Here is a 288,358-nt window from a genome sequence, read left to right as displayed (position 1 = left end):
CTTTTAAGCTTTGCAGCCGGTTCCTGTTACACAGCAACAAACATATTTCTGTCCTTATTAATTCCCTGCCTGCAGACCCCACCACATTATTCCATCAGCGATTCCAAGGAAAGGAATGGAATAAATAGCCCATTGAAGACGTTAGAGCATATCTAGTGCCTTAAACACGTGCGTGCTGCCAGCTTTTTAATTTTTAATTTAAGTAAGCACGACGATGTCTCACCAACAGTATATAGACAGTGGTATATTCATACATGGGGATCTCTTCAGCCAATTGTATATGTAAACATGTTTTGACAAATAGCAGAAAACAACTAGCCTATAATAAACTAGGAAACAGAGGTGCAGTAGAAATGAGAACAAGCATTTGCAATGCAATAGGTCTCGCATTACTGAAAGTTTGAGCTATTGCTGTTGCAAACAATAATGCAACGTCAATAGCTCAGACGTTCAGTAATGTGAGACCTATTGCATTGCAAATGCTTATTTGCAATGTGGGTAGCTGTGCATTTTGGACTGGCATCTAGGTAAAACTAGCAAACCTGCACATTTTTTAAAACTATACAACCAGGAGAGTTTAGGGGGGATTGATTTGTGTGGTCCTTACCAGGTAATTTTACCCAGAAGCCTTTGTAAATATAAAACTTTGATAAGAGACACACATTTTCCTCACATTTCTGTGAGGAAAAGTTCTGGAATCTGCTGAGAGTCACACAGTTTCTACCTCCTTGAGTTCTCACATCTCCCAATAAGAACAGTAGCCCACTTGTGTGGGAGAGCCATGTGACGATGACACTAAAGTCTCTACGGCGCTACATTGAGAGATAAGCAATAAGAGTAGGTGCTGTAGTTGCGGCATGCTGTGGCGTGACCCGTGCACACCTACAAACCACATACATTGTTGAAAACTATACACCCAGTCCAGGGTGGTGTGCCTTTTATAGGCCCCATGAGGTTTTGTTATCTACAACATCAAATTTTGCCTGAGCCAATCCATTGTCCTTACATTTCTGTGATGAAAACCTCTGGAATCTGCAGGAATATACAAAATTCCTACCAACCAGCATTACCCCAACTATGCTGATAACAACGCTGCCCCCACTTGTGTGGCTGAACATAGTGCCCATGACAGAAACAGGTCAAGCCAAGGTCAATAAAAATCTCCGGGTGAGGACTACAATTGACCTTGATTTGATCTGGTCCCGTAGAGGTAAATAGATTATTCAGGAAAAGCACAACCATGGGTTGTGTCATACTGCCACCGGAGAGTTTGACACAATGCAAAGGTGTGCATTTCCCAAGTAATCCACTTATCTCAACGGAACCATCTAAGAAACTGGCCAGTCCAGTTTTCATTGTTGGCTATGTCCAGAAGTATTCTTGTATGTGTAGGTGTGGCTACTTTCTCCATACAATACAAAGATGTGCTTCTCCTGAATATTTTGTTTACACCACCATTATTGTCAGAATACCCAGAGGCATGATGTGCATTGTAGATTCTGTCCTGAAGTATTCTTGTACCTATTCCTTACAGGATGCCTTCTTGAAGTCCCAAGGTTCCACGTTTTCTATGAAACTTTATTCAGACGACTTTTGTCCTTATGAGCCCTGAAGACTAACTACATGTTGAAAAGATGACATACAATCTCTAAGTTGCTTTCAAACATGTTATGGTTCACCAGGAGATGCCATATGTGAACAGACAAGATCTCTACTTATGTTGTTTGATATCAAATCATATACAACCCTGGAAACAGTTCTCTGACTTGTTCTATGTTGTTGTACACATATTATTTCACCTTCTAAGCACTGCGTTGTCTGCACTAATTTTGGTACAAACTGAAATTTCTATTGTCCTAATACAAAAAAAATTGAAAATCATCCACATGCACGATATTATATCCTGTCAGTTAGTTAGTTATTTGCATTTATAAATTCCAAACAAATCACGCCTAGTGGGTCTTTCGTGCTGATGGACTCCTAAACAGGACAACAATACCAAAAGAAATTAGAAGAGCGAAGGTTTAAGGATTTTTGGGAAAGAAGCAAAGTTCAGGCAGGCGTGTATGTACGAAAGTAGCTTGTTCCAGTGATGGAGGGCAAAACTGAAAGTGATCTGCCCCATATCTAACAGTGTAGATATGGCAGGGGTGAAGTAAGAGTTGCCCACTGAATATGAGGTTGCGCGTGGGTATATAAAACTGTAGCTTCTTCCGTACATGGACTGGACCATTTTCAAAGAGGAAGTTTAAAAAGGGAGCACTTTTTTTATCAAGAGCTAATGCAAACATTTTAGTGAAGGCTCCGATGTGGAGTGGGATGGCAAATTGCAGATCAGGCAGGCAGCTGTGTTTGTACAACCTGAAGTTTGGCTAGGAGAGCTTAATTTGCTGAAACAATGAGGGCCTTTCCATAGACTAGACAACTTACAATATATTCCTGGGTGATGGATTTCCAAGACTGAAGAGGTAGCCATTGAAAAGCTCGCCTGAGCAGGTGCATCATTCTAAAACAGGACAAAAGGTAGAATTTACTTGCTCTTTTGTAGAAAGGGCATCATCAGTCAGTATTCCCAGATTTCTAACTTCCTTTTTGGGGGTAGAGACTGGCCCCAATTCCAGTGGACACCAGTTATCAGACCAAAAGGAGGGAGCTTTACCAAAGAGCAGTATTTCAGTATTTCCCCTGTGTTTAGTTGAAGGCAATCGGGCGACATCCAGAAGGCTATTTTCTTTATTCCCAGAAACTGATCTTAGTAGATTCACAATTTTTCCCCAAGGTTATTTTAAGTTGTGTGTCGTCCTCATATGAAATGGTTCAAACCTGCAAGACCTCATCACTCGAGCCAGGGGCCCTCATAGATATTGAAAACGTTGGGGCTCAAAGATGAGTCCTGAGGTACCTTCCTGTCCATGGCTACAGTTTGAGATATGAAAAGGTGAAGCTACACCAAACAGGTCCACCAACACCAATCTCAACCAACCTTTGGACAAGAATAGAATGTGAGATGGTTTCAAATGCTGCTGACAGATCTAATTCTACCAGCATGGCTGGGTGATCTTCATCCATGGAGAGTGTAAGGGTGTCCAGAGCATCCACCAATGCAGATTCTGTACTATGGGATGCCTGAAAACCAGATTGGGAGGGGTCTAGCAGAGAGTATGTTTCCAATAAGGACATCAGCTGTGTGTTAACAACAGTCTCAATAATTTCTCTGAGAAAGGAATAATTGATATTGGTCTGCAATTTCCAAGGTGTGAAGGATCTGCCATGGGTTTCCTTAGAATAGGTCTCACCAGCACTGCTTTCCATTTTGTGGGAATGGTTTCTGTATTCAGGGGGTCATTAAACAGATCAGTAATCGTAGGTAGGAATGCTGGGGCCAAGGTCGCCATTATGTTACATGGAGCAGAATCCTCTGGTGAGCCGATTTTATATTATTAATTAGTACCAAGATTTGTTCAGGGTAGACTACATCAGAAGATTCCAGAAGAGTGGTATGATTAGACTATGAAGAGGCTGTATGAGGTCATTTAACAGAGTGTCATACATTTCAATACAAATGCCTTCAAAACTATTGGCAAGGTCATCACAAAGAAACTGAGATGGTGGGACAGATGAGGCACATGCCAAAGGATTTCCAAATTCATTTAAAATCTTATATAATTCCTTTGTCGTGTCTCCGGCGTGTCTCCGGCGTTGTTGATTCTATCCACTATATTGGACTTCCAAGTTATTTTGATGTTTCTATAGTAAATTTCTCAGGCTGCTTTATAAGTGAGTTTGTCTAGTGGTTCTCCACTTGCGTTCCAACTTTCTTCAGGCTGCTTTCTTCTGTCTTTTGGCAAACATCACACCTACCATGTTCTGATGGTAGATAAAGGTGTCATGTGTGCCATAAGCAAATCTATGATTTCATTAAGTAGAGAAACAAAAATTCCACATCTGCTTTCCAAATGAAGTAGTGGCCCATGGAAGGGTAGGTATCCATGCACACCCATTGAAAGGTTTACCTTATGGCAGCTCCACCTCAGTCAATTTCCCAATAATTCACATTTGTATGGTACAACATAAAGCTAGTAGTAGGAAGAACACAGGGCTGGCTGAGATGGACACTGGGGACAGTAAACACAACTCTCCTGCCTCTCTCCTTGCTTAGAGCAGGTTCTACAATGACGTCAAGGTTGAGTCTTTTTAGCTGTTCAAGGAATGCAAGTGGCAATGTGTTGATCCTGTGGCCTTGCCATGTCCAGCAGAGCATATGAAGTCGAGACTGCTGCTCCTGTAGCAATATAACCTTCAATGACCGTCAACTGAAAGGCAAGGAAAGACATGAGTATGTTGCCATCTGGATTAGGTGGGTAAACAGCTTCTTATACAAAGTTCCAGTTTTACGACCCGCATTGTTCGCTGAAGAACGTGGTCATTCTTATCCACTCCACCAGTGTACTTGCAGTAATCAAATATACAGGTGGGCTTGCGAACTTCAGCCATCTGACCCCAAACCATGACAGGGTAAGTGGTCTCATCATGAATTGTTGTGAGCACATACACATCGCACATATCAGAAAACTTGGCTGCTAGCTTCTTACAAACATGCTCTTGCGGGAACCCTTTGCAGTGAAAATTTACTGAATCGCATGTCACAATGCCAGGTTTGTACAGCTTACTGATCAGCTCTACTCATGTGTAGAAATTGTCCATAAAAATGTTATAACATTTTGAAAGAGTGGCCGTACAAGCTTCCATACCATGTTTCCTGTGACTACGAGCATTAGAGGGCAACCTAGAGAATTTAGAGTGAAGTCCTTCTCTGCCTACACTCTCAAGATTTACTCATAGCCAGTAAAGCTCTCACACACCATTTACAACTTGATGCCATGGCAAGCTCTTTTGCTTACAATGGTCTACCTGGACAGCAGCTTCCCTGTTCCAGGATCAAAGACTCATCAAGAGCTATATTCTTTCCAGGACTATGAATCTCTGGAAATCTGGCAGATACATTTTCCACAACAGTCACATTTTGAACAACTTGTCATGGCCTGGGGCAATGCAGCAGAATTGTCATTGAAATGCAGCATACGCTACAATAGCTGCTCTCTTACAGTGCAAAGATGAGGATTACCCAAACCATGTGAGTAGAACAGTAAACTGCAAGCACTAACCCCATTTTCAGTGTAAGCACAAAAATATCTTCACTCAAGTTATGTGGGAGTCCACTGTGTGCCCTAGAATGAGGCCCTCCAGTGCCTCGATGCTCCCTCAGAAATTGTTCCCATGCAGATTTGTTTGTTGCACAATTTGCTCAAGGAAGTCAAAAATAAGAAAGAGACAGACTTAGACAATTGCCGAAAAATTGGCCTTATTGACTGAACTAAATCAGGGGCCTGGAGCAATCCATATGTGCTTTTGCCATGTGTACCTGCTCTCTGCGCTGGGCTAACCTGCTACAGTTGATCCGCTGCACAGACTGTGCTTGCTGTGGAATAGCATGAGGGCCATCATCATGTCATTCAGAATAAATGGAAAATGAGTCATCAGAAGATACTCCGGCAACTTTCAGGTTCTGCTCCATTTTTGTCTCCCTCGGATGCAGTCTCTGTATCTGCTATCTCCTTCTCTTATCCTGCCTCAGCACTGTCCTCCATAACCCGAGCTAGGGCCTGGTCTGCAGTCACCCACCGAGACATGACTTCTGCTGACTGGATATAAAACCTTCCTTCTAAAACGCTATCCTACCTAGAAGGCAGAAGTATTGCTCTGAATCAGTTTGTGGATGTGTGCGTCTGTGAGATGTCTGCAATAGTAAATAAAGAAAAAAATACCTATCTTTTTTGGTGAGTCTGCAAGCTCTCCAAAGCACAAAAAAGACACAGTACTGTTTCACCTTGCCACATACCCAAAACACAGCATACCTTGCCATGGTATTTGGAAACATTTTCGGTTGGGGTAATATGCTGGGCGATTGCAAGTATAAAAGTCATTTTCCAAAGTTACAAATCTACCTTTGATCTCAAGAAGCACACATTGACACATTGGTCCCTGCAACTTTCTGTGCAGATGTATAGCTTGTGAAATATCACATTGCTATCACCAGGTTGTGAGAAATTGAGTTATTGGTTGACTGAGGTGTGAGCCCTGGTTAAGCAATGCCACAATCCCTTGCAGGGTGAACCAAAAACAGTAACTTAATTAACCAATTCTTAACCCTGGGTAGCTTGGCACAAAAAGCAGTCAGGCTTAACTTAGAGGCAATGTGTTAAGAATGTATGTAGCACAAATTGTGCCTGTGTACTTACTGCAATGCTCACTCTGCTATTTGCTTGTTTGTTATGGTTCATTGATATTGACATTTCCATCAAGCACATTAGATGGCCAAGTTAGGCAATGTAAATGGCTCAGCTGGTTTGTTATTGCTCTCCTGGAACATTAGGGGTCTCAATAACATCCGTTAACGTAAGCATGTAGTGCATTATCTCCAACCTCACAATGTTGGCATCACCTTTTTATAGGAGACTCATCTCCCCAAGTCAGATTCCACTCAGTTTGCTTGGGGGGGACATAGATACTTCTCCAATTTTAGCAACTATGCCAGGGGTGTTAAAACCTAGACTACAGTGTCAACATTATCGGCGCCATCTTGTCCCCCTTTTGAGTCCATTCATGTGCGTAAGCGGCAGCCATTTTAAAATACCATGGCCTCTCTGCCCATCGCCCACAGCCAGCGCGTCTCTCTCTCTCTCTCTCTCTCGACCTCGCAGGTATCCCTCACGCGCTGACAGCCCCCGCTCTCACATGCCTTGGGCCATAAACCCCTCTTCAGCGCAACTCTGCCTCGGAACCCCATCCTGTTCCCAGCTCAACACCTCCCTCCATTCCTTTCATGATCCCGGGTCCTTTGATAAAACCCCCTTTCCTCTGTGCCCGATTGTCTTACTCGTTCCCAGGCCGCCACCTGGCCCTGCGGATGCTGTTTATTGCCCCCCCATACAGTAGGAAGCTTCTCCCATCAAAGGATCCACGAGTTGATCAAAGCCCCCACCCCATGAGATCCGATCAACCACATGCATTCCGTGAATCGACGGAATGTCCAGCTGCGCAACAATCGTCACCTGTTGTGACCGGGGTGGGGACTTCAACTGTAAATGTGTGTGGGAACGGGCCTGAAGTGGGGATTCCGAGGATGTCCTTTCATACTTCAAAGCATTTGCAAGAATGTACCACATGCAATAAACTGTAATAAAGATCATAAACCTGTGTATAAGAGGCCAGGCCTGAGAGATGCGGTGAGAGCACCTCGAGAAGATACCCTGTTGTCTGATTTGATGTGTTCTGCTCCGTCGGAATAAAACTTCTGTTTCCTGCCTTCCAGTCTCCAGCGCCTGCCTCTTTGTTTGGTAACTTGAGTGGTAATAGAGGCGGTTAGCGCCGGGCAACTTTGAAAAAGGTCGTCGCCCCTACCTTTTTCCACAATTGGCGTCCCAAACGTGGGGCCCATCAGTGACTCGTGGATCCAGTGGGAGAGATCCTGACAACAGAGTGAACGACTGCAACGATCGGGAGTGCACCTGCCCGATAGACCCTCGTCTGGCAGCCGATCATCCGAACTTCACTGGTTCCGAACAGACCTCTCTCGAGTGATCTACGGTCCTGACTGGGAACCATCAGGAGTGCCGCGAAGATCATGAAGAATAGAGGACGATCGGGCGCTGGATTCGGAAGACAAGAAACTGTCCATGCGGTCCGGGTAAGGTCGTGTAACGCGACAAATTGCGAAATGATTGTTTGATTTGGATAATACTAGTATTACTCTTTGAATTGTTGGTTCTTTTGGAGATTCACTGTCTGCAAACGGAGAAACAACAGGCTCTCTCTTTGCAAGCAGTGAAGGATAGGTAACGCAGACTTTTGTCCCCGTTGTAATCCGTCGTGCCTATCTTCCTCCCCCACTGATTGATTGTTTGGCCCGAACTGTTGTTCGTGGATTGTTTTCTGGAGATTCTCTGTCTGCAAACAGGGAAGAACAGGTTCTCTCTTTGCAGGTAGTGAAAGGGCAGGTAACGCAGACTTTGTCCCCGTTGTAACCCGTCGTGCCTACTTATTCTCCCCATTGATTGTTTGTTTGACCGAACATTGACTGTTCGATATTGGTTCTTTTGAGGTATTCACCGCCTGCAAACAACGAAGAATAGAAATATTCTGTCTAGTCTTTTGCACGCAGTGATAAGATAGGTAGTGCAGACTTTTGTCCCCGTTGTAATCCGTCATGCCTATCTTCTCCCCACTGATTGGTAGCCTGTTTAGCCCGGGCCGCTTATTAGAGATGAACCATCCAGCTCCACTGGAGGGCACCCCTAATAAGGACATGTTCATGAAGCATGGATTGATCGCTATAGCTTATAGCAAGCTGTGGCATAAATATACGAAGAAGGATCAGAAAAGTCAGTGGCCACTGATAGGATCCTTCGACGAGGATAAAATAAGCGCGCTAGAAACAGCCCTTGGGAAACACAAGACAACACCCACTATGCTCGATAGTCTCGGCATGTGGCGCAAAGAAATCGAACAGCGTAGAAAGAGAAATGAAAGTAGGTTGGGAAAAGAGCTGCGAAAGGCAGCCCACCTAGCTGCTAAGAAATTAGAAGAAGAGATTAAGGAGAGAGAAGAAGCCAAACAGAAACAAGAGTTAGCGACATCAAGCCAGTGTCTGGTTAGAACGCCCTCTACGCTCTACCCTGAATTACCCTCAAACAGCGAGCCAACGATGATCTCTTGTTAGGTCCTCCGATCATCTACATGCCACTCCATATGCCCCTTCCCAACCCTTAGCGCAACACCCACTACCCTCAAGCACAGACGAGAATAGTACCCCTTGTACTAGATACAGCACAAGCGACAGTGTTAGATGACCCAGAGGCCCGAAAGACAGATTCCACAAGAACGAACAGGTTAAGCAAAGATGAGCGAGCAGGGATCGACAAGATAGTGAGGACACTGGTAGAAAGAAAGGAGAGCGAGGAGCACATCACGGATATGTTCAACTCATATGCAGGGAGCCACAGACGGCACTTTGCCGTACGATTGTGTTATCATGCCCTGAATGCGTATGAGGACCGATATCGAGGCAAAGGTCCCGAGAGCCTAACGACTCTGTATAGAAAGGTCGATATTGGGGATGAGGGCAAGTGTGACGTGATGGACCTCCTTATGGGTCCGCTTGAGGTTTTCTGCCACCTCACTGAACAGGAATCGGAAGCTAAACCTACGACACCTGTAGCAACCGAACCACGAACTGAGCGAGCTAGCACCATGATGCCTATAAGAGAGGCTGCCCCCTACTGGGTTCCCCCACGAGGTCTAGGAACACACAATGACGTCAACCACCAAGATGCAAGAGGGAGGGTAGTGTACAACTGGGTCTACCAACCATGGGATCGGCAAGATATTCTGACGTTCCGGAAATCTCTGCCCGATTTACGTAAAAACCCCACTGCCTTCTACACTGAATTAGGTACAGCCCTAGGTTCAACGATTATGACCCTGGCTGACATCGACTTGTTTTTCGGGTTATGTCTGCCAGCTGATGTGTGGAAGCAAATCCGGAAAGTCGACCACCTTGAGCTGTTCGGACATACCTGGTCACAACTCGATGGCATAGATAGGCAACGAGAACCTGGACAGAAGCCTTTGAAATCCATTTTAGACCTCCCAGACAAAATTGTACAGAAATTGAAAACCCTGATCCCAGAAAAGAAAGTGGACTGGTCGATAGTAACGGCTTGTCGTCAGAAACCCCAGGAAGACGTATCGGAATACTTTTCCCGGTTTGAAACAGTGTTCTCCGATTACAGCGGCCAGGACATGACCACTGCAACCGGACACCATCTGTTTGTCCAGAATTATGTCAAAGGTCTGTCGCCGGAAGTCTCTCAGAAACTACAGGCCAGTGAGAGTAGTTGGGCGGCCTCCAAATCTGCGGCTATCCTTCAGATGGCCCAATATTACGAGCACCAGAAAAATGAAAACGATAGAGCAACAGAGAAAAAGAAGAAAGACTTAAAAGAGAGAGTAATGATTGCACAGTTGCAAGGGGTGACTATAGGACGAGAGCAATACAAAGGGAACTACCAGACAAATGTCCCTAGGAACGCACCTCCTAAAGACCGCACCCCAACACCCCACATTGGACGTAGAGACATTAGCGAGGACCAGTGTGCCTTCTGCAAAGGATTCGGCCATTGGAAATCCCAGTGTCCGGTTCTGTTGGAGATGAACAGAAATAGGGACCCCAAGGACGTAGCGGGTGGACCGAGAAATAGAGGACAGCAATGGGGGTCCGCAAATGACACGAATAACGATAGATCAAACAGACCAAACACATTTGACCGACCCCGACAGAACCAGTACCAGCAGTCTGACTGCGACGATGCCCACGACTTCGCATAGGACTGCCAAGGGCAAGGGAGGGATCCAGTCGAGCTCTATGTTGACCAGCAAGGTCCTTATGTCACCGCTAAGGTCCTGGGTACAAAGTCTCCATTTCTGGTAGACACTGGCGCGACACGTAGTGCGTTATCTAAACGACTGATTCCAAGGGCACCCTTGTCTGGCTCGCTTGTAACATCGATAGGTTTCGATGGAACGCCCTCCACTAACCCTTTGTCCACACCGATCTCCTTTGACTTAGAGAACAACACAACTGACACAACGTTTTTGCTTTCCGCCAATACTCCTGACGCCATTATGGGACTTGACTTGCTGAAGCATTTCCGAGCGACTATTAGATGTTCACAAGACGGAGTTCGAGTTTTCCTGTACGACAACCCCATTCTGCTCAGACATTGCCCTTCCCGACGCATGTTTTCTATCATTGACACTGACTCGTCCCTACTTGACACTCTGCCTCCGTATCTGTGGGCCAAGACAGATTCGGACGTAGGATGCATGATGATTGACCCAGTGCACATCACTGTTCGACCGGACGCAATACTCCCAAAACTCCCACAATATCGGATATCGCCCGAGGGCGAGAAGGCATTGGTAAAGATTATTCAGTCACTGATAGACGCAGGAGTGGTAGAGGAAGTGGTTAGCAATGTTTGCAACAGCCCTATCTTGCCCATCATCAAGAAACAAGGAGAGGGAGATGAGAAAGCATACCGCTTCATCATCGACCTTCGAGAGATCAACAAAGTAGTTGTACCCCAGTACCCCGTGGTCTCAGACATCACCACTATCCTGACTTTGATTCCTTCTACTGCCACCACCTTCACTGTCATTGACCTCAAAAACGCATTTTTCTCTATCCCCATCCACCCAGACAGCCGATATCTCTTTGGCTTCACCCTAAAAGCCCGCTCATATAGATTCTGTCGAGCACCCCAAGGCTACACAGAAAGCCCCAGCATCTACAGTCAGGCCCTCAAGAGACAACTGGATGAGGTCCAGTTACCCGATGGAGTGGTGTTGATACAATACGTCGATGACATCCTTTTGGCGGCCGATACCACTCCACTAGCAGTCACAGCCACCATTCAACTCCTGCACTTCCTTGCTGAAAATGGCCACAAGGTCTCCAAGAAGAAGTTGCAATTCTGCCAACCCCAGGTCACTTACTTAGGCCACCTTTTGTCCAAAGACGGAAGGAAACTTACTCCCGATCGGATCCAAACCATTCTTGAAACCTCTGTCCCTAAGACTCAGAAACAAGTCAGCTCCCTACTAGGCCTCACCTCCTTCTGTCGGCAGTGGTTGCCAAACTTCAGCCTCATTGTGAAACCGCTGCTTTCTCTGCTAGCTAAAGATGTCCCCTTCCCCCTCCCTTGGACCCCTGAATGCCAATCCTCCTTCATAGAGCTACGAGATGCCCTTTGTTCAGCCCCTGTCCTAGGAACCCCCGACTACACGAAGCCCTTCTCCCTCTATACTCAAGAAAGGGAGGGGTGTGCTTTATCTGTCTTGACCCAGTCCATCGGCCCAAAGCAACGACCATGCGCTTACTTCTCTGCCACTCTTGACCCCGTAGCCAGAGCCTTGCCTGCCTGCCTTCGAGCTGTAGCTGCCGCTGCTATCTCTATCCAACAAAGTGAGGGGATCGTGCTCTCGAATTCCCTCACGGTATTAGTACCCCATGCAGTTGACACCCTCCTGAACCAAACTAAGATGCAACACCTGACGAGTGCACGACTGACTGGATACGAACTGACTCTGTTTGCACCCCACATCACCCTGAAAAGATGCACCACACTGAACCAGGCAACTTTGTTGCCCCTACCGGAGAACGATCCAAATGTGTCCCCTGTACATGACTGTGTGACCCTCACAGACGAACAGACTAGAAGTAGGGTTGACCTCAGAGACACGGCTTTTCCTGACCCTGACGGAGAGCTGTGGGTGAACGGCTCTTGCATCAAACTCCCCGATGGCACCACTTCAGCTGCCTATGCAGTCACCACGGCCCGAACTGTAGTAGAGACAGCCCGCATCACACAACGATCTGCACAGGCAGCAGAACTGATTGCCCTGACACGAGCATGCATCCTAGCAGCAGGAACCACTGCGAACATTTACACCGACAACCAGTATGCCTTCGGGGTGGTTCACCATTTTGGGCTCCTTTGGAAGGAAAGGGGATTCATGACCTCACACGGCACCCCCATCTTACATGGAGATCTAGTCTCCGCCCTGATCGAAGCCGTCCTTCTCCCCAAAAGACTTGCGGTCATCAAATGCCAGGCACACAAGAAAGTGACAGACATTATTGGACAGGGAAATGCACTAGCCGACACCACCGCTCGTACCACAGCTGAGAATAGGACGACGACACGCATGTACGTGACCAGGTCACAAGCAGAGAAATGGACAGACGCTAGGGACACTATTAGGGACATTCAAATGGCTAGCTCACAACACAAATTGACTGAATGGGCACGGGTGGGACTGAAAGACGATGAAGGCTGCTGGCGGACAAAAGACACGAACAAATGGTTGCTACCTGACTCATACCTGATTCCCATGTTGACTAAGGCACACTCCCCTGCACACATAGGATCAGCCCCCATGATTGAACTTGTCTCCAGAGTTTGGCACAACGACAAAATCACAGACTCCGCCAAACGTCTGGTCAAACAATGCTTGATATGCTTGCAACATAACCCTGGGAAAGGAACTGTGGTACCCCGGGGAGGGTTTGGGGTTCCCAATCACCCATTTGAAGTCCTACAGATGGACTACATCCAACTAGACAGACGCCGAGGCCTGAAATACGTACTTGTTGTGGTGTGTGCATTCAGCAAATGGGTGGAAGCATACCCAACCCGTGACAACACTGCTATGGCCACTGCAAAAGTACTATTAAAATAATTTTTACCTCGCTACGGCCTTTGTCGAATTTTATGGAGCGACAATGGCCCCCACTTCGTAGCCGAAGTTATCCAGCTCATCTTGAAAGGGCTGGGTGTAAAACAGAAGTTCCACGCAGTCTTCCACCCCCAGTCTGCTGGACTTGTTGAGCGACACAATGCCACACTAAAACTAAAACTAGCCAAGATAGTGGCTACCACAGGACTGAAATGGCCAGACGCTCTCCCACTGGCATTGCTATCGATGCGTTCCACCCCCACCAAACACCACTTGACACCTTACGAGGTCGTTTTCGGCCGACCCATGGGCGTCTGTTCTGCACCAAAACCGACTTCCATTCATGACGTCCCGGACGTCCTAATGTCTGATTACTTGTATAAATTGACTGAAACTCTGTCTGTCATTCACCAACAGGTGCTGCATGCCATCCCAGATGCTTCCAGGGGTCCCGGACACGACCTGCAACCCGGGGATTTCGTGTTAATAAAGAACTTCCAGCGCACCAAGAGTCTGGAACCCCGGTGGACGGGCCCCTGGCAAGTCCTCCTCACCACCCGAACAGCTCTTCGAGTGGAAGGAAAGCGGACCTGGGTGCATGCGCACCACTGCAAACGGATCCCCCCGACTCTGACGACGACCGAAGACGTGACCGTCCAGGAAGAGCTCCTGAACAAAGACCGACCATCACTGAACTGCTATCCAGACACAGAGACACTTGAACTTGCAAAGATTCCTGACCCCACCGTGCCATCCAAAGAAGGGTATAACCTGCGACGAAAGGAGGGAGTTTCGGCTAAGCAGAACATTGACTAAGTCATAATTCTCAGATCGGTGGCCTAACACTACAAAGGCTGTCAGGAGAGAAAGCCAGACGAGGTTTTTGGTTCTGCCCGCTACCGAGCTCCCTTGAAGATGATGGAAGCGCCCGATAAGAAGATGATGGAAGCGCCCGATAAGAAGATGATGGAAGCGCCCGATAAGAAGATGATGGAAGCAACCGGACATCCGAAAATTCGCTACAGAAACCCAAAGACAGACAAAATCCACAGTTCAAAGACAATTGCACTTTTTATCACGATCCTCTTCTGCCTTCTCCTCATGACCACACTCTGGATTGTGGAAGAAAACGCACCCGCTCATGAGACATTCCTGACCACTGCACAGCCTACCACCATGAAGGAACATTATTTGATTTCTCTCTCACCCCAACTCAGAGAAAGGCGAAAGGAGTTTTCGAACAACTCCTTCGTGCAGCTGCTGCACCAGCACAATCTTGCCACCAATGCCACCAACTGCTGGATCTGTGGGTTGCTACCCCACGCCACTGGACATTCGATACCCTTCATCCCTTCACCCTTCTCAATTCACGGCTCCTGCCTTGCTTGGCTGATCCTTTTGCAAGAGAGCTATAGGGACAATGCCACCTCCAGCAAAACGATGACACATTTCTTTCATGAGGTCTGGCGAAACAAAAAGAAGACACATTTCTGCCCGCAGACCTCCAACGACTCTATCCACATGGACATCCCTGCCAAAGAACGAATTGAAATGCAGGTGTTCAACAATCCGACCAGACCCACCTTCTCCTACCTTCGGAAGCGAACAGCCGCCACCCTGACTGTGGCCCTATCTGTCATCAACGTCACAGGCCTTATGTGGCTCTGGATCACCCTTGCCTCCTGTCTGGCGACTTGGAGGAGGACCTGGAGTCTCTGCAAGTATGGCTGTTAGATAGGCTGAACGATCTTGCCCCAGTGTTGGCCCCTCGCTTAACATCTAAACGGGTTTCGGCTCCCTGGTTCACTGCGACATTGTCGGCCGCGCGGCAGCAGTGTAAGGCAGCCGAAAGAGCCTGGCGATCACAATATGACTCTGTGGCAAGGCTGACCTACAAGACAGCGATCAAGGCCTATCACCGGGACATTCGCCTAGGAAAAAAAGCCTATCTTGCGGGGAGGATAGAAGCCGCCTCTAACTCCTGTAAGGAGATTTTCACCATAGTGAGAGAATTTATGGCCCCTCGTTCCAATACATCCCAAGGTATGCCCTCCAAATCCTGGGCTTCTGATCTTGCAATTTTTTTCACCAGCAAGATTAAACTCATCCAGGACTCTTTCCCACTGGCGGCTCCCATGGGGCTGGTTTACCCTGAGGACGACCCGTGCCTTTCGGCCCCGCTAGGTCCGGTGTTGGCCGCTTTTCCATCTATTTCAGCCCCTGCTTCCTTAGCGCTGATGTGCAATCTTAAATCTGGGTCGCCTTTGGACCCCTGCCCTGCCAATTTCTTGGCAAAAATGGCGGAAGTGATAAATCCGCTGGCGAATCCACTCCTGAATCTCTCGCTGAGCCAGGGAGTGGTTCCGCAGGCCTGGAAGCAGGCAATGGTCATTCCTTTGCTGAAGAAGCCTGGCCTCGATCCTAAGGCTCTGGTTAATTACAGGCCTATCTCCCTGTTGCCTGCTCTCACGAAAATCTTGGGGAAGCATGTACATATGGTGCTTTCCAATTTTCTGGAAGCACGTAAGATTCTGCACGCCACTCAATCCGGCTTCCGCCCAAATCTCAGTACAGAGACCGCGCTCCTAGAAGTCTCAGAAACCATTAAAGGGGTTCTGGACGCTGGTGGCAAAGCCATGCTGGTTATGTTGGACTTGTCGGCGGCCTTTGACACCGTCCCCCATGATGGCCTTCTCGCAAGACTCTATGAGATTGGCCTACGGGGGACGGTGCACAGCTGGTTTTCATCTTTCTTAGCTGGCCGCCGGCAAACGGTCTGGGCCCCCCCAGACTCCGCCGTGATGCCGCCACTGGGAGTCGGGGTCCCGCAGGGCTCTATATTGAGCCAGACCCTTTTTAACATCTTTATGACCCCTTTGGCGGCGCTGGCGGAGTCGTTCGGGGCCCAGATCGTATCCTACGCTGACGACACCCAGCTACTCTTTTCTTGTAAGAAGGGAGGAGTTTTCGATGGAGAGAGTATCCGGGATTGCCTTGAGGCTGTTATTAAATGGTTCCAGCTGAACAGCCTCAAGTGCAATTCTGATAAGTCCGAGGTACTCTTCTTCGGGTGCGCTGCGGAGCCAGACTGGCATGCTTGGTGGCCCATTAACATGTTTCCTCCGTCTTGTTCATCCCAAGTAGCTAAGAACTTGGGGGTCAAGATGGACAAGGGTCTGACGTTGAGATCCCAGATCCTTGGTGTGACGGGCACATGTTTTGGCCTCCTCAAGATGCTGCGGAGGTTTCTGCCGCTTCTGTCTGAGGAACATAGGAAGCTGACTGTGCAGGCTCTGATAGGCTCTAGATTGGACTACTCCAACGTCCTCTATCTGGGCCTGCCAGAGTTTCTGCTGCAGCGGCTCCAAGTTGTGCAGAATGCGGCCGCGAGGGCCATTTATGGCCTAAACAGGCGAGCCAGTGCTGGTGGCCTTTTGCAGACCTTACATTGGCTGCCTATCCGTAAACGGATTGCTTTCAAGGCATTAACTTTGGCCTACAAAGCTCTTCATGCGGTGGGAGCTCAATATCTCCAAAGGAGACTCGCCTTCTACCAACCGGCTCGCTCCCTCAGATCAGAATCTCTGTTTCTGGCGGTTGTGCCGCGTGTTAAGAGAGCTCGCATTGGAGGCCGTTCCTTTGGACTGCTGGCGCCACAGCTGTGGAAGACCTTGCCGTTGGCACTCCGGGGAGCGACTAGTCTACTCGCATTTAGGAAAGGCCTAAAAACTTGGCTGTTTGCCCTTTAGGTTTTTTTTCTGTCTTCTTCTGTTTTCTGCTTTCTATTTTGTTTCTATTACTGTGTTGTGTTATCCTGCTGTAGGTCTCATCTTTAAAAGCGCCGGGACACTCTTTTTGAGTAGCCGTGCGCTATATAAAAATAAATATAACATAACATAACATACCATATGTGCATAGAAGGGCTTGGGACACAGCTGGTGGGCCGCAGTGCTTGCTGCTTCACCAGAACTTTGGACTCCACCGATCCACCTTCCTTTGTATCCTCTCCAAACATGTACTTTGTTTGCGGCACAAAAGCCTACACCTGGCTCCTCAAAGGCTGGGGGGGCACCTGTTTTATCGCCTTCATCCTTCCTCCGACCTATGTGGCTCCGGCGAATCACCATTGAAAAAAACGAGCCAAGGACATTGAACAAGCCGACTCTACAGGAGCACAGTTCCTCGACGCAATGAAGGGACATGTTCCACTCTGGGGCCCGATGGCAAACAGCAGTGCCATCCGACATTTGACTCAGGTAGTCGAGACAACAATGAACATCACAGCTGGTATCCTTGCAAACAACACAGCCCAGCTCCAAGCGGTCCGCCTGGTGGCTCTCCAGAACCGCCTTGTTCTAGATGTGGTTCTAGCGGATCGTGGTGGAGCATGCCGTATTATTGGGTCCAGCTGCTGTACATATATACCGGACAATTCACCCTCAGTATACAAAGCCATCGAACATCTCCACAGACTCTCCTCAGAAGTTCACCAGGAGCAGGAAGAATGGTCGCTTGGTGGATGGTTTTGGAGTACTGTTAAGAACTGGGGCTGGAGACTGTTTACCATTATCCTGATTCCTGTGCTTGTAATATGTGGGTTCTGCTTAGGGATTCAATGCCTGCCGCCTCTGTGTTCATTATGTGCGAATTGTATCTGCCCTAAGACTGTGGACTTTGGAAAGGAACGCATGAGAGCACTGTATGATGTCGAGGTTAGGAATCTAATGCAGATAGACATTGATTAGACAAGCTGGCTAGATATGTTGAAAAGGGAGGACTGTTAAAACCTAGACTGCAGTGTCAACATTATCGGCGCCATCTTGTCCCCCTTTTGAGTCCATTCATGTGCGTAAGCGGCAGCCATTTTAAAATACCATGGCCTCTCTGCCCATCACCCACAGCCAGCGCGTCTCTCTCTCTCTCTCTCGACCTCGCAGGTATCCCCCGTGCGCTGACAGCCCCCGCTCTCACATGCCTTGGGCCATAAACCCCTCTTCAGCGCAACTCTGCCTTGGAACCCCATCCTGTTCCCAGCTCAACACCTCCCTCCATTCCTTTCATGATCCCGGGTCCTTTGATAAAACCCCCTTTCCTCTGTGCCCGATTGTCTTACTCGTTCCTAGGCCGCCACCTGGCCCTGCAGATGCTGTTTATTGCCCCCCATACAGTAGGAAGCTTCTCCCATCAAAGGATCCACGAGTTGATCAAAGCCCCCACCCCATGAGATCCGATCAACCACATACATTCCGTGAATCAGCGGAATGTCCAGCTGCGCAACAATCGTCACCTGTTGTGACCGGGGTGGGGACTTCAACTGTAAATGTGTGTGGGAACGGGCCTGAAGCGGGGATTCCGAGGATGTCCTTTCATACTTCAAAGCATTTGCAAGAATGTACCACATGCAATAAACTGTAATAAAGATCATAAACCTGTGTATAAGAGGCCAGGCCTGAGAGATGCGGTGAGAGCACCTCGAGAAGATACCCTGTTGTCTGATTTGATGTGTTCTGCTCCGTCGGAATACAACTTCTGTTTCCTGCCTTCCAGTCTCCAGCGCCTGCCTCTTTGTTTGGTAACTTGAGTGGTAATAGAGGCGGTTAGCGCCGGGCAACTTTGAAAAAGGTTGTCGCCCCTACCTTTTTCCACAGGAGCAAATCCATAAGTGGGTGCCCTTTCACTTACACACGTTCCTTGGTGACAGCGAAAGCCGAAACACGATAGTAGCTGGAAAACGTAAGCGCCACACCATTACATTAGTATGTGTCTATGCCCCAAATGTTGACTGTCCCAACTTTTTTCATTCATTGTACTCCCAGCTTTCCAAGCTGGCACTGGCATTCTGGTAGTTGGTGGGTACTTTGATCTACCCCTCAATCCTGCTCTGAACAGCACCTCCACTTCCCCAGATACTAAATGGCGAGCACTTCGCACCCTATTGGATCTTTGTGACACTTTTTCCCTAATTGACATATGGTGCCAGTGCATCCCCTTAACGACTATCTACGCGCAGTCCTCGGGTCAATACAGTACATGGACACAGATTGATTATTGGCTCCTATCCCTGGGCTCTTGCTCCTGGTATCACTCCATAACTACCCTCCCCAGAACACATTCTGACCATCCCCCCTTGCTCCTTCATCTTAAGAGCCCCAGACCAGAGGGCTATGAACGACAGCGGCATTTCCCGTGCCAAGCACTTAAAAATGATTTATTTTAAACTGAAGTTTGGGAGGCCATTATAGACTATTTTGACATAAACACGGGCTTGGTGAACACTTGGGCAGTACAGCTTTTAAAGCCTACATCAGGGAAGTCTGCATTTCCAAACACGCCGGCGTGCTAAAAATTCCTGCGGAAAACTCTCACTCGCTTAGAGCAGGAACTTACCGCATTAGACAGGGATGCCTTCACCTGCTCAGGCCCAGACACAACAGAGCATCGGCTTGCTCTCCTTGCAGAATATAGAGTCACAGTTGACAGCAAGCTACTCATTCTTGACAAATATCAAACAGCCTGCGATAAGGAGAGGGCGAAAGGCCCGGTCGCACACTTGCGCAGATGCTTTGGCCCCCATACAGCAAAGCGTACATCACGAACCTGCATTCTCCCGACGGAAAAATGCTCACAGAGTCTATTGAGATCTGTGATGTATAGACTTTTATACCACGCTGTACACTTCCAGGGCGGCAAAAGATTCTAAAGTTCAGGAAGATTATTTTTCTGAGATCGCATTGCTATATTTAGAAAAACATATGCAGGATTTTCTATCCGAGCCCTTCTCAGTAGAGGAGATTACTACCGCCATTGAGGCCCTTAAGGGCTCTATGGCACCGGGCCTTGACGGCTTCACCGCGGAGTTTTATAAATACTACAAGGATCTGTTGGCGCCTCGACTGTTCGAGGTTTATGCAGAGGCCCTTGAGAAGGGGATACTTCCTCCCACACTTCGGGAGTTGGTCATCGTATTGTTGCCTAAACCAGGCAAAGATCCCACACTGTGCGGCTCATATCGGCCGTTATCTTAACTCAATATGGATTATAAGATATTGGCCAAAATGCTTGCCCTGCATCTGTTGCAATTAATGGAATTTATATTATCTCCTGCTCAGTCTGGATTTGTCCCTCATATATCTACTTCCCAAAATCTCAGGACTTTGTTTGCTATCCTACATAGAATCAACCCTGAGACCCCATCTTCAGTGATACTGTTGGACGAATAGAAGGCATTTGACTCTCTGGAGTGGCCCTTTTTTGTATCCATCATGAGGCAGATGGGAATGCCAGGGGATTTGTGGCAACCAGGGAACGGCTCTACAGCAGCCCTACTGCTAGAATATGCTTAAATGGTTTGTTGTCTCGCTCTATTTCCTTGTCCCGGGGCACCAGGCAAGACTGTCCCTTATCGCCCCTATTGTTCATCCTGGCCGTGAACCCCTTGGTCTGGCACTTTCAAGAAAAGCACTAGCACGGGGCTCTACAATTCAACATGGGCCCCCTGCTAATGTCTCTGTATGCGGACGATGTTATCCTCTATGTGAGGGAACTCCAGATTAATCTTGAACCCTTTCACAGAGGCAATTAGATTTGGTTTATACTCTGGCCTCAATATCAATTGGAACAAATCAGTTGTATTCCCCCTAACCTCTAGTACAGTTCGATAGGACTGTGACTTCCAACTTGAATGGTACTCTGATTCTACCAGGTACTTGGCCATACACATTCATTCAGATTCCGCTCAGATTATACGTCTTAACTATGGCCAAGCTGTAGTTTCCCTCGAAACACAAGTTGAGAAAGGGCTGCGACTCCCATTATCTATTGAAGGTCAGGTTGCTTTGATTAAAATGATAGAATTACCCACATTTTTATATCTCTTCCATAATATCCTCATCCCCCTACCAAACTTTTTTATTTATGCTGCGCACAATACTCACCCGAATGACTTGGGGGGCAAACAGCCTCGGGTACGGTGGCAGGTGATAACCCTACCTTATGACAGGGGGTGGTTTGGTGTTCCTGACCTTAAACTTTACTATCTGGTGGCCCAATGCAGTTACACTTATGCTTGGTTTCATCCTGATGCCAGAACACCATATCTTTGCCCGCAGGCGAGTTTGCTTTTACCAGGCGCCTTGTCAACCGTGCTTCCCAAGGGTAAACCCAGAGATCCACTCGACATTCAGACTGTCTCCACCACCTGCTGGGCTTGGGACAAATTATGACGAGCCATGGGGGTTCCAAGGTTCCAATAATATACTCTCCTTCCCTTCTGATTCCCAATTCCCATTGGCTGCCACTCATGAATGAAAGACTTTTGCAATGGACTCTCACCTCGTTCGTTGTCCTTAAATTTGGTGGCCTGTTCCCAGACGGACATGCCTTTTCTATGACGGAAGAGGACCGATTCCGAGATGCTACCTTTATAGACCATTTTATTATGGGCTGTGTACGTTCCGCTCTCCATGCCTCATTTCCCAGCTTTCCCATTGAACCCGACTCATTTGTCCCTCTTTCTACAATTATAGAGAGCCCGGGGGGGAGAACACCTTATCTCCAGACTGTATAAAGCTTGCTCAGCAGTATTCCCAATCAATATTCTCTCAATTTTTTTTCCTCTATGCGCAGTAGTGTAAGGTCTTTGTGCGCTCAACCAAGGCTATGTGCCCCAGTAAACAGACTGCGCATGTGCATGCAGCGCCAATTATCACTCCACACTTTTGCCCACGTGAACGGTGTAAAGGCCTGTGTGAAACTGTCCCACATAGCAATTTAAAACCCTGGCAGCTATGTTGCTACATTTCTTTTCTTGATAGAGGTGGGGTGTGGGGTGATTGTGTGCATTTGTTCAAGTTTTCATGTTAATTTCAGCTCATAGTGGGTGCTGCGATTAACATGAAAACTTTTTCAAATGCAGGAAAAATACAATTATAATAAAGTTGTTTTTATAATTTTACTTTTCACAGTTTCAGGGCTGGGTTAATATAGGGCTGCATTAAGCTTTCGATGAACGCATTTTAATGCTAGTGTCCGCATCACCATATTAAAATGCATTAGTCACGTATTCTAGCGACCCTCTGACAATACTGCAATTGCACACACTTCTAATGAGGCAGCACCAGCATGCTAAAATTGTCTAATATATGAGCATGCAACTACGCCTTCAAATTTGAAATGCTATGTGTCAGAGATAGAATATACATGAACAGCGCTGAGCAGGCAGGCCAGAATTCAATTAGCCTTGCCCCAATCAGCATCCCTGTGAGTCTATTCTGGGGGTACCAGCCATCACGCGGGTGATCCATGAGGCGGGTCTTGCCTACTACTTTCCCAAAATCACACCACCCTTTTGGTGACCAGAAGCACACACATGCTTCGAAGATTGGACACACCGGCAGGTGGTAGCATGGTTTTTCCTTCCCGCACTCTCCATCGGAGAAGTCACATTACCTGAGCTTCTTGAGCAGGATGTTATAGTTTACAGCCAGCTAGGCCCATTCCCTCCTAAGCCCCCACATCAGTCTGGACAGAGATTTGTGAAAAAACATTCAACTTCTCAGCCCCTTAGGATTCCAGGGAAAGGGAATGGGATTGGTAATTCCATGTGTACGTGATACAGGACCCCAAGAGTAAAAAGTAGAGCTTTCATTAAAATACTCTGCATGCTGTACAGAGAAGGGAATTAAACATCCTTCAGCAATAGAATGAAAATGCAGCTCTGCCGGGGGTTTCTCCCCTCACTGCCAAATAAACTATGTCCATCCTATTCCCTTTCATGTTTGTAGTGACTCTGTCCATTCATGTTGATTCCCCTAATGCACTCTAGCTCGGCCATTCTGGTAGCAAGACAATCATTAACCCTTGAAATAGTCTGCTTGCTTCCTAAAAGCACCACACATGCAGTGGTCGAAGTGGGCGGGATATGCAGGGCACGGTTGCCCCTACTTCTTTAATTTGATCGATTCCGTTCCCCTGTTTTTTTATTTTAAACATGCGTCGCAGGATGGCAGAAATAGCCAAGGCCCACAGATCCGGCTCGGCGTTCATGGCAGTTCGGGGCGGGGTGAGTAGAGGAGGAAAAGGACTCTGTCTCTTCCTTCTTGCCCAGAGAAGACAAGGACAGTGTCCACTTCTGCTGTGCAACTGGGAAAAGCACTCACTGATTTCTGAATAATTAATGTAACAGCGTTAAGGTAACCATGTTATTCCTACTTGCATTTCACATGCTTTACTTAAACTTAAATTACCTATGAGTCTTTGCTTTGTCCATGATTTTGTTACTTCTTTCATAGTCAGTGTATTACTCTTGTCTAATACATAATTGAATTGTGTCACATCCAGGAGTTTATAGCGGGGCACAACTGGGTTGTGGCTGAAGGCAGCATACATTTTTCTGGATGCGGCATTATAGTGTTCAGTGCAGGGGATGATGAGGCACTATGGTCACAGCTGCCGAATTTGGAACTGGGGAACCAGGTTCAGCCTTCATGACCAGTCCACTAGACCACTCTCCTGAGGGAGCACATTCCCTTGCTAAAACTTAGAAGCCCTGGTGTCTTAGCACCAGCATGTGGACCCTAACGGTGGCAAATGTGGGTTAACCTTAAAGGCCTGTCAACCACAATCCATACTGAAGTTCACCACCCAGTCTTGCAGGAAGGCCTATAAAGCAGCACACCCTAGCACGACAGTCACCGAGGTCACAGGACCCTTGAGCAAGGTGGCTCTAGGGTGGTGTGATCGCACCGGGCGCTGACTTCGGGTGGGGTGACATACTTGCCAGTATATTATTTTTCTAAAAGCACTTGCAGCCTCCTTCCTGGCCTCCAGCAATTTTAGGCAATAATAAAAAATGTCATGATAACTCTGGTGATTAATGTCTTAGATAGAGATAGAGTTTTGTCAAGTGGAAGTTTTGATTCATGGAAAGGTAGCGCAGAGGGCTAATGTGCCTGCTGCAAAGAATATGTACCGTCCAGATCACAAAGTGCACATAATGTAAATTAAAAAAACCCAAGCAGTTTTAGCTGAAGCAGTGCATTTCCGGCCTGCAGTAAGAGAAACTCAATTAAGTATATAGTGCTTACAGACTAAATAACAGGTTCCATGTAACAACCAAAGTAAAGGGGCCAGTATCCATGGGAGGTTACAAATGAAGACAAGGCTGTACTAAGGAGGGACTAACTTGCCTATTAATGAATCTGAAGGCAGCATTTCGGAAAGACAATGAGACAAGCCAAGGAAAAATATGGGCAGAGAGTGGGCGCTGATTATCTGCCATACTCTACTACAGCGGCCTTGCAGAGCGAGCAGAGCATGTGCGCTGCCACTAGGTTCAACTTAAAAAGGTATAATAGAGATTAAAGTGCGCTTTAAGGGCTAAGTCTATGGTTGCATGGTCATATAATCAGAATGTAATGCCCTCTATGGGTTGTTTTTATGATTGCACTTGACTGGTTTAAAAGTCTATAACAAGCATTGCACATGCAAACAGTCTCGCAATTGGCTGAGCTAAAGCTATTGGCGATTTAAATGACAATGTGTTTTACTCATGTGTTATGGGGTGTATGTAGGTATGTAGTGTGTGGTAGGGTTATGTGGGTTGGATTGGAATTGATAGTTGTGGACTTGTGTGGCGTGCAATATTGGGGTGTAGAGTGTGCTTGTGTAGCGGAATTATGTGGCTAATAATTATGTGGTATTAAGTGTACTGAAATTATGCGGAATGGGATTGTGTGTTACGGAGTGTATATATATATTTATATATATATATATATTTTTTTTTTTGGGTGTTGTGAAACAGCATGTAGTGGAGTTTAATTATGTGGTGTGCTGCAGAATTTTGTGGCATGATGTGGTATTTTGTGGTGGGGATTTGATGTATGTGCTGTGTAATTGTGTTGTTGAGTGGAGTAAATGTATTGGTTTGCCAGTGATTAATACTTTTTTTAGGTTGTAAATGTTAGTTTGGTGAGCAGTTGTTCCATATAAGTTACTGACACTTTTTGTGCCAATTACCAAAGTAAATGAACATAAAATGCAGGATAGAATTGGCGCTGTGAGATACATAGTTTTGTCTTCAATCAATCAAATGCTCCCTACCTCTAAGTATGTTGCCCACACAGGAGGCAATCAGAATGCGTCCATCAGTCATTTCATTCCTATAGCTCATTTGCTGTGTCACCGGATGCCAACAGCATGGCTATTGTTATTGCCAATGCCTTCCCACATACTAGTAGTAAACAAATAAATAGCTTTAGGTACTAAGTCCCGCAAATACAAAGGCATGTAGATTTTAATGCCATAAGCATTAATATCTCAAGTTTATCTCTACTACAGAAGAAAAAAAAAATAATTAGCGCTTTCCCAGGGTATCATTTTTAATCACTTGAAATAACCAGAGCACCAGTACTGAGACACGTGAAATTGAGGCCTCGGTGGCTGCTGGAGTTCACTTTAAAATTTCTGCAAATACTTCTTGAGGAAAATGTGTTGCCAGATAAAAATTGTTCATGTTAGAGTTACAGTACAGATGCATAACAGCTGCTTGAAGATGCTGACTGTGCTAATTTGGCAGCATTTTTTATTTTTTGAGAAATTAAATTACTTCATTGTAGTAGACGTCTATCCTGATTATGCCTCAGGATATGGCAAATGTCTTGGGGAATGCATTTGCAGCTTAGGTTTTCAAGCTGTTAAACTATGCATTTTCATTTTTAATCTGAAAGGGACGATGAGCGCAGTTAAATCGTGTAAAGCTGACTAATGGATTGAGTATGGGACATCATTTGGAATATATGTCTTCTACAAAGCTGTATTTCAGTTTGACATCACCCCTGATGAACCCATCCCTTTTAAACATGATTAGACAGCTCGAGGGTGAGCGGCTGCGTTAGACCTGATTAATAGTTGCCGGCCCCAGTCCAACTTTTATAAATGTTTAATCTGAGACACACAGAATAAGCGAATATTTTAAAGCAAAGGCATCTTTCGATTTGTGGTCTGTGCAACAAACGCCAAGTCGAAGGCTTAGTGGGTTGAGCACCCACTGGCCAAATGGGTGTAGAACCTGAGGCTAAAAGGTTCAACCCCAAGCAGTGCCTGCTCAGCTTTCATCATTGTGAGGTATGAAAAAATCACGAATGTCATCCTTAATTGCGTAAGAACCCTAATTATACTAGGAGCAGTAGACAATTTAGTTTGTGGTGTGTAATTTATAAACAGTTAATTAGAACTATCTCTATTAATTTTGAAAATTCTACACTCCCCACCCCCCACCTCCTACCCCAGATGGGCAGCTTGATTTTTAGGGTGATATTCGGTGCATGCTTTTTCCTGTTGCTCTTTCAAGATATATGTAGGAGAAAGAGAAAAGCGGTAGAAGAAAAGTGCAGCGTAGTGAGGGCTTTGTCTGCGCCTGTGTGACAAGATGCAACTTAGCCCTCAGAGTGGGGTCTTACTTGCATCATTTTCTGCTCTTCTACGTCATTTGAAATGTTCTCTGCAAGTCTGGAAATCTGCCAAAATGTGAAATCGCTTGAGACTTAATGTCGTCCCAAAACACACACAGACATGCCTGGAAAAGATAAGGAAGAACCGGAGGGAACATGTCACAGGTAGGGTGACCAACTGGCATAGGTGCAAATTCAGGACAGTGAGTGTAAAAATTCAGGACAAAGTGACAAAATTCAGGACAAAAATTCAGGACAAAAGGTCAAAATTCAGGACAAAACTTCGGGACAAAAGGTAAGTTTTACAGACACGTCAGAGGTCCTAGTGCAATAGCATATAAGTAAGTAAATAGACAACCATCTAAGTACAAACTTTGCAGTGCCAGCCCCCAGTAAGAAAACCGCTCTCCCCCCCTTTCCAGCCTCGCAGGAAAACACCTGATGCCCGGTCCGGCCAGTCCTGCCTTGCTACCACCCTTCAATGGTGCCCCTCATCTTCACTTAGACCGTCTCTCATGTGTATTTAATTTCTCTTATAGTGTTACTCATTCCAATTATGTAAGGCAGGGTGTCCGAGTGCGTTACATCACACACATTATATATAGACAATGACTTATATTAATGTGAAAGTCAAGGTATAGGAAATGTTACTTAAGATAATGGGTGCCACAAGGTGTAATCATTCTTTTATCTATCATTCAGTCTTTCACCATTCATTCTGTCCTTCCATTTATGTGTCCATTTATATCCACACATATTCAACCATTTGCAAACGTATCCACCATATATCCTTCCATCCTTCATTTCACTCATCCATCCCTCATCCACCCTTTCACTCATCCATCCATTATTAATCCTCCCACCCTTTCACCCCATCCATCCGTACAGTCATCCATCCACTCTTTCACCCATCCATCTTAACCACTCATCCATCCAGCCATTTACCCTTTCACCCATCCAGCCATCTATTCACTTACTCATCTATCCACCCAGTCACATATCCGTCCATCCACCCATCCATCCACCTACTCATCCATTCATTAATTCCATCCATTGATCCTATTACTCATCCATCCTTTGACTCATTCATCCATCCGTTCTGTCATCTATCCACCCTTTCACTTCTTCACTCATCTATCCATTCTTTTGTCCATCTACCCCCTTTCACTCATCCATCCATCCATTCACCCTTTCACTTATCAATTCAATCCATCCATCCTTTCACTCATGTATCCACCCATTCACTTGCCCATCATCTAAGCTTTCACTCATCCATCCATCCTTTCACACACCCATCCACCCTTTTACCCATCCGTCAACCCTTCCACCCATACATCCATCTATTTACCTTTTCTCTCATCCATACTTCCACTCATTCACTCATCCATCCATCCTTTCATTTTTTATCTATCCATTCACCCTCTCATTCATCCATTTATCCTTTCAGTAATCCATCCAGCCATTCACACATTCCATCACTTATTTACTCACCCACCTTTTCACATTATGAGCTGAGCCTTTGTCTGCAGAGTTGCAGACAGAAGAGGCCCATCAAAAACCTCACCTCGCTGTAGTTCCTAAAACAAGGGGTGTTGTGGAGCAGGGTTCACTATGCCCCTGCACATAGGCAGTCTGAAAACGTAGAAGTCATGAGTCATGCATGATGCACAGTGCCAGGATGTAAGGTGACTGTGACATGGTGTTGTTACCAGGGCTTCAAGTGGCATAAAAAAACGGGGGGGTCTCTTCAAAGTGGGTGTTCGATGTAATTAAGGACGTGGTTTAAAATACCTAGGCTAAAAATCGGCGCGAGCGTAGTTTTCCGCCCGACTGGTATTATGTTGTTTATGTCATTGTATCCAGATATATAATACAGCCAGTATCATTACACCAACAACAAGCCAGGACTATTGGCTTTGTCAATGGTTGTTAGTTGCTTAAAATAAAAAAGCAGCAACCATGGCTTTGTTGATTATAATATTGAAAATACTTCAGTTTCAAAAATGATGAGGCAGTGCAAGAACAATAACCCGTTCTTATTAACTTATTTTACAGTCTTCTTTGTATGAAATGTTTTCCAACGTTGCTAAAGTTGCAGCATTAGCGTTTTACATTTTATCTGTCAGATTGCCCTGCTGTACCCTGAGGCAGGAGGAGGCCGCCACATGCTCTCACACCCCAGACTGCCCCATTGACATTCTGTATGTGGCAATTAGCCGGCATACAGAATGACAATGGGCAGGTGGGGCTGCGCTTGTGCTCCAGGAGGAGTGTGAGGTGCCAGCATCAAGGGTCTGAGGCCTCTCACAGGGGAACAGTGCTGCTCCCTGTGATGGCCAAAATTACGGACAAAAGGCGTCCGTAAAAGGGATCCTCACAGACAACGGACGTGAGGTCCAAATTACGGACTGTCCGTGAAATTTACGGACGGTTGGTCACCCTAGAGGTGTGGGGGCATACAGCCTATGTGTGCTGAGACAGTGGCGGATGACATCAGAGGCTCCAAAAGGAAACAAGGATGGATTATCGATACCCCAAGTCTGCTCTGTTTCCCTCTTGATTGCTGGCGGTATTGGTGGTGGTATCGCGGATGTGCAGGAAGTCCCTTGCTTACGTTGACTCTCATGGAGTGACATCAGGCTGGCAGCTCAGTATCTCATTGCTCCAGACTCACTGCCCTATGCCCTCCTTGAAAAGAAGCCAATACTCCTTCAGAAACAAAGGCTGTCATAGCTCCTAGAAACAGGACCTGCTGCAGAATCCACGCTTGAATCTCTCCGAGGCTGGCCTGCAGGGAGAGGCAGCGGGGCACAGGAGGAGGCATTCTTAAACGTAGGAACTGCTCCCGGGCTGCTAAATATATACCACTTTGCACTGACAGAGCTAACTCTGTCTGAACAGGACAACACATTACACAGGAATGAATCTGTGCAAGCAGCTGAGGCTGCAATAACAGCTTACAAAACAAGATAAATGCACACCCTAAAGGCACCTACAAATGCCGCATTTGTAGGCTTGCTGCATTTCTTCTCTTAATAGAGCGCAGCTGCAGGGTGAATGTGCCCCTTAGAAAGTTTTCAGGTTAATGGAAGCACCCTTCATGAGCTGCAGTTAACATGAACACTTTAAAAAGGCACACAATCACCCGGCAACTCAGCTCTATTAAGAGAAGAAATGCAGCAAGTATAGAAACACAGCGTGTGCTTTTAGGTGATTCCAAAGGCACGCTCTGTTTGGTGCTGCATGTCTTTTGCTTTCTATAGTGTTTTGCTTCGGGCAGATTGTATGCTTTTGTTTAAAGCATTCATGTTAATCGCAGCTCCTGACCGGCTCTGTAATTTACATGAATACTTAAACAAAAGCAAGCAATGAGCCCCACAGTCGCACTCTAGAATAAACAAAATAAATTTAGCAAGTTCTCCCTCCTTGGGAGGATGCATTTGCTAAATTCCTCTTCCTCTGCCAGCTTCAAATGCCTGTTTTTTATGCTGCAGTGGCGGCGCCAAGGCTCTTGGGGATGTGTGTGGGTGCAACACATACAGCACTGCGCGCTTGGGCGCACTGATGTGCGCCCACGCTCAGGCTCGCACTTTCAAGGGAACACTGATCCCAATCAATGATGACAAAATCCGTAAGGATTGGGAGGAGGATCTGGGTCACCCCGTTTTGGATGAACAGTGGGACAAATGCTGCATAGTGACAAAGGATATATCTTTAAACATCCGTCACAAATTACTGCATTTTAAATTTGTGCTCAGAATGTATATCACACCTGAGAAAATGCACCAAATTGACCCATCCAGACTGCATAACTGTTTGAAATGTGGGACCCCACAACTTCACCCACCTCTCCTGGACATGCATTAAATACAGTCTTATTGGGTGGCAGTCCATGAGACCTTGGGCAAGATGCTTGACTTGACTCTGACTCCCATTCCAGTTTAACGTTAGCCAAAAGAGGAATTGCCAAAAAATGGGGTAGTAAAAGGGCCCCCACTGTTTAAGGCTGGTTGAACAGTTCAACATTTTGTGACACTAACAGTGAAGTATATGCCACCATGTTGCCCCGATCCTCTCGTCCGAAAGACATCTGGGGTCCGCTCAGGAGCTACTCGACTGCTGCACACCTGGCAGCAGGGTTACAGCTGGAACAATGTAGAGACCCTCTGGGGTGGGGTAGTTTTTTTCTGGGCGACACATGGTTGTTGATGGCGTTAATACCCTTTACGCTAAGGTGCGGCTTGTATTAGATGTTTCCTAATTTGTGGCTGTTTATATACAAGGTGAGGGTGATGGATTCCTGAATTGTGATCCTCCGATATGGGGAATGGACGAACCATTGGAATGGCAGTAACACTGTACAGTAGTTTGTATCTCTATTGGCTTGGATGTTTAGCTTGCATTTAATAATTGTATTATACGAAACGGTATTAACAGTGAGCAATATTGTTGATCTTGATGTAGTGTTGCAAAAGGTAAATAAAGTTTATAAAAAATATGTATTTAGCACACAAACAGTAATAAATTGAAAACACAGCCAACAAGAAAATAAAAATCCCAAACCAATTTAATAAACAGAGTACATTTTAATAAATTGACACCCAAGTGACAAAAATACAATCCAGTAGAACCGGATTTATGAATTTTTAAAGTTTTAAGTGAAATCTAGTGCATAAAAGATCAAAACGCTAACCCCGGACATCTAGTCATCAGAGTTCAAGTCAAAGTCGAACGTTAAGGCAGACCTGATACAAGAACTGGATTGGGCCCAGTCAGCTCTTGTTGCAGGGATTCTGCACATACACAGAACTATGCGCAGGAAACCAGGACCTCGGTGTGTAGTGGTAAACCAGGAAAACCCAGCTCAGTACCCAGAACCCCAATCCGATTAGCTATAGTGTCTCATTCATTCTACGTACAACAGCGCAGCTACCAACGATTAGACATCCTAGAACATGTCACTCCGTCCCTCTCAGGAATCGTGGGAAGAAGGACAATCTTTCATTTATACACTCATACTCGTCAACAATGTGAGTAAACAGAGACACGATATAGGTCAAAGTGTTTATTTTAAGTAACGTGCTCTACAATGCAGTATACTAGCCAACACAGGCAGCAAAATGCATAAGAACAATATAATTAGCATGGTTATAATTCCATAAAGCACAAAAGGGGAAATCATATTGTAATGACAGTGGAAACAGGACTACTGTGCCTTACCAACCTCCCTGTGCTATAAGCTGGTTTATTATAAGTATAGAAGACCTCTAGGCTTTGTCAGGGGGACCACATACCTCCAAGTTTAGATGCAAGGAATCACATCTCAGGACAAGCACAGCTCTTCTTTGTTGGAATGAATCTCTCCAAGTGCCTTTTCATGCACGCAATGCCATATTAAAAGCACTCAACTTTCAGTAGTGCAGCTGTGGTCGATGTTATGTCTATGGGCGAAATTATTAGCTTGGTCTATCGCCCTTAAATGGGAAGCAGTCTCAAATTGGGACAGCTTCCATATTTCATTGTATGTTGCTTAAATAAATCGCTTTGATCTAGCACCCGTAGGCCCCTTTATAAAATCTGTTAAATCAATGTCACCCGATAATAACGACAAGTGTTGTTTTACTGACAACTGTGTTGAGTGTTTTAACCACTTTTGACATAATTTTCCAAGAGAGTAAGTGGTAACCGAATGGGAGTTAGAAGAACGTGGATCTGGCCTATCCTGTATATAGCCAGGAGCCGTGTCCTGGAAACAGAGTTGGCAAGCATCAAAACTAGTCTGCCACACCAACCAACCCTGAGAAATATTAAGAGTTACATTTTGAATTAGGGATTGTAAGTCATCAATGGAATAATCAGTATGATTGGTTCAGTTTAGATATTCAGCCAGAATAGTACTGGCAGGGACATTCATTTGTTTCGATGTAGCCAATCCAAAACACGTATGCTGATAGACAGAATCATTTAAAAATAAAATTTGAGTCGGGATGAGGCACGCGCGATGTAATGCTTCAGTGCCCTGCACCTGCCAGGATCTAGAACCCCAAACAGATTTAAGATATACTGTGACCTTCCACAGATCATAGCCACCCACTGACAATTCATTAATAAAGGATTGGGAATACACTAATTTGGGTGGGTGAGCAACACTTTAAGATTGGACAAAATATTTAGTTTAAAATAAAATGATTCCGGTTTAGATATATCAAAATCTGTAAAATTAGTACATTTTTTCAGGAGGGTTTTCAAGCTACCTTCCAATGGAGCCGGGCAATGTTCCCACTGTGTGTAAAAAAAACATTTCTAAATGTATTAGCTTTATGCAGGTAATGATGGCCATAATGATGATAGCACAACAAATCAGCATCATTTGCAGTATTCAAGTACAAATCTTCAGCATCAAATGCAGCATAATACATAAAATCTGAAAACAAAGACTATATGACTTGTACATTCCAATCAGCAGACCCTATATTGTGTTTAACTACAGCACCTATGGAAACACCAAGTACATTTAGTATGTTAATTATCTCTGTAGGGCCATGGATTTGAAACTCAACTGCATCCCAAACTATGCCATCCGCAACTGGCCAGGCGGAAAGGTTGACAAAAGTCATGTCCCTTTTCATGGTGTGTGGAGACAAATGTTGGGCCAAAGTTCCATTAACCAGTTTCACAGCAGAGCATTCAGGTATGTAGTGACCATTTACGGGAAGGAAAAAGAATGTCACAAATCCAATGGACATAAAAAGAGAAATAGAAAAAAGGACATCCAAACGTATGTCCAAGGTGGAATCAAATAAGTTTGTTTAAACCAGGCCATCAAAATAGAGAATTTGGTAGGGGTTAATGATAATGTAGAGTTCGAGTCAAAAGAGAAACGTGACTGGTGATGGGTATCCAGTTACAATCCAGGGAACGACTCGGTTGCAGGACAAGTATACTCAGTTTCTTCATATAGACTGGAAGTTGTGAGGTTTAGGAAAGGGTTATTGACCCTTGGTTATTGTTATTGGTTATTGAGTCCATCTCTATGGCAGTATCAGGCTACACGGTGTCAAAAGCCCCCAACACTGGATTCCTGGAAATTGCTGTACATGAAGATGCTGGTGTTATACTATTCAGGATTGGCCAGATGTTGTAACTTGACATTGTCCACAGAGACGTTTCTGTTGTCTTTGCGACCAGGAAGTGGTGGCAAAATGACTGTACGAGTTCCCTTCACGTCAAGCACTGGGACAGGTGCACAATAAGAGGGGCCAAACTCTTTTTTGTTCTCCACCTTCTCTCGGACCAGGTCTCTGACTTTGGGTAGCCAGCCAACTACCAGAATCTGCAGTGCTGCATCTGTGGCAAAGGGTAAATGTTCCCTTGCAAGACTGTCCCAGGTCTCTTGTAGCTTCTGTAATACAGCAGAATGATTATCTATGTCAAAGGAGGCAGCAGTTGCCGCCATGTCTAGACCATCAAGGTCTAGCACAAACATTTTCTTGCCAAAGAGCATTTTGTATGGGGTCCCCCCACCCAGGGATCTTCTAGGGAGATTATTTAGTGCACGTTGTCGCTATACAAATGATCAAACCAGTTCCTGCCAGTACCTAGGACCGTAGCTGTCAAAGATTGCTTTAAGTCACAGTTCATTCGCTCCACAACTGAATTACCCTCAGGTCTGTATGGAGACGAAAATTTGACCTGCAATCCCAAAGACCCCATGACCTCATGACCTCCTTGTACGCCTTAGAGTCAAACTCAGGACCCTGGTTTGAATGGAAAGTGCCACATGCAAAAATTCCCACAAAGACACGCAAATCCCTGATGACAGTTCGAGCGTCAGCACTTCGTTGAGGCCACACCCAAAGAAAACGTTGCACAAATCAACTGCAACTAAGATGAATTTATAGGCAGTATCTGAAGAAATCGGACCGCAGTGATCTAAATAAACACATCCAAAAGGTCTATTAAAAATACACAGCAGTGTTTTTAGTGGACGTGCTAGCGTAGACGGCTTAATCTGTTGGCAAATGTCACATTTAAGCACATCATTATGAGTTTGTTTATACAACCCACGCCACCAGTAACGCTGCTGTAAGATTGAAACAGTTGCAGACACTCCAGCATGGGCCGAAGGTAAACCTTCATGTGCGGCTGTTATCAGTTATAGTCTGCAGTCCGTGTTGGGAATTAACCTGTCACCAATGTCATTAATCCTCACATAAGGGACTTTATCTGGACTTAAGTGATAAGAGTATCTGGAAGGGAAACCCTGCAGGTAACTGCCACCCTTCTCTGTAGCAGCAATAGCTGCCAAGATGTCATTATCAAACTTATTCATGGATCTAGTAACCGCTGCAACTGAAAACGTGGCTACTGCTGATTTAGCTGCTTCATCAGCTAAACTATTGCCAACCACGTGCACTCCTACTCGCTGGTGGCCAAGTGTATGAATTACATGTGTGTGAGGCAAACGTTGTCTAAGATCTGCGACTCGAACCCAAAGCATTTTATGCTTGATTGCGCTGCCTTTAGAATCACGACAGTCATTTTGAGACCAAAAGTGTAAGTTGTCATTGAAAGACTGAACACAGTAGTAAGAATTACTCACAATGAGAGTAGTCTCATTAGGAACTGCAAACTCAAGGCTAAGCACCAGCTCAGCTAATTGGGCGGTACAGTCTCCTAGTGCCTGAGTGTGTACAACACTTGACTTGAACTCTCCGTTCACTATTTCATCTGCCACAATTGTGCATGCTGCCGAATAAGAATGCTTTGACCCCGTCGCCGATTGCGCCGAACGATCAGTGTAAAGGATACAATAGTACTCCTCCAAAGGATGCATAGACATAGGAGAAGGATGAACAAATTCATACTGTAAAAATTCCTGAGTTTGCAGGGAGGAGTCGAAGATGAAGGTGGCATCCGAAGATGTCAATGAAGTCTCCCATCATATCCAAAGTGGATACAAAGCTTTTGAATGTGGTACACTTGCCTTTGTCACTGCTTCCAGAGCAGGATATGGTGGGACAACCAAAATGCGTTGCCTTTTGCCAGGGCGCATTCCTTTAGGATCACCATTTGGACAGATGTCAAGATTTTTTTAACAGTGGAAAATCGCAGTTCAGCCAAAGTGTACAAATGTGATTTTAAAGCAATAGGCATTGTATCTCCCTCATTAAAAGTCAAGTATGTGAAACCCACCACGCCTGGCAAGATACCTATCACAAGGTTAGTGGGGTTATCACGTGTCAACAAGTATTTAGATTCAAGAAAATCAGACTGCAAACATTGCAAAATAGATTATTGTTCCGGAAGCCATCAAGCCCTTGAAAAAGTAGGTTGTATCAAAGCATACAATGGTTTGATACGCTGGGCATACTCAGGAATATAGGTTTGACTAAAGTTTAAAAATCCCAGCAAAAGACTGTAGATTTTTCAGGGTTGTAGGAGACTGCAAACATGCTCATTTATCCAGGAAGTGAGGCGCCAAGCCTCTATCTTCATTTTTGAGCTCGTAGCCCAAGAACAACACTGTATACTCTGCAATGTGTGATTCTGCAAAGTTAAACTTACAGCCGTAGTCCGCAAACAAAAGTATGATGTGGTCCACTCAACAAAGATGCAGCCATAATTCTTTGTCCGTGAGAAAAATATCATCAACGTACGAATACGCACCAGGGTCTATGCTGTCCAAGAAAGAGATGACACAGGTGGCGAAAACACCTGGGCTGTTTTTGTAGCCCATAGCCAAAGGCCAAAGTTGTTTTTGTTTTCCGCCGGCGGTAAAGGCGGCCCACTGACTGCTTTCAGGTGCTAGGTTGTGACAGAAAAAGCAGTTGGAAATATCAAGGGTAGTTTTTATATTTTTTACTAACTATACTGTCCACTAAAGCAGAACTATGGGTATTCTGAACTGCACAGGTGCGACAATGAGAATTTTAATGCTGATAATCCAAAACTAGACGGTACAACCCATTGGGTTTAGTTACGGTAAACAAAGGGTTAATCATCGGTGACACACGCCTCAATTACTCCTTGATATTCAAATTGAGCCAGGATTTCAGAAACGGGAGCTTTTGCCTCCAGACGGATGGGATACTGAGGTTGTGGCTGTGGCATGGACTGTAATGGTATCTCATGCGGGGGAGAATCTTTATCCCAGCCCACCTGAGTACGGTACAGTGCTGGTGCAAGCACCAAAGCCCACTCTTCTGCAAAAGCCTTCGCATGCTGCTTGGACTCATTACGTGAAAAACTCTGGAGTATTACTTCCTTCCCTCTCGGAGCTGCAAGAACAAAAGGTGGGGCCAATCTGTCTCTGCCAACATAGGGGCCGATTATGATTGCGGATAATCCGCATCCTCCGGCCGGCGGAAGCCACCGCTGGCCCGGAGGATGCGAATTATCCGCTGCAGACTGGAAAAAGACCCCCGCCAGATTAGGATGGCTGGGGGATCTATTTTCCGTCTGCCGCTTTTCTGCCGCAGTCGCCTTCTGACCGCTGATGAAAAGCTCTAACATGGCTGGCGGTGTCTATCAGACACTGCCAGCCATAATAGGATAGCTGCGGTCATATGCCTTTCCACTGCGGCATTTCTGCCGTGGAAAGGCATACAGTGTTGTCTTCAGGGGCCCGTTGCGTGCCACCAGGGGTGAAAGGGGGGTGCACATGGGGGGTACCTATGGTACCCCACTGCCTTTGCGTGCACGAAGCGGCAGGCACCACGGGTTTACAACACTTACAACGAATCTTTTACCACGCACTACCATCACAACTCAGTCATTACAACGCAAACCATTACAACGCATTGCGCTGGGGGGCGCTCTAGGATAGGGAATAAGTTTAATTTGCTATCCAACACCTTCCCTAGTGTCCACAGGGACTGGAGTTGGAATAGTAAATTAAACTATTCACTATCCAGCACCCCAAAGCGCTATGCGTTGTAATGGTATGCGTTGTAAAAACCGCGTTGTAATGGTATGCGTGGTAAAAGTATGCGTTGTAACGACATACATCCGCACCACGCAGTGCCTGCCGCTTCGTGCATGCAAAGGTAAACATGCATTTTTTTAACATTGCGACGTGTGCTGCTTCAAGCAGCACCCGCCGCAATGTTAAAAATACAGGATGTGACCGCTAGGGTGGCGGTCACATCCTAATTAGCACGGAGGGACCACCGCTGCCCCTGCGGACGGTCCCTCCTCCTCTGGGGTGGCGGACGGACGCAGGTCCGTCCGCCATCCTTATAGGCCCCAAAATGTCATATGAAGAAGTCAGATTTTCCGAAAAGATCCCTTTAATTACACGTTGTATGTCACCTTCAATCATAAGGAACATGTCATATAATCTGTCAGGGAGAGCCACTCGGGTATCAGCAGTTTCAACTATGATGAATGTTTCAGTTGCTGTCGCATCCAGAAATGGACGCAGTGCTTTCCGCACTATGGTAACCTCCGCTGCGCAGTCTAGCAGCGTTACTGCCCATGTTGGGTTCTGGAGCTGTGTCCTCACTGTCTATGGCATATCTTGCTGTTAAAGCAGCAACTTTCTTTTTCTGAAACAGTGGGCGCTGATGATGAAAATCCTCCTGTTTGCCTTTTCCGTCAGTCTGACGAGGCTGCTCATGTCCTTGAGGGGCGCCTCAACCTCTTCTGTGCTCCTGGCATTCTCTGCCACCAGCCTGTGAGCCTGATGTGTCCAGTGAAGAACAAGGAGAACGCTGATCAGGAACCGGAAATCTGTCAGGAGACCTAATTCTCATGCGGTTGCGCAAATCATAAGTGCGCTCAGAAGACTCGGGTGCAGGTGACGTGGCACGCAACCCTTGTTTCTGCTATTGCTTTCCCTGTTTTTTATTTTTCAGATTTTTCTTTGGAAATGTTGGACGGTTGTCTTTTACAGACTGTGATGTCTGTGTTTGCTGTTGTGCTAGTATTTTAGCAAAAGATTTAACACCCAAACTATTGCGGCTAATTGTCTTATAGGCATTTGCAATGATTTTTGGTAATTCGCTGGGTTTCTCATCTTCCGGGACAAGGCGTAAGGCATTAGACACTTGAAAGTTGACTGCATCTCCCTTGAAATTGGCAAGGATTAGGTTAGCAACTACGTCGAACACTCATCCCTAATTCCATAGCCGCCTTCGGTCCGTGCTCATCCTGACCACGCTTATTCACGGAAGGGGGGCACTGTCATAGAAGGTATCCAAAACATTTTGCTAACACTGCCGCAAACACTTTACCCCAATTTTCACAATCGGTTACCTTGGGTATTAAATCTTTCTGCAAACTAATAGTTAAAATCCTGTGTTTTTCCACAGAAGTGGTATTCAGAAATGCCGCTTCCAGCTGATCAAATTTCTCTGCAAGCCAGTAAGGTAAATCAACCTTATTCTGTGGATGCTTGCCCATAACCAAATTAACCATGACAGGACTAATAGACATTCCACCAGGTCCAGCTGGTTGTGCAGCAACCCCAGGTGCTCCCTCCTGGAGATTGTGTAAGAAGTATTGCACAAGTGCTCAGTGACCTCAATTAAGAAGCTGTGCAATACACAAAGTTCTACAACTCTGACTATCAAATAACGTGGATGTGGTGTGAACCGGCCAAAACTGGCCAAGTGGCCCTGGGAATTGATAAAGGGTCTAAACGGACCGGAGTTACTGTGTGAGGGAGAGCGCCAATACAACAAATATGGTGTTGCCATGCCGAAATCCGAACTTCAAGAGTTCTATAAGGCCGATATACATTAAGTGTTGCAGTGGGACTGTATGCATGGAACAAGTTATCACCTCCATTCACTGCCGGGAAAGTCACCCAAGAATAAAACACCTCAAAGTGGTAAGCCAGATCAGCTCCAACTACAAAAATAAACCCAAGTCACAGGTGCATGCTTCCGTGTGGTTGGGCTGCTTCGGCGCGTTTTTCCATTTCTGCCCGACAACCACAGGAAAACGCTTGTTCAGACTTTAATAATAAGTAGGATGGACTACTGTAATGGCCTATACATCTCTGCCAATGAGGAACAACTGGAAAAACTACAAGTGGTCCAAAACACTGCAGCGAGGCTAGTTCTCAATGCCCCCCCCAGAACTCCCTCTCGTCCCCTTCTTCACCAACTCCACTGGTTACCGGTAAAGCAGCGTGTTAAATTTAAGATATGTTGTACCACACATAAATGCCTATTTGGTACTGGACCCAAATACCTGAAGGAAAAATGTGTTCCATACACCCCTGGACGTACTTTACGTTCCAGTAGCCACCAATTGCTTCAGGTTCCAAGGTTTAGAAGAGTCAGACAGGGAGGTCGGGCCCTTTCTTATACAGGCCCTGTCCTTTGGAACTCCCTACCCCCCATGCTGAAACCAATTACCAGCCTTGAATCCTTCAGGAAAAACCTAAAAACCTATCTTTTTACCCTGCCTTAGGTAAAACTTTTCTGATAAAACAGCATAAAACTCTGATCGAGACTAACCAGTAGAAGCACAAGCGCAGAGATATCCCTTCGGGAATTGAATCAGGCGCTATATAAGGAAATAAATAAATAAATAAATAAATGCAGTATACTAGCCAACACAAACAGCAAAATGCATAAGAACAATATAATTAGCATGGTTACAATTCCATAAAGCACAACATGGGAAATCATATTGTAATGACAGTGGAATCTCTCCAAGTGCCTTTTCATGCGAGCAATGCCATATTAAAAGCACTCGACTTTCAGTAGTGAAGCTGTGTTCAATGTTATGTCTATGGGTGTGGGACTGATCAAAGTGAATCAACAGGGTACATTGATTTTAGACCTTGAACACGTTGTGCAGACAAGGAGCACAGTGTACAGCTAAATGTGTGAAAAGCAGACAGTTTTCATATGCGAATACACCAGCAGCCTGTCCACGAGAATAAAGCCATGTAGTAACCTTCACAAAAGCGGCAAGATGGCTGCCAAGCATATGCTAACTTAGCAATGTCTACAGGTAATTCTATGACCTCACTACACTCTTACCTTCAGACTTGGAAAAATTATTTCAGAAAAATGTCTGCAAAGGTAAAGTTTAGTGAGGCGAAGATGCAGGATGTGCCCAAGAAGGGACCTTTGTTGTCGGATGGCCTGGGGTTGGAGCTGCAGTGAGGATTTCTAAGCTCTGACTTAGTCACCGAAATGGAAGTTAAAAATTTACAGCGGGATGAGGCAGAGGGCTGTAGCCAAAGATAGTTCCACGAAATCGGATACTCCTTTGGAGAAGGATCACTGAAATGGATTTGCTACTACGTAAAAGAATGTAGCGGGAGAAGCACTAAATCAATCTAACCGGCAATGGACCTCGGGCTGATAGGCGAACAGATTGGTCCCAGTTTCCTCCTGGTTCTCAGAGCATTTTGTGGGTCAAATATTGTCTAAGTCCTCAGTTTTTTAATTTGGCCAATTGGGCACCTTTAATACGACAAACAAGAGTCCATGACTGGTGGACACCTACTGGGGGTTCTTGACTCACTCAGGCTGGATCCAGATGTGCGTTCAAGATGGTGGAATCTTTTTATGTCCCTGTGGCTCTGAAGGAGGCCAGTAAACCAGCCTTTGGAGTGTAATCCTGAGTTCAGGGGACGTTGGAGGGCTTAACATTATGGCTGGCCTCTGAATGTTTAAGGCAGGCTGCAAGCAGTCCTTCCAGGTACAGCAGCAGGCCAGCAGAGTACACAGCAGCTCACAGCAGCAAAAAAGTCATTATGGAGGTCTAGTAGTGAACTGAATAGTGGATCTGAAGATCCTATTTTTATACCTAGATGGGAGAAGGTTCTGGCAATGTTTTTTAAATTGCATGGAATTTCCTGACTCACCTGCCCTGGCTCCAAGCTGGCTGCAGGGACAATTCAGGGTAATTAGCTCTTTTATGTGAAGGCAGAGCACAGACTAGTCAGGTGTAAGTGGGGCTGTGCTAAGCTCTGCTTCCCTATCCAGTCAGCAGATGACCCATTGAGGCACACCTTACCCCTTTATTGTGTGACTGTCTAGGAGGAATTCACAAAGTCTAACTGTCAGCTGCACCCAATCATGTGACCCAAGATAGGCTGCAAGTACAAAGGGGCTAGGGGCTGAAAAATGGCAATGTGGTAAAGGTGGCATTTTCAAAATTGTCATGAAAAATCTGACTTTATCATTATAGAGGTTTATCATTACAATTTCATATGTACCAAACATGATATATCTACCTTCTCCCACTTAGGGATTACAGATTATTACTTGTAATAAAGAATCCACATTCATATCCTATGGAAGGGGTAGGCCTCACAGTAGTCAAAAAACAATTTAGAAGTTTTTCACTACCAGGAAATGTAAAACTTAAAAGTACATGTGCAACCTTTTAATTAAACAACAACAGCCTGAACTATGGGCTCCCTAGGTCCTACCTTAGGGGTGACTTATATATAATAAAGGGGAAGTTTAAGGCTTGGCAAGTTTAAATGCAAAGTCGACATAGCAGTGAAACACTGCATTCAGGCTGTAATGGCAGGCCTGAGACATGTTTTGGAGAGTTACTTAAGTGTGTGGCACAGTAAGCGTTGTAGGCCCACCGATAGCATTTAATTCTCAGTCCCGGGGCATATTGCATACTAACCTACAAGGGATTTATGCATAAATTAAATATGCCAATTAGGTCTATGCCATTCAAACCATGTTTAGAGGATTGATCACAAACACGTTAACACTAGTTATCAGTGCAGTGGTAAAGTACACAGAATCCTAAGACCAACAAAATGAAATCCAGAAACAATTGGAGGTAAGTAGGCAAAAGGTTTTGGGGAAGACAACCCTGAGGCTGACTGGTTTAACACAGGGTCACTGGAATTGTGATTATGAGACAGGGTTGACTAAATTATTTGGCATGATACAGCATATTTTTTCATATTATATATTAAACACAGTGATACTGTCATCCTCAGGCCCACTCCCTGCATGCAGCCAACCCCACGCTATGGATATGTGAGTCGGTGAGTGAGTGGCTGTATGGATGTGACTGGGTGTGTGTGGTTGTGTGGGTATGTAAGTGGGTTGTGAGTGTATAAGTGGGTGTGTGAGTGCATGTGTAAGTGGCTTTGTGGCTTTGTGAGTAGGTAGGTAAGTGGCTTTGTGGGTCTGTTAGTGGGTGTGTGAGTTGCTGAATGGGTGTGTAAGTGGGTGTGTGAGTGACTGTGTGGTTTATGAGTGGGTGTGTGAGTGGTTTTGTGGGTCTATAAGTGGGCATGTGAGTGGTTGTATGGGTGTGTGAGTGGCAGTATGAGTGGCTGTGTGGGTCTGTGAGTGGGTGTGTGAGTGGTTTTGTTAATCTGTGAGTGGGTGTGTACGTTTTTTTCTGGGTCTCCGAGTTGGTGTGTGAGTGGCGGTATAGGTTTGTAAGCGGTGTCCTAGGTCTCTGAGTGTGTATGTGAGCGTCTGTATGGATGCTTGAGTGAGTGTGTAAGTGGTAAATGGGTGTGTGAGACACTGTGAGAATGAGTCTGTGAGTGGATGTGTTTTTTAAATTTGTTTCTGTATCTGTGGATCCGCCATGGACTCATATGGGGTGCTATTCGGAGCATCGCAGAGGATCTTTGGATCCTCACAATAAAGAATTCAGCAATTTCTTGCCCATTAACAGTCCCCCACAGACCCCTCCAACAGTCACATGAAGCAGGGTATAACTACCCTGAACCCATCTATCAGTTTTACATTCTATTCCCCTCACCGGGGACCGAGTGCCAAAACACAAAATAGCAGCCGCAAATTTTGTATATGGTTTCGGCAAGTCAATCAGGAGTTTGCTGTTGGCGCATGGATAAATGCCTCTAGATTTACAAAAACAATTTTTCTTTAATAACTCCAAAAGTACTGAACAGATGTACACCACAAGGGATCTTTCTTTATCAAGTTCTAGCTTTCTGCCAAATTTGGCATGATACTATTCTGTTGTTCGGACTGCAGCCATGTCTAAATTCCCCTTGGGAAATTGCATGCAGAAAATGCATTTTGGGATCCCCCCTTCCGACTTTTACTCAGCCTAAACAATCACTCTGAAACGTTCCAGACAGCAAGTAGTAAACTGACCTGTGTGTAGATCTCCCATCAGACAAGATGAGAGAGTGACGATTTCAATCCATAGGTTGAGGGGTGTTTTTTAGTAAGTGAATAGTACTATTGTTGCACTACTGTATGTACTGCAAAATAAAGTTTGTGAATCGGCCCACTATGATTAATTGTAAAAAACTGCCTCTGCCTTTGTCCCCATCGAATTTTATGCCTCTCTTCCTGTTTCTCTTCATCCACCCCCCCTATGTGTTTTTTTTTTCTCTGTACTCACTTGTAGCTCCATCCTTCTCTAAATGCTCTCCCCTTCCTAGAAGCTTCTGAAGCTATTTGTCATACTTAACTTTCCATTTGACAGGACCTGTTTGTGCCGCACTTTTTTTTCTTTTAGTGCATATCTCGCTAATCAGTTTAAAAGCAGTGCAACTTGAACCACCAGAAGCGCTGATGGTTTTGAGAGTTAGCCCTGCCTTACAGATCAAAAAACCCTTATTAGTACCAAAAGTAGAAGGTCCTTTTTAAAGCACAAGATGCTAAACCAGAGCATAAGACAGAGGAAATCCATATGGCAGGTGATAATTGTGCGTTTTCCAGCATTTGTTTCCAAATATGTTAGCATTTTTGGCCCATAGCAGCAAGGTGTACAGAGCAAGCTGGTTGAATTGCAGCACTATGAGACCATGCTAACGAAAGTCTGTCCACCATACAAATGCCTCTAATGATGACGCTGTTTATCTGACATTCAATGATTTGTACAAAAGAAAATACAAACTCTGGCTAACGTGGAAATTTTAGGCCTCAAACACAATCTTGTTGTGACATTTCATTACAACACATGGATAAACTAGTTTTTTTAGGTCTCGGTAGAATCAAGTTGAGAGTGTCTTATGGGCATGGAAATCGATCTTCACACACCGGTCTGAATAACTTTTGCAATGATTAAATATTGCAACTAGATGTCTTGGCAGAATCGCAAACAATGTACAATTTGTTCCAGCACAGGTGGTGTCTGCGAGAAGCTTTCTGTTGTAGAATTCTGAGATCTTTTCAAAATGTGTTCCTCTGCAACTGCTTCTTTCCACTTAGTAAGGATTGGTTTAAACCATAAGAACCATGTACACCTCTGAAAAGTGTGTAAAATCCTAGTTACAGAACCCCATACCAGTATGCTCTTTTTAGAAGTGTGCAGAGCACCCCCCCCTCTATTCTGACCCTGACTAATCCATGACGAATTGTTGTCCCATTTTATACTCTGCATTTTGCCAACCTGAACTTCACTGAGTTGTTTCATTGTTTTTTGTACCTTAACTGAGCTTTGCACTCTGGAGTATTGACTAATTAATATTTGCGTCAAACCGATTTCCAAATTAGTACATTTTGAAAAAAATCTTTACGGTTTAAGACTTCCCGGTCCATCATTTTGGAGGACCAAATCCTTCCTGCTGAATAGAAATTGCCATTTAGAATCCTTTAACTGAGAATCGTTCAGAGGGGAGCACTCAATTTCTATATAGTGATTACATCGCTTCCCGTCCATCAGTCGCACAAAGTGTAAGAACTGCAGCACAACATCACCAACATAACACATCATGTATGTGCTAATCAGGAAAATTGTGCATTCGTTACAGACAACCAGTGCAGTGAGAATTCCTTGGAGAACTAACCATTGTCAAGCAATATTTTCTTCATTGTAATTCAGGAAGAAATCACAAAAAAACATGAGCCTAGGTGCTTGTTCTTAACAAAGTGGCTTCAGGTTGGGAGGATTTAAAGTAGTTAGGGTCCCATTTTTCATTAAACCATGATGTGTATGGCATAGCACAGCTTGACAGCAGTTTATAGCCACAAACTAATGTCTCCCTCTCACAATATCAAAGGACAGCATTAAACGCAGAAATGGATTTGTTTTAATCAGAGTTTCCATGCATGAGATTGGAGTCACATTTTGTTAAAAGGTTTTAAGATGACTTAGCATCAAACATTAGCAGTGTTTAATATATTGAAAAAACTGCAGTGGCCCACGGTTTTTCCTAGGAAACCGTCAGTGGAGCTGCTGAAGTTACCTAATACCAAGCGTGCCACATCTTGCTTCCACTTCATACAGCCTTCTTCCACCACCCTAAACCCCTGGTCCCATTGCCTCATACTTGCAGGTTCCTTTGCATCCTTGCTTTCACCCGTTGGCACTTTTTTACTATTGTTCTCTTCCAGCTTTAGTCTCACTTTTCTACCTTGGTCTCTCTCATTCTGGTTTAAATTCTGAGGATAGAAAATATGCTTCGCCCACCAAAATGAATTCCAGTTCTGTCCACTAACATAAATTCGGGGCTGGCTATCCGCAGGTGTCTAAAATATTTTTCGTTTCAAAAATGCATTTTCCGAGACACAAGCAATGAAATCATGTTAGTTGGCTAGCTAGCAATTCTTACTAACAAGTTACATCAAATGAAGCGTCAGGAAAGGCATGGTGTGCGGTATAAAACAGATCATACCCAGGCTCAGAGTCACAGTCAGACCAAAGGTAGTAGTAAACCAGCGAGGTTATTACTTTTGGGCATTTACTCTTAGCTTCCCCTGGGTTGGCATATAACTCACTATACATTAATACTCAGTCTAGTCTGGACGTATTGGTGAGGGACAGTTGTGGAAGCTACAATTTCAGATTAAAGAAGGGAGGAAGTCTTAGAAGCAATTGGCTCACTACTAAGGAGGTTGTGGGCTTTGTGGGCTTTATCTGTGAGCAGCCTGTCTGTAGACCCTTGTGTATCTCCTTCCTACTATTCGCCTGGGCAGCTGATAGACTCAACATGTAAGACTGTGACTTTCGCTGGTGAACTAGACTTGCCAGAGAAGTGCTGCAGAAAGCAGACCATGCTCTGGGATTATGGAACTGTCAGCACCAGGTCCCAGGGGCGAGTCACACTGTCACAAGCATGTTTTATTGCCAATTTGTTAGGAGATAGCAGGTGGTAATGCTTGCTGCAACAATCTAGCTGAGAGGTTACAACATTAGCTGTAGCACCACCATTCTGAATTGTGCAACACACTGTTGAGGTACTAGGGGGATCCAACAGAAACTGATGATGCTCAAGAGTGGTGCACTTGTGCATCATTTTTATTTATTTTTTAGTTCAAAATGGTTTATTGAATTTTTTGTTTAAAGACAAATAATAAAGACAATACAGAAAATATTATTGCTCGACAAATAATACCAGGAATTAAATGCATAATTTTACAGCATGCATCCAAAAAAAATAACACTGGGTATTACAACAAGCTTAATCAAAAGAAACATAGGATGCAAGGGGAAGGCGAGGAAAGGGGGAACAAATAGCAAGTTTATAATAAAATATATTTAAACGGAGCTACAATAATATATTTCAAAATAGTCTAAATATGGTAAATTGAAAATCAAGGTATAATTATAATATTAAGAGGCTAAATACACATCAGTAGGAATCCAAAAAGAATGATAAGCATAGGAATGATGGTTAATCCCATTCATAGACTATTGTGCACATCTTCTAGTGAAAATAACCCAAGACCACCATGCATGAACAGATAACATAGAAACATCTTTCCAACAGTAAGTCATAGATTTTAGTGCTGCTGAGATTAGAAAATTGAAAATCACACAAATTTGATGTTAAAAGCGCAGATTTACATATTATTAATTGATAAGAAATATCTGAATGAATGATAAAAATCTTTTTTATAATTGCCCATAGTTCAATCCAACATTTATAGATTAAGGGATAATCAAAAAGCATATGTTGTAATGTACCTGGATGAGAGTTGCAATGCCAACAAGCAGCAGTTGGAAGAAGTTTAGCTTTATACAAACGTAATGGAGTCCATAGACGATTATATAAGATATAAGAATTGGTTTGATAAATTGAAACAGGAAACAGCCAGATATACTGCTAAGCCAAATATCTTTCCACGAGTCCAAGGATAAAGAAAGCGAAAGCTCAGTATTCCAAAAAGTTGAAATCATTTCTAAATTATTTCCTAAAGTGTCTGACAGCTTTTTATAAAGAATGGAAACCCCATGGGATGCAGTAGAGACTGTTTGAATATAAATTGACTAATCAGCAGTAACATTAGAACGGATAGTATTTGGAAAAGAATCTAAAACAGAATTACATAAATATTGATATTTAATAGATTCGGAATAGTGTAAACCAAATTTAGCTTGGAGTTGATCAAAAGGAATAAATGCATTAGTAGAGTATACATCTTTGAGGTAAAAAGCACCTGCTTTAATCCATGCAGACCAGAAATTGATATTTATGTTTAATTTAATAACACTACTGTACCATAGTGATAAATCCTCAGTATTATTAATGGGACGTAGAAAAATTTGATCATGATCATGAAATAACATTTTAGAAGATTTAAGAATAACTGAATTTTAAAAAAATGCAGTAGAATTACGCATAGTCAACAAAGTAGGTAACGGAAATGGAGTAACTAATGATTTCTCAATACAGAACCATGCAGGTGGATTATGAAGAAATAATTTGTTAAACCATAAGGAACTTTGTTGTAAAATAAAAGCTTTATGATAAGGAAAAAAGTCAGGAATACCAAAACCAGCATTACGTTTAGGTACTTTCAACTTTTTACAACTAATACGAGAGGACTTGTTGTTCCACAAAAATGTTGCCAAAAGTTTATCAATATCTCTATAAAATGTTAGTGGAAATGGTGTAGGTAACATGAAAAATTTGGGTGCAATATTCATTTTATTAGTGTCCATTCTGCCCCACCAAGAAAGATGTAATGAAGCCCATTTAGCCGTTTTAGTTTTAATATAGTTGAGAACAAAATCACAATTTAAATTGATTGTAGATTTTATGTATCAGAAAATAAAATTCCAACATATTTTAATTTATTTCTTTGCCAGATAATTTCCCGTATAGAGAGCATATCAGGAGTGCAATAAATGTTTAAGGGGAAGAATTCTGTTTTATTGGTATTTAAAGTATATCCAGAAATTTTAGAATATTTGGCAATAATATCCAAAAGAGAAAAAAAAAAGAGGCTAAAGGGTCACTAACAAATAAGAGTACATCATCAGCATAGGCAAGGGTTTAACATTAATATCCTTAATATCGATTCCTTTAAAATTCTCACATTTTCTGATAGAAGCCAGAAAAGGTTCAATGCCAATTAAAAATAAAAGAGGAGAAAGGGAGCAGCCTTGTCTTGTACCTCTAAAAAGCGAGAATTGATGAGATATTTGGCCATTTATAAATAAACGTGCTGTAGGGGCATAATATAAAGCTGAAATCATGCGTGTAAATATCTCCAAAATTAAATGATGATAAAGTATGAAATAAAAATTGCCAATGAATTGTATCAAATGCCTTCTCAGCATCCAAGGCTAAAATTCCAGAAGGTAAAGTTAAAGAATGGCTTTGTTCAATATTGTGAAGCAAAGTTTTTGTATAATTAGTGGAATATCTGTTTTGGATAAAACCAGATTGGTCAGGATGTATAATAGAATCTAATATGGGTCCTAACCTAGTCACAAGGATTTTAGCATACAACTTACAATCTTGATTAATAAGGGAAATGGGGCGATAGTTAGAAACTAGGTTGTGATCTTTATCTGGTTTTGGAAGTACTATAATTAAAGCTTCAGTAAAAGAGCCAGATGTAGTTCCAGTAGAGCCAAAAAACGTAAAAAAATGGTGTAAAACAGGTAATAATTGTGATTGAAATCCAGCAGGGATCCCATCTGGGCCTGGAGATTTATTCTTCTTAAGAGATTTTATAGCTGATAAAATCTCATTGGTAGTAATAGGTGCTTAGTCTGATTGTGAAATCACAGGTAACTCACAGGAATTTAAAAAGGAATCTATCAGGGCCACATCTAGAAAATCAGGTTTATTATAGAGTGTGGAATAGAAATGTAAACATTCATCAACAATATCATTGTGAGAAATAGCAATTTTACCCTGGGAACCATGAATCGAATTAATTTGAGATTTATCTTTTTTAATTCGAAGATAATTAGCCGAAAGTTTTCCAGATCTATTGGCATTAAAACTAAATCTAGCTTTAGCATTAGAAAGTTGTACACCCGCTCTCTTACTAAGAAGCAAGTTAAATTCATAACGCAATTTTTGTAATTTAAATTTACATTGTGGATCGTTTGATGTGATAAAAAGACGTTCACATTTCGCAATCTGGTTTTGAAGGTTTTTAGCATTTGCATGAAAGGTTTTATTTTCATGAGCCATAATAGAAATGGAAACACTTCTAATATAAGCCTTGAAAGTATCCCATCTAGTAGTCATAGAAGTAGAACCTTCAGGATTATATAGAAATAATTCTTAAATGGCAGTTAAAAGTTTATGCTTGTTATACTCATTTAAAATTATCCCAGTATTCATTCGCCATCTAGATTTTTGAGCAAAAGCTGTTTCTAAATTAAAAACTACCGAAATCATAGCATGATCTGAAATGTCAATGGTACCAATCGTAGGAGTGGATATGGAACTAATTAAATGTCTAGACACCAGTAAACAATCAATTCTAGAAAGAGAAATTATGAGAATTAGAAAAGAAAGTGAAACATTTATCTGTAGGGAAAATGTAATCGGGTAATCAGTTGGGGTGGGGAGTAAGAGATAGGATCCTTTCAAACTCCTATTAAATTGCTTTTTATCAATGGGGAAAGGATCACTTGTCCTGCGAAAAACTTAGGTCTGCAGGTTGGTAACTGGGTGTCTCCCAATAAAATGACCCTCATACACGTGTGTTTTTAGATCGTTTGCGGTAGCGGTATATGAGGTGTCCCCGCTTATATCACACGTGCGTGCGTAATCATGGGGTCAGTTCATTCGTGTGCACCCTCCACCAGGATTTTTTACCTTAGTTTTAAGGCAGTAGTGATCGTGGAAATGGGGTGATCAGGGTGGTGATAAGTGATTGTAAAAAAGGCTGGACTCTCAGAACAAGGAATTTATTAAGTCTGGATTCCAGCTTTAGTTAAAAGAAAAATCGTGCTGCTACTGAATTTGTTTATGGATTCAAGCGCACTCAATGGTCATTTAAAATGGTCGACATGTTTCCGGGTGGACGGAGGCAGAGACAGCACATGCTGCGAGCGAGGACGCGACTGCCCAAGCGCTACCGTCCTGTTCACAACCTCCACCTCCTGATGAAGCTAATAGCTTAAAACGAAGAGGTACAATGAGACCTCTCTTCACCTCAAGGATCAGGTTATAATTTACCTATTCTAACACTTAATTCACAATTCTCACCCCCTGGTCCTGAAGAAAGCTATTTGACCAATAAGTCGATCACAGCTGAAACATGTCGACCATTTTAAATGACCATTGAGTGCGCTTGAATCCATAAACAAATTCAGTAGCAGCACGATTTTTCTTTTAACTAAAGCTGGAATCCAGACTTAATAAATTCCTTGTTCTGAGAGTCCAGCCTTTTTTACAATCACTTATCACCACCCTGATCACCCCATTTCCACGATCACTACTGCCTTAAAACTAAGGTAAAACCTCCTGGTGGAGGGTGCACACGAATGAACTGACCCCATGATTACGCACGCACGTGTGATATAAGCGGGGACACCTCATATACCGCTACCGCAAACGATCTAAAAACACACATGTATGAGGGTCATTTTATTGGGAGACACCCAGTTACCAACCTGCAGACCTAAGTTTTTCGCAGGACAAGTGATCCTTTCCCCATTGATAAAAAGGGAAAATGTAATCTCCATACATCTGCCAATTAAGTGACTTGAAGAAATGATTTTAACGCAAAATGAGTTTCAGAAGGACGAAACCTAGTAAGAGAACTTCTATCAAGTAATGGGTCAGAAATAACATTAAAATCACCTCCTACAATAAGAGGAACATTACCAATCTTAAGAACCTCCGTTGTGAGATTAGACCAGAACACTGGATCATCCACTGTAGGACATTAAATATTCAATAAAAATAAAATTGAGTCATGAAGTTTAATCTTAACAAGTATAAATCTACCATCTTTCTCAGACGTTTGACTCAAAATTTGGCAACAAAGTTTCTTTGCAAATAAGATATTCACACCGTTTTTCCTACCAGAAGCCGGTGATGAAACAACAACATCAACCCATTTTTTTTCATATAATCTAAAACTTTATCATCTATGTGAGTTTCTTGCATAAAACAAACATCTGCTTTGTAACATTTAAAATAATCTAGTATTTTTGTACGCTTAACTGGATGACTCAAACTTTTAACATTTAGTGAAACAGCATTAATATGCTGAGTGTTAGCCATAATAGAAGAATTGAGAAGAAAAATAGAGACGAGGAGGAAAAAAGAAAATCAAGAGAATGAGAAAAAAGTAGCTCCAGATAAAGAGGAAGGAAAAGGAAAAAAACATAAACAACAGACAAGAGACATAGATGTGAAGTGTGAAACGCACACACGCTCAACAAGCATGACCATAACTGCTGGAGCCCATGGATAAAAGAATTTCAGAATTGAGTCATAAAATACATATCAGATGAAAGTCAAGTATTAGAGTCATTTGTATCCATAGAGAGCTTTGACTGATGGTCCAAAAATGTTTTCAAATCCTCAGGATGCTGAAAAGTTCTGGAAAAATTGTCCTTCTAAATGCGCATCGTCACTGGATCAAAGAGACCATATTTGTAACCTAGACTTCGCAGTTGAGGACGAAGAGAAGTAAACTCTTTCCTAATGGAGACAGTTTCCCTGGCAAAGTCTTGATGGATAAATATTTTATTTCCATTTACCATCAGTGAAGGTATTTCCCTAGCTGCTTTCCGGATTAATACCAAATAGTGATGACGTAGGACTTTAAAAATCATTTGTCGTGGTTTTGTATGTAGAGGGTTCCTGTGGGAGGGAATCCTATGAGCCTTATCAATTTCAAACCTTTCTGGAAATGTAAGTTGTAAAAGGCTAGGCAATAGACCCTCTAAAAATACTCTACAATTATTTCCTTCAATATCTTCAGGTAAATTAAAGATGCGTAAATTATACTGTCTATTACGATTTTCCAAGTCCAATAATGCTGTACAGACAGGTGAAATTTTACCCACAAGTGGAGTCAAAGCATCAAGTTTAGCTTTATTATCCTGTATTTTGATGGAATTGTCGGATACTTTTATCGATAAACAGGCCATTTCTTTGCGTACATTTTTAATTTCAGAAGCAATAGTTTCTGTATTAATACAAAGTGCTTATATTTCCTCCAATATTAAAGATAGTGAGGGTTTAGAAGACTCCACCACTTTAGATTTTACAGGAGGTGGAGAGATTTGCTGCCTTCTTTTATTTTTGACTGGATTTTTATTTTCCATTTTGAAAGAAAATAACGCAGAATAATAATGTAGAAAAGTCAAGTATAAAATGTGAAGCAAAAGCAGTGAAAACAAGCAAGAAATGGCTAGTGTAGCAGATAAATCAGTCTGGGGGAGTGGCTAGGCCCAAGCCAGGCCCTTTCCTAAAGGTTACTTCGCCCCCCTGACTAAACACTCCAGGCTGTATCTTGAGGCAGAGGTGGGAGCTGGAACCAGGGGGAGAGGAACACCACTTGTAGCGCAGAAAAACTCCTCAAAAACGACCACCAGACAGGTAACCGTGTCCCCCAGATAGCGACCTCTGTTTACAGCGAAAATTGGCCCAAAATCGTCGTTTATATGCCAAAATGGACGCAAAAGCGTTGGAGCTCGTTATGCGGCGGCCATTTTGTTGGGTGCGCTGGCGCATCAGTGCATAAATTAAATGCACAAACTCCACATTGCTGCGCTGTGGCAGGCAGGAGTGGCCACTCTGGTGGTGATGAGAACAGTCTGCAGAGGCAGAGTCACGCAGGGACATGCTGTTAAGGACCCTTGCCTGAACACTCAGCCTTTGCCTCTCTCCTTTGTCAGCTTATTTCTTCTCAAAGGGGGCTACTCTTCACCAAAGTTCTTGTCTGACTTCATGTGCATAATATCATGGCATGGCAGCGAGCACAGCAAGTGTACCCAATTATTTCCAGGGTATTTGGGAGCCACCTACAAGCACTGGTAGCTGGTGATCTTTCAAAATGTTGGGTGATAAATATTGGCCTTGAATTGGACATAGAGAGATGTCTAACTTTCTCTGTCTCTCAATTGTTCTTTTTGCATTTGTCACCCCAAGTGAGACGGGTATGCCCAGATGTGGGTCCTGGGCTCTCCATGCCACTGGAATCAAACTTCCTGGCTGATGAGGAGTGAAACCCCGAAAACCGTCCTAGGATGCTTGTTTCCAGTCCAGGGAGGACCTGGTCTGGCAGTTCGGGCTGGACTGTTCCTATTGGGCGCAGGGTCAAGACTAATTTGCATATGTCATGGGGAGCAAATAAAGGATGGATTTAGGCCCAGATCTCTGTACTGGAGTGAATGTATGGAATTGTTCTGCATTCTGTCCATCAATTGTGTTTTTTTAACTTCCTCTAGAGGGCATGATAATGTTTTTCCTGCAAGAACGTTTTAACAATCCTAGGCCCAACAGGCTGTTTGCAACACTAATCGTGCACGAATTTCCGAAAACATTACAGGTTCTGAGGGTGGACTCCTGAAATATTCCTGCACTTTCACAGTGTGAAAAGAAAAAGAGGCATACCCAGTATTAGGGTTCACCAGTCAGAAAACGTTTTGAGGAAATGGTGTCAAATTCAGTATTTTTTTCCAGCACAGGTTCTATAAGAATGTCGAAAATATATATAAAAGGCAGTTCAGGACGTGTTTACTTCCTAAAACTTTGCATGCAGCCACTTCTTAGTTGATTCTTGGTAACAAGTTATGACTAAAAATCTCCCTTGAAGGTATGTGGGGGGTAAAAACATCACGGGCAAAGCCAACGGGATCTATTGACATTATCACTGGTAATTCATAATGCTGTACAGCTGCATTGATGCTGTGCAGTATGGCAAAAAAAGGAAAAACAAAAAGTCACTGCAGTCACATCAATATGTAGCTGAGCACATGAGCCTACCTACAAAATGACACAATCACCTATTTTTCTTATTCACTGATCTGAGATGAATCAGTAAATAAAAAATTAGCAATAACACGTTTAAAAAATAAACTTAACAGTGGACAAGAGGAAAAAGCAACAAGGGGGAATGGTGGGCAACCTGACAAAGCAACATAGCAGGAGAGCAGGCGAGCGGGTAAAGAAACATTAAATAAAGTAATATAAATGGCTGGTGGGGAAGCTACAAAATGAGCAAGAGGAAGCAACACACAAGGCAGGAGGAAGAGAAACCAACGTGGAACAACAGAAATGTGGAGCCCGATTTAGGGAGAGAAGAACAAGGGTGAGAGAGGAATTCAGGCGTCAGTGATCCTCTGGTGATTGGGTTGTCTTTGTTTAATAGTTAGCTCAAAAAAAGTTCCGATGCAGTTCATAATTTGGGTTTGTACAATTTAGATTTGTGTCGTGGTGTTGATGTGACAGCTGAATGGTAATGCACCTGAGGCTCGATTGCAGACCTGTTAGATAAGAGCCTAGTTCATTTAGGTTAGTCCAGAAAACGTTACATGTGCATCGTAATAAATGATCTATCTTTGGGGTTCCTGTAATTCCCTCAGGGGTGTGCTCTCCAATCTCCATTTACGCAATTTTTAGTGAGTCACCAGAAGGTGGGCCCTGTTGTGGTATCTTTTCACAGTAAAAACTAAACTTAAATGAGTGTTTTTGGTGATCAGGTGAAATATTCTATGTTATGACCTAACTGGGTGCTTGGTTGTTAGACTTGGCTTTTTCAGTGGGTTTACCCCCAGACCTTTTGCTTTTTGGCCTCTGGGCCTGCAGCATTGGTTGTGCCACCCACACAGGCAGCTATTCAAAGGTTGCTCAGACCTGCCACTGCAGTGTCGGCGCGCAGTTGGTAACTGCCATGTCGACCTGGTAGGTGCACCCACTTGCCAGGCCCATATCTTCCCTTTTCTTACATATGCCACCCCTAAGGTAAACCCAAGGTACCCCTGTGTATGTTAAAGGTAGGATAGGCACTGGTGTGTGTCACAAGTCCTGGTAGTGAATTACAGTATATTTAGTTTTTCACTATGGAAAGTCGATCCATCCCATTGGATAGAATGGAAGTTTACTTATAACATTTTATAAGCATAACTTCCCATTGGAACAAGATAAAGAAATGGAGTTTAGTATGCCTAGGCTTAGAATGTAAAAATGCATCTTTTAATACACGTGATTTATATGTTATGTGTTTGGAAAAAACACTTTTAACCATCCTGTGTGTCTCTGCTGGTTTGTGAATTAACTGGCTTTGAAGTGACAGGGCCTGGTGATGTGCATTCACTGTAGACTGGGCTGAATAGACCTGGTCTGCTTTGGACAATGCTGTCTCCACATCCTGCCATGAAGCTGGGCTACAGAGGACAGAACTGGTTTGGACTGAGCATAGAGCATATGTGTCACAAGAGAAGAGAGAGAAATTGAATATAAATACTGGCGCCTAGACCCCAAGGCTTTAGATTACTTCTGGACTCAAGAGAAACCTCTGCCAAGGAGAAGAGTTGGAGAAGCTGTAAGGAGGAATAGTGCCCCATTGCTGTGTGGATGCTTTGCTGGGTTGGCCTGCAGTTGTTGCTTCTGCCAAGAAGAAGGAAAAGACTGAACTGGTCTATGTATCCTGCTTGAACAAGATCTCTATTTCTTGGTGTAGCGTTTGCTTCCTGTTCTGAAGTCCCAGGGACACAAAGACATATGTCCTCCTGCACCTTGAACTGTGGTTCCAGCTGCCACAGACAGAAATTGCAACGCTGACGCCGGCGAGCATCACTGTGAACTGCAATGAAGCTGTGGGCCCCACTCGTGAAGTACACAACGCACCACCCTGACTTGCACCGCATTGCTGATGCCAGACAACACCACACCGTACTGACTCTGACGCCACCACTGAGGCTGCTGCCTGCACAGGAGGCGAGGGCACTGCTCATGATTCTCACACCGCACTGCCCCGCACCGCAACCCTGACCTCACCGATGCTGGTGCCTCATCACGGAGGAGCCGATACCTGACGTGGGTGACATTCCGAATCCATCGACCCCACATCGTCGTAAGGCCTTGATGCCACAGCGACGTCACCTTTGGTTTTTTTTTATCTGTCACAACGTCGTAATGGCCCCAGGTGAAGCTATTTGTTGCAACAAGCCTTATTTTTGTGAATAATCTATTTTTTGGCATATCTTGACATACGTATGGCAGATTTTTGCCATTTGATCTTGTTTTTGTTTAGATAAAGATTTCCAATTTTTCTAAACTAGTGTGGTGTCTATTTGTTGTGTTTCTACTGAGTTACTGTTTGTGTGCGCAAATGCTTCACACATTGCCTCTGAGATAAGCGTGTCTGCTAGTGCCTAGCTACCAATCATGGGTTGTCTAAAAGCGTAACTCCCTTACCCTGACTAGAAGCAAGGGTCCTTACTTGGACAAAGGTTCAAACCATTGACAACTAGAGTCCCCCAGTTCTAACAATAGCTCGCCATAAACTCCACCAATAATTTCCCATAAACTCTACACATTTTGTATTTGTAATTCCCCGCTGTCCAAACACTCCCCCTTAACCCACTCACATTTACCATTACATTCTGTACCACCGTAAAGGCGGAGATCTCTCGTAGAAGTTTGTAGATTACATTTTGGAGTATGTAAAGTAGCAGTACTTTTCATACTCCATAATGGCTTTTTTTAATGTGGCCCTTTATTTGTGAAACAATTCCAAAGCATTATTGCAACCTTATTAGATGCAGAGTGGGTTATCTACCAGAGAAGCTGAGAAAAAATAACAAGTTTGCAAGATCGCTGTCTAGCATCCAATGTGTTTGACTATGACTTTCTTCCATTAAGTATTAGTCAGCAACCTGGGACAGGAACTGCCTTTTTCTATAGTGTTCGTTGTGCCTCTATTCATCAGCCCTATGTAGGTCATTCTGCTAGAGAACAAGTTGTAAGCTGGCATCCCTAAAGTAAAATTTCACCCAGTCATGCTGAACCTATTTTATTTTATTTTCCACGTTTTTGGTACATCAGACACACCCACATATACAGAGAGCTTTATTTTAGACCAATTTTGAAAGTGTTCCTTCTCAATACTGGAAAGTGATTTACTCCAGGTGAAAACCTTTGGCCATTTCGTGAGTTGGAAGAACTTTGAAAGGAGTTTGCAAGTACCTACAACTCTTTTAGTTTGTAGGTGGCCACACCACCCAGGGCATTCATTACCTCGAACTTCAATTCTTCATTCAAGGGAGTAGATTTCTAACACAATAAGTTCAATGGTCTTAAAATCAATTAAACATGCCAAACTAGCATTCCTGAATAGAAAAACCAGCTGAGCTCTCGTAAATTAGGCTGCTTGTGGATGTAAATGTTACTTGCTTGCACAATGCTAAATGTTATACTTTTCCTTTGGCAAATATCTGGGAACTGAACCACATGCATGTTTTCACTCTCCACTACAAAATGTGCTTTGGTTAATTGTTAAAACCGTGTTGAAAGGGTACAGAGGAAAAAGAAGCTCATTGACAGATTTTCAGTTGCTTTCTCTGCTCCTTTCTTGAAACAAGCCCAAAATGTTCCAGCCTATCTGAATCTATATGCCACATACTCAATTTCAGCACCATCCTTGTGTGATGGAATACGTGAGTCCATACATGACACATGAAACAATTATCATTCCAACATTTATTACTAATGAAGTTTCCGTAAGTATTATTGTACGAACATCTACCATAATAGGACGTCATTGTCAGTGACATAGTAATAATTGGAAATATAAGATATTGTGGAACATAACAGATCTAGAACTTTTCTCCTGGCAGTGGAAATCTCAGGGTGAAACTTCAGAGATAAATGAGGGAGTGCCAGGGCAACTGGATAGGTAATCTAGAATCAACAACTGTGAACCAGGTATTACATTTTTACTATACAACTTTTTTTAATCAAATGTCTGTATGTGGGTACACTATTTGCAGCTTTGTAAACAACAGCCACGTTTTTGACCCCCTAAGACCTTGTGGCTAAAGTTTAGGCACACATCCAATTCACTATCCCGACACCAGGAAATCTGTTAGACTGTAATCCACGAACCACTTGCGCATTTCACGAGGATGGTATGTTCTTGACAACAATGAGTCCTGTGGGATTTACGGGATTATTTCTTTATTAGTCAGCTCCAAAACACCTTCTACCATCGATGTGCTCATATAAGAATCCACACGATTTATTTTAATAGCCTAATCTAGTGCAGATAATATGTATACATGTAACTGTAAAAACAAATATAATTGTGAGGATGAAAACAATTAATAAGCAAAACATTAAGAAGAATTTCCACCTTGTGATTGTGTTTCAGTAATTCACTGCTCTGAATGATAAAATCAGTCTTTGTTAGCCGATCCCCCCTTTTACCCTTTAGCTAAAATACCATAGCACCAAATGTGCCTGTCTGAATTTCTGGAGGTGGGCTTTAGCCTGCAAACATTAGCTGTTTACTATGCCTGTTATTCTGTTCTTCAAGCAGGTTGCTCTTTGTCTTAGATTTGGTGTTTCCCAAGCCAATAAAGGCAAGCTGGCTCGGAAGAGCTGATGGCCTTTGCTTGGGAGGTTTGCAGCTCAGCTTCCACAAACTTACAGTCTCCCAGGAACCTGAAACGTCTTCTCTGCCTAATGCATGTCTATACCTGCCATAAATGCACTTTTATAATTATTTTGAGAAGGGCAGGCTTTGTAATAAATAATGTAACATGCAAAATAAGCATATTAATTAATTTGCCCATTCTCCACATTCTATCACACATTATAAAACATGTTGATACATATATGAACAAATCATGCACTATGAAATTGTGTTAAGGCAAATGTTGTAATACTTTATTCGATAGATATTTATCATAAAAGTACAAACATACAAAATACATAAAAACAATCTACACATAGTACTACATTTCCATCAGAATAGCACAGACAATTTAAAAAGGTAGAGGAAAAACAATACAATCGTCCCAAATAAACCATTATACATTGCCCAGTAACCTAGAACTAATTATCCAGGCACCCACCAGGTATTTTGCAACCCCACAGACGATGTACATAGAGGCAGTGTTGGTTAACATAATACGCAGGGCTGATCTATGATCCTTCACACCCAGAACCCTGCACACTAGTTTCAACCATTTATTCCTAACATGCTTATAGGCTGTGCATGCGAATAAGAAGTGCCCCAGGGTTTCCTCCGGGCAGCTGCAGCCTGGGCAATTTAAGTCATGCCCCTCCTTGCTTACCCACCCTTCCATGAATTTCTTGAGGGGCAGAGTACCATATCTCAACTTCAAAAACAAAGTCCTATCTCTGGGTAGCTGTATAAAGTCCAGAAAGGGTTCCAACTTACAAGATGGTTTATGGTCAAGGAATTTGATCGGCAGGGATCCCAATTTGGGGTTGACATGAACCTTGGCCTCAACCCAATCCCAATATAACTTTTTGACAATTCGTTTAGCAGGTGGACATAGCGAGGCCCAAGACTCTTCCAAACCTATAGATGTTACCAGCAACTTAAGGTTGTTAAGCCACTTTATCTTGTTGTTGACATTAAGGGAGATTAGTTCGTCCAGCACTCGAGCATATTCTGTTAATTCTTGAGTCCTTCTAAGGCGCACCCAAAATAACAGAGGCCTAAGATGGACTTTATCAGAAATTGATTTTTTGCCCATGTCAAAAAATAATGGTATCAAAGGGGTTGACACTGGGAGTGATATCAAATCTCTAATGAACTTGTTCTCTGCAGATGCCAGGGCCTTGATGTTTTCGGTACCCCATAGTTCCAAACCGTAAACTGCCGAGGCTACAGCCTTCCCCTCATAGACTGCCAGGGCTGGAGCAACCGGTCTGCTAATGGAGAGGCGCTGGTTCTTTAGTATCGCTCCAGAAACCCTATTGAGATTAAGTACCATTTTGGATATATGAGAGCCCCAGATTAAGTACCATTTTGGATATATGAGAGCCCCAGGTTAAGGCAAATGTTATATGTTGTAAATATGCAATCAGTACTAAAGGCAGAACTACTTAATGAATAAAAAATGTGAACTCAAATACACAAATATATCAAATGGAATACATTAACAGAAAACGCAAAGACCATAGCAATATATTAGATTTATTAGTCAAATCAGGATAAGATTTGTAGTTGGTAAAATCATACTCAGCCATCTAATTATAACAAGGTGTTTTATTAATTTTGTTTGCAAGTTTATATATTTTCATTAATATCCCAGATACATTTTATTGGCAGATCTTTCATCTTTTCCTGAAATATTTTGTCAAATCTTTCGCTTTGTGCCACAGTCAGTAAATTTTTCCAGTCTCCAATGGTGCCTGTGAGACAGAGACAATGTGCAGAATTAGTGAAATATTCAGAACTTGCAAGAAATGGAAAGAAATAATAAACATACTGCAGGCTGCCACAATATCTTGTAAGCAGCTATACTAGATTGGCTTTTTGCTCTGTGAAAAAATATCTTACAAAAAACTAAGGGGCATATTACCAAGGGGGGCGATAGGCAACTATCGCCGATTTAGCGGCCGTTTTCGGCCACTAAGCAGCGATAATTCTATCGCCCTATTAGAAAGCTGTCACTAACTGATGTTAGCGACAGCTTTTAGGCGATAGCGAGCGGTTTAGGGCCCACTTTGCATGTCAGCGATGTTATCGCTAATGACATGCAAAGTGGTCATACCCAACCAGTTAGCGACTGAAATCAGTCGCTAACGTCGCTATCGCCTATTAGGAAGGCAGGCGTAGCGTCAGAAATATTCACGCTAAGCATGAATATCTCCAAATACTAACACCTGCCCAGACCAGTTCTTAGCCATGGTATCCAAATGGGAGGTGGATAACATGGCTAAGAGCATTTCGTTGCTAAGGCGTGAATATCGCTGCATTCTCAGCGATATTCACGCATTTCGCCGCTATCGATGGATATTTCAGCACAATGGAGAAAAACGTTGCTAATAGCATGTTTTCTCCACTAATATATCCAGCGATAGGCAGCGATAAAAAATTCGTCCCGAAGCCTATTTAGCGATAAATATCGCTACTTGTTTGTAAAATGCCCCTAAAATTCCCACTGACGAATGATAAAGTCTCATTCAGGTTATAATTGATCCCATTAAAAGTGCAACGTTCTAGAGAGAAGAGTGCTTTAGACACTTTCGAAAATCAAATAAATTGAAAAACATCTTCTTACTAGCTCAGTGATTTCCAACTTATTTACAAGTGATAATTTTCCATTGTCACAATTTCTGTACATGAGAAATATAATAAATGAAACTTCATATAACGAAAATGCTTTAGGTAGACAACTAACTGTAATTGCATAATTTCACTGTGTTATATGTTGAATGCAAAATGCAGGAAACACTTGGTATTTTTACACTGCATACAAGAATCCCAATATTGACAAGGGACCTAAACAATAGATTATTTCCAAATGCAACTCAATGAAAATTATTTTATCTATTTCAACAGAATAAAAGGCTTGGTCCACACTCTTGGAATTCAAACCCATTGCCTAATCAGACAGAACGATGGTGGAAAATCACAGAAAAGGAGCGTTGGGCCAACAACAAAGAATGAGAAGGAATGTGAAACAAGAGTGGATACATATCTAAGGAGGAAGCTCCGTAAAGATGATCACTCTAAACCAAGATAGGCTTCGTGTGCCAGAGGGATTTGAATCTAAATTGGCTAGGGATAACCAACCAGTGGAGACTCCAATGGGTTGGCGAGAACATGCCATGCCAAATTTCCTAAAGTTGAACACCAGCCATACTGTCATTCTCAGAATCTTTTGCAGTCCATGGATAGATGATGCCGGCACACCCAGATAACATGCATTATCACAGTAGAGTCTGAAATTTATCAAGGCATTCATCATACATGTTTTAAGGTGGGCAAGGATAAATGGCAGGTTTTTCTTAAAATTCTATTCTGAGAGTAATAAGTAGAAACTACTGAATTGACCTTAGTAGTTAGACTGAGACATTATCTATCCAAATGGAAAACTTTTTGGGGTTTATTTAAGTCAACATATCTTGCATTCAAGATATATTTTTACTCTAGTTGACCTGTTCCGGTTTGTTAAAATATTATATTTATAGTGTGAGTTTTAATACATTAGACTCTAATGAGAGAACCCGTTTTCATCATATAAGATTGAAGTATCTTTTTTAGCTCTATTAATAGCCCTGTCCGACGTAACCTATGTGTCAAGAGAAGCACTTTAAAAAGCCTATTCTGGTTCTAAGGTGTCGTGTGATCAAGGCTGTGGCAACACAGCCAAAACGCATAATGCTGAGATGACTGAAATAGCAATAAAGCACTTTACTTGAATTTGCACATTGGTGGTACGTACAGGTGTTTGTGTTACCGGACATAGAGGTAATCCAGGATTAGATAGGTGGTTGAAGGTGCAGTACAAATGTGTATTTTGAAAGATGTTCATATAAGGTGTAGTTTATTAGGAATCATTTTTTCCTCTCTCTACAAAGGTATAGTTTAATGATACTGAATAGTTATAGATACTTTGGTAAAGATGTGGCATAACTGTGGTGTTTGAAATATGATCATATAAGGTGTTATTAATTAGGTTTCTGCTATTAGTTTGTACAGAAGGAAGTTAAATTATGGCATATAATTAAAGAGAGAATGGTGAAATAAGATGGTGTTAATTCATTTTTTTAGTAGTTTAAGCAAAGGTATAGTTGAATGATGCCCCATAATTTTAGAAACAAAGCTGAAGATATATGTGGTTTTGAAAATGATCATTAAATGTGTTGTTAATTGTGCTTCTTTCTTAAGTCTGTTCTGAAGTATAGCTTAATGTTGTCGCATATTTGTAGGTTGAATGGTCAAGATGTAATTGAAATATAAACCACCATCTATTACACTTTGTGGCATGTTGGGCTTATCTACTTAACTAGATAGTATGTAATGAGTTATCTAAGTCTTCAGATATTATTTATACAGTTGCATGTATGCTTAGTGTACTCATGGAGTGACCCAGGCACTAACTCATGCACTTCTACAATCTTTTGAGTGCTACCTATACAGTTTAAAACCTCCCTGTACCTATGCACCCCTCCTACTACCCAGCAAGTCCCATGTCCTTATGCAATCACTCTAGCAAAACCCAAGCACCTATAAATTCACCATGCACTCTCTGTGCAGCACTCTAAGTATCCAGTCACTATCCATGTACTTGTACAATGACTCAGGCATTAACACATGCAGTGGTACAATCAAATGTGCACTAGCCATGCAGTCCTCTAACCACCTCCACACTACTGATTCACTCCTCCAATTACCCAGGTAGTACCCATGCAGTTCAGGAATCACACTGTCACACTCCGTGCACTCCTCCAATCATCCAGCCAGTACCATGCCCTTATCTAATCACTGCGCCAAAACACAAGCACCTACAAATTTACCATGCTGTCAACTTGTAGCACTCTAAGTATCCAGTCACTATCCATGAACTTGTACAAGGATTCAGGCATTACCACATGCAGTGCTACAATCAAATGTTGTAGAAGAGTAGGATCTGCTCTTATGATTACCCCCACTTGTTGCTGATGTTTCACTGTTTTCACTGTTTTTCGACTTTCGTCTGGCTGGGGCCTTGCTATCCAGGACCCCAGCCTAGCTGCTTCATCTCTAAATTGATTCCCTGTACATTATGTACACTCCAGTTGGGTTACTGGGGTACATGTATGAGTCCCTAGTATATGGTACCTTAGGTACGAAGGGCATAGATAACCCAGAGGCCTTCTAGGGGCTGCAGCATGTATTATGCCACTCCTGGGAAGCCATCCAAAATGACGACACAGGACTGCTACTGCAGCCTGAGTAAGGTGGTGAATGCACCCCTTACTTAGATATAGGTTCCCTATATCTACCTTAAATCACTACACATATAAACCCATCAGTCACCCCTATGGCAGGCTTTATCAATCCTGAAGGCAGGGTGCTCGGTTTTGTGTGAGAGGGTGCCCATGCATGAGCAGGACCCCTCTGCAGCCTTCAGAACCTATTCTCTGTGGCTGTTATGTGATGCAGCAAGACCATATACTCCTAAGTGCATTATAACCTTGCGATAAATGCTACCTTTGGAATGGCTGCATGGAAACGTGTTTGGTGTCAAACACTTTGGAATCCTACCCCCATCCCCAATCCTGGCGGCGGGGGTAGAATTCCACCCTTCTGGAGGGAGAGACATGTACACACCGATATACCCCGTACCAAGTTTAAAGAGCCCTGGCATCACAAAATGGATGCTGCAGCCACAGACACAAGTCTGGCCTCCTGCTGCTGGACGAAACTCCGGCAGGGGAGGCCTGGACAATAGGTTTCCTGTCACAGGGAGGTGTGACCACCTCCCAGGCAGGCCTTACGGGATTGGGGCTGTGAGAGTGATTCGAAGTCTGCACTGGGGGCACATTTAGTGTCCCTGTGCATAGCCCAGTTCAAACCGGTTGCAGGGGCTACTAGCCCCTGTTCTGGCTCAACACTGGACAAAGGAAATGGGTGTAACCACCCCTCTTTCCAAACCCTCCCATAGGTGGGTCCCCAGAGTTAGTCCAACCCCTTCCTTGGGCATACGAAAAGAACCCCAGACTACAGGACTTTAGATTACACCTGGACTAAACTCTGCCACAGATATCCTGGAACTTTGACAATCTACATGGCTAGATTACAGAAGAATCTCCCTTGGAGTAAAGGAGTTACTCCCCTGCTTGGCAGGCAACAACGAAGCATTTGCCAGTCTGTATCTGCAAAGCTCCAGCCGGACTCCGTAGTATTTGCAGCCCAGGAGGTGGATTTCCAGACTTCGGAGAGGCCGACCCTGGTTCCCAGCAAAGCTGTGACCCACAGCCCTCGTGAGTGACGTGGAACCAGAACTCCTGGACACCGTGCACATTTGCAAGTGCATCAGCTTCTCAATGTTCTTTGAGGCTGTGCTTTGGGTTACTTGTAGCCCAAGCACTGAGCACCTTTTGCACCAAACATTGCTGGCCTACACTCCACAAGTGTTCCGTCAGCCAGTTCTGTGTGTTTCCGCTCAAGGCCCCTTCACAACCCCTGGTCCGTCAACTGGTGTGTCCCTGTGAAGGCAACTCTGATTTTACTTGGTCTACCCTGGTTGCTCCAGACGTGCCATGTCTCTCCACCGCGTGGTGAGTCCCATAGACCTTGCTGGTCCACACCAAAGCATTTCTTCTCTTTCTACGTGGGTTGCTGATGCCAAGGATTGTTGAGTCCAATTTGGTTACCGACACTGCAGCACTCGACATCCTTTGTGGAACAGCTCAAATCGAGCTCCTGGTTGTCGTCAATGCCTCCTAGTCCTCAAGGCTGCAGAGTCAAGCTTCACCTCTTCAACCTGAAATCACCCGACATCGGTGGGCATTTGACTATCGTGCCCCTGTTCACTGGCAAGAGACCCAGACTCTGTCCCCTCTGCTTTCAGGTTCTTCCGATCTTCGATCCAGGCTTGGATCACATTGGACACTTCCCTCTTCGACGGCAGCAGCACTTTGCATCAGATCGTCATTGCAATCAACGATGATTCCTAACACCAAAAGACACCTATGCACCTGGCTTCCCTGGGTGAGGTAACTTGAGTAATCCGGTGCTCCCGTGGGTGTTGGCCCAAGAACACCTTAAGTCTAAAGGGGTTTGCTCAAAGTCCTCTCCTAAGTGTCCTTAATCTTTAAATTTCCAAACGCGACTTTCCCCATAGAAGCTAACAGCGTCTTGCGGCTGTTTTCTCACACTGCACGAGTTCCCCGTAGGTCCCCTGTGTCACTTCCTTGCGTGGTTCTTTGTGGGCCAAGCAATTCTACAGGCTCTAGGCCTTGTGTCTAGTCAAGTTGTGGTTCTTATACCACTTTCTCAATATTTGGTTTGGTACGCCCCTAGGGCGCAATGTATATTGTGCTACTTTACTGTGTGATATTAAGTGTAACATATGTGCTTTTAATTCTAGCCTCACAAAGAGACTAGTAGGGTGTGTTTAGAATAAATACATATTATTTTATATATATACCTGGTGTGGTTCTCCTTTCATTTGGTCACGCACAAGATTATAGGCTGGTAAAACAAGCTGCTTTACATTCCTTCAAGACTTAGCCTGAAGTCTGCTCACCATAGCTACCACTAGGATAGCTTTCAATAAAGGTTGGGGCATATTTAAAAGCCCCCTGCACCTCTTTTATGCCGCTGTTGCATCACTTTTGTGACGCAGCGGCGGCGCAAAAGATGCGCCATGGTGCGGGGTATTTACAACGTGACGCATCTCCCAGATGCGTCACGTTGTAAAGCCCTGCGCCAGAAGAAGGCGTTCCATCGCAGGGGGGGGCGATCCGGCGCAGGAACGCCTCCCAAAAGTGGCTGAGTGAAATCTACAAGATTTCACTCAGTCACTTTTGGGCCCATGCTGCGTCATATCCCTGCGCCTGCTTGAAGCAGGCGTAAGGATTGACACAGCTATGTGGAGATAGGGCCCCCCAGAGCATTGCTGGAGCTGCGTCGCGCTTGCGATGCAACTCCGGCAATGAGCTGCTTTTACGGCTCAGATGCTTGACACATCTGTGCCATTTTTGCCCCATGGTGCGCCGCATTGTAAATGCGGTGCATCCAGGGTGGCGGAGCTGCGGCGCACAATAACTGGCGCATCCCTGCTGATATGCAGGGATGCGCCAGTTATTGTAAATCTGCCCCATTGTCTTTAACCTATCACCTCTAAGGGGTTGTTTGGACTGGTGCAAGGAGCCCACTATAACTAGTGGACAGAATATGCCATGCCAACTTCTCACATTGGTGTGCAGCGGTTGGGATTCAAGCTTGCCTTTGTTCTACCAGATAATCCCAAGTGATTGACTAACTGAAAACCACTATAGGTACCTGAGGCACATATAATACAAGCTTAAAAACTACAGTAAGTTCTACTGAACTTAGAGTTGTGTGTCAAGAGCTTAGCACACCCTTTCTACAACTCAAGAGAGTTTAGTAGGCCACACTAGAGTAGGTAGGTGCATACACCACACCTCACTAGTGATGTCTTCAAGGCAGGAACCAGTGGGTCCCTGCCAGATGTCATTACTGTACTGGCATCCAAGTATGACACATTCACAATCTTGGAATTGAGAGCTTTCTGTACTACTAGAAGACTGAAGACAAGCAAAAGTGCCAACACCCAACGCCTCAAGGAGGTACTACTGTTGGTTGATCTCAGGAAGGCCTCAGTGCCTGGAGGGTAGACAGTCTGGGTGGATCAGCAGAAGAGGAAGGGCCCAGGATGGGAAAATGACCAGGACCAGACCTCTGATGCTGACTAGGAAGGTGACAATGACCTTGACCTGGAGAATGCAGCTCCTCCTGGAAATGAGGAAGAAGGCCATGAAGGCCTTCTCTTTGTTCCACCAGGGAGAGTTGGAGGTGTGCCTATAAGGCCAAGGTCTCCTTCACAGGAGTCTGGCCATTCTGACATATCTGTAGGGACCTCTGTTTCTTCTCACAGGAGGGAAACCTCCCAGGAGAAGAGAGAAACGCAGCTGAAGTATGAGGAAGCTCAGGTTAGAATCAGTAGACAGCAAGTACCCTTAGAAGGGGAGGCCCTAGAACTCCAAAGAGTTAGACAAAAGATGGGACTAGAGTCCCATGGTGACAGCTTTACTCCTAGTGGTAGAGAGAGGTCTCATGACCATAGGAACCTAAATAAGGTTGTCCCTCCCTACCAGATTGGGGATGACATCCACAAATGGATTACTGCACTGAAGAGGGCCTATAAAGTTCAGAGCGTCCCCCAGGAGCAGTGGGCAGCAATCCTGTGGCTCTCCTTTGCAGACAAAGGTAGAGATAAGCTCCTCACTGTTAGAGAAGAGGATGCTGATAATTATACAGTCCTGAAGAGTGCTCTGATTGAGGGGTTTGACCTAACCACTGAACAATACAGGATAAAGTTCAGATATACCCAAAAGGCTCAGACTCAGGACCGGGTTGGCTTTGTTGATTGTGCTACTAAGGCTCTGGAGGGCTGGTTACTTGGCAGTAGGGTGTGTGATTTCACAGTATTGTATAACCAAATTATGAGGGAGCAGATCCTTAATTATTGTCAAAGTCAGTTGTTGCATCACAAGACCTTGTGGCTCCTGAGCAGATCAAACTTGGTGAAATGTACCAAGTGACCAATGCTAGCAATGTCAGGACTGACCATGCCCTGGCAGTTGTTAATTTCTTCTCGGGAGGGGTAACTGACCTCAAGAAGGTTATGGTTAGTGCAGACCTCCCTGCTTGGGCTGAAGTGGAGCTCAGGACCCTTGCAGAAATTTTATGAATCCCCGCACAAAGGATTGCTGTGACTAGGTCACAGCCCAAAATGTCAAAAGCTGAACAGGCCCTGGATTCTGGAAGAATGGACCAGGTGCTTTGCAAGAAGAGGAACAGTAGGATTAAGGCAATGCCTTCTCCCCTGACTCAGAATACAGATCAGTCTCTTGAGGGAGATGATTGTAGTCCTGAAGAAGGGACTGTCCCAGAGGAGGTTGAGCCTGATCAGGTTGAGTTCTTGGGTAAAGGGGGCCGTTCCAGGGTAGATCTGAGCTAGGAGCAGCTGAACTGCCCTTCACTTGAACCCCTCAGACAGCAAGCTGCTGCTGAGGCTGCTGGAAATGCTAGTGGAACCCATAAGATATATTGGGATGATGGACTTCTGTATTCAGAAAGTAAAGACCCCAAGCCTGGTGCAGCCAGAAGGTTGGGTATACCTCTGAAATTCAGGGGCTTCCTATTAACACTAGCCCATGATATTCCCTTAACAGTTCTGTGTGTTTCCGCTTGAGGACCCTTCGCGATCCCTGGTCCGTCAACTGGTGGGTCCCTGTGAAGGCAACTCTGATTTTCCTTGGGCTTCCCTGGTTGCTCCAGACGTGCACTGACTCTCCACCACGTGGTGAGACCCTCGGACCTTGTTGTCCACACCAAAGCATTTCTTCACTTTCTGTGTGGGTTGCTTTTGCCAATGCTTGTTGGATCCAATCCAGTCACCGATGCAGCAGTACTCGACATCCTACACGGGACAGCTCAAATCCAGCTCCTGGTCATCGTCGACCCCTCCTGGATCTCGTGGCTGCAGAGTCAAGCATCACTTTTTCAACCTGAAATCACCCGACATTGGTTGCATACGATATCCTGCCCCTGGTCACTGGCAGGTGACCCAGACTCTGTCCCTTCTGCTTTTAGGTTCTCCTTATCTTCGATCTAGGCTTGGATCACACGGACACTTTCCTCTTAGATGGCAGCAGCACTTTGCAGAAGATCACCAATGAAATCAACGACGATTCCCGACATCAAAAAACACCTAAGTCTAAAGGGGTTTGCTCAAAGTAGTCTCCTACGTGTCCTTAATCTTTAAATTTCCAACCACGACTTTCCCCATAGAAGCTAACGGCATCTCGCTGCTGTGTTCTCACACTGCACGCATCCCCCATGGGTCCCCTGTGTCACTACCTAGGGTGGTTCCTTGTGGGCAAAGCCATTCTACAGGCTCTATGCCTTGTGTCTAGTCAATTCGTGGTTCTTATACCACTTTCTTAATATATGGTTTGGTACGCCCCTAGGGCTCAACGTAGATTGTTCTAATTTACTGTGTGATATTGAGTGTAACATATGTGCTTTTACCTCTAGCCTCATAAGGAGACTAGTAGGGTGTGTTTAGAATAAATACACATATTTTATATATATACCTGGTGTGGTTCTCCTTTCATTTGGTCACTCAAGAGATTATAGACTGATAAAACAAGCTGCTTTACATTCCTTCAAGACTTAGCCTGAAATCTGCTCTCCATAGCTACCACTAGTATATCTTTCAATAAAGGTTGTCTTTAACCTATCACCTCTAAGGGGTTGTTTGGACTGGTGCAAGGTGCCCACTATAACTAGCTGTCAGAATATGCCTGCCTAACTTTTCAGAAATGTGCACTATCCATGCAGTCCTCTAACCACCTCCACACTCCGTGCACTCCTCCATTCATCCAGCCAGTAAAATGTCTTTATCTAATCACTGCGCCAAACCCAAGCACTTATAAATTCACCATGCTGTCAACTTGCAGCCCTTTAAGTATCCAGTCACTATCCATGTACTTGTACAATGACTTAGGCATTAACACATGCAGTGCTACAATCAAATGTGCACTATCCATACAGTCGTCTAACCACCTCCACACTACTGATTCACTCCTCCAATTATGTAAGTAGTACCCATGCAGTCCATCAATCACACTGTCACTGCCCGTGCACTCCTCCAATCATCCAGGCAGTATCATGTACTTATCTAATCACTGCACCAAAACCCAAGCACTTATAAATTCACCATGCTGTCAACTTGCAGCACTCTAAGTATTCAGTCACTATCCATGTACTTGTACAATGACTCAGACATTAACACATGCAGTGCTACAATCAAATGTTCACTATTCATGCAGTCCTCTAACCACCTCCACACTACTGATTCACTCCTCCAATTACCCAGGTAGTACCCATGCAGTCCAGCAATCACACTGTCACTCTCCTTGCACCTGTCCAATCATCCAGCCAGTCCCATGACCTTATCTAATCACTGTGCCAAAACCCAAGCACTTTTAAATTCACCATGCTGTCAACTTGCAGCACTCTAAGTATCCAGTCACTATCCATGTACTTGAACAATAACTCATGCATTGACACATGCAGTGCTTCAATCAAATGTGCACTAACCATGCAGTCATCTAACTACCTCCTCACTACTGATTCACTCCTTCAAAAAACCATGTAGTACCCATGCAGTCCAGCAATAACACTGTCACTCTGCATGCACTCCTCCAATCATCCGGCCAGTACCATATCCGAGTAGCATGGTGGCAGCAACTTCCCTAGTGGTAGAGAAAGATCTCATGACCATAGGAATTTAAACAAGATTGTCCTTCCCTACCAGAGTGGGGATTACATCCACAAATGGATAACTGCACTGGAAAGGGCCTGCAAAGTTCTGGAGGTCCCCCAGGTGCAGTGCACAGCTATCTTGTGGCCCTCCTTTGCAGAGAAGGGTAGACACAAGCTCCTCACTGTAAGAGAAGCGGATGCTGATGATTATACAGTCCTGAAGAGTGCTCTGATTGAAGGATTTGGCCTAACCACTGAACAATACAGGATAAAGTTCAGAGATACCCAAAATGCTCAGACTCAGGCCTAGGTTGACTTTGTTGATTGTGTTACTAAGGCACTGGAGGGCTGGTTACTTGGCAGTAAGGTGTTTGATTATATAGGATTGTGCGGGCACATCCTAATGCATACATCAACACTCCCGCCCTTAAGGTGGGCGGTCCCTTTTACCGATGGGATGGCGGGCGGACAAAGTCCGGCCGCCATCCTAATGGGGGCCTATGTATCCAGTCTCTATCCATGAACTTGTACAATGACTCAGGCATTAACACATCCAGCGCTACAATCAAATGTGCCTATCCATGCTGTCCTGTAACCACCTCCACACTACTGATTCACTCCCCCAATTACCCAAGTAGTACCCATGCAGTCCAGCAATCACACTCACTCTCCGTGCTTTCCTCCAATCATCCAGCCAGTACCATGTCCTTATCTAATCACTGCGCCAAAACCCAAGCACTTATAAATTCACCATCCTCTTTCCTAGCAGTTCTCTAATCATCCAGTCACTACCCATGTAGTCATGCAATGACCCAGGTACTAATACATGCACTATTACAATCCTCTATCCACTGCCGTTGCAGTCCTCTAAACACGTAAACACTACTCATGCACTCCTACAATTATCCAGTTAGTACCTGTGTACTGCAGTAAATGCATTGTGATTTCAAAACAAAGCGTTTAAATGGTTTTTATGTAGAACGTGTTTGTTTAGTAATAGAATAGTATATTTTATAGATTTATTTTAATAATATTTTTTTTTCTTACAGATATTCCTCATCATCATTCAAACAAACTTACCATGACTAAAAAAACAGAAAAGTTTAAACAACAAAATAAGGACTATTATTTGAAGAAAAGACAACAGCAAGAATTAGATGAACTACAACATGTGGGAAAAAAGAAAAAGTCTTGTGGTAAGAGAACAAAATTATTTATTAAAAGACTTTAAAAGATTAGAATCAGTTTGCACAATGAAGAAAGTAGAAAGAATACCTCAACAAAAAAGAATAATGAGAAGAAAAAAGGAGAAATTAATGGGAAATCACGTTTTCAAAAAACAATGTATGGTAAAAGGAGAAAGAATCAATTTGATAAAATAAGGAAAAGAATGTTTCACAATAGAGTTGTGTTTAATTTGTTAAAAGATGTGAAGAAATATAAAAAAGATCAGCATTTTATAAAAAGAAGAAACGGATTGAAACTATTGTTGAGAAGGCTTTTGAATTAAAAAGGAAATTATTCTTTTTAGTTTTAAACAGAATTCGATCATTAGATAAGCCAGTATATTTTATGAAGGACAAAAGTAAAAAGAAGAGAATAATTAACAGAACTAGCTTTTGTGATATATTTTTGGGTGAATGGAAGCACAGTTCATGTTCAGAGCCTTTTTTAATGAAGAGAGTTATTTTCAAGCCAATACAATATTGAATGCAGTTGATATCAGTGGACGTGCTTATCAAGTAAAAAACGGTTGTCCAATTGAAAAAGAAAAGATGGTTCCTAGAAATGAAGATAGCTGATGAAGTTCTAGGGAGATGTACTAAAGCCCCAGTGTATACTTGGGATTGCAGTAGTATTTGTAGTATACGATAGGACTCTATTGATATTTTACAACATTTCTTATGAGCGTATAGTAAAAAAAGTGTTAAACAAAAGATTAAGATGCTGCAAGGACTAGATCCTTGCAAAGTGAGAAAAAAATACTGGTTTGCAAGGTCATTCTCTGGCTTGTCTTTCTAGAAAAGTGTGTCAAAGGTTTTTAATCATTTCTGAATGTTAGCAGTACATCACTCTCAAACGCGAAAGTTAGTCAGAAGATTTTATTACGCAAAAAATCCAGCAAAAATTTTAAGTGCTTTAAACAGTGCTCTTTTGCATGGGTCAGTATCAGATGTAAAAACAGTTTGTGATGGAATAGAGTTTCGTTACTTTGGTCCTGAACAAGGGTGTAGTCAAAGTGAGACATTGATGGAAGTAAGTGTTGAAAAAGACATGCAACATAGTAGTACTGATAAGTTTGAAGAAGAAATTACGAATTTTAAGGTGATTTAATGTGAAAGACCAAATTATATTTGTATTTGTTGTCGACAAACTCACTATAAAAATCAGACTGTGAATGTTGATTTGTATTTAAAAAGTGAAAAAGAAAACAATAATATATGGAAGGAATTTGCAATCTTATTTGTTAGTAGAAGATTGCTTTGATTTGGGTAGTGATCAACGTATTTGTAAATATTGTTATAACAAATTAGAGGACAACAAAATGCCAGCTAGAGCCGTACATAATTACCTAGAGTAGGTAGCTATTCCTCCAAAACTGGTAGATATACACACTTATGAGTCTATTCTGATTCAATCAGTGCACCCGTTTCAGGGGTAACTAGACAAAATATTGAGAAAAAGATATAAAATGGACAGAATATTGAAGTCAAATTAAAGACTGAACATAATATAGTGGTTAAAAATATCGAAATGCAGGTAAGTAATATCGACTGTCAAAATACCAAGGTACATAATATAGGCATTAAAATGTATTGAATTTTTAATAATATAGATCTTTTTAAGTGTTTTGTATGTTAGTATATGTGTTAAAAGTGTATATTATTTTTGTAATGTATGTTTAATTTTTTTAAAGTAAAGGATTTTATGTTTAATTTTTGCGTAATTTAATTCCGTAGCAGGTCGTGGGTTTATATGGGAATAGGGTGGGAAGTAATTTAATTATAGTAAATTAAATATACATTTTTAGGAATTATTAATTATTTTTAATCTAATTTTGTGTTTTAGTTTTGTAGCGGGTTGTGGGTTTATAGGGGAATAGCGCAGGAACTCATTTAATTGCATTTAAGTAAATATTTATTTTAATTTATTTGTATTGATAATTAGTGTATAGTTAATTAATTATTATTGGTAATTACATGTTATTTATTGTTAATGAATGTTTATTAATTGAATAATAAATAATTATGTTAATTGTATTAATTTATGATTCGGAGCGAGTTTTGGGTTTATAGGGGAATAGGGTGGGAAGTAATTTATTGTAATTAAGTAAATACTGAAATTATTTTTGCGTATTGACAATGAATTTATTGTTAATTATGTATTAATTGGCAATTTTTTTATTACTTGTTACATTTTTGGAATCGAAAATTAATTGGTTGTTAATTATTATTAGGTAATTATTTTTTATTAAATCATATTTATTGGTATTTACATTTAATTAATACATATTTTGTAATTGGTAATTCATTTTAATAACTTTTCTATTGGTATTGATAATTAATTCCTTTTTATTTCAATATTAAATCATTACTTTCCCTAGTGTTGCACTCACTGGAGTGGGAATAGGATGTTTTACCCCTACGCTATCCAATGCTTTCCCTACTGTTGCACTTAATGGAGTCGGAATAGTAATTTTTACCCCTACGCTATCCAATGCTTTTCCTACTGTTGCACTCTCTGGAGTGGGAATAGAAAATATTTACCCTCCCGCTATCCAAGCTTTCCCTACTGTTGCACTCTCTGGAGTGGGAATAGTAATTTTCACCCCTATGCTATCCAACGCTTTCCCTACTCTTGCACTCTCTGGAGTGGGAATGGTAATTTTTACCTCTACGCTATCCAATGCTTTTCCTACTGTTGCACTCTCTGGAATGGGAATAGTAATTTGTATCCCTACGCTATCCAATGCTTTCCCTACTGTTGCACACACTGGAGTTGGAATAGTAATTTTTACCCCTACGCTATCCAACGCTTTCCCTACTGTTGGAATCTCTGGAGTGGGAATAGTAAATGTTTACCCTCCCGCTATCCAACACTTTCCCTACTGTTGCACTCTCTGGAGTGGGGTTAGTAATTTTTACCCCTACGCTATCCAACGCTTTCCCTACTGTTGCATTCTCTGGAGTAAAAATAGTAATTTTTACCCCTACGCTGTCCAATGCTTTCCCTACTGTTGCACTCACTGGTGTGGGAATAGTAATTTTTATCCTCCCGCTTTCCAACGCTTTCCCTACTGTTGCACTCTCTGGAGTGGGAAAAGTAATTTTTACCCCTATGGTATCCAACACTTTCTCCACTATTGCACTCACTAGGAGTGGGAATAGTAATTTTTACCCCTATGCTATCCAAGGCCTTCCTTACTGTTGCACTCTCTGGAGTGGGAATTGTAATTTTTACCCCTACGCTATCCAACGCTTTGCCTACTGTTGCACTCACTGGAGTGGAAATAATAATTTTTACCCCTACGCTATCCAATGCTTTTTCTACTGTCGCACTCTCTGGAATGGGAATAGTAAATATTTACCCTCCCGCTATTCAAGCTTTCCCTACTGTTGCACGCTCTGGAGTGGGAATAGTAATTTTCATCCCTACGCTATCCAATGCTTTCCCTACTGTTGCACACACTGGAGTTGGAATAGTAATTTTTACCCCTACGCTATCCAACGCTTTCCCTACTGTTGCACTCTCTGGAGTGGGAATAGTAAATGTTTACCCTCCCGGTATCCAACGCTTTCCCTACTGTTGCACTCTCTGGAGTGGGAATAGTAATTTTTACCCCTATGCTATCCAACGCTTTCCCTACTCTTGCACTCTCTGGAGTGGTAATAGTACTTTTTACCCCTACGCTATCGAATGCTTTCCCTACCGTTGCACTCACTGGAGTGGGAATAGTAATTTTTACCCCTATGCTATCCAAGGCCTTCCTTACTGCTGCACTCTCTGAAGTGGGAATTGTAATTTTTACCCCTACGCTATCCAACGCTTTCCCTACTGTTGCACTCACTGGAGTGGGAATAGTAATTTTTATCCTCCCGCTATCCAACACTTTCCCTACTGTTGCACTCACTGGAGTAGGAATAGTAATTTTTACCCTCCTGCTATCAAACGTTTTCCCTACTGTTGCACTCTCTGGAGTGGAATAGTAATTTTTACCCCTACGCTATCCAACGCTTTCCCTATTATTGCACTCACTGGAGTGGGAATAGTACATTTTACCCTCCCGCTATCCTACGCTCAGAATATTGAATATTTTGTATTAATATTAAGTTAATATATATGCATTTAAAAATAAAAATGTATGTTTTTTATAACTTACATTAATTATTTATTAATTTTAAGGTTATTTAGGTATTTTAAGTATGTTTTATTTAGTTATATTTATTATTTCATTAATTGTACGTTACTTTTAAGACATTTAAAAAATTTGATATTTTAACAAACTATATTATTTACTATGGTATTTTGGATTCGATATTTTTGTTCTTACCTGTTTGTAGATAGGAATTCGATATTTTGGCATTCTATATTTTGGCCACGATATTTTGGCAGGTCGATATTTTGGCATTCTATATTCTGTCAGTGATCCGTTTAAGGCTATTGTTTGTATGGAGCCTAAAACAGGTAAGTTGCCTCCCACAGATTTACAGAGTGGTTTAAAAAGAAGAGTTGTATATTTACCTTTAGTTTTAAAGAAAAATATTGAAACTATTGGTGTAGAGAAAGAGGAAACTGAACCTGTAGTTATTCTAGTTAATGGTGTTCCTACGAAGAGTCGGAAAATAGGGCAAGAATTAGTAGATGTCAGCAAGTGCAAAAGGCAACGTTATATCTCCTAGAAAACAGTGATTACTACAAAAATGTGTATGTGGAAGAAGAAGAAATAGTTTTTGGAGATGATAGTGAAATGTCAAGTGGCCAAATTGAAAAAGTGGACATGTCCGAAAGTGAAGAAATTTATGAACATTATAGCGTACATCCTTTACATTCCAAATAAGTGATGGGAAATACTATTGAATTATTCCAAATGAAGAAAGCAAAGGGGAATCCCATGAGTGTTTGGGAAAAAAGTTTGGAAGCTCGTTGTTTTTCACAGCTCTTCCCCACTGGAAAAGGTGGATGATATGATGAATGAACAGTACAGATTCCTGCATCAGAATATCGGACAACTAGATTGTACTTCAAAAATCCAGGATTTCGACAATGTATCCCATATATATTTCATCTTTTGTTTGAAAGTGACTTGTCTGGACTTTCATATGCAGTCAACAATTTTAAAACAGGAGTTCATCTTCAAAATAATTCTACAGAGGAACTTATGGACAAAGTACATGGGCGACATGATCATTTAGAATTTCAATTGATTAATTGATGGCGTGTCAGCGTGGTACTAATGAGTATCTGTATCGCCGTCATGGAGAACTCAAATGCATATTAAGGAACTTAGGAACTCCTACGTGGTTTGTTTCGCTAAGCTGTGCTGAATATGCATGGGACGATTTAATTGAATTTCTTCGAGAACCAAATTCAAATATTAAAAACATTGCATTCAAGACACCTTGAGAACTGTGTTCCTTGGATCCTATAAATGTGTGCAGATATTTTATTCATAGGTTTCAAGCTATGATGTCTTTCATCTGCAATAAAAACAATCCTCCTCTTGGAGAAGGTATTAATTTCTTTTGGAGAAAGGAGTATCAAGCTAAGGGATCAAGGATGCATCCAAATTTGGAACTGATTCGGAAGAAACTGTTTTATCTTTTATTGAAGACCATGTTACATGTGCTTTACCAAAAACAAGAGAAGAAAACACCTTAATGGAACAAGTGTTATGGTTTCAAACTCATCGATGTGGCAAATACTGTCGACAGAAATACAAGTCGAAGGAAAAGTTTTGTACTAAATGTCATTTTGGTTTTTCACGTAAAGTAATATCCAAAGGAAGAGTAAACAGTTTCATGTCAGCAGTGAGACATACCATCACTAGAAAATCTCCCCAAAATACTAATAATTTAAAAAGACGTGAACAATCAAAGTATAATAATGATTATAATCCAGTTATTTTGTCGATGTGGAATGCTAATATGGATAGCCAGTATTTTGCGGAAAATTCCATTGATGTTGCTCAGTATGTAACGTCATACGTAACAAAATCAGAAAAGACGGAGTTGAAAGAATTGTGGGAAGAAATTTCCACAAGAAAAGTCTTAGTAAGTAATTGTACAGCTTTAGTTTGAAGATGCTGTCCGAACGAGAGATTGGATCCTACGAATGCTTAGATTGGTTGTCCTCTGCAAGTTTACATTCAAAGTCAAGAGGAATAATTTGGGTTAGTCTAGGTCTTGCTGCAACACGAAATCAAGTACCTAAATCTATACAAGAAATTGAATATTCAGCATTAAATGAACCGGAAAGCACAGATATTGTTAAAACAAAAATGTTGGATATGTACTATCTAAATAGAATGTCTCATCTTGAAAACATATGTCTGTATGAAGTGCTGCAATATTACAGTTTTCAGGGAAATAGTACAGAGAACATAAATGAAGAAAAATATGCAGTGATTGGTTCAGAAGGACCTTTGGTGAAACATAGTAAAGGAAATCCGATTACTCATTGGAAACTGAGTTGTGATACTCCTGATGAAATGAAATGAAATATCAGTATTTGTAAAGCGCACAGCTACCTCCAAAGTGGTGTCCCGGCGCTGGGGGCCCTCGGGAAGATTAAGCAAGCTATTGCCCAGAGTCACATGGTGCTGGGCTAACCTGCCACCGGCACCGGGGAACGAACTGTGAACCCGGTAGCCCGGAGTCAGGCACCCTGGCCATTGCGCCACATCTAAAAGAGAATTTTACTATCTAGCACTTCTGCAACTCTTCAAGCCTTGGCGTACGGAACTGGAATTACCTGGAGATTTTCAGTGCTATGAATATCCGTTTAATGCATGTAAAGATAGCATTGAATGCACAGTTTTTCTAAATTATCTCAAAATGTTGAATGAAGAAATTGATAAAGAAGCTACTATTGCAGCTGAGATTGCTAGAGACAGTTCTCAAGACAGGCAAAGTTCTGCTCCACCGAGTCAAGAACCACTAGGACAACCAATTCTTGAAAATGAAGCAGCAATCGCCATGAGTGAAGTGGAAACAGTAATGCCTGAAGCTCAACATGATATTATGAACTTGGAAGAACAACTAAATATTGAACAGAAAGAAATATATCAGCAAGTGAGACAAAAGATCGACCATGGTTTTCTTCATGAAAGAAAAGAATGCACATGCACATCATTTCAACCTATCCAAATGTATGTCAGAGGTCAAGCAGGTACAGGAAAATTTTTTTAAATGAAAGTTTTAACCAGTTATCTACAGAAAACCACTGAATCACATGTACCTTGTGTTGTAACCGCTCCAACTTGGTTAGCAGCAAACAACAATAAAAAAATTACTTTAAATCGCTTACAAATGCTACCTGTAGAACATGAAAACAAATTGGAATATCACAAGATTTCTGGAGAAGCTTGTTACGAAGTTTCAAGAGTGCTAAAGAAAATGAAACTTCTGATTATTGATAAGGTGAGCATGTCTACTTAATGCTTGCCTTTGTGCATTCAAAAATGAAGCAAATTTTAAAAACAGAATATGATGTCTTATTTGGAGGAAAACGTGACAGTTTTTGGCGATCTACTGCAACTTACTCCTGTAAAAGGGCAACCAGGGTTTAAAACACTTGTGCATGAAGACACCAGAAAGTGTTTGGGAAGTATTGGAAACGGGAACATTTGGTCATAATTTGAATACAAAGAACTTATTAAAAATATGCAACAGGCAAGTGATGAAGACTATGGAAGTATTCCTCAAGATATAAGAATTGGTGTATTGACAGAACATGGTAAAGAAGTTTTGCAAAGTCGACTACTTACAAACTTGTTTTCAAATGAAAATGTTGCCCTGGAAATATTATACAAAAGAACTTTTAAAGCTGGAAAAACAGCAAATAGTAAAAATGAAAGCCATTGATAAATTAGAACACAAAGGTATTACTATTATTTTCTCTAACAACAAATGGGGACTCAAGGGAGTGATAATGGGGTCCAGCATACGTACACTATCAATGCTCAACAAGAGAGGTATGCTGTTCCCCTAGTCGGACAACAAGATAAAGGGATATCCCCTTATCTCATTGTCCGACTGGGGGAACAGCATACCTCTCTTGTTGAGCATTACTATTATTTTACCAGAAAAATGTAAAACAAAATTGTATTCATTGGAAAAATCTATATCTAAGACTGCTAGTTTAGAAAAGAATGTATATGTATGTGAGAAATGTCGGGAAGTTATCAACATTATTTATAGAAAGATTTATGCATTTTATAATTTTAATGATACAATGTTGTAGAGCAGATGGAAGAAAATTGGAAACTTTATTTAAAAATGTTGTAGCAAGTCAACTATCAATACCAGGAAGAACTTTCATAGCAGTAGCAATTATTTTCCTCGATGGACCTTCTACGACATGTGGACACTACACTGTCCATTTAAAGTGCAGTAAATGATGGACATATTGTAATGATGCCCATTTGGTTTTCAAATATCGGTTGCCTAAGGAATTACCAAATTCGTATCTAATATTCTTAATGACATAGTTCTGAGAACATAATTCGGCCAACTGGGAATATGTCAATATGAATGAATGTATTTATTTTAGATAATTTCAATATAAAGGATTTCAGGAATATCATTCGGCCTAGTGGGAAGATATTGATATGAATTAAAAAGTGTATTTTGGATATTCTCACTGCAAATGTTTTAAAGAACATCATTTAGACTATAGGGAAGTTATGAAGAATTGATGATTTAATTATCTTTTCTATTCTTTGATATTGCAATTAGAAAATTCTCTTAGAAAGAAGCATTTTATTTATTTGATATCTGTATTATATGCAATGTTATTGAGGATGTTTATTTTGGGAAATGTGAACAGATAGTTGATTTTGTTGTAAATATTTTGGACACAGATTATGATTTTTTTTTCAATCTTATTGATTGTATTTTTTTGTCGGCTGTTATGTGATGAGCAACATTGAAATCACTGTCTATGGTGAAATTCAATAGATTCTGAGAACGGCAAAAAAGGCAAACGGAATATGTTATATAATGGTAAAATTATGTTGTGTTCTTAAAATTATAATTTTATATGATATAACTGTATTTTTTCTTCTCTTTTACGGACTCTAATTCTAAAGTTTGGAAGTTTTTAAATTTAAATTATAAAAAACAACTGCAAAAATTATTTCAAATACTTTCGATATTTACTATTGTAAAGGTAAAATTAAGTAATCCAAACACTATCCATGCACTACTACATTCACCTCTACACTATCCATACAGTCCTCTAACCATCTAGACACTGCTCATTACCATCTTAAATTCCCCAGTTACTACCCATGCAGTCCAGCAATCACCCTCTCACTCCCAATGCACTCCTCGAGTCGCCCAGCAAGTACCATGTACTAATCCAATCCCTCTGCAAATACCCAGGCACTTATAAATTCACTCAGGCGCTCTACTTGCAGTACTCTAATCTTCCTCTCAGTGCCCATTTACTCATGCAATGACCCAGTCACAAACGCATGCACTGCTGTAATCCTTTGAGAGCTACCTATATAGTAATCTCCCTGTTACTACGTATGCACTCCTCCAATCAACCATCCAGTCCCATGTCCTTATCAAATCACTCTGCTAAAACCCAAGCACTTATGAATTCACCATGCACTCTCCTTGTAACACTCTAAGTATCCAGTCACTATCCATATACTCATGCAATGATCCAGGCACTAACACATGTAGTGCTACAATCAGATGTGCACTATCAATGCAGTCCTCTAACCACCTCCACAGTACTGATTCACTCCTCCAATCACCCAGGTAGTACCCATGCAGTCCAGCAATCACACTGTCACTTTCTGTGCACTCCTCCAATCATCCAGCCAGTATCATGTCCTTATCTAATCAAGGCGCCAATACCCAAGCACGTATAAATTCACCATGCAATCACATTTCAGTATGCTAAACGTCCAGTCTGTCCCCATGTACTCATGCAATTACACAAGCACTTATTCATGCACTTGTACATTCATTTGACTACTACCTATATAGTTTACTAATGTCCCTGTTACTACCTATGCACACCTGCAATTACCCAGCCAGTCCCATGTCCTTTGCCGAGCACTCTGCCAAAACCCAGGCACTTACAAATTCATTATGCACTCTCTTTGAAGCACTCTAAATATCCAGTCACTATCCATATACTCATGCAATGACCCAGGCACTAAGACATGCAGTGCTACAATCACATGTGCTCTATCCAAGCAGTTCTCTAACCGTCTCAACACTACTGATTAACTCCTCCAATTACCCAGGTAGTACCCATGCAGTCCAGTAATCACACTGTGACTCCAGGTGCACTCCTCCAATCACCCAGCCAGTACCATGTACTAATCCAATTGCCAAAACCTAAGCACTTAAAAATGTACCATGCTGTCAACTTGCAGCACTCTAAGTATCCAGTCACTATCCATGTACTTGTACAATGACCCAGGCAGTAACACATGCAGTGCTACAATCAGATGTGCACTATCTATGCAGTCTTCCAACCACCTCCACACTACTGATTCACTCCTCCAATGACCCAGGTAGTACCCATGCAGTCCAGCAATCACACTGCCACTCTCCGTGCACTCCTCCAATCATCCCGTCAGTACCATGTCCTTATCTAATCATTGCGCCAAAACTGAATCACTTATAAATTCACCATGCTGTCAACTTGCAGCACTCTAAATATCCAGTCACTATCCATGTACTTATTCAATGACCCAGGCACTAACTCATGCAGTGCTACAATCAGATGTGCACTATCCATGCAGTCCTCTAACCACCTCCACACTAGTGATTCACTCCTCCAATTACCCAGGTAGTACCCATCCACTCCAGCAATCACACTGTCACTCTCCATGCACTCCTCCAACCATCGAGCCAGTACCATGTCCTTACCTAATCACTGCACCAAAACCCAAACACTTATAAATTTACCATGCTGTCAATTTGCAGCACTCTAAGTATCCAGTTACTATCCATGTACTCATGCAATGACCCAGGCATTAACACATGCAGTGCTAAAATCACATGTGCACTATCTATGCAGTGCTCTAACCTCCTACACCCTACTGATTCACTCCTCCAATTAACCAGGTAGAACCCATGCAGTCCAGCAATCACTCTGTGTGTCCCTGTGCACTCTTGCAATAACCCAGCTAGTACCATGTACTAATCTAATCACTTCGCCAACACCCAAGCATTTATAAATTCACCATGCATTCTGCTTGCAGTACTGTAATCATCCAGTCAGTACTCATGTACTCATGTAATTACTCAGACACTAACTCATGCACTTCTACAATCCTTTGACTGCTACCAATACAGTTTAGTAATCTCCCTGTCACTACCTATGCACTACTCCAATTCATCAGCTAGTGCCATGTCCTTATCCAGTCACTCTGCCCAAACCCAAGCACATAAAAATTCACCATGCACTGTCCTTGCACCACTCTAAGTATCCAGTCACTATCCATGTATACTCATTCAATGACCCAGTCACAAACATATGCACTGCTGCATTCCTCTATTCACTACTCATGCAGTCCTCTAACCACTTAACACTTCTCATTTGCCCCTTCAATTCTCCTAGTAGTTCCCATACAGTGCAGAATTCACCCTCTCACTTCCCATGCACTCCTCCAGTCACCCAGCCACTACCATGTACTAATCCAAACACTCCGCCAATACCCAAAGACTTATAAATTCACCACACAGTTTCCTTGCAGTACTCTAATCAACTACTCAGTACCGATGTACTCATGTAAAGACCCAGTCACAAACTCATGCACTGCTGCAATCCTCTATGCACTACTAATTCACTCCTCTAACCACTTATACACTTCTTATTTGCTCCTAAACCTCTACACATATACGCATTCAGTCACCCATTTATTAGCATGGAGTTATTTCTCTTTTTTTAAACCAGGTAAGGTAGTTCTGAAAAGAACTCTTTTTTTTCTTTTATAACTTTTTTGTATTTTTTAAACCATTTTGTATATTATTGGGTGTTTTTAAAAAAAATGGAAAAAACAACAGAACTAAGTTTAAACTATTGCCATTAAACAGTCATTGCAACCATAAAAAATAATTAACAGCGGTGATTTCTTGCTACAGAAAGCACTGCATCTAAGATTGCTCCCCACAACAAACCACAGCCTTGCATTTGATGCAGTGTTGCTGTAGAGTAGCAAGTTCAGGACGAATGTCCAGACCTCAAGTTGAGGAGCTTGAGGCTCCAGAAGTGCTTGGACCAGCTCCCAGGTCATTCTCCTGCATCTCTTCTTGGCACTTTGCAGTTGTACACGTGCCAGAGGTCAAGGGTGAATTGTGTGAAGATGCTTGATGTTCTGCATAAGTACTTTATGTCACTTTCCCTCAACAGTACTTTTGGACAAAGACTGCAGCTAACCTTGTGGGCATTTACTTTTTTTCACCAACTGGAATAGTAAAACATTTCCACACAATGGATTCCTTTTTCTTTTTAAAAGGTGGGTCGAACTCCTCTTCTTCAGATGATATATCCACAATAGGATTTGAAGAAGCCATTTCTTCCCAAGAAGAAAAACACCCAAAAAATATACAAAGCAGCTGAAAAAATAGAGCAGGTGTGTCTCCTGGGATGGTGTAGCAAGAATGAGAAAAATGGGTGGGTTCCTTCAACTTCTAGAATGGAAAACCTTGTAAACCAATGAAAAGCTTTCTTTCAAAGTCGCATAGGAGTCGCGCACCCGTCGTGCACCTGGCGCACACCTGACGCGACTTCGCGAAAGTATCTTTAACAGTAATATAACTTTATTGTAATTAGAAATATATGATTTTTATCATTAGTTTACATAATCTCTTGGTCTAATATACATAGTATACTACTATACATATAGTTTTCAAACATATTTTTTTTTTACGGGAGTCGCCGACAAATCCCGACCCCACACGCACATAACGTTACGCGGCGCGTGGCAACGCGCACCTGACACATACCAAACTCGTACAGGACGCGATCTCATATGTATAGATGTTAGGCACGGCCAAGTACTGCGCACATGTCGCAAATCAAATTTCCACACAACGCGATCCTATACGTATATGACGCTTCGCAGCGCCTGGCACCCCGCACCCATCGCTAATCCATCGCGCATAGTTCACGACTTTGGCTTGACTCCATGCACCCACCGGGATAGGTACACTATGTGTGTGCGACTTCAATATTTTCTAAAAAAATATATATATTTAAGAAAACACAAGACATACATAATTTTAATAACAAATAAAAAAAAGTATTTTTAGGATATTAAACTTACACAATATCACAAAAAAATCTTTGAAAATAACTGGAAGAACAATAGGATTAATGAACATTATAGTTAAAAATTAGCATGTAAAAAACCATTGAAATTCACTGAAAAAAACCAAAGGTTACAGGGACGTTATAGTTAGAAATTAACATTTAAAAAAACTTTAAAATTCACTGAAAAAAACCATAGGTTTCAGGCACTGTTTAGTTAGAATTTAGCAACCTTAGCAAATTCACTGAAGTTTTAGTTAGTTGGACATTTCACCCGTACAAAACCAGCAGAAATTCCCCCGTTATTGCTAGTTCAGCTAACTATAACTTGCGCCCCCGTAATGCACTGCTGATGACGTCACATATTACATCATTCATGACATGGTCAGTGACATTACTGATTACATCACTGATGACATATCAAATGACATCACTGATGATATCATCCATGTGAAAATCTGATCCACCACCTCACACTCTAATATAACCTTTGATACACCCATTGTAAAATACAGGACTACCATTTTCGAAACCATGACACACCAATACCAATTACTACATACACACTCACTGATTCCTAGGTCAACACACAAATCTACCCATTCACCTATACAATCACTCATACATGCAGTCATTCATCAGTACAACACTGTCATAGGCACTCTTACACCTATACAGGCACTCACACACCACCACTCATCCAGAGTTACTCACACACCTAGTCAGTCATGCAAATAATCAATCACACTTCCATTTACTGACCTATACAGTTATACACACACCACATCACTTATTCATAGAAATACTAACACATACTTACTCTCTTATACAATCACTGATACAAGTACACACTGATCCATACAGCCACTCTCACAACCACTGTCACGTATAGTCATTTCTACACTTCAACTCTCACATACACTGCCTTTTGCATATGTAGTTCAATCAATCAATCAATCAAAAGCTTTATTCGGTATATAAAAAATATAACATAAAAGCATTCTACATGATTCATACAATATTCATGACACATATTTAAAAATAAAAGTGGTAATTGTACTGTCAGAAAACTCCTAATAAACAATGGCAATAAAAGATGACACATGGTTTTCACAAAGTACGGCTAGGAGGATTCATGGGATGCAATATTTAAATATGCATATTCTCCCAAATTAAAATGTTTAAAAAGAGATATAACAACGACCATTTAAAAGTATGATACAACAATAATAATAACTTGATATCTCGTTTTCGTCAAGGCGATATGTGTGCATCCAATAAATTTACAAGCTATGTGGTTTCATAATTTAATGCTTCTAAAAATGAAAGTACTTTTCTGCATTTATTTGCCATATAAATAAAAGAAATAACCGCATTGCAAGTTGATGCATTCTCTACTTGGCAAGTTTCATAAAAGGCAGTTTTCTAAAAATACAATTTATTTGAGATAAATATAGGTCGCAAAGCTAATTTTCTAATGTCCCTATAAAAATTACAAAAAAGTAAAAAATGAAGTGTGGTCTGAGGGGATTTACCATCACACAGGCACTTAGGTAATTTAGGGCTCCACTTGCCCATCCTGGGGAATGCAATCTGAAAATGACGAGTATTCAATCTTAATCTGGTTAAATGAAATCTATGCTGTAGGTTTCAAATAAAAATAAGGTATGGCTGAATGCCTGTTAAAAGTGGACCATCACAATAATATCTAACCCATGGTTTTTCATTCACAACAACAGCTCTGGCGAGTTCCCTAGATTTAAGCAGCCTCCTTTTTAACTCTAGTTTGCTAAACGACTGGATACTTACCAAGTCTTTAAGATTTGTTACCACATTGCACTCCATTACAAGGTTATGGATGTAATGTAGCCAAGGTATTTTCATGCCCTGATCCAGTGTGAGGAAATCCTGAATTATATCTTTTGTGAAGCGCGTCTCTACTCTGGACCAAATTCGATGCCATAGTGTGAGTGCTGCCACGCTAATCAGGTCATTAAAGTAGGGTACAGAGGTTTCTGTATGAATTATATGTATAGCAGCTGAGCTGGGGACAGATAGAACCCGTTGCAAAAATTTATTTTCGAGGGTTTGCAGTGACGAAACATCGCCCTACCCCATACGGCTGCACCGTAACAAACCCCAGTAATACATTTGCTCCCGTACAGTTTTAAAATTTCGCGAACAGATTTATTGCTGATTTTATTTGAAAATCTGAAAATAGCATCACTAGATCTCAGGAACTTCAATTTGCATGTGTTAACATGTAAAGTTTAAGATCCCCAGCTGGTATAAAGTAACCCCAAATATGTGAATGATGTTGTCCTTTCAATTAGCACTTCACCAATGTGGTGAGTTCTAGACTTGCTTTTGCTACTGCAAGACATGACCACGGTTTGAACCATGTTTATTTTTAAATCTTTTCCGGTCATAAAGTTGGTAAAGCTGTCTATCAATAATTGTAGACCATTTGCAGTTCTAGAGATTAGAACTACATTGTCTGCGTAGGGTAGGACCGCGGTTTTACGTTCCCCGACCATGGGGGGATTGTATGGTAAACTCTGTAAAAAGGAATCTATGCCATTGATGTACAAATAAAATAAAAGTGACGCGAGGACACATCCTTGTCTTATCCCTCATGCAACTTTAAAAAGCAAAGTGCATTCCCCATGTTGACCATAACGTATCTTTGAGGATAAGTGGGCATAAATCTGAGATAAAAAACCAAGAATATCTTGCGGCGTTCCCTTTTCTTCTAGTGTTTGCCATAATTTAGTGTGGTTTACTAGGTTGAACGCACTAGAGATGTCTACAAAACGCACTGCTCAACATTCCAATACCACTTCTGAAACCATACTGGGCATCGGACAGAACATTGTTTCCCTCAACCCAGTGTTCCAGTCTAGCTAACAGAATTCTGCCCATGATTTTAGATGTGCTATCAAGAAGGGATATTGGACGGTAACATTTTGCGCTCCCTCGGTCTCCTTTTTTCAAAAAAAGGGACAATTGTGCTTTTCGCCCAAGTGCCAGGTAACACTCCTTCAATTGTTGCGTTTAAAAATGTAAATAAAATAGGGGACCACAAATCTATATTATACTTAAAAACGTCAATAGGGACCCCATCCAACCCTGCAGCCTTACCACACCTGCTGTTTTTAAGGGCTATGTTTATCTCTTCAGTAGTAATTGATTCTATATTGAAATTATTCAATAAAATAATTTTACCTAGATCATCCATTGAAAGGGGTACTTTTGATGGGTGGAAAATATTTTCAAAATGAGTCAGCCATTCCTCAGGTGTCATGAAAGTGTCAATCTTAACAGATGTATTATCTTTAAATAATGGTTGATCTATAGTTTTCCGGAATAGAGTACTCTTCTTAGTCTCAGCAGCCTGAATTAGACTATCCCAGGCTGCTTCCCTAATTTCTATCTTCCTTAACTTTGATGCTTGTAAAAAAAGTTTTCGTAGGGTACAAATGCCTTCCCTGTTCCTGGGCTCTGCCTTTAATGCAGCTTTTAGTTCTCTGTTTAATTTAGAGCACTGCTGGTTAAACCATCTCGGGCAGTGGTCTCTGTGTATTTTATTTCTGTGTTTTAGATATTTAGAGATTCCAGTAGAAATATTTTAAAAAGCAATTACAGCATCCAAGTTACTAGATGATTCATTCAAACAGGTTTTAATATCATAGTTATTCTTATGGGTTATATTTTCCATAAACACGGCCGGATTGACTCTGGACCACTTAATGGATATTCCGTTTTCACCTTTGGTTTTAATATCTCCTTCATGGACACATGCCTTATCTTTTTGATATAATCTGTAATGTCATTTGTGATGTCATCAGTGATGTCACTGACCATGTCATGAATGATGTAATATGTGACATCATCAGCAGTGGATTGCGGGTGCGCGAGTTATAGTGAGTCCAACTAACTATAAAGTGGGAATTTCAATGGTTTTGTTTGAGTAAAATGTTCAGCTAACTATAACTGGCGTGAAACCTATGGTTTTTTCAGTGAATTTCAAAGGTTTTTTAAATGCTAATTCCTAACTATAAAAAATGTGAAACCTATGGTTTTTTCAGTGAATTTCAAAGGTTTTTTAAATGCTAATTCTTAACTATAACGATTGTGAAACCTATAATTTTTTCAGTGAATTTCAAAGGCTTTTTTAAAGCTGATTCCTTTGTATGTCGAGTTTGTAGCCTTATATTTTTAAATTGATTTTTTTTTATAAGCTGTTTTTTTAACTATTAATTATTATTATTTTTTACTCAAAATGTTTTTTTCCAATGTATTTTTCATGTAGGTTTTTTTTATCATTTTGTCTTGGAGCGCTCAGGGTGTGCGCACCGGTAAGCTCCCCGAGAGCGCAGCAAGAGCGCTATTTCCGCGACCTTGATTTACCAAATGTGGACATTGTGTGGATTGGACAAAGAGGATTGAGAAGTCACTAATTGATACCATTGGTAAAATCCTTTATGCATCTACCACACCCTGACCTCATAATTGTGCCCTGTGGTGGCAATGACCTGGGCACTTTGACTGGGGTAGGTCTGGAAATGCTTTTAAAGGACATCTTTGGACAATTGATGTCACTTTTTCCAAAAACTGCCTTGGTATTTTCTAATATATGCCAAAGGCAAAAATTTAACTGGTCCAACCAGTTTTGTCCACAGATTGAGAAAGCAAGGAAACATGTGAATAAATCTGTTTCTGTTTTCCTCAGAGACTATGGTATGGGTTCCATATACCACAACAACTTGCGTTACAACATGCAAGGCATCTATAGGAGAGATGGTGTACATTTCACAGATGAAGGGAATAGTCTTCCTCTTGAATTTGAGACTCTGCATTGGTACCTACTTGTAGGTAGAAAAAACACCCACATAACACAACAGCTCTTTTCAGAGCTAACTTACCTCTAAGCACTCTAAATTATTATTTTCCACTGTTTTTCCCTGTGGTGCGCTTAGGGTGCGCGTACCCAAGAGCGCACCTGAGAACGCACCCAGCGCTTACCCCGCGAAAATTTCAAAAAAAAATAATAGTTTTTTTGCCCTTCAGGGTCCTTCTAGGCCCCCCTCAGAAAACCTAGGGGGTCAGGGGGTGTCTACCATGCCCCCTTTCAATCATTTACCCCTTTTTATTTTCACCTCAGGTGTCTCGATTTTACCGAGACACAAGATGGCGGACTCTCCGGACTGTTTAGAATGTTGACAGACATCCGACAGCCAATCACCTTTCCGCTCGCTTACTCCCGTAGCGCGCCGGGTGCACTCCCCGGTACGCGTACCGGTGAGCGCTCGGAGCGCGCCTATAGATATATATATGTTTTTTTTAAGGTAATTTTCGTACAAACCACTGGAGCAATTTTAAACAAATATGGAAAAGACCCTACTACGTGCCAGTCCCTACCATTTTGACAAGTTTGATGTAATTCCATTCAGCAGTACGGGCTGTAGCTGTGTCTAAATGTCCTATGGAAAACTGCATGGGGAAAACACATTTGAAACTATTGAAAATTAGAACCAATCAAAATGTTACTTACGTTTTGAATTTGTATGTGATGAAGTATGATTGGTTATGTATATATCTTAAATGAGAGGAAAACACGGACATTTTGTGATACTCCTGTCTGAGGTACTTTTGAGAAGAATTTTGGGTGCTCAATTTCTGGACCTGGAATTACACAGTTTTAACTCTTCTCTTACTTACAAAAAGGTGAGTTGTTAATTTGTTAGAGGAACTATGTTGTACACTTTAAGATAATTTGGAAAAGGTTTTCTATTAGCTATTTACAGTCATTCTGTTATAATTAAGGATTAAGAAAGACTTAATCACATGCAGTGCTTTATATTTCTAGTTCCTGCTTCATACTGTACACTACCAATTAATTTTAAAGAACTAAATACTTGATTAAGCTACTTTTATATTATGTATTTATAAAAACGATAAATGAAAGTGATTACTTTTTTCTGCAATTTACAGCAAGAAATTTGAAATTAAAATGGAGGAGAGCAAGGAAAATTCTTTTGAAATTACAACAACATATCTTGAAAATGAAAATGTCATGGATATTGAAAGCACCATTTTATCACAAAGGAGGAGATGACTTAAAAGATTTTTTAGATCAATCTCTAGACCAGCGGTCTTCAAACTTTTTGATGTCGAGATCCACTTGTTAAACTTTTTTAGGCATAAGGACCCCCTTCGGACAAAAATGTGTACTCTTCATTATTGACAACTATCAACAACTGTTTATTCGCTATTTTGTCACAGCGATGCAACAATTTTCATAATTAAGGCCCTCTTTACGTTTTTGAGGTATTTTACCATTAGGTATCGACATAAAAATAGAGTAGTAAATGGAAAATAAATAAAAAAGTTGTTACTCAGTGGGAAACGCACTGCAGTACATTATGAAACCTCTATTAGTTAAAGCACTGCAGAGGTCTGCATGTAACCAGAGAGCCACAGAATTACATATTGGTTGGTTCAGTGGAGACTAGTGATGTGCATTATTAGTGCTACAAGGCCACAGCCTGTGACAGAAAGCACTGCGAATATGTAAGTCATTATTTCATACTTATATTACACAGTGTGAGATAGAATGCTGTAAAAGGTGGAAATGGTTTTACGATAAAATGGTGCCTTCAAAGCGTAGACTTTAATAATGCCAAAGTTTGTAATGCAATTTTTTTCCATAGCTGTCCCTTCAACACCTCTTCAGGGGTACTAAGGGCTGTCTAAATGCAGTTAAAATTAAAGCAAGCACTTCTCAGGCCCAGTTGGTAACGCTTTGCACTTCCACTCACAAAAACCAAATCTTTGTTATCACAAAGCTTGGAGTGATTTGATTAATTAAAGCCAGATCTTACTGAATGAATTCTTGTGGCAGTCCCTACCATCTAGTGTGGCTCGCCGTCTGTCCTTATGCCTAATTGCCAGGAAGGCTTCCTCTTTTAGCCCAGGGCTTATAAATGAAAATAGATTTAAATGAAGTAACAAATTAACAACAAGAGAAATAAGCCAGAACTACTCCCAAGTATCGTTTACACTTTTACATTTTCATTTCATTCAGAGAGCAGCTGATAACGATCTAAATCACCGTCCCGGGAGGGCTTTCTTTTTTCTAAAGGAAAGCGCACGTTTTGAATTGCAGAGACAAGTGAAGCTGGGGAATGCGCGACCCCCTTGCCAGGACTCCAGGGCCCCCCTGGGGGTCACGCCCCACAGTTTGAAGACCTCTGCTCTAGACGAAGAATTAATTGAATGTTTGGATAAAATAGAATTTCAACAAACATCAATGAACACTTTTCATGAGGACATTAATTATATGATTGTAGATGAAATTCCAGATGAGGACATGCTACAAGTTCTATTAAATTCTGAAAAATCTGAACAATAAATTATTAATTACAAATTAAAAATTAGTTGACATATTATTCATTTTTATTTCTAATTTATGAGGTAAAAGCGAAGTGATTGTAGTATAATGTAATACTTATAGTATAGAGTGCAACATTTTTATGTTACATATTAGGTTTACTCATATTTACTTTCCTTCTCCCACTGTATTTTTACCAATGTATATTTGACATCTCTTCTTCATCTCCTGTCTCCTTTCTCTCACTGTCTGTCTCTGATGCACCCTATCGCCACCATTTTGTGTAGTTTCAAAAGAGAGTGAAATGTAATACTTCAAAACTTAAAAAGGGAGCAGGGTAGAGTGCCCCTCAGCCCCTAGACCTTCTCAGGAGGTCCCAAAAGGATCTGTTTCTGCTTTCCTGAGAGACTATGGTATGAGTTCAATATACCACAATAACTTGCATTACAACATGCAAGATATCTACAGAGGAGACGATGTACATTTCTCAGATGAGGAGAACAGAGTTTTTCTCTTGAATTTTATACTCTGCATCGGTACCTACTTGTAGTAACTTAAATCACCCACATAACACAACAGCTCTTTCTCGAGCTACCCTACCTCTAAGCAATCCAAATTCTTATTTAAAACTATTTTCTTTCACTGTTTTACCCTGTGGTGCGCTCAGGGTGCACGTACCGGAGAGCGTACATGGGAACGCACCCAGCACTTACCCCGCAAAAATTGCAACAAAAAAAAGTTTTTTTGCCCTTCAGGGTCCTTCTAGGCCAACCTCAAAAAACCTAGGGGGTCGGGGGGTGTGTACCATGCCCCCTTTTACACATTTCCCCCTTTTTATTTTCACCTCTTGTGTCTCGATTCTACCGAGACACAAGATGGCGGACTCTCCGGACTGTTTAGAATGTTGACAGACATCCGACAGCCAGTCACCTTTCCCCTTGCGCACTCCCGTAGCGGGCCGGCTGCGCTCCCTGGTACGCGTACCAGTGAGTGCTCGGCGCGCGCCTATAGATATATATATGTGCTTTTGAAGTTAATTTTCATAAAAACCACTGGAGCAATTTTAAACAAATATGGAAAAGGCCCTACTACGTACCAGTCCCTACCATTTTGCCTAGTTTGGTGTAATTCCATTCAGCAGTACGGGCTGTAGCCGTGTCTAAATGTCCTATGGAAAACTGCATGGGGAAAACACATATGAAACTATTGAAAATTAGAACCAATCAAAACGTTACTTACGTTTTGAATTTGTATGTGATAAAGTATGATTTGTTATGTATATATCTTAAATGAGAGGAAAACACGGCCATTTTGTGATACTCCTGTCTGAGGTACTTTTGAGAATAATTTTGGGTGCTCAAATTCTGGACTTTGAATTACACAGTTTTAACTCTTCTCCTACTTACAAAAAGGTGAGTTGTTAATTTGTAAGAAGAACTATGTTGTACACTTTAAGATAATTTGGAAAAGGTTTTCTATTAGCTATTTACAGTCATTCTGTTATAATTATGGATTAAGAAAGACTTAATCACATGCAGTGCTTTATATTTCTAGTTCCTGCCTTATACTATACACTACCAAATAATTTTAAAGAACTAAATACTTGATTAAGCTACTTTTATATTATGTATTTATAAAAACGGTAAATGAAAGTGATTACTTTTTTCTGCAATTTACAGCAAGAAATTTGAAATTAAAATAGAGGAGAGCAAGGAAATTTCTTTTGAAATTACAACAACATATCTTGAAAATGAAAATGTCATGGATATTTAAAGCACCATTTTATCAGAAGGAGGAGATGACTTAAAAGATTTTTTGGATCAATCTCTAGATGAAGAATTAATTGAATGTTTGGACTTTATCCATAAAGTCCCTTGCCGAGATATTTCGCAGTTGTAAACCACTTTTCAGGATGTGGTTCACTGCATAAGACAATCCAGAGAGATCACTTTCAAACAGTAGATGAAATAAATAGGGAATGCATTGACGAAACCTAGGATCTTCTCCATACAATCGTAAAGTCCGGTATTCTGAAACAGGTCGCTCTTCATATCGTCCTCCTCGACCTGTGGGAAATAACTGTGGGAAACATTGAGCTTCCAAACTTTCCTCCCAAACACTAATGGGACTTCCTTTGGCTTGTTTCATTTGAAACAACTCAAAAGCATTCCCCACGACTTCCTTGGAATGCAAAGGATGAACACTATAATGTTCATATATTTCTTCCTTTTTAGAGGCTTCTACTGTCTCAATTTGTCCAGGACACAAATCGCTGTCCTCTTCTTCACTTACTTCCTCTTCTGCAACACATACATTCTTGTAGTACTCATTATTTTTTATCAAATACAATGTTGCCTCTTTGACTTTCCTAACATCCACTAAATCTTGCCAGATTTTCTTACTCTTTGTCGGAACACCATTAACTATGATAACCAGAGGTTCCTCTTCCACTTTCTCTACTCCAATTGCATCAATGTTTTTCTTCAAATCCAAAGGCAAATAAACAACCCTTCCCTTTAATCTTCTCTGTAAATCTGATGGAGGCAACTTCCCTGTCTTTGGCTCCATTCGTACAATAGCCTGAAAGGGATGGACACTTTGAATCAAAATAGATTCATAAGTATTTAAATCCTTCAATTCAGAAGGAATGTCAACTAATTCCAGATTATTATAAACCGCTCTAGCAGGCATCTGGTTTTGGTTTAATTTGTTATAGCAATAAGTACACATACGTTGGTCCGCTCCCAAATCAAAACAATTTTCTACCATCAAGTATGTGACAAAATCCTTCCATTCACTATTGTTTTCCATATCACTTTTTGCATATAAATCCACTAACTTAGTCTGATTCTTATAATAAGTCCGTCGACAACACACACAAGTAAAATTAGGCCTCTCACATGTTTTCACCATAAACGTGGAAATTTTCTTGTGAAACTTATGTGTACTGAAAATCTGTACACTGTCTTCCACATTACCTTCTTCTAGTGGTTCAATATCAACATTGTTCTCTTTACCAGCAAAGTAACAGAACTCAATTTCTTGACAAATATTCTTCACATCTACTTCAGAACCATGCAAAAGAGCTCTGCTTAATTTTTTAAGCATAATTGCTGGACTCTTAGCATAATACAACATTCTAACTAATTTCCTCACTTTATTATGATGCACTGCTAGCATCCTGAAATGTTGAAAAACACTCTGGCATACTCTCCTAGAAAGACAAGCCAGTGAATGACCATGCAAACCTGTCACTTCTCTCACTCTGCAAGGATCTAATTCTTGCAACAACTTTATTTTTTGTTTTAAACTTTTCTTATTAAATGTCCGTATAAAATCACAAAGCAAATTGATGGAATCCTGTCGCACACTGCAAATAGAACTACACTTCCAGGTGTACACTGGTCCCTTAGGACGTCTCCCTAAAACCTCATCACTTAACACCTCTTCTGCATCTGCAGACACAAGTATTTCTTTTTCAACAGGAAGACCATCTTTTACCTCATATGCTCGACCACTGCTGTCAACTGCATGCACCAAATCATTGTCCTGAAAATAACTCTCCTCATTAAAAAATGCCTCACTATTTGAACTATGCATCCATTCTCCTAAGAAAACTTCACAAAAATTATTTCGATTAACTTCTCTCTTCCATCTACTATTTGATTTGAAAACATAGATTACCTTGTTTAGTTTCCTAATTCTATTAATTACCAAAATAAATAACTTTCGCTTAATTTCGAAAGCCTGATCAATAATTTTCTCTACATTTTTCTTTTTCTTATAAAATGCCACTTTCTGTTGACCTTTCTTAAATTGTTTTAGCAAATTGACAATTACCCTGTTGCGGAACATTCGCCTACGAATGTCCCTGAATGTATTTTCCCTTGTACTGCCATGCACAGAGTTATCTCCTGCTCTAGCAGAAACTTTTTTGACGGGCCTTTCCTTTCCATTTAAATTGGCTCTCTTTTTCTGGAATAAAACTTGTTCTGTAGTTATACTTTTGTTTCTACAAATGTTTCTAAGGAATGATTTCGTTCTCTTACCCGGAGCTTTCTTCATGCGTTGAGGTGATTTTAATGTAGAGGACTGCTGCAAGCATTTAGTAATCTGCTGTCTTTTACGTTTCGTAGCCTTTCGGATTCTATCCTTAGACGGCATTGTCTAATTTCTAAATAATCTGCAGTTGAATCTGTGGTAAAATATAATACAAAATGTTATTAACCACTATTACCAAACAGTAAATCAATAACAGAAAGAATTTGATTCAGCAATGCTATAAAGATGATTCAGTGAAATGTTTTTAATTTTACTGTGATAGTGATAGTATTACAGGGCTTTCATGCAAATGACTGCCCACCCTGCAACAAAAAAGCCCACATGAAACTTTACGCACATTAAATTGTGTACTTACCTGCAATAATCCATATGCCAGTGTTTAGGTCCCTCCACCCTGCCCCTCCCCCTCCCCGCCTGCCTGCCCCACCGTAACTCCCTCCACGACCCGCGGCTGCTATCTTGCAACATGGTGCATCTTGTAAATCTCTCCTGCATTATAAAAGTGACGCAACAGCAGCACAAAAGAGGCGCACAACTATCATAAATCTGCCCCTAAGACTTTAAGGGCCAGATGTAGGTCGGTCGGTAACAGCCGAAAAACTGTATTTTCGGCCGTTACCGACCGGTTTACAAAATTTGGCATGTAGGGGGCAATATTTTACCGAATCAGTAAAATTACCGAATCGTTAATTTTACCGATTCGGTAAAATAAAACATCGGTAAATATACCGATTTGAAGCCACCCATATGTAGGTGGGACTCTTCAGAGTCCCTGGAGTCTTAACGAATCGGTATTCTACCATCAAATCCAATTTGATGGTAAAATACCGATTCTGGTGTGCATGCAATTGATTTCAAAAAACGTTTTTAAACCTTTTATGTAAAACAATTATATACCTACATTCATGGGGAACTGACTTAAAATGCCCTAATAAACATGAAAACGTTTTTTTAAGGTACTTGCACCTTTTTTTCAATACCTTTTAACATGGCTATGTAACTCAAACAATCAAAATCAAAATTTTTCAAGCACACATGGGGGCGTATTTACAAGGGCCTTACACCACGGGGAAAGTGACTACAAATGACCAGACACACATGGGGACGTATTTACAAGGCCCTTGAACCAGGGGGAAGTGACTTGAAATGGCTAAGCACACATAGGAGAGTATTTACAATGCCCGTGCAACACTTATGCATCATTTTTTACATGTACACTGTAGATCAGCATGGGGCAATAACAACACAGATGCATCATGCATCTGTTCCGCAAAAGCGACGCATTGCAGGAGTCACATCACAAGTAAATAAATTCTCATAATTTTTTAAAGCATGCATTTTCCTTAAAAACGATTTTCTGATCATAATTTGAAAACACAGCACAGCTCCTATGTACAACCACACCTTGTCAGTACTAATACTTTACATTATCTGCAATTACAATTGGTAAAAGAATGCAAAATCGTCTTTGAAAGCATAATGCAAACACTTGATGCAAAACATCATTTTAAATACACAGCTGGCTTTCTTATTTACGCAAAAAAGCATACTAGTCTTTATCTAAAATATAGAAACGATAACTCACCTTTACAAATTCTTTTTAAATTTCAAAACAGTCTCAGAAACACACCAATTTTTCTTTAGCAGAATTAAAGGTATGCACTCCAGAGGCTGGAACCAACAAAGGCACTGAAACGCTGATATTCATCACACATATCTCTCATGTCAGCCAATCAAAACTCTTCCCTCACTATTTTCAAATCAACACCCTTCCCCCCTCTGCCCTTTCTGCCCTTTTTCCATAGCAACTACCTCCTGCCAGACCTCTCATGTTTACAAGTTCACACAACAATGTTTCAAATGAACTCTGAACTCTCAGTACACCTGCTAATCCACTGCAATGTTTCATAACAACATTTTTAAATAACCATTCAAATTACATCTTTCGAAGAACACATCCATGCACCCTAACTTTCTGTTTTCAGCAATGGAAATACACCAATCACTACTAATGAATCATTTGCACTCAAACTCCAGAGTTTTTTTTCATTACAAACTTCACTATTTCAACTGCCATTTCATTCCCACACTTCATCTGACTGCAGCAAAAACTCCTCTAGCCATGTTTTCAGTCTGGATTCTTGGACATAGCTACATCCACTGGGCTCACAGGTATGCTGATAACAGAAATTTACACAACCTCAATTTACAAAATGTGGAAATCAAATGGATTGGCCGAAGAGGATTGAAATGTCACCAATTGATACCATTGGTGAAAACCTTTTTACATTTGCCAAACCCTGACCTCATAATAGTGCACTGTGGAGGAAATGATTTTGGCACTTTGACTGGGGTAGGTCTGGAAATGCTCCTAAAAGACACCTTTGAGCAATTGATGACACTTTTTCCTCAAACTGCCTTGGTATATTCCAATATATGCCAAAGACAAAAATGGAGGTGGTCCAATCAATTTTGTCCACAAATTGAGAAATCGAGGAAGCATGTAAATAAGTCTGTTTCAGCTTACATGAGAGACCATGGAATGGGTGCTATCTACAACAATAACTTGCGTTACTACATGCAAGATATCTACAGAGGAGATGGCGTGCATTTCTCAGATGAGGGGAACAGAGTTTTCATACTAAATTTAAGAATGTGTATTGGTTCCTACTTATAAGTACCTAGAACTTACACAGAACCCAAAAGCTCTTTTCAGAGCTACCTTAACTTTATTTACTCTTTTGAAATTTCGAATGTACCTTTTTTCACGAATTTTCACTTATGTTCGCTTCCCGGTTCGCTACCCAGTTCGCGTACCGGCAGCTCACCGCGCGAAAAATTCTATTTTTTCTCTCGACATATATGAGCCTCCTCAGCCACCCTCAGAAAACCTAGGGGGTCAGGATACGTCTAAAGTACCCCCTTCTACCCATTCTGAACATTATTTACCCTCCATCTTGTATCTCAATTCTACCGAAACACAAAATGGAGGACTCCCGTAACGCTGCAGGTTCGCGTACCGGGACACGCACTGACAAGCACTCGCTCAAAAAATTTCGTTGGAATTCCATTTAGCCATTTAGCATGTAGAACTCTCTAAAATCCCTGAGGTAAATTAGTTCACAAAACATATCGAAAGTGTTGGAATTGACAACCAATTAAAATATTACTTTCAATTTCTACTATTATATCATGACATTTGATTGGTTATGTACCTGAATATATATAAAGAAAGAGAGAGAAACACTGCCATTTTGACTACTACTTCTTGAAGTGCATATCCACTACATTTCAACTGATAACTTCAAGTTGTATTTAAAAGGTAAGATATTACTTAAAAACTGAAGTATGTTCTGTACTGTAAGCTAATTAGGAAAACATTTTCTGATAGTTATATTCTATCCCTCTGTAATACTTATAGAATAAAATAGACTTCTCTGCTTTAGTTATGTATGGAGTTAGACTTGTCTTGTATAATTCAGAATTGACTAAGAGTTTATTTGATAATTTTTTTCATATTTCTACTTCCAGTTTGATACAATACACTGCCCAACGAAAAAATCACTGTTTAAAAAACCAAACTACCTGTCTGTACTTAAACCCAACAGTGCCCTATCTATACTAATATATTTTAAAAAAATTAATTTTTCAGCATACAAAATGGAAGGACAACAGAAAAATAACTTGGAAATTGAAGCAGGAACAAAAAAAGAGTCAGAAATTGACCATGAATTCAATGATGATTCACGGAACAATGAACTTCTGCAATGTGTGGAAGCAGTAGATTTCCTATTGGAAAATGAAAAAAAAAATGATAATGAATTTTTAGAATTTCTTTTAAATTTTGAAAAAGAATCAGAATAATAAATTTTTATTTCATAATTCAAAAATTGTTTGACACATTATTCATTTTTATATGTATATTGTAAACTAGTAGCAAATTGATTATAATGTGAAGTCAGACTTTAAATATAAGGTGCAACTTTTTTGTGTTACATACTAAGTTTGCTCATAGTTACTTCCTTTCTTCCACTATATTATCTCCATATATAAATCCAATGTGTATTTAACATCTCTTTATCATCTCCTACCTCCATATTGTTTCAGCTTTCCAGACAGACTATGGTATGAATTCCATATACCACAAAAACTTCAGAAACAACTTGCAAGATATCTACAAAGGAGACGGCGTTTATTGATTTTTAGACTCTGCATTGGTACCTACATGTTGCTACGTAAATAAAAATAAACAAAAAAAAACAACAAAACGAACAATCAATAAACATACAATAAGTTAAAAGTCAATCATTCTTGTTTCCTTATAGTACGCTCCTCGGACCGCTTTCCGGTGCGCGCTATGCCCCTTTATGGTCATTTGCCCCTTCGTTTTGGCCTCCTCTTGTCTCTCGATCCTACCGAGAGACAAGATGGCGGCTGCTCCGGACTGTTTAGAATGTTGACAGACACCGGAGAGCCAATCAGCTTCGCTTCGCAAAGCTCCGTTACGCGAAAAGTACGCGAACCGGTGCGCTATCCGGGACGCTGTCACAGATATATCTGTTTTTTAAAACGTTAATTTCTCAAAATCCACTGGAGCACATATATTGAGACCCAGCAAAGGCACATCGGGCTAACAGTCCCTACAATTTTGCCAAGTTTCGTGCAAATCCATTCAGCCGTTCGAGCTAAAAGTGAGGCCAAACGCCCTATGGAAAACTCAATGTTAAAAATGCGTTTTGGAACCCCCCTTTTTTCTCGGCCCCCCCTTGACGAAACCCCCCCAAATTTTCAGGGGCTGCTCAGAAACGAAATGTGCCATTCTCCTGATAATTTCAGCCAATTCCGTCCACAAACGCCAAAGTTATTAGACATAGAATTTTCAAAAGTTACATAGAGAAAAAATCCTAACTATATATACCTACTGGCGACCGCCAGTAGGTAATATATCACTCCTTGTTCTCCCCCAGTTTGGAGAGTAAATGAGCCGCACTCGCTACACAGTTGCTTCCAGCAATTTATTACGGGCAGTGTAAGACACCTGACTCGTTTCGCTTTTTCTTCCAAAAACTTTTTCAAAGGTCTGCCCCGGTGAGTGAGAGTTCCGAGTGGATCACAATGAATGTCTTTATGCAGTGCCAGCCCTCTAGTGGACACCAACGATATGGTGATTGCTCAGCATGCTGGTCTTTGTAGTGCCACATTTGTTGTTCATTAAGAAACCCTCCATGAGGCGATGTTCCGTTTCTTGCTGCTTCGCAGGAACAATTAAGTTTCCCATTGTGTAGCCCCTGGTTGCTGTCCTTTATTTTTAATGGGCTGCAGAGGGACCATTCCAAACTCCAGTGTTTGGTGGCGGCCTGTTTCTCCCAAGTTCATTTTACTGCATATTCTGTTTTGGTCCGGGACGAGGAAACATCGCGCTCTACCAGGCGGTGGGTGAACTCTGTGACAGGACCCAGTCGCTATGTATCACTACTCGTTCTCCCCCAGTTTGGAGAGTAAATGAGCCTCACTCGCGTCACAGTTGCTTCCAGCAATTTATTACGGGCAGTGTAAGACACCTGACGCGTTTGTTTTTCTCCCAAAAACTTTTTTAAAGGTCTGCCCCTGTGAGGGAGAGTTCCGAGTGGATCACAAAGACTTTCATTATGCAGTGACAGCCCTCTAGTGGACACCAACGATATGGTGATTGCTCAGCATGCTGGTCTTTGTAGTGCCACATTTGTTGTTCATTAAGAAACCCTCCATGAGGCGATGTTCCGTTTCTTGCTGCCTCGCAGGAACAATTAAGTTTCCCATTGTGTAGCCCCTGGTTGCTGTCCTTTATTTTTGGTGGGCTGAAGAAGGACCATTCCAAACGCCAGTGTTTGGTGGCAGCCTGTTTCTCCCAAGTTCGTTTTACCGCATATTCTGTTTTGGTCCGGGTCGGGGAAACATGGTGCACTAGCTGGCGGTGCGTGAACTCTGCGACAGGACCAAGTCGCTATGTATCACTCCTCGTTCTCCCCCAGTTTGGAGAGTAAATGAGAGGCACTCGCTACACAGTTGCTTCCAGCAATGTATCATGGGCAGTGTAAGACACCTGACACGTTTCGTATTTCTCTTAAAAACTTTTTCAAAGGTCTGCCCCGGTGAGTGAGAGTTCCGAGTGGATCACAAAGACTTTTGTTATGCAGTGCCAGCCCTCTAGTGGACACCAACGATATGGTGATTGCTCAGCATGCTGGTCTTTGTAGTGCCACATTTGTTGTTCATTAAGAAACCCTCCATAAGGCGATGTTCCATTTCTTGCTGCCTCGCAGGAACGATTAAGTTTCCCATTGCGTAGCCCCTGGTTGTTGTCCTTTATTTTTGGTGAGCTGCAGAGGGACCATTCCAAACTCCAGTGTTTGGTGGCAGCCTGTTTCTCCCAAGTTCGTTTTACCGCATATTCTGTTTTGATCCGGGTCGGGGAAACATGGCGATTTAGTTGCCGGTGCATGAACTCTGCAACAGGACCAAGTCTCTATGTATCACTCCTCGTTCTCCCCCAGTTTGGAGAGTAAATGAGCCGCACTCGCTACACAGTTGCTTCCAGCAATTTATTACGGGCAGTGTAAGACACCTGACGCGTTTGTTTTTCTCCCAAAAACTTTTTCAAAGGTCTGCCCCTGTGAGGGAGAGTTCCGAGTGGATCACAAAGACTTTCATTATGCAGTGCCAGCCCTCTAGTGGACACCAACGATATGGTGATTGCTCAGCATGCTGGTCTTTGTAGTGCCACATTTGTTGTTCATTAAGAAACCCTCCATGAGGCGATGTTCCGTTTCTTGCTGCCTCGCAGGAACAATTAAGTTTCCCATTGTGTAGCCCCTGGTTGCTGTCCTTTATTTTTGGTGGGCTGAAGAAGGACCATTCCAAACGCCAGTGTTTGGTGGCAGCCTGTTTCTCCCAAGTTCGTTTTACCGCATATTCTGTTTTGGTCCGGGTCGGGGAAACATGGTGCACTAGCTGGCGGTGCGTGAACTCTGCGACAGGACCAAGTCGCTATGTATCACTACTCGTTCTCCCCCAGTTTGGAGAGTAAATGAGCCTCACTCGCGTCACAGTTGCTTCCAGCAATTTATTACGGGCAGTGTAAGACACCTGACGCGTTTGTTTTTCTCCCAAAAAGTTTTTCAAAGGTCTGCCCCTGTGAGGGAGAGTTCCGAGTGGATCACAAAGACTTTCATTATGCAGTGCCAGCCCTCTAGTGGACACCAACGATATGGTGATTGCTCAGCATGCTGGTCTTTGTAGTGCCACATTTGTTGTTCATTAAGAAACCCTCCATGAGACGATGTTCCGTTTCTTGCTGCCTCGCAGGAACAATTAAGTTTCCCATTGTGTAGCCCCTGGTTGCTGTCCTTTATTTTTGGTGGGCTGAAGAAGGACCATTCCAAACGCCAGTGTTTGGTGGCAGCCTGTTTTTCCCAAGTTCGTTTTACCGCATATTCTGTTTCGGTCCGGGTCGGGGAAACATGGTGCACTAGCTGGCGGTGCGTGAACTCTGCGACAGGACCAAGTCGCTATGTATTACTCCTCGTTCTCCCCCAGTTTGGAGAGTAAATGAGACGCACTCGCTACACAGTTGCTTCCAGCAATGTATCATGGGCAGTGTAAGACACCTGACACGTTTCGTATTTCTCTTAAAAACTTTTTCAAAGGTCTGCCCCGGTGAGTGAGAGTTCCGAGTGGATCACAAAGACTTTCATTATGCATTGCCAGCCCTCTAGTGGACACCAACGATATGGTGATTGCTCAGCATGCTGGTCTTTGTAGTGCCACATTTGTTGTTCATTAAGAAACCCTCCATAAGGCGATGTTCCATTTCTTGCTGCCTCGCAGGAACAATTAAAATTCCCATTGTGTAGCCCCTGGTTGCTGTCCTTTATTTTTGGTGGGCTGCAGAGGGACCATTCCAAACTCCAGTGTTTGGTGGCGGCCTCTTTCTCCCAAGTTCATTTTACTGCATATTCTGTTTTGGTCCGGGATGAGGAAACATCGCGCTCTACCAGGCGGTGCGTGAACTCTGTGACAGGACCAAGTCGCTATGTATCACTACTCGTTCTCCCCCAGTTTGGAGAGTAAATGAGCCTCACTCGTGTCACAGTTGCTTCCAGCAATTTATTACTGGCAGTGTAAGACACCTGAGCCGTTTGTTTTTCTCCGAAAAACTTTTTCAAAGGTCTGCCCCTGTGAGCGAGAGTTCCGAGTGGATCACAAAGACATTCATTATGCAGTGCCAGCCCTCTAGTGGACCCCAACGATATGGTGATTGCTCAGCATGCTGGTCTTTGTAGTGTTACATTTGTTGTTCATTAAGAAACCCTCCATGAGGCGATGTTCCATTTCTTGCTGCCTCGCAGGAACAATTAAGTTTCCCATTGTGTAGCCCCTGGTTGCTGTCCTTTATTTTTGGTGGGCTGAAGAAGGACCATTCCAAACGCCAGTGTTTGGTGGCAGCCTGTTTCTCCCAAGTTCGTTTTACCGCATATTCTGTTTTGGTCCGGGTCGGGGAAACATTGTGCACTAGCTGGCGGTGCGTGAACTCTGCGACAGGACCAAGTCGCTATGTATCACTCCTCGTTCTCCCCCAGTTTGGAGAGTAAATGAGACGCACTCGCTACACAGTTGCTTCCAGCAATGTATCATGGGCAGTGTAAGACACCTGACACGTTTCGTATTTCTCTTAAAAACTTTTTCAAAGGTCTGCCCCGGTGAGTGAGAGTTCCGAGTAGATCACAAAGACTTTTGTTATGCAGTGCCAGCCCTCTAGTGGACACCAACGATATGGTGATTGCTCAGCATGCTGGTCTTTGTAGTGCCACATTTGTTGTTCATTAAGAAACCCTCCATAAGGCGATGTTCCATTTCTTGCTGCCTCGCAGGAACGATTAAGTTTCCCATTGTGTAGCCCCTGGTTGTTGTCCTTTATTTTTGGTGAGCTGCAGAGGGACCATTCCAAACTCCAGTGTTTGGTGGCAGCCTGTTTCTCCCAAGTTCGTTTTACCGCATATTCTGTTTTGATCCGGGTCGGGGAAACATGGCGATTTAGTTGCCGGTGCATGAACTCTGCAACAGGACCAAGTCTCTATGTATCACTCCTCGTTCTCCCCCAGTTTGGAGAGTAAATGAGCCGCACTCGCTACACAGTTGCTTCCAGCAATTTATTACGGGCAGTGTAAGACACCTGACGCGTTTCGCTTTTTCTTCCAAAAACTTTTTCAAAGGTCTGCCCCGGTGAGTGAGAGTTCCGAGTGGATCACAAAGACTGTCTTTATGCAGTGCCAGCCCTCTAGTGGACACCAACGATATGGTGATTGCTCAGCATGCTGGTCTTTATAGTGCCACATTTGTTGTTCATTAAGGAACCCTCCATGAGGCGATGTTCCGTTTCTTGCTGCTTCGCAGGAACAATAAAGTTTCCCATTGTGTAGCCCCTGGTTGCTGTCCTTTATTTTTGGTGGGCTGCAGAGGGACCATTCCAAACTCCAGTGTTTGGTGGCGGCCTGTTTCTCCCAAGTTCATTTTACTGCATATTCTGTTTTGGTCCGGGACGAGGAAACATCGCGCTCCACCAGGCGGTGCGTGAACTCTGTGACAGGACCAAGTCACTATGTATCACTACTCGTTCTCCCCCAGTTTGGAGAGTAAATGAGCCTCACTCGCGTCACAGTTGCTTCAAGCAATTTATTACGGGCAGTGTAAGACACCTGACGCGTTTGTTTTTCTCCCAAAAACTTTTTCAAAGGTCTGCCCCTGTGAGGGAGAGTTCCGAGTGGATCACAAAGACTGTCTTTATGCAGTGCCAACCCTCTAGTGGACACCAACGATAACGTGATTGCTCAGCATGCTGGTCTTTGTAGTGCCACGTTTGTTGTTCATTAAGAAACCCTCCATGAGGCGATGTTCCGTTTCTTGCTGCCTCGCAGGAACAATTAAATTTCCCATTGTGTAGGCCCTGGTTGCTGTCCTTTATTTTTGGTGGGCTGCAGAAGGACCATTCCAAACGACAGTGTTTGGTGGTAGCCTGTTTCTCCCAAGTTCGTTTTACCGCATATTCTGTTTTGGTCCGGGTCGGGGAAACATGGTGCACTAGCTGGCGGTGCGTGAACTCTGCGACAGGACCAAGTCGCTATGTATCACTCCTCGTTCTCCCCCAGTTTGGAGAGTAAATGAGACGCACTCGCTACACAGTTGCTTCCAGCAATGTATCATGGGCAGTGTAAGACACCTGACACGTTTCGTATTTCTCTTAAAAACTTTTTCAAAGGTCTGCCCCGGTGAGTGAGAGTTCCGAGTGGATCACAAAGACTTTCATTATGCAGTGCCAGCCCTCTAGTGGACACCAACGATATGGTGATTGCTCAGCATGCTGGTCTTTGTAGTGCCACATTTGTTGTTCATTAAGAAACCCTCCATAAGGCGATGTTCCATTTCTTGCTGCCTCGCAGGAACGATTAAGTTTCCCATTGTGTACCCCCTGGTTGTTGTCCTTTATTTTTGGTGAGCTGCAGAGGGACCATTCCAAACTCCAGTGTTTGGTGGCAGCCTGTTTCTCCCAAGTTCGTTTTACCGCATATTCTGTTTTGATCCGGGTCGGGGAAACATGGTGATTTAGTTGCCGGTGCATGAACTCTGCAACAGGACCAAGTCTCTATGTATCACTCCTCGTTCCCCCCCAGTTTGGAGAGTAAATGAGCCGCACACGCTACACAGTTGCTTCCAGCAATTTATTACGGGCAGTGTAAGACACCTGACGCGTTTCGCTTTTTCTTCCAAAAACTTTTTCAAAGGTCTGCCCCGGTGAGTGAGAGTTCCGAGTGGATCACAAAGACTGTCTTTATGCAGTGCCAGCCCTCTAGTGGACACCAACGATATGGTGATTGCTCAGCATGCTGGTCTTTATAGTGCCACATTTGTTGTTCATTAAGAAACCCTCCATGAGGCGATGTTCCGTTTCTTGCTGCTTCGCAGGAACAATTAAGTTTCCCATTGTGTAGCCCCTGGTTGCTGTCCTTTATTTTTGGTGGGCTGCAGAGGGACCATTCCAAACTCCAATGTTTGGTGGCGGCCTGTTTCTCCCAAGTTCATTTTACTGCATATTCTGTTTTGGTCCGGGACGAGGAAACATCGCGCTCTACCAGGCGGTGCGTGAACTCTGTGACGGGACCAAGTCGCTATGTATCACTACTCGTTCTCCCCCAGTTTGGAGAGTAAATGAGACTCACTCGCGTCACAGTTGCTTCCAGCAATGTATCATGGGCAGTGTAAGACACCTGACATGTTTCGTATTTCTCTTAAAAACTTTTTCAAAGGTCTGCCCCGGTGAGTGAGAGTTCCGAGTGGATCACAAAGACTTTCATTATGCAGTGCCAGCCCTCTAATGGACACCAACGATATGGAGATTGCTCAGCATGCTGGTCTTTGTAGTGCCACATTTGTTGTTCATTAAGAAACCCTCCATGAGGCGATGTTCCGTTTCTTGCTGCCTCGCAGGAACAATTAAGTTTCCCATTGTGTAGCCCCTGGTTGCTGTCCTTTATTTTTGGTGGGCTGAAGAAGGACCATTCCAAACGCCAGTGTTTGGTGGCAGCCTGTTTCTCCCAAATTCATTTTACCGCATATTCTGTTTTGGTCCGGGTCGGGGAAACATGGTGCACTAGCTGGCGGTGCGTGAACTCTGCGACAGGACCAAGTCGCTATGTATCACTCCTCGTTCTCCCCCAGTTTGGAGAGTAAATGAGACGCACTCGCTACACAGATGCTTCCAGCAATGTATCATGGGCAGTGTAAGACACCTGACACGTTTCGTATTTCTCTTAAAAACTTTTTCAAAGGTCTGTCCCGGTGAGTGAGAGTTCCGAGTGGATCACAAAGACTTTCATTATGCAGTGCCAGCCCTCTAGTGGACACCAACGATATGGTGATTGCTCAGCATGCTGGTCTTTGTAGTGCCACATTTGTTGTTCATTAAGAAACCCTCCATAAGGCGATGTTCCATTTCTTGCAGCCTCGCAGGAACAATTAAGTTTCCCATTGTGTAGCCCCTGGTTGTTGTCCTTTATTTTTGGTGAGCTGCAGAGGCACCATTCCAAATTCCAGTGTTTGATGGCAGCCTGTTTCTCCCAAGTTCGTTTTACTGCATATTCTGTTTTGATCCGGGTCGGGGAAACATGGTGATTTAGTTGCCGGTGCATGAACTCTGCAACAGGACCAAGTCTCTATGTATCACTCCTCGTTCTCCCCCAGTTTGGAGAGTAAATGAGCCGCACTCGCTACACAGTTGCTTCCAGCAATTTATTACGGTCAATGTAAGACACCTGACGGGTTTCGTTTTTCTCTCAAAAACTTTTTCAAAGGTCTGCCCCGGTGAGTGAGAGTTCCGAGTGGATCACAAAGACTGTCTTTATGCAGTGCCAGCCCTCTAGTGGACACCAACGATATGGTGATTGCTCAGCATGCTGGTCTTTGTAGTGCCACATTTGTTGTTCATTAAGAAACCCTCCATGAGGCGATGTTCCATTTCTTTCTGCCTCGCAGGAACGATTAAGTTTCCCATTGTGTAGCCCCTGGTTGCTGTCCTTTATTTTTGGTGGGCTGCAGAGGGACCATTCCAAACTCCAGTGTTTGGTGGCAGCCTGTTTACCCCAAGTTCGTTTTACCGCATATTCTGTTTTGGTCCGGGTCGGGGAAACATGGCGCTCTAGCTGGTGGTGCGTGAACTCTGCTACAGGACCAAGTCACTATGTATCACTCCTCGTTCTCCCCCAGTAAGGAGAGTAAATGAGCCACACTCGCTACACAGTTGCTTCCAGCAATTTATTACGGGCAGTGTAAGACACCTGACGCGTTTCGTTTTTCTCCCAAAAACTTTTTCAAAGGTCTGCCCCGGTTAGTGAGAGTTCCAAGTGGATCACAAAGACTGTCTTTATGCAGCGCCAACCCTCTAGTGGATACCAACGATAACGTGATTGCTCAGCATGCTGGTCTTTGTAGTGCCACATTTGCTGTTCATTAAGAAACCCTCCATAAGGCGATGTTCCATTTCTTGCTGCCTCGCAGGAACGATTAAGTTTCCCATTGTGTAGCCCCTGGTTGTTGTCCTTTATTTTTGGTGAGCTGCAGAGGGACCATTCCAAACTCCAGTGTTTGGTGGCAGCCTGTTTCTCCCAAGTTCGTTTTACCGCATATTCTGTTTTGATCCGGGTCGGGGAAACATGGTGATTTAGTTGCCGGTGCATGAACTCTGCAACAGGACCAAGTCTCTATGTATCACTCCTCGTTCTCCCCCAGTTTGGAGAGTAAATGAGCCGCACTAGTTACACAGTTGCTTCCAGCAATTTATTACCGGCAGTGTAAGACACCTGATGCGTTTCGTTTTTCTCCCAAAAACTTTTTCAAAGGTCTGCTCCGGTTAGTGAGAGTTCCAAGTGGATCACAAAGAATGTCTTTATGCAGTGCCAACCCTCTAGTGGACACCAACGATAACGTGATTGCTCAGCATGCTGGTCTTTGTAGTGCCACGTTTGTTGTTCATTAAGAAACCCTCCATGAGGCAATGTTCCGTTTCTTGCTGCCTCGCAGGAACGATTAAATTTCCCATTGTGTAGCCCCTGGTTGCTGTCCTTTATTTTTGGTGGACTGCAGAGGGACCATTCCAAACTCCAGTGTTTGGTGGCAGCCAGTTTCTCCCAAGTTCGTTTTACCGCATATTCTGTTTTGGTCCGGGTCGGGGAAACATGGTGCACTAGCTGGCGGTGCGTGAACTCTGCGACAGGACCAAGTCGCTATGTATCACTCCTCGTTCTCCCCCAGTTTGGAGAGTAAATGAGAGGCACTCGCTACACAGTTGCTTCCAGCAATGTATCATGGGCAGTGTAAGACACCTGACACGTTTCGTATTTCTCTTAAAAACTTTTTCAAAGGTCTGCCCCGGTGAGTGAGAGTTCCGAGTGGATCACAAAGACTTTCATTATGCAGTGCCAGCCCTCTAGTGGACACCAACGATATAGTGATGGCTCAGCATGCTGGTCTTTGTAGTGCCACATTTGTTGTTCATTAAGAAACCCTCCATAAGGCGATGTTCCATTTCTTGCTACCTCGCAGGAACGATTAAGTTTCCCATTGTGTAGCCCCTGGTTGTTGTCCTTTATTTTTGGTGAGCTGCAGAGGGACCATTCCAAACGCCAATGTTTGGTGGCAGCCTGTTTCTCCCAAGTTCGTTTTACCGCATATTCTGTTTTGATCCGGGTCGGGGAAACATGGCGATTTAGTTGCCGGTGCATGAACTCTGCAACAGGACCAAGTCTCTATGTATCACTCCTCGTTCTCCCCCAGTTTGGAGAGTAAATGAGCCGCACTCGCTACACAGTTGCTTCCAGCAATTTATTACGGGCAGTGTAAGACACCTGACGCGTTTCGCTTTTTCTTCCAAAAACTTTTTCAAAGGTCTGCCCCAGTGAGTGAAAGTTCCGAGTGGATCACAAAGACTGTCTTTATGCAGTGCCAGCCCTCTAGTGGACACCAACGATATGGTGATTGCTCAGCATGCTGGTCTTTGTAGTGCCACATTTGTTGTTCATTAAGAAACCCTCCATGAGGCGATGTTCCGTTTCTTGCTGCTTCGCAGGAACAATTAAGTTTCCCATTGTGTAGCCCCTGGTTGCTGTCCTTTATTTTTGGTGGGCTGCAGAGGGACCATTCCAAACTCCAGTGTTTGGTGGCGGCCTGTTTCTCCCAAGTTCATTTTACTGCATATTCTGTTTTGGTCCGGGACGAGGAAACATCGCGCTCTACCAGGCGGTGCGTGAACTCTGTGACAGGACCAAGTCGCTATGTATCACTACTCGTTCTCCCCCAGTTTGGAGAGTAAATGAGCCTCACTCGCGTCACAATTGCTTCCAGCAATTTATTACGGGCAGTGTAAGACACCTGACGCGTTTGTTTTTCTCCCAAAAACTTTTTCAAAGGTCTGCCCCTGTGAGGGAGAGTTCCGAGTGGATCACAAAGACTTTCATTATGCAGTGCCAGCCCTCTAGTGGACACCAACGATATGGTGATTGCTCAGCATGCTGGTCTTTGTAGTGCCACATTTGTTGTTCATTAAGAAACCCTCCATGAGGCGATGTTCCATTTCTTTCTGCCTCGCAGGAACGATTAAGTTTCCCATTGTGTAGCCCCTGGTTGCTGTCCTTTATTTTTGGTGGGCTGCAGAGGGACCATTCCAAACTCCAGTGTTTGGTGGCAGCCTGTTTCTCTCAAGTTCGTTTTACCGCATATTCTGTTTTGGTCCGGGTCGGGGAAACATGGCGCTCTAGCTGGTGGTGCGTGAACTCTGCTACAGGACCAAGTCACTATGTATCACTCCTCGTTTTTCCCCAGTTTGGAGAGTAAATGAGCCGCACTCGCTACACAGTTGCTTCCAGCAATTTATTACGGGCAGTGTAAGACACCTGACGCGTTTCGTTTTTCTCCCAAAATCATTTTCAAAGGTCTGCTCCGGTTAGTGAGAGTTCCAAGTGGATCACAAAGACTGTCTTTATGCAGTGCCAACCCTCTAGTGGACACCAACGATAACGTGATTGCTCAGCATGCTGGTCTTTGTAGTGCCACGTTTGTTGTTCATTAAGAAACCCTCCATGAGGCAATGTTCCGTTTCTTGCTGCCTCGCAGGAACGATTAAATTTCCCATTGTGTAGCCCCTGGTTGCTGTCCTTTATTTTTGGTGGACTGCAGAGGGACCATTCCAAACTCCAGTGTTTGGTGGCAGCCTGTTTCTCCCAAGTTCGTTTTACCGCATATTCTGTTTTGGTCCGGGTCGGGGAAACATGGTGCACTAGCTGGCGGTGCGTGAACTCTGCGACAGGACCAAGTCGCTATGTATCACTCCTCGTTCTCCCCCAGTTTGGAGAGTAAATGAGACGCACTCGCTACACAGATGCTTCCAGCAATGTATCATGGGCAGTGTAAGACACCTGACACGTTTCGTATTTCTCTTAAAAACTTTTTCAAAGGTCTGCCCCGGTGAGTGAGAGTTCCGAGTGGATCACAAAGACTTTCATTATGCAGTGCCAGCCCTCTAGTGGACACCAACGATATGGTGATTGCTCAGCATGCTGGTCTTTGTAGTGCCACATTTGTTGTTCATTAAGAAACCCTCCATAAGGCGATGTTCCATTTCTTGCTACCTCGCAGGAACGATTAAGTTTCCCATTGTGTAGCCCCTGGTTGTTGTCCTTTATTTTTGGTGAGCTGCAGAGGGACCATTCCAAACTCCAGTGTTTGGTGGCAGCCTGTTTCTCCCAAGTTCGTTTTACCGCATATTCTGTTTTGATCCGGGTCGGGGAAACATGGTGATTTAGTTGCCGGTGCATGAACTCTGCAACAGGACCAAGTCTCTATGTATCACTCCTCGTTCTCCCCCAGTTTGGAGAGTAAATGAGCCGCACTCGCTACACAGTTGCTTCCAGCAATTTATTACGGTCAATGTAAGACACCTGACGGGTTTCGTTTTTCTCTCAAAAACTTTTTCAAAGGTCTGCCCCGGTGAGTGAGAGTTCCGAGTGGATCACAAAGACTGTCTTTATGCAGTGCCAGCCCTCTAGTGGACACCAACGATATGGTGATTGCTCAGCATGCTGGTCTTTGTAGTGCCACATTTGTTGTTCATTAAGAAACCCTCCATGAGGCGATGTTCCATTTCTTTCTGCCTCGCAGGAACGATTAAGTTTCCCATTGTGTAGCCCCTGGTTGCTGTCCTTTATTTTTGGTGGGCTGCAGAGGGACCATTCCAAACTCCAGTGTTTGGTGGCAGCCTGTTTACCCCAAGTTCGTTTTACCGCATATTCTGTTTTGGTCCGGGTCGGGGAAACATGGCGCTCTAGCTGGTGGTGCGTGAACTCTGCTACAGGACCAAGTCACTATGTATCACTCCTCGTTCTCCCCCAGTAAGGAGAGTAAATGAGCCACACTCGCTACACAGTTGCTTCCAGCAATTTATTACGGGCAGTGTAAGACACCTGACGCGTTTCGTTTTTCTCCCAAAAACTTTTTCAAAGGTCTGCCCCGGTTAGTGAGAGTTCCAAGTGGATCACAAAGACTGTCTTTATGCAGCGCCAACCCTCTAGTGGACACCAACGATAAGGTGATTGCTCAGCATGCTGGTCTTTGTAGTGCCACGTTTGTTGTTCATTAATAAACCCTCCATGAGGCGATGGTCCGTTTCTTGCTGCCTCGCAGGAACGATTAAATTTCCCATTGTGTAGCCCCTGGTTGCTGTCCTTTATTTTTGGTGGACTGCAGAGGGACCATTCCAAACTCCAGTGTTTGGTGGCAGCCTGTTTCTTTCAAGTTTTTTTTACCGCATATTCTGTTTTGGTCCAGGTCGGGGAAACATGGCGCTCTAGCTGGAGGTGCGTGAACTCCACGACAGGACCAAGTCGCTATGTATCACTCCTCGTTCTCCCCCAGTTTGGAGAGTAAAGCCGCACTCGCTACACAGTTGCTTCCAGCAATTTATTACGGGCAGTGTAAGACACCTGACGGGTTTCATTTTTCTCCCAAAAACTTTTTCAAAGTCTGCCCCGGTGAGTGAGAGTTCCGAGTGGATCACAAAGACTGTCTTTATGCCGTGCCAGCCCTCTAGTGGACACCAACGATATGGTGATTGCTCAGCATGCTGGTCTTTGTAGTGCCACATTTGTTGTTCATTAAGAAACCCTCCATGAGGCGATGTTCCATTTCTTGCTGCCTCGCAGGAACGATTAAGTTTCCCATTGTGTAGTCCCTGGTTGTTGTCCTTTATTTTTGGTGGGCTGCAGAGGGACCATTCCAAACTCCAGTGTTTGGTGGCAGCCTGTTTCTCCCAAATTCGTTTTACCGCATATTCTGTTTTGGTTCAGGTCGGGGAAACACGGCGCTCTAGCTGGCTGTGCGTGAACTCTGCGACAGGACCAAGTCGCTATGTATCACTCCTTGTTCTCCCCCAGTTTGAAGGGTAAATGAGCCGCACTCGCTACACAGTTGCTTCCAGCAATTTATTACGGGCTGTGTAAGACACCTGACGCGTTTCGTTTTTCTCCCAAAAACTTTTTTAAAGGTCTTCCCCGGTGAGTGAGAGTTCCGAGTGGATCGCAAAGACTGTCTTATATATATATATGTATATATTCACAGAAAAAACTATAGGTTTCAGGGGTGTTGTGGATCTGTTAGCGGCTAGCTTGGTCGCGAGTGAAGCCCCTCCACTTTGTGGATCTTTGCTGCCGCCAACCGACGACAGCATCTAAGGGCCAAAAGAGCGCCTGTGCAAGCAACGAGTTGCAGTCCTCAAGCACGGAGCTGTGTTCCAACCCACTGGGGTTTTATTTTTATTTTTACTGGGCATTCTACGAGCAACTCACTGAAGTAACATAGTCCAGCACTACAAGGACCATCAGGCAGTTGTGCTCTTACGCCCACTGAGGCAAGCTTCACTGAATAAAGAGGTGCTGCCAATGGACTCTTTGACTGCCTTCAAGAAACCAGTCCATGATCAACTGCTCAAGCAACATGAAACCTGTTGGGTGCACGAAGGGGGAGGACACTGTTTTGGCTTGTGGGCTGCTCCTTTTGCCAAATTAAAATTGCTGAATTAGTACATTAGGATGTGAAGCACACAAGTGTTTGTGTGGTACTGGTGAGCTTTCGGTCAGTGCTTGGGTAGGTGCAGTTTTTAAATGTACCCACAATCGCTGTCTTAGTGTGCCTTCAGCTTGCAACCTGGCATCTTTTTTCAGTCGGAGGTTTGTGGCATTCTTTCTTTAGCTAGCATAAGAAATCTTACCATTCTGCACTGCTTGCCTCGGTTAGCAAATTTCCCTTTGGTTAAGGGAGCCTGTAGCAGCTGTCTCCTTTCCTTAAGCAGCCCCTTGCAGGTGCAAAGTAGTTGGTGCGAAGATTTATACAAAACAATTGGGACAGTGGACCACTTGTGCGCCTTCAATGCACCAACCCATGTATCACCACAATATGAATGGGAATTATTTATAAGTAGCGTGCAATTTTTAAATACTCCCTGTCCCAGGAGTACATCCCAGATTCATCCTAGGAAAACAACAATTTGCAACCCAATTTTCAAAAATGCACCACTCAAGTAGAATAGCTCGCCACTAGGCTTCAATAGTAAAGTTCATGAACAAGTAAGGGTTCCGGATGAAAAACGCTGAATCTGTAGTTGCAAAAGAGTTCTTTTAATATGCCAAGAGAAACCAGCCAACGCGTTTCGTTCCGTCAAGCGGAACTTCTTCAGGGCGCAATCCTGTTCAAGAAGGCAGGTATATATTCCAATTCGAAATGTCAGTGTAAAGAGAGGAACCAAATTCTTCTTCGTAATTGTAAGATAAGTAGATTGGAATTTTCCGGCAATATTTCCAAATGTGATCTTCACCTTTTATCTTCGAGAAATGTAGTTCTCAGACAGACGTTCTTATGTCTTCATGTAGATTTATATCGTGTTGCGTGTCCCACTGGGCCCAATTGTTGGCCTTTGAATGACGTGCACTTTGTCTGCACCGTCTCGTGTTCTATTCCAGTGGTCCGCGATTAATTTGCAATCTGTGGCTACTTCAAGGCAATTACCTTTTGGGATCGTGTCTGTCCCCCCGGTTGGCGTGTCTCCAGTCCGCGCGCCAACGTCTTCCCGTAATTTGCCGGGAAGACGTTGGCGCGCGGACTGGAGACACGCCAACCGGGGGGACAGACACGATCCCAAAAGGTAATTGCCTTGAAGTAGCCACAGATTGCAAATTAATCGCGGACCACTGGAATAGAACACGAGACGGTGCAGACAAAGTGCACGTCATTCAAAGGCCAACAATTGGGCCCAGTGGGACACGCAACACGATATAAATCTACATGAAGACATAAGAACGTCTGTCTGAGAACTACATTTCTCGAAGATAAAAGGTGAAGATCACATTTGGAAATATTGCCGGAAAATTCCAATCTACTTATCTTACAATTACGAAGAAGAATTTGGTTCCTCTCTTTACACTGACATTTCGAATTGGAATATATACCTGCCTTCTTGAACAGGATTGCGCCCTGAAGAAGTTCCGCTTGACGGAACGAAACGCGTTGGCTGGTTTCTCTTGGCATATTAAAAGAACTCTTTTGCAACTACAGATTCAGCGTTTTTCATCCGGAACCCTTACTTGTTCATGAACTTTACTATTGAAGCCTAGTGGCGAGCTATTCTACTTGAGTGGTGCATTTTTGAAAATTGGGTTGCAAATAGTTGGTGCGAAGATCAGAGCACACAGGAGTAGACCCAGATGATGTGTCAATCATTTTGTTTGTATTGATTTCGGATAGCCCTGGTTAACATATTGTTGAGGTGCTAGCGACCTGTAGTTATTTAAAGTCATCCAGGCATGAGCTCTAGCTGAAAATGTAGCTTTGTACTCCACCAGTGACAGCTGTTTTAATGATTTCCATACTAGTTCCAGAGATAGGAGAGACCGGTAGCCACCAGACATTTCTGAAGATAGGTTCTCATGGGAGATATGTCTTTCTGCTGAAGTGCTTGCCATAGTAGTTGATTAAAGGTATTTGGAGTAGCGGTTCTGATCTTATTCCAGCAGATGATGTATGTGCCATGATTGGCCAAGGATTGATTTAATAGGCTGAACCCCAGCCTTATGTGGGCTGGTGAGTTATAATTCAAAAGGCTGAATATGTTTATGTATGCCTTAAACATGAAGCTGTCTAGTATTTTGGAGTCTCCTCCACGAATTGATTCGCTGCAGTAGGTTATTGCTGGAAGAATTTTGTCTAGTGGTACCTTCAGGACGGGGCTTTGTGTGAGCCCAGTCAGTTTTGATTTGAGTGTTTTTATGTTCTTGCTAGTGCCTGCCCTTTCCTACTAATTTCTTCTTTGTGATGAATGAAGGAACCTTCTTTGTCTATACTGATGCCTACGTACCTCTAGTCCGCTGCTGACTGTCTTCAAGTGTCACTCAAGAGCCAGAGCCTCTGCCTTTTTCTCTTATTGTTGATGGTCATTGATCTTGTTTTCCAATAGTTTACTTTTTGGTTTTTCTCTGTGGCATAGTCCGGCATTTTATTGAGGAGATGTTGCAAGCCAACCTGGTGTGGCTAAGCAGACTACATCATCAGCATGCAGGAGGCTTTGTTAGTGTTTTGCCTCCCAGCCTGGGCACGTGAGAGGTGCAGGTGTTAAGTTCTTGCAGCAGGTCTGCCGTGACTAGATTGTACAAAGTTGGAGTGAGCACACAGCCTGCTTCAGGCCTTTGGTTGGTAGAACTCATCTGGAGAGGTGTGTTTCTGCTCCCAATTTCACATGTACCCAAGTGTCTGTGTGGCAAAGTATCAGCATGTTTAACAGAGATTGAGGGATGCCCCATTGAGCTTTGTCCTGTCAATGTTGTTGAGGGCAGCACTGAAGTCAATAAAACAGAGGTGTTGTGGAAGGTTAAAGGCCTTTGCCGTTTCCATGAGTAGAGAAATTGCCAGGATATTTGTTATTGTACCTGACATTTTACAGAATCCCGTTGGGTTGACTGGTAATATTGCTTTTTTTATCTGCCCAAGATGTGAGTTCCGCTAGCACAGTGCCCATGAAAATATTTTGTCTCGGTGTCAATCAATGCCAGCAAGTGGTAATTTCCCATTGTGGACTGGTCCAATCGTTGAGCCTTTCCATGAAGCTGGAATCCTGACAAGTGATCTAACGTCTGATAATAAAGGATGCAGGGCAATTGCCCATTCATCTGCCCTTTGTGTGAACAGTGCCAATGGTATGCATGTTTGGACCCAGGCCCCTTCCCTCCTCCCTTTTACAATTTGTTGCTTTATTAGGTGTATGCTTGAGGCCATGGGCTTGTGCTCAGGTGCATCAGCTGTATCTGGCATTTTTGAGGCATTCACAACCTTTTGTAGATCTCCTGTGAAGCGTTGCCCTGGTGTTTCCTTGGTTGTCTGCGTTCGCGTTCCCCCACAATTTGATTGTTGAAGTGCTCGCTTAGAAAGGTTGCCATGGTGCATTATCTTGTTAACTGTTCTCCTGAAGCGAACACTGTTTTTGTGGTTTATGTCATAGAGGAGCTTTGCCCAAGGTCTGGTCTTCCCATTTTATATCAGCTTCCCACTTCAACTATTTGGGTGAGGTTCTAAGTTGTTGCAAGAGTATGCAGAGAGTTAGATTACACAGGTTGTATCGCAGAGACTTTAAGGTGCTGTTTATGGCACTTGTAATGTGCTTTAATTGATCCCTTAGCACTTTCGTGAGCCTGCTTCCCAGACTGGGGTCCTGACAGAGTTTTCTTTTGAAGGACCCGGCGTGAAGTTCTGTTAGTTTAGCAGTGAAGCATTCCCAGTTGGTTATGTGACTCTTTGGTGCTATTGTTTGAGATTGTAGGAGGTCCATTACTATTGCTGACAGGGACTCTCTGTTTGCCACCACAAATTTGATTCTCTTGTAGTTGGTCGTGTGAATAGAACCCAGGGCCACCTCTGGGTGAATGCAGAGAGGTGCAGTTGCTGAAAGGAGAGATACTAGTGGTCCGTGGTCGCTGTCGCCTATATCCCCAAATTGAAAGCTGAGTATGCAGTGCAACAGCAGGAGACTGGTGAACATGTAGTCTTGTATTCAGCATGTTGTGGGAAAATAGTAGGTGGCCACTGGTGGGGAGGCCTCAGGGAATCTTCCATTCAGTGCCCTGAAGTTAACGTCTTCTAGATCATCTAGAAAATATCTGCTTTTGCTGCTCGTCTGTCCGTGGGGGGACCCGCTTTGAGTCGGTATGTTCCAGAGTAGGGATTGGATGCACACTTCATTACCCATTGGCATGCCTAGGAGATGCTGGTTCAGGTTCCACGAGAGAATAAAGTTTGATGTTTCTAACTTACTTATGTATCTTAGTAGGTGGTCGATTAGGTGTTCCAAGTCTTTTCCTTTGTGTTTTGGGTGGATATAAGCATTGACTAACACTGCCTCATCTTGTGCGCCCAGAAGGGAGCGGGTGATCTTGACTGCTACAGTAGCAAGAGAGGCAGGACCGACTGTCTCGGCTGACATTGTACAGGTCGTGGATACATAAGTTGCCAGTCTTCCAGATGAATGACAGTCTCCCACCCTTTACGACTGGAGTTGTAAAGAACATAAAACCTTGCAAGTGGATTGGGTCTACGAGCCAAGTTTTCTGCAGCCTAATTATATCAAACGATTTAAGGTACTGCTTGAATTCCGGATCCGATATTTTGGTGGCCAGTCCATTGACATTCCGTGAGCAGAGGCAGAAGATGGTTTTGTTGTCCCTGGGGCCAATTGCAATTTCCTTCTGTGTGTTTTGTCATTGGGTTGCATGGACTGCAGTTATAGTTACTGTATTCTGCCCAAGGGTTGGGTGCCTGCTTCGTGGGGCTGGTGCTGCCTGGGGCCTGACTTGTTGATTCTTTATTGGTTTTGACCTGCATGGTGGCGATTGTCCCAAGGCCCCTCTGAGCACTGAGTTGGTGTGATTAAAAGGCCCGGGTGTTGCAGACCTTGTGCTCTGGGATAGCAGAGGAGAGGGATATCCTGGGTTTTTGTGAGAAGTGATGTTGATTCCCTAGGCTTTAAAGATGCAGTGCTTGACTAGTACTTTCTGTGTGATTGTAGTAATTCCCCACATAGCCCTGGTGACCTCAGGCATCGAGGGGACTGCAGGACGGATGAACTCTATTGAGAGTAAATCAGTTAAGTTTAAGTCATAATGGCCTCAGGATGTTCCTGTTGTTCTGAACATCATGGTTTCCTTTTGTGGTGTACTCAGGCTTGAACAGTAAGGAGTTTATGGTCGGCTGCATTGTGCTGGGCCTCTGTGTTGACTGAAGCAGCCCGCTGTCATGCTGTGTGATTAAACATTGACCTTTGAGTTGGATTTGCTAATTAAGTTGGAGTTGCTCCAGCTCTCTTGGCTTTCCGTGTCTTACTTTCTTGCCCTTTGAGTTGCTTGTGATTGGTCCTATTGATGGCTGCTTGGAAGAGTACGAGTCGCTTGGCTGTCCCAGGGCTGAGTGCTGCCAGCTGCATCCTGTGATTTTGGATGTGGCAGAGTTTTGGGCGGTGGGTCCCGCATTTTTGCTCAGCAGGCCCTAATCGACTACCCCTGACTGTCCAGGGCCATTGCTTGTATCCTCTGGTGCCTCGAGGCTCCTGGTTACTTCTGGCACTGATCCTGTATCGTGCACCTCCCGTATTGTACCTGGGCAAGTCTGGGCTGGGGATGTAGGTGTGTTAAGTTACCTAGTGGTGTGTTCTGGTACTCGATCTGAGTAGCTTCTGTTTCTATGAGGAGAGATCTTGCATGATGTCATGGCCCTGATGCTTGAAGCAACTGTGCACCAGGGGCTGTATTACGTATTGGCATTTTTTGCGCCCAGCACACCTTTGAAAGGTGCACCGGATGCATACAGTGCCAATGTGCCCCATTAAGGTAAATGCACTACCCCAGGGCAGTGCATTCATATAAAACCAGGGAGCAGCCGCTCCGTGTTTTCACTTTGCAGGCGGCACCCTCCTGCACTTTCAAAAGGGTTTAGAGACCTCCTTGCAGGCGGGTGCAGTCAGTAACTGCACCCACCTGCAAGGGGAAGTCTGGGGGGTCCATGGGACCCCCTTTTCCTCCTGCAGATTGCTGCTGGCAGGGGGCACATTGACAGTTCGCCACCTATTAAATGGCGAACTTTCAGTGTGCCTCCTGATGGCTTCCTTAACTCTGCACCCACGTCTGTACATGGTGTAGAAGAGTCAAAGGAATTCCCTCATTTGCATAGAGCACACCCCTATGCAAATGAGGGAACACCATCTATTGATAGTGCTGGCACTTTAAGTGTGCCAACGCTGTCGGTATTATAGAAGGGGACGCACAAGAGTCTGAGCCCCCTTCTATAATACCAAAGTGCCCGAGATGGCAGAAAGCGGGCACAAATGCCTGTTGCACCCCCAGGGCATCTTATGTAATATGGCCCCTGTTGTTTTGTGAAGGGGGCAGGCCTCCTGGACTGGTTTGGAAATCAGAAGGGTGCAAACCCCGGTTGGTGTGCTGAATCGCCTGGCCCACCTGAACCTGGGGAAAGTGGGTCAGCGCAAGTGGGAACCCGGGCCACCAATGGAGCTGAGGCGTTGGCTCCTAGAGACCAGAATACAGAATCTGGTGTGGCATTGCTGACATTTGATGATGAAACTGAGGTACCTTCTAGTCGATGATCTGGTTGTTGATTCTGCATGCTCCTCTCCCTGTTTTAGGATCTTTTGAGGATTTGGTTGTTATGATTTGCTCTTTGTGTGCACAGACGGAGAGCTCCTGCCTTTAGTTTGGTTACTGGCTGTGCCAGCCCCTCAACTGGGGCCGAAGCTGATGCTGATGCAAATATTGAGGGTTGTTCATCTTTTAGTTCTTGTGCTACTTGTTGAGCATCTGGATGCGAGGTACCTTATTACCTAATAGGTGACCGATTTTGGTCCTTTGTGATTGTTGTAGTATGTGTTGTCAAGAATTGATTGAGCAAAGAAGGACAGGTTGTTTGATCCATTGTGATCAATGTTGAAATGGTTGTCATTGGTTGATTATGCAGGAGTGGGCAGGTCAGGTCTTCCTTGGGTTGAATATCCTCCTCATGTGGCTGTGTAAGGTATAAGGACTGCTGTGCCTTTAAAGGTTGAAGGGGGTCAGTAGGCCTTTGAGAGTAGCATTGCTTGAGAAAAGAGTGGAACCTGCACCTTTTAGGAAGCAGAATTCCGTGTAGATTTTCGGTTGGGTTAGACATGCTGGGTGTTTTAGACCAGCCCACTCTCGGCTTGGCCTCACCATGTCCTTTGATTCTTGCTCAGTTGCGAATAATGGATTTTGGGTGCTGGTTTGTATAGTGGGACATGGCTTTTGTTTCTTCCCCTTTTCCCATCTGGCCTGGGGGAATAGCCATCCTGGTCCTCCCTGACATCATTTGATGTCAGGGGGCTGTGCTGAGCTCTATACTCAGTGCACACTGGTTGGTGCCACATCCTAGTGATCTAGGCCAGTACTGAAGCCCCACTACGACAGTTGCTGCTTGGCCTAGCAGGTGAGGGCAAAGGGGTGGAGAGTATACTTCTTTCACTCTGCTGTGATGTGCGTAAATAATTAATGAAATCTAACATGATCTAGTGGTGTCACCCCTTCAATAGAGGATTATATTATACATCGGTTGGAAGGATGAACGCTGGCTCTCCAACAGACCGCAGAGACTGCTCTTTGGTTTTTCCAGCATCTTTCTATTGGTTCTCTTTGCAGCCTCTATATTGCTCTTATTCGGGCTGATGGATACACTGTTATTTCTCGATGGGACACTGCCCATGAACTGTAGTGGCTCATGTCCTTGTTGACCTCTCCAAAGCCCCTTTTCACTTCTGGCAAGCCCAAATTAATTAGACTGTGCTGCACTATATAGATTCTAAATGTGTATTAATGATGTACTGCCCATTTCAAAATCTTTGATAAGTTTCACCTTTAACAAAAACCATAGACTTTATTTTATCATCACTTGTCTCCTTCAGTTGATTGTGCATTTAAATTGATTTATAAATGAAAAAGAGAGATCAGCTTAGAGAATTCTCTGATCATCAGGTACTAATGTTATTGTTTTGTATTGCCTTAACAGAATTATTGGTTAACATGATTTTGGTCTGGCTAATTTTCTTCAGAATAGCAGTGATAATCCTTTATTTATAGAGTCTGGTGTTGAGAGTCATATACATGAATCAAGTTACTAGTTTGTGAATCGGTTATCCACTTCCTGATCCTCATTGGATATTCCGATGTTTCATATCCTATATCTAACCCCTCAGTGGCACTATACAAGATCCATTGAAGGATCAAGTGAGTGTCAGAGAACTAAGTCATATGGAAGAGATAATAGTAATAAGAGACTAATTTTAACAAAAAGGGCCCAGTATCCGCTGCAACACCCACAATAGTGATTCATATAGCTAAAGAAGTGGCCTACATTTGATAAATCGGGCAGTTTTAAACTTGTAAATACATGGGGGCCCTATTTATCAAGTAGTTGTGTCACACTTGTACCACACAACATGGAGCATATGGGACGCAATTACTAAATGTGATCTATCAGGCCATGCAGGGTCATCTTGCATGACCCTGACTGGCTTGATAAAGCTGTAGTAATGCAGTGCATAGCAAATTGCTGAGTTGTGTTACTGTGCCCCCCTGGGAGGCTGTCCATGGGTGGTGCTTGGTTGTTCCCACGCAACACCCATGCATTTTTACACATTCCCAAATGAGAATGTGGTGCAATGACCAGAGCTGCCAACGTGGGATCTGGGTTTTAGTCTTGGCGCAACAACCTGTGATTCTTGCCATATAACTTAATCTCCTTGTGCCCATGGACAACGCCTGGATACCCTCACGGGTGATGAGCTGCACTATATAAATCTACAAACAAAGAAACCATAAGTGGTAGTACTGGGAATGCGCCAAAACTTCTACGTCTCTTCAGGTCACAAGGAGAAATATGTTTATTTCTCCTTGTTTCCATGTGTTCTGTATTCTGCAGCACATAAAGAAAGAGGAAAATGCGTCAGGGATTGTGTTTCTGCAGGAAGGTAGATCTTCCTGCACCAAAAAAATCCTGCTTACAGCACAGGCACCCTTGCACTATGCCTGGCACTAGGCAGCACGTGATGCATCTATGTTGGAAAATGACAGGAATGGGCTGTAAATGGTTAAGTGCAGCTCCTTCCTGCCCGTTCCCTGCCACGCAGCGCAGAAAGGTGACTTGCTGCACTGTACTGTGTGATTTTTTTGTTAAATATGCCCCATGCTGTTTTGCAAGGTTAGGGAGACGGCATGAATTTATGCTTGCAGGTGGCGATAATTGTGGCAATAGCTCAGAAACGAACAGTAAAAGCCGGCCCACCAGGGCCATAAAACAGGCCCACAAACTGCAAATAGGTAAAGCCCCAGGGCCGGCACTAGGCATGGGCAGTGAGGGCAGATGTCCAGGGCCCAGCTCCTGCTCACAACTAAGGGGCACTGTGCTGCCTTTCAAAACATTTTAGTTTAATGAGGCCCAGAAAGCAGCAGTGGAGCAGCACTGCGTAGCCCAAGGGAAAGGGGCCCCAACCCAGGGCCTCTCAGCCATGGGCTGAAATTATTCTAGAATTCAAATTGCTGCATCCAGGGCCGAACTGGCTATAGTGTGCATCAGGCATTTTCCCGGGGAGGCTGGAAGGGTGGGGGGCGGTTTTGCCGCAGTGCTGCAATATTGGCCCCCAGTAACAAAAGCAGTAGGCAAACTTTTCTAGCCTTGCAGGGCAGGCAGTGCTTCCCTCGGGGGAAGGCATCCATTCTTGACAGCCCCACCTTCCCCCTAGGACAATTATGAAAAAATGATAAGGTTCGTTCCTGGTTGCATCTGCAGGATAACAGCGATTAGATGGTTATTTGAAGTGCCCTTAGGTGTGAGGTGAGCCCTACGGATCACTGAAATAATATTGAGGGACAAAATATCGACTTGCCAAAATATCGTGGACAAAATATCGACAGTCAAAATATCGAGTTTGTATCTACAAACAGGTAAGTACAAAAATATCGAGTACAAAATATCGTTAACAAAAATATAGATGTAAAAAATATCGACTTTATTAAAAACAGTGTTAAATTAAATTAATATTAAATTTTAATTACTAAAATATACTTAAAACGACTTAAATTAAATTATAATAATTAAATAATAAATGAAAATAATAAAAATAATTTTTTAAAATCTTATTTGTTGACCCTGAACCCTAAAAATACCCCTTTACCCAAAAACCCAAAACTGACCCTGAACCCTAAAAATACCCCTTTACCCAAAAACCCAAAACTGACCCTGAACCCTAAAAATACCCCTTTACCCAAAAACTGAAAACTGACCCTGAACCCTAAAAATGCCCCTTTACCCAAAAACTGAAAACTGACCCTGAACCCTAAAAATACCCCTTTACCCATGAACTGAAAACTGACCCTGAACCCTAAAAATACCCCTTTACCCATGAACTGAAAACTGACCCTGAACCCTAAAAATACCCCTTTACCCATGAACTGAAAACTGACCCTGAACCCTAAAAATACCCCTTTACCCATGAACTGAAAACTGACCCTGAACCCTAAAAATACCCCTTTACCCATGAACTGAAAACTGACCCTGAACCCTAAAAATACCCCTTTACCCATGAACTGAAAACTGACCCTGAACCCTAAAAATGCTCCTTTACCCAAAATGTATCAATATTATTTAATTACCAATTAATTATTAATTAACAATAACAATAAAGTAAATATATTAGAACATTAGCTGTAATTATTTTAATAATTAATATTATAATATTATTTTTTCCAAATTAATTACTTAAAAATAACACAAAATTATATATATTAAAAATGTACTCTAATTAATGTAATTAACTAATTACAATTAATTAATTAACAATTATTTACTAATACAAAATATGTTCAAAATTATATTAATTAATTAACTAATTAATATTAATTAATTATCAATTAATTATTAATTAAAAATGTTAACAAACATATATTAATTAATTAATTATTATTAAATTACTTCCCACCCTATTCCCCTATAAACCCACAACCCGCTACAGAATTACATTACGCAATTATTATAAAAACAAAATTCATGTAATAAAATATTTTATAACATTAATACACACTATTCACACATATTATTACATAAAAATACACTATAAAATATTATATATTATTAAAAAATCGATATTTTTGCTATCTATATTTTATACAGTCGATATTACTTCACTTACCTGAAAAACAATATTTTTGTAGTCGATATTATGTCCAGTCGATATTTTGTCCAGTCTATATTTAAAACTCGATATCATGTCCAGTCGATATTTTGGAGTCGATATTTTGTCTCTATACCGAGCCCTACCCCTCTGTAAATGTAAAGCAGGGTGTCCTGCAGGGCTCACAACAAAAGAAAGAATCATGTCTCATCATCTTGGATAGAGGAAAGGGATCAGAAGAATTGAACAAATGTAACCTGCTATGTTTACTTTGCTTTTCTAAAAGTAAAGATCCTTGTGCCATCTCTCATGTTTAAAATACTGCTGGTTTTGAGTGTTTGGTGACCTTGCAGTGATGACAACTTGGTTCAATTAAGATGGTTCTTGTTTCTCGTTACGCCCCCTTGTTTATAGCATAATTCTTTTGAAGAATGTTTCCTTACAAGGTTTGTAACCTTTTCTGCATTTAAAAGCTTTGCATCGATGAGTGGATTAACTACCTACAGTAAAATCTACAGTTTACAACAGCCTTTTATCATACCAAAGCTTGAACCTATTTCTCCCCCTCTAAAGCCAGTGGCTCTAGCTGTAATGTCACATCCACTTCCAAGTGTGGCGTATAAATAAATTATCACATAAAATGTCCACTGTAGTTCATCTTCAAAAGCACATTTTTTTAACACACAGAAGTGTTTTACCTTAGTACATGGGATTATATCTCTGCACTGAGATATATTTTGTAAATGAGATTGTTTTTAAACATGAACTGCAAAACATTGCTGCCCCTGCCCTGGTGATAATGGTAATACTGACTGTAGCGAAAGCAACGTGGAGGCCAACGGTGGAGGCCCTGGCGGCACCAGAAGTGTGCGCTTGAGTATTCCGTCCATTTAGGACAATCCGCCTCGACTGCAGCTATAATCATACGGGCTGAAGAAGGACCCGGAAGAAGAAGAGAGCAGTGGGGTTATGGAGTCAGCCACGTGTCGGGAGAAGCAAGGAGGCCGCGCCTGAGCAGTTGCTCCCGTCATTGGATGAAATTGGAAGGAACTGGGCTGGTGCTAGGCATGGGCAGCCTGGGCAGCTGCCCAGGGCCTTGCACTCGTCCTACTAGCGTGTCCTGTTGTTTCCCTAACAATTTATTTGGAAGAAAGGTGTCTCCTTGCAATTAGGGTCCAGGGGAGGACCCCTCCCTTCTTGGGCTTCTCAGGAATGGTGTCTGGAGGCCTAGGGGGGGTAGATGCTTCCTCTTGTCCCAATTGCAAGGATCCATTCACAGACACTGCGGGAGGCCCATTGTCCGGCATATTACTGCCCCCACAGTTTTAACTTTTAGTCCACAAGCAATTCTCACACCTATCGGGCTTAGGGCTGAGGGTGTGAGAATTACTTTTGGGCTGGAAGTTAAAACTGTGGGGCGCTAAAATGCTGGTCAATGGGCGTCTTGCAGTCTCTCTGAATGGCCTCCTTACAAGGTGTCACTTATGTAAATTAGAGGGGCCTCGCACATTCCCTTTTTGCCCAGGGCCTCGCAAACCCTACAACCGACCCTGGGAAGGAAGAAAGAGGCTGGCAGTCCAGAGACCTCGAGGGAAGGTTGAGACGGGCGAGGCGACCAGGACTCCATTACCGGGTCACGGCTTCAGGCAAGTGGCACAAGACAGTGCAGGTTGTGTGAGCGGCTGGTTTCTTACACAAGCTTATTTAGTTGGCTTATAGGGCTTGGGTCGGAGACACCTTAAAGACCCTGGGAACAGGGTCTACTGTTAAACACATTTTTGCATGATATGCACTATGAACAAGGGTGCTAGTGAGTTGTGACATACCTTTCTCTCCCCCACAACATGGCTTCTCCAATAGGTTTTCACACCTGAAAAAGGCCATAATCATACACAAAGTGGGGTGATGGGGACAGACGTAATGAATCCCATGTAATCAGATGCTAAAAGCCCTATGCTTTTGTTTCCCTCAGGGTACTCTACTTCAGTGCATAAAGGGACCTGGAAAAAAAGGCCCGAAGTGACGTAACTTGGGAAATGGAAGACGACGAAGAGACAGGGTCAAAAGGAGAACTTTTGTTTTGTGACTTAGGGCCCGATGTAGGTAATTAGTATTTACCGATTCGTAAATACCGAATTTTACCGATTCGGTATTTACAAATCAGTAAATGCTATGTAGGTATTTTTACTGAATTATTAACGAATCTGTAACATTCGGTAATTACCGAATCGGTATTTACCGATTCGGTAATTGCCATTGATTCCTATGGGCAGATTCTGTAAAATTACCGAATTGACAAGGGGGACAGGGTGTCACTTTGACACCCTGTTGCACCCTTGATTCAGGCTTGTGTGTCATGTGACACACATACATGGCCTTAGGGCATGTATGTGTGCCACATGGCACAGGTGTACATGCACAGATGTGCATGTACACAAGAATTCGTTATTTACCATCAAATAGTATTTGATGGTAAATTACGAACTCTGAAGGGTCTGTGACACTGTTTTCAGTGCCACCTACATCACAAATTACCGATTCGGTAAATTTACAGATTCGGTAATTTACAGAATCGGTAAATTTACCGAATCTGTAAATTTACTGAATCGGTAATTTTAAGGCCCCCCACATCTGGAACTCTAAATACCGGTCGGTAACGGCCGAAATCGGCCGTTACCGACCGGTATTTGGCCATCTACATCTGGCCCTTAGAGAGAATAAGATTGGGAACCAAAAAAAACCCCCTTTATTCTAAATAGTGTGCGGTCTGGTCTCTCTTGTCCTGTAACAGTGACCTAAGAGCAGGGCCACTTGAATTATGTGGCAAGAAATGACAACATTAGGTGGCAGGGTTCACTAACTTAAGTGTCAAGAAAAAAGGCAAATTATGTGGCATAATGCAGCACATTTTGTGGTAATGTTACCAAATTATTTTGTCATTCATCCACATAACAGCAAGAACCAACAGAAAAATGATCAGTTAACCTTTGCAAAGGGCTTTCAACTGTGCAGCAACAAGTGTTGCTGTGTTTTAAGCAATGTTTGATCTGTTTGAGATATAAACTAAATTATTTATATGTGGGCTACATTCTCATTAAACATGCAGCAAAATTATAGTCTATTACATGAAACTAAAGAGGTGTTGTAAAGCACACACACTGACTGCATGTATTTGAATGTGCTCTGATGTATGATAATGAAAAAAATGCAAGTTGGTGAAATAAAGCTTTTGCCTACGATCTCACTATTTGGTCATTCAGGGAAGCCGGAATTGATCTTAATTTTCAGTTCCGCACTGTGCAATTGGGCAACTATATGGGTATTTTTTTATGACAATAAAGCTTAACGTTTCATCTTTAATTCCTGAGGATTAGATTAGAGTCTGGGTGACAGGCAGGGTCCAAGCTGTATTTTTGGCAGTTTTATATAGCATGCATGTTGTCCATTGCCATAAGAGAGATTCACAATGGACACAGACTACTGTTATTTTTTCCAGCACAGAGATTTGCCTGGATTCACAGGATGCTGAGCCAAGATCAGCACTGAAGCCTGACTCAGCTTGATGCATTCTGGGTAGCAGAAGCCACGAGGCTACATCGCCTCCTGTGAAAGATGAGCTGAGTTTGGGCTTGAGGTTCCAAGAGGATCTTGAGCTGAGCAGAGCCAGGCCTCTGGCCTCAGTTTTCAGTGGCTTTTCCACCTATAATAGCATTTCAAAACAGAGTAATGTTAGGAGGGGCAAAATGCCTCCAAAAATGTAAAAATGTTTGGAGAGTGAGTCTGGAAGGGGAGATATGCCTGTACAGGAAGAGAACAGCTGAAATAAAGTAAGAACCAACAGAAGACGTCGACATCTATCCACAGGCCACATAAACTTGGAGCCCTCAATAGACTTAAAAGCAATAATAGGGTTCCGGGATTGTATTAGTTGATGGTCTTATGAAATAAGATTGTATATACATGTATAGTTTTTCTATATAAAATATTAAATATAATTTGTTTATCACCAATTCACTATTCACTAATGTCACTTGTTTTTGCACTGTATTTGATATATTTGACAGTTAATGTATATAATGTACAGAAGTGATTTTTTGACTTTGAAAATGATATAAAGAGACCATAAAGCAACAGTTAGGTCTTCCTTTTTCCTTTTTCATTCATGATAAGGATATGTTACAGCTTTTCAGAGGTGTTCTGTTGGTTCTATTAGCAGTATTGAAAACTGTTTTGATAAATTATCTGTTGTTCAAACCCGACAGAACCGTTATCTTCTAAATTACATATTACCCAGGTTCTGAGGGACACAGGGTCAACCCCGTTGTTTTATATAGAAATAAAGTAAGAGGCAAGGGGAGAAGAGTGGTAAAGAGTGGTAAAGAGCAGCATATGGAGGGAAGAGGGGATATAAGAGAGGCAGAACTAGCAAAAAGAGACTGGGGAAAAGGGTGAGATATTTCAGGAATAGGTGGATACCTGAGGGGTCTTGAGCAGCAAGAGTAGGTAATAAGCTGGGCAAGAGACAAGTTGAAAGTAGAACATGAATGGATGAGGTGGATGTAAGAGGACAGAATCAGGAAAAAGTAAGAGGCTGGAGATCAGATACAAATTTCTTTGAACCAGTGTTTGCTACTAAGTGCGTTTATGCTCCTGCTGAAGTTTGCAATTCCCTATCTCTTCTGTAAAAAATGTTAAAAAAATGTTTTACTTTTGAGATGCATGTGTCATTCTTTACAAAGGGGTTGGGATCTTGAACCATCCTCAATGTGTCTGCTGAATTTTAACATGCTCTCTGTGTACTGTATTACCCTTCTTGACCTTTCAATTAAATGTCACTCCCAGTGGGACCCTTTCCTGCCCATGTCCTGACCAGAGATCTGGAGATCATAGCTCCTGTCCTGAACTTCTTTTGCAAAATCTTGCTTGTCTCTTCAAACGTTCCTACCAATGTAAAAAATAAACAACCTTGAGCAGGTTTACAACTTCTCCACATCTTCTGACATCTCTTTGCTGCCGTTTTCACAAATGTTCCACACTATTTTTCTGTAAAAGGAAAACACCTGAAGTATATTCTAAGTCTTTTTCTTTAGGTCAGGGAAATACGTGATTAATCGGCAGCATCTACTATTGTTTAAGATTGTGTTTCAGAACTGACTAGTTCAGTTCATTTGTTTGAGAGTTAGTCCTTTTAGAAGCTTTACTCTCCAATGGTGGCAATAACGAGAAGTCAAAGCTTACTCCCAAAGATGATAAAGGTATTGGAAGTGAAGTACAGTATGTCATATTAATTATGCCTGATAAGCACTTTATCCGGCCAGCCAAGCAATGGCTTTTAAAAAGGGTTTACTTAGATCAGGTGGTAATGGAATGAAACCCCAAAAATGTGTTCTGTGGCTAATAGTCTCCCAACACCCAACAAACATCGTAAAATATCTCTGTGTGCAAAGTGTCCTGCAAAGTGATAATGGACAATAGTTCATCCTGGAAGACTTAGGGGCTGCAAGATCCAAGAAAAGGGCTGGATCCAATAGGAAAGGCAGAGATGGCCCGGCCACTTGGTGAGATGATTTTCTTTCCTGTGGTTAAACTGGGCTCCTTGCTTTAAGCTGTTCAGGCCGCTGGTGCACATCCAAAATCATAGTACAGCCTTATAGATGGTGTAGACAGAGTCAGTTTTGCGGTGCTCACATAGCCAGCCTGAAGCAAGGGGGCATTCCATAGAAAACGTCAATGCACATGGAGCTATCTGTCGAACACTGAGCCTATGCAATTGGGTAGCCAGTACGTTCAGAGAGTCATATCAGTAATTGATAGACCAAAGTGCTTCGTTAGGTGCCTGGGGAGTGACTTGTGGATGATGGAATTGGTCTTGCAAGGGTCGGCAGGTGCAATTTGGTTATTTCTTCTTAAGCTAAATAAAAGTTGAGTGGCATGGTTCTTGTCCTTTTGCAATTTGGCAATTTGTTTTCAAATAACAAGAACATGTGACTTCATTACTTTTAAACAGTATGTTTCTGGTATTACTTTCATGATATTTTGCGAGTCAAGCACCCATTCCCCCAAAATACATATTCCTCATTGCTACCGTTCCTTTCCATATAACTGTAAACTGCAAATATTCTACTATAGTAAGCACTTTTTGTTTTGTTGCTTTAATGTATCTTTTTAGTGACTGACTTCTAGTATAGCTTTGGCAGTCTTTTTTCCCTGGCCACACACTGTTTTCCCTTTAGCCATCTCTTCTGTATATCTGTGTTAGATCAGCTCTTTGCATCTCTTAAAAACTGAGTTTTAGACTATTTGCTGTGTTTATGTTCTCAGCTTGCAGGTGTGGGTCAAACTTTGGTGCTTCTTCCTGCCAATATATTAGCTACTCTATTTGTGCTGCCTCCTCTAATTATTTTTAGGAATCTTTGCTTTCTGTTGTTTGCTGCAGCTCTTGCTGGTCGCTCACCTGATCTAGCATGTATCTGTTTATGTTGATTCCCTGTGCATGCTCAAAACCAAATGCCTTATCTTGAACTTCATTAGTGTTAGGAGGGCTGGGGAGTTACTTGATGTTCCACTGTAAAGTTCTGGGAGAATCTGACTTGGAATTTTAATCATGTCCTATTCTGGAAACAATTAGTGAATAATTAGCAATCATATTTGTTTTGGAGAGACCAAATAGGAACCTTTTCCTCCAGTAGCCAGTCCATTGAGAAGGGGGCCCCACAGGGATAGATCCTAAGCCCAACACTTTTTAATTTGTATGTGTCTCCCTTAGCCAAGATAATCAAAGGCTATGGCTTGGAAACAGTGTCATACGTGGACGACATGCAATTACTAATTACCCTTGGACCCGATCCCACCGTCACTAAACACAGATTCAAACATTGCATGATGGCCATAAATGACTGGATGACAAATAACCATCTTCTACTTAACGCTAGTAAAATAGAAATCATGCTCTTTAGTCATGCCCAGAAACTATGGAGCAACGACTAGTGGCCGCCCTCTCTGGGACCCTGCCCCCACCCAAGATGGCAGTCAGCGATCTTGAAGTGATAATAGACAACAAACTCTCCATGTCGGACCACATTAATAATGTGATTCGCACCAGCAATGGCCTAATGCGTAGTCTTAGAAAAATCTTTAAATGGATTCCTCTATCCTCTTGCATGCCCCTAGTACAGGGACTAATCATAAGCTGCTTGGACTACGGAACCGCATTACTAGCATCCATAAATAGAGAACATCTAACAAAGCTTCAGGTCCTGCAGAACACTGCAGACAGGCTGGCCCTAAACCTCTCTCCCGCTCACCCTTGGCTCCCAGCCTGAAGACCCTTCACTGACTCCCCATCAGAAAGTGGATACATTTATAACTCTGCTGTCTGGTACGCAAAACCCTCAACAGTAAAGGACCGCAATATCTAGCTAAGAAACTGATAAAACATCAACCAGTAAGAACCCTTCGCTCCACCAGTAAACAACTCCTAACTGTACCTAAGGTCAGCACAGTCAGGAACGGTCGTAGATCCTTTTCCAGAACTGCCCCTGTAATATGGAACATATTGCCTTTTTATCACTGATAGGAAACCGATCACAAGAAATCCAGCAGATCCCTCAAACCGGACTATTTTAGCTCTTTCGCCCCTGTTCTTTCTGGTTTTTGAGTATAAGCTAGCGTTGTGAGACCTACTGGTGATATAATCGCTTAACAAATTCGAATACATACATACATACATAAGGTGGCCTTTTCAGCCAGTTTCATTGATGTAATGTATTTCCACGTAATGCACCTTTAAAATATGTATACTTCTTTTATTAGGATAATTATTTATATTTTTTAGACATTTTAGTGCTATCCACACTAGGTAAATCGTTTCTTGTAAAGCTGTTTCAACAATTCCAGAACATTCATGTTCAATTGATGTCCCTTCTTGTGTTGTCACTTCCTGTGATAACAAATCTTAGAGGGCCACATAAGGTCCAATTCTGCCCAGGCCCTACGAACCCTAGAATCTGCCCTGCCCACACTGACTAGTCAAAGTAGGATTCTCCACAGAGAAATAGGGTTGAACTACTCACACATAGTTGTATGTTTTAGGTGTGTCTAAGGAAGTGGCTAAGGAGAGTGACAGGAATGTGGGGAATATCTACTGCAAAATCAAAGGAACATGCAAACACAAAAACCCAACGGCAAAAAGGTAAGTCACTTATAACTGGCCAAAGTTACAACCACATCTACTCCAATAGCACTAGAGCCCAAACTTGGTCAAATCTACTCCAGCCAAGCCTTGGAGTAAGTCACACACCATGCATGTATGCACACAGGTGTTGGTGTGGAATCGCATAGAAATCAAAGAGAGAGGTGAATAACTGCTAGAACAAAAATGTACACCTAAAAACTAAAAATATTATTTTAAAATGAATAAATGTAGACATTACGGAGCCCCATGCAAAGCACATTAAAAATAAATTTTAAAAAGAATTTGTCCAATACCTTTACACTTGATAGACAGCAACGTAAAGTTTATTCTGAACGTGTATTCATAACAGATGGACAGACTTCGAAAAGTACACATATGAGCATTATTATTAGATTATAAAAATACTCAAGACAACTGACATTACTCACCTCTCCACACATACTCACACATCATTCTACGTTGCATGTTCCAAAACACACGTACATACAATGACATTTATTGTGACACATTGCATGCCCTAAGCATGCATACACACACACAAACATTAATAAACTAGTACACAGCCAAGACTTATTTAAATATCATGCCATTTATACATTGCTATGTTGAAAAAAGACGACTGTCAAATTTATTTTTTCATCTGCACACCCAGCATCATTCCTCATTTGTTCCGTTTATAGAATTACACTGTGTATATGTAAATATACACTTAAATGCTGTAGAATGAAGCTGAACTGTTTCAAAGTGGGACATGATACAATTTAGTAATGAGTACCTTTCCTAAGATGCCACCCATGATCCCATGAGTGTTGTCTTATTCATCATTCCACTTAAAAAAAAGTACTAAGGCCTACACTCTGTAGATCACTGTGTTGTATGCTGAGTACCACGAAAATCATGAGAAACAGAGAGCAGCATAGCAGAAGTGCACAATTACTGAGACACTCTGGGGGTGAGAAATGAGGTAAGAGGGTACACAACTTCATCCTGGAGGAAACTGACTTGATCAGCGAGGAGATCATCAAACAAAAAACTCAGCTTTCTTGGGTGGCAGTATATCCATGTAGCATATAATGCATACCTGGTCATTTGGGATGATATCACTATGAGTTGCATGGAATTGGGGGTTTTATCTGCAGTTGCTTTAATCATTACAGGCAATAGGAGGATCTCCTGCACTGGGCATATCGACTTAGGACATTTTGAATGGTTTGCCCAATGCCACTCCAAGCACTCCGGCTGACAACCCTGCAGAGGTGAGTCCTACAGGCCTTTTACCTGGACCTCCATCACTAGCGGGAATAACATCAGTAGCAGTAGTAATGTGTCCATTCATAACATTTACATGCTTTTTCTGACATGTTGGCATAGAATATTGGTTTTAGAATTACTTCATTGAAACATTGTCACCATGTCATTTTGGGTATAATTATGTTGGAGGGCAACAAACATGTGATACAGCTGTTCTTTTGTTGGCCAAATGTATCTACTGGACAATATTGCATGTGAAAATCTGATGTAGCAAGGGAGTGGAAAGTGTTGAAGGGGCCAAAGGGATTTATAATGCAGAAGAAATCGCAAAACACTTGCATGTCAGGAAGAGTGTGACAACATTAAGTAAATAATGTATTGCATAGTTAATAAAAAACAGTGCATTAAAACAGGTGGCTTTAAAACCATAAGGATATCTAAGTCTAAAATTCAGACATTTAAAATAGCAGTTAGCACATCTTCATGTTTATTAAGTGATCAATGCTGAGCACACAAGTGTATGTGTGCTACTGGTGAGCTTTCGGTCAGTGCTTGGGTAGGTGCAGTTTTGAAATGTACCCACAATCGCTGTCTTAGTGTGCCTTCAGCTTGCAACCTGCCATCTTTTTCCAGTCGGAGGTTTGTGGCATTCTTTCTTCAGCTAGCATAGGAAATCTTACCATTCTGCACTGCTTGCCTCAGTGAGCAAATTTCCCTTTGGTTAAGGGAGCCTTTTGCAGCTGTCTCCTTTCCTTCAGCAGACCCTTGCAGGTGCATAGTAGATGGTACGAAGATCAGAGCGCACAGGAGTAGACTCAGATGGTGTGCCAATCATTTTGTTTGTATTGATTTGGGATAGCCCTGGTTAACATATTGTTGAGGTGCTAGCGACCTGTAGGTATTGAAAGTCATCCAGGCATGAGCTCTAGCTGAAAATGTAGCTTTGTCCTCCACCAGTAAGAGCTGTTTTAATGATTTCCATACTAGTTCCAGAGATAGGAGAGACCGATAGCCACCAGACATTTCTGAAGATAGCTTCTCATGGGAGATATGTCTTTCTGCTGAAGTGCTTGCCATAGTAGTTGATTAAAGGTATTTGGAGTAGCGGTTCTGATCTTATTCCAGCAGATGATGTATGTGCCATGATTGGCCAAGGATTGATTTAATAGGCTGAACCCCAGCCTTATGTGGGCTGGTGAGTTATAATTCAAAAGGCTGAATATGTTTATGTATGCCTTAAACATGAAGCTGTCTAGTATTTTGGAGTCTCCTCCACGAATTGATTAGCTGCAGTAGGTTATTGCTGGAAGAATTTTGTTTAGTGCTACCTTCAGGACGGTTTACAAAAGTGGGTGGTGATGAACAGAGTGTCTGAATTGAGCAGACCACTCTTACCCAGTCCAAAGATCAGGGCTTGATCCATCACCGTTATTTATCTCACTGCCCCATCCCAGCTCAGAACCTGGCTATATGCAAATCAGTCTGTCCCTGGCCCAGTGCATCATGGGAACAGGGCAGACTAAACTACCAAGCCAATTCTTTACCAGAAAGGAGACAAGCTACCGGGGACCGGTTTCTGGCATTTCAGCCTCTTCGGCCCGGCTTGCTTGAATCCTGATGGAGCAGTGAGAAAGGGACTCATGTCTGAGTATACCCTGCCACACCTATAGTGGCCAAAATCGATTTACAAAAGTGGGTGGTGATGAACAGAGTGTCTGAATTGAGCAGACCACTCTTACCCAGTCCAAAGATCAGGGCTTGATCCATCACCGTTATTTATCTCACTGCCCCATCCCAGCTCAGAACCTGGCTATATGCAAATCAGTCTGTCCCTGGCCCAGTGCATCATGGGAACAGGGCAGACTAAACTACCAAGCCAATTCTTTACCAGAAAGGAGACAAGCTACCGGGGACCGGTTTCTGGCATTTCAGCCTCTTCGGCCCGGCTTGCTTGAATCCTGATGGAGCAGTGAGAAAGGGACTCATGTCTGAGTATACCCTGCCACACCTATAGTGGCCAAAATCGATTTACAAAAGTGGGTGGTGATGAACAGAGTGTCTGAATTGAGCAGACCACTCTTACCCAGTCCAAAGATCAGGGCTTGATCCATCACCGTTATTTATCTCACTGCCCCATCCCAGCTCAGAACCTGGCTATATGCAAATCAGTCTGTCCCTGGCCCAGTGCATCATGGGAACAGGGCAGACTAAACTACCAAGCCAATTCTTTACCAGAAAGGAGACAAGCTACCGGGGACCGGTTTCTGGCATTTCAGCCTCTTCGGCCCGGCTTGCTTGAATCCTGATGGAGCAGTGAGAAAGGGACTCATGTCTGAGTATACCCTGCCACACCTATAGTGGCCAAAATCGATTTACAAAAGTGGGTGGTGATGAACAGAGTGTCTGAATTGAGCAGACCACTCTTACCCAGTCCAAAGATCAGGGCTTGATCCATCACCGTTATTTATCTCACTGCCCCATCCCAGCTCAGAACCTGGCTATATGCAAATCAGTCTGTCCCTGGCCCAGTGCATCATGGGAACAGGGCAGACTAAACTACCAAGCCAATTCTTTACCAGAAAGGAGACAAGCTACCGGGGACCGGTTTCTGGCATTTCAGCCTCTTCGGCCCGGCTTGCTTGAATCCTGATGGAGCAGTGAGAAAGGGACTCATGTCTGAGTATACCCTGCCACACCTATAGTGGCCAAAATCGATTTACAAAAGTGGGTGGTGATGAACAGAGTGTCTGAATTGAGCAGACCACTCTTACCCAGTCCAAAGATCAGGGCTTGATCCATCACCGTTATTTATCTCACTGCCCCATCCCAGCTCAGAACCTGGCTATATGCAAATCAGTCTGTCCCTGGCCCAGTGCATCATGGGAACAGGGCAGACTAAACTACCAAGCCAATTCTTTACCAGAAAGGAGACAAGCTACCGGGGACCGGTTTCTGGCATTTCAGCCTCTTCGGCCCGGCTTGCTTGAATCCTGATGGAGCAGTGAGAAAGGGACTCATGTCTGAGTATACCCTGCCACACCTATAGTGGCCAAAATCGATTTACAAAAGTGGGTGGTGATGAACAGAGTGTCTGAATTGAGCAGACCACTCTTACCCAGTCCAAAGATCAGGGCTTGATCCATCACCGTTATTTATCTCACTGCCCCATCCCAGCTCAGAACCTGGCTATATGCAAATCAGTCTGTCCCTGGCCCAGTGCATCATGGGAACAGGGCAGACTAAACTACCAAGCCAATTCTTTACCAGAAAGGAGACAAGCTACCGGGGACCGGTTTCTGGCATTTCAGCCTCTTCGGCCCGGCTTGCTTGAATCCTGATGGAGCAGTGAGAAAGGGACTCATGTCTGAGTATACCCTGCCACACCTATAGTGGCCAAAATCGATTTACAAAAGTGGGTGGTGATGAACAGAGTGTCTGAATTGAGCAGACCACTCTTACCCAGTCCAAAGATCAGGGCTTGATCCATCACCGTTATTTATCTCACTGCCCCATCCCAGCTCAGAACCTGGCTATATGCAAATCAGTCTGTCCCTGGCCCAGTGCATCATGGGAACAGGGCAGACTAAACTACCAAGCCAATTCTTTACCAGAAAGGAGACAAGCTACCGGGGACCGGTTTCTGGCATTTCAGCCTCTTCGGCCCGGCTTGCTTGAATCCTGATGGAGCAGTGAGAAAGGAACTCATGTCTGAGTATACCCTGCCACACCTATAGTGGCCAAAATCGATTTACAAACGTGGGTGGTGATGAACAGAGTGTCTGAATTGAGCAGACCACTCTTACCCAGTCCAAAGATCAGGGCTTGATCCATCACCGTTATTTATCTCACTGCCCCATCCCAGCTCAGAACCTGGCTATATGCAAATCAGTCTGTCCCTGGCCCAGTGCATCATGGGAACAGGGCAGACTAAACTACCAAGCCAATTCTTTACCAGAAAGGAGACAAGCTACCGGGGACCGGTTTCTGGCATTTCAGCCTCTTCGGCCCGGCTTGCTTGAATCCTGATGGAGCAGTGAGAAAGGGACTCATGTCTGAGTATACCCTGCCACACCTATAGTGGCCAAAATCGATTTACAAAAGTGGGTGGTGATGAACAGAGTGTCTGAATTGAGCAGACCACTCTTACCCAGTCCAAAGATCAGGGCTTGATCCATCACCGTTATTTATCTCACTGCCCCATCCCAGCTCAGAACCTGGCTATATGCAAATCAGTCTGTCCCTGGCCCAGTGCATCATGGGAACAGGGCAGACTAAACTAAATATTTTTGTCCACCCTAAGCGTGGAAGGGTATACTCAGATGTGAGTCCCTTGCTCATTGCACCATCAGGATTCAAGCAAGCCGGGCCGAAGACGGCTGAAATGCCAGAAACCGGTCCCCGGTAGCTTGTTTCCTTCCCAGTGTAAGAATTGGCTTTTGTAGTTTGGTTTGCCCTGTTCCCATCATGCACTGGGACAGGAACAGACTAATTTGCATACAGCCAGGTTCTGAAACTGGGATGGTGCAGTGAGCTAAAAAACGGTGTTGGATCTAGCCCTGATCTCTTGACTGGGTGAGAGTATTCTGTTTAATTCAGAGACTCTGTCCCTCACCACCCCTTGTTGTAAATATTTTTGTCCACCCTAAGCGTGGAAGGGTATACTCAGATGTGAGTCCCTTGCTCATTGCACCATCAGGATTCAAGCAAGCCGGGCCGAAGACGGCTGAAATGCCAGAAACCGGTCCCCGGTAGCTTGTTTCCTTCCCAGTGTAAGAATTGGCTTTTGTAGTTTGGTTTGCCCTGTTCCCATCATGCACTGGGACAGGAACAGACTAATTTGCATACAGCCAGGTTCTGAAACTGGGATGGTGCAGTGAGCTAAAAAACGGTGTTGGATCTAGCCCTGATCTCTTGACTGGGTGAGAGTATTCTGTTTAATTCAGAGACTCTGTCCCTCACCACCCCTTGTTGTAAATACCTTCAGGACGGGGCTTTGTGTGAGCCCAGTCAGTTTTGATTTTAGTTTTTTTATGTTCTTGCTAGTGCCTGCCCTTTCCTACTAATTTCTTCTTTGTGATGAATGAAGGAACTTTCTTTGTCTATACTGATGGCTACGTACCTCTAGTCCACTGCTGACTGACTTCAAGTGTCACTCAAGAGCCAGAGCCTCTGCCTTTTCTCTTATTGTTGATGGTCATTGATCTTGTTTTCCAATAGTTTACTTTTGCGTTTTTCTCTGTGGCATAGTTCTGCATTTTATTGTGGAGATGTTGCAAGCCAACCTGGGTGTGGCTAAGCAGGACTACATCATCAGCGTGCAGGAGGTTTTGTTGGTTTTTTGCCTCCCAGCCTGGGCACGTGAGAGGTGCAGGTGTTAAGCTCTTGCAGCAGGTCTGCCGTGACTAGATTGTACAAAGTTGGAGTGAGCACACAGCCCTGCTTCAGGCCTTTGGTTGGTAGTACTCATCTGGAGAGGTGTGTTCCTGCTCCCAATTTCACCTGTACCCAAGTGTCTGTGTGGCAAAGTATCAGCATGTTTAATAGAGCTTGAGGGATGCCCCATTGAGCTTTGTCCTGTCAAAGTTGTTGAGGGCAGCACTGAAGTCAATAAAACAGAGGTGTGGTGGAAGGTTCAAGGACTTTGCAGTTTCCATGAGTAGAGAAATTGCCAGGATATTTGTTATTGTACCTGACATTTTACAGAATCCCAATGGGTTTATTGGTAATATTGCTTTTTTTTATCTGCCCAAGATGTGAGTTCCGCTAGCACGGTGCCCGGAAAATATTTTGTCTCTGTGTCAATCAATGCTAGCAAGTGGTAATTTCCCATTGTGGACTGGTGCAATCGTTGAGCCTTTCCATGTAGCTGGAATCCTGCCAAGTGATCTAACGTCTGAGAATAAAGGATGCAGGGCAATTGCCCATTCATCCGCCCTTTGATTGAACAGTGCCAGTAGTATGCATGTTTGGACCCGGCCTCTTCCTTCCTCCCTTTTACAATTTGTTGCTTTATTAGGTGTATACTTGAGGCCATGGGCTTGTGCTCAGGTGCATCAGCCGTATCTGGCATTTTTGAGGCATTCGCAACCTTTTGTAGAACTCCTGTGAGGCGCTGCCCTGATGTTTCCATGGTGGTCTGCGTTCTCAGTTCCCCCACAATTTGATTGTTGAAGTGCTTGCTTAGAAAGGTTGCCTAGGTTTCCTCTGAATTGTGAGAAGAAATTCCCCTGTGCTGCGGGTGCATTATCTTGTTAACTGTTCTCCAGAAGCAAACACTGGTGTTGTGGTTTATGTCATAGAGGAGCTTTGCCCAGGTCTGGTATTCCCATTTTCTATTAGCTTCCCACTTCAACTATTTGGGTGAGGTTCTATGTTGTTGCAGGAGTATGCAGAGAGTTAGATTCCCCAGGTTGTATCGCAGAGACTTTAAGGTGCTGATTATGGAGCTTTTGATGTGCTTTAATTGATCCCTTAGCACTTTCGTGAGCCTGCTTCCCAGACTGGGGTCCTGAAAGAGTTTTCTTTTGAAGGACCCGGAGTGAAGGTCTGTTAGTTTAGCAGTGAAGCATTCCCAGTTGGTTATGTGACTCTTTGGCGCTATTATTTGAGATTGTAGGAGGTCCATTACTGTTGCTGACAGGGACTCTCTGTTTGCCACCACAAATTTGATTCTCTTGTAGTTGGTCGTGTGAATGGAACCCAGGGCCACCTCTGGGTGAATGCAGAGAGGTGCAGTTGCTGAAAGGAGAGCTACTAGTGGTCGGTGGTCGGTGGTCGCTGTCGCCTATATCCCCAAATTGAAAGCTGAGTATGCAGTGCAACAGCAGGAGACTGGTGAACATGTAGTACAGTATTCAGCATGTTGTGGGAAAATAGTAGGTGACCACTGGTGGGAAATCCTCAGGGAATCTTCCATTCAGTGCCCTGAAGTTAATGTCTTCTAGATCATCTAGAAAACATCTGCTTTTGCTGCTCATCTGTCCGTGGGGAGACCCGCTTTGAGTCGTTATGTTCAAGAGTAGGGATTGGATGCACACTTCATTCCTCATTGGCATGCCTAGGAGATGCTGGTTCAGGTTCCACGAGAGAATAAAGTTTGATGTTTCTAACTTACTTATGTTTCTTAGTAGGTGGTCAATTAGGTTTCCCAAGTCTTTTCCTTTGTGTTTTGGGTGAATATAAGTATTGACTAACACTGCCTCATCTTGTGCGCCCAGAAGGGAGAGGGTGGTCTTGGCTGCTATAGTAGCCAGAGAGGCAGGACCGACTGTCTCGGCTGACATTGTACAGGTCGTGGATACATAAGTTGCCAGTCTTCCTGATGAATGACAGTCTCCCACCCTTTACGGCTGGAGTTGTAAAGAACATAAAGCCTTGCAAGTGGATTGGGTCTACGAGCCAAGTTTTCTGCAGCCTAATTATATCAAACGATTTAAGGTACTGCTTGAATTCCAGATTCGATATTTTGGTTGCCAGTCCATTGACATTCCATGAGCAGAGGCAGAAGATGGTTTTGTTGTCCCTGGGGCCAATTTCCTTCTGTGTGTTTTGTCATTGGGTTGCAGGGATTGTGGTTATAGTTCTTGTATTCTGCCCAAGGGATGGGTGCCTGCTTCGTGGGGCTGGTGCTGCCTGGGGCTTGACTTGTTGATTCTTCATTGGGTTTGACCTGCATTGTGGCGCTTGTCCCAAGGCCCCTCCGAGCACTGAATTGGTGTGCCTAAAAGGCCCCGGTGTTGCAGACCTTGTACTCGGGGATAGCAGAGGAGAGGGATATCCTGGGTTTTAGTGAGGGGTGATGTTGATTCACCAGGCTTTAAAGATGCAGTGCTTGGCTAGTACTTTCTGTGTGATTGTAGTAATTCCCCACATAGCCCTGGTGACCTCAGACATCGAGGGGACTGCAGGACGGATGAACTCTATTGAGAGTAAATCAGTTGAGTTTGAGTCATAATGGCCTCAGGATGTTCCCTTTGTTCAGAACATCATGGTTTCCTTTTGTGGTGTATTCAGGCTTGAACAGTAAGGAGTTTATGGTCGGCTGCATTGTGCTGGGCCTCTGTGCTGACTGAAGCAGCCCTCTGTCATGCTGTGTGATTAAGAATTGACCTTTGAGGTGGATTTGCTCATTAAGTTGGAGTTGCTCGAGCTCTCTTGGATTTCCGTGTCTTACTTTCTTGCCCTTTGAGTCTCTTGTGATTGGTCCTATTGATGGCTGCTTGGAAGAGTAAGAGTCACTTGGCTGCTCCTGGGCTGAGTGCTGCCAGCTGCATCCTGTGATTTTGGATGTGGCAGAGTTTTGGGTGGTGGGTCCCGCATTTTTGCTCAGCCAGCCCTAATCGACTGCCCCTGACTGTCCAGGGTCATTGCTTGTATCCTCTGCTGCCTCGAGGCTCCTGGTTACTTCTGGCACTGATCCTGTTTCGTGCACCTCCCGTATTGTATCTGGGCAAGTCTGGGCTGGGGATGTAGGTTTGTTAGGGTACCTAGTGGTGTGTTTTGGTACTCGATCTGAGTAGCTTCTGTTTCTATGAGGAGAGATCTTGCATGATGTCATAGCCCTGATGCCTGAAGCAACTGTGCACCCGGGGGTGCACCCGGGGCCATATTACGTATTGGCATTGTTTGCACCCAGCACACCTTTGAAAAGGTGCATCAGACGCATACAGTGCCAATGTGCCCCATTAGGGTAGATGCACTACCCCCAGGGCAGTGCATTCATTTAACACCAAGGAGCAGCCCCTCCGTGTTTTCACAGTGCAGGCGGCACCCGCCTGCACTTTCAAAAGGGTTCCGAGATCTCCTTGCAGGCAGATGCGGTCAGTGACTGCACCCACCTGCAAGGGGAAGTCTGGGGCATCCATGGGACCCCCTTTTCCTCCTGCAGAGTGCTGCTGGCAGGGGGCACAATGACAGTTCGCCACCTTTTAAATGGCGCACTGTCAGTGTGCCTCCTGATGGCTTCCTTAACTCTGCACCCACGTCTGTACATGGTGTGGGGGGAGAGTCAAAGGAATTCCCTCATTTGCATAGAACACACCCCTATGCAAATGAGGGAACACCATCTGTTGATAGTGCTGGCACTTGAAGTGTGCCAACGCTATCGGTATTATAGAAAGGGACGCACAAGAGTCTGCGCCCCCTTCTATAATACCAAAGTGCCTGAGGGTGCAGAAAGCGGGCGCAAACGCCCGTTGCGCCTCCGGGGGATCTTATGTAATATGGCCCGTGTTGTTTTGAGAAGGGGGCAGGCCTCCTGGACTGGTTTGGAAATCAGAAGGGTGCAGACCCTGCTTGGTGTGCTGAATCGCCTGGCCCACCTGAACCTGGGGGAAGTGTGTCAGCGCAAGTGGGAAGCCGGGCCACCAATGGAGCTGAGGCGTTGGCTCCTAGAAACCAGAAAACAGAATCCGGTGTGGCATTGCTGACATTTATGATGAAACTGAGGTACCTTCTAGCCGATGATCTGGTTGTTGATTCTGCATGCTCCTCTCCCTGTTTTAGGATCCTTTGAGGATTTGGTTGTTATTATTTGCTCCTTGTGTGCGCTCACGGAGAGCTCCTGCCTTTAGTTTGGTTACTGGCTGCGCGGGCCCCTCATCTGGGGCCGAAGGTGATGCTGATGCGAATACTGGGGATGCTGAGGGTTGTTCATCTTTTAGTTCTTGTGCTACTTGGTGAGCATCTGGATGCCAGGTACCTTATTACCTAATCGGTGACCGATTTTGGTCCCTTGTGATTGGTGTAGTATGTGTTGTCAAGAATTGATTGAGCAAAGGACAGGTTGCTTGATCCATTGTGATCGATGTTGAAATGGTTGTCATTGGTTGATTATGCAGGAGTGGGCAAGTCAGGTCTTCCTTGGGTTGAATATCCTCCTAATGGGGCTGTGTAAGGTATACGGACTACTGCACCTTCAAAGGTTGAAGGGGGTCTGTAGGCCTTTGAGTGTAGCATTGCTTGAGAAAAGAGTGGAGCCTGCACCTTTTAGGAAGCAGAATTCCGTGTAGATTTTCGGTTGGGTTAGACATGCTGGGTGTTTTAGACCAGCCCACTCTCGGCTTGGCCTCACCATGTCCTTTGATTCATGCTCAGTTGCGATTATTGGATTTTGGGTGCTGGTTTGTATGGTGGGACATGGCTTTTGTTTCTTCCCCTTTTCCCATCTGGCCTTGGGGAATAGCCATCCCGGTCCTCCCTGAACTCATTTGATGTGCGGGGGCTGTGCTGAGCTCTATACTCAGTGCACACTGGTTGGTGCTGCATCCTAGTGCCCTCGGCCAGTACTGATGCCCCACTGCGCCAGTTGCTTCTTGGCCTAGCAGGTGAGGGCAAAGGGGTGGGGAGTATACTTCTTTCACTCTGCTGTGATGTGCGTAAATAATTAATAAAATCTAACATGATCTAGTGGTGTCACCCCTTCAAAAGAGGATTATATTATACATCGATTTGAAGGATGAACGCTGGCTCTCCAACAGACCGCAATGACTGCTCTTTGGTTTTTCCAGCATCTTTCTGTTGGAACCCTTTGCAGCCTCTATATTGCTCTTATTCGGGCTGATGGATACACTGTGTGTGCCAATCTTGGACTGTTTCTCGATGGGACACTGCCCATGAACTGTAGTGGCTCATGTCCTTGTTGACCTCTCCAAAGACCCTTTTCACTTCTGGCAAGCCCAAATTAATTAGACTGTGCTGCACTATCTAGATCCTAAATGTTTAATAATGATGTACTGCCCGTTTCAATATCTTTGATAAGTTTCACCTTTAACAAAAACCATAGACTTTATTTTATCATCACTTGTCTCCTTAAGTTGATTGTGCATTTAAATTGATTTATAAATGAAAAGAGAGATCAGCATAGAGAATTCTCTGATCATCAGGTACTAATGTTATTGTTTTGTATTGCCTTAACAGAATTATTGGTTAACATGATTTTGGTCTGGCTAATATTCTTCAGAATAGCAGTGGTAATCCTTTATTTATAGAGTCTGGTGTTAAGAGTCATATACATGAATCAAGTTACTAATTTGTGAATCGGTTATCCACTTCCTGATCCTCATTGGATATTCTGATGTTACATATCCTAAATCTAACCCCTCAGTGGCACTATTCAAGACACATTGAAGGATCAAGTGAGTGTCAGAAAACTAAGTCATATGGAAGAGATAATAGTAATGAGAGACTAATTGTATCAAAAATTGCCCAGTATCCGCTGCGACACCCACAATAGTGAATCATATAGCTAAAGAAGTGGCCTACATTTGATAAATCGAGCAGTTTTAAACTTGTAAATACATGGAGGCCCTATTTATCAACAGGGGCGGTGGGTGACATTTCAAAGTGGTGGGGCGGCAAGTGATTTGCATACAGCACCGTAGCGAGCGAGCGCAGCGAGCGAGCCCGAACCCTAAAAGGGGGGTTTTGGGGGATTACCCCCCCCCCCCAAGAAAATTTTGAAAAAAAAGAAGAAAAATCGTGCATTTTCAAGCAAATTTCAGAAAGCAGGAAGGTTAATAAAGCAATTGTGAAAGTGCAGTTATTACATTAATAGATGGCATAACATAGGTAGCTGCTTATTCAGTATAACCACAGAGCTTCATTCCTTCCGTCCTATTACGCTCTTACGCTCAGGTGCTGAATTCAGACTATAAGACTTTCATGAAAATCTCAGCTCTAAGAGTAGAAAAAGTTGCACAGCAGTTGGGAAACAGCCTTCACAAAGCATTAGGAAAATGAGAGGCAATTACTTGAAAGCAAACTGAAAGCAATGCATCAAGTAGTAACTTAAAGCAATGCATCCAGCAAAACAGTGCATGCAGTCAACCATACAAAAGTAAACTAAAGCAAGTGTGAACCTGTGAACCTTCACTTTGAAAGCAGGGTGCTAGTCAACAAACCAGTCACATACATTTAAACTGAAGAAGAGTACACCTCAGCATGCAGGCACCAACATAAAAGCACCAAGCAAGTCAAACAGTTTAATGAAAGACAACTGTCTGGTCTGGGTCTGGATCTGACTTGGTACGAGCAGGATACAAAAAGTAAACGAGTAGGTGGTAACCCACTTCAAGTGAAGGAGCTGTAAGGAACCTAAGCGCACTGGTGTTGATACCAATAACAGGGCAGCTCTGGCTTTCTCAGGGTGGGTGTCAGCTGTGTGATGAAACCAGCATGTGAAGCAGTTACCTCAAACAAACTAAAACCAATGCACTCATCAAGACAAGGAGTTACATGAAATCAAATAGAAAACCACCATCAAGCCAGGTAGTCACCTAAAGGCAAATTGAAGTGACTGCACACTATGGGAAGTGCACTTCACCAGCCAGCCTATTACACTAAAGGAAAATAAAAGCAATGCTCCCAGTAAACAAGACAACATAAATTGAAAATGTTTCCCAGCAGGACCAACAGTCACAAAAAGTAAAGAAACAGAACGAAGTCAGAGGCACTCCAGGAATCCAGGAGGGTAGGCTGGTGGACTGTTCATGAAGGCTGAACCTGGTTCCCCAGAACGAAATTCGGCAGCTCTGGCGTAGTGCCACATCCCCCAATGAACACCATACTATCCCACTAAGACACCCACACTGTCTTCAGCTACAACCCAGTTGTGCCCTGCTACATATATCTGGATGCGGCTCAATTTAAATTATGCACAAGAGTGATATGCTGCCTGGAAAAAAAGTACCTTCCTGGAAAAAGCAAACCCTCATATGGATGCAAGATTAAGTAAAGCATATGAAATGTGAGTAGAACAACATGGCTACCTTAACACTTTTATACTTATTATTCAGAAATCAAGAGTGTTTTTTACTGAAACTTTAAGCACCACTACAGATCCCTGGGGGGACCAGTATCACGGTGTATTGCTTATATCCTGTGAACCGTGAGCAGTATGGTTTAAAAAGACTACATTACTCAACACAGAGCCACTGCTTGTTTTTCTTTTTTTTTTCCTGTTTCATTATTTTTCATCCTTCCAATCCCTTATTGTTTCGAGGTCTCAGTTACTTTTCTTTTGTCCTCCACATGATAAATGCGCCTTCCTTCCCATGATTTCCAATCTTTCCCATCCCCTCCTGTGATTTAACCTCTCAGTTCCCAGGTCACCCAATACCTGAAAAGAGGAACTGGGCCCCAGGACATGTATTAAATAGCCCCACATCCTCCACTGTCTCTCATACTCAGGTACTTATGAAGTATTTGGTGACCTAAACATGGCCACCGAGATGGACATTAGCCATGTTGAAGTACATGGCCTTGAAATCAGGCACAAGTCAAGGGTGCACATGGGTCAACAACAGACCAATTCGGTTGGCTGAAAGCCCCAATAGGTAAGTATATTGTATACAATTTTAGGAAAATCAAAATGTCTTGGCTACCACAAAACCTAAAAACATCCTTGTCAAAGTCAAATTGTGGACCGCTGTTCCGGAGTCTCTGAGAAAGTGTACCTCATTTTTTTAATTTCAGAAAAAGCTGAAGACATGGTTATTTTAAACAGCGGCTATGTCACCTTAGCTTATTGACGCGCGTATTAATAACGCTCATATACTTAATAACGGTCATATACTTAATGCCAGTTGACTGAATTGTTTGTAATGCATTCATTAATACTGCAAACGCTCAACAAAGCTACAAATAACGTAAATCGTGCGCAATGTCAATATCATCATTCCTTTGTTAATGCGATGGGTGGATTGATGGGGAGAGGGTGGGTGGATGGATAAAGGGTGTATGTAGGACTGGTGAAAGGCTGGCTGGATGGATGAAAGGGTGGGTGGATGACGGATGGCTTGCTGGCTGAATGAAAGGGTGGCTGGATGCATGGACGGATGAAAGGGTGGGTGCGTGAAGGATTGGTGGATGGCTAGATGAAATGGTGCATGGATGAATGGATGTTTCAAAGGGTGGATGGGTGAAGGATGGCTGGATGGGTATGTGGATGGATCAAAGGGTGGGTGGATGGATGAATGGGTGGATAGTTCGCAAACAAATACTTAATAATTGCTTCATGTAAGTCTGTACAGGGTGGATGGATGGAATTGCAGGCATAATCATTTCAGGGCCTTTTGTAGACGGGAGGAGCGAGCTGCAATAAATGTATTCACAAAAACCTCTGTTGTTCTATTACGTACATGAACTAGGTTTAAAAAGAAAAACTAGCCATGTTTAAAGAATCAGGTCATAAATCATGTACAGTCAGTGCCAGTTTGCGTTCCCATAGAAAACACTGTGCCTCAAAAATGTAATTGCAAGCGAAAGAAACGTACACAGCAGAAAAGAAAAATGCACGTTAGAAATCAGATTATAAAGCTGATCACATTTTATGCACAGCGAACCAGACTATCCCGAACACTAATGGTATTTACATAGCGCTTCGTACCGCTTTGGGTGGCGTACAGGTGCCTTATCGAACGGGTAGCAAGCGCAATCTGCGAAATACGTGGCTGACGAAATATGCACCGATATAAATTACACTTTAGGGAACAGATTTTAAAGCCAATCACAATTCATGCACAGCGGACCAGACTATCCCCAACAGTAATGATATTTACATAGCGCTTCATAACGCTTTGGGTGGCGTCCAGGTGCCTTATAGGACGGGCAGCAAGCACACTCTGGGAAATGCGTGGCTGGCTAAATACGGACCGATATGGGATATGTATTCTTGTCTTTTTTACAACAATTTCATTTCAGTAGGATAAAAGAGCAGTTCACACATGAAACAGAGGGGTACAAAAAACAAAACGCGTTGTCGGGGCGTGCGATTTCGTGGTCTGCAAAGTTAAGTACTGCCCAATAGCAATCAATGTATTGGCGTTGCCACAACTGCCTCTCCCTCCCTCTGTGTCACTCCATCCCTCACTCCCTCCCTCTGTGTCACTCCATCCCTGTGTGTCACCCCCTCCCTCTGTGTCACCCCCTCCTTCTGTGTCACCCCCTCCCTCGGTGTCACCCCCTCCTTCTGTGTCACTCCCTCCCTCTGTGTCACTCCCTCCCTCTGTGTCACTCCCTCCCTCTGTGTCACCCCCTCCCTCTTTGTCACTTCCTCTTCCTTCGTGCCTGCCCTCCCCTCTCTGCAGTGACTTAGCTTCTCTCCTCACCCCTCTCTCTCTCTCTCTCTCTCTCTCTCCCTCTCTCTTACATTCTCTTATCTTCTCTCAAGGCTGTCTTCTCTCTTCTCGTCCCCTTCTCTGCACGTCGCCCCCGTCTCCCTTTCTGCATCTCGTTCTCTCCGTCCACGCTCTTATCTCGTTTCCCTCCCACGGCCCCCTCCACTTAACTCCCACCTCTCGCTCTCTCTCTCGATGTGAAAGAGATGAGAACAGCTTTGCGAATTGCGATGTTAATAAATGGGATGGCTGCTACTTAAAAAAAACACTGCACCAACATCACAGTAAGTTGATAGCACCGCAATAGGAAAAACAGTGTTGAAGGTGATCAGTCTAAAACAAATCATATTTTTAAACAAGGAAACAAAAGCAGTCGGCAGCCGTACCTAAACCGAAAGCGCCATGCACAGCCAAGATATAAATGTGTGGCAAAATCACGATTATCATTTATAGTTGCTTAATTTCCAATGAAAAGTCCAAAGCTGACCACTGGGCATGACTTGCTTTTCGAATATACACTCCATCTTCTAAAACAGTCTTTGCAAGTTAAACTTCTGAAATCCGAAACGTCTCTGTGCCTATGTTTATTGCTTTTGCTTTTAGTCCTTACTAATCAGGGATCTGACTTATTAATAGCGTGATGTTTGCATCTTTGCTATGAACAGCATCACACTTCACACAGCCCATAATAACGAGAATCATAATGTTAATGGAGGTGAGAAGACAGATCTCTGGGGCTTTGATTTGGCCACCATGAGCAATGCACCCTGCTCACTTACCGTGAAGGTTTCATACTCTGTTACGGCCTCAATCACTGAAATTCTTTCCAGATTAATCATATTTCCTGGACAGGTCATGCAAAGCAGCACCACCGCCTTCCGATTTTCTCTTCACCAGAGCTAAAATTAATTGAAAAAGTCACTCACTGTGCTGTGGAAAACCGGAATCGGGCACCGCCGGCGCCAACGACCAGTCCTCCTTGGCTTACGACGAGACGAATGCTGCCGCCGGGCCAACCCCACGCGCGGCATCCAATGGGATGCCGCTTGCAGGTGGACCAGCCAATCCTGGCGCAGCAGCAGCGCTAGGATTGGCTAGGGGGTCACTTTGCTGCTCGCCCTTTTGCCCTTAGGAAACCCGGGCTACAGCAGCACTGTGAAGCACCCCAGGGTCCCACTGGGGAACTTACAGTGCGCATGCTTGAAAAAGTTGAAAACTTTCTCAAGCATGCGTACTGTAAGTTCCCCAGTGGGACTGCGCACTGCGGCCTGCTGCAGCCTGAGTGTGTGGACTGTCACTCAAGCTGCAGCAGGCCACCCCCTTGCGCAATTTTTAAGATACGGCCGGCGGCCGCGATGCGTCCATGGTGGCTGGTGGGGCTCCGCCCCTACGCCCCAATGGACGCACCGCTGCTGTTTATCAAGTAGTTGTGTCACACTTGTACCACACAACAGGGAGCATATGGGACGCAATTACTAAATGTGATCTATCAGGCCATGCAGGGTCATCTTGCTTGACCCTGAGTGGCTTGATAAAGCTGTAGTAATGCAGTGCATAGAAAATTGCTGAGTTGTGTTGCGGTGCCCCCCTGAGAGGCTGTCCATGGGTGGTGCTTGGTTGTTCCCACGCAACACCCATGCATTTTTACACATTCCCAAATGAGAATGTGGCACAATGGCCAGAGCTGCCAACTTGGGATCTGGGTTTGAGTCTTGGCGCAACATCCTGTGATTCTTGGCATATCACTTAATCTCCTTGTGCCCATGGACAACGCCTGGATAGCCTCACAGGTGATGAGCTGCACTATATAAATCTACAAACAAAGAAACCATCAGTGGTAGTACTGGGAATGCGTCAAAACTTCTACATCTCTTCAGGTCACAAGGAGAAATATGTTTATTTCTCCTTGTTTTTTCAACTTTCCATGTGATCTGTATTCTGCAGCACATAAAAAAAGAGGAAAATGCGTCAGTGATTGTGTTTATGCAGGAAGGTAGTCCTTCCTGCACCAAAACAATCCTGCTTACAGCACAGGCACCCTTGCACTATGCCTGGCACTAGGCAGCACATGATGCATCTATGTTGGAAAATGACAGGAATGGGCTGTACATGGTTAAGTGCAGCTCATTCCTGCCCGTTCCCTGCCATGCAGCGCAGAAAAGTGACTTGCTGCACTGTACTGTGTGATTTTTTTGTTAAATATGCCCCATGCTGTTTTGCAAGGTTAGGGAGACAGCATGAATTTATGCTTGCAGGTGGCGATAATTGTGGCAATAGCTCCGAAAAGAACAGTAAAAGCTGGCCCACCAGGGCCATAAAACACGCAAATAAGTACGGCCCCAGGGCCCCAGGGCCGGCACTAGGCATGGGCAGTGTGGGCAGCTGTCCAGGGCCCAGCTCCCTCTCACAACTAAGGGGCACTGTGCTGCCTTTCAAAACATTTTAGTTTAATGAGGCCCAGAAAGCAGCAGTGGAGCAGCACTGCGTAGCCCAAGGGAAAGGGGCCCCAACCCAGGGCCTCTCAGCCATGGGCTGAAATTATTTTAGAATTCGAATTGCTGCATCCAGGGCCGAACTGGCTATAGTGCGCATCAGGCATTTTCCCGGGAGGCTGGAAGGGTGGGGGGCGGTTTTGCAGCAGTGCTGCAATATTGGCCCCCAGTCACAAAAGCAGTAGGCAAACTCTTCTAGCCTTGCAGGGCAGGCAGTGCATCCCTGGGGGGAAGGCATCCATTCTTGACAGCCCCACCTTCTCCCTAGGACAATTATGAGAAAATGATAAGCTTCAGTCCTGGTTGCATCTGCAGGATAACAGAGATTAGATTGGTATTTAAAGTGCCCTTAGGTGTGAAGTGAGCACTACCCTTTTGTGAATGTAAAGCAGGGTGTCCTGCAGGGCTCACAACAAAAGAATGAATAATGTCTCATCACCTTGGATAGAGGAAGGGAGACAGGCATCAGAAGAATTGAACAAATATAACTTGCTATGTTTACTTTGCTTTTCTAAAAGTCAAGATCCTTGTGCCATCTCTCATGTTTAAAATACTGCTGGTTTTGAGTGTTTGGTGACCTGGCAGTGATGACTGTGAGAAGTTGGCCTGGTATGTGATGCTCACTAATTCTAGTGATCACTTTGTACCATGCCAAGAAACCCTTATGATGATTGGTTGTAAGTCAACCTTATAGACCAGCTATCCTAGTAGCGTGGACAAAGCAGTCTTAGGCTAAACTCTGTAAAGACATGTGAAGCAAGCTGTTTTACCATACACAATCCCCTTGAATACCAAATGAAAGGACACCACACAGATATATATTAAAATATATATATTTATTTACTACAAAATCCCCTATACTCTTTATGAGCACAGAAGCAAATGCGTTAAAACAAAACACAGTTTAAATATCCGAAAGTTGCACAATATGGATGAGCCCTAGGGGCCACCTAAACCATATACTAAAATAGTGTTATAAGAACCACCGAGCTGAAAGGAAGTAGGCCTAGGGCCTTGGGAATTGCTGGAGCTGTTCGGGACTAACAGTGATGAAGTCGGGAAAGGCCTGCAGGACTCAGGTGCAGTGCGGAAAGTGCACGCATATACCAATGGTAAGTCAATGGTGCGTAAAAGTTACAAAGTTAGTTATTAGGGAACCTTTTGAGTGACCTAGAAGAATTAAACTTTAGACACAGACACTAGAGGTGTGTACCAGTGTAGGAACACCGGCGTTGCTGAGTTACCTCACACACAGGAAGCAGGTGCACAGGCGCGAAGTAGTGTCGGGTTTCGTCACGCAGGTCGATGGTGCTTGGAGCTGAAGATGCTGCAGGCGGCTCGATGTGAAGAGTTCCGGTGGACCCAAGGGTGGATCTGAAGTGGTGAAGACCTGAAAGCAGAGGGGTCAATGTTCAAAGTCACTAGCCAGTGACCACCGTGGAACCAGGATGGAACCAGGCGATGTCGGGTGCAAACAGGCGATGAGGTGAAGATTGTCTCTGCAGCCACGTGGACACAAAGAGGTCGAGGACATCCAGGCACCGGTCACGAGCTGTCCCACAAAGGCTCTAGCTGCTGGCAGTGTCGGCTTCTTTATCAGAGCAAACAGGCCTTGGCTAATGCAAGCCACGCAGGAATCGATGCAAGCTTCTCACTCGGACCAGCAAGGTCAGAGCGGGTGCTCCTTTTTACAGGAGTGAGGGCAAGTCTCGAGCAACCAGACCCACAGTGTAGATTGTAGGTTTCGTCGCCAAGATGGCCGCTGACCACGTGGCAAGTGGCTGGGATGGCGCGTCGAGTGGCACGATGCAAAAGGGCCCCACGCAGATCGTGGAGATGCTGGGGGGCTGATCTTCGGTGCAAGGGCTGCTTGGTTGTGGGGCTTCTCAATCCCCAAAGCACAGCATTGAAGGTACCTCGGGTGCTGCACAGTCAGCTTCTGGGGGTCTTTCGAGATGTCCGGTCCCACGTCTCTCGGTGCCTCCACGGGTCCCTTTTTTGCAGGGACTGTGGATCGGGCGGTGAGAAGTCTGGGAGTCTGGGTCTCGTCAGGCTCTGGGCTCGGGCTCCGGCAGGAGGCAGCAGCAAAGCAGACATCGAGTTGCTGGATGGTGCCTGTGTTCACAGGGTGGCCACTCCTAGGCCACAAGGGAGATGCTCTTCAGTCTGCTGTGCAGCAGAATGTCGAAGTCCAGTCGTCTTCTTATTTTCGAGTTGATTCAGGATGATCTGAGGTGCTATGGCACTGCTCCCACTCTTATTCCCAATCTGAGGGGTGGATCACCTGCTAGGTCCCTCCTCTGGGTGGGACCAGGAAGGGGGGCGGTTACACCCCCTTTCCTTTGTCCAGCTCCTCGCCAGGGCTGGCTTATGCACGAGGACACCTTGTGTACCCCGGTCATGTCTGATTCTATTCAGCCCTGTCCTACCCAATACACAAAATCCTGTCTGGGGTGGTGCTCGCACCTCCCAAGGCAGGAAACCCTTTGTCCAAGCCTCCCTCGCTGGAAGGACTCCCAGCAGCAGGAGGTCAGACTTGTGTCTGTGGTGGCAGCATCCATTTTGTGATGCTGAGGCTCTGGTTAACTTTAACCGTGGTTCAGGTTATGTACATGTCGTGTCCTCTAGAAGGGTGGAATGCTATCCCCGTCGACAGAACTGTCGAGGGGATAGTATTCCAAATCTCATGACACCTTACTCGACATGTTTTGATAAAGCCAAACCAAAGTTAGCATATAACCGCGAGGATTATAATGCACTTAAGAGTATATGGTATGGCAATATCCCAGAACAGCTAAGGGAGTTGTTCCCGACAGCTGCAGACAGGCTCAGCTCATGCTAGAGCACTATCCCACATGTAACCACACACTCTGCCTCCAGGATTGTTAAGGCCTGCCATAGGAGTGACTTATAGGTTACTATGTGTCCAGTTAGGTTAGATATAGATATACTATATCTAAGTAAGAGGTGATTACACCACCTTACCCCAGCTGAGTGATGAGCCAGTTGTGTCAAATATGGAGGCCAGGCCAGGGGTGGCACAATACATGCTGCAGCCCCAGGTAGGCCTTGGCTACACCTATCCCTGGGTACCTATGGTACACTTTTACAGGGGCCTATAAGGTGAACCAGTTCCAATTCGTAATGCACCTAGAGTGCATGGAGTCCATTTTAAGGAGAGAGCAATTAGCCTGGTGCCCTGAATAGCAGGATCCCAGGCCAGCTATGTCAAAAACCAGCTAAACACCAGGCAAAAAGTTTGGGGGTAACCAAAGTCAGATATCCACCTTCCTACAATGACAACTTGGTTCAACTAAGATAGTTCTTGTTTCTCGTTAAGCCCCCTTGTTTATAGCATAAATCTTTTGAATAATGTTTTCTAACAAGGTTAGTAACCTTTTCTGCATTTAAAAGCTTTGCATCGATGAGTGGATTAACTACCTACAGTAAAATCTACAGTTTACAACAGCCTTTTATCATACCAAAGCTTGAAACTATTTCTCCCCCTCTAAAGCCAGTGCCTCTAGCTGTAATGTCACATCCGCTTCCAAGTGAGGCGTATAAATAAATTGTCACATAAAATATTAAGCATGGGTGAATTTTGCGAATCTGGCGTTCGCGAATTTACGTATTTGCGAACTCGCAATCCGCAAAATCCGCGAATTCTCGCGAATTTGCGGGGTTTTTTGTGTTCGCAAGGGTTTCTGCCAGTTCGCGAGGGTTTTGTACCAGTTCGCAATTGCGTACTTACTTGTCGGCTCGCAACGGTCGCGACTATGTTGTTTCTACGTCTGGTTCATCATCACAGGTTCACAGCACCCTCTGTTTCACCACTGCCACCCTGTTTTACCCATGCCACCCTCTGGTACATCAATGTCACCCTCTGGTTCATCACTGTAGATTATGGGGGGGAAAAGCAAGCACACCTGCCCTGCTTCAACTGACATGAATTAATTTGGGGTTGATTTATTAATGTGTTACTGTTTTAAAATTCCAGTCTGGCACCTGCTTCCTTATCTGTAATTTGCTTTCTGTTGCAGTGCAAGTTTTTTTTCCCAGGACCTTTGTGGCCTACTTGTAGCTATTCTATGAGCCTGCTGTGAGGGTCAGAGCAGGGTCATAGAATTGTTGCAACTAGCAACTGAACTCTGGAGGGGCCCCAGTCAGGAAGCACTACAGGGAATGGTTACTAATGATGAGTTTGAACTTTTGCACCTGCTGAGTGCTTTCAGTTTTGCAAAACTCGTTTTTCTGCAGAACAGCAACTGTAATGCCCCAAACAAACATAGGCAACTGAACTCTGGAGGGGCCCCTCAGGAAGTACTACAGGGAATGGTTACTAATGATGAGTGAACTTTTGCACCTGCTGAGTGCTTTCAGTTTTGCAAAACTCGTTTTTCTGCAGAACAGCAACTGTAATGCCCCAAACAAACTTACTTGTGAAAGTTGATTTCTAATCCAAAAGTGATGCAAAGAAAGTCAAAAGGCCTCAAATCCAAAAAAGTGCAGGCAAATGTCAACCTGAGGAGTTATTCTGATAAAAATCATCATTTTCAGAATGTCTATGCTGCTTGCTAGTGGATTTCTTGTGCAGAATTGCAAATTTTGTAATTTCGCGAGTGCGAGATTGTTGCTGCCTGCCGCACCTACATGTTCGCAATTGCGAACTCTCGCGATGCGTCGCCAAACTCCCGCAGGATCCCGCAGCAAGATCCAAAATGGCGCAGCACTTGCAAAATATCGAGAAAAACAACTCGGCAAACGCTGAATGACGGTAAGTCAATGCCGCACGCCACAATATTGTATCACCAAGAAAAAAAATCCGCTGCGTGCGAATTTGCGGATTTTCGGTTCGGTAAATTCGCGAGAGTTTGCGGATTATGAATTTACCGAAAACGGCAAAATCCACGAGCGGAACGGATTTTCCGCCCATGCTTATAAAATATCCATTGTAGTTCCTCTTCACAAGCACATTTTTTTAACGCACAGAAGTGTTTTACCTTAGCACATGGGATTATATCTCTGCACTGAGATGTATTTTGTAAATGAGATTGTTTTTAAACATGAACTGCCAAACATTGCTGCCCCTGCCCTTGTGATAATGGTAATACTGACTGTAGCAAATGCAACATGGAGGCCAACGCCGGAGACCCTGGCGACACCAGAAGTGTGCACTTGAGTATTTCGTTCATTCAGGACAAGCCTCCTTGACTGCAGCTATAGTCCTATGGGCTGAAGAAGGACCCGGAAGAAGAAGAGAGCGGTGGGGTCACGGAGTCAGCGTCGCTGAGGGTAGAAGATAGGCTGCTGGAGCTGAGAGTGGAGGAGAACGACTGAGACACTGAGCGACGTGTCGGGAGAAGCGAGGAGGCAGAGCCTGAGCAGTTGCTCCCGTCATTGGATGCAATTGGAAGAAACTGGGATGGTGGTAGGAATGGGCAGCCTGGGCAGCTGCCTAGGGCCTCGCACTCATCCTACCAGCGTGGGGCCCTGCATCTGTGGTGTGTCCTGTTGTTTCCCTAACAATTAATTTGGAAGAAAGGTGTCTCCTTGCAATTAGGGTCCAGGGGAGGCCCCCTCCCTTCTTGGGCCTCTCAGGAGTGGTGTCTGGAGGCATGGGGGGGAGACACTTCCTCTTGTCCCAATTGCAAGGATCCATTCACAGACACTGCGGGAGGCCCATTGTTCAGCATATTACTGCCCCCACAGTTTTAACTTTTAGTCCACAAGCAATTCTCACACCTTTCGGGCTGAGGGTGTGAGAAATGCTTTTGGGCTGAAAGTTAAAACTGTGCGGCGCTAAAATGCTGGTCAATGGGCGTCTTGCAGTCTCTCTGAATGGCCTCCTTACAAGGGGTCACTTATGTAAATTAGAGGGGCCTCGCACATTCCCTTTTTGCCCAGGGCCTCGCAAACCCTAGAACCGATCCTGGGAAGGAAGAAAGAGGCTGGTAGTCCAGAGACCTCGAGGGAAGGCGAGACGGGCGAGGCGACCCAAACTCCATTACCGGGTCACGGCTTCAGGCAAGTGGCACAAGAGAGTGCAGGTTGTGTGAGCAGCTGGTTTCTTACACGCGCTTATTTAGTTGGCTTATAGGGCTTGGGTCAGAGGCACCTTAAAGACCCTGGGAGCAAGGTCTACTGTTAAACACATTTTTGCATGATATGCACTATGAACAAGGGTGCTAGTGAGATGTGACATACCTTTCTCTCCCCCACAACATGGCTTCTCCAATAGGTTTTCACACCTGAAAAAGGCCATAATCATACACAAAGTGGGGTGATGGGGACGGACGTAATGAATCCCATGTAATCGAATGCTAAAAGCCCTATGCTTTGTTTCCCCCAGGGTACTCTACTTCAGTGCATGAAGGGACCTGGAAAAAAAGGCCCGAAGTGACGTATCTTGGGAAATGAAAGACGACGAAGAGACAGGTTCAAAAGGAGGACTTTTGTTTTGTGACTTAGAGAGAATTGGATTGGGGACCACAAAAAAACCCTTTATTCTAAATAGTGTGCGGTCTGGTCTCTCTTGTCCTGTAACAGTGACCTGAGAGCAGGGCCACTTGAATTATGTGGCAAGAAATTACAACATTAGGTGGCAGGGTTCACAAACTTATGTGTCAAGAAAAGGCAAATTATGTGGCATAATGCAGCACATTTTGTGGTAATGTTTTTATTTTGTCATTCACCCAAATAACAGCACGAACCAACAGAAAGATGATCAGTTAACCTTTGCAAAGGGCTTTCAACTGTGCAGCAACAAGTGTTGTTGTGTTTTAGCAGTGTTTGATCTGTTTGAGCTATAAACTAAATTATTTATATGTGGGCTACATTCTCATTAAACATGCAGCAAAATTATAGTCTATTACATGAAACTAAAGAGGTGTTGTAAAGCACACACACTGACTGCATGTATTTGAATGTGCTCTGATGTATGATAATGAAAAAAATGCAAGTTGGTGAAATAAAGCTTTTGCCTACGATCTCACTTTTTGGTCATTCAGGGAAGCCGGAATTGATCTTAATTTTCAGTTCAGCATTGAGCAATTGGGCAACTATATGGGTATTTTTTTTATGGCATTAAAGCTTAACGTTTCATCTTTAATTCCTGGAGGATGAGATTAGAGTCTGGGTGACAGGCAGGGTCAAAGTTGTATTTTTGGCAGTTTTATATAGCATGAATGTTGTCCATGGCCATAAAAGAGATTCTCAAAGGACACAGGCGACTGTTATTTTTCCGAGCACATAGATTTGCCTAGATTCACAGGATGCTGAGCCAAGATCAGCACTGAAACCTGACTCAGCTTGATGCATTCTGGGCAGCGGAAGCCACAAGGGCACATCGCCTCCTGTGAAAGATGAGCTGAGTTTGGGCTCGAGGTTCCAAGAGGATCTTGAGCTGACCAGAGCCAGGCCTCTGGCCTCAGTTTTCAGTGGTGTTACCACCTAAAATAGCTTTTCAAAACACAGTAATGATAGGAGGGGAAGAATTCCTGCAAAAATGTAAAAACGTTTGGAGAGTGAGTCTGGAAGGGGAGATATGCCTGTACATGAAGAGAGCAGCTGAAATAAAGTAAGAGGCAAGGTGAGAGGAGTGGTAAAGAGCAGCATATGGAGGGAAGAGGGGTTATAAGAGAGGCAGAACTAGCAAATAGAAGCTGGGCAAAAGGGTGAGATATTTCAGTAATAGGTGGATACCAGAGGGGTCTTGAGCAGCAAGAGTAGGTAATAAGCTGAGCAAGAGCCAAGTTGAAAGTAGAACATGAAGGGATGAGGTGGATGTAAGAGGGTAAAATCAAGAAAAAGTAAGAGGCTGGAGATCTGATAAAAATTTCTTTGAACCATTGTTTGCTGCTAAGTGAGTTGAGGCTCCTGCTGAAGTTTGCAATTCCCTATCTCTTCTGTAAAAAAATTAAAAAAAAGTTTTACTTTTGAGATGCATGTGTCATTCTTTACAAAGGGGTTGGGATCTTGAACCATCCTCAATGTGTCTGCTGAATTTTAACATGCTCTCTGTGTACTGTATTACCCGTCTTGACCTTTCAATTAAATTTCACTCCCAGTGGGACCCTTTCCGGCCCATGTCCTGACCAGAGATCTGGAGATCATAGCTCCTGTCCTGAACTTCTTTTGCAAAATCTTGCTTGCCTCTTCAAATCTTCCTACCAATGTAAAAAATAAACAACCTTGAGCAGGTTTACAACTTATCCACATCTTCTGACATCTCTTTGCTGCCTTTTTCACAAATGTTCCACATTATTTTTCTGTAAAAGGAAAACACCTGAATTATATTTTAAGACCTTTTCTTTAGGTCAGGGAAATAAGTGATTAATTGGCAGCATCTACTATTGTTTAAGATTGTGTTTCAGAACTGACTAATTCAGTTCATTTGTTTGAGAGTTAGTCCTTTTAGAAGCTTTCCTCTCCAATGGTGGCAATAACGAGAAGTCAAAGCTTACTCCCAAAGATGATAAAGCTATTGGAAGTGTAGTACAGTGTGTCATATTAATTATGCCTGATAAGCACTTTATCCGGCCAGCCAAGCTATGGCTTTTAAAAGGGGTTTACTTAGATCAGGTGGTAATGGAATGAAACCCCAAAAATGTGTTCTGTAGCTAATAGTCCCCAACACCCAACACACATCTTAGAATATCTCTGTGTGCAAAGTGTCCTGCAAAGTGATAATGGACAATAGTTCATCCTGGAAGACTTAGGGGCTGCAAGATCCAAGAAAAGGGCTGGATCCAATAGGAAAGGCAGACATGGCCCGGCCACTTGGTGAGATGATTTTCTTTCCTGTGGTTAAACTGGGCTCCTTGCTTTAAGCTGTTCAGGCCGCTGGTGCACATCCAAAATCATAGTACAGCCTTATAGATGGTGTAGACAGAGTCAGTTTTGCGGTGCTCACATAGCCAGCCTGAAGCAAGGGGGCATTCCATAGAGAACATCAATGCACATGGAGCCATCTGTCGAACACTGAGCCTATGCAATTGGGTAACCAGTACGTTCAGAGAGTCATATCAGTAATTGATAGACCAATGTGCTTCGTTAGGTGCCTGGGGAGTGACTTGTGGATGATGGAATTGGTCTTGCAAGGGTCGGCAGGTGCAATTTGGTTATTTCTTCTTAAGCTAAATAAAAGTTCAGTGGCATGGTTCTTGTCCCTTTGTAATTTCGCAATTTTTTTTTCAAATATTAAGAACATGTGACTTAATTACTTTTAAACGGTATGTTTCTGGTATTACTTTAGTGATATTTTGCAAGTCAAGCACCAACTCCCCCAACCTACATATTCCTCATTGCTACAGTTCCTTTACATATAACTGTAAACTGCACAGATTGTACTATACTATTGTTTTGTTGCTTTAATGTATCTTTTTAGTGACTGACTTCTAGTATAGATTTGTCAGTCTTTTTCCCTGGCCACACACTGTTCTCACTTTTAGCCATCTCTTCTGTATATCTCTGTTAGTTCAGCTCTTTGTATCTCTTATAAACTTTGTTTCAGACTATTTACTGTGTTTATGCTCTCAGCGTGCAGGTGTGGGTCAACCTCTTGTGCTTCTGCCTGCCAATATATTAGCTACTCTATTTGTGCTGCCTCCTTTAATTATTTTTAGGAATCTTTGCTTTTTTTTGTTTTCTGCAGCTCTTGCTGGTCACTCACCTGATCTAGCATGTATCTGTTTATGTTGATTCCCTGTGCATGCTGAAAACCAAATGCCTTATCTTGAACTTCACTAGTTTTAAGAGGGCTGGGGAGTCACTTTACATTCCACTGTATAGTTCTGGGACAATCTGACTTGGAATTTAATCATGTCCTAGTCTGGAAATAATTAGTGAATAATTAGCAATTATATTTGTTTTGGAGAGACCAAATAGGAACCTTTTCCTCCAGTAGCCAGTCCATTGACAAGGGGATCCCACAGGGATCCATCCTAAGCCCTACACTTTTTAATTTGTATGTGTCTCCCTTAGCCAAGATAATCAAAGGCTATGGCTTTGAAACAGTGTCATACGTGGACGACACGCAATTACTAATTACCCTCGGACCCGATCCTACCATCACTTTACACAGATTCAAACATTGGATGACAAACAGCCATATTCTACTTAACGCTAGTAAAGCAGAATTCATGCTCTTTGGTGATGCCCAAAAACTATGGACCAACGACTAGTGGCCGCCTTCTCTGGGACAACAAACTCTCCATGTCGGACCACATTAATAATGTGGTTCGCACTAGCTATGGTCCAATGCGTAGTTTTAGAAAAATCTTTAAATGGATTCCTCTATCCTCTTGCATGCCCCTAGTACAGGGACTAATCATAAGCCGCTTGGACTACGGAACCGCATTACTAGCATCCATAAAGGAAGAACATCTAACAAAGCTTCAGGTCCTGCAGAACACTGCAGCCAGGATGGGCCTAAACCTTCTCCCCCGCTCACCCTCGGCTCCCAGCCTGAAGAACCTTCACTGGCTCCCCATCAGAAAGCGGATACATTTCAAACTCTGCTGTCTGGTACACAAAACGGTCAACAGTAAAGGACCGCAATATCTAGCTAAGAAACTGATAAAACCTCAACCAGTAAGAACCCTTCGTTCCACCAGTAAACAACTCCTAACTGTACCTACGGTCTGCACAGTCAGGAACGGTCATAGATCCTTTTCCAGTACTACCCCTGTAATATGGAACATATTGCCTTTACATCTGCGATTGGAAACCGATCAGAAGAAATGCCGCAGATCCCTCAAACCGGACTATTTTAGCTCTTTAGCCCCTGTTCTTTCTTGTTTTAGTATAAGCTAGCGTTGTGAGACCTACAGGTGATATAATCGCTTAACAAATACCAAATACATACAATCATACATAAGCTAGCCTTTTCAGCCAGTTTCATTAATGTAATGTATTTCCACGTAATGCAGCTTTAAAATTTGTATACTTATTTTATTAGGATTATTATTTATATTTTTTAGACACTTTAGTGCTATCCACACTAGGTAAATCGTTTCTTGTAAAGCTGCTTCAACAATTCCAGAACATTCATGCTCAATTGATGCCCCTTCTTGTGTTGTCACTCCCTGTGATGAAACATCTAAGAGGGCCACATAAGGTCCAATTCTGCACACGCCCTATGGACTCTAGAACCAGCCCTGTATGGCCCACACTGACTAGTCAAAGTAGAATTCACCACAGAGAAAGAGAGTTGAACTACTCACACATAGTTGTATGTTTTAGGTGTGGCTAAGGAAGTGGCTAAGGGAATTGGCAGGAATGTGGGGAATATCTACTGCAAAAGCCTAATCCTCGGGGGTGTTACCGCACTCCTACCTGGTGAAGGATACCACGGGACCGCTGATCCAGCCTGCCTCCCGCCGCAACACTCCCTGCTACTCGAGTGCCGCCACAGAGCGGAGAGCAGGACTGGTGGACCACGGGACTACAACTCCCAGCACCTTCAGCGGCCGGAAGCCGCACAACGCAATTTCGCGCCAGGAGGCGCATAAACAGCAGCGCTACTCCCGGCAGAGCGGGGGAGATTGCCTAATCCTCGGGGGTGTTACCGCACTCCTACCTGGTGAAGGATACCACAGGACCGCCGATCCAGCCTGCCTCCCGCCGCCACACTCCCTGCTACCCGAGTGCCGCTGCAGAGCGGAGAGCAGGACTGGTGGACCACGGGACTACAACTCCCAGCACCCTCAGCGGCCGGAAGCTGCGCAACTCAATTTCGCGCCAGGAGGCGCATAAACAGCAGCGCTACACCCCGAGTCGCGGGAGCGCGCGGGAGCAGCCCGGGAGAAGCCCGGGACAAGGGCGGGACAGTCTATGACAGTCATAGACAGGAAGAGGCAGGGCTGGGCCATATACTCTGGCCAAACCGTATCGGGACCTCTGGAGATTCAGGACTCTCATCTGGTAAAGTGTTCACACGGTACACTGTTTGGTAACCACATTATTGTGTTTTGATTTCCCCTTTGTACAGCTTCGGACACATACCCTGTTTTATTCCCCTCCCCCCCCCAGTAGTACTAACCTAGGAATTAGGATAAACCATGCCAAGTGCCACGAAGGAGAAATTCACATCGGGGGCAAAACCTATTGATAACTACCTGGTGAAGATGGTAAATAAAATCAATAATGATAGAGGGGCCTCTCTAGGTAGGGGAAGCCCACCTGATCCTGCCCTAGATTCCCCGACCCCTTTGGAAAATCCCCCAGAGGTTGCTATCCCTGAAATGGATCCCGCTGTGGTTACCACGGTGGTAGCCCAGGTTCACTCTGAGCCTCATTTAGAAGTTTTAAATACAGCAAGTGTTGACAATGAGGAGGCACAGCCTATTACTAGACCAGTTAGAACCTGCAGGAAACAGCAAAGCAAAAGGGGGGGGGAGTATTCAAAAAGATGGGTAGATATCACTATACCAGCAAATAACAACATAGGTGAGTCTATCATAATACAGGATGAAAGTAATGTGGCTAATAATAAAATAAGTTCAGACCAATTTGCCCAATTACTTCACTCTCTGGAAGCCAAGTTTGAAGCAAAATTAGAACAGCATGTCCAACCCCTAGTGCGTAAACTCGACAGTGTTACTACCAAAGTAAAGAGGCTAGGAGGGCTGTTAGCCAAACAATTAGCTGTGTCTGACAGTATAAAACCGGTTGGGAAGGGCATAGGGGGGCAGAGCAGGAAGTTAGAGCTGAAAATCAGCTGCAATCCACCCAGCCCATAACTAGAACTGACCCAGTTACCCCGGCACCTACCACTGTAGCGAGTGTAGCAACACGACCGACAACATGGCCTGATGGTACTTCTAGCAACAATCCTGCTCGGAGAAGTAAATTTATCAACCTTCCCCCGGATTGTACCCCCTACGTAGTTGTTTTAACCAATGTCCCACCCCATGATATGCATTCGGCCCAGACACCCGAGGAATCGCATGACTCCCTCAAAAACAAAACTGTGTCGTGGTTGAACAGGAGGTGTGGTTTCCCTATCAATTTTGCCTCAGACATTATAACAACTAGAAGGGCCAACTGGATTGGCCCCTCTAGAAAGACGTGTAATGGGGACTGCATAATTGTAAATTTTAGACACCCACAACATGTGCCCACAGTTTTGTTAAGGGCAGCTTCTATGACATACAATGCCAATAGTATTGGTGTGCGCCCCCTTGGGTTCTTCTATAATCACCTTACTAGAGCCCCCCCACATAGTGCGAGACTGAGACCTTATACACCTGTCATGGCTCAGACGCCAGGCTCATTGCAGGGACCCGGTGGAGAGAATTATTTTAAATATGGGCCCAATATTGTCACACATAACAGATTTGATGCACTCTCTGGTCAAGAGATGTGCGATTGACGAGAGGTTTGTGAGGGACCAGGAGACGAGTCCCCCCCCAGACTTGGTTACCTTGGTACTTGATCATCCTACATTAACTTCTCTCGATACACACCGTAACCCCGCAACTATGTGCAATGAGAAGGGGGAAATGGTTAAGATAATAAGGTGGAACGTTGCTGGCCTGCGCTCCAAGAGAGATGATAGTAATTGGTTAAATTTGGTTAAACAACATGATATTGTGGCTCTCCAAGAGACATGGGATAAGGACTGTGATTTTTGGGTGGATGGTTTCACGTCGCATTTTGTTCCTGCATTGAGATCGTCAGCAGGTAGAGATAGAGGGGGCCTTGTGCTATTGGTATCTGTGAATGTAAGGGGGAGAGTTAAAAGGGTAGATTGTGCCTCCCATAATTTTCTTATTCTGGAACTAAGTCTCACTAACAACACCAAATTAATTCTAGTGAACTGCTATAATTTGCAGCAAGGGGACTCCCCAAATGAACATTTGGCTTGGTTGACAGACTTTTTAATTACTTATAATGTAAAGCAAACCACTTTTTGCCAATATATCTTGTTGGGCGATTTTAATGTGCATTTATGTAGTCAGAACTGTCTATTAATTGATAATGATGGGCCAGATTTCACATCCCCGCAGCATTTCGAGCATAATCACAAGGGGGAAGCACTGGAGAAACTCCTGTCTAATAACGATCTGTTTGAAGCAGGGTTTTCTGATAAAAGTACCCGTGTTGCCACGCATATAGGCAGGGATTGTGAAACAATAATTGACTACATATTTCTCTCTTCAGGACTTTTAAAATATGTAATTGCTTATAATGCTATACCTTCTACTTTTAGTGACCACAATCCTGTGGTGATTGAGTTAGTAAATGTTTTTTTTCTTTTAAATAAAACTGTTCCGCCACAGGCTGTAGTGGAGATTAAAGCCAAAGATCAGGGGAGGAGGTTAAATTGGAGTAAGGTTGTGCCAGAGGAGTTTTTCCATACTATCACCGCTAAGGCCGCCCAGGATTTAAACATCTGTGGAGATCCCTTCTCTAATGGGGAGGATGTAATAACCTCATATGAAGCTATCTGCTCCCAAGTGGCTAAAGAACTAATGTCCAAAAGTCGACCAGTAAAAAATAAACCGGTAATGGGCTGGTTCGACCATAGATGTACTAAAACCCATAACCATCTCAAAAAAGCCCTTCAGGATCAACCTAGGAACAAAGTTCTGGTTGCCCAGCTTAGGAGAGAGTATTCAAGAGCAGTTCAGGAAAGGAAAAATTAAATTAAACATGATGCATGGGCTGAGCTTATGGATAAAGCAACCCTAAAAGATAGTGCCAAGTTTTGGTCTATTATTAATACCCCCTTGTTTTCCTGTACTCAAAATACTGTGTTAGAAGTAAATATTGCAGAGGAGGACTGGTTGAGCCACTTTGAAAACATTTATGGAAGTCATCTAGAACTGGAAACCTTTGTGGCCCCAGCCTCAGAACCCCCTGTTATGCCAGTAAGGTTTTACCTAGAGGAAGTTGTCAAAGCAATTGAGGGCACAGCAGGACGAAAGGCACCAGGCCCGGATGGGGTACCCTCAGATATGTACAAGGCAAACCCTATGCACTGGGCAAATATCTTGACTAATGTCTTCAATACCTCGGCCTGTGTAGGATTCCCTAAGTCATGGTCTCGATCAATAATAATTCCAGTGTTTAAGAAGGGTCAAAGGGGAGACCCTAGATACTATAGGCCTATATTCTTGCTAGATTCCTCCATAAAAATCCTAGGGAAGGTTATTCTAGCAAGGATAACAGGGTGGGCTTCGGACAATAACATACTGTCCGACGCCCAAGATGACTTTAGAGCGGGGAGGAGCACGGAGGACCAATGTCTGAACCTACACCTAATTATAGCTAAATACACGAAAGCGGCTAGGGGCTCCATTTTCCTGGGCTTTATGGACTTGTCCATGGCCTTTGATCTAGTTAATAGATCAAGGCTGTGGACAATGCTCCTAGAGATGGGCCTTGATCGGTCCCTCGTGTATTTTCTGGCCGAGCTGCATAAAGACCTAAATGCCTCAATTAGGATGACGAACGAGGGGAAATGCACGTCAAGTTTTAAGTCGGGTAGAGGGGTGCGTCAGGGTGCATCTTGACCCCCATGTTGTTTACGCTGTATGTAAACTGGCTGGAGGTAAATTTGTTAAAAGCCACTCCTGACATCCCACGCATGGGAGGAACACCGATCCCGGTGCTCCTCTATGCCGATGACGCTGTCTTATTAGCAAGGACCCCGCTGGGCCTACAAAGATTGCTGGACTCTTTCGGGGATTTTATGAAAAGCCTGGATCTGGTGGTAAATAATGGCAAATCTCATGTTATGTCGTTGGGTGTCTCAAAAAATAAAGTCAAGACCTTTTACTGTGGCAGTGAAGAAATCACCAGAGTAAAAGTATTTACATATTTGGGAGTAGTTTTTGATGATAGGGGAACCTGGTCCCCACAGCTCTCAATAAAAGTAAATGCGTTGAGAAGTTCTTCTGCTGCAGTGTTAGGATTCGCTAAGAGATTGGGGGGGAAACCCTACGAGGCGATCTTGGCAATTTATAAAGCCAAGACCATATCTATCGCAAGGTATGGGCTGCAATATGGGGGTTTACCAAACCCGACCACATTCAAACAGAAGAAAATAAATCTTTACGGTCCCTTTTAGGCCTTCCACAATCCACAGCTACCCACTCTGTCCATCTTGAGTTGGGGATAGGATATATAGCAGATATATTTAAAATTGCCCCTATCCTGCTATGGATCAAAATTTGGCTGAATTCGAACCTTTCCCTAAACCACAAGATTTTAAAGGACTGTATCAACCTAGATAATATGAAGGAAATCCAGTGGTTGTCTTATATAAAAATGTTAGCTGTGTATATGGGGCGCCCCGAGATTTTTTTCAATCCAGAATCTCTATGTAAGGCTGACATAGCTTGGGTAAAAACAAATTTCACTAAGCTTAGTGAGGAAGAGCGGGAAGCAGCAGAATTGTGTAAACCATCGGTCAGGGGACATTTTCTGGTTACTTTGTCATTAGCGATGTCTCCCTACTTGTCCATTGTGACTAATTCTTTTCATAGATGGCTATTTACAAAATTCCGGTTCAACCAAATGCATATGGTACTTTGGGATTTGCAGGGTTGGAGTAGGATTGAGGATGCTGCTCCATGCAAATGTGATGATTTTTCCCCCCAAGACACCTTGCACTTTATGATCTTTTGTCCTTTGTACCATGAGGCCAGGAAAAGGTTTATTCTCCCATTACTGAAAAAGATTAATTTTATTCAATGTAAACCTGCTTTACTGTTTTTACAACTGTTGGAATCCCCTGAAGACATGTTTTGTGTCGCCAGCTTCCTTGCTGCGTCTGTTAGAAGCAGGAGGGTTAGACAGAAACTTGCACAAGAAACTCAATTATTTTAATATAATGACTAGTATACTGATCAATGGCTTTAAACGTGGAATTGACTGTTTATGACTTTTAAAATGTTTTTGCACTGTATTTTTTACTTTGTATAACATTATTAACAAATATTTTTAATGTTTTGTATATGTATAGCATACGTTTATGATTTTAAATAATCGAATAAAGTGGTTTGACTTGACTTGACTTGACTTACTGCAAGAGCAAAGGAGGAACGGGAAAATTAAGGAGGGACATAGGAAGGAACATGCAAATAGAGAAACGCAATAGCAAAAAGGTAAGTCATTTGTAACTGGTCAAAGTTACAACCACATCTATTCCAGTAGTACTAGAGCCCAAACTTGGTCAAATTTACTCCAGCCAAGCCTTGGAGTAAGTCACACACCATGCATGTGTGCAAACAGGTTTTGCTGTGGAATCACATAGAAATCAAAGAGAGAGGTGAATAACTACTAGAACAAAAATGTACACCTAAAAAAACTAAAAATAATATTTAAAAATGAATAAATGTAGACATTACAGATCCCCATGCAAAGCAAATTAAAAATAAATTTAAAAAATAATTTGTCGGGCGTGGCCGGGCAAGATGGCCGACCGGACCTAATCCGTCTCTGCTCCCAGGCCGCACGCGCCTTCAGCGCTATTCTCAGCGGCTGCAGACAACTGGCGGCACCGTGAACGGAGGCCTCAGCGTGGGAAGGTGGGGGCACCCACGGAGGCTGCTCCTATATATTGAGCGGCGTTGGGGGTGCCCGGAGTGCTCTATCGTGGCGGGGAAGGATCGGGCACTGCACAAAATGGCGGTGCGGCACCCGCGATAGAACGAATGCTGCCCGGCTGCCTGGTGACGAGTGGAAGAAATTTCCCCAGCGACTAAGTTCGCCAGCGCTCAGGTAGCGTCTGCCATGGGGCCTTGGTGAGGGCAGAAGCGCTGTTTACCGCATTTCCCCCGGAGAGCGGTGAACTTGGTCTTCCCTGCTGCCAGCCCTAGCACAATTCGTTATTTCCATATCGATGGGCTCCTCTGACACTTGACTATCCCTGCAAGCCCTGTTACCTCGCCCGGGAGCTCCTGGATGGCGTTCCTGCTTCATCGCTGCCAGCCCTGCCAGCAACAGTGCCCGCTGCTCCCAGTTGCCAGCACTGGGGGTGAGCCCACCCAGGGAACATCCGGCAGTCGTGAGGGGGTCCTGTGCTGCCCCTTGTGGACTCATCCTTACCGGAGGCTGCTAGGCTCCTTCTATGCATAAGACACAGGGCCTCTCCACACAGCAGCAGCTTGCCCCTACAGAAGCACTGGGCCTCTCTGCACAGTAGTAGCCTGCCTCAACACAAACACAGGGCCTCTCAGCACAGCAGCAGCCTGCCCCTACAGCGGCGGAGACCCTCGTCACCCGTATCTGGACGACGGGGATATTTAAACCTGTGGTGGATTATATTCCGTCTTCGAAGCGCGATTCTCCCCAGATGAATGCTGCAGCTTCCCCATAACGGCCTACAGAGGCCATATTGCTTGCGCCACTCCTGAAGTGTCCACTCAGGTCCAAGGGCCTGAGAAATCAACGAGCAAGCCAGCGAATACTCTCTCAAATTGTTTCCACGCAGCAGACAAACGTCCAACCCTCCGGGCCAACGCCAACGCCCTGACAATGGCTCTCACAAAGACTGACCTTTTGACTATTCTCAAGGACTTTAAATCTGAACTCCGTAATGATATTAGCCAGGATATCAAATCTTCTATAGACCAGTTATGCTTGGACCTGTCAGATCGCTTGGCCTCCCTTCAGAAGACGTTGACTCCGTGGGCACGAGAATCGTCGACCTCGAAACACAGCATCAGGAACAGGCTCAACTGTCTACTGAGCTGCAAGAGGATGTACGCTATCTTAAAGACCAGTTAGTCCAAGCACAACTTTCTTAAGCACTTTTCTGGGGAAACTACTGGATTTTGCTGAACGGCAAATGATTCTCATGGGAGACTTTAATTTAGTGTGGAGTAAAGACTTAGACACCACCTATACGCAACGCACATGCACTGGTTCCTTCACAGCAACCACACAACAGCGGTTTCACAATATGGTCTCCTTGATTCTTGGCATACCCTGTACCCCTCTTCCTGTGACTTTACATTTTATTCTCATGTGCACCGAACTTACTCACGATTGGATTACATTTTTATCAGCCACTCACTTCTGGGCGACCTCCAAGAAGCCAAAATATTTTCCGTCTCTATTTCTGACCATAGCCTCCTAGCGATCTCCCTCTCTTGGAGGGTCAACAACTCTACCTCTCCTAGGTGGTACTTTCCATCTGCTCTTGCCCGTAATAAGGACTCCTGCACTAAACTAAGGGAGGCCATCACCGAATTCTTTGATGTCAATAATCCCGATGACACCTCGGAATTTACCACCTGGGATGCTTTTAAATCAGACTTCTGGGGAAAGTGTATCCCCCCTACCTCTGCGTTAAACTCACAACGTACTAAGGAGAGTGAAACTCTAGAGTCGGAATTGGCTTCTGTGGAACAGGCCCATAAATTAAACCCCACGAGACAGACCCTACGCAATCTTATGGCTCCGAGCCATTTATAACAATAGGGCGGAACGCACATTATTGCAATTGTGTCACTTGTCTTATTCCCAGGGAAACAAGGTTGGCAAACACCTCACCCGGCAACTCAAGGATAAGCGGGTGTGGGAATAGATTGGGGCGATCCGGGTTCCACAGGGTGACCTTACTCATAAAGATGAGACTAAAGCGGAACTCTTTGGATCATTTTATAAAGCTTTATACTCTGGCGATCTTTTAGACTCCGAGGCCCAACAAGCATATCTACAATCTCTTCGGCTCCCACAGGTCTCCCCGGAGTGGAACGAGCTTCTTATGGCGCCCATCACGTGTGACGATGTTCTTATGGCAATCAAGGCCCTCAAGCTACATAAAGCTCCTGGCCCAGACGGGTTTATAGCCCTGTTTTATAAGACCTTTGCCCCAGATATTGTCCCTCATCTCACGCGCCTCTTCAATAAGATGGCGGAGGAGGGCTCCACTTCTAGTTCTTTATTGGAAGCAGTCATTACTGTCATTCCCAAACCAGGGGAGGACCCTGAGGCCTGCTCCTCTTACAGGCCGATCGCACTCCTCAACCTCGATGCGAAGCTATACTCTTCCATCGTAGCCAAGCAGTTAAATGATCTCATGCCCGACCTCATCTATCCGGATCAATCCGGTTTCATCAAGGGGTGCCAAACTCACGATAATACTCGCCGGATTGTCCACCTTGTCGAGAAGGTCCAAGTTCCGGATCCCAGCAATCCTGGTGGGTTTAGACGCGGCGAAGGCTTTCGACAGGGTGACTGGGAATTCCTGTTCCGCACCTTGTCTGCGTTTGGCTTTGCCCCTAGGTTCCTCACTATGATTCGGGCCAACTATCTTCAACCTCGATCTCGGGTCCTGGTCAATGGAACTCAATCTGCCTCATTCTTCCACTCCAGGGGCACCAGACAGGGTTGCCCCCTCTATCCCTTACTGTTTGCCCTTAGTATTGAACCCCTAGCTGTAGCGATCAGGGGATTCCCTTTACGGGGGAGCAACATAAAATGTATTTATTTGCTGATGATGTTTTGTTATCCCTTACGGATCCGGCAACGTCGCTCCCCCCTTTACGAGCAGAACTGGCTACATTCGAAGAAATAGCAGGCTTCAAAGTAAACCTAGGTAAATCTTTTATTCTTAATCTCACGCTCTCTTCTGCAGAAATGCAGGCCCTTCGACCCCTCACGGCCTTCCAGTGGACCACTTCTTGCATTCAATATCTGGGCGTCCAGATCACGCCTAAAGTTGGAGGTCTCTTCGCTGCCAGTTTTCCTCCTATATTGGGTCGTATCCAAACAGAGCTGCACAAATGGAAGCCCCTCATCTTGTCATGGTTGGGTCATATCCATGCTATAAAAAGGACCCTCCTGCCTAAACTCCTGTACATATGTCAGGCCTTACCTATCAAAATGGAGAAAGACTTCTTCCACCATGTTAAGGCCATGGTTCTGAAATTCCTATGGCAGTGGAGACGGGCACCCTTCTCTTTTACGATACTTTGCCGTCCCAGAGAAGAGGGGGGAGTCGGACTCCCAGACATCCACTTGTACTATAAGGTGGTCCAATTGCGAGTGCTTACTGAATGGACAAAATATGAGTCTGATAAACATTGGCTGCGTATGGATCGATCGTAGTGTGACCGGTCGAACCATTTGGGATTTAGTGTGGCGCCCCAGGTGTGATAGGCCTAGGAACGCCTATATCAGCACTCCTACTCGCACAACACTCAGGGTTTGGGATTCTTTGTCGGGCGATGAGAGCGGGACCTCCTTCCCCTCCCCATTTACAGCTTTGCATTTTAATCCTGCATTTCCTCCGGGACTACAGTCAGGGTCCTTTGATGCCTGGTGGGAGGGGGGTGCCTGGCCCTCACACACCTCTTTCACAACTACAATCCCCTTACTTTTGAAGCCTGTAAAAGGGAGTATAACCTGCAGAACTCAGAGAGGTATCGTCACACTCAGCTCTTACATTGGGCCCTCATGACTCACATTCGGGAAGCGGCCACGTGCCCGTTAACGAACTTCAAAGCCTTCCTTACCAAGGCAAACTCAATGAAGGGCACGATCACCTTTATATATACATTTCTCCTTACCACCACACTTACTCCTCGTCTCCGTTATATCTCAATGTGGGAGGGTCTGCTTCAGCTGGATATTACGGATGAGGAATGGTCCCATCTATGGTCTGACATTATGAAGTCGAACTTAGGAAAGCGCACCTCAAGACTATGATGGACTGGTACCTTTATCCTTATAAACTCTGTTGCATCTCTCCTGGGTCCTCTGATAGGTATCCCCATTAATATGGCCGAGGTTATGTTGGGGCTTCGGGATCCTTCTTTAGAGCACCAGACAAGGACGGACAAAAAGATCATGTGGCTATGTATAGGGGCTGCTATGATTACATTAGCAGCGGAATGGAAACGGAAGGAGCCCAAGCAGTTTCCCTCTGGCACTCCAGATTATGGAAGCTCCTTAGCCTGGAGCGGATGTCAGACATTTTTTGGGACGACTTTAAAAATGTTGAATTCAAGTGGGGACCGCTGGTTACATTCCTCTCCCGAGGTCTCCCATCAGCTGTCTGCCCTTCCTCCATCAGGGCGCTTCATCTTTTCCAGTGTGAGCTGCTCTTTGTCAAGCAGTCTATAACGTGTACCTTTTTTGTTTCCTTTTTTTTTGTTTTGGCTGCCGCCATGTTTTAGGAGGGGGGGCAGGGCTGGTTATTTACTGTTGGATCTAGTGCTCCTTGGCTAGGAGCCATTCTACTCTGCATTGATACCTTCTGTATAATTCCCTTAATGCAGCAAGTTCTCAGAGATAGCTATCATAATATCTGAAGGGACTTTTTTATGCCTATGTACCACTCTATGTAGAAACCCCTGTGCCTATTCTTTCAGAAGCGGTTACCTTTAATTGTGCATTCCAATCTGGCTGAGCCAGGGTTTGTCTCCAGGGATTTGCTTGCCACATCACATCATTGATTTCTGTACCCAATGTTCAATAGTATTTGTGTGGAAAATGCGATGGTACCGTATTTTGTTGTACTCTGTCAAAATCTCTAATAAAAATAAGTTTGACGAAAAAAAATAATTTGTCCAATACCTTTACACTTGATAGACAGCAACATAAAGTATATTCTGAGCATGTATTCATAACAGATGGACAGACTTCGAAAAGTACACAAATGAGCATTATTAATAGATTATAAAAATACTCAAGACAACTGACATTACTCTCAACTCCACATATAGTCACACATGATGATACATTTCATGTTCCAAAACACACGTACATACAATTAGATTTATTGTGACACAATGCATACCCTAAGCATGCATACACACACACACAAACATTAATAAACTAGGAGACAGCCAAGACTTATTTGAGTATCATGACATTTATCCATTACCATGTTGAAAAAAGACAACTGTCAAATTTAATTTTTCATCTGCACACCCAGCATCATTCCTCATTTGTTCCGTTTATAGAATTACACTGTGTATATGTAAATATACACTTAAATGCTGTAGAATGAAGCTGAACTGTTTCAAAGTGGGACATGATACAATTTAGTAATGAGTAGCTTTGCTAAGGTGCCACCCATGATCCCATGGGAGTTGTCTTGTTAATCATTCCTACTAAAAAAAAGTACTAAGGCCTACACTCTGTAGATCACTGTGTTGTAGGCGGAGTACTACGCCAATCATGAGAAACAGAGAGCAGCATAGCAGAAGCGCAAATTTACTGAGATACTTTGGGGTGTGAAATGAGGTAAGAGGGTACACAACTTCATCCTGGAGGAAATGTAATTGATCAGCGAGGAGATCATCAAACAATAACCTCAGCTTTCTTGGGAGGCAGTATATCCATCTAGTATATAATGCATACCTGGCCATTTGGGGTGAAATCACTATGAGTTGCATGGAATTGGGGGTTTTATCTGCAGTTGCTTTAATCATTACAGGCAATAGGAGGGTCTCCTGCACTGGGCATATCGACTTAGGACATTTTTGAATGGTCTGCCCAATGCCACTCCAAGCACTCCGGCTGACAACCCTGCAGAGGTGAGTTCTACATGCCTTTTACCTGGACCTCCATCACCAGCAGGAATAACATTGGTAGCAGTAGCAATGTGTCCATTCATAACATTTACATGCTTTTTCTGACATGTTGGCATAGGATATTGATTTTAGAATTTCTTGATTGAAACAGTACAACATGTGGTTCCAGCTAGCAGTTGGTCCCATCCCTTAGCGCACACCTTCTTGTACTTGGGTGTAAATCCCAAGGACTCCACAATAAATGTTAATCCAACTCAATACGGTAACGTTATTTATTTCATCAATTGAGTTCAAAGATTCTTATGTTCTATTCACATAATTTTATCCATTCTCATATCTCTGGCGTTAGTTTCTCCTATGCATTTCGAGCATAGTGCCCTTCTTCAGGAAACATTAATGCCAGATTTCTAGATTTAGTTGATGTGATGATAGTAGCAAAATTCTGAGACGTGGACGTCTCTTCGCTCCTATCGCTTTCTGAATGCGTGCGGTTTCAGTTACTAGCTAACTGAAACCACATGTTGTTCTAATTTACAAAACGCCCTGGACACGAGGCGTTACCTCAGTAGCACCCATAAGTTAAATAACTACTGTATATCTTTCAGTAAAGAAAGAGGTTGTGCACCAATCAAGCATTCACTCTTGATTGAAACAGTGTCATCATGTCATTTTGGGCATAATTATGTTGGATGGCAACAAATATGTGATAAAGCTGTTCTTTTGTTGGCCAAAGGTATCTACTGGACAATATTGCATGTGAAAATCTGATGTTGCAAGGGAGAGGAAAGTGTTGAAGGGTCAAAGTGATTTATAATGCAGAAGAAGTCGCAAAACACTTGCATGTCGGGAAGAGTGTGATAACATTAAGTAAATATTGTATTGCATAGTTAATAAAAACCAGTGCATTAAAACAGGCTTTTAAAACCATAAGAATATCTAACTCTAAAATTCCGATGTTTAAAATAGCAGTTAGGACATCTTCATGTTTATTAAGTGATAAATGCTGAGCACACAAGTGTATGTGTGCTACTAGTGAGCTTTTGGTCAGTGCTTGGTTAGGTGCAGTTTTCAAATGTACCCACAATTGCTGTCTTAGTGTGCCTTCAGCTTGCAACCTGCCATCTTTTTCCAATCAGAGGTTTGTGGCATTCTTTCTTCAGCTAGCATAAGAAATCTTACCTGTCTGCACTGTGCCTCCGTGAACAAATTTTCCTTTGATTAAAGGGAGCCTTTGGCAGCTGTCTCCTTTTCTTTAGCAGCTCCTTGCAGGTGCAAAGTAAATGGTGGGAAGATCAGAGCAAGCAGGAGTAGACTCAAATGGTGTGTCAATCATTTTGTTTGTATTGATTTGGGATAGCCCTGGTTATAATTTGGAGGGCTGAATATGATTATATATGCCTTAAACATGAAGCTGTCTAGTATTTTGGAGTCTCCACTACGCATTGATTCACTGCCGTAGGTTATTGCTGGAAGAATTTTGTCTAGTGCTACCTTCAGGACGGGGCTTTGTGTGAGCCCAGTCAGTTTTGATTTGAGTTTTTGTATGTTCTTGCTAGTGCCTGCCCTTTCCTACTAATTTCTTCTTTGTGACGGAACCATCCTTGTCTATACTGATGCCTACGTACCTCTAGTCCGCTGCTGACTGACTTCAAGTGTCACTCAAGAGCAAGAGCCGCTGCCTTTTTCTCTTATTGTTGATGGTCATTAATCTTGTTTTTCTATAGTTGACTTTTTGGTTTTTCTCTGTGGCATAGTTCTGCATTTTATTGAGGAGATGTTGCAAGCCAACCTGGGTGTGGCTAAGCAGGACTACATCATCAGCGTGCAGGAGGTGTTGTTAGTGTTTTGCCTCCCAGCCTGGGCACGTGAGAGGTGCAGGTGTTAAGTTCTTGCAGCAGGTCTGCCGTGTATAGATTGTACAAAGTTGGAGTGAGCACACAGACCTGCTTCAGGCCTTTGGTTGGTAGTACTCATCTGGAGAGGTGTGTTCCTGCTCCCAATTTCACCTGTACCCAAGTGTCTGTGTGGAGAAGTATCAGCATGCTTGAGGGATGCCCCATTGAGCTTTGTCCTGTCAACATTGTCAAAGGCAGCACTGAAGTCAATAAAACAGAGGTGTGGTGGAAGGTTCAAGGCCTTTGCCGTTTCCATGAGTAGAGAAATTGCCAGGATATTTGTTATTGTACCTGACATTTTACAGAATCCCGTCGGGTTTATTGGTAATATTGCTTTTTTTTTATCTGCCCAAGATGTGAGTTCCGCTAGCACGGTGCCTGGAAAATATTTTGTCTCGGTGTCAATCAATGCCAGCAAGTGGTAATTTCCCGTTGTGGACTGGTGCAATCGCCTGTCCATGATGCTGGAATCCTGCCAAGTGATCTAACTTCTGGGAATAAGGGATGCAGAGCACTTGCCCATTCATCCCGCCATTTGATTGAACAGTGCCAGTGGTATGCATGTTTGTACTGGGACCCCTTCCCTCCTCCCTTTTGCAATTTTTTACTTTATTAGGTGTATGCTTGAGGCCATGGGCACATGCTCATGTGCATCAGCTGTGTCTGGCATTTTTGAGGCATTTGTCCCCTTTTGTAGATATCCTGTGAAGCGTTGCCCTGGTGTTTCCTTGGTTGTGTGTGTTCTCCGTTCCCCCACAATTTGATTTCTGAAGTGCTCGCTTAGAAAGGTTGCCTAGGTTTCCTCTGAAATGGGAGAAGAAATTCCCCTGTGCTGCGGGTGCATTATCTTGTTAGCTGTTCTCCAGAAGCGAACACTGTTGTTGTGGTTTATGTCATAGAGGAGCTTTGCCCAGGCCTGGTCTTTCCGTTTTCTATTAGCTTCCCACTTCAGCTTTTTGCGTGAGGTTTTATGTTGTTGCAGGAGTATGCGGAGAGTTAGATTTGCCAGGTTGTATCGCAGGGACATTAAGGTGCTGTTTAAGGCTCTTGTAATGTGCGTTAATTGATCGCTTAGCACTTTTGTGAGCCTGCTTCCCAGACTGGGGTCCTGACAGAATTTTCTTTTGGGTGACCCGGCGTGAAGTTCTGTTAGTTTAGCAGTGAAGCATTCCCAGTTGGTTATGTAACTCTTTGGCACCATTATTTGAGATTGTAGGAGGTCCATTACTGTTGCTGACAGGGACTCTGTTTGCCACCACAAATTTGATTTTCTTGTAGTTGGTCGTGTGAATGGAACCCAGGGCCACCTCTGGGTGAATGCAGAGAGGTGCAGTTGCTGAAAGGAGAGTGCCTAGTGATCGGTGGTCGCTGTCGCTTATATCCCCAAATTGAAAGCTGAGCATGCAGTGCAACAGCGAGAGACTGGTGAACATGTAGTCTAGTATTCAGCATGTTGTGGGAAAATAGTAGGTGGTCACTGGTGGGGGTCATCAGGGAATCTTCCATTCAGTGCCCTGAAGTTAACGTCTTCTAGATCATCTAGAAAACATCTGCTTTTGCTGCTCGTCTTCCCGTGGGGGGACCCGCTTTGAGTTGGTATGTTCCAAAGTAGGGATTGGATGCACACTTCATTCCCCATTGGCATTCCTAGGAGATGCTGCTTCAGGTTCCACCAGAGAATAAAGTTTGATGTTTCTAACTTACTCATGTATCTTAGTAGGTGGTCGATTAGGTGTTCCGAGTCTTTTCCTTTGTGTTTTGGGTGGATATAAGCGGTGACTAACACTGCCTCATCTTGTACGCCCAGAAGGGAGAGGGGGATCTTGAATGCTATAGTAGCCAGTGAGGCAGGACCGACTGTCTCGGCTGACTTTGTACAGGTCATGGATACATAAGTTGCCAGTCTTCCTCATGAATGACCGTCTCCTACCCTTTACAGCTGGGGTTGTAAAGAACACAAAACCTTGCAAGTGGAATGGGTCTACAAGCCAAGTTTTCTGCAGCCTAATTATATCAAACGATTTAAGGTACTGCTTGAGTTCCGGATCCGATATTTTGGTTGCCAATCCATTGACATTCCATCAGCAGAGGCGGAAGATGGTTTTGTTGTCCCTGGGGCTAATTTCCTTCTGTGTTTTATGTCATTGAGTTGCAGGGATGGCAGTTATAGTTCTTGTATTCTGCCCAAGGGCTGGGTGCCTGCTTCGTGGGGCTGGTGCTGCCTGGGGCTTGATTTGTTGATTCTTCATTGGTATTGACCTGAATTGTGGTGATTGTCCCAAGGCCCCTCTGAGCACTGAGTTGGTGTGCCTAAAAGGCCCGGGTGTTGCAGACCTTGTGCTGGGGGATAGCAGTGGAGAGGGATATCCTGGGTTTATGTGAGGGGTGATGTTGATTCCCCAGACTTTAAAGATGCAGTGCTCGGCTAGTACTTTCTGTGTGATGAAGTCATTCCCCACATAGCCTTGGTGACCTCAGGCATCGAGGGGACTGCAGGACGGATGAACTCTATTGTGAGTTAATCAGTTGAGTTTAAGTCATAATGGACTCAGAATGTTCCCTTTGTTCAGAACATCATGGTTCCCTTTTGTGGTGTACTCAGGCTTGAACAGTAAGGAGTTTATGGTAGGTTGCATTGTGCTGGGCCTCTGTGTTGACTGAAGCAGCCCTCTGTCATGCTGCGTGGTTAACCATTGACTTTTGAGTTGGATTTGCTCATTAAGTTGGAGTTGCTCCATCTCTCTTGGCTTTCCGTGTCTTACGTTCTTGCCCTTTGAGTCGCTTGTGATTGGTCCTATTGATGGCTGCTTGGAAGAGTAAGAGTCGCTTGGCTGCTCCAGGGCTGAGTGCAGCCAGCTGCATCTTTTGATTTTGAATGTGGCAGAGTTATGGGCCGTCAGTCCCGCATTTTTGCTCAGCTGGCCCCAATCGACTGCCCCTGACTCTCCAGGCCCATTGCTTGTATTCTCTGCTGCCTCGAGGCTCCTGGTTACTTTGGTGCTCCTACCGTATTGTATCTGGGCAAGTCTGGGCTGGAGAGGTAGGTGTGCTAAGGTACCCAGTGGTGTGCTCTGGTACTCGATATGAGTAGCTTCTGTTTCTATGAGGAGAGATCTTGCCTGCGGCACCTGCCTTGCACTTTCACAAGAGGTTAGAGATCTAGCAGGCAAGCGCAGTCAGTGACTGCACCCGCCTGCAAGGGGAAGTCTGGGGGGTCCATGGGACCCCCTTTACCTCCTGCTGACTACTGCTGTCAGGAGGCACACTGACAGTTCGCCACCTTTTAAATGGCGCACTGTCAATGCGCCACCTGATGGCTTCCTTAATTCTGCTCCCATGTCTGTACATGGTGCGGGGGAAGAGTCAAAGGAATACCCTCATTTGCATAGGGCCCACCCCTATGCAAATGAGGGAACACCCTCTGTTGATAGTGCTGGCGCTTTAAGTGTGCCAGCGCTATCGGTATTATAGAAGGGAGGAGTCTGCACCCCCTTCTATAATACCAAAGTGCCCGAGGGTGCAGAAAGTGGGTGCTAACGCCGGTTGCGCCCCAGGGCATCTTTTGTAATATGGCCCCTGTTGTTTTGAGCAGTTTGCAGGCCTCCTGGACTGGTTTGGATATCAGATGGCTGCAAACCCCGGTTGGTGTGCTGAATTGCCTGGCCCACCTGAACCTGGGGATAGTGGGTCAGCACAAGTGGGAAGCCAGGCCACCACTGGAGCTGAGGCGTTGGCTCCTAAAGACCAGAACACAGAATCCGGGGTGGCATTGCTGACATTGATCTGGTTGTTGATTCTGCACGCTCCTCTCCCTGTTTGAGGATCCTTTGATGGTTTGGTTGTTATGATTTGCTCCTTGTGTGCGCTCACAGAGAGCTCCTGCCTTTAGTTTGGTTGCTGGCTGTGCGGGCCCCTCATCTGGGGCTGAAGGTGATGCTGATGCGAATACTGGGGATGCTGAGGGTTGTTCATCTTTTAGTTCTTGTGCTACTTGGTGAGCATCTGGATGCCAGGTACCTGATTGCCTAATCAGTGACCAATTTTGGTCACTTGTGAAGGTTGTATTATGTGTTGTCAAGAGTTGATTGAGCAAAGGAGGACAGAGTGCTTGATCCATTGTGATCGATGTTCAAATGGTTGTCATTGGTTGATTATGCAGGAGTGGGCAGGTCAGGTCTTCCTTGGGTTGAATATGCCTCACTTGGGGCTATGTAAGGTATAAGGACCGCTGCGCCTTTAAAGGTTGAAGGGGTCTGTAGGCCTTTGTGTCAGGACGCACTCCGCAGGATCCAGAATGTAGCAAGAATGTCCACCTCCTGACCTCACCAACACCCTGACATAGCCATATACAGGGTGTTCGAGCGATCGAGCGAGGGACGTGAAAGGAAGGGAACAGCAGGGAAGGGAGGCTGAAAAAGAAAACACACAATTATAGATATACACTCACATAAACAACTACTCTCATAAATTCTCACTAAGGCGAGACCTATTCACCTGAAGGCCTGTCTCTACGCTCCCAATCCAAACAAAGAATTCGAAAGAACTCATATGTCTCTTCTCCCTAAGGAATACAAACATACATATCAATTCTGGTGACAGAGCAAATAACAATTCCCCTATTTGAGATAAGAGCTCTGGGAACCTTTCAAACAATAAAGATTGGGGTGCTCTCCTAGTATTTGATGATCCTCAATGATATCAGGCAGAGACCCAAGTATTAACCCTTTCGATGCTGATGACGAGCTCAGCTCGTCATCACCCACGGGTGTCGTGTGCTGATGACGAGCTGAGCTCGTCATGGTGCCACTAAAATGGCATTTTCCAGCACAGGGGGGGGGGGAAACGCCCAGCAGCCATGTGGTTAATAAAGTAAAAGATAACATAAATTTGTCTTGTATTTTCCCCACAAATGTAAACGAACAATAGTACAGTTCCTTAGATCCGATCGAACTCCAAACACGGCAGAACGTAGTTGACCTCACTACAGTTCTCCGCTTTGGCACTTATATGTTCCATAAAACATAGACAGTCATTATTCCATAATCCATAATCCAATAGTTAATGTCCCCCAATTCGGCAAGACGTAGTAAAATTACCACCGTCCTCCGCCTTGGTATCTGTAATCCACAAATGAAAGTTCATGGTCACCAGACTCACGGATACTATTACGGCAAGGCTTAGCGGAATACTACAGCCTTCCGCGATAGCAATTCCCCCAAAGACTCTCGTTCGTGACGGTAATGCGAGGAACACACCTCCGCATTCCGCCCTCTTCTCACCGGACAAGAAAACGGCTCTCCCAACGAGAGATAGCACAATACGGAGAAGCCTCTCCGCTTCAAAACTGAGGAGCTGATAGCAGAGCCCCCGCGCTCCTTGCGCAGAAAAGGAAACAAGCGTTCTCGACAGAAAACGCGCACACAGTACCTTAGTCTGGGAAGCACAGAACTCGCTGAACCTAGATCTCTGACCGGCAAGACGCTCCCCAGGAGCCGGATCAGAGCAACGTTGCAGGCAACTAAACAGAATCACGCACAACGTGCTAAGGCTCCGCCCACTATTTATAAAGTACACATGACTGAAGCCTTCTGGGATCTGTAGTTTAAAACGTTAGACAGGCGCGGCTGAGACGATTCCTGACACTTTGTGTGTAAAATTGCTTCAGAAAAGAGTGGAACCTGCACCTTTTAGGAAGTAGAATTCCTTGTAGATAGATGTTGGGTTAGACATGCTGGGTGTTTTAGACCAGCCCACTCTCTGCTTACCATCGCCATGTCCTTTGATGCTTGCTCAGTTGCGATTAATGGAGCTTGGGTGCTGGTTTGTATGGTGGGACATGGCTTTTATTTATTCCCCTTTTCCCATCTGGCCTTGGGGAATAGCCATCCTGGTCCTCCCTGACCTCATTTGATGTCCGGGGGCTGTGCTGAGCTCTATATTCAGTGCACACTGGTTGGTGCCGCATCCTAGTGCCCTAAGCCAGTACTGATGTCTCACATGAGCCTGTGCCCAATCATCATATGTCTGTTGTAAAGATCTGATCACAAACTAGTAGGTGTCTGCCCCTTCTGTCCTTAAAACTATGGAGGAGGAAGTCAAAATTATGTGAACATTTTCTAGGCCTTCGTAGAAGTAATCTAGTTCTAAGTTGTTGCGTTCTGTGAAGAAATATATTGATTCTCAACCACTCTGCTTTGCTGCTGGCCCATCCATTAAATGACAGTCCTCAAAAAAATATCGATCTCAGTATGGCCTTGACTAGTTTGCCTGATGTCATCCATTATTTTCTGAAGGTTTGCTTTAATTTCCTTCTGCTGTATAGCTAGCAAACTTCATGTGTGTTAGTGCTCATGTTTATTTTGCCTTCACAATATTAACCAGGTAGAGGCTACCACTAGAGATGTGTCTCATATGCTGCCTTGTCATCGCCATGTGCAGCGGTATACTGTGGCACAATATATCACAAAGGAACAGATTTATCATTATATTGCATTACCCTTGTGTCACAAATGGAGTCATAACGGCAATGCAATGCCAAAGTCAGATTTACCAATTAGCACAAGGCCACCGTGTGTCACCCTGCATTGCTTGTTAAATCTGGACAAATGAAAGGTAACGCAAGTTGCTGCCTTTCATTACTATCCACACCATATTCTACATTGATGAATAATTTTATGCACATCCATTTTCCACTATGTCTCATTGCACTATGCCCTATGATCTGCCACTCCACTTCACTGTACGATACGACACTCCAATGTACGACAATCCACTACACTCAATGACACTCCATTGTGTGTCACTAACAGTATGCCACTACACTCTACCCTATTTAACTGTATGCCACTCCACTCTAAGCCAATCTACTTTACGTTATTTCACCTTCTGGCTTTCCACTGTACGCTCTCCACTACACAACACTCCAGTGTTTGTCGCTCCACTTCACTTCACTCCTACTCTACAGTATTGTATTGTATACAACTCCACTCTACGTCAATCCACTATACACCACTCCAATCTATGCTATTTCAGTGCACACCACACCACTCTACAGTTCTCCACTCTATACAAGTCCACTATACTCTATTCAACTGTCTGCCACTCCATTCCACTCTATGCCACTCCACTCTTCTCTACAACAAACTACTCAACTCTAACCCACTCCACTGTGTGCCACTTCACTTTATTCTACAATACCCCACTCTACTCTACTCTGACACACCACTCCTGTAGACCCCACTCCAACCTTTGCCACTCCTCTTTACATTATTCAACTGTAAGCAATTCCACTCTATGCCACTCCATTCTATGGTATTCTACTGTATGCCACTGCACTCTAAGCCCCTACACTCTACTTAATTCCACTGTACGCAACTCCAGTCTATGCCACTGCATACAGCTCTAGTGCACTGTATGCATTGTATGCATCTCCACTCTAATCCACTCCATTGTACATTATTCCACTGTACGTCAAGCCACAATCCTTTCTATGATATTCCACTGTATGCCTGTTAGAAACGGGGTAGCGTGGTGCGGAGCAGGAAGGCCAAACTCTGAGGCATTGTGTAAAGCATCTGCACAGTACACTCACAGGTGACACACTACAAAACGAGACCACACCAGGTTAGGTGAAAAAACAGCATTTGTATTATGCAGAACACGTCATAAGGTAATCACAGTTGTAACACTGTTCCAACCGGCACCGGGTAGCAGTCTACAGGGGGACTATTTAAACAGCAGGGCAAATTGGGCCACTGCCCGAACCATCACCTGTACAGAGAAATAATACATGTAAAGTCCATCAGCATTAGGTGAGTAACAGCCAGTAGCTACTGGCAAGTCCAGGCACATAGTTTAGATTACATTGGCAGTAGGCATGAACCTAGGACCTTATATGAAAACTGTAGGTCAGCCGTATCCTATAGCACAAATCATGAGCATAAATCACCTCATTAACATCAGTCTCATTATACCTAACCGTGCGAGCATAAAGGCATCCTAACATGGCATGAAAGTATTAAATATGCACATTAGGCCTAACCATATGCATTAGGCATCCTTGAGGGCATAAACACTAGGCAAAACACCAATATAATGTAAGCATTACTGGGAAAGAAACCATTAGGTATAAATCCCATTAGCATGAGACAGAAATCATTAGCAATGTAAGCATGGAACACATTATACATACATCATGGCATAGCCCTAGTAGGTCAGGCATGGACACACATTATGCAGCACATCAGCCTCAACATAAGTTCATGGGTCATCTCATTAGGCAATAATCAGGGCATACACCCAGAACGGACCCAGGCCAATGGATCTTTCACAAGGGGCTCAAATGCCCTAGGTCCTGCAAAATCAGGGCTGGCTGCAAAAACAGCAAAGCAAGAGTCCGTAATAGTTGCAGCGGCCCGCAAATGCGGTACCGCTGAGGAAAAATGGAGCGCTGGCACAGGAGGCGGGCACCGGCAATGTGCCCGACACACCCCAACCACTAGAGGACTGAGCCCCACTCACCGGGACTCTTCCTCTGGCTGCGGGCTCGGTGGTGTCTCCAGCAGGCCCAGTCCCCAGATGCAGGCTGCCCCACTCACCGGGGCTTCCAGGCAGATCCAGGCGCTGGCAGGTGGCCCCTCCTCTTGGCCACGCTACCTGGGACGACTCCGGACTTCACCCAGGCCTCTCTGGCAGACTCCTCTGGGGCTGCTGATGTGGTAACACGCGGGGCTCTCCTCACAAGCAAGATCCCCGCCTGGACTCCGGCAGCCTTCTCCTTAGGCAGCAGCACTCAGGGCTCTCCTCCGCCTCTGGGGAGACACCACCATGGAGCAAAGTCTCCGTCGACTCTTGGGTGCTAGGCCAGCGTGGGGTAGACTCCCGCCTGGCTTCCGGGTCACTCCTTCCCCTACCGGATCGCCGCAGGCAGTGCGGCGGCCCTCGAAGAGACCTTGGGTCACGGTGGTGATTTACCTGACGGTTTCAAAGTGCGGGGTGGGCTCCCGCTTGTTTAACTAACACCAATGCGGCGATTTTGAAAAGCATTTAAGATGCGCTCGTGCTCGGGCCTCAGTGGTGATTTTGGGCAGTTTCCCAAGAGTGGTGCCATGGGGGTGGGCACCCGCTATGTTAATAAAGCCAGAAATGCTTGGTGGGCACCAGCTGGTTTTTAATAAGCAGGCAATTGCGGGGTAGGCTCCTGCTGTACTTTTACAATAAAACACTCTCCCTGGCGGCACGGGCTGCAGGATCCACACACCTTCTTCTCTGGGGCATGTGCTGGAGGCAGCGCTCACGAGGCGCTAGACAGCAAGCCAAGCACAGCTAATGCAGGGATAAAGTTGTAGCGCTTCCCCAGTGCTAGGTAGGCAGGCAAGTATAGTCACTGGAGATATAGCGCTCATGGGGCGCTAGGGGCCAGGAGGCAGTTAAGGCAGGGCAAGATCAGCAGGCAGTAGGGCGGCTCACCAGACCTGAAGCAGCAGTTCCTAGGAACAGACAACCTCCATTACAATAGCAATCCTGCTAGCGCTGCAGTCTCCACTCCAGCAGAGTCTCCCACTAGCCCTGTGGACAGCAGAGGGGTACAGATTGGCACAGGGGCCAGCACGCAGGCCCTTGTGGCGGTGCCTCCTGGCAGAGTGTCCCCTCCAACTCAAAGTCATCGCTCAGTTAGTCACATGGAGGCACAGCCCCCCCATATGTACCACCTACCAGAAAGGGCTAGAACCTTCTAGAAGGCTCCTGGCAGTTCCATTCCCAACTGACACTATGGGGAGGTGTAGGGCACCCTGTCACTTTGTGCACTAGACTGAGAACCCACCGCAGGCAGGCGGCACAAACCATACAGCAATGGCGTCCATTTTAAAAGTAACATTTCCTTCACTGGTGAAAATAAACCTCTGCACACCATTGCACGGCATTCAATCACGCACATACAGCAAGAGGGGTAGAGGGAAAGCAAAAAGTTTCAAGATGACCCTCGAAGCAGGGCCAAGTCCAATACGACCCCCTCCCAGCCAAAGGCCAGGGTAGACCAATCACTGCCTTGATGGGCTTACCTGCTGAGGGCGAGAAAACATGGATGCAGGCCTGCAACTGCAGGGGCACCCGCAGGTTCTCTGCCACTCTGGACCCAGGTGGTTCCCTCTGTCAAAACTCCCTGGACCAACTAAGCCACCCCATTGTTACTCTCTATTCGGTTGCGGCCGGGACCGGCTCCTAGGCCATCCAGATGTCTCTGGCCCTTGCTGTCTCACAGAGCAGGGGGCAGTAGCCCCAGGCCCAAAGTACCCATTGACCACTTTACTTCTCTTCCGTGCGGTTCTAAACTGCCACTGGTCCTCTTCCCTGGGGTACGCACCCTCAGGCTGACCAGCAGTCCTCCCCTACCTCTCTTTCTGGGGTTTCGCCCTCTCTTCCTATGCGGGCACCCTCAGAACACCACTCTCTCACTCGTCCATGTCCATGACCCTGCACCTGATCCACCAACCCAGGGTCTAAACCCTTAGGCTGAACCGGTGCCAGAGGCGAGTTCCACACCCTCCCAACTGGAGTAGTACCCCTTGAAGACAACTATGGGAGGATACTGCTTACAGACGTCCCTCCCTTGAAGACAACTCTGGGGGATACTGCTTACAGACGTCCCTCCCGCCGGGTGAGGCAGTCCCTGAACCTGGCATCCCTGCCCAGGATCTAAACCCTGTGACTGAGCAGACCCCAGAACCCCTGGAGCTCTGATTACAGACACCCAGGCTCTCCTGACACTAGGGGCTCCCCTTCCATGGATGGCCTATCAGGACAGCCTAGGCTCCCTACCTGGAGCTCCCTTATGGAACTCTCCAGGCCCTGAGGCTGCGGTTGGGGCACCTCGGGACACCTTATTGTCTCACTTCCCCTCCTAGGAGACCGAATGTGAGGCCCTACAACCCTCTACCTACACTCGGACCTAGCTGGGCTATTCAGCATCTCTCCCACCTTGCTGGGCTGGAAGATCCCTGAGCCACTCCCCTTCAGGATCACTCCCCAATGCTTCCTCAGACTCTCTGGCCCTCACCCAAAGGTCTGGCTCCCGTGCAAGCTCCCTGGGATTGGAGAGCCCACGGTCAAACAGGTGTTGGCGTAACCTAGGGAAACAACTGTCGAGTATGTGCTCCTTGATGACTACATGGAACAGCCCTTCCCAATCATTCACCGCGCTACACACCATCCAATCCTGTAGTGCAGTCCAACACACCTCTAAAAACTCCTCCCAGCACTGATGAGCCAGTTTTCCAATACCCTTGAACTCCAACCTGTCCCCCTCTTCCTGGGAATCAGGCACTGTGCTCCGGGTACTTGGAGTGGGACTCTCTACACTGGATTCACTCTCACTGTCACCACTGGATGCCACCCTCACTGGTAAATCCAGACCACAGAAACCACTCTCAGGGGACAACCTACCCTCCTGAGCTAGTCTGTCCCTGGCCAAGGCCCTCTCTGCCTCAGCCATCCTTTCCTGTGCAAGGACATTTTCAGTCTCCAGCTTTTTCTCTTGCACCCACAGCCACCCTCGCTCAACTTTGAGCCTTTCCAGCACCAGCTGATGCTCCCTTTCTTCCCTCCTATCTACCCACTCTTCTGGGGACAGTGAACAGGATGGGGCAGTGCACCCGAGACTGGACCAAGCAAGGGACTCCCTATCTTTGGGGCCCTCACTACTTACTGGTGTCCCCACCCTGTCATCATTTACCTCCTGTTCACGATCCTTAGGGCCACCCTCCTGGCACACGGCCAGGGCCCTCTCTTGCTCATAGTGCTCACTGTCCCACTCATCCTCTTGCCATTTAATCAGGAATCCCTGAAGGCCTGGCTTGGTGTCTGACCCACTTACTAATATATCTCTCTCCTCACAGAACCGCCTCAACTCCAACACACTGTACTTGAACAGATGGTCAAAATCAAAGGCAGATTCCATTTTGGCAAGACACCAAGATGCAGTGCAAGACAAGGGGCCTAGATGCAAGGGCTGCTACAGGAGTGCGCAATTCAAAATGCCACTTTCAGGGATCAACAATAATCCCCAAAAACCTGTGATTACTCTACGTGTAGAATGTGTAGTGCCACCAGTTGTCACCATGTAACTGTGCAAACACAAGTCCTATCCCACCGCTGAACACCGATGTTAGAAACGAGGTAGCATGGTGCGGAGCGGGTAGGATAAACTCGGAGACGCAGCCTTCTCCTTAGGCGGCAGCACTCTGGGCTCTCCTCCGCCTCCGGGAGGCCCCACCACAGAGCGAACTCTCTGTTGACTCTTGGGTGCTCGACGTGACCTCGGGTTGCGGCAGTGATTTCCCTGACAGTTTCAAAGTGTGGGGTGGGCTCCCGCTTGTTCAACTAACACCAAGGCGGCAATTTTGAATAGCGTTTAAGATGCGCTCGTACTCGGGCCGCAGCAGTGATTTTTGGGCTGTTTCCTAAGTGCTGTGCCATGCGGGGTGGGCACCTGCTATGTTAATAAAGCCAGAAATGCGGGGTGGGCACCTGCTGGTTTTTAATAAGCAGGCTGGGTGGATGTGTGGCGACATATGCATGGTCATCATAGGGAATACACATACTTTTCTGCAGTGCATGATTCCTTCTCCAGGTTGGATTATATCTTTGTTCCCAGGGGACTCGCCTATAAGGTATTGTCAACTGATATACTGCCCAGGGCCTTTTCTGATCATTCGCCTGTAGCACTTACATTTCGGTTAGGTCCGGGACGGCAGCCGATTCGGTGGCGTATGTCGGGGTGGCACCTCCAGGGGGAGGAGTACAGGGAGCGCTTGACTAAGGCCATAGCGGATTATTTTGCAGTTAATGCTGGGTCCGTTGATTCTCCCACGACTCTCTGGGAGGCATTGAAACTGACGTTGCAGGGTGTCGATATCTCGTGGTGCGTGGCGGCAAAGAAGGTGCGGCGGCGGGACTTGGTGCGCCGGAAGGCTAATATTGAGGCGTTAGATCACAGGAGCCGGAAGGCGGATGGAGGTCCGGCGAGGAGACAGTTTATATTGGCCCAGCAGCAATACTCCGAGACTCTGATGGATGAGGCGCAGCAGGCCTGGCTGGCTACGTGCAGTCGGGTGTATCAATGGGGAGGTAAATCCAGCAAGATGCTCCACCGCCTTTGTCAGGGTTCCCTGCATGCCCAGCCGTTGCCTTGGACCCTTTATCTAGAGGGGGCACCAATTGTTGAGGCCCCAGCCATCGGCAAGAGTTTTGTGGCGTACTATGAGGGCTTATATGCACCCCTGGAGTGTCTCCCTGAGGAGACGGTCCAGAAGTTTATAGACAATCTCCCCCCCCCCCGGGCTGTATCGGATGGAGTACGGGAGAGGCTAGATCGACCTTTGTCAGACGACGAACTTTGGCACACCCTTGGGGGAGCTGCACCCGAGGAAGGCGCCGGTTCCCAGTAGCTTCCTGAGTGAGCTTTTTTGTGCCGTTAGGTCCCCACTTTAGACCAGGGATTGAGGAGGCATGGGAAAGTGGCTCGCTTCCTCCAGACTGGAGGCATGCGGAGGTGGTAGGGTTTCTTAAGCCGGGGAAGCCTCCGGAGCGGCATGAGTCCTATCGCTCCATTTCCCTTCTTAATATTGAGGCCATGGTGTTGGCTAAGGCTCTGGCAAACAGGCTCAGGCAGCATATAATGGACTTGGTACATCCGGACCAGGCCGGATTCATGCCCCAAAGGGCAACCCGTCATAATATCAGACGCGTGCATGTTGCAATATCGGCCTGGAGACAGCAGCTCTTTTATTGGCAGATAAGGATAGGACGTTTGATTCCCTAAGCTGGGTGTATCTGTTTGCATTATTGAGAAGTCTTAACTTTGGCCCACGTTTCATTGCCTACATGCGGCTGCTTTATACAGATCTTACGGCGTCGGTGCGAATGGGGGGGCGATATCTCGCTCCTTTAAGATCCAGCGGGGCATGCGTCAGGGGTGCCCCCTCTCCCCCTATCTGTTCACACTCGCTATGGAGCCGTTGGCAGCATGGGTGCGCATTGATGCTCAGCTCAAAGGCTTTAGATGGGCTCCCGGTGTTATTGATAAGATAGCGCTATATGCCGATGATGTCCTGTTCTTCTTCACTGATATTGATAGGTCGGGCCGCGATTGCTGCAAATCATACAGATCTTTGGCGAATCCTCCGGGCTCTATATGAACCCGAGCAAATCTACGCTTTGGGTTCTGGATGATCAGCACGAGGCAGGAGACTGTGCTTCCGCGGTATTGCTCGCACCTGGGGGGATAAAATACCTGGGAGTCTATCTCTCAGCTTCACCAATTGTCTCTAGAGAGCGGAACCTGTCCTCATTGTGGGATTGCACGCGAGAGGATCTTAAGACGTGGTCTCGCATGCCCCTAACAATCTATGGTAGGTCGGCTATTTTGAAAATGGTGGCGCTCCCTCGTCTTCTTTATCAATTGCAGAATCACCCCTTCTTGCTTCCGCCGCATTGGTTCCAACAGGCTAATTCGGCTCTGGGTGGGTTTCATTGGGAGGGGGGGGCAGTTTGCGTGGCTCTGCGCACGTGCTTCCTCTCCACATACACCGGGGGCTTGCGACATCGGATGTCCTTTCTTACTATCAGGCGGCACACCTGCTGGTGCTTAATGGGTGGTGGTACAGGGATCGGGGGGGATTCGGTGTATGCTGTGGAGCGCCATTTGATAGGCACTAGGTCACTGCATATGTTGCTTTACTCCGCGCCGCTAAGACGGGGCCTTCCCTCGGCCACACAGGTGGTATTTCATGTCTGGCGGAGGACTCTGCACAGGCTGGGGTGGTGGAATGTTTTGACCAGGGAAACGCCTCTGTGGAGTAATGGGCGGTTGCCTCAGCTGCGCTGCACTGCTTCCAGGGATGAGATTCTATAGGGATATCGTCCCTGGGGACGTAATGACAAATCTGACACTTAAATCCTTTCAAGAGCTGCGTACCGAATATGGGATGCCTTGGTCCCAATTCTTTCAGTATCTAAAGTTCAGGCACGCACTGTCACCCCACCTAGTGGTTCTGGAGTCCCTGCCTGAGTTTAGTCCCCTGGAGGCGAAGGTGTTCATGGGTGCATTGCCAGATCCTAAGATCTCCTGCATTTATCAGATGTTAGTTCATCATTGCTCTACTGATTTATAGCGCCTCCGGACAGCATGGGTGGGGGATGTGGGCGACCTCAAGGAAGAAGACTAGGCGGAGGCTCTGGCGAGCCCACTTGGAGCCGCCAAATCCACACGCCTACGGTTAGTACAATTTAAATATCTGCACCGCGTGTACTATACCAGAGTGAGATTATGGAGGGCGGGAAGGATAGGCTCCCCGGAGTGTCTCCGATGTGGGATGCACGAGGGCACACTTCTACACACAGTTTGAGATTGTCCTGAACTGAATAGATTTTGGATCGGGGTGTTCTCCTGTTTGTCAGAGGTGCTGGCTTGGGAGCTTCCATACACGCTGAGAATAGCATTGCTGCATGTGCTGGAGGGTATTGGGGGTAATAGATATAAGTGCCACCTGCTGCTGCTGGGTCTTACGCTGGCTAAAAGGGATGTAGCCAGGGCTTGGAAGGCGACTCGAGCTCCGCCGCTGGCGGCATGGCGATCTGGGGTAGACTTCTGCATGGGGCTAGAGCTGCCAATCTTTGTTGCCAGGGGATGCCTTCGTACGCATTTAAAATTTGGAAAAGGTGGGCGGACTATTGGGGATTGGAGCATGACCCACCGCCTGAAGAAAGATCCATTGTACATATTTGAATTGAGATGAAGATAGTGATCTGTGGGGTCCTGGACGGACTCAGTGTGCTACATTGGCCATGCAATCCTTTAGTGGGGATGGCATATACGCAATCGGGGGTGGTGGGCGGGGGGATTGTTGTTTGTGATTAAAAGTCTACAGCATTATTGTGATTTCATTGATGTATGCTGCAGTCTCCGGGTTACGGAGCTATGCGATATATGTGACCTGTGACTAATAAAATCTGTTTAAAAAAAAAAAAACATGGAACTATACTTTCTAGAAAGGAAATTATTGTTGTTTAAAAATTGGGAGTTCCTGAATGTTTCAGACATAACATGGAACCAATTTGAAGCTATCACTTTTAAAGGGACTTTCCCCCATTGAGAAATAAAATACCCTAGTGGACCTCATTTTAGGGACCTAAGTAGACTGAAGGGCTTCATCATCTTCAATAGATGTAACTGACTCTTCCCCAACATATGAAGTGTCATGGAAGTACCCAAATGCTTACTTCAGCTCAATATATTTGATCAAATTCCAGATAATTATATGATGAGTCAACCCATGAAATGTGTTGGTTACGCACAGATCTCAGCAGGTTCATGAATCTTAAGAGTGCTGTCTCATCTAAAAACCATGCAGAGAACTCTTTCCTCTTGCTAACCATCCATACAGCCATAGCCTCTCTTCTTTTGGCTCCTGCTCCATTTCCTCTCTTTGACTCATACACTTAAAAGGGTATTTACAAAGAATGTCTATTATTACGTTAAAACCAGCCAGAACATTCTCGAACTTCCCCAAACTTCCCTGAACATTCACTTAAGGTTAATGATTCAGAATAGGATTCTTTTAGATTCAGGCAGAAAAGGTCAAGTGAATTGACCCAAAGCTCATAGAGAAATTCAAGAACACCTACAACCCAATTTTTAAAGTTCACCCAGTTCTAATAACCAAGGAAATTCATCCAATGCGTCCTGAATTTGCCACCAGACATATCTTTGGGAGAGTGTTCTAATAGCTTCATACTCTTCACTGGGACATCTGGGTGAATCTGCAAAATTCCATGGGGACTTTGTTGGATACAGTCTGAGGCGACTGCTACTATAGAAGACTGAGCACCAACAAATCAAATGAAACTAACTAATGCCCAACACCTGTCTGAGGTCATCCACACATGAGTCTGAAGAAATGTTCACCATCCCACAGTTTCCACAATTTTCATTTGACAGACTTTGGCCTCTATTGACTTTTGTCAATGACACTGATTCCGAGCTATCGGAATGCTAAGAAGAGTGTTTCCCTACCTGCCAGACTGCCATAGGAAAACACTTTTGCAGGCATTAGTCATCAGCAGAGTGGATTACTGCAACGGCCTTCTTTTGGGAGCAAATGAAGGGCAGCTCAAAAAACTGCAGGTAATCCAAAACACGGCAGCAAGGGTAGTCCTCAATGCCCCCCCCAGGACTCCCTCCCTCCCACTGTTGACTAAGCTCCATTGGTTACCAGCGAGGAAGCGAGTGCATTTTAAGACCTTATGCACTATACACAAAAGTGTGATAGGCAAAGGCCCAAAATATCTGGCCAATATCTTCCTGCCTTATGCCCCTGGGCGAACCCTGCGCTCTGGTGACCAGCAGCTTCTGCAGGTACCAAGAATAAAAAAGTCTAGACAAGGAGGGCGAGCCCTGGCCCACCTTGGACCAAAGCTTTGGAATTCCCTACCTCTTGAGATGAGAACACTCACCAACCATCTGACCTTCCGTAAGGTCTTAAAAACACATCTATTCCCCATTAACTGATCCCCCTCTGTCAATATGTACCATTCATCTCTTCATTATCATCTGAGGATATTCACACTGGCAAAGCGCGGAGATACCCCTCCGGGGGTCTATTCATGCGCTATAGAAGAATATAAAATAAAAATAAATAAATAAATCAGTTTAGCTCAATGTTATTTCCCTCAAACATTCTGTGTTAATCAGTTAGTGCAGGTCTACACTTATAATCTGAGGAGGTCTCACCAACTTTATTTAGCCCATTGGTTCTTTTAACTGTGTTGCTTCTTAAATTGTTGATATTTAGCTCAGTCAGTTCTACTAAAGTGCAAGACAAGGACACTATAGGGAAAAAGTTGACTTGCCTTAGAAAAAATCCCTGGCACAAGTGTTGTGGGAGCTGCGCATGCACTCGCAAACATGTGTCCTCCTCATTAACACCTGGGTAGATTGTTTGGATATAGTGTTCATGTTGTGCTTCATGTTTTGTAGTTGAAAATCAGAATGACTTACAAGTAATAAGAACCGAATCATGTTATTCAGCAAACATCCTGCACAATGAGCATATGCACAAATCACACTTTGAGCAGTAGCATGCATTTGTTAAATTATTTACATTAGCTTATTATTCAGATGACTAACCTTAACCATGTCTTCATACTGGAGAAAAAGTATATTATACTCATCCTTGTGAGTGTACCAGCCTTTAACATGGTCAAACCAGGAGCCAGAGTGCACTATTGGGAAACAAAGAGGAGTTAGCCGAATGAACACAAAATTAAAGTATTAGCAATACACAATGTCAGGTCGGACAGAGATTATCAGTTTTTTATCTCGGCATCAGGAATTCTTTTAATTGAGAAGAGAGTTGACATTTTTGTAAAACAGACTACTCACACATATAACAGTATCAACTAATATTTTTGAAACATGAAATCCTCAAAAGATTAAAAAAATACCGTTGCCATACAGTTTGAGCCTATAGAGTTCTATTGCATTCTTGTGCATGAATTTCAATTTTCGGTTTGCAGGTATTCGTCCAAATCTACTTCTCGTTACTTCATCAGTCACTCTTAAAAAACACTTCTCACCCAAGTCCTCCATCTCTTAGGACTGAGCCCTGTCACACTCATCTTTTCCTCTCCCATTCACAGGTGACACGTGCTCCCTCACCCACACAGCTTAGTAATTGGAGAAACGGTGGCGTTAGGGGACTGCTGCTGAGTGTAGAGCACAGTGGAGACTGTGACCATTGTGAGTGACTACAGTTCACAAACATGACTCTAGGGTACTCTAACACCATGCAGAGAACTGGAGATAGCAGATATGCAGGATGGTGAAGAGAACTCTGGTGTGACACCACCCCTTCTCACATAAACCCAGAGCCAATGTACCTGAAAGCAATTAGCCATCAAAGGCTTTTAAAATGAAAAAGCTACAGAGGGGCAGTTTCACAACTTTGGTCCTGATTAAAAAAACTGCACTTTGACCAGCTAGACTATTCCTGTTGTGTATACCTCCTAATACATTACTGCCAATGACTGCTTATTTAAAGTGGATTTGACTGCATTTTTTCAAATTCATGCCTTATTTTATTTCCTGTGGAAGTGGGGGAGCCCTGTTGAGTCTTGTCCTTTCTTACTTTGTACCTTTCTCCTGCCTCATTTTCTTTTGATTCACCCACAGAGACATATGAAAACCAGATTCTTTTAGATTCTGTACATCCCAAGATAATCTATCATTGCGTAACAAAATTGTTTCAAATTGATTGGCTGGCTGACAGCCCACCAGAAAATATCAAGTTTCACATATTTTGCAAAATTTCCTTAAAGGGACATTTTTTATTGTTCTCACTAACCCAGGAGCATATATATCTTTGGCAAAGTAAAATCTCATATGTCTTCAAACAGGCCTTCTTAGTGTGACTCTTCTAAGCATATTTGGTTTTTAATTGTTTTTGGGATGCCCAAAGGCATTTAGCAGGAAGGAGAGTTTATTGATATCAGGAAATTTATCAGAAATACTGGCTTGTGGCTCCTGGTCTTCGGCGAGGGAGAAACCTCAGACAATGGAAAAAAATATATCAAAACAATATGTTTTCAAATTCCTCACCCTCTGAGAAATCTGCTGGTGGGTGGAGTACCTAATTTACCACAACTAAGTGATTTGACCCATGATCCAGTAATTGTTAAAGCACACACCTTCTTGACTTATTAACGTAAGCCTGTTCGTGTAATGTGTGTCCCAGTGTGGCGCTCAAATCTTGATGTATAGAATCCCAAAAGGTGCTGAGTTTACAAACTCATATAACATGAAAGTGGTTGCCTTCCGCTACCCCACAACCAACCGCGGTCGGTAATGGGTGTACCTGCAGGGCAGTGATGTGGGGAGGGGGAGGGGCAGGGTGTGGGGTAGTAATCTATGGATTACGGAGCTTTACAGGTAAGTAAACATTTAAATAAATAAAACAAATTTTATTGCGTGCACTGCATCCCCATCCCGTCACCGCCCTGCAGGTACACCCATTACCGACCGCGGCTGCCCACAACTGAGGCTGTCATGAATGGTGCTCCTGTTAATGCACCAAAGTCGTCAGTGCGGGATCAGCTAGATTTTATGCAAGCACTTACATTGGATCAGCCTAAAGCACACTGAAATAGAGGCTTCTCTTGGCGACCTGCATGCCAGTGTCAATTTAAAGTCCTCAAGTGAGCCTTAAATCTGCTCCCACTTCCACTTAAGGTTCAAGAAGGTGTCAGGAGTGCTGATATTGTGTCTTATTATACCTACTGGCCTAGTTTCATAGGAAAAGCATTTTTTGACATGGGTATAACTCTGGCGTCGTTTGACCAATGTGCATGAAATTTTGCCAGAAAAGGGTCACAGTGGGTACTATTGATTGGGAAAGTTTGGGGGTGATCCGTGCAGTGGGGACCAAAATCTGGGGCATGAAACACTGTTGAGTTTGTAATGCTAATTCCCATAGGAACATTTAGCCAGAGCTACAGCCCGAACTGCTGAACGGAATCAATCACACCAAATTAGGCAAGGAGGTAGATGTTGGTACAATGAAGTGCCTGTTGCCTATTTGGTGTATATCTGTTTAGTAGTTTTGGAGAAATTCAGGTTTAAAATAATAGTGATATCTCTGGCTGCAGAGCCTTCTTGAACAAGGTAAGCTCGTGCAGGGAAACGCACTGCTTTGATTGATTGCCAACACTTCAACCAGGAAGTGTTGGCAGCCAAAAAGGGCCATGGTAGGAATACCCTGACCCCCAAGCCATGGTCTTGAGGTCCCCCTGGGACCCGGTAATAGCATAAAACCATTTAAATAAATTAAAAAACGCTGCAAATTTGCCGCATAAAAAATAAAAAAGCAAGTGTGGGCTCCAGCGCGTGCTTTAAAATAACCCCCAGGTGTGCCAGGTTTTGGGGGCATTTACTAATTATAGGAGAGAGGCACATGGCGCCCCCCTCCCAGGTCTTATGAACGCCCCGGGGACCACCACCTCCCCAGGGCACTTCTGATAATAAATGCAGGCAGGTCCAATGGAACCACCTGCAGCCCTGGGGACCGCCGCCTCCCTGGGGCTATTTTGAATTGCTGAGTGGGGGCCTCACAGATCTCCACTGCCCCGGGGATCCGACCTCCTTGCGGCTAATTAAAATTTTATAGGGGAGCCTCCTGGACCACCAACTCCCCGGGGCTAATTTGATAGCATGAGGGCTGCCACACGGCCCCCCTCCAGGAGCTCATAAATGGCCTTGGGTACCGCAACCTGTTCGTGTCAGCACGCTTCTCCGCTTTCCATTTTGTCAGGTGCCCGACGCGTTTCAGGGGGCCTCCCCCCCTCATCAGGGGCTGCTTTCAAACACACTTGTGGGGCATCACGTGTTTTATGACGTTCAGACAAACCTCCTGGTAGGCGTGTGTTGGAAACACCGTCATACCTTGATTTCTGGGATTTGAAGTCCTGGTGATGCAAACAATATAAACTTTTCAGTAAAGTCGAGTGTTCTGAATCATTGATGCATGATATTTTGACCTTTAGTAGGCTGTATTCACGGTTCAGCGCGCCGTGTTTTGACACAGAGTCCTGCGCTCATAGTCCCTCCAAACAGTTCAGAGGTCCGAGCCTCATCCTGCCGGCCAGTCACTTCCCAGCCAACAAGCGGAGGTGCTCTCTCCACGGTATGGCCACCGTGCAATAAATTGTTCACCAAATGCCAAAGGCTTTGAGAGGCACACTGCGGGACTCTTCCCTCTGGGCTGTTCGTGTCAGCACGCTTCTCCGCTTTCCATTTTGTCAGGTGCCCGACATATATATATATATTCACTAAAAAAACAATAGGCTTCAGGGGTGTTATAGTTAGCTGGCCATTTCACTCATATAAAACCATTGAAATTCCCCCGTTATAGTTAGTTGTACTAACTGTAATTCACGCGCCCGCAATCCACTGCTGATGATGTCACATATTACATCATTTATGACATGGTCAGTGATATCACTGATGACATCACTGATGACATCCAGTGAATGTGGTTTGGTTCGATATTTAAATAAGTATTATATATATATAGCAATGTGCCCTGAAGACTGAATGGATGTATAAGTGTCTGAATGGAGAACTTAGTAGCAATGTGATTGACTGTCTAAGTGGGTTGAGCAGCTCTTTAAAGCAGGCGACCTCTAATGTTCCGAAAATCAAAGGGGAATATTACCTGTACTTCTCTGCGCAGACAATCCGGTCCTTATGGGCCGCACTCCAAATGCTCTAAGTACCTTTGTCAAAACCTTTACACAGCATATGGATGATTTAGATTTGCGGGTGAATTTAAAAAAAATCTTTTATTATGTCCTGTGGGCCAGGGAAAAGTCAGCTTAACACCATTTTGGTAGGGGCTGACAGATTACACTCCACCAGTTCATTCCCATATTTAGGGATAGTCTTTGCTGCGAACGGCTCGTGGAGTGGACATTTGGTCCACTCCACGAGCAAGTTCTCAAAAGCCATCAATTCCATTCTTAGCCTACCTCGCCCAAAGAAAATAGGCGCAACTAAAGCCATTTAAAAAAAATGTAAATTACAGTGCTCCCCAGTAGTTACATACGGGGCAGAGATATGGGGCTAGGCAAAAACCCATAGTATCCAATCAGAAGAAAATCGCTTTGGTAGGAAAATTTTGGGTGCCCCAATCTCTACCTCTGAGTATATCTGTTACAAGGAACTAAATCTGTAGTTCATATGTGATTTTATTGAGACAAGACCAGTGCTATTTTGGCTTGCGATCTCGATGAATAAATCAGCCACCCTGAAACTATAAGTGACTGTCTTAACTGTGAAAACGGAATAGCCATCCCCTGGCTCTCAGGAGTTTACAATAGTTTATGCAGGGTGGATAAAGGCCATCTCTTTTCAGATCCTGCCAGAATTGAGCATAAAGATAAGAATGAGTTAAAACACGCACTATAAGCACTTTACAACTCAGAAAGGACAAAAAAGGAACTTAATAAAACGTCAGTTGTGGCATACATGAGCAATGAGTTGTGCAGGCATCCACTTCCACTCTATCTTAATCTGTCAATGACCAACTGGGAAAGATCACTCCTGTTCCGTTTAAGGGCAGGAACTATACGATTTTTATTATGTTTCCCCCTGGGCTATTTTTCAAAATCACATTATAAGCACTGCCCTTGTGATGGAGTGATAATCAAACAAAACAATTGCCAGTGCTGAGAACCTCACTCGAAGGCTAACAAACTGTAAGAAATGGTGGTAATGAATGTAACAATAACACCTGCTTTATGAATTGCAACGTATGAGTTTTTAATATCTCTTTTTTTTAGTTTTTCAATATTTTGAACACAAAATTCTTTAGTGCATGGGAATACAAAAACATTTATATATACAATATATACAACATGGTTAACACAACGGAAATTGACAATTAGAACAGTTCAGACACTCTTGGCCAATACATTCATACAAAACCCATTCAAACAAACAAACATACAAAGATTGGTCTCGGTGTCAATAGGACTTTTGTACATATGTTGAAGGAAAAAATAATAGTCGAATACAATCAATGTCAAAATTTTTTCAAATACAACTCAAGAGAGAGAAAATCTCTTGCTATTCAGCAAACATCCGTTTGCAAAGAAGATGTTTTAAATGACCCGAGACCGGGTTGGTCGACGCGTTTCAAACCCCACCAACTGCCGGGGTTCTCATCAGGACCAATAATGAAATTGAAACAAATGGAAAGACATGACTTTAGGACTAAGATCTGAAATCGGAAACTCAACCCTGTGCTACACATTAGCAGACTCACCCTACCTTATTTTTTGATCACAGATCCAATCTAAGAAGAGTTGTGTCCCCAAAATGGAAGTGCGCACGGGGGCTGGGGAAAAGAAAACGAATACATGCAAGCTGCATTTAGTCATTGCACTCAGCCACTCTGTGCGTTTAACAAAATCCGCAGTCTGTGCGGGAAAACTTACCCGCTCCGAGAAAGGAGCCTCAATCCCCGTGGAACTATCTAAAGCCGGCAGCTGAATCTGTTGCCTCCGCTGCGGGAGAGAGACGGGAGATATGTAACAAACTGGAATTGCGGTGTAATTAGGCTTCCTTATCTCCGTCTATGGAATAACGAACGGGACATACCGTGGAAACCAGTTTTCGGCACTTCTGACGGGGAGGCTCAAAGTATCTCCCTCACTCACTCGTACAATGCGAATGGCATGGCAGTCACTTTCTGGGTGGTTAAAGAGTCCCGGATGGGAATTCTGGGAAATGTAGTTCTGTTCAGTGAATTCGAATCTCATTAGCCCTGGGGCTAATGGCTGCCTCTAGACTTTGAACAGTGGGGGATAAGGTGTTTAGCTGCTGGGTTTATAGATCTCTGAGATTTCATTAAGACCTTTTAAAGCAGTATTGAATTTCATTATTAACAGCGCTTCACGCTGACTTAGCATTGCCTCCAGGTCTCCGCCTCGTGGGTCTTTTTCAATTTTAGAAAGGACTGTCCATCTCAGGTCAGTCTGCTCATGCTTTTTGCTCATCCAACGGTTGACTAATGGGGCATTCTCAATTCTTCTCCGAATCCTCGATTTGTGCTGCGTTATGCGGTGTCTCACTTCTTGTGTTGTCTTCCCAATGTATACCATCGGGCAAGGACAGACAATGGCATAAACCACATTACGGGTCTTGCAATTAGTAAACACTTCGTGTTTCCAATGGATGTTGTCAAATGTGAAAACCAAATCTTCCAATGTCGCCTCACAGCATATACAAGTGCCGCACTTATGATGTCCTTTGGTTGGAGGTAATCCGAAAAGACTTCTGAATGTGGGGGCTTTGTCAATGGGGAGGGCCGCCCTCACTATATGGTTGGCCACGCTTTTTTCTTTTTTGTAAGCAAACAATGGGGGTGCTAAGAAATCTTCATGAAGATCTTTCAGCTAGTGCCAGTTAGACATTATCAATTTTTTATGTTGATTAGCTGCTGGGCAAAAGGTGGTGACACATACCACTCTTTTCACATCTGGTTTGACCTTCTTCTCCAGCAGTGTCTGTCGTGCTGTCCACCATGCTCTTTTGAGAGAGTTTTTTAACAGTTTTTTTGGGTAACCTCTCTGGATGAGGCGGTCTTTTAGTTGGCCGGCATTTTCGAAGTAATCCTCTTTACCTGAGCAGTTTCTGTGAATCCTGAGAAATTGTCCGAACGGGAGGTTCTGTCTCAGACTACGGGGGTGGTTGCTGGTGAAGTATAAAGCTTTATTTCTGTATGTCGGTTTGCGAAATAAGGTGGTACTTAAGCCTCCCTCATGAGGTTCTAACTTGACATCCAAGAATGTGATAGATTTGTTAGAAGCCGTACACGTGAACTTAATGTGGTTGGTCTTTGCGTTCAGCCAATCGACAAATTTTTTGAGTTCTTCATGCCCTCCCGTCCAGATGAGGAACACATCATCTATATATTGCATATAACTAGATATGCAATTACTGTAAGGGTTGTTATTGTAAAGGAATTTTTCTTCAAATAGTCCCATGAACATCACTGCCAATTCCGGTGCGAACGGGCAACCCATCGCTACCCCCTTTATTTGGTAAAAATACTCAGAGTCAAAGGTGAAAAAGTTTTTTTGTAGAGCAAAGCTAGCCAATCCTAAAATGAAGTCTGTTGGTACTCTCATTGGTCTCTCCCTAGTGTCGAGGAAGACTGTCAGTGTCTCCAGAGCTTGTTCTTGCGGGATCTGGGTATAAAGTGAGACAACGTCTAGTATAACTAGAAGTTGTGATGGAGTGAGCACACAAAACGATTTGCACTTCTTCTCTTGTACATTTTATTTAAAATATATTAAATGTTTTTTAGCTTCGTATTTTACGAAACGTAGACCGCTTTCCTTGGGGCAGTCCTACTTGATGTTGCTCTCCCTGGACACTGAAGAACTGGTCTTTCGCACAAGCACTTTTTTGAGACTCATTACCCGTGTTCGTAAAATGATGGAAAATCCTTGAACATCTGTTATATTCTAGCTGCTATAATAATCTGTTATCCAAATTTAGAATTTTTATAAATGTATTTGTAAAGTTTTTTATGGGATTTTTATGATATTCTGTATACGAGATTGCTTTTATGAATTTTCTGAAATTGGAATAAAGATTTTTGTTAATTGACTGTCTAAGTGACGAATCTAAAGTGTCTCACTAAATATATGGGATAGTGATTAAACTGTGTGAATACCTGTATCACTCTATCTCTTGTTGTGTAAACTACTACTTAAGTTGGTTACTAGCTATGTGAAAGTCTATATTAGTTATTAATAAGTTAAGTGAGTATTTGTATGGGATAGTGAATGAATGTGGGTGGTTGAGTGGGAGGTGTATGACTGTTCTAAGATGTGTAAATAGTTGATTCAGTAGTTATATGAAATTAGGACTGTATGTGGAAACAGTTGATTGGGTGAGTGAATCTCTTTATTGGTGTGGTGATGAGTACACATATTTGTTAATGATACATATCCAACAAACTAGAAATATGAAAGGCAGTGTATGTGACAGTTGTTGCATATAAATAAGTATACATAATACTCAGTGATTGTATGATTGATGTATGGATACCTGTATACTTTTAATACTAATTTTATAACACACTAAGTATGAGTTACTATCTATATGAATAAATAAAGTGGTGTTTGTGTAAGTGAGTAGCTTAGTAAATATAAGTGTAATCAATTGTTTGCATAAGTGAGTAGGATGTCTGCATAAAGGAATAGGATATGTGCTGGTGTGTAATGTTGATATAGGTGTATAAGTATATTTAATAGTGTTTGTTAGACCTGACAGCCCTAGGGTGGTCTTTCCCTATTTTTTTCGCCCTTGCCTCATTTTTTTCCACCTTCTTTTTGTTGGCCTTAGGTCTCCGAGCACCTTCCCATTGCTAAACAATGCTAAGGTGCAGGTGCTCTCCCTTACCAATATGGCTGCCACAGGCCCGTGCTACTGCAAAGTGGTCTTGATAGTAGCACCCTAGTTGCCAGGAGCTGGCTGGAACCCTTAAACATGGTTGCCATACCAGCCTGCCTTCCCTGCCCATAGCTGGAGTGAGGAAGCTCCTGAACCTTCCGGAATAGGGGAGTGGGCACGAACTGCCATCTCAGAGAGTGGTCACCTGAACTGGGACTATAAAAGAAAAAGGAGGGAAACTTTCCGGTCAGTTGGGGCATCACTGACCTGGGGGACCCTACGCAGGAGACTTAGGCGGTAGGGCCTAGTCAAAGACCTATGCCACTGGGGGTGACAGGGTTTAGGCGCTGCCCACCAAGCTGTGTGAGGAACACTTAACTAGCCCACTGATCTGGCCCGGCGGGAGGGGAACCCAGTGACAACCTACAGTGACCTGCTGAGGAAACCTGTCAGCAGCCTTCAACTCAACCCCCCCTCTTCAAGCAACCAAGAATCTGCTTCCACAAAAAGGGCGCCAGAACCACCAAGCGCCAATAAGAAAACTAACTGACCAGGACTACCGGGGATCAACCAGGTACTGGGCTGTGCCATCTCTGCCCCCTCTGTTGCACCTGTGGCCCCTGCACTGTCCTGCCTTCACTGCCTACCCAGCGCTCCCCTACTGTGCCCCCTTGAGAAGCGCTGAGGTCCTGGAAGCTATTGTGCCTTGAAGCGCTGTACCTGAGAAGCGCTATTACTCAGACTGCCTGTCCTGCTAGAACTGCTGTGACTGCCCCCATAGCGCGTGTCACCTAAGCACTGGGCCCCCAGGAGAAGCGCTGTTGTCCCCAAGTGCGTCCTGCCTTTCATCATGCTGATTTGCCCCCCCTGAGAAGATCTGCGAAGCCCTGCTATCTCTGTGCTTTGAAGCGCTGAGGAGATGCGCTGATGGCACCACTCACCGCTGCAACCCTTGCCGCCCCGCCAGAGCCTCAGGCGCCGTTCGCGGCCTCTGCCGGCCCAGAAGCACCGACCTCATCTCCCCCACGGTGACCCCCGGGTGCCAGGAGAGGGCCGCCATAAATCTTGGTCAGGCTGCGATCTGAGGAGAAGGCCGCGCTAGGCCCTGAAGCCTGCCTCCACCATCATGTGATGGGGGCGTCTTCCTGGATCCCGCCCCGTCAAACACCGCACAGCCATTGCTCCTGGCTGGCGCACCCCCATTATCTGCGCCCCTATTGGCCGCGAGAGCCAGGTCCTTCCTTGTCAGCCTTCCCATTGGTCCCCCACACCGCTGACATCCCGACAGGCCCGGAAACCAGCAGCTTTGCCGTCGGACGGCTCCGGAAGAGCCTGACAGCCCCTCCGAGCTGTTACGCCCTCGGGCCGGCCCTACCATCAGCGCGGGGCCCGTGCCGCCCTGCTGTGCCTGCAGCCGGCCCCTCTCGCCCGAGGCCTGCTGACATTGCCGCAAGGGGCCAAGGAGGTCTGAAGAGACCAGGTAACCCCCGAGGAGGAGGGCGGAAGGCCAGAGGAGGCCCCGAGTTTACCCCTTCCCTGGGGAATACTGTTGTTGGGCCCCGTTGGCCCTGTGAAATCACTTCCAAGTACTGGAACTGGGCAGAGCCCCAAGAGACACCTTCAGGGCCTAAGTTGGTCCAAGTTAACCCCTGGTTGGGGAAAGTAGTTGGTTATAGGCGACTGTTAGACCCTACTACCAGGAGTGTGGTGATTGCCTTACATAATGTTACTCCTGAGTAAGGAAATGTTTATACCTGCCGTAAGAGGAGGTTCACGCTGATTTAAGGATGTTTCCTAGTTTTTAATGGAAATGCCTATCCTGCCCTGATGTAATGTTCATACTGCTTATTTATTGAGAAGCTGATTGGGACCTCATGCACCAGATCTGCCCCTGCTAAATGCAATATTGATGGAGGTTTCCACTGGCGAATTTCTTGCAGGGGGTGATACGATATAATTTTTACAAAGAGGTTATTTCCGTGTATTTTCTTGCAGGTGCTGACTAGGAGCAAGGCTGATGCCAGGCCTACAGTTATTTACTATTTATTATTTATCTATTTATGGCTGAGTAATGAAAAGTATACTCTTTTAAGGAAATGTGAATTGAGTTAATGCTACCTTGATTACCTGATCGCCCCGAATGATCTATCAGCCGTGACCTTAATCCAGTTAAAAGTACATTGTTTTAATCAATCTCACTGGTGTGGTCTCAGTCATTGTGTGTGTTACCTGTCTCAGTGGGTGTGTGTGCTGTGTGGTCACTTTACACCTAAGCTTCGGGTGCCTACCTGCTCGGCCCAAGCTACCCCTCGAGGACCTGCTGACCCCAGTTCCTACAGTGTTCTATTAATCTTTGTTATCATGTATGAGTGAATCTATAGGTAAGTGTTTAGATAAGTGTAGATGTAGGAATTACTAAGTGGGTTTTTAGAAACTTGTACTGGTGTGTCAATTGTTTCAAATATGGTACTTCATATTTTACATTGAGTGTTGAAAGGTTATGCTACTATATAATAAGGTGTATTAGTTTGTCACATGGATGATGTAATCAGTAATGTCATCAGTGATGTCACTGACCATGTCATGAATGATGTAATATGTTACATCATCAGCAGTGGATTGCGAGTGCGGGAGTTATAGTTAGTACAACTAACTATAACGGGGGAATTTCTATGGTTTTATATCAGTGAAATGTCCAGCTAACTATAACACTCCTGAAACCTATGGTTTTTTCAGTGAATTTCTAAGGTTTTTTAAATGTTAATTCCTAATTATAACTTATCTTAAACCTATAGTTTTTTCAGTGAATTTCAACGTTTTTTCAAATGCTAATTCCTAACTATAACAAGTTTGAAACCCATGGTTTTTTAAGTGAATTTCATTTTTTTTAAATATTTTCTAAATAAATGTTTTAAATGATTTTATTTATAGATGTTATTTTTTAAATTACATTACACATTTTTTTAATTACATATTTTTACATAAAAATATTTTATTTTCATTATTTTAGATTGTTTATAATATACCTAAATTATTTTTATTATTTTTTTCTTTTTTTTTGCAGTTGCGCACCCTACGAACACCCTGCTCATTTACTGCGCAAAACGTGTCCGCCATTTTAGGGTCGCTGTCTAGGATCCGCGTAGGGTGTGTGATGGGTACAACTTTTCCAACGCGGTTTCTATGCGACTTGTGCGTGACGCGCTTAGCGAGATGTGCGTATAACGCGGTGTGTGCGCGACTTCCGCAACTTTTTTCAATGTTGAAAAACGTATTTATAAACATTTAATATATGAATATTAAGACAAGAGATTATCTGAGGTTATTATTTTAATAATTTTCTTTAACTTTCTTAAAAAGTACATCACTGTTATCCTATGGCAGGATATTCACTTAGCATGCAAATAGTGTTATCGTTACCTTTTCTTACTCAGTGGTGGATCCTGAATCCAGCACCGCTGCACGTCCTCTGAACAGTTGAAAGAATGCAAATTACCAAAGACACAACAAAGCCCACCGGATCATACGCGCACCCTCCGATTCCCCACCCCAAAAAAAATAGAGGCCCTGGGAGACCTTGTGGGACCCCCTGAGGAGACCTAGAGGATCGGGGTGTGTCTACCCTCCCCCTTTTCATGTTTTAAACACACATTTCACACACTTCTTCAGCCTCCCTTGTACCAAGACATAAAATGGCTGCCAACAGTTTCTACTTTCGAATGTTGATAACCACTTGACAGCCAATTAGCCTTCAGCGCGTGATCGGAAGGGTGCGCTTATGGTACGATGACAATAAGCGGCATATCTGTATTCAATTTTTTTATGGGAAGTAGGCCGCGTGGCCCCCCTTCCGTGGCCAATTCCAGGTACCGGGGTCAGCAGCCCCCGGGTCATGGCATTTTATATTATAATTTTTTATGGCGGAGGACTGCAAAGGCCCCCTCCTGAAGCCACTTCAAGGCCATGGGGATATCCAAACTCCATCTATGTATGTACCCCCTAGGAGTTGCCTTTACTTTGCGCATGTATTTTGTGGTAGCACATGCGTGTTAATATTACGCATGCGCACAATACATCCCATCGTCTGCCTATGTACCCCTAACGTATTTCATTTTATTTGCGCTTGCTCAAATACATGTCCAATCACAACTCTCAAACCCAGTGACATCATGCTGAAACAATCATCCTTCTGCAAAGCATTTATAACCTGCCAACCTTCTTGAACCTTTCCTATTCCACAGTCACGGCCATTGAGTGTTCGTATCCACTTCTTCGTAGGTGAGCACTTTTTTCAAGAGTAATTAAATGAATTATTCTGAACAATCTTTAAATACTGCGTAAATGCAAATTTATGTTCGATTTGACAATGTCGTTTTTAAGCACGCTTTCCTGCTTTTTTATATCGTTAAAGTTGACCTGCGTAAGTTTTGTTTCTGTGCTAATCATTTAACCCTGGTGTGTTTCTTTAATTTGCCAAGCATCACGTGGCCGCTTTTGTAGCAGTGTGCTATGTGCGGTTTAAGTGAATGAGATGTACTTTTTCTCGGGTAAATAGTGCGTCACGTACTCCATGCATTGCAAAAGTAATGTTTTTGGCAATAGTGTACTTTAGCACGATTTCCAACTCTTATACCTCAAATATTTTGCCTTAGTAGGTGATGTTTATGGGAAAATCACGTAATTCTGCCGCTTTTCATTATTTAAGTAGTGCGCCACATGCTGCTTCCTCCCCATACACTGCACATGTAATCGATTGGTCAATGTTGTATTTTAGCACGTTCTCCATGTTTTTTTAATAACATTAAACTTGATTTCTTACTCTTTGTTCTGTGCAAATCAGTTAATCCTTTTCACGTTTCTTTAATTTGTCAAGCGCCACATGGCCGTTCTCGTAGCAGTGTGCCACATGCTGTTCAAGTTAATGCGATGCAGTCTTTCTCCTGTAAGTCGTGCGTCACATGCCCCATGCATTTTAAAAGTAATGTTTTCAGCAATAATGTATTTTACCACGGTTTCCAGCTCTTGTATGTACAATAACTTGCCTTGGTAGGCGATGTTTCTGAGCAAATCACTTAATCTTGCCGCCTTTCAATATTAAAGTAGCGCGTCACGTGCTGCTTCTTTCCCATACAGTGCACATGTAATCAATTGGTCAATATTGTATTTTAGCACTCTCTCCTTGTTTTTTAATAACCTTAAACTTGATTTCTTATTTTTTTATTGTGCAAATCACTTAATCCTGCTGCGTTTCTTTAATTTGCCAAGTGCCACATGGCCGTTCCCGCAGCAATGTGCTACGTGCTGTTCAAGTTAATGCGATGTCGTTTTTGTCTTGTAAGTAGTGCACCACATGCTGTTTTTTCCCCATGCAATGCACATGTAATCAATTGGCCAATATTGTATTTTAGCACGCTCTTCATGTTCTTTAATGACCTTAAACTTGACCTACCCCCTGTTCTACCTCAATATGCAGATATCTCAACCATGGGACGTACTTGTTGTCAGAAGCTATTTATTCATGCCCATGCACTATCCCAAGTGGTCGTCAACATCTCGACGCATCAGATCCACTGACTGCTCTCCATATACTGTCAGCCGAAAATTGTAATGGACCTGATGGAGTTATCAGGTTTGACTTTAACATTTCATGATAGAAAAGCATTATGAGATAAACATTTGTGTATTTCATGTTTGCACAGAGATAACTGTGCTGTTCTGTTTTTGTAGAATTAGTGAGCATTCTAGTATGTACGAAACTGAAAAAAAGCATGTTCTAACGATTTAATTGGTCACATATGTTATTTGAAATTGAACAATATGTTAGTTATAATTTTTCTTGCTTCTATAAATATTTTTATGAAATATAAATCTCCATTGTGATAATCTTATAGACGTTTGTTTCTGAAACCCATATGTTTCTCATTTAAATGCTAGTTACACGTTTTCAGCCTGCTGTTGAGAAAGGAAGTGAAAATGTTGGTTTGAATTTTTTATTTGAAGACGTGTCTTTCAATTTTCCTTGATGTTTATTTCTGAATTTCTAGATCATGTAAGTTCAAAAAGGGTTCTATCAGATCAAGGCCAGGAGTTTGTGAATGAAGTGAGTAACCAATCTTGGCCTAACATTTCTAAAATGCAATGATTTTTCCTATTTCCTATATATTTCCTCTATTTTGCTTGCCACATGGAAAGGGGCGACCACTCGGTCCCCCCGAACGTATGGTTGGGTGCCCCGATCCCCCCGGGAAACCATTTTGGGCGGGGGGCGTGGCTCGGCTGGTATGCCCAAAGTGGCGTAGCCGGGGCGCGCCCTTTCCCGCCCAGGAGGGGTTGTCCTAGACACCCGCACAGAAGACCACGCCCAGTAGGCGTACCGGAAGAGGGTCCCTGCCCACCCGCAGACGGATAAAAGAGCTGGAATCCGAAGAAGCGTCCTCTTGTTCCTGTGCTCTGAAGGCTGCACCAACTCGTTGCTCGTGAGCCCTCGACGGAACAAGCGGCAATTTTGAGAATTTGTAATCTTGTTGTTTCTCTTTCAGTTATTTGGAGTACGAAGGATCCGGGACCTTGTTGACCGACTTGAGCGGAGTAAACGAAGCTATGGCCGGCAAAAAAGCAGGAAAGAGCTCCGAGTTGGAGAAGGTACTGCGCACCTTGTCGAATCGAATGGCGATCATGGACCGAAAACTCGGTAAAGTTGACTCGATCGGTCGAGGTTTGGCCGAAGTTAAAAAACAGTTAGCGGCTCAGAACAGTTCAGGCCGTCCTAAGAAGGTAATAGGCCCGGCCTTGCCGGGAATCGTCCCTGAGGGTAGGGGGAAGCGTATTAAGAGGAGGGCGGTTTCCGGGGAGGATCCGGTCCCTGAGGTGCCCCCAGTCGCCCCCATCACACCAGCAGACACCCCGGTACCAAACCCAGATAATGGTTTACCAATCCCGGTTCTGATTACCCCTGTTAATGATGAGGAGATGCCCCCGGAACTGGCCATCCAGTTAGCGGCAGTGTTACCCTGGCTCAAGAAGAAATCGGAGGGTGGCAGTGGCCACGGGGGACCCGGCCGAGGAAGCTAGACTAATATTCGAGCAGTTACGGCAGGCGAGAGAAGCCGGGACGGCGAATGTTCCTCTTGTACCCCCACAGGTGGCACCAGGAGTACCTACGGTTAGCCGGGAAAAGGCGGCAGACACGACAATAGAACCCGGTAAGCACACATTGCCAATGGCAGGGGAAGGTTCGTTACCTTCAAGGCGCGAAAGGGTGGCCCAGCACATACCAGCGGCCACAAAGGAATTGATATGGGGGGAAAAATATGTGAATATGTTTTCATTGTTGACTGACCATCGCGAGATGGAATATGATAATCCCAGAAAGATTTATGGCACCCCAGTGTATGGCGGGCCAAGATGGCGGAATTCAGGGTCGATGAGACCGTAGCGAATTGGGTAAAGGCCTTTTCGATATTTACGGCAATCATGGGTGAACGAAAGCCGGAAGTGCTGACCGAGTTGTCCTGTTACCAGAATAGGATTATGGATTTTTATACTATGTATGAGGGGGACGAGTGGAAAGGATATGACATGAAATTCCGAAAAGCGAAAGAGTTTGATACATCTTTGACCTGGGACTGCCTCGACTCGGTGTCATGGCACAAGCAGCTCTTGCCTGGTGCGGCGGGTACGTCCTTGCCGGGCGGGAGCGGGTCGGGGTCAGTTCGCCAGAAGCCTGCGGTGCCCTTTCGAGCAGGCGCCGGTGGGGAGTTTCAGCCCAAGACCGGTGGAAATGGCGGCAAGCGGGGGGTTTGTTGGGGCTTCAATAGAGGCAACTGTAGCAGGCCCCAGGGAACATGTAGGTTCAGGCATGCGTGTGCGGGCTGTGGGAACTCCTCACACCCGGAGAGTAGCCGTAGATCGAAGAACAGCGGAACGGGAGGAAAAGGAGGGTCTAAGCAAGAGTGAGGTGATGCTTGGGGACTGATTGCCTTCACCTGTCGATATCATGGCTCTGACTCCTTGGTTGAACAAATACCCTGATCATGTATCCGCCGGGGTGTTGAGGAATGGATTCCTATATGGCTTCAACATCCTGGCGGGGGATTTTCGGGGGGACTCTTTTTGTAAAAATCAGTTATCTGTCCAACAGAACCCAAGCGTAGCAGCAAAGAAAATTTCCAAAGAAGTCGGCTTGGGGCGGGTGGCGGGGCCTTTTCATCGCCCTCCGGTGGCGGATTTCGTGTGTTCCCCGCTAGGGGTGGTTCCAAAGAAAGACCCAGGGGAGTTTAGACTCATTCACAACTTGTCTGCCCCAAGGGGTTCCTCGGTGAACGAAGCCATTGACCCGGATATGTGTTCGGTGCGGTACGCATCGTTCGACGATGCCGTTGCCATGTTAAATCACCTGGGCCCCGGAGCGCTGATGGCGAAATCGGACATCGAATCGGCATTCAGGTTGCTCCCGGTACACCCGCGAGACCAGCGCTTGCTAGGTTTTGCGTTTCAAGGGAATTTTTACATGGATAAATGTATGCCTATGGGTTGTTCCATTTCTTGTGCATATTTTGAAATGTTCAGCTGTTTTTTAGAGTGGGCATTCACCGAGGCCACAGGGCATAGGCACGTTATGCACTATCTAGATGACTTCCTGTTCTTGGGAGCGGCCGGCAATACGAAATTTGCGCAGGAACTGCAGGACTTCTGCATCCTCATGCGGGCGTTCGGAGTCCCATTGGCACCAGGTAAGACGGTTGGACCATCTACTTCACTGGAGTTTCTGGGAATTGAGCTCGATTCTGTGGAAGGATGTTTCCGTTTACCGATGGAAAAGGTGGCCAAGTTAAGGGCTTCCTTGACGCAATGCCTGGGCAAGGAGAAAGTGACCCTGCACCAGTTACAACAAACAGTGGGTCAGCTTAACTTTGCCTTAAGGGTGATACCAATGGCCCGCCCCTTCTCACGCTCTATTGCACAAGCTATGGTTGGCCTCAAGGAGGGACACCACCGTACGAGACTGTCGGCAGAGGTTCGCCAGGATATGCGCATTTGGTTGGCATTTCTGGCGGACTTCAACGGTCGAGTTGTGTGAAACAAACCACCAGCATCTTTGGATGAATTAGGTTTGTGGACCGACTCAGCTGGGAGCGTGGGATTTGGCGCCATCTTTGGTAACCATTGGTCGGCACAAGTATGGCCGACGTGGTGGCACTCCAGCGGTCTGACAGGTAACATTGGGTTCTTAGAGTTATTTCCCATTTGGGTTGCTCTGATGGCATGGCCAGACGACTTCAGGGACCGCTCGGTGGTGTTTTGGTCTGATAATATGACTGTGGTTGAGTGCATTAATCAGCAGGTAGCCCGCTGCAAGTGGATCTTGAGATTGTTGAAAGAAATTGTTTTACGTTGCATGAAATTGAATGTACAGTTCAGGGCAAAACATGTGCCAGGCGTACTGAATTATGCAGCTAATGCACTCTCTCGTTCACAAATGCAGGCTTTCAGGGGCCATCTACCCACAGCGGACCTAGTGGCGGCAACATTCCCCGAAGTGCTATGGCTAATCGGTGCCCCGGATTACAAGACCTCGTGGCAGCCAGCTTAGCTCCCAGGACAAGGAAGGCTTACGAAGGAGCGTTTCGTTCCTACTGCACATTTTTGGGTCCGACAGGGAGACAGAGCTGGGGGCAGGAGGAATCCTTCCTGGGGTTCCTGGTAGCGCTGCACAGAGAAGGCCGATCAGCGGCAACAGCCAATAGACATAGGGCGGCCATTTCGTTCATGGCACAGCTGCACGGCATAAGTGACCCGACGGGCTCCTTTTTGGTTAGAAAGGCACTCCGCGGCTGGCAACGCCTCAAGGGTCGCAAACAGGATACGAGGCGCCCGATTGGCTTAGACAGATTGTCTCTGCTTTTAGCAAAGCTGGATGAGACGTGCTCCTCCCCTTTCGAAGCAGTTCTGTTCCGGGCAGCTTTCGCCTTGGCATTCCATGGGGCTATGCGGGTAAGCGAGCTCGTAGCAAGGAACAAGGAGGATATGGAGGGAGGCTTGTGCAGGGATCACTTACAAATAAGGGGTGATTCGATGGTAATCTCGATAGCCAGGTCCAAGACAGACCAGGGAGCTATGGGAGATAGTGTTGTCGTGCAACGCGCACGAGGGTCCCCCACTTGTCCGATAAAGTGTTTAGAGGAATACTTGGCACTGAGGACGGCTAGTTGGGGGGGAGCCTGCTTAGGCACAATGATGGCACCCCACTGACGAGATTTCAGTTTCAGAGGGTACTAGCACTGTCAATCGCGGCCGCGGGCATGGACCCGTGCGATTTTGGGACCCACTCATTTAGGATTGGGGCTGCTACTGAGGCTACGGCCCAGGGTCAGAATGCGGAGGAAGTAAAACAGCTAGGCCGTTGGTCCTCGAATTGCTTCAAAAGGTATGTGCGATTGCACATGTTGTAAAAGTCAATTGACATGCACTCACGCTTCTTGTCTTTTGTTTGAATTACAGTTTCGCGAGCCTGTCACGCGGGGCGGAATTGGAAGTCGACCCGACATCAGGAGACCTGCGGTCAAGGATCACCGACTGGCGAGAGAGTGGTATGGGTCGTAGGCCACTCATATGTGAGGCGCGCCGGGGACGTATTCAAGGCAGGTGACGCGACTCGTGCATTTGGGGAATACGGGTACAGAGTGACCTTCCATGGGAAGGGCGGGCTCTGTTTTGACCAATTTCAATCGTTTTTTTAGGGTCTTTTAGGGCGGCAAAGGTCACCGCCATCTGTAGTCATAGTACACCTGGGGGGCAATGACTTAGTGAAGCTGGGAAGACGAGTGTTATTAGAACACATCCTGTCGGCAGTTAGCTGGTTGGCTAAGAAACTCCCGGGGTGCACGATTGCCTGGTCCCACATGATCCCCAGGAAGATTTGGCGGGGGGGTCTTTCAGTGTCAGCGTTGAACCACTCAGTGAAAAGGGTCAACAATAAAATTGGGAAATTATTTCGCTCCGCGCAGTTGCATAGCATTCCTCACGGGTGTATTCGAGGTGATCACATGTATCTGTATGATGGGGTCCACCTGTCCAGGGAGGGGACTGATTTACTCATAGGAGACTTCATAGCATGGCTAAGGGGTGTGAGGAAGCATGACCTTTAGGAGGAGTGGGGGGGCCGGATAGTCGGTCAACTATCCGGCCTGTGGCGGTAAGGTCATGATCGGTGAGCAGTAATTTCAAGGTCCCTAGAGGGGGGCGCCACCCAGAATGGATGGGAGCGCCCGGGGGGAGGCAGCCATTGGCCCCTTCCACGGGGAGGCGGCACCCACTAAGGATGGGCCGTCTAGGGGGAGACGGCCATAGGCCCCTCCCAGGGGGGAGGCGGCTAGATGCCCCTCCTACGAATTTCCCGGGGGGCGGATATCCGCGACGGCGGAAGAGAGTGTGGGGATGGGGGGGGGAGTCCACGCTGTCCTTCCTACAGATACCTCACACGGGAACTCGGACGACCTTTAAGATGGCGTCGAGTGAAAGGGGGCCCCCACGACAAGGGAAGTTACAGTTGGCAATGAGGGTAAAGTCCTCTGCGCATGCGCCACTCACACCGTGAGGGCGGGATTTTGGTAGTAGGGATCTGACACCAGTTAAGACCTTGCCGTTGGCCCTTAATGCTAGGATGTACAATTTTAATTTAGAATGTATGCATTTTCAGGATGCTAGACTCGGCTTAGAAACCTTTGTATTAGAGATCTGTTAAGGTTAGCCAAAGAACATGTCTTCATCAAAATGTAATAAAAGTAGAATTGTACATAATTCATGAAACTTTTATTTAATGTTTTAAATTTTGTTTCATATTTTAATAAATACGGCCGGGGCGGTAACTCCCCCCCGCCTTCCAAAAGTTCAAACCTGTGTCTGTCTTCTCCCATTGGGAAGTGGTGTTGGGAGGGGGTGGCGGGCATCCCGGCCATATATAATTATACCTATTTTGTTTAGGTTAATTGAGAGTTATCTAAGTTTTTACAAATAGAACGCTCTGTAAGTGCAATCTTTCACCCACAGACTAATCATTTATATGAGTATACTAATATATAAGCTGTACATCTTCAGAGAAGAAGTGTTAATACCTCTCACAAATTTCAAGCGAACAACAAGGAAAGGAAGCATTTTTTAGCATAAATTTAGTGGACGATATAGTATTGCCAATATGCAAAAAAAAGCTTGAATAACAGTCAATAATGCTAGCAAAATGCCTTTACGTACAACTTATAATCGCAACATGTTAAATCAAAATGAAATATTTAACATAACCATTTGTATGTCTCTAAAAGGTTTGGCAACAGATATTGAAGCTTCCCTAATATGACCAAAGGCAGTTATTGTTATAATTTCACCAAAGATAACAGAAAAACTACAAGTGTGATGTTTTTTGAATTCTGGTAAAGATACTTCCATTATGGATGATTGCTTTTCAACCTCAATCGTATTGAGAACAATTGTTTTTATGTACATTAAAATTAAAGTTGGACATTTGTACAACCTATATATTTTTTTTTTTAGTCAGTACTAGGCCTGGGTGTTAAATTCCGTTCCACTCGCGGAAATTGCGATAATTTGACATTTCCGCGGATTCGCAGCGTACCAGAAATTTTTTTCATGCTCGCGCTGTAAAAATACGTTCTTGTGCGCGCGATCGCCTTACCTGGATCCCTGCGTTCGCCAACAAGTTTCCTCAATCCGGTTGCGTGCTCCACGAGATGTTGGATTGTTGGTAGCCATTTTGCGCTATCTCCCGAGAATTCGCGCCCGTGATCACGTCATTCGTCTCGCAATCATGCACCGCGAGAGTATGAGATCTCAAACACGTCATTCTCCACCGCGAGCGAGAGCCTGAGGGCGCGATCACGTCATATCGAACACGACAAGGAGCGAGAGAACCCGAACACATCATTCTCTACCACGAGCGAGAGCGTGAGGATGCGAACACGTCAAATCAAACGCGACAAGGAGCGAGAGAACCCAAACACGTCATATCCAACGCGACACGGAGCGAGAGAACGCGAACACGTCATTTTGGACGCGCTATTGACTTCCAGCGGAAGTAATGTGAAGCTCGAGAACTCGAACATGTAAAATTTTCAATTTGGAGAAGAATATAAGCTCTAGCAGCATAAAACCTTCTGCAAATGATGATTTGGATCAAAAAAAACTCCTCAGATTGACATTTGGCTGTCCTTTTTTGTGCAAGGAGTCCTTTTTTAAAATGAGGGAGAGGGAGAAAAGTGCCACAGAATCTCCAACTTCCTGTTCCTGTCCAGCAGGCTCCTCCCATTGCTTTGTCTATCTCCTGCTCATTCTGCCTTTGGATTTTGAGCTGGAAAGATCACTCTTTTTGTCTGCTGCATCATTGCAATTGGATTTGAGGATTTTGTTATTGGATATTTTACAAGTAAGTGGTTTTTGTGTCTGTATGATTGTGGGCATTGCAGTTGTTGCACCTACAATGTAAATTTGGGAACCAATATCATTCCTTTTTTTTTAATTGTTGTGGGTAGTAGTAGTCAGTAGTAGGCCCCGAGCCAGTCATGGCCTCATGGCTGTGTGCATGATGAAGCAACTGTTCCTTAGGTGTTTTTTGAATGAATTTCATTTCCAAGCATCATTTAGGGCCTGGATGGCATTGGATTGAGTTGGGAAATGTGTTTTTTTGGGGTGGGCTTTCTGTTGTTGGGCCTGGCATTGTGGCTGGTGGCCATTTTGAAGCCTAGGCCTGTAAGCTTGTCTGGCCTTGTCTGCCAACAGGCCTACTTTCATCCAGTAGGCTCAGAGCAGGTAGTCACAGCTTTATTAATCGGGTGTTTCTGTGTGGTGTGTTGAATTTAGACATCATTTAGGGCATGGATAGGATTGGATTGAGTTGGAAAATGTGTTTTTTTGGGGGTGGGCTTTCTGTTGTTGGGCCTGGCCATGTGGCTGGTGCCATTTTGAAGCCTAGGCCTGTAAGCTTGTCTGGCCTTGTCTGCCAACAGGCCTGCTTTCATCCAGTAGGCTCAGAGCAGGTAGCCACAGCTTTATTAATCAAGTGTTTCCGCGTGGTCTTTTGAATTTAGACATCATGTAGGTTATGGATGGCATTGGATTGAGTTGGGAAGTGTGTTTTTTTTGGGGGTGGGTTTTCTGATGTTGGGCCTGGCCATGTGGCTGGTGGCCATTTTGAAACCAAGGCCTGCAAGCTTGTCTGGCCTTGTCTACCAATAGGCCTGCTTTCATCCAGTAGGTTCAGAGCAGGTAGCCACAGCTTTATTAATCCAGTGTTTCTGTGTGGTCTGTTGAATTTAGACATCCTTTAGGGCATTTGATGGCATTGGATTCAGTTGGGAAGTGTGTTTTTTTAGGGTGGGCTTTCTGATGTTGGGCCTGGCCATGTGGCTGGTGGGAGTTATTACTAGTGTCCTGCTTTTGCCATATAGGCCTGCATGGTTTTCCTATTGGCTCACTGCTTCCATCCATCCACCCCCTTTGCCAGCAGCAGGCCAATGAATGATGTGATGCTCAAATAATTTAATGGCAAATAGGGTCCACCCCACTTCCATGGCATTTTTATTTTGGTAGTTCTTATTCTCTTTCCTATCCTTCCTGAGAGTGTAGTGTGTGCACTAATCATCTTTCTACAGTACACACTAAACATAACTCAAGGCAATTTTCCCCTTCTTGCAAATATTTTTAATAAGAAATTTGTACTTCTACTGAAGCTTGATACATTGCTTTTGATTGAATACAGGAAGGGGACTCAATCTGCACACTGAATATGACAACAGCACCGTCCATGATGATGATGGCAAAAAAGACGACCCGATAACTTAAGATGAGAAGGAACAGGTAATGAAAATTAATGTCATGCATTGGACACCTGACTCTGAGCGATTGGTGTTTGTGTTGTTTGTTTGTTGTGCATGAAGTGAAGTCAAAGTGTACTATTAGTCTTACTGTACACACTAAAGAGTGACTCAAGTCAATAATATTTCTACTCTTGCTGTGTAATAACAAAATTTTACTTCTACTGCAGGCTGATATTCACAGTCAGTCAGTACAAGTATCGGAGATTATTGATGGAATAATAACAAGTCTAGAGGTCGTTTCATGAGTGGCATAAAAGGTAAACACGTGAACAACAACCACAGCAGACCCAAATGTCTGTGTAGAAATGGAGTCGAGTGTAGCAGTGGGATGACTGCGGTGCATTGATTTACTAACTTAAATTGTAAAATACTATGTTTGGATATGTGCTTTGTCCAACTCTTTAAAAAAAAGTACTCTAAGCGGAGTATGTGCTAAGCAACGTGCCATCACTGTGGGCCTGCTCTGCCCTGTTGTTGTTGAAGGTAAATGCTGGAAACAGACTAGAAATTATGCGTTCATGCCGCCTCGGAAAAGGTTCTTGTTGCACTAAACTATAACTTGTGCATTTCTTTCAACTTTGTTTCTCAATATCCATTTTATTTTTCCATCTACAATTACAGTCCGAGCCTTGCCCTACACTTGGGAAAACATTACAATGCACACTTACCTTACCGATAAATCTACATTTTCCAGGCGGGCAATTGTGACTGGCAACACCCAAGATTGATGGATGAGAGGAGGACCAAGAGGAATGCAGAGATACAAATCCAGTCCACATTTTTGACCAAGATAACACAGTAACAGTATCAACTTTCATCATCTTTTAAATAATTTGATTCATTTTTTTGTCTACAGTCTTTACAACAGTGTGTTCTTCTTGTTGTTGTTATTATCATTAGGTTTGCTCTCTGTTTATGATTCATCCCTACCAATATTTCAAATTTTTCTTTGCTATCTGTAAAAGTATTAAGCCCGGAACAACTGAACAAGAAGTGTATGTAATCCGGGTCTCCTTATCAATCATCATCATGCATGCATTTCCTTTTTCTCCCTTAACATATTGATATGGATATGGTAGTCTACATAGTTTGTGGTTTAGTGTTTGTCCATGTGTACTGTCTGTTTTTCATTTTCAAACCTTTTCCCAAAGCCCCCCCTTCCCATCCATTTACCAAACCCTAACCCTTTTCCCCCGGGCTGTGTGACTTATTGAGGTGTGACTAAATTAAATGTACACCAATAATTAATCACACGCTTGCTGGGGCGGATGTGGCGAAAGCAACAGTACTTCAATTTCAAGGCAGAGCGATGATCTTCTTCTGCTTGCCCACCCATGAGCAGCACATTTTAGAGGTGATTTTTATTTAACAAATGAACATATACCTCCACATTAATTGCCGGCATTGATTTGATTTGTTGTCATCCTCATTCACAGCACTAACTGTTACGCTGTAGGCCTAGTCAAGTGACTCGACACAACTATAGTTTGTAACTCTGTCTAGTAGGCTATCCCCACCACTATTATGTTTTGTTGTAAAATATTTTTGCATATAATTGTTGCTCGGTAAGTTCTGTATTGTACTACATTCTACTACTCCTCGAACAGTCTCTCAAAAGCACCTGACTGTCTCATTTTCTTTTTTTGCAAATGCTGCTGCCCTGCCAGTGTCTACTACTACTACCACCACCACCCAAATCACGGCATGTTAGAAAAATGAAACCATCATCACCTTGCAGCCATCGCTTGCCTAAGTTAAACATCAAGCAAAGGTAAGAGAAGTTTGGGGAGGCATAATTAATAATGGACATGTTTTCAATGAAACACACCCCTTTGAGTCCAGATAAAGAATGCAAAGACTAGAAGAGAGAGACTGAAAGTACTAGTAGGACAACTCAATCAGTGAGGGGTGTCGCATCTATCTGTTTGTGTCTTACACAGTCAGCCAATTATTTAAATCAAACACTGGCTATGGGTGGACCTGCACCAGCAAGGAAACAGTGTGATGTAAACAGTAACCCCACCTACAAAACTTTAACAACATTGCATGTAAAGTAGAAATATAGATTTAATATAACCCTAACAAAAATAAACTATGTAAAAAAAAACACAAGAGCTGACTCACCCCCATCCCTAACCCCAACCAATGTCCGTAATGAGAAAGTCCAAATGTTCAAAACCACAACGCCCAATTCTGACCCACCAAAACAAGAAATAAAAAAGGGGCAATAGACAGGGACTCTATGTGCGGAGATATTGGAGGACACGCACTCTAGTCTGGCGACGTGGCGCTTTAGAGCGATGCAGTTACAGGCACAGTGGGGGGGCACCAGAGATGGCAATGCAGCGGTGGGCGGCTGCCAGACGGTGGCGCCGTACCGCTGGAAGGCGGTGGCTAGGGCCCGGGGCACTGGAGGAGGCTTCAAGTGGTGCAGCCTCCTCCTCCTCTTCTCCTCCTCCTCTTCCAAGACCTCCAGCTTGCGGCACCGTGCCTTGGCGGCCAACTCCTTCCGATCAGGTTTGGAAGGAGTAGCTGTATATCAAAAAGAAAAAACAAGACAATTCTAAAATATACTCTTAGAAAAACAGTAAGACAAGTTAATTATACACATAGTGGCATGGTAGCACTATAAAGCACAGTACATAACATTTGTGGTATGTATCTATCCTCCCACTTGCTTGGGCTTTAACATTTGCTGGATTTTTTTCAGGCATTCAACCAACCATGCATCAGATTCTTTACTATCAGCCACCTTTGCAATTTGCATGCTTGCATCACACGTATCCTTCTCTCTGTCAGTCATAAATATTAAACCTTGCCCGTCCTTCTTCCTTCTACCCGTCTTTCACTTTTTAGTTCAACACCAGGTGATCTGATCTGACTTTTAGTCTTCTCCATAAAACTTTCAAAGCGGGGTTGAAATCACAGATAGATGAGGCCATTGGTTACTCAATACTCTTGCCCCTAATGCCTTTACTAATGCAAATTAATGGGTGTCTTCACTCTTCAAATGTTCACAACAACTCTTACTTATTCAGGGCAACATTAGGCCGCCCGCCATCCTCACGCTAAAAGGGACCACCCGCCATAAGGGCGAGGGTCCCGTGAAGGCAATTAGGATGCGCCCGCCACAGTGGCGGGCGCATTCCGTATGTTAAAAATAATGTTGTGCTTTTCCAAGCACAACGTGACAGACCCCGCACAGAGCCTGCCACATTGTGCTTTGAAAGGCAGGGGGGTACTGTTGGTAACCTCCATGGGGGCCCTCAACAGGCCCCCCAAAGGCATTCCAAAATGCAGATTATATGGTTGGTGGTGAGTTTCAGACACCGCCACCATATTGAACCCTTTTCTACCCGGTCGACATGTCGACTGTGCGGAAAATCAGCGGATGGTTTCCATCCGCCGCAGACCCCCCAGCCATTGTAACAACATGGGGGGTCTTTTCTACAGGGATGGCGGGAGGTTTGCCCCTGCCGGGCCGGTGGTGATTACCGCCGGCCCGGCGGGGGCAATCCGCCGGCCATCCTAATGGGGCCCTAAGTCTCAACAGTACAGTATACATACAGTACACCCTTGCAGTGAGTGTAATGTCAATAGTTAAGGATTGAGAATCTAACTTACCACTGCCTGCCACTGTTGCTGGCACTTCCCCTACCGCTCCATCGGCATCGGCAATGCGGCATTCCTCTCCCTCCGTGTCGCCTTCACTGCTGGCCGGCAATGGTGGTCGGTAGTGCGCCTAGAAAACATTACACATTTTTTAGGCGTCATATACACCTCCCCCTATTGGTCAGTAGCAAGATTGAAAAATTAGTTAATAGTGTACAACATACATCACTAGTACAAATCAGGTAGTAGTAGAGTAGACACTAGTAGTTATATATGGTACCTAGGGTCATTCTAGCCTTTGCTTAGTTAGCCCGAGCCATGCAACCATTTTACATTTGTGTCTTTTATTTTTGCACATGTGACATTACCTTGCAGCTTGTTGTATAAGACACATTTGAGCCCACATGACCTCATACTGCTACTGTCTAAGCGCTGCGTACAAGGTCAACCAAAACATTAACAAGACACTTTTTTATGAAGTTCTGGTGTACTGTTAGTCCATATTGCTTATCCAGAAATGCTACACTTTTTGGCACGGCTGAGAAATGCTTGCAATATACTAACGTGCACCATTTCCTTTTTCACATTACAGAGGGAAGATTTCCTTCTACGAACCAGAGCTTTGCAGAGCTTATGATGCAACAACTACCAGCACTAGGTGAGGAGTCCCCAGAATTCACTCAGAGATCTTCATTTATATAAACTATAATCCTACCTAGGGGATGGTGGTGCTTCCACCACTGTTCAGTTATCATGATTTATTTCCCAACTGTAAGTAACTGTAACAATGTTTTAATGTTATTGATTTTCCTGTTGGTGCTGCATTATAGAACAATGTACAGAGCTTGTCAATTCAAAATAAACATTTTCAACTTATATAGACTTGGTGTTATTTGGTGTGGACTTACACGAGTGAGCGTGCGAAAGGAAGGGTGTACATGTGCATTGCTTCCACGACTGAGAGGTTGGCTGTGTTATGTTATGGGCTGTCTACTTGTTTGCTATCTTGGGGAGGGTTATGACAAGACACTACTATAAGTAGTCCGGCAGGGGATTGTGGTGGGTTCTGAACTTCTGATTGAGGTGTGTGAGGAATGTCCAAGCTCCCATCACCAACACCCTATGTCTTGTGCAAAGTTCTATATGTGCAAAATCCCTACAACAGTAGTAGTATGTCATATCATATCAAAATAGTAATAAATCTGGTTGGGCATTTGTTGGTGTGAATTGTCAAAGCCTCAAGATTAACAAATACTCAAGATCAATAAGACTAGAAGTAGTACAAGAGGACGACCCAAAGGACTGGAATCAATGGCTAGAGCTACTGATGAATCTGAGTTTTATTTAAAACCTTTTAAATAAAGAGTGGCCAACTGGGCAAGCTTAGCTACTACAGCAAAGACAGACTAATAGTAGTAGTAGTAGTACAGATAGTCATCATAGCAGAGGCAGGGATAACAAGATTTTCGAAACAGTACCGAATGAAGGATAATTGTAGGTAAAAAATAGCATTAGGAAACGGAAACAATAGTTCGGGGAAAATATGGTGCAGTAAAAGTTATGGAATAAGAATTATTATTAAAAGCAAGAAGACTAGGGCCAGCAGAAGAGCCCGTGTTGGTGTCCTCCTCTTGCTGTTCTTGTCCTGCCGACTGCGCCCCTGTCTGCCTGCCCCTGGGTGCTGAACAGGAAAGATATAAGAAAGAGACAAACATTGATGGATGGTGTCAACAAATAAAATATTTTTAAAGAACGGTCAAAAAACACTTATGTAAACAACAATTGCAATAACTACAAGTAGTATTGGGGGATTCGCGGATCGACTACTTACTATTTATCAACACTAATCAAGTCTTCCATTCTCATTCCAGAATACTAACTAAGCCTAAGTACAACGTACCACCTGACCTATTCCACCTATTCCAGGCGTGCCAATTGTACATTAAGTATGCATTTCCACTTCTTTTAGTCCTCAACAATGCATATGGTCAAATGGAGGACACATGACTACATTTTTGTATACACCAAATTTTTGGTTGATTGATTGATGCTAATGTTCTGCTAGTGCGAAGCATATTACCACTCATTGAACAAACTAGAAAAGGTTCTAATAAAGACTAGGGTACTAGCAGCACGTGACGTAACAGAGGGCGCATCACGCATACCACTAAAAAATTACAATTTCATACAAAGTAATTAAACCTAAGTATCAATCCACCCCTATCTCTTAGTGACAGGACAAAGTAAGGACTAGAGTCACTATAGCATCACGTAACTTAATTTCTCTAAAATAAACTCTTACATAATCACGCTAAGCGAGCACAAACGCAAAGTTGCAAACAAGTAAGATTAGTAGTAGCGCAGAAGAGCACCTGTGTCATAACAATCACAGAAGACTTAAACGTAATTAACCTGTAATGTAAGCAGCAGCATTCTAGCAGGTTGGAAAAAAAAGATATTTGCAATGTAAATATATAACACAGAGCAAAAGACTACAAGTAGTAATAATTAAATAGTTACTCACCAAGACCCGGGACCTCCACTTCTAGCATATCCAGCAGGTCCTGCTCCCAGTCCAGGATGTCGGACCACCGGTGCCTCAACTGGGCCTGGGTACGCCGGACCCCAGAGCAGCGGAATACTGCCCGGCACACCTTCCTCCACCGCTTCCAACGCTCCCGGAGCCCGTACCCAGACCCAGGCCTGCCACCTGCTGCCAGGGTTGAGAAGAAGTGGCGCTTCACAAAGAAATGAGTGCATCTCCCCAAATAAGGCCCGTGCCTGCACCCCTTGGGGGCGCCGCCTTCCGCAAGGAAGGCGGTCGCGGCTCTGGGTGCGGCGAGCCCTACCCTTGGACATGGTTCTGGGGAGAGTGAGACGGGGAGGGAAAGAAAAGTTAATCAAATTAAAAAAGTAAGTAAAAGAAATGAAAATAACAGGCAATAGAAAAAGTGTGAAAAAGTAGCTAAAAAACACACAAAAAGTAGATAAAAAACAAAAATATAGAAGCAGGAAAATAGTCTGAGAGATAATAAATAAAAAAGATTAAAAAAAAGTGTCTTGAAACAAAGTATTGGAAATATAGAGGGAGGATTGAAAATCAGGCCCCAGTACCATATCAATAGAGTGAAAACAAGATGGCCATGCCCATTGCTACCACGTGCGCAAGTTTGCGCAATATCTTCTCCCTGAGCACACAAAAAGCATTGCGAACACGTAAAAGTGTTCCCGAACAGGAAATATACGTACCGCGAACGGGCCCGAGCATGCATTGCGCGACCCGGAACAGGAAGTAAGCATCGCAAGCGGGCGGGACAAGTCAAAACAAGATGGCCGCGCCTTTGAGCGACCGCATGGGTAAGTTGTCGAGACACGATCAGGCAGAAAATATAGCGAACTGGCAGGAAAAAACTTCTGCGTCTTCGCGATATTTCCGCGTGTTCTCAGAGATTTTTAACATTTTCGCGAAAGTTTGCGAATGTGAATTTCACAACTTCTGCCCACCCCTAGTCAGTACTCTAAGCATGTTGAAGTGAGGTCTGGATGCACTCAGATGGTCTCTGTAAATAAAGTGTCAGTTTCAAAACTAATATTTTTCTAAAAGGGTCAGTAGCCAATTGCCGAGATTAAAGAAATTATATACCCCTGTTCTACCTTATTATACAGATGTCTCAACAATGGCAGAAATTGGTTGCCACAGGCTAAATCAAAATTCCAATGGATCTAATGGAGTCATCAGGTTTGACTTTAACATTTTATGATAGAAAATGTATAATACCCTAGTGGTCTCATAAACTTCGGATTACTTGGTACTTTGTTTTGTCTTTGAATCTTTAATATAAAAATTCACATATTACATTTTGAAGTAAGATATTTTAATTATGTTTGTGAATTTAAAATTATATTTGTCATCCTGCCATAAAAAATAGTTTTGAACAGTTATGACTGTCCTATGTACTAGATAGGTAAACGCCTGGAAACATGTAGAAAATAATGCAAATTTTGGGGTCGATTAGGATGGCGGAGGGACAAAGTCCGTCCGCCATCCTGTCTGGGGCAGGGACCGTCCTCCACAAGGCCGGAGGTACTGTGCGCTGAATTAGGATGCACCCGCCAAAGTGGCGGGTGCATCCCGCATTTTTAACATTGCGGCCGACCGTGCTGAAAGCACAGTCCGCTGCAATGTCAAATATGCATGTTGTGCGTTTCACAGCACATGACAAGCACCGCGCAGTGCCTGCCATGTTGTACTGTGAAACGCAGGGGGGTACCATAGGTACCCCCCATGTGCTCCCCTTCACCCTGGGGGCCCGCAACGGGCCCCCAAAGCAAGGACCGCATGCCTTTTCGTGGCGGCATTGCCGCCACGGTAAGGCATTTCCCTCAGCCCATCCTAATATGGTTGGTGGTGTCTGATAGACACCGCCAACATATTAGACCTTTTCTGCCGCGGTGGCAAGGCGACCACGGCGCAAAAGCGGCGAACGGTCTTCCCGTCCGCCACGGTCCACCCCGCCATTGTAATATGGCGGGGGCAAATAGGTGGCAGACGAACAGGGATGGCGGACGGATCGCCACCGCCTGCATGGCGGTGGTGATCCATCCGCCATCCTAATCGGCCCTTAAGTTTACAATTTTTACCATTGCTGTTATAATCCGCTAATGTACTTCTTTTTTCATTTAGAATCTGATGAAACCTTCTGTATTGTATGCAGACAAAAAGACTCACACATTTTTAAGGATAACGTTAAGATAAATATTCTTAATATTACTAAACAATGAAGTTAAAAAATAATGTATATAAGTACTTGAGGTTTTTTTTGCATATAATCTCCAATTCACACTTGTGTGGATGGGTCTGATACAGGGTGGATCTCAGTATAAGTAATGGATTTACAAGAATCTTTTCTGAGTTGCATCCACCATCTTTGCTCACTGGCTATACACCCTTCCTAGTAATAGTCATTTCCACTTTGCCACTGACTGGAGACAGTTCACTATTTTTAGTATGTAAATAAATTTAAATTGACAAAACAAAAAACTATTGATTTATATACAATCCGTACACAATAAGCAATTAATTTTCACTTTCTTTCCAACAGGCACTATGTTAAGAATACTACCGATGGGTGAACATTTCATGCATAGAACCAGATGTAATATTCTAGTAACCTTATTCATATTATAAATATACAAATTGTATGTATTAATGTTTCTTTTCATGGTAGAAATGATTTTGCATACTAGTTGTACATTTACATACTTTGCGTACTCCGGCTATCTAGTGTTCTGTCCAGATTAAGATACGTAGTATTTCTTTGAAGAAGACCTTCAAGTTGGGAGTAAAGTCACTTCTTGTTTTTTAATTAGTCTCCTTGGGCATCGACTCAATTGTTACATTCTATTCATACATGAGGTTCATAATGGAGTAAGTGTAATATAGAGTAGTCAATACGTATTTAAAATAATTATTAACATGAAACATGATATAGTTTCTGAGAAAATATACATGGAAATTGCAGATAATAATACATAAAGACAAGCATTAAGTTTGAACTGGGAAGCAGACATATACTTGCCACCCGCCAGAGCTGATGTTCTCTCCACCTTTGGACCCTTATGTATCTGTGTACCCCCTGTGTCACGGAGAAGCTGATACAGATCTGTTCTGTCTCTGTGCTGCTGCTCCTGTATCTGCTTGTGATATTTGTTCCCAATTTGGAAAACTTAGAATGACCTGTATAAAATATGTAAGACTGATGGCATATGGAGAATAGTCAGTAGATCTTTCCACCCGACTTAAAAACGGGCTGCTGTTCTACCCATCTGTGGACCCTAATGTATCTGTGTACCTCATCCATCTGTGCACCCCTATGTATGTGTGAACCCCCCTATGTCACGGGGGAGCTGATATAGACAGGTTCTGTCTGTCTGCTGTTGCTTCTGTATCTGCTTGTGATAACTAGTACATTCCATAGTTGACATCAGTGTAATGAATTGTGAAGCAGACATATACTTGCCACCCCCCAGGGCTGCTGTTCTATCCATCTGTAGACCCCTATGTATCTGTGTACCCCATCCATCTGTGGAACGCTTATTTATCTATGTACCCCCATGTCACGGAGGAGCTGATATAAACAGGTTCTGTCTGTCTGCTGCTGCTCACGTATCTGCTTCTGATAACTAGTACATTCCATAGTTGAGACATCGGTGTAATGAACTGGGAAGCAGAGATATACTTGCCACCCCCACTGCTGCTGTTGTATCCATCTCTGAACCCCCATATATCTGTGTCCTCTCCTATGTCACGGGAGAGCTGATATACACGGGTTCTGTTTGTCTGTTGATCCTCCTGTTTCTGCTTGTGACAACTACCACAATCCACATTTGAGACATCAGTGTAGTAAACCGTGAAGCAGAGATATACTTGCCACCCCCTGGGCTGCTGTTCTATACATCTGTATACCCCTATGTATCTGTGTACCCCATCCATCTGTGGACTCCTATGTATCTGTGTACCCCCTATGTTACGGGGAGCTGATACAGACAGGTTCTGTCTGTCTGCTGCTGCTCCCATATCTGCTTGTAACGACGAGTACATTGAATAGTTGACACAACCGTGTAATGAACTGGGAAGCAGGTATATACTTGCCACTTCCCAGTCCTAGTGTTCCATCCATCTGTGAACCCCTATGTATCTGTGTATCCCCCTATGTCACGGGGAAGCTCATATAGACAGGTTCTGTCTGTCCTATGCTGCTCCTGTATCTAATTGTGACGACTAGTACATTCCACAGTTGAGACGTCTGTGTAATGAACTGGAAAGCAGCGATATACTTGGCACCCCCCCCCAGAGATGCTCTTCTATCCATCTGTGGACCCCTATGTATCTTTGTACCCCCCAATGTTACAGGGGAGCTGATTTAGACAGATTCTGTATGTCTGCTGCTGCTCCAATATCTGCATGTGACAACTAGTACATTCCATAGTTGAGACATCTGTGTAATGAACTGGGAAGTAGAGATATACTTGCCACCCCCAGGACTTGTGTTCTATCCATCTGTGGACCCCCAAGTATCTGTGTACCCCTCTATGTCACGGAGAAGCTGATATAGACAGGTTCTGTCTGTCTGCTGATGCTCCCATATCTGCTTGTAATGACTAGTACATTCCATAGTTGAGACATCTGTGTAATGAACTGGGAAGTAGAGACATACTTGCCACCACCAGAGCTGATCTTCATTCCATCTGTGGACCCCTATGTATCTATGCACCCCCTATGTCATGGAGAAGCTGATATAGACGGGTTATATCTGTCGGCTGCTGCTCCCATATCTGCTTGTGACGACTAGTACATTCCATAGTTGAGACATCTGTGTATTCAACTGTAATGGCAGGCATAAACAATTCTGAAGGCTGACTGTTAGATTTTTGTGAGATGATGTCCATGCATGAGCGAAAGCTCTCATTAGCTTTCAGAATATATTCTCCCATGGTGTTCAGTGATGTACGTATTACGTGATCTAATGGATGTGTGGTAGCTCGTAACGTCATATCCATATTGGACGTGGTCGATGCGCAACTCCCATAAAAAAATGTATTATTAAAAAACGTATTTATATATGTTTAATATAAATATTAAGACACCAGATTATCTGAATATTAATTAACTTTATTAAAAAGTACATCACTTTTTAATGCAATTTTGTAAAGTTGCACTGGGTGCATCCTACGCACACCCCATATGACCTCAAAAAAGAGATTTCATTGGTTCATTACACTTTCTATTGAAGGACCCTACATATTTCAATCACTCTTCTTAGTATATTTCTTAGGAAAACACCTCCTGTGAAGATGCACTTCTCTTTCTTTTTTGGATTACAAATTTATTTAAAGATACTATGGCTGTAATCCACCATCATCCTCTGATTCAGAGCAGGAATTTCTTCCTGAACCTCCACCAATGTAAAAATACACCAGCATTCTCTGGAATTTTTTCACCTTTCCACCTGGCTTAAAAAAACGTGAATACTACAAAAGTTACTTGCCACTTATGCAAGACCGTGCTTTCAAGACGAGACCACAATAAAAAGTACTTATGTAGAACTGCAAAAATATTGAAGCACTTGCAGACCAAGCATCCAGTCAACTTTGCAAGGGAAGAGTTAAGGAGATTGAGAGAAACTCCTCCTGCTTCATGAGGTGCCCCAAGTACCAGTGGAGCAACACTAACAACCTCTACTGCACAACCTAATATTCATTCCCAATTTGGAAAACTTAGAATGGTCTGTATAAAATATGGACGGCTGATAGCATATGGAGAGCAGTCAGTGGATCTTTCCACCAAGCTTAAAAATGGGCTGGTATTCTATCCATCTGTGGACCCCTGTGTATCTGTGTACCCTCCTATGTCATGGTAGAACTAATATAGACAGGTTCTGTCTGTCTGCTGTTGCTCCCATATCTGCTTGTGACGACTAGAATATTCCATAGTTCAGATATTGGTGTAATGAACTGGAAAGCAGAGATATACTTACCACCCCCACTCCTGCTGTTCTAGCCATCTGTGGACCTATATGTATCTGTATCCCCCCCCTCTATGTCACAGAGGAGCTGATATAGAAAGGTTCTGTCTATCTGCTGTTGCTCCCATGTCTGCTTGTGATGACTAGTACATTCCATAGTCGATACATCTGTATAATGAACTGGGAATCAGAGATAAACTTGCCACCCCCAGGTCTGGTGTTCTATCCATCTGAGGACCCCTATATATCTGGGTACCCCCCTATGTCACGGGGGAGCTGATATAGACAGGTTATGTTTTTCTGCTGCTGCTCCCGTATCTGCTTGTGACCACTAGTACATTCCATAGTTGAGACGCCTGTGTAATGACATGGAAAGCAGAGATATACTTGCCACCCCCCAGGGCTGGTGTTCTATTAATTTCTAGATCCCTATGTATCTGTGTATCCCCCCTATGTCACAGAGAAGCTGATATATAGAGGTTCTGTCTGTCTACTCCTGCTCCCATATCTGCTTGTGATACTCATTCCAACTATTGGTACTCGTTGAGGTGGAAACAGCAATGTATCAAGCTCAAGAAGTTGTAACAAACTTAGAAGAACAACTAAATGGTGACCAAAAACAAATATATGACCAACTGAGACAACAGATTGACCATAGATTACTTCAAGAAAAGAAACAGTGCTCATGCACGTCATTTCAACCTATCCGAATGTATATGAGTGGAAAAGCTTGAACAGGAAAAAGTTTTTTAATTAAAGTAATTACAAGTTATCTACAGAAACAACTGAGTCACATGTGTAATATTGTGTTGTCACTGCTCCAACTGTTTTGGCAGCACACAACATTAAAGGAATTAGTTTATATTGTTTACTAATGCTACCAGTAGACCATGAAAACAAATTGGACTACCACAAGCTATCTGGAGAAGCTTGTTGTGAAGTTTCAAGAGTCTTGAAGAAAATGAAACTACTCATTATTCATGAGGTAAGCATTGTATCAAACTTAATGCTTGCCTTTGTGCATTATCTGCAATTTCCATTGATATTTTCTCAGGAACTATATCTTCATTTGGAAACAAATTGGAAAGTAATCGAGTCTGTATTCGTTCAATCCCAATTTTGAAAATTTAGAATGACCTGTACAAAACATGGACGACTAATACCATATGGAGAGCAGTCAGAAGATCTTTCCACCACACTTAAAAAAGGGCTGGTGTTCTATACATCTGTGCACCCCTATGTATCTGTGTACCCCACTATGTCACGGGGGAGCTCATAGAGACAGGTTCTGTCTGTCTACTGCTGCTTCCATATCTGCTTGTGACGACTAGTACATTTCATAGTTGAGACATCTGTATAATGAAGTGGGAAGCTAAGGTATACTTGCCACCCCCCAACGCTGCTGTTCTATCCATCTGTGGACCCCTATGTATCTGTGTACCCACCTATGTCACGGCAGAGCTGATATACACATGTTATCTCTGTCTGCTGCTGCTCCGGATTCTGCTTGTGATGACTAGTACATTCCATAGTTGAGACATCTGTGTAATGAACTAGGAAACAGATATACTTGCCACCCTCCAAGGCTCCTGTTCTATCCATCTGTGGATCCCTATGTATCTGTGTACTCCCCTATATCACAGGGAGCTGATATAGACAGGTTCTTTCTTATCTACAGCTGCTCCCGTAACTGCTTGTGAGAACTAGTACATTCCATAGTTTAGACATCTGTATAATGAACTGGGAAGCAGATACATACTTTTACCTCCCAAGGCTCATGTTCTATTCATCTGTGGATCCCTATGTATCTGTATCCCCCCCTATGTCACGGTGGAGCTGATATAGGCAGGTTCTGTTTGTCTGGTGCTGGAAACAAATTGAAAAATAATCGAGTCTGTAAAGTTTCTTTGCCATGTTCTATCAATTGTCCAATTCTTATAACTTGGAGAATAGTTCCATAATCAACATTGTTTGCCTGTCACATATTTGTAATGAGTTCTTCATTTTTAAAATATGACAAAATGTTCACATTTCCAACACTACCAAGACACTTTCTGGTGTCTTCATGCACAAGTGTTTTAAATACTGGTTGTCCGTTTACAGGAGTCAGTTGAAGTAGATCTCAAAAAAACAATGACGTGTTTTCCTCCAAATAATATGTCATACTCTGTTTTAAGAATATGCTGTTTGTATAACATTCAGTCAGGCAGCTCTCTACTGCGCTCCTCACAATATTTAGACCCTTGGTCAGCCCAACTCACCCATACACAAGACCTGCACTGTATAGTAAGCAAGTTCCCCTTAAGAATTTACTAATATATAGAGAGCGCCAGTCACACCCAAAATCGGACCATGCTGTTGGAACGTGTGAAACACGAAGGGTGCGAGGTGCCGCCATAGACTGGACTATGGTTAGGGTCCCTGTGGATGTTTAAAAGGACATTCTCAAGGGTTTCTGGATGGCATAGGAGGCGAAAATTCCAAATGCAGAACGCACTGGAGGCTACAGCGAACTACATGACCCAGCATGCAGCAAGTGAAAGGATCAGCTGAAATGCGGCGCCCAACAAGGGGTTAAAAAAACAGAAGCACCAGTACACTGATGGTCGTGTGGAAGAGCTGTTACTGACCAAACCTGCGGCGCCTCTCCTCTAACGAAGCTCACAGTGGTGAGCGAAATGCATTAGAGCTTAACAAAGAAAATGCCGCTTTTGAAAAGAAATTAAACATTTTTTAACCGGAAAGAGTTTGCGACTCATTCCCTCTCTCGTGTGGGGAGGTTTGGTGAATATTGATGTGGCCAAGGTCCGGCCCAAGAGACACGCACCGCCCGCCAAGAGCGCCAGTCACACCCGAAATCGGACCATGCTGTTGGAACGTGTGAAACACGAAGGGTGCGAGGTGCCGCCATAGACTGGACTATGGTTAGGGTCCCTGTGGATGTTTAAAAGGACATTCTCAAGGGTTTCTGGATGGCATAGGAGGCAAAAAATTCCAAATGCAGAACGCACTGGAGGCTACAGCGAACTACATGACCCAGCATGCAGCAAGTGAAAGGATCAGCTGAAATGCGGCGCCCAACAAGGGGTTAAAAAAACAGAAGCACCAGTACACTGATGGTCCTGTGGAAGAGCTGTTACTGACCAAACCTGCGGCGCCTCTCCTCTGACGAAGCTCACAGTGGTGAGCGAAATGCATTAGAGCTTAACAAAGAAAATGCCGCTTTTGAAAAGAAATTAAACATTTTTTAACCGGAAAGAGTTTGCGACTCATTCCCTCTCTCGTGTGGGGAGGTTTGGTGAATATTGATGTGGCCAAGGTCCGGCCCAAGAGACACGCACCGCCCGCCAAGAGCGCCAGTCACACCCAAAATCGGACCATGCTGTTGGAACGTGTGAAACACGAAGGGTGCGAGGTGCCGCCATAGACTGGACTATGGTTAGGGTCCCTGTGGATGTTTAAAAGGACATTCTCAAGGGTTTCTGGATGGCATAGGAGGCGAAAATTCCAAATGCAGAACGCACTGGAGGCTACAGCGAACTACATGACCCAGCATGCAGCAAGTGAAAGGATCAGCTGAAATGCGGCGCCCAACAAGGGGTTAAAAAAACAGAAGCACCAGTACACTGATGGTCGTGTGGAAGAGCTGTTACTGACCAAACCTGCGGCGCCTCTCCTCTGACGAAGCTCACAGTGGTGAGCGAAATATATTAGAGCTTAACAAAGAAAATGCCGCTTTTGAAAAGAAATTAAACATTTTTTAACCGGAAAGAGTTTGCGACTCATTCCCTCTCTCGTGTGGGGAGGTTTGGTGAATATTGATGTGGCCAAGGTCCGGCCCAAGAGACACGCACCGCCCGCCAAGAGCGCCAGTCACACCCGAAATCGGACCATGCTGTTGGAACGTGTGAAACACGAAGGGTGCGAGGTGCCGCCATAGACTGGACTATGGTTAGGGTCCCTGTGGATGTTTAAAAGGACATTCTCAAGGGTTTCTGGATGGCATAGGAGGCGAAAATTCCAAACGCAGAACGCACTGGAGGCTACAGCGAACTACATGACCCAGCATGCAGCAAGTGAAAGGATCAGCTGAAATGCGGCGCCCAACAAGGGGTTAAAAAAACAGAAGCACCAGTACACTGATGGTCGTGTGGAAGAGCTGTTACTGACCAAACCTGCGGCGCCTCTCCTCTGACGAAGCTCACAGTGGTGAGCGAAATGCATTAGAGCTTAACAAAGAAAATGCCGCTTTTGAAAAGAAATTAAACATTTTTTAACCGGAAAGAGTTTGCGACTCATTCCCTCTCTCGTGTGGGGAGGTTTGGTGAATATATATATATATATATATATATATATATATATATATATATATATATATTACCTACTGGCGGTCGCCAGTAGGTAGTTATAGTTAGGATAATTTTCAATGTTAAATCTCAACATTCTATTTTGAATAACTTTGGCGCCGGTTGACGAATCTGCCTGAAATTTTCAGGAAAATGGTCTCATGGCGGTCCGGTCCTTCCCTGAAAGTTTGGGGGGGATTCGTCAAGCGGGGGCCGAGATAAAAGGGGGGTCCCAAAACGCGTTTTCCCCATGTTAATTTCCATAGGGCGGTCGATTTCACTTTTAGCCCGAACGGCTGAATGGATTTCCACCAAACTTGGCAAAATTGTAGGGACTGGTAGCCCGATGTGCCTTTGCTATGTCTCAAGATATGTGCTCCAGTGGATTTTGAGTAATTTAGGTTCAAAAAAATATATATATCTATAGGCGCTCTCCCGTGCGCGCACCGGAGTGCGCTCCAGGCGCGACACGCGACTTGCGCGCAGGAAGCTGATTGGATCTCAGTTGTCTGTAAACATTCTAAACAGTGCGGAGCGGCCGCCATCTTGTGTCTCGGTAAAATCGAGACACAAGGGGTTTGAAAAAAAAAGGGGCAAATGACCATAAGGGGGAAGAGTAGACCCCCTCTGACCCCCTAGGTTTGATGTAGGGACTAAAATAGGGTCCTGCAGGGCATTAAAATTTTTTTTTCGTTTTGCGCGGGGGAAGCGCATGGTACGCGCACCGGCGAAGCACGGGGAAAATCCAGGACCATATTTATGAAGGCCTTGCGCTGTTAGTTTTGCGCTTCCTGTGCGTCAATTTTTGTGACGCACCAGCGGTGTAAAAAAATGCGCATTGTTATGCAATATTTAAAAAGTGACGCATCTATCTAGATGCGTCACTTTTTAAATATAGTGCAACGAGGTACATTTTATTACACTGCTGGTGTTATGCGTCACTTTTCTGTGCGCACTCCTTATGACATTCCAGATGTGTCATATTTAATGTATGACGAATCATGTTGCAGATACAATATGGCGCAGAGTTTTAAAAAGTGACCCATGTACCTAGATGCGTCACTTTTTAAAAATAGCGTCAGGTATAATGCATGCAGAGGGGGTGTTCGCCCGCAAAAAGCTTTGTAATAGCGACGCAGTGAAATCTTTGAGATTTCACTGCGTCAGTTTTAGGATGCTGTTGCGTCAAAATCTTGTGCCTGCTTTACAGCAGGTGTTAGACTGAGGCAAGACCTTTCATATGCTGCTTTCCCCATTTGAAAGGACACATTACTGGAGTTGCGTCACTTTTGTGACGCACTCCAGCAATGCGTTACTTGGAATGTCATAAGGAGTGCGCACAGAAAAGTGACGCATTGCACCAGTAGTGTAAAAAAATGTGTTGCGTTGCGTTATATTTAAAAAGTGAGGTATCTAGGTAGATGGGTCACTTTTTAAAATCAAGCGCCACATTATATCTGCGTGAGGTATAATGCATGCAGAGGGGGTGTTCTCCCACTAAAAGCTTTGTAATAGCGACGCAGTGAAATGTTTGAGATTTCACTGCGTCACTTTTAGGATGCTGTTGCATCCTTTAAATATAGTGCAACGAGGCACATTTTATTACACTGCTGGTGTGATGCGTCACTTTTCTGTCCACAGTCCTTATGACATTCCAGATGTGTCATATTTAATGTATGACGAATCATGTTGCAAGGAGTTACAGATACGTCAGTATTTCTGACATATGTGTAAACATAAAAGTGATGCGAGGCCGGCGCAAAATTTTGACGCAATAGCATCCTAAAAGTGACGCAGGGAAATCTCATAGATTTCAGTACGTTGTTATTACCAAGCTTTTTGCGAGGGATTGCCCCCTCTGCATACATTATACCTGATGCAGATACAATATGGCGCAGAGTTTTAAAAAGTGACCCATGTACCTAGATGCGTCACTTTTTAAAAAATAGTGTCAGGTATAATGCATGCAGAGGGGGTGTTCCTTGCAAAAAGCTTGGTAATAATGACGCAGTGCGTCACTTTTAGGATGCAGTTGCGCCAAAATCTTGCGCCTGCTTCACAGCAAACCTTTCACATGGTGCTTTTTCCATGTGAAAGGACACATTATTGGAGTTGCGTCACTTTTGTGACGCACTCCTGCAATGCGTTACTTTTGTGTTTACAGATATGTCAGAAATACTGACATATCTGTAACTCCTTGCGAATTGATTAGTCATATATTAAATATGACATATCTGGAATGTCATAAGGAGTGCGTCCAGAAAAGTGACGCATCGCTATTTTCACGTAGCGATGCGTCACTTTTCAGAAATGAGGCCTCCAGTTTATTCACTGTGTCATAACTTTCTTTTCTAACACTCACCTTCTTTCAGTCCTCCTACTTCACTTCCTTTCACCTCTCATACCTTTCTGTTCTTTCTTACTCATTCTCCTTTCAATTATCAATGCACTATATTTCACTTACTCTTCATTTTTTAAGATTATAGCTCTTTGATGAGAATTGGAGGTAGTTCTGAAAAGAACTTTTGGTTTTCTTCTTTTAACTGAAGAGGAACAAAAACAGGGAATAGAAACTGCTCAACAGGAGCAAAAAGAAAAGAAAAAAATTAGGGGTGGGAAGGGCAGTGATGGTTCTCCAATGCCCGAACCATGAGCAGGACACTTTGCTCCCCATAGGTGAGGAGTTGATTGCAGTATCTGCATCTGACGACCCCATGGTTGAATGCAGGTTGAATGTTTGCTACCTGCCCATGAGATTGTTCTCTTCCAGAAGAAGTTGCTCCTCCTGTTGATGTAGAGGCCCCATCTCTGGGAACCTCCTGTGCCAGAGCCCTGACACTTTCCCGGGCAAAATTCTGGGGGTGCCTCCTCTCCACATGGCGAATCATGGTGAAGTTGCCAAAAGAGTATTTTTTTTGGGGGTTACCCCGTGACAGGACCTGTTTGCAGATCCTGCACTCTACTTTTGGTGCATTCACCTTCTTCTGGCCTTCTGGAAACTTAAAAAATTTCCAGATGAAATGTTCCTTCACCTTTGGGGTAGGAGGCTCTTCATCAATGAAATCATCTTCACTGCTGGATGGTCTGGCAGCCATGATGAATCCAGGAATATGGAGCAGCAAAAAAGGCAGGTCTTTCAGTCACAAAAGTGAAAGAAGAAGTGAAGGAAATGGGTGGGGATTTCATTCATTGTAAAAAAAAACTGTTAGCAACCAATGAAAAGTGTTATTTTAGGGTCACATGACCCGATGCGTTTACGCTGCGCGCTCCGGAGCACTTCCGGGTGCGTTTACGCAGCGCGATCGTAGGCGCTTCCGGGTCGCAAACGTGGCGCGATCGTAGGCGCTTTTCCGTGCGTTTATGCGCCGCGCACGTATGCGCTTCCGAGGGCACTTACGTTGCGCGCCGAAGTGACGTCATCAATCTTTTATAGAAATGCATAATCATTTTCCATATTAAAAAAAACAAATTTTATTTGTATGGTACGAAATGTTTTGCATTATTATTAACTTTTCATTCATATTTTTTTTTCACGAACGACAGTTGCGCTCTGGGTGCGCTTTCAGATGAGCTCTCGGAGAAGCTTACAGGAGAGCTTAGCTGAAAGCTTCCCGGAGCGCGCACCCAGAGCGCAAAAGAAAAAAAATATAAAAAAAAATAAATACTTTAAAAAAAACTGCAAATTGTAAAAAAAAAAAAGGTTAGAAACTCGATATACAAAGGAATTAGCATTTAAAAAACTATGAAATTCACTGAAAAAACCATAGGTTTCACACCAGTTATAGTTAGGAATTAGCATTTAAAAAACCTATGAAATTCACTGAAAAAACCATAGGTTTCACACCAGTTATAGTTAGGAATTAGCATTTAAAAAACCTATTAAATTCACTGAAAAAACCATAGGTTTCACACCAGTTATAGTTAGCTGGAAATTTTACTGATATAAAACCATTGAAATTCCCACGTTATAGTTAGTTGGACTCACTATAACTTGCGCGCCTGCAATGCACTGCTGATGACGTCACATATTACATCACTCATGACATGGTCAGTGACATCACTCATGACATCACTGATGACACCATCCAGTGAATGTGTGTCTTTCTGAAAAAATAAATATGTTTTATATATGAGTGTGTATACATATGTTTTATTCTAGTATATGGAGTATTGATTTATATAAGTGAGTAAATGTGAGAGTGAGAGATTGTAAGAGTTCCTGTTTAAATAAGTATGTGATTCTATAAGTGATTGTTTAAGAGAGTAAGTATGTGTAAGTTTCCTTAGGAATAAGGTGGTAGTGTGTGTATAGCTGTATATGCAAATAAATGGATGTTCAATAGTTTTTTTGCATGTGTGAGTATATGTGTGAGTAACTTTTGGAAGACTGTCGGTGTGTTAACGGATGTAAAGGTGTTTCACTACATATGATAAGTGAGTATATGTATGAATGACTATATAGAACTGTTGGTGAATGAGTAAATGTGTATATAAATGGTTGAATTACTGAATTGGTTGTTGTAACTGGTATAGGTATCGCCACTTTTTTGTAAATGTTAGTTTCTATTTTTGAATATGTGTTTCAGGGGTTACATTACACTGAAAGGAGGTCAGTCACTCTGTCACAGGGATGGTGTCATCAGTGATGTCATGAGTGATGTCACTGACCATGTCATGAGTGATGTAATATGTGACGTCATCAGCAGTGCATTGCAGGCGCGCAAGTTATAGTGAGTCCAACTAACTATAACGTGGGAATTTCAATGGTTTTATATCAGTAAAATTTCCAGCTAACTATAACTGGTGTGAAACCTATGGTTTTTTCAGTGAATTTAATAGGTTTTTTAAATGCTAATTCCTAACTATAACTGGTGTGAAACCTATGGTTTTTTCAGTGAATATATATATAGGTACAACTATATTATACTCTTAATTACTCCGTTCTCATCATCTGCATCCAAATATACTAACAATAGAGTTGATTCCCATTCTCACTATCATCGAAAGGAGACAACCTAACCACGTGACAAGATAGACTTTTTCAAACAAAAACAACTTGCAAATATCCCAACAGAACACAAGATGACAGTACAATGGAAACCATTTCAATCTACAGCACTACATGCCAAGAACAAATGATTACTGAGTAACTGACATTTTCCATCTGTAGGATGTAAAATATATCAGAAGTAAAGGAATATGTTCTCAGTAAAGTGAAATGAATTATTGTAATACATTGTAATACATTGAAACTATTTTCACAACTGGTTTACTGTTCTATCAGTGTTGTGGTCCTGACGTTTAATATTTTGAGCTGCACTGATACTGTTTTTACAACTTCTTTACTGTAATATCTACATTTGTGGTACTCACATAAAATAATTTGTGATACATTAAACAATTTTAAAAACATCTTTACTGTAATATCAGTGTTTGACGTAATCAGAAAGAAAATAAATTGATACTTTGAAAATATTATTACTACTTATGTACTGTAATATCGGCGTTTGTGGTGCTTACTATAAAATGTATGTATATATTAATTTTGTAAATGAAGGAACAAACTTTGTACTTGTAGAAATTAATTTGAAAACATTCACTAAATACTTACAATAAATAAATACTGTATCACTATGCATTGTATCAAGTGCTTTATCAAAAATATGCAGAAACAATGGTCCCTTTAATTGTCGTGATGCACACAGCCACACAAGAATGGACAGTGCAACTGAACTGCATTACAGAAAGGTAGCAAGCATACAACTTCTGTGTCCTACCTACTGTGTTGCAAGCTTAAGATACAGTAACAACCAGAGCCCCTTACTTTGTGTCCCCCCATTATTTTGTCAATTAGGGTGGAGGGAGGGAATGGAAACTACATGTCTACAAATGTACTGGTATGTTCAGAACACTAGATCAAGCACTGAAGAACAAAGGTCACATATAAAAGAAGTTACATAAAGGAAGGCTGCACAAGAAGGAAGGCGGATCTTGTACACAAACAGGTAAGTCAGCAAAACAACAACAAGTGAATAAGACCAAGAACGCTGGAACAGATGCTGTGGAACAGATTGCGATAAGAGGTAGAAAGATACTGTAAAAAAAGTAGAGTTCAAATAAAGAAAAATTTAACAAGATGTCATACATGATGACAAAGACGCTGGAGTAACACTATTGTTCAACACTTTTAATAATGCCCTTGGGATTTGGCCCCTCCTTGGTCAAATTAAAACACAAATGCTTATCAAGGACACATTTGGAGAATTATATAATACATTGGAGACGGTGAAGGAAGCCCCAATGCCCCACGATCCCAGCCGGCTCCCGTGTCCTACGGAACGCAGCATTACTTTTTCTCAGGGGGAGCAGCTAACACGCTGCTCCCCCTGAGGAAAAGTAATCTGCCTTCCTATTTGGACGACAGAACAGATTTCCTGCTCTCTCTTCCAAATAAGAAAGCAGTCTGCAATCACAGGGTGAGAGCCGCGAGGCTCCCGCCCTGCCATTGCAAACAGCAGTATCCTTGGGGTGGACACCCCGGAACACTACAAAAGCTGGCGCAGGGGGGTTGTGGTCCCCACGGCCATCTGCGGCCCCTCTCCCATACATTAAAAAAGCCCTGGGGAGTAGCAGTCCCGGGGGCTGTGGGGGTCCTGGAATCCCGCCACCTTTTTTAACAAGCCCCAGGAAGGTGGCGGTCCCCGAGTCTACGGGGAGGGCGGGGGGGGCCAGTGAGCCCCCTAGTATATATTAACTTAGAGCCTGAAGGATGCTGCCGGGGGACTAATAACCTTTACACGGCGAGACCCAGCATTTCATTTTTTTTATTTTTTGGCACGAAATGCGCGTATCCTACACGCACCCCGTGCTTTTAAAAGAAAACAAACATTTTTTTGCCCTCAAGGTCCTTGTGCGACCCCCTGAGCAGGCCTAGGAGGTCAGGGTGTGTCTACCCTGCCCCCTTGGCGCAGTTTGCACACATATTTCACTGACTTCCTCAGCCTCGCTTTTACTGAGGCACAAAATGGCTACCAACAGTTCCTTTTTATTTTATTTTTGTATTTTATTTTATTGAGACCAGACATTAAACAATAGAAGTTCCAACTTACACAGCAAAATTGGTTATTAATACAGAATAAAATAAACAGTAGTTAAACAGGTTAGACAAGTAATAAAGAAAGAAACATTCCTAACAATTGGGACCGAAGACAACAAAGCAGAGACATATGAAAATATGAAGATAATTGGATGAGAATGCGGCCTGAATAATGCTTTTCTTTTATCCAATCCATTCTGCCACAGGCGCCCAAATTCTAGTTGCAAATTGCCGCCGCCTCCCCCCCTTTACAAGTGAATGTAGGAGCTTCCGGAGAGAGCCACTGAGAAGTTATGCACAACCGAACCTGCAAAATAGCAATAAATATGAGGGCTGATTCATTTAAGGTGTTACTGCCAGATAGTGTATTGTCAACCTCTACCCCAAATATCACAAGTGCCGGAGTCATTATACATCTAATCTTAAGTGTAGTATTGATAAAACGCTCGATATCATCTAGAAAGCCACGGAGGGATTGACAGGAATAAAACATATGTATTGCATCGGCTGCCATCAGCCCACAACGTGCACAGGCATTCCCCTTTGTGGCACCCCATTTTGCGATCTTAGCGGGTGTGTAATATAAATCTAACATTGCCATATAACTTTGAGTCTTGAGTGAGCCTGAAACAATAACCTGACTGGCAAGTTCTAACACCGAGGTTAAATCGATACCAGCCCTACCTAATTTCAATTCCTACTTAGCGCTTTGAGCTGTCAAATCGTCCGGAAGTATTGAGACAATATATTTGTACAAAATTTCTATTCTACTTCTCTTCTTGATAAATTCAATAAATGGCTCTTTCTCCAGCATACCAGGAGTTTTCTTCAAGTATTTTTGGATAAAGCTTTGGATCTGCAAATACTTAAAGAAATCACGTGGAGATAACTGAAATGTATCCCTTATATCACTATAGGATAAGACTACGCCGTCCTCGATCATATCACCCAACCCATAAACACCTTTACTTTGCCAACTGTGCATAACATGATCCTGAAAGATGCTAGGAAACATTCGAGTGGCTTTAAAAGGCGTATACAAATTCATATTTGGAATAGCTAATTTCCTCCTGATCAGCCGCCAGATGGTACATGCAGCAATCCAGACTTTAAAGCGAGTTCTCTTATAGTAGCTGGGTTCGAGGACCTCGAGTAAAATACCTTTTGCAGCAGACCCCAACCCAATCTCAAAAAAAGTAGGACTATTACATATTGGTACATTCACTTTATCTCCACAAATCAGCACGCCCATTGCTTGTAGCATTGCAGCCCAGTAATACATGACAATACAAGGAACCGCCCAACCCCCTCGATCACGAGGAAGACACATCCATTTGGCTGCCCTGCGTGAACGCCTATAACCCCACAAAACCTGTGACAGGCTCTATCTGCCTTTGCCAAACTTGTTTGAGAAAACAAAAGAGGGATGGTCCTGAACAGATATAAAAACTTAGGAAGAACTAACATTTTAATAACGCTACAGCGTCTATATAGAGATAGATGCAGGCTATATAGTCACTCTAATTTAGTATTGACTTCATCTATAACCGGTAGAATGTTTAAATCCGGAATAGTATCCACTGCGGAGGTTATGCGCACCCCTAAATACGTGGCATCAGGAACCACTGGGACATCTGATATTGCCATACCAGGTGTCTGAACCACCTGCGTCTTTGAGACATTGAGCTTGTAGCCCGATACTGCCCCAAAACACCCTGCTAATTGCTTAAGTTCACTGAAAGCAGATGAGACGTCTGATGTTATAACGACTATGTCATCTGCATACGCTAACAGATTATACAACCCATTACTAGCTCTTATCGGTTTTGTACCCTGATTAGCCATGATCTTAGAGAGAAAGGGGTCTACATACAGGGCAAACAACATGGGAGAACCAGGGCACCCCTGTCGTGTGCCCCTAGTGATAGGGAAAGAGTTTGTCTGCTGGCCAGAAATATGTAGTTGCGCTCTTGGAGAGATATACATCGCACAAATCGCCAGTATAAATTATTTTGGAAATCTCTTCCACTTCAGGATGGCCCACATAAACCCCCAGGAGACCCTGTCAAACGCCTTCTCGGCGTCCAACAGGATCAACCCGAGGGGAGAATTCGTAACATGGGCCCAGTCTAGTAATGCAATGGAACGTCTGACATGGTCAGCTGTGTCCCGGCCCGGTATGAATCCATGCTGATACACAGAAACCAGAGGGGTAATCACCTGCACAAGTCGGCCTGCCATTATTTTAGCTACCAACAGTTCCTGGTTTTGAATGTTTACAACCGCTTGACAGCCAATTAGAATTGAGCACGTGATCGGGACGGTGAGCTTATCCTACGAGGCCAATACTCACACAATCCGCGAATCCTCTGCGCCCATAGATATATAAATGACTTTAACAGCAATTTTCTCAAAAACTACTGAACAGATTGACACCAGATTGGCCAAAGGCACAAGTCAGAACTGAGGACTACCTCTCTGCCAAATTTGATGTAATTCAGTTCAGCTGTTCGGGCTATAGCCATGGCTAAAAGTCCTATGGGAAATTGCATGGGGAAAACAAGTTTTGGGACCCCCCTTTTTTTTCGGTCCCCGCTTAACCATTCACCCCCGAATTTTCAGGGAAGGATCAGAACTGTGCTGGACTAAAGTTTTGAAAATTTCAAGAAGATTCATCAATTGACGCCAAAGTTATTGGCAATAGAATGATGCGGTTTTCCTATGGATAATAGGTCCTAACTATAACTATCTACTGGCGACTGCCAGTAGATTATATATATATATATATATATATATATATATATATATATATATATATTTATATATATATACAAAGCAATGGCGGTTCAGGCTGGAGCACTCTTCGGCTGGTGCATGCGTGGTACCAACCACAGGTCCGATAAATCTTTTTCAGCAAGAAGGAATTACGGCGCACTCAGGAACTGTAGTAACTTTGTTTATTCGGCAAACTCCACAAGATTAGTCTGCCACTCCGACGCGTTTCGGGCACACGCCCTTTTCCACGGTGGGCGGCACTACTATTTCCTTTGCTTAAAAAGGCTTTGCATCATAGCCCAGTGTGTAAGGATTTCTGGGACTTGTAGTTTATATATACAACTGCAGCACAGTGACACCTTTTGTGACAGTGTGTATATATATATGTGTTATATGTATATATATATATATATATATATATATATATATATATATATATATATATATATATATATATATATATATATATATATATATATATATATATATATGTATATATATATATATCTTCACAAACATTGCCCCCGGAAATTCCACACAGAGGAGTTGAAACACAAAACACCACAGGCAGCAAGATTCCCAGCATGTCACAAGCTTCGCAATACATGCCATCTGTATGTCGAGCAAACACATTGCTCTTGTTCACTGGCTGCACGACAAAGGAAGCAGGCTGATAGGAATATATAATTTTTTCAAATAACAAGCCCCACCCTGAACGGGTGTGAACAATGGCATTCTGGTCATGGTAGTTCAAAATAATGCTGTTCCTCAATCCAAGTGGACATCGCTGCCTCAGTTTGTTTTAAAAATATCTTACCCAGTTGGGTGAGAAGTCTTGCCACCACTGCTGAAAACTCTCCAATAAATCCCTGACATTGAGGCCCCCTCCGTTCAAAGTAGTGCTCGTGACTCCAAGTAATCAAGATACGCCCGACGGGCGGTGGGGCATCTTCACGGCAGGACCAGCCACATTTGTGTTCTCACAAAGGTTGCCCCCTGGAAGATGCCACACATGGAGGAGTTGAAACACCAAACACCACAGGCAGCAAGATTCCCAGCATGTCACAAGCTTCCCAAAACATGCCATACGCGTTTCGAGCAAACACACTGCTCTTGATCACTGACTGCACACAAAGGAAGCAGGCTGATAGGAACATGTAATTTATTTAAAGAACAAGCCCCGCCCTGAATGGGCATTAACAATGGCATTCTGGTTATGGTAGTTCAAAATAATGCCACAAGGACTTGCAGTTCCTCAATCCAAGTGGACACCGTTGCCTCAGTTTGTTTTAAAATATCTTACCTAGTTGGGTGAGACGTCTTGCCACCACTGATGAAAACTGGCCTATATATCAATATTTGAATGAATTAAAAGGAGTTTCTGAGCTTAATTGCTGCCTCTGTTTCTCAATGAATGCCAGTGATCAAGACCAAACTGCTCAAAACGCGTTTGGCAATTCGTATGAGGGAAGTGGGAAGGCCAGTTTGGCTGCAACTGCTGTTGGTGTGTGAGAGGTAACTCATCCAAGAAATGAATGAATGAATGAATGATCTCATCCAAGAGTGATATCTCCAGGGGGCACTCCTTTTTGTTTGATGTCATGCAGCCAGCCCGTTTGCGGAGATGTCCCGCCACCTGAGAGAGCAGATCCTTGTGCTCGCAACTGCATGCACCCTGTGGAGTAGAGGGGGCCTCACCTTCGAATAATATTGGTGTGCAGGACAGCTGTTACCTCAAGTGCTTCCAAATCTGTAACAGAGGTTGCTAGTTTCTGAGCTTAATTGCTGCCTCCGTGTCTCAATGCATTCCAGTGATCAAGATCTAACCACTCGAAATGCGTGTGGCAATTCGTATGAGGGAAGTGAGAAGGCCAGTTAGGCTGCAACTGCCGTTGGTGTGTGAGCGGTAACTCCTCCAAGAGTGACCTCTACAAGGGGCACCCCTTTTTTTTTGTTAGATGTCAGGCGGCCGGACCGGTTGCGGGGGTATGTCCCACTGCTTGAGAGAATGGATCTTGGTGCTCGCAACGGCATCCACCCTGTGGAGTGGAAGCTAGGGGCCTCTCCTTCGGATAATATTGGTGTGCAGGACAGCTGTTACCTCAAGTGCTTCCAAATCTGTAACGGAGGCTGCTATACCCACTGGGGTGTTTTTTCAAGAAAATCTAGTCTTGACAAGGATACAGACTGCATTAACCATAATGCCTTGCTTGTTGACGCCCACTGGGGTAGGACTTTGGAATTCTTTAAAAGGAGTTTCTGAGCTTAATTGCTGCCTCCGTGTCTCAATACATGCCAGTGATCAAGAGCTAACAGCTCGAAATGCGTTTGGTAATTCGTATGAGGGAAGTGAGAAGGCCAGTTTGGCTGTACCTGCCGTTAGTGTGTAAGCGGTAACCCGACCAAGAGTGACCTCTCCAAAGGGGGCAACCCTTTTTGTATAATATATATACATATATATATATATATATTCACTGAAAAAACCATAGGTTTCACACCAGTTATAGTTAGCTGGAAATTTTACTGACATAAAACCATTGAAATTCCACGTTATAGTTAGTTGGACTCACTATAACTTGCGCGTGTAATGCACTGCTGATGACGTCACATATTACATCACTCATGACATGGTCCGTGATATCACTCATGACATCACTGATGACACCATCCAGTGAATGTGTGTCTTTCTGAAAAATAAATATGTTTTATATATGTATATGTAAAGGTCGATGGAAGAATAAATGTTTAAATAAGTGTTTTAATGAATGTTTTAAAAAAAAAAAAATTTGATTGGTTAACTGGCTTAAGTGTATCTTAGAGAATACATATATTAACGAGTAATGTTTAAATATTTAAATATATGTATCAGTGTTTCACTTTGGGTATAATTGGCTGCATGGGTTGGTGAGTAGCTACATGTGTGTGTATATGGGCTATTAGATGTTTTTTTAGTATCAGTATGAGTCTCTGTATCGTTTAGTGGGGGTATTACTTAGCACATAGATGCATCAATGACTGACTCACTGTTTGTATGTGTTTTGAAGACAGCATATGTGCAGGACTGTATGGGTGGATGAGTGTGTATATGTGTGTGTTAGTGAGTGAATGACTGTCTCACTAGTGTCTTTATCAGTAACGACATATGTTTTAATCTAGTATATGTGAGTATTGATGTTTATAAGTGAGTATATGTGAGATTGTAAGAGTTCCTGTTTAAATAAGTATGTGTTTATTTAAGTGATTGTTTAAGAGAGTAAGTATGTGTAAGTTTCCTTAGAAGTAAGGTGGTAGTGTGTGTATAGTTGTATATGCAAATAAATGGATGTTCAATAGTTTATTTGCATGTGTGAGTATGTGTGTGAGTAACTTTTGGATGACTGTCGGTGTGTAACAAGATGTATAGGTGTATCACTACATATGATGAGTGAGTATATGTATGAGTGACTATATAGAACTGTTGGTGAATGAATAGATGTGCATATAGATGGTGGTATTACTGAATTGGTTGTTGTAACTGGTATGGATATCTCCATTTTTTTTGAAAATGTTAATTTCTATTTTCAAATATGTGTTTTAAGGGTTACATTACACTGAAAGGAGGTCTGTCACTCTGTCACAAAGATGGTGTCATCAGTGATGTCATGAGTGATGTCACTGACCATGTCATGAGTGATGTAATATGTGACGTCATCAGCAGTGCATTACACGCGCAAGATATAGTGAGTCCAACTAACTATAACGTGGAATTTCAATGGTTTTATGCCAGTAAAATCTCCAGCTAACTATAACTGGTGTGAAACCTATGTTTTTTTCAGTGAATTTAATAGGTTTTTTAAATGCTAATTCCTAACTATAACTGGTGTGAAACCTATGTTTTTTTCAGTGAATTTCATAGGTTTTTTAAATGCTAATTCCTAACTATATATAAGGCCCCAAACCTATGTTTTATTCTTTGAATTTCAAAATTTGGTTAATAGCAAATGTCTATAGCTATGAAATGTAATATTTTTGAAAATGATTGAATCCTATATTTTATTTGTATTTTAAACAATTGATTTATTTTTATTTTTTTTTACCCTGGAGCGCTCCCGGGGACTTGCCCCGGTGAGCGCCCCGGAGAGCGTAGTCATTTGAAGCGCCCCGGTGCGCGAACCGGGAAGAATCCCGTTAGCGCCGATGTCGCGAACGAAAACATGATTGTGACGTATCGCGTAGCCGCGTCCGCATGATACGCACGGCGTAAGCGCACCCGGAAGCACTCGAGCAAATACGCTCGTGCAACGTAAACATCCGACGAGCTTACGCGACGCGACCCGGGGCGCGCCCCCGGGGCGCGTCGCGTAAGCGCGTCGGTCATGGACCTGAAAATAACACTTTTAATTGGTTCAGAACAGTTTTAGTTTCATAATGATGAAATCCCTGGTCTTGTGACCTGAAAATAACACTTCTCATTGGTTCAGGCCTTTTTTTTTTCCAAATGATGAAAGACCCCACCTTTTTTCCTTATTCTGACTTTGTCCTTTGACTAAGGAAGACCTGATTGTACCTCTCTGTACCTTTTTGATCTATATAATGGCTTCAGTAGCAGCAGCAGCTGGTGCATCTGCACCACCACCACCACCACAACCACCAAGAGGACCCCCACAAGATTTCATTGGTGGTCAACAAGAGGAGGAAGAGGAGGAGGAGGAGGAGGAGGGGAGGAGAAGATGGCTTGAAGAACACAATACCCAATACCAGCCAAGACCACACATTATATGGGAGTTTTTTTTCGATCCCAGAGGGGAAGAGAAAAGTAAATGCAGCCAAGGTGACTTGCCTAATCTGTGGCATGGAACTTTCTAGGGGGAACCCGAATAAAAAATATTCATTCGGAAACAACACAATGATTAGACACATGCAGCGCAAGCATACAATAAACTATTCTGCTGCAGAGATGAGGGAACTGGCCAGAAACCCTCCCCAAACTACAAGCAACACCTCGAAAAGAAAGCAACGTACTCCGTCGGGACAAGAGGCAAGAGAGACGATGCCTTGCATTCAGCCACGGTTTGCAGATTTCAGAATAACCTGTGAATATTGTGGGAAGACCATCTCCTACGGAGAACAGAGCGTAAAGCTCATCGTCCTTGCTGGGGACAACCGCAAATGCCCCAATAAACCCTAATTATTTCTTTTCTTTTTTTTTTGCTCCAGTTGAGCCATTTTCAATTCCCTGTTTTTTCGTTTCTCCCCATGAAAAATACAAAAAATATATAAAACTGTTCAGAAAACCCCCAAAAAGTTAAAAATGTTCAAAAAAACAATAAAAAAATATAAAACTTCAAAAAGAAGAAAAAAACTGTTTTTTTTAGAACTACCTCCAATTTATAAAAAAAGGCTACATTTTTTAAAAACTCTGTCATTCTTTTTTCCCCATGGTCCGCTCCCCGGTCCGCTCCCCGGTGCGCATACCGGGCGCTCCCCCCCGCAAATCAAAAAAAGAAAAAAAAAATGTTTGCCCCGCTGGGCCCTTTTATGAACCCCACATCAAACCTAGGGAGTCAGGGGGGGATCTATCCCTGCACCCTTATGGTTATTTCCCCCTTTTTTTTCCACCTCTTGTGTCTCGATCCTACCGAGACACAAGATGGTGGCCGCTCCGGACTGTTTCGATTGTTTACAGACACCCGAGAGCCAATCGACTTTCCGTGCGCACCTCGCGTGGCGCGCCCAGAGCGTACCGGGGCGCTGCTATAGATATATATATTTTTTTGAACCTAAATTACTCAAAATCCACTGGAGCACATATCTTGAGACATAGCAAAGGCACATCGGGCTACCAGTCCCTACAATGTTGCCAAGTTTGGTGGTAATCCATTCAGCAGTTCGGGCTAAAAGTGAGTTTGACCGCCCTATGGAAATTAACATGGGAAAAACATGTTGGAGACCCCCCTTTTATCTCGACCCCCACTTGACGAATCCCCCCCGAAACTTTCAAGGAAGGACCGGAGCTCCGCGAGGCAAATTTGAGGAGATTTTCAGGCAGATTCGTCAACCGGCGCCAAAGTTATTCCAAATAGAATTTTGAGATTTTGCATTGAAAAAAATCCTAATAATAACTACCTACTGGCGACCGCCAGTAGGTAATGTATAGCAATGATTATCCTTCCTGTATCGTGAAAGAAATTCAGCCTCACCAACAGCCTCGTATGTAATCAAATAGCAGTTTATTTCGACTAACAAAAAAGACACGTTTTGACCTACTTCGGTCTTGGTCACATGACCATGAAATCATAGTGTCAGCATTTATACAGAGTTACTTCCGATGTATATTACACATACAAGACATACTTCTGGAAGAGGTTAAAGGCACCTTTCTTCCAATTCAAAATCCACAAAACTTTAACAAAACTTTATACATGTATGTTAAGTGACATTTGTGAACAGACATTGTCTCACAATTAATGCTTATGCCTCAATATTCAAAACCAAAGCCCAGATGTTACATATAATAGTGGAAATGAGGATAAACCCTCTAAATAACCCTATTGTGTCATCTTTTGAGGTAAATACCACTAGTTATGTGGTATCATTGAAGTGTTTGCAATTTGCACATAGTGTGTAAAAATGAATCAAGGTATAGTACCCTATAACAGTTTTCACTTTCTGTCAATATTTGCTCGCAATCTAGCGAGTTTCAGTATCTGTGTATAGCATCAATTGTTAGTCAATATTAGTTAATTCATGCATCGGATATTTTGGGGTCTAATGCCCCACCACTGGTTATCAATGCAAATATATCTAAAAATGATAAAAACAGATAATATACTATGCGTATCTTACAGTGCACCAATGAATTCGGAGATCAACATTGTGAGATACGTTCAACTGGTTTGCATAGTTAAATAAGATGACCTGCTCCTATGAAGTTGAGGTGTTTCCACACGGGGATAGCCTTCTTCGTGCATTTAACTGTTTGCCAAAACAAACTGCTATTTCATTACATATGAGCCTGTTGGTGAGGCTCGATTTCTTTCAAGAAACGGGAAGGATAATCATCGCAATATTGAACGGTGGTGACTGATGAACCAGCTCTGGCCTGGGAGGTGAGGGTTGGTGAACTCACTGCTCATTGCCAAAATATATATTTAGAACTTTTCTTTTTTTAACCCTATATGATATTTTTTTTCCTGACCTCACGGGAGAGCAGGATAAAGTTAATTTGCATCACACAATCGTTGGGAACAAATCCTTATCCAACTTGCTCTATACAGACGATCTGGTCCTGGTGAGCCACACCCAAGTGGGTTTACAGAGATAATATACAAAGCAAAATAAACTGGAGGTAATCTTGGAAAAAACTTAAAACTATAATCTTTGGGAGGAGACAAAAGTAGCCAGGTACGTGGAAAATGGGCAATCCTAACAGCAAAAAAGGTGTCAGAACAGAAATACCTTGGGGTTTGGCTAGATGCCAAAAGGTCCTACATGAAGCATAACAAAATAAGGCACATGCCCACCAGGTTGTCCTGTCAACTTTAGAAAAAGGTTGTGGCATAATAGCATGGTCCTTATACTGCAGGTTATGAAGGCAAAGGTTTCACAAATTCTTTCATATGGAAGTGAAATTATGTTGGGCAAAGACATGATGCCAAGGGAGTCACACCCACTAATCCCTCCAAGGTGGTGATCTGAGATAGGGGGGTACCATACAACATAGGGATCCTCTTATCCAATGGGCCGGAGACAGGTCTGCCAAAGTCTTAAAACTGTCAAGGCAGCTGGAAGTATGATTTAGGTCACTTTGCCTTGCTCAGTAGGAGGTGCTCCATCCTATAAGCAGGATCATCTGTGGGACCATAAAGGCAGTCGTAAAAAAGCAAAAGGTGGCAGACCTCACAGTAGGACATCACATCTTTCATCGCCTACCCACCGTCATAGGTTGACTTAGAGCATTTTGGGAAAGCCACTCTATGTGGCCCTCCTCATCATATAAAGGTGGCGAGAAGTCTGGTGAAGGTACAGAGGACTGTCCTTGTGATGTAAAATGTATAGTTCTGGAGTAGGTATAGGATTTTAGGGACAGTAACCAGTATTGAGCAAAGCCACACGCCCCAATAAGGACAGAAGCAAAGATGACCATCTCTTCATATCCTGTCAGATAGCTACTAGTGGAGATAAGACATTTGCTCATCTAGCAGCTGCTTTTCTGTCAGTGATTTGCGTAAACGAGAATACGTAGAATACGTAACAATTGAGCCAACAATTAAGCCAACCTGACTTGCCAATGACAATGTCTGTCCCATGCGTTCCAGCAGAAATAATTTTGTCTTTCGCCAGTTGACCCGTAAGCTTGAGGCATTACCAAAAGAAGTTAGAATGTTCATTTAAATGGGGCCGGAAATCTGGGGTTTACACAGCTAAAGCAGGAGATAATCTGCGTAGAGGGTATCCTATCTAGGTAGGACCACGTTACGCTACACTGAGAGTATAGCCAGATGGCCTCGTAAGTAGCCAATCATTGAGTGTACGTATATTATGCCTAGCTGAAAAATGTGGCATAAAGCTATTCTAGACTAAAAGTACTTAATAACAAATTACAGACATTAGTTGTGTGACCAGGATTTTAACCAACATGTTGGTTTCAATATTTGTCAGGCAGATTGGCCTGTAAGAGGCACATAGGGGTGCTAGTTTACCTTCCTTTACAATAGCCAATATATGGTATTTCTCAAGGGTGCAGGGGAGCAAGCAAGAGGTTCTGGCTTCAACATATAACTTCAACAGGGGCTGGGTGAGGATAAATGCCTAAAGAACTGATTGGGGAGGCCATTGGGGCCTGGGGATTTGCCTGGCTACACCTGTGAAATGGCTTCTTCCACCTTACCAATGGTGAAAGGTCCATCTAAAGTAGTGTGCTAGCTTGGCATTATATGCAGACAATATGCAGATACAAGAAGTTTCAATCATTAGCAGATGGAATTGAAGGGGAGGTTCAGCTTATGAATATGTGTGCATTTGTCTTTCTTATGGTTCAGGTTCAAAAACAAGTTTTTTTTAGACAATTGTCCATAAAACATTCTAAAAGCACACTTAACAATTAAAACCTTTAAATGAACCCCCCCTCCTCGCTGCCCCACCCCACCCCATTCCATTTCATTTTTAAAATTCTGTACAACAGTTCGTAATTACCGAGCAATCCCAACTGCAACATCTAATATCACATCTCAGACAATAACTCTACCGCTTTGTTCCTATGAAGAGCGTCATATTTAAAAAATAAAGGTCTTAAAAACTTGATCCGGTTTGCTAGATAAAAAAAGCAATCCATAAGAATTTGCGTAAGAGTACATTTAACTTTCAAAGGGCAGGGTCAAAGACCACTATAATTCTGCACCTCAGTCCAATGTGGGTGGGATGAATAGATTGGATTACATCCCACCAAACACTTAAAATTTATTTTCTCACACCTGGATCTGGTAACCGTGATAGATAAGGGAAGACACTGTCCTGGTCAAATGAAGCAAACGAGAAGCTAATAGATAATTTGTTCTGACGCCATAGCAGCAGATTCTCTCAGTACTCGTTTGCCTGGAAAAGTGAGCCAGGATGTGACTGTGCCATAATTTAAATGGAGGTTCTTAACCCTTTAAGTGCTGCCGTCGCCCAACGGTCGTCGCGAGCACTACCTTGCCAGTGCTGAGCACAACCGTTGGCCGACAGGGCCGCACCCGTTATTCGAATGTTCAGCACTGGCCGCTGAACGTTCGACGCTCTTAAGGAGTTAATTGCAGTTTTTCTCATTCTAACGGCCTTTGCCCACATCCTTTCACTACTTTCGATCTCTTCTCAACAAAATTTGGAGACTTTAACCACCTCATCATCCTCCAACCGAGTGTTAAAGTATCTTTGAGCCTGAGTAGCGGCCGCCACGTTCCAAGAGACCAGACTGCACTCTCTCCTTATAGCTTGGACCATGGTACCTTGGGGGAGTGATATAAGTCTTTTAAGCACTACTCCTTCCAGTCTGTCCCATTCATAGGTTGGACCATGAGAAAAGACCTCTCCCTCATACTGGCCTAACAGTGGAATCTTCCCTTCATAGGCCTTTAGTAATGGGATATGGGATAGCCCCCCTAATCTACCACTGAATCCTGATAGACAGCTTGCCTGCAATAGGACTTTCTGTTTAATGGCATCCCAATGCGCGTCCCAATTCAGATTTCTCCTAAGAGTTAAACCCAGGTATTTATATTGATCCACATGTTCCACCACCTGTGAATCTAAATACCAGAAAAAACTGCACTTTTTTCCCGAAAATCTTAATTTTAGTCTTTTCCAGATTAATGCAGTGCTGGTTATGCTTACTATAAGATGCCAGGGCATTAAGTTTCCTCTGCAGACCAATTGGAGTATAGTCCAATAATACCAAATCATCTGCATAAAGCAGACAAGTGATATGCTGGTCCCCAATTTTAGGCGAGAAAGACTTTGATTGGGAAATAACCATTGGGAGGTTGGCCAAAAATAGACTAAACAGTAAAGGTGCTAAGACCCACCCCTGGCACTGGCCGTTGTCAATAGAGATTCTTTGGGAAAACCGCTCTAACTTGTCTAACTCCACCTGAGCCCAACTGCCAGAGTGCCAGGATGGAAGAGTCCCAGAAAGGTATGGTGGTAGGTTCCAAGCAGCAAGTTTTCCCAACAAAATATCCTTGTCAACTTAATTGAAGGCTGTCTGGAAATCTACAAAACAACTGCACAATATATGATAGTCCTCCAGAGCCTTTCGAGTAATAGCCCACAGTGCAAAACAGTGGTCTATGGTGAAATGACCCTCCCGAAAGCCTCCTTGTTCTAGTGGAATTCTCTTAGTTTTGGTGGCTCATTCTTCAAGGTTGGCTAGGATAATCTTGGAGAATATCCTTAATGAAATATCCAAGACGCTTATAAGCCTACAGTGCATTGGGTCTGTACCGCTCCCTTTTTAAAAATCAGTTTCACTATGGACCCCTCCAGGTAAATGATAAAAGGCCAGACCCTGCGACCCAGCTAAACAATGTAGAGTAAATTGTAGCCCACCAGACACTATTTGTTTTAATTATTACCGTTGGAACATTGTCACGGCCGGCGGCACAAGAGAGTTTTATTCTCTCAATAACTGCCTTAACTTCCTTTACTGAAAACCAATTGGCTGGGAGAGTTTGCCCATAGATATGCTGAGGGCCATCTGAACCTAAAGGTCCCCTATATAACTCTGTCAGATAATTAGCCCACTGGGCTTCCGGAATCATACAGGCCAGAGTACCCCTGCTTTGACCATTAAACTATTTGACAGTTGTTCAGATTTTTTGCTGATCATTTAATAATATAATCTCCTGCATCTCCTCCCTCTTACTATAATAAAAAGATGCCTTTTTCGTCTGCACAAGGGATTTATATTGGCGTTTCAGTTTGACTAGCTCTTGGGTAGCTAAGGGAACAAAATGATGCCTAGCACTCTTTGCTTTCTGTCTCACCAGTCGTTTCAACTTTTGACAATCCTGATTGAACCAACCTGGGAAGCCCTTCAGGCGTGTTTTTGACTGTCCGCCCTTTTCACCTATTTTCACTAAAATGCAGCCCAAAACTCGTTGCACAATATTATTATACCACACAATTACATCATCAACATGAATAGGGTGGATAGGAATCATCTCCTCTAGCTGAAGGGATGCTAATTGTTGAAGATGCTTGGGGGCCCATTATGATGTCGGGCGGATTGCACCCGCCAGGCTGGCAGTAGCCACCTCCAGCCTGGCGGGGGCAATCCCCCCGACATCCACACTCGTTTTCCCCCGCTATATTAGTATGGCGGGGGGGACCTCGGCGGACGGAAAGACCGTCCGCCGGTTTTCCGCCCCGGTCGCCTTGCGGCCGGGGCGGAAAAGGAGTAATATGGTGGCGGTGTCTATCAGACACCGCCAGCCATATTATGATGGGAGTCTGTAGGTGCCTTTCCGCGGCGGTGATGCCGCACGGAAAGGCATGCGGTCTTCACTCTGGGGGCCCCCTGCGGGCCCCCAGAGTGAAGGAGAGGTGGGGGGTGCACATGGGGGGTACCTGTGGTACCCCCCAACATTTGCATAAACAAAGCGGCAGGCACCGCGCGGTGCCTGCCGCTTTGTTTATGCAAATGCAACAATGGATTTTTAGCATTGTGGCGGGCGGTGCAGAGAGCACCGCCCGCCACAATGCTAAAAAAGCAGGATGTGCCCACCACTGTGGTGGGCACATCCTAATACCCACCACGGGACCCCCGCCCTTATGGTGGGCGGTCCCGCATTCCGACAGGATGGCGGGCGGACAAAGTCCGCCCGTCATCCTAATGAGCTCCATAGTGTCTAAACGTGTTGTGAGCCTACACGGGTATAGACGTCTCTAAAGGCAAAATACCTCACAGGAAATGCTGGCTCACACAAATCAAGAATTGCTATAGTTGCCCAGTGGTCACTGCCCTCAAATTTTGCCACCTCAAAACTCTTAAAAAGGCCAAAATGCCAAAGGGACATGAAAATATAATCAATAGGGCCCAAAGATTGGCCCTGCCGGAATGTTTTGTTGCTGGAGAATCCTTTATAAAATGTCCATTTAAGTAAATCAGACCGTGGCTTGCCAGCCTTTGACTCAATTTTTTTTTATGGTACCTGGGGGACACTGTGCTAAGGGAATATTGTAGGAATTCAAAACTTCCTCCAAGTGCTGATCTAGCTGTGCAGGGAACAGACGAGTATTTACATCCCCCGCCATTATTATCACTGCTTCCGGGTATTTTGCCACTAAATGCAGGAAAGGGGATTCAAGGTAATCAACCCTTATCCCGCATTTTTTATCCCGCATACCATTAGCCTGCATACTATAATCCCGCAATTGCTTTCAGCCCGCATACCATTATACCGCATTTTTTTATAACGCTTGTGCTTTTATCACGCATGCCTTTACAACGAATTACGTTGTAAAGGCATGTATGGTAAATGTATTTGCGTTGTAAACCACGACGATGAGAGAGGTAAGTGGGTTTGGGTTAATTTTTAAGGGTGGGGGTCATGCTGGGGTAGTGATTGTGTAGTGTAGTGTTGTGTTAGTGTAGTGTTGAGTTGTGGTGGTTGTTTAGTGTAGGGTCGTGCTGGGGAAAGTGTAATAGGGGTTGGGGGTAGTGTTTTAGGGGATAGGGTAGTGTTGTAGTGTTTGCGTAGTGTAGGGTCATGCTGGGGGTAGTGTTTTAGGGTTTAGGGTAGTGTTGTAGTGTTTGCGTAGTGTAAGGTCATGCTGGGGGTAGTGTTTTAGGGTTTAGGGTAGTGTTGTAGTGTTTGAGTAGTGTAGGGTCATGCTGGGGGTAGTGTTTTAGGGTTTAGGGTAGTGTTATAGTGTTTGCGTAATGTAGGGTCATGCTGGGGGTAGCGTTTTAGGGTTTAGGGTAGTGTTGTAGTGTTTGCGTAATGTAGGGTCATGCTGGGGGTAGTGTTTTAGGGTTTAGGGTAGTGTTGTAGTGTTGGCGTAGTGTAGGGTCATGCTGGGGGTAGTGTTTTAGGGTTTAGGGTTGTGTTGTAGTGTTTGCGTAATGTAGGGTCATGCTGGGGGTAGTGTTTTAGGGTTTAGGGTAGTGTTGTAGAATTTGCGTAATGTAGGGTCATGCTGGGGGTAGTGTTTTAGGGTTTAGGGTAGTGTTGTAGTGTTTGCATAGTGTAGGGTCATGCTGGGGATAGTGTTTTAGTGTTTAGGGTTGTGTTGTAGTGTTTGCGTAATGAAGGGTCATGCTGGGGGTAGTGTTTTAGGGTTTAGGGTAGTGTTGTAGTGTTTGCGTAGTGTAGGGTCATGCTGGGGGTAGTGTTTTAGGGTTTAGGGTTGTGTTGTAGTGTTTGCGTAGTGTAGGGTCATGCTGGGGGTAGTGTTTTAGGATTTGTTGTAGTGTTTGCGTAGTGTAGGTTCATGCTGGGGGTAGTGTTTTAGGGTTTAGGGTTGTGTTGTAGTGTTTGCGTAGTGTATGGTAATGCTGGGGGTAGTGTTTTAGGGTTTGGGGTAGTGTTTTAGGGTTTAGGGTAGTGTTGTAGTGTTTGCGTAGTGTAGGGTCATGCTGGGGTAGTGTTTTAGGGTTTAGGGTAGTGGTGTAGTGTTTGTGTAGTGTAGGGTAATGCTGGGGTTTAGTGTAGTAGTGTAGTGTTGTGTAGGGTCATGCTAGGGGTAGTGTATTAAGGTACTGTTGTAGTGTTTGTGTAGGGAAGTAAAGTGCTTAATGGTAGTGTTGGAGGTCGTGCTGGGTAGTGTAAATGTAGTAAAAGGATGGAAGTGTAGGGTAGTGTAGGGTAGTGTTTGGTAGTGTATGGTAGGGTAGTGTACTTTCACTTACCTTTAAAACTTTTACAATGAGTATACCTTTAACATGCATGCTTTTATGTTGTAAAGGCATGCGTGCTAAAGGCATATTCGTTCTAAAAGTTTTAGTTCTTTTGGTTTGCGGCCTTATAGTATATGCAGGATGAAAAATGCGGGATGATGGTATGCGGGATGATTGTATGCGGAATTTAGTCATATATTCGTGATTCAAATAATTCCAGCCAGCGATACATTTGCAGATGGTCTTCTTTATGGATATAGGGCTAGTTGTAGGTACATCAGATTTACCGATTCATAAATACCAAATTTTACCGATTCAGTATTCATAAATTGGTAAATCAGATGTAGGCAATTATTCGGTAACAAATACCGAATCGATAGGATTCGGTATTTACCGATTCCGTAATTACCGAATCTGTATTTGCCATTGATTCCTATGGGCCTTGAAGCTCATAGGAATCAATGGCTAATACCGATTTGGTAATTACCGAATCGGTAAAAATACCGAATTGCCAAGGGGGACAGGGTGTCACTTTGACACCCTGTTGCACCCCTGTTTCTGGCTTGTGTGCCATGTGACACACATACATGGCCTTAGGGCATGTCTGTGTGCCACATGGCACAGGTGTACATGCACAGATGTGCATGTACACAGGAATTCGTTATTTACCATGCAATAGTATTACATGGTAAATAACGAATTCTTAAGGGCCTGTGGCACTGTTTGAAGTGACAACTACATATTGATTTACAGAATCGGTAAATTTACCAATTCAGTATTTTACTGATTCTGTAAATCAAAGGCCCCCTACATTACAAAACCCAAATACCGGTCGGTAACGGCCGAAGTCGGCCGTTACCGACTGGTATTTGATATCCTACATCTGGCCCCTAGACATTTATAAGCAGAAAGTAACTAAGTACATTTTTACACACAATCATTTCCACAACAGATAGCTGCATACCACTTTAAACATTTATGACTTCTAATGGTCTCTTAATCACCTTAGTTGATATTAATGTTAGTAGACCTGCAGATGCTCTCCCCGTACCCCGGGATTGACCTTTACTATTGAAGTCCATGAAGACTTCGACTGACCGGTCCTCTCTTAACCAAGACTCCTGATGGAATACCAGATGGAAGGGTTTCAAACTTTTCCAGTTCATCACTGTTCCTCAAACGTTCAAACTCATGGATATTCCATCTTAGGATTCTTAGATTTTGAGAGGCCTCCTGGTTCTAGAGTAAGGTGGGCCTAATATTCCAGTCACCTTCCTCCGGCAGGTGCTGCAGGGCAGAAAACCTATTACCTTGAGACCATACTAATTGACTGGACTGTGAGAATGGCTTATCATTTATTATAACCACTCTCAAATCGGTGGGTGGATGGCTACTTTGCTGTGTAGCTTCGGACCATAGGGAAGGGATATATGGTATGGATCATTCCCATTGAGTTGCAGATAACCTGCTGTGCATATTTAAAATGGTGGGTGGAAATGAACCTGACTGAGGTACTAATGATTGAGGGCTCTTTTTTATGGGGCACAGGGCATGTAGACCTACTTTTGCTAGGTCTTCATTAGCCGTAAGTACTAGGTCCGCAATACAAGGAGATATGAAAGAAACTCTGGAAACCGCTCTACCTTGATCGCCCAATTGAAACCCCGCAGACACTAGGTCCAATGAGGTTATCCCTGAGAGGGAAGGAGTTTGATGGAATAGCTGCAGAATTTTGGAGCGATTCAGGGGTTGAAGTTTCTGTCCTTTTTTTCCTCAACGAGTAATATCAAGCAAAAGTTCTGAGCTTCCTAATTGCGACCTAATAAATGATTCATAAGCTGGGGGTTGTTCTAGGGGCAATGTATTCGAGGGCTGAGACTCAACCATCTTATTAGAGAATGCTATTTGTTCCTTATTAGACATGATAGAGGGGACTACCAGAGAATAGAAGAGAGATCCGGACTGGTTTTAGGTCAGGATTTTACACTATGTTTTACCCTTTTATGTATCTTTTTACATGGGAGCGCATTTGCAGTGCTGCCACCTTGGGGTCTGGGATGTTGGGCTTGGGTACAGACACCACTACTATATTTCCCTTTGTTATGCATGTGTTTCTTTTTGCATACACGTGGTGCACGACACCTAAGCCATCCATTCCAGGGCCCAACCCCCATTGCACCATACGACCTTACAGTAAATTTCGAGGGGATAAAACCATGCTGCATTTTCCTCACAAGCATAGGATATTTAGAAATATAAACAGTTCTCTCTATTTTTAACAGGCATTTGCCTTTCCCTAAAATAACACTATGCAACCCCGATAGGTCTGCAGCCATTATTACAGCAGGTAATTGAGTATTCATGGAACCACCCAGATTTTCTTTAAAGGATTTTAAGAGTTACAATTCATGTCGAATATCATTCAAAGAATTTAATTGGTCCACTTGGTTTGTCCTTATTGATAAAAAAGTTTCTAGAATCCCAGGCAAGGTGGTCTGCATAATTAACATTAAGTCCAACAGAGATGATGAGGAGGAGGGCTGGAGTGAAATAGACCTCCCCAGCGATCTAAGCGTGGAGTTTTGCTCCCCAACCATGGGAGCATTATATAATGACGTTGGGCTTCCTTGATCCTGTTGATCTTCTCAACAAGGCGACTGAGATGGGCTGGAATCATCAGGACTAAATGATGATAACGAAAAGTTCAACCAAGGAGAAGAAGAAAATCTTCGACCTCCTCTTGCCGTCGCAGTTCCTTTCTTGGATGAATATACTGAAAGATTTGCTGGTTGCACTTCATCCGGGGCTAAGTGTAAAACATCTATTGCCGAGGCCAGTGCACAGAGGTGCCTGTGGGGGGTCTCTGCCCCCTCCTCTAAAGGCTGACAGGCTCCATTATAGTATTGCTTAAAGACAAAGTTCCTTATTGAGGTTACTAGGGGTGAGCGTGGGGCCTCACTTGACGACACACTTTGATCATGCTGAACAGACCCCTTCTTCCCTCCAATTTTCCTCTTTTTAGTGGCTCTCCCCTGCGATTTACCTTTTGGAGCAACAAGGAGAGGTCTCTTACTGCGAAGCACGGGGGAGATAGACAAGAGAACATACTAATTTCCTTGAAGGGAAAATGACAGAAGGAAAAACTAAAAACTGAAACTTACCTCCTTCTTGAATAAACCCCACTGCTACTGCCACCTGCACACCACCACCACTTCCTCACCGCATAACCCAAAGTTGTTTTCCAATCCCTTTAGGGTTATCATGGTGTCAGTGTCTCAGGGCATCACACGTGTGGCTAAAAAGACCACGAAGGCTGCTGATCTCACCAATTCAGAAAGGTCACAGCGCCCACCAAACGTCCAGTGAAAATCCTGAAAACCGGCTGTAAGAAGCCTAGGTGCAGAGGGGGGTGCCGAGAAGCTCCTTTCAGCCGGCCGTTGGAATACTGTCAGAGAAAGTTGCACTGTTGTTAAGCACCAGGGGCCAAAGCAGAAAATCGTGAGAAAACGATGGCAGAGCCAATATGGGGCACAAGAGTCAATTCACTCCAGAAGCGGAAACCTGGCTGAACAGCTGAGTAATGAGCCGGAGGGCAGAGCAACGATGTGGCTGTGCAGCGAGTGGCAGGGGCAGCAGGCAAGAAGGACAGTCGAACTGCACAGTACAGGTCAGAACTCTCTAGGAGCTTTCTAATGGCTTAGCCATGGTAGCACTTTTACAGTGTTAATACTGCTGGCTTAGGGAGGCTAGACACATTTTCTTTGCCTCAACTCATTTAATTTTTTACAGCTCTTGAGTGGCCATTGTAAGTCTTTGAAGAGATACTGGTGTGGCAGTTTGTTTTAGTCATAATCATATTTGATGGCAGCTGCCGCTTTTTTGATCTTATGTATGGTGCAAATCTTCTCTTACTAATGGTAGGCTACTTTGGAAATGATTTCACCCCATATCACTGTCCCCTAGGCTCCTCACAAGGCTCCAGATTTGCCCATGGTGACAGTGTTTTGTTAGAAGTAATGGGCGGATGCTGTTTTTAACATGTCCATGAAGAGTTTTTGGTTCAACCACCAAGTATCTATTTCCCATTGCAGTGGGTAGCATGCACAATTTCCTTGGAGGTGGAGCTCTACCAGAGTGAGTTGGACAGACTCACACGTGAAGTTTGAGAGTCAATATCTAAATGAGACAAGTATAGGGGACAAAGAAATATGGACTCCAGAGAGAAAGTGTATCCCCTCTGGATCGAGTTATAGTTTCACCAGGCATTGCAAACACCCAGGGCTCTGGCAAAGGAGGCAGAGGGATGAGAGTGGGCAGTGTCAATAGATGTGGCCCTGCTCTATTAGGTCACATAAGAAATCACCCCTATTATCAAGGGGATCCCAGATGTGGATATTAGGACAGTACTAAGGTTAAAGAGGAAGGCATGGGTCAAAGGGAGAGCGGCATTGTGTTAAAGGGGATCCCCTGAGTGTGCCCACCACCCAAATATAACAGCCCAAATAGTCAGCCTTGACGTGATCTATCTAGAGGGTTACCTGTGTGTTAATGAACATCACTACTCCTCTGGATCCTCCAAACTCCTGCATGGTAGAATTTGGTGAAAACATATATGTGTAGGCACCTGCAGGCATTCCCCCACACGTGTGTCTTATAAAGCAAAAGTATGTCTGCCCCAGGCAGGCTTGCTCTTTTGAGGATGGTACTGGGCTTAATCTTATTCACGTGCCTGTGTATATTCCATGTAAGGCAACATAAAGGGCCCACACTGCTATCTAGTGGGACGATAGTGTAAATGATGAAATGTAAGACAGTGATGTCAGCCTTGAGAAGTGTATCTGAGAAACATACCAACAGCCAACATTGAAACATCTCATCCCCCCCAACCCATACTTCAAACAATGAAGTACATGCCAAACAACCAGCGATAATGTCCCACAACCAGGCCACCATGACAGTGTCTCCGCTGTCTGGTTAACCCTAACAACTGAAAACCCCAGCTTGCAGAAAGGTCGGGCATAGCATATATATCCATGGCCAGATCCGATTCAGGCTCATAAGTAGAAGTAGAGAGCATGGGCAGTCGAGATAGAAATTGTGGCTACTCCCAATCTGACCACCACTAGGGGACCTAGACAGGGCAAAGACCAGGCCAGGTGTCCCAGGAAGTTCGGCAGGTCTCCTTCCAGGTGGAGTGTGATTTTTTTAGTCAGAGGCATTTGCAGCAGCTGCAAGCGGTATCCTCCTCTGCTGGTATCTGGGATCTGGTTGGCCCCTAGCAAACCACAACAGGGCACAGTGTATTCCAAAAGAGATCCCAAGCCCCCAGCCATCTTCCCAGATTCAATCTGGCTGCAGCATCACAGCAAGGAACCAAGAAAGGGCTCCAAAGCAGTTGGATATTACTTCCTGGTTTATCAAGGCTTCTTACATCGCCCCCCAAGAAGTGACCCCACAGCTCAAATGTAAAAGTGTGCCCACAGAGAGGACTGGGTCCCTGACACAGGTCAACGAGGGCCTGTTGCTCCAAGTCTCACCAGGGTGTACCACTGCAATGCAGAGTCTCCTCAATGGGGTACCAAGACATGAACTCCAATGCATGGTCTATATTGCTGAGGGGGTCATGGTAGGGTGACCAGATTTTAAAAAGCACAAACTGGGACTGGCCAACAGGCCAAACATAGAAGAAGGACTGAAAGTGTGAGCACATTCATATATGAACATAACATCTTTGTCTTTTTAAATTCTACATATATATAATGACAGGCTAATTGTAGTGGAGGATGGAATTGTGCAAAAGAAGGCATGTAAATTCAATTATGAAACTGGGCGGTGGCAGTCTCTGGGGCTGCAGGCGGGCACAAGGCTCCCTGAATTTGAATAAGTATCGCCTCGGAGAGGTGGCGTCCCGGAGCTGTGGAGGCCTCTGCAGGGCCCCCACATAAGTTATACAGAAATGCCCCCGGGAACTGGCCCACCCGGGGCTCGTTAAAATGAAGCGCTGGACACCGCACTTCATTCTTTAAAAAATGTTCTCTGCAAGATTTGCGTACCCTATGCATATTACACTGAAAGCAAACGTTTTTTAAGCCCTGGGAGTCCCTGCGGGACCCCATGACCAGGCCCAGGGGGTCAGGGTATTTCTACCCTGCTCCCTTTTCTGTTTCCATAACCATTTTCTTCCCTTTTTCCTTATGACTATGTGTTCCTGTGTTCATTATCTCACTGAAAAGTCAAGTTGTATCAAATCGTAGAATGGTTTTACCCGTTCTGCGTAATCCAAACTGTATGTTCTACCAAAATTCAAGAATCCCAGTATTGATTGTAAATTTGTTTATGATTTTGGAGGTTGGAGCAGCGCACACTTCTCTAAAAGGTTAGCTGCTAGGTTTATTCCTTCACTTGAAAGCTCACATCGTAGAACAAGGATGTTAAGGTGGGCTATTTTTGACTTTTTAAAGTTGGATTTGTAACCCTCAGAGGCAAATCCCAAAATCATGGTATTTACTCTGTTCAAGTGTTCCTCCAGGTCATCATCCGTTAGATAAATATCATCTACATAGGACAATGCCTCCTCATCTAGATTCTGAAGTAACTTAGTTACCCTAGCCAAAAACAACCCCGGGCTGTTCTTATACCCCTGAGGGAGTTGACAAAATAACCCCTGGGACCCTAGCGCTGAGAATGCTGTCAAATATCTGCTCTCAGGCACTATATTTTGGCAAAAAAAACTATTTGAAATATCTATTGTTTTTATATTTTTTCTGCACAATGTTATTCATTAATGCGGCACAGTGTCCATTTTTAACTGCAAACGTCTTAGTGCAAGTGTTTAAATGTCTGTAATCTAAAACCAAACAATATGAATTGTCTGGTTTTGATACTGGAAACAAAGGATTATTCATTTGAGAGGTGCAAGTTTCAAACACCCCTTGATATTCAAGTTGATCTAAGATCTTCCTGACCTACGTTTTAGCTTCTTGCTTTATCGGATACTACCTTTGTGCAGTTGGAGTATTTTTTAGTGGAATGATGTGGTGGGTTGAATCCTCATCCCATCCAAAATGGTTTTTATATAATGCCAGGGTTTGGGCTACTGCCCACTCCCGCGCATAAGTATATTTTAAATATTTGGGTACATGGGCAAAGAATGCTGGTAAAATTACTGTTTCTCCCCTAGGGCAATACATGATGAATGCTGGCAGACAAACTTGTTCAGCTAACAAAATGCCATAGCCAAACATCAGGTTCTCCCAAAAGAGACCTCTAACTGTCCTGCATTCGTCCCCCTCTATTTGGAGTGTTATTTCATACAATTTATGTGGGACACTTACCCTAGTATCGGGTGTTTCGGCCGTGATATAATCATTCAAGTCTTCTGTCACCAGAAATTTCATCAGGTTCTGGTGAGCTATTGTTACTTCTGCTGCACTGTCTAGCATCATCAGAGCCCATTCCCGTTCAGTAGTCGAGTCCTCAAAATTCTCGGCATGTCGGATATTTAGACCACCTTCTTTTTGAACGGTGGTTTTGGTTTGGCTTTGTCTTCTTTTTTGGAAGTATAGTCTTGAGCGTTCTGCTTGTCTCTGGACTTTGTACGCTCTTCTTGTCTGTCTGACCGTCCTTCCTTTTCTGAGTTTTTCGATGAACCCTGAAAGGAACAAGAGGAACGTGTATCAGTATCCCGATACCTGTCAGGTTTCCTAATATTATCCCCATCCTAGGGTTATACCTCTTTCCAGAACTCCCTTAGGCTTTGGTGGATAGCCATTGATGCTGCCTCCCCTTTAATATTTGCTAATATTATTGCTGATACCTGGGCATAGTTACCTAGTACCTTCATCCCTAGGTTCAGGGCAGGCTCTGATCAGTACTCATTTTGTATTTGTCTCAATACATCTGGTATTACCACTAATGATAGGATACCATGATTTCTGGTGTATATGACAGCGAAAACTGTACCCCAAGAGGTACAATAGTCTATCTGTGTTGTTATCACCATGGGCAAGCAGATTGTCAGCATTCTGTGTTTTTCATAAGGACTAGTATTTGGAGCACTCCTTTTGTTCAGAAAAATATGACAATAGTTTGCACTATGACAAAATATCATATTTTATGTCTGTTTTGCATTGTCATACATTGGATGTCCTTTCCTGGTCTTTAAGGATATCAGGATTCAAAAGAACGGGTATATTTGCACCTATTCCCGAGTTTCAGGAAGGTGGCTAATGACTAGATTGTTGCTTAGAGCTCAGCTTATCTTTTGTCTCTTGCTCCAAATGTTGTCTTGCCAGCTCAGAACTACCTGTGGGTTATTTGTAAGCATGGGCGCAAAATCCGTTCCGCTCGCGGATTTTGCGGATTATCGGCAAATTCGCAATCCGCGAATTCCCGCGAATTTGCCGAAAATCCACGAATCCGCGAGCGGAACGGATCCGGGGGGCAAAAGTTCAAGCTTCAAGCTTGTAACTATTTTAGAATGGCGCAGGCAAGCTGCCAGCTCCATTCTAAAATAGTTACTAAGTTAGCTTCAACAGGAAGCACTAATAGAAGCATGTGCTCGAGTTTAACTGAATTCGAGCACCTGCTTTATTTTATCTATTAGTGCTTCCTGATGAAGCTAACTTAGTAACTATTTTAGAATGGCGCTGGCAGCTTGCCGGCGCCATTCTAAAATAAAACAGGAGAGGGGCAGAGGGCAGAAGGGCACAACAACGAGTGTGGCAGAGGGCAGAAGGGCACAACAACGAGTGGGGCAGAGGGCAGAAGGGCACAACAATATGTGGGGCAAAGGGCAGAAGGGCACAACAACGAATGGGGCAGAGGGCAGAATTGCACAAAAACGAGTGGGGGAGAGGGCAGAATGGCACAAAAACGAGTGGGGCAGAGGGCAGAAGGGCACAAAAATGAGTGGGGCAGAGGGCAAAATGGCACAAAAACGAGTGGGGCAGAGGGCAGAAGGGCACAAAAACGAGTGGGGCAGAGGGCAGAATGGCACAAAAACGAGTGGGGCAGAGGGCAGAAGGGCACAAAAACGAGTGGGGCAGAGGGTAGAATTGCACAAAAACGTGTGGGGCAGAGGGCAGAAGGGCATAAAAACAAATGGGGCAGAGGGCAGAATGGCACAAAAACGAGTGGGGCAGAGGGCAGAAGGGCACAACAACGAGCGGTCTCGCACAAAAAAACCCAGCAAACACGCAAAGCGCCCCGCGAACAGGCAAATCGCCCCGCGAACGCGCAAAGCGCCCTGCGAACACGCAAACAAAATCCGCAAATTTGCACACATTCGCCAATTTTGCGGATCGCGAATTCGCAAATCCGCAAATCCGCAAATCGCATATTCTTTGCTTTTCTTCCATTAGTTTGTTAGCCTTTTCTTGTTTTTCCTTTCAAACACCCGAGGGTAGCTTATCCACGTGTGAAGCCACTTAGACTTGGTGATCACTCATTGATATCTCATCTGTTTGAAGGTTCTCCCCTTTATCCCTTTTGATGTTGAGCTTGGTAGTTGTATTTAAAGCAGTCTTCACCGGAGGCTTATGACAAACTCTTTTGTACTACCATTTGGATATAGAGGTTGGTTACAGGTCAGCCACAATCGACCAAAGGCATGCTCAAACTTATCCTGTTCAATCCTTTTCTGTGAGCTGATCAATGTGTTCATTACACTTGTGAGCATATCAGGCGTGTGGATGATCTTGCAAACGACACAATGTTTGAGGTTGTTTGACTGATTATTGACTTTCTTGTTACATGCAGACAAATTAGATATTTTTTTATCACAATCCTGTATCTGTAGACCTATTCTAAGAAGAAGATCAAACTGAGTGTCCATTTTTTGGAACTGAAGATTAATGGCATCCACTGTGATAGTCAACAGTGATGCCATTAAGTTAAATTTGCCTGCCATAGGATACAATCTTGTCCTGGACCCACTTCTGTTTCATTAGAATCATTTTGTAATTCCACAGCTGGTACATTTATTCCCATCTCATTTTGACTATTGAAAATAAATATTTCAGTACATTCCTTCAGTGCATTTGAATTCCTCTGTAGCAGTCAAAACACTTGGAAGAATTAGTGGGGAATCCGTGGTAATCATTGAATTTTGAGAATTTATACATTTTCCATGTTCCCAGATCAGTTTCACGCTGATATATTTTTATTAGATGGGATACCATTGGTGATTAGGTTGTTGAAATTCCCAGGGGGGCCCTTTATTTAGTTTGTGTATACAATTAAGGGACAAGAGGTATTTTTACTCTCTTACAAGAGTTGGAGGTCCAGAATAAATGCCCCATAGTCAAGATTTAAAATGAAAGTTATGCTGTTCCTCAGTGGTAACGTGTAAGACTCAGGGAGGCCAGGACCAACTCAACCCCAGCGGGGTTTTTAAAGTTGGGGATCCATGTATTGGATTGTAATGCCCTTACACACCCTTTCAGGTGTCATGCTTCATCATCTGGGCAGCTCCTCATTGGGTCGGCGGTGCAATACCCAACGGGCTCCCTGTAGTAGGGGCACTTTAACGGAGTTCTTTTTCCAATAGCCGTATGGTGAAGTGGGGGTGAGGGGCCAGAACTGTGTAAATGTGGAAATTTGGGGTGGTGATTTAAAATAGGGTTCAAAGTACCAAGAAAGCCAAACTTTACTCTGGGGTTCTCCTACCCTAAGTAAAAACAAGCAACAAGGCTCTCACCCAAGCTTAATGTCTTGGGTTAGAGTGTCCTTATGCTCAAACATATCCTGTTCAATCCTTTTCCGTGAGCTGATCATTGTGTTCATTACACTTATTAGCATTTCAGCGCTGTGGATGATCCTGCAAACGACACAATGTTTGAGGTTGTTTGACTGATTATTGTCTTTCTTGTTACATGCAGACAAATTGGATATTTTTTTATCACAATCCTGTATCTGTAGATCTATTCTAAGAAGAAGATCAAACTGTGTGTCCATTTTGTGGAACTGAAGATTAATGGCATCCACTATAATAGTCAACAGTGATGACATTTAGTTAAATTTGGCTGTCAAGGGATACAATCTTGTCCTGGACCCACTTCTGTTTCATTAGAATCATTTTGTAATTCCACAGCTGGTACATTTATTGAAAATAAATATTTCAGTACATTCCTTCAGTGCATTTGAATTCCTCTGTAGCAGTCAAAACACTTGGAAGAAGGAATTAGTGGGGAATCTGTGTTAATCATTGAATTTTGAGAATTTATAATTTTCCACGTTCCCAGATCAGTTTCACGCTGATGTATTTTTATTAGACGGGATACCATTGGTGATTAGGTTGCTGAAATTCGCTGGGGGCACTTTTTACTGAGTTTGTGTATACAATTAAGGGACTAGAGGGCTTTTTACTCTCTTACGAGAGTGGGAGGTCCAGTATAAATACCCCATAGTCAAGATTCAAAAATGAAAGTTATGCTGTTCCTCAGTGGTAAAGTGTAAGAGTCAGGGAGGCCAGGACCAACTCAACCCCAGCGGGGGTTCTAAAGTTGGTGATCCATGTATTGGATTGTAATGCCCTCACACACCCTTTCAGGTGTCATGCTTCATCATCTGGGCTGCTCCTCGTTGGGTCGGCGGTGCAATACCCAATGGGCTTCCTGTAGTAGGGGCACTTTATAGGAGATCTTTTTCCAATAGCCATATGGTGAAGTGTCGGTGAGGGGCCAGAACTGTGTGAATGTGGAAATTTGGGGAGGTGATTTAAAATAGGGTTCAGAGTACCAAGAAAGCCAGACTTTATTCTGGGGGTCTCCTACCCTAAGTAAAAACAAGCAACAAGGCTCTCACCCAAGCTTAATGTCTTGAGTTAGAGTGTCCTTGTTGGTAAGTGCAGGTCAACATGTTTCTCGCTCTAACTATATTCTACCTGCAGTTCTTCAGGACCAGTGAGTTGAGACTATCTGCACTTAAATGTTTAGTGACATGAAACCATCCTCACATCAACCAATTATCTACTTGTTAGTATACCTGTTTAGACCTGGATCTACCTGTACTGGGAGACAACATGTGATATCATTCAGGCGGATATGGTACACAACAAAAACAGGTATAGTCTTTTGGTGACCCTGACTTCTTATCAATAGTGGTGAACAATAAACGCAGTTGGATTGAGGACTCTAAAAACAGTTAAAACAGTGACATGTAGTGAGTGCCCCCAGTGGGCTAATGTGAACTATAGCCCTTGTGGCACTTCAGTACTGCAGCAGAAGTTCTTAGACGGGGACTCGCCCAATTCTGTAGACTAACCAGACTTCAACAGTACCCGGTAGGTCACGAATAAGGCATTGCTCATATGTGAGACTGACTAAAAGGAGAGAAACAGAAACGAAAGGAAGTGGCACTAACATCACTTAATTGTAACCCTATCCCTGTGCAGCCCTCAGCTAAACACCACATGGCCATCACCTGAGGGCCGCTCTCTGCCCTTTGATCTTATCTGTTTAATTTTATAGCAAATCCAGCACTGTACAGTCAAGTGATTTATCTCACAACTTGATGTGTGCTTTAGTATACATGGGCAGTCAAATTGTGTCACAGGGATAGGGTTACAATTGTTGAAAGTGGTACATGTAAAACAATGTGAATGAGCACGAGCTATGAGAACGTGATTCTGTGCACATTAAGTTGGTCCTGGCCTCCCTGACTCTTACACATTACCTCTTAGGAACAGCATAATTTTCATTTTTGAATCTTGGCACTTTATTTAGCCCATATTGGCTTGGGCTCAGACCAGTGGATAGATTGGATGTTTCACAGCTGTTGAAAATATGTGTATGGTGGCTCAATGCATTATAATATCCGGATACGCTCTGTGCTGTGGATTGATCCTCTATCTCAAAAAAATGGGTGTAGCAATTTTTAAATTTTCTAAATGGGGGCTTTTGTTTGTACAAAGATTTATGTCATTGTCAAAAGAAGATGCTTGCCCACTTGCCCAGGGTTTCAGGTCTAAATCAGATGCCTAACCTTGTTACCATACCCAAGTCTCCTTTTAAATGCTTACCTTTAGGTTGTAAGAAGCTGAATAGGGAAACTTTCATTCCAAATGACTGAAGAGTTGTTAAGTGTTTACTGAGCAAATTATTTCATCTAGATCGATTTACCTTCTGCTGGATATGTCAGTGGTGGGGGTGGAGAGGGTAACAACTGCCACCCAAAGTTAAATACTGTCCTCATCACAGGGACCAAACTTCATGGACCATCCACGTATTCAGATGATATTCCTCGATTCCCCTCCCAGTTAAGTAATGTTGAGACCCCTTCTTTCCCATTATGAATTTAATCTAAGATCCATACTAGAATTACACTTTCCATAATGTTAAATAAGTTCCAATTTGCCACTTTTCCCTGTCACGAGGATCCGACTCTTTTGGATTGATAAGCCCTAGCCCTTGTTTGCTGTATACTTGCAATATGCCAAATAGTCCTTAGTGGTTCTATAGATTCAGATGTTGTCTTTAAATGTTATATTTATTGAGGTGTTGAGTTGGGCACCACCTCACCTTCCCCTGAGAACAATGGCTGTGATTATGTTAGCTGGTCACAGAATTACTGGGAGGCTAGTGATTATGGGAATGGGGCAGGAGCACATCTGTTATATGCCAGTCTTGTTTCCCAGATTAGAATGGCGTTTCAATATTTCAATAGATTGTTTTTCTGCAGCTTGCTATGCAATTAGTTCCTCCCAGCTCCAACACATAAAACATTGTACAAACTCAATAGTGAAGATCCTTACTGTCACCCGCGACCCTCTACTAGCCTCTGATCAGGGTGATTAGCAGCCAGACAGAGGCACAGCCTGATCACCCAAGGTGGGCAGCAGAGGAACTGTGATAAGTAGGGGTGAAGCTCTGAAGTTTTGCATTACCGGGGCATTCTTTAGAGATGTTTCGCCTCAAGAAGGAAGAGCAAGGAAGTAGGGAATATGAAAGGCAGGTGAATATTTGCTAAGTTGCTTAGGCAGCATATCAAATCCATTATCTGCATCTTTTGTAAGTGAAAAAATGTAGTACGACCTGCTCCGGATCTGCAGAATATAACGTAATAAAAACTGAGGCTCGAATGCACATTAGTTGTGGGGGGATGGAAACATGTTACTTTGACAGTAATAGGCAATACAGCTGTTTACTCAATAACACCTACTTACAAAAAATATTTACAACTTGAGCAACAGGGTAGTAAACAAATTTGCCAAGAATCACAAAAGGGTGGGGTAAAATGCAAAATCCAGCCTTCACACTGAATAAATAATTGAAAATTATGCAAAAGAAGCTGCATTTTCTTTCAGAATCAATGTGTACATTTCCTTTAAATTATCTTCATCCTATGAAACAAGGCTAGATATTGAACTTGTTTTATTCTTTAAGAGAAAGCTGTCATTTTCTTACTCATTCTTTGAATATACAGAATGTTCAAATGGCATTTTCTTGCCCAATAAAATTACCTGTTCCTGTCAGATAGTTCTCAAAGAATTCCTCGAGATTTTCAGACGGCTTTTCTTCAAGTTCTTTAAACATATTGATAAAATGATAGTGTGAAACAAAATTGTCTTTAGGATTTCTAAAGACATAAATAACCTGCAAAAACGAATTAATTCCAAGCTCATGTTTTATTCTTTTTATTACAGAAAGCTTAATTATTTAAGCACACTTTGTGAAGAGGTTTCTGTCACTTCCAGACCACATGCACAGCTGGAAGAACTGCCTCTACCCAAAATTCAAGTTTACTACATTCTTCTATCAAATGGGGATAACAGTAACTTCTGTCAATTAAAGTGCTATGAAATACCAACAATTGTATGTTGAAAGAGTTATTTTATCACCAGTATATTTTCTGAAATAATGAATAGTAGTAGAGAAGATCCTCAAAAGATGTATCTTTACTATTGTGCATATAAACATTTCTGCCTTGGGATGTCCAAACCTAAAAATCTTTATACAGGAAACCAAAGAAAGTAGACTTTAACAAAGCAATTCCTTCTCCACCCAGATTTAGCACTTTGTACGCAGAAGAACAGACAAGCAAATTCCATTAACAATATTCCAAAAGAGTAAAGGGGCATATTATCCTGGGATGATTCACGGTCCTGGTGCCACTTTTGTACGATTGATGTGATAATCGACAAAGAATTACTTTCCTTTCCAGCTGGTACGAGAGGCTTTGGCTGGATAAGTTTTCCAAAATGAGAGTGTCCAATATTAGTGCAACGACCCAGTGGTGAGCCCTGATGAATCTGCCAATAAGTGTGTAGGGCAGTGAAACATGTTGGCTGTGGGTATTGGTATGCGAGGCTAAGCTACCAACCTTTTTAATTCACCTTACACACCACAACTAATAATAAAATTGTAACTTTGGTGTGTCGGTTGATTTTAGATACTTTTTCTTGTTTTCATACCGAGGAGTGAATCCTTGGGTGTTGTTCGTCTTGCACCTGTTTATATGCACATGACACGTTTGGTTTTGCGTTGGGACACTTTTTCTTTGAGGAGGTATGGCAACCGATGATGAGAAAGGGGCAAGAATTTGGTACTTACATGCCTAAAGGCCCCGAGGGGGTTCTCCCGTGAGGTGCCTACCTCCTCGCCACACATTTTTTCTAGGTTTATCTCACTATAAGTGTGGATGGTGCACTGTTTCAGTTGAGCAGAAGCTGGTGGACTTTGTTGAGTTGAAAAATACTTTCGGATGATCTCCCTTAGTTTTTATGTTGAAAGAAACAATGATGTGTTTTTAGACAAATTGGCATGTTTGAGGTCACAGGCCTAGACTGACAGTTTCAGGGGGCGTCTGCGGGGGAATTAAATTACATAGATCCCAGCAGAATAGCATGCTTGATTAGATGAACACTAATCCCAGTCCAGGGTACAGGGACTTTTTGGTATTGATACTTAGTGAGTGGAGGGCTGTCCCTAAACGTACCCTTATTTCCCTCTTGGCTCCTTTGTGTATTGCGCGCATATTAGCATGAACCTCGTTAAAATTATCACCGTTTTAGCACCAGGAAACTGCAGCTTAAACGGCGATAATGGGCTTGCTAATATGTGTTATAGAATTACAATAGAAGCCCAGGTTAGATGTGCAGGACATCTAATCTGGGCTCCTATTGGAATTCTATAACGCATATTAGCAAGCCCATTATTGCTGTTTTAGCTGCAGTTTCCTGCCGCTAAAACTGCGATAATTTTAACGATGTTCTTTCTAATATGCCCCATAATTCACAAAAGAAAGTCTAGTTCCAGCAGGAAAACAATTCTTCTAATTTCGTATGGTTTGGAGAGTAGTTTTCAGCAAAATTATGTTTATGAGGTTTGGGAATCTCTTAGACCATTTGCAAATATGGTCTGCCTCACAGAAGCTAATTAGACACCGAAAACCTCCTGCAGGGGGGGTTTTCAGCTCTAAATCTGATTTACGGGCCTATCAGCTCATATGAACTCTTGGCAAAGTTCAGATAGGGCCGGCGCTAGGCATGGGCGGTATGGGCAGCTGCCCAGGGCCTCGCGCTCAGGTCAAAAACATAGGGCCTCCACATAGGGCCTCCATTCCCCATAAAAGGCTTCATTAAAATCAGGCTATCTGCTCCTCCGGGGGCCCCTCCCCTCCGATCACCGCAATTTTACATTTTGCTAATGAGGTGCTAAACCTCAGCAGTGGTAAAGACGTGTTGTCAGTCCTGGGATTACGGGCATAGGGGGGGGGTGGAAAGAATGGCCAGGGGTCTTGAAACAGCAGGGAATACTATTGTGTGTGAGCAGGTCAAGGGTGGGGCTGTGTTGGTTGAAAAGGTGCCATTTGCATTTCCACGCAACAAATGGCACTTTTTTTCAGGATCGGCTGAACAGTAAGTAATAGGTGGGGAGAGGCGGCTCAGTAGGGGAGGGAGAAGCCGTGGCTGGGCAATGTTTATATGAATGAATGAATGAATGAATGAATGAATGAATGAATGAATTCTTTATTGTTTGGTTACTCAAAACCATTACATTAAGAACATAATACGAGGGTATAAAATTACAAAAGTTAAAACCAAAGGAATTTGTGCGGCCCAGCGGGCGGGATTGCGGAACATGAGGGTCTAGTTGGGGCGTAGTTCAGCAAGTTCTCTATGAACAGAGGCCCTCCGTGGCTTTCAATAGAGTTCGTGTTTGGTAAATGAACTTTCCAAAGGAGGCCATAAGCTTTACCGTTGTCAAGGTATAGAGGTAGATGGTCGCCTCCTTTGCAGTGCGGATTCCTGTTTGTCTTAGAAATGGCCTAAGGTAGAGGCTGCGGGTCGTGCGCAGGGCCGGGCAGCAGAATAGTAGGTGAGCCAAAGACTCATGTTTGTACTTGCAGAGCCTGCATTCCCGGGCACCTGGGCCGGCCGTGTCAAAGGCATATAGTTCTTTAAGAGGCAGCGGGTGTAGTCAGTACGCTAAGATCTGGTGAAGGGCTGCGCGGCCCACGGCCTGTTTAAGATGGTGTTTGGGATTATGCAGGATATGTGGAAGGGACAAGGACTCGTGTGGATCTTTTTTTACCAACGACTCCAGATCCAGTTCTCTTGACTGCGCCCGCACTTGTTTTTTGATGGAGTGTTTGATGGCAGTGTAGCTGACATGTTCTGGGTTCCAAGACTCAATGGCGAGATTTAGATGGTCCTTCGCCGCCTTGAGAGTGGCCGACCAGGGGTTCCCTAGTTCTCTGAAGATGCAATTCAGCGTTGCCTTAAGAGTGTTCTCCTTTGCCGTCGTTGTTAAAAAGTAGTATTTACTTAGGGCGGCCATCTCTTCCAGGTATTGCTGATTGAGTGAGAACTCCAGGCGGACAAGAGTGTTTCTAGTACACCTAGGAAGATGAAATAGTCTCGTGTAGGCTCTGCAATGCAATTTTTCTAGTTCTTTATGCAGTTTGCCTGGAAATGCTTGAAGAGTATAGTTTAGGGCCGGCATTAATTTTGCTTTGAGTACTCGTTGGATAGCCAATGTGGACGGGCTGTATAAGGAGGCGTTCAGCTTGCAGATAGCGTAAGTTATAGTTTTGCCTTTGCCTTGGATGGTCTTTAGGTGCGCGCTTGAGAGCCCTGACTCCTGAAAGCAAATTCCCAAGTAAGTGTACCACTGAGTACTTTCCAGCAGAAGGTGGCCAAGCAATGTTTATAGGCAACCACTCGCTTCTAAGTCAGGGGAGGTGGCCCGGCCCCTTTCCCTGGGCTTTGATACGCTGGATCAGGGCCCAAGTGTGGGGCCCCCATCTCTTGGCCTCACATCCCTTATCCAGCGCTGTGAGCCCCAGGGTATCAGAGGTCCCTCTCGTGTGCTGTGCAGCAATGGATCAAACCTCAAGGTCCAAGTGTGGGGCCCCCTGCCCTGGGACATACAGTCATTATTCAGAACTGTGAGACCCAGGGTAGGGCCCCCCACCCCATCTCCTGAACTTCGTAGCACTGAAGTATGGCTCGGAAGCACATGGGACCAAAACACTTTCCCCTGGGCTTTGTGCGCATCGAGCAGCTTAATAGAACTGAGTAACTAGGTTAGAGTCCCAGCGTCTGCTGAACATCCTGTGATTGTGGGCAAATCACTATTTCCACATGCCCCTAAAAAATGAAAATATCATTTTTACTGCCTTAGAGCTGAGTTCACATCACATAAAACTGCAACTCCTCTCATGTTATGGAACTGTGAGTCATGCCTGACTTTACTGCCACAGTCCATGTAACACAGCAGAGTTTTCCATTTGTGGGTACATTTGCTGTGTTTGCAGTCCAGAGGATGTTCACATGTTCTGGAAATAGGGGTTAGTGGGGTGCTACAGCACCCCCTAAATAACCCTGCTGTTGTTCCAAAGGTAAAGAAGCAATAACGATGCTTTTGAATTATTGCTTTTGTGTTATCACATTTGTTGTGTGTGTTGACATCTGGGTCTGTGGTGTGCCCTGCCCTTTAGGAGATAAGTGGATGGGAGCGTGTGGAGTGAAAGTGTGAAGGTAAAATATAGCAATAGAGGAGAAATGGGAAGACTTCTAACGTGGGACAGTATGTGATCTAGAGACAGGATGTTGGAGGGAGGCTGAGAGAGGAAAGCAAAGGGGATAATTGAGAGAAGTGAATAACAGCAACACACTGACTATGGGGAAACAGTGTGCTTAGACCAGGAGGAGGCAAGGAAAAGTGTAAAGAAGTAAAGAAATAAGGTGTATGCCGTATAAAAGTCAAAGAAGGATATAGGTGCTGGAAGTAGGAGTGCGGGGAGGGGGGGCAGCTGCAGAACCCCTAACATTAAAATGCTGGGGTTTGGTAGGTGAATGAGTAATAAAGATGCCTGTAAATTTCAAAGACAGACATCAAATATCAGGGGATGTGTTCTGACAAATTGCTGCCTATTCGTTTAACATATAGATTGTTTTCTTTTTTTGAGTGCAAAGTGAGAGGACTTTACAAATTGATCTATTTTATTGACAATCTTGCTGATGTAAAAGGAAAGGCTATATGATGTAATTCTCTTTCTAACACACAATAGCATTTTAATATATAATGGCGTAGGGCAAGAATGGTGGCTAAGTCTTGGCCTGCGTTACACCACACCAGGGAAGAGTGCACCAAATATTTTTTTGTTTTGAGCTGGAAGAAGACATCTGACATTTTCGATATTGTTTGATTAAGGGCTGCAGGCATGAATAGGACACGTTACAACACAAACATTTACAACGCATGCCTTTACAACACAGGTTTTACATCGCAACATCCATTACAACGCATGATTTTACAACACATGCCATCACAATGCATATTACTTTTTTAGCAACAGTAGGGTAAGTGTTGGATAGTGTAGGGGTAAAAATTACTATTCCCACTCCAGTGAGTGCCACAGTAGGGAAAGTGTTGGATAGTGTTGGGCTAAAAATTACTATTTCCCATTCCTTACCTTATAAAAGGTAAGGAATGATACTATCCCTGAGTGCGAGAGTGTAGCATTCCGCATAGAGTTTAACGCAAATAGCTCCTTCTCAGGTACCCTGATCTATCGCCCCCCTGAGCCTGCAAAAGTGTTCCACAGGTCCCTTCCAGAAATTATAGCGGAAAGAATTCTGTCGTCCCCTAACCACACGATCCTAGGGGACCTGAATCTCCATTTCAATTCCCCTTCAGACCATATTGCTCAGGAATTGCTAGAGGATCTGGAAGCCCTGCAACTGCTCCGCCCCATGAAAAAGGCAACCTACTTGACCCTATATTTAGCAACTGCCTGGATCTAACTGTTGATCAACCCATCCCCCTTCCATGGTCAGACCACTTTCTGGTCCCTTTCACCTGGGTCACACATAAGACCCCCCAAATACTTCCCCAAGTCACCATCAGGAGAAATTGGTCAAAACTCCCTTTGGAGTCTTGGCTGCATAAACTGGACGCCACTCGCCCTTTACCCTGCCTAGACCCCAATGTGGCAAACGTCAACTACGGAAGCTGGATCACCCACTCGCTAGATTCGATCCTCCCGCTTCGCAAATCCTCCTCGAAGAGACTACAGAAATCTGCCCCCTGGTTCTCCGACTCTCTAAGACAGCTAAAACATACTTGCAGACAACGAGAGAGAGCCTGGCGCTTAGATTTCCTCCCAGACAAAAAGGCTTCCTACAAAGAGGCGGTCAAAGCCTATAAAGAAGGGATCAGAATGGCCCAGGCAACACATTACTCGGAGAAAATATTAGGAGCGAAATCAAAGCCCAAAGAAATCTTTCATATTATAAAGCAATGCTCCAGTGCCAATACAGCGCCCCCTCCTAATAAAACCCAGGACCAATGTAACGAGCTTGCAGATTTCTTTCACAACAAAGTTCTAAAAATCTACTCTACCTTCCCAACTGCAGCCACAACCCCGGATGCGATTAATCCACTCCCCCCCAGACCACCTCTTCACCCGGACCAGCCTTCCCTCGAACATTTCCTTCCTCTTGACCTCAACACTCTAAGTAAAGTGGCTCGTTCAGTCAAGTCGGGTTCCCCCTGTGATCCCGCTCCTCCAGAAGTCCTGATGCAGGCAAGCAAAGCCACCCTGCCTGTAATCCTGGATCTCCTAAACACGTCCATATCCGCCTGCTCTGTCCCCACAGCCTGGAAGCAGGCCATGGTACGGGCGCTGTTGAAGAAGCCCAGCCTAGATCCAGATGACCATTCCAGCTATCGCCCCATCTCACTTCTCCCTTGGGCGAGCAAGGTGTTAGAGAAGTACATAAACGCGCAGCTGGTTCAGTTCCTGCAGGACCACTCTCTGCTACACACATCCCAGACAGGCTTCAGACCGAAGCACGGTACAGAAACCGCCTTATTAGCAGTCACCGAAGAAACTAGAAGGATACTGGACCAGGGAGGATCAGTGGCAGTGATCCTCCTTGATCTAAGTGCCGCCTTCGATACGGTCAGCTACTCCACCTTGCTGGACCGTCTCCATAACATCGGAGTTTCAGGTGACGCTCTAAGGTGGTTTGACTCCTTTCTGTCTGGGAGGTCGTTTCAGATCTTCGACGGTGAGACAGTGTCCTCTAGTAAACCTCTGAGCTGCGGAGTGCCACAGGGCTCCTCCCTGAGCCCTGTACTGTTCAACGTATACATGAGGCCACTGGCGGGTGTTGTCGAACCGTATGGCATTAAAATCGTGTCATACGCCGACGACACCCAGCTTGTGGTCTCGTTGGCTACGGAGAACAGTAGGCACTCCCCAGTCGATCTGCTAAAGTGCCTGGAGGACGTCAAGGGATGGATGATCAACTCCTCCCTAAAATTAAACGGAGAAAAGACGGAGCTCATGCTCCTAGGCCCAACCTCCCCGGTACCTTTCACCTCCTTGTGGCCCAATGCACTGGGCCCCCCCCCCACTCCCAAGGAAAGTGTGAAGAGCCTGGGAGTGTGGCTGGACAACAAACTCTCTTTTTCCACCCAGGCCACAAAACTGTCTGCTACATGCTTTGGCCTACTTAGAATCTTGAGGAAGGTTCTCCCGTTACTTCCTCTAGAGGCCAAAAAGGTGGCGGTTCAAGGTCTCATCCAGTCCCGCCTGGACTCGAACAATGCCCTATACGTGGGGGCACCTGAGCTGACCCTCCGAAAACTGCAGGTTGTTCAAAACTGTGCAGCACACTCCCTGCTGAAAATTTCGCGCACCCAATCTGCCAGACCTGCTCTAAAAAGTCTCCACTGGCTGCCAGTGAGGCAGAGAGTGGCCTTCAAAGCACTGTGCTTGGCGCACCGCACCTTTTGGAAAACAGGCCCAGCTATTAACAGTGACCTTGTCACCCCCTACCATCCTAACAGGAACCTGCGATCGACGGAGGCCTTCCTCGCCGTCGTTCCCAGAGTCAAGCGAGCCAGGACCGGGGGTAGGCTGTTCTCTCTGAACACCGCCAGGCTCTGGAATGATCTTCCCCTCGCACTTCAGTCCAACTCTGATCTTCTCTCATTCCGTAAAATCCTAAAGACACTGCTGTTTGCCAAATCCTGTGTACCTTAGCTCCCCCGTCCGTCACCTCTCTGGTTCAACTCAGCGCTTGGACGCCTACGGGCAGCAACCGCGCTTAACAAATATTTTTACAATTTACAATTACAATTTACAATAATGCATTGTAATTGCATGTGTTGTAGTGACATGCATTGTAATGGCATGCGTTATAGTGACATGCGTTGTAATGGATGCGTTATAATGACATGCAATATTAATGCAGTTGCGTTGTAAATGTAGTGCGCTGTAATTACTGTGTTGTAATGGTTGTTTCCCACATGAAACACACAAAAAGTGATGGGAGGAATGCTTGCAATTTGTCAGACCATTGGCAATTGCTCGGGTTAGCATCCCAACCCATCATACTTTAGCTCATGTAATTGTCTCATGACAGTTTTACAGTTGACAATGTCAGCTATACATTTCCATGTTAGCAAATAATCGCCTTGACATTTTGAAGGACAGCACACGCTGTTACCTCATAAAGATGGGCTTGCCAACATTGTAATGGGTATTTGCTCAAACAAGTTGAACTGTTATTTTTCTATACAACCCTTCCTTTAAAATGCACTTATGGTTATGTTGTGCATGATTATGGGCTTCACTGTGAGATAGAAGGTTTATCTGATGTTGTATATGGAACAACCTAAGGTTGTGATCATTGGTGTGAATAAATGGGAAACTTGTATGGGAAAAGTAACATCAGATATTGTTAAAGTGATACTTAACAGAAGTAATCTCAATATGTTTGGCTCTGAAGAAGCCAGGATTTCGCGAAACACTTACTGGCTGCTTACCTAAAAATTGGGTACCAAAATCAAATTCGAACATCAAAATGGATGGCTGCTTTGTCAACTGAATGACTATCATGTGACTATCAACGTAGATACCATAAACTGGTTGATGTTATACAATCATTTTACTTATACTTTCATGGTTGTTGTTTTATTGTCTTTGTGATCAAATAAAGGGAATGATGAATTATTTTAAGAGAATTACGGAGGTATAAGAAAGTTTTGATATTTTACTTTTTAGTGTTTGTAATGTATTTGAATGCTAACGTTTTTTATGATAACAAATTATTGTTTATGTATATATAAGTCATTTCTTGAACTCATTTTCTGTATTGTATCTGCTTTATTGTTATAGATTATACATTGCCTAGGAATTATATTTTTACCCTGTTCTAGAAATTATATTATTCTACAGGAGGTCCTTGATACCTACATTTGCTCTCCCACTCAAGACTAAAACTCCTTTTAAGCCAAATCTAAATACTAATACTGAACAGACTGAAGCAATATAAAGAATTATTCAAAAGGGATATCTGCCTTGACAAGCAAACACAATGCAGCTCATGCAGAAGTAAACATCCCAGTTTCAACAAGCCATGCTCAAAACAGTACAAAGTGTTATGCATCAAAAATTCAGTTTTTCTTACCTTTGCCTTTTTGTCTTTCAGGCCTTTCGGGGCCAAGTAATGTGGAAGGTGCGATCCAAAAATACGAGGCGAGGGTAGCTGCTCAAAATTTACTTTTCTTACATTATATTCAAAACCAGGAACACGATTGATCGACAGAAGGTTTTCTGTTTTGTTAAGATGCCCTTCATAATAAATCACACTTAAAATCTGTTGTGTCCATACGGTCCCTGTAAGATTAATTTGGAATGTTTAGTATTTATGTTACCGGGAGAAGTATAGAGCAAAACTTATCCACATCCTACGGTTTCAAGGGAAAAATAATGTACCCCCCATGAGTTTATAATCCAGAAAATATAATAACAAGAGGGCACAATGCACCATTATCCATTAAGTGCAGGGGTCTCCAAACCGGTCCTGGAGGGCCGGATCCATGCCAGACTTTTAAAATTACTACATGTATCTCAATGGGGATATCTAAAAAATGCGACATGGATCCGGCCCTCCAGGACCGGTTTGGAGACCCCTGATTAAGCAGATAGCGATGGTATAAATTGTATTTGGCATTCAAATTATATCAATGTAGATTACCAGTAGAAGTATTACTTGTGAAGTAATGTTAAGTTGTGTTACGTCAATATTTCTTACGCTTTCTGTTAAGTTACAGTATATCATGCTCGAGATTTTATAAAGCACCATTTAGACCTCAATCGGCCACCTATTGGTGAACATACAGTACAGCTTCATGATAAACTCTTGGTAAAATTAAGAGAACCCTTGTTTATGTTGCTTTAGTAGTTTTATGAACATTTTGTAAAAGGAGCAGAATTGTATAAAGCATACTAATACATCTTAAACCAGTTAACATCTATGTTAATGTTTTCCTAGTTTTAATTTGAGGGCACAAGGAAGGACAGGTTAAGAAGCACAGGGTCAAAAGTGTTATTTGACACATGTTAATGATAGCTGTATGGTAACAGTTATCTAGAAAGAAGTTCATGTGATATCCTGCTCCTCATTTCATAATTTTGGTTGATTATTTTCCTTTGAAGCATGCTGATGTCGTAGGTCTCTTGGCACGTGTGTTACACATGGAACTTTTCTGGACATTGTTGGAAATAAGGATACACCAAAATTGGTCATTATCACAAGCGACTACCATCCACATCATCAGGTCATGACTTGATTGACAGTAGGTGATGGCTAATTTATGGTCTTCAACAGTATTTTTGCCTGCACATTCACAAGAAGACTACAAGTTCTGTCCGCATGAATCCATGTTGTTTGTCTTGATTGGCCATTCAATGTTATCCTAACTGTAGAAGGAGTGTGTGTATAGTAGCACTTAAACATTAGGTGTGAGGGTAAGCCCAATTGAGGTCACCTCTCTATGTAGTTAGCCCCCTAATATTGTAGTATATTTCAGAGCTATAATGATAGTGAGTCTTCCATTCCCACCATGTCATGTTGCTCAGCTTCCCTGTCCCCACTGCAGATATTTTAAAGCCATGCATACATTTTTGCTTTCACATTACTCACACTGTATCTGTAAGAGCTCATTATGTCTAGGCCTGAATGAAATTATAACAAGGGTTTAGTGCAACTGTGCCTCAGACATTTACCACACTGACATGGGTAATGCAAAATTTGTCATGACAATGTCACTAGTGACGTTTTGTTATTGTGGGA

The 288,358-nt window shown here is 43.9% G+C and overlaps 1 protein-coding gene across 1 annotated transcript; it reads right to left on the bottom strand.

Moving 5' to 3' along the window:
• Positions 1-61,158: 61,158 nt before the first annotated feature.
• Positions 61,159-287,416, bottom strand: LOC147707981 (amine sulfotransferase-like). Its single transcript, XM_086925691.1, has 5 exons — positions 287,404-287,416; positions 286,691-286,899; positions 277,223-277,355; positions 198,335-198,429; positions 61,159-61,284 (listed from the first exon to the last, which is right to left on the bottom strand). The coding sequence occupies exons 1-5, from the start codon at positions 287,414-287,416 to the stop codon at positions 61,255-61,257; spliced, it is 480 nt and encodes a 159-aa protein (XP_086781817.1). The 3' UTR covers positions 61,159-61,254.
• Between the last annotated feature and the right edge of the window lie 942 nt (positions 287,417-288,358).

Source organism: Lissotriton vulgaris, chromosome 6 (assembly GCF_964263255.1).
Source record: "Lissotriton vulgaris chromosome 6, aLisVul1.2, whole genome shotgun sequence".
Taxonomy (NCBI): domain Eukaryota; kingdom Metazoa; phylum Chordata; class Amphibia; order Caudata; family Salamandridae; genus Lissotriton; species Lissotriton vulgaris.
This window is presented reverse-complemented; position numbering and strand designations above follow the sequence as displayed.

What these genes read in the sequence shown, in the direction of transcription:
- LOC147707981 (XM_086925691.1), bottom strand. An exon ending in GAACTATCTGACAGGAACAG is followed by an intron (nt 198,430 to 277,222) that starts GTAATTTTATTG and finishes GTTTCCCAATAG; the next exon opens with TGCACTCTGGCTCCTGGTTT. An exon ending in AGTATGAAGACATGGTTAAG is followed by an intron (nt 61,285 to 198,334) that starts GTTAGTCATCTG and finishes TCTGTCTCACAG; the next exon opens with GCACCATTGGAGACTGGAAA.